Here is a 288,358-nt window from a genome sequence, read left to right on the forward strand (position 1 = left end):
CTTCTCCAGACAGACTGCGGTTCCCTTTCCCGGCGTGGCGACTGAAGGCGGAGGCGAACCCCCCCGTTTCCCCATCGCGGGACAGCTCCCCTGCTGCGTTGGCCATGGTAAGACGGTGACTTCCTTTCCATCCGTGGATGCTGTCCTTGCACACATATCATCCCCCCCCCCCCGCCAGCCCTGCTTTCCCAGAGCTTCGGCATCTTTGCGGGAGCTCAGAGCCGGGCGAGGAAGAATTATTTGCAAAAAAAAAAAGGGGGGGGGGCTTTTTTCTGGCCAAAAGCGAGCAGGGAAGAGGTATTTGCAAAAAGCGCTTTTTTGCTAGCCAAAAGCTATTTGCAAAAAAAAAGAGGGGGGTCTTTTTTTCTAGCCAGAAGCAAACAGGGAAGAGTTATTTGCAAAAAAAGCTTTTTTTCTGGCCGAAGGCTATTTGCAAAAAAAAAGAGGGGGGTCTTTTTTTCTAGCCAAAAGCGAGCAGGGAAGAGTTATTTGCAAAAAATTAAAGGGGGGGAAGGGGCTTGTAGGGGACCAAAAGCGAGCGAGGCTTGCCCAAGAAGCCGAGCCGAGAGGCTGCAGGACGGAGGAGGCTTTCGCTTCCTCCGGGGTGGATTCTCGCATCGGAATCGCCCGCGCAGCCCAGCCGCAGGGAGCGCTCCTGGCCGTGATGGAGAGGTGGCACATGGCTCGGATGCCAGGAGGAAGGGAAGGGGGCAGAGAGAGGCGAAGCGGGGGGAATAGCCCGGCCAGGCGGTCCGGACAGCGTGTTGGTATGTGGCTCACGTCTGCTTGGATGCAATATGGCTGGTAAATTGCAAGGGGATGCTTAATGCAAAAAGCCATTCGCCATTGGGGCGTTTGGGTTTAGGCTGCTGGGAGATAAGAATGCACGGCCCTAAAACGAATGGGACACGAAGGTGAAGGGACAGGAGCACGCCTTCTCTCCCTTCCCTCCTTCCACCCATATTGCCTCGTTGAAGTGGGTTGTTGGTCAACTCCTGGCTGGCTGTTGAAATGAGCAATTCTCTTAGTGCCAGCAAGAACGGGTTTTGCTAACAGAGAAAAAGGAAAAAAACAGAGAGCCGGCATTCCCATAACCACATAGGGGTTAAAAATCCTTGCTCGCCCAGAGTGTGTGGGAATGTGCATTCCCCACACCACTGTTTGGACAGCTGGCCTCAATATTGTGGTGCTCCCACTGAACATGCAATCCGGAAGGACCTCCTAGCATATAGCTTCGAAAGGTGGGTTCATTTCGCCGTGTGCAGGGTCTGGGATCAGGAACTTGGGTGGGATCCAGTCCAAAAGCTCCTTCAAGACCAACTAGGTTTCCAGGGTCTGATCTTTTGAGAGTCAAAGCTCGAAAACTTATACCCTGGAAATCTACTTTGTCTAGAAAATGATACCGGACTCAAATGTTGCTCTTTTACTGCAGACCAACACGGCTATTCACGTGAAACTATCTTCAGTGGGATCTTGGCCTTTGCCATGAAGCCATGAAGGCAGGTTTCAGGTGAGTACCCGTGGTGGTCTGCAGTAAAATAACAAAATTCAGGTTCAGTTGCTCCTTCAAGACCAACTAGATTTCCAGATCACGAGCTTTCAAGAGTCAAAGCTCCCTTTGTCGGATACCTGATAAAATCTGACGAAGGGAATTTGTCTCTCAAAAGCTCATACTCTGGAAACCTAGTTGGTCTTGGAGGTGCTGTTGTATCTGGATCTTGCTCCTCTAGAACACAGGTTGATCAAGATGGGTAGCCATGTTTGTCTGTCTGTAACAGCAGAGAAGAGCAAGAGTCCAGTAGCACCTGTAAGACTAACAAAATTTGCGGTAGGGTAGGAGCTTTCATGAGTCACAGACCACTTCTTCAGGTATCTGAGCTGTGACTTACAAAAGCTCATACCCTGCCACAAATTTTGTTAGTCTTATGGGTACTACGGGATGCTTGCTCTTTTCTGCTAGAATACAGGTGCCATCTCAGGGCCAAGCTACAAGTGATGAACGGCACTTGAACAGCAAGTGAACAGACTCACATGCATTCCTCCCTGTTCACTTGTGCTCCACTTGTGAACACTACATGATCGAGTAGAGCGCCAGTGGAGCGCAAGTGAACAGGGAGGAATGCATGTGAGTCTGTTCACTTGCCGTTCAAGTGTCGTTCGTCACTTGTAGCTTAGCCCTCAGACAAAGAACGTGTATGCAGAAATCTGGGACGGCGCGATCCAGTCATTCCCGAAGGTGGTTAGAACAGAGTTTGTGGCTGGAGCTCAAAACAGGATTATTGAAAAACTTCACCTTTCGATTGAAATGCTCCCCCTTGGAGAGGAGCCGTGGCTCAAAGCATCTGCTTGAGATGGATAAGGTCTCAGGTTCAATCTTTAGCATCTCCGCTTAAAAGGACCAAGGAGTAGGTGATGTGAAAGACCTCTGGCTAGCAACCGTGGAGAGCTACTGCCAACCACCTTAAACCGTACTGACCTTGATGGACCAATGGTCTGATTTCAGTATAGGGCAGATTCGCTCCTGAGATCCAGTTAACGCTGTTAGTGCCCTCTGGCTCCAGATCTCCAAATATCACAGCCAGAGATGCCTAGGCAGTCAGTGCGGAAATCTGACCCAGATAGGTTTTAATTATACTCCAAAAAATGTTACATATCTTACTAAAATCAGCGTGGTGGAGTTCCGTGTTGAGATTTGGCACTGAAACGCTGTGCAAGTCTGGCACTTTTCACACAAGGCGACTGGAAGCATATTTGCACTCCTAGCACTAAGAATGACTATTGTGATTTCAGAGCAGTTTTTAGTTCCCGTATCCATGGAACCTTGTGTAGGTTTTTATACTTCCTTATAGAGTGATAGAATGATTAAAGTTTGCTGTGGGGAAGTGTCCAGTGGATGAACAGTGAAATCCTAAGCAGAGTTACTCCAGTCTAAGCCCATTGATTTCAAAGATCCAGAGGAGTTAGCCGTGTTTGTCTGTAGTAGCAAAATGGCAAAGAGTCCAGTAGCACCTTTAAGACTAACCAACTTTACTGTAGCATAAGCTTTCGAGAACCACAGCTCTCTTCGTCAGATGCATGGAGGGTATGAAGAAACTGGCCAGATATATATAGGTGGTGAGAGGAGGGGGGAGTAGATGCAAATCAGTTTGCTTCTGATAATGAGATCAGTTTGCTTCTGACAATGAGATAACCATTCATAGTCTCTATTCAATCCAAGTCTGACTGAGTCAAATTTACATATGAATTCCAATTCAGCCGCTTCCCGTTGATTTCAAAGGGCTTAGACTGGAGTAACTGCTTCGGATTTCACGGGAAGATTCCGTATAGTAGGTGACCCAGACAAATGCTCCATTTCCTTCGACTCGTGGGTCTTAGCCATGCTTGTTGGTTTATTTTATCTCTATTAATTTATTTGGCTGCTTTTCTCCTTTGAAGAGAGGAAACTGTGAATTCTGCATATAAAAGCATACAGTGCCTGCCCAAGCACAGTCGAATTTAAAAACTGCTTGTTGCTGCACCTTTATGGCTGAACTCAAGATGAGGTTTTGGAGCAGAGAACATTAGGCGGGCAGAAAAAATGTAGATCTAAGAGAGAGGCTCATGTGAATAAGTGTATGATACGGCCATTTCTATGATACCGTTCATTAAACAGGAGTCGCGCTATCCAAGTTAGCATTAACTTAACAACTGGATGTGGCTGCCACAATGAGGATGAAACAGTGTGCGTATCTTTTTATGAAGGTTAGGCACAGTGGTTCGCTGTCTTAAGCTGTGACCCTTAATTGTCTCTATGTGGAAGTAAGCTCCATTGGAATCAGCAGGGCTGGCATCCAACCAAACGTTGCCAGGACTGGACTTCCTTTTACAAACAGATGCAATTTGGGGATAATTGTTTTGTTACAGAGAACGTTCAAAACTGGTTAAAAATGTGGCTGGTGGCACTATAAAGACCAAATGATTTATTGTAGCAGGTGCTTCCATGTACTTCATCAGATGTGTGAAGTTAGATCAAAATGGGTAGCCGTGTCAGTCTGTCTGTCGCAGTAGAAAAGAGCAAGAGTCCAGTAGCACCTGTGAGACTAACAAAATTTGTGGTAGGGGTTGAGCTTTCTTCAGATACAGCTAGAACGTGAGTCCATCTGTCTTTATATCTTGGGGAGTGGAGTGATTGCAGAAGCCAATTGATAATAGCCAGTGAATGACAAAGGCAGGTGTGATTAGATAGGGTGGGGTATGCAGAGAGGTAGTGGGTAGGGAGAAATCAGCATTGGAAATGAGACAGGAAGTCTAAGTCTCGATTCAGCCCAGGTGGATGCATTGTCTTGAGCTTCGTTATCCAGTGGGGGAACATTTTAACTTTCCAGGACTACCTGAAAGTAGCAGTTACCCTGCAGAGGAATTTCAAAGGGAGAGTAGAAAGAGAAACTGCTGAATTGCAACTGATAACGAAGCTCAAGACAATACATCCACCTGGATTGAATTGAGACCTTGGCTTCCATGGAGTGGACAGGTCCTGAATGCAAGGGGTCTCTGATATTTCTGTGCAGATGTAAAATGGATACAGGGCGACCCTCTTGCAGCCTCAGTCAGTGGTGCTCAAACCATCTTTACAGCTGTGCCCTGCTAACTTAACACTTATAGACATCAAGAAATCCATTATTTAAATGTCGTGAGTGACATAAATGTGAATTCTTCTTGATACCATTCAGGCAGGCGGCTGTTGAAACTCAGACGTGTACCTAATCATCAATATTGATCTATCATAGGCTTTAAGTATTACTTGGAACAAGCATGTTTTGGGCGCGGTGTTTGCAAACCCACAAGGGAACTGCGACCCATCACTGCATGCCGCGGCTCACAACCATTGGCATGCATGGGCATACAGAAGAAAGACAAATAGCAGGCCTGATTTTGTAGGCTGAAGGTTTGTTGATCTCAAAAGGTTGTAGCAGATCAGATCTTGAGTATAAAGATTTGGTACCATCTTCTGCAATAAGAAGCATGCGGTCAATGGAACTGTGTATCGTCTACTGGCAAATGGAATGTTCCAAACTGGGCTTTCCCCCTCCAACCTAAGCGACTTCTAGATTTTTTGACTGTAGAAATCATGCTGCTCTTTAGATTTCTAGAATGACAGCCGCCTGTTCTCATGTATTCTCATAGACGGCTTCCACTTTTTAGAACTGGCCTGCCTGAGGAGGTCAGGAAGGCTTCCGCACTTCCGTCATTCCTTCGTTCTGCAGAATGTGCAAAAGTATAACGGCCAAAAGGGCAGGTTTAAAAAGAAATTAGAATTGTAGTAAAATAAACAGTCCAGGAGGATATCTTGATAATGGAATAGTCACGGGCAGTGATTATTATAGGTGTCTTGTCTTTACCTTGTAATCCACTTTCTGTATCATTTATAGTCTATTTTGCCTTAGGGAGTTTTGCTGTTTATGTTAAGTTGTTCGCATTATTCTCTAATTCTGTAACCTTAGCCCCATTGCATGGACCGCTGGCTGGATTTTGCTGTTTGGTTGCACTGTTTATATCCCGTAATCCGCCTCGAGTCTCTGCAAGAAAGGCAGACTATAAATAAAATAAAAATTACATACATATTTGTAAATGGAGCCAGAACATCTCCCCTGCCAAAGCCTTGGAACATGTGCCTCTGAGCATGTCCAAAGCGCCTTTCCCTCAGTACTGCCAGCTCAGAGAATTTGGGATTCTCCTTTCCTTGTTACCAGGGCTTTTTTTCTGGGGAAAGAGGTGGTGGAACTCAGTGGGTTACCCTCAGAGAAAATGGTCACATGGCTGGTGGCCCCGCCCCCTGATCTCCAGACAGAAGGGAGTTTAGATTGCCCTCCGAGGGCAATCACAACTCCCCTCTGCCTGGAGATCAGGGGGCGGGGCCACCAGCCATGTGACCATTTTCAAGAGGTTCCGGAACTCCGTTCCCCCACGTTCCCCCTGAAAAAAAGCCCTGCTTGTTACCCATTCCATCACCTCCAGCTAACCTCCCTCACTTGCTTTCTTTGCCTCTACCTCTCTTTCCCCCATATGCTCAACTACTGCCTCGGCCACTGCCTCTTTTCTCCGTAGTGCTTGCCCACCCACAACCACTGCCTGCTTTTCCTTCTCATGATAGAGGCTGGGGCCACCATCAACAATATTTATGGGACTTCTGGGCAACCCTCAAAATGGCAGGTGAGATCTCACGACGTAGCATCATGAGATTTCATTTCCCCTCCCTCGATATGTTGCTATTTTTTTTTTAAGCCACCTTACATTCTGGGATTTTTCTGAAAAGCTGGGGGTTACCTCAGGTTTGTAGAAATATCCCCCTCTGCCTACATGGCTCCACATTGAGCATTTTTCAGCATTTCTTCAACTCTGTATTGGATTCTTGCTAATGCTGTATCTTTGTAAACTTGTATTTATTTTCCCTATGGCATTGTTTATGGAAATGTCCTCAATACTGACTGTACTCATCTCAGACTGTGTAATTTGCCTTGAGTCTCAGTGAGGAAGGCGCACTATAAATGATATAAATAAATAAATAAAACAAATAAAATATTTTTTGATCTACACTCATGTTCAGAATTAGATATACTGATAGCATACCTGGACTTCTAATAATTGAAATCCAGCACTGTGTATAGATTTATTTATTACTTATTTTACAAAAACATTTATATTCTATCTTCCCTCTTGGCTCCAGGCAGCTTGACCTAGTGAGTGCCTTCCACATTCCGAAAGTCTCCTTAAAAACTTAATTTTTATACCTAGATTTTTGTAGCCATCCATTTGCTTAATAGAAACTCTTGAGGTTGCCTTCAGAATTTTTCAGAAGGTTTGCCTTCCCAGGACCCACCCACCCCCTTCCAAAAATCAGATTTGAACTTCTCCCAACGTAAAATTTCCGTGGTCAATTTGAGCTTGCCTGGAGTTGGCTTCTATTCGCTGTGAAAGATTACACATCCCACAAGCGGTTGAAATACAACATTTTATTGAATGATTGCATCGGAATATAAGTGGAGTTTGTTGAGCTCGAAGTCACAGTGGAACCATTCTCACACATCTGAAAGAACAAATAAAAAGAAAAACAAGATAAGAACTCATTGAACTATACGTTTTATAAGGACTAGAAACTTGCTAGGATTTATTTTGCGCATAGAGAGTCGTGATCGCTGCTTCATTTTGTTTTTCAGTCATTGTAAACATGGTTTATATAACTGTTAACAAAAATCTGGTTTAAATAACTGTAGCAAAAGTGTCTTATATGATTGCTTTTCACTTTGAGAAACTACTTTAGTTATTATACTGTTGTTATTTTCCTCCTGGGGTGTTCCCCTCTTTATTTCAGTAGGTTCGGAGGTGTCCCTTGTTGTCTGGAGTTGAAAATAAGCAGGGCTTTCCGTGTTACAGCTTCCTAACCTAGTAAGATCTGCCAGCTTGGCTTACTTTAAACTTTTAAAAGGGCTGCTAAAGCTATACAAGTGCTATGGCAAATGGAACTGGCTGCTTCGTGAGAGTAATTTCCATCGTTCTGAACTGCTGTTTTTATCTGCTTCCCGTGGCCGATCCGTGTTGTTTTAATAGTGGCTTTTAATCATAAAACCAGCTGTTTTATATTGTGTAGTTTAATAGAAACAATGGGTTTTTAAAAAGATAATAGGTGAATGATTGATTGTTTATTATCTATTGCCAGTAAGATGTAGCATTTAGAGGGTCAGGGGACAGATCCAGGCCCAAATCAACATTGTGCCTTGAAGGCCCGCCACCCTTTCCTTTGCCTGGCCTACCTGGCAGGGCTGTTGTGAGGACACAACAGGGGAACCCCAACCTGAACTCCAGAGGAAGGGTAGTTGTTGTTGCTGTTGTTTGAATAGTACCTTTCAGCATTACATGGTACTTTTATAGAATTTCATAAGCAGAAAAGAAAAAAAAGAGAGCCCCCCCATCTCCAAGGATCTAATGTGGGGGGGGGGGAGAGGGGGCAAAGGGTGCATATGACAAAATGCAGTTTATTATTTTAAAACAATAATTGTTCTGTCCTTAAAAAAAAAACTGAACCGTCTTTTGAACCTTCAGTGATGGAAAGCTAGAATGCAGATTTGGGAAACCAAATAAACGAACAGCTCATTGCCGTTTCGCTTGTGGTGGTGGGGAATGCAGGTAGAAAGACCAAATATAGTTCAACCGTGTTCAGCAGGTATTCGGTAGCCTCTCTTGGCTCCTGAACACATTGCCTAAGTAGCCATAAGCTTGACTTTTGCTGGAATCTACTCCTAGGGGGGTGGGGTGAGATCTCTTGCCTCTGTGAAGACAGATTTAAAGCTACCTGTAGTGATTTGATCCTGGGGAAAGGGCCAGAAAATAGAAAGAGCTGGAAATAGGCCCTTCTAGCACAGCCTCCTTGTGTAAGAATGAATGAGGCATCCACCTGCCACATCGGACTTTGCCTTGTATGATCCAGCTGCCGTGCCGGATGTGCCACGGAGAAGCATGAGAATTCTATTGCCGAAGATCAGCAAGGACGAATCCTGCAAGCTGCCTGAATGGGAAACCCGGTAACCTGCTTGACCTACCCAGTAGTAGGGACATGAAGGGGGGGGGGCTGGGGCACGTAAGTGAAGCAAACAAATAAATAAATAAATAAATAAATAAGGGAACTGCAGAGCAAATGATGCATAGCTGCTTTTCTGGATCAGGCCTGTGGTCCAACTAACCTGGCATTTGGATTTCAAGGGAACACCCACATTTGCTTGTTTCTCTGGTCCTGAAACGTTATTTTTTTAATTTTTTTATTTTACCGTATTTATATTCCGCCCTCTCCGCAAGCAGGCTCAGGGCGGATAACAACATTAAAACATTTAAAACATTTCATTAAACATTAAACATAAAACATTAAAAGCATTGTATAAAGATATTAAAAACGGCAGCACTCTTTTCTTGGTGGCGGCAATATCGTTGATTACAGAAAGTGCAGCAGTGCAATTGAAACATGGCAGCAGCTTCAGAACAGTGGTGGGCAGCTCTCATAGGGAGGGGAGTAGATGTTATATCCTCCAGCCAGTGGAGGCCCAGCCTCAGCCATAAGCCTGGCGGAACAACTCTGTCTTACAGGCCCGGCGGAAAGATAGTAGATCCTGCCGAGAATCTAGACCCCGTTCTTCCGAAGCCATTCCCTACCGTCCTCCCTGTTTCTCAAGTGCACATTTATCACAATTTCTTTTATACGAGCTTGTTATCATACTGGCTGGCGAGCAAATGATGCATAACTGCTTTTCTGGATCAGGCCTTGGATTTCAAGGGCATGTCCGTATTCGCTTGTTTCGCTGGCCCTGAAACGTTTCTGAGAATCTAGACCCCGTTCTTCCGAAGCCATTCCCTACCGTCCTCGCTGTTTTCTCAAGTGCACATTTATCACAATTTCTTTTATACGAGCTTGTTATCATACCGGCTACGAGAATGAGCTGCAGTCTGGAAGACTCTCGTTTTCGATCTTGCCTTTGCCACAAGCTTGATAAACATACTTCCTTGTTAGCCTCAGTCTTGCATCTGCAGGGCAGCTGTAACGGTACCCTGGCTGGCCTGCCAAGGCTGTTGTAAGGTTTGCAACAGAATAATGTAGGTGAAGCTCTCTGAAAGCAGCTGTAAGTAGATAAATACCAGGGCTTTTTTCTAGGAAAAGAGATAGTGGGACTCAGTGGGTTGCCAGCACAGGGGACAACTCTTGGCAGGAGGTAGTGCCTCTGCTGCCATATGCACGTGCGCAAAGTGCGCGCATGCTTCCAGGACTGCACAATGATGTCACTTTGGGTCAGCTGGAACAAGGGGGTAATTTTTAAAGTTTAAATTGCCCTTGGTGAAAATGGTCACATGCAGGGCTTTTTTTCAGCTGGAACGCGGTGGAACGGAGTTCTGGAACCTCTTGAAAATGGTCACATGGCCGGTGTCCCCGCCCCCTGATCGCCAGACAGAGGGGAGTTTAGATTGCCCTCTGCGCCATAGCGCAGAGGGCAATCTAAACTCCCCTCTGTCTGGAGATCAGGGGGCGGGGACACCAGTCATATGATCATTTTCAAGAGGTGCTGGAATTCCATTCCACCACGTTCCAGCTGAAAAAAAGCCCTGAAAATACTAAGCATTACTGTCATTAGTTCTGAAGGGTTGGATGCAAAAGTTGCATTCCATTACTGGTGGAGCTTCCCTCAGTCACAAGAAAACTTACCCCAGCGGCACAGACCTGTTCCATCAGAGTAAGACTCAAGTTTCAACAAAACAGAACTTTTGTGTCCAACTCTGTGTCAGCTGCAGCACAATCCAATTCAGAGTGAACTGTTTCAACAGCTGAGAACATGCAATGGGTGGCTGGTGATGGTGTATATTCCAACCTACATTATGTGATTGTCCCCCCTTCCCTTGCTCCATTTCCTTGATCTCTCTTGGTTCCCGTGAATGAAACTGACAAAAGTGGAGGTAAAGTCATGTTAATTTCCTTCTGGGACTACAGTGGTCCAGGCAATGGTCACCTCTAGGTTAGACTACTGTGACGCGCTCTACGCTGGGCTTCCCTTGAACCTGATCCGGCATTACAGCTGGTGTGGAATGGAGCAGTGCGGGTCATCACCAGAACCTGTTTCATTTTGCTCCGCATGCCTCGGGATTCTTGGTTTGGAATTGTGGCTGTTCTCACAAAATATCTACCCTTCCTGCAAAAAAGACCAGACTTTTGTTAACCTGTGAGGAGTTGAAAGGGCACAGAACCAGTGACATTTAGCATTAATGGAAAACAAAATGGTGCTCTTTTTTGCCATTATTTGGAAGCCTCCCAACAGCAGCCCATGAGATCTTTTTGGAACTATTAGAGTACAGAGCTGACGGCCGGTCCGTATTCGTTCTCCCCGGCACGTGATGTTCTGAGGTGCGTCAGACAATGCACGGAAACAGGGTGGATTTGATTTGAATCAAATCAATTTAAATCACAATTTAAATCACTAGTCAGTAAGACTAGATTTAAATCATGGTTTTCTACATAAAGACTCCTCACGCTTAGCTTCTTGTGCAGATTCCTCAAAAGATTCACTTCTTTTTGAAGGTGTACCTGACAAGCTGTTTAGCCAGATAATATGAAGTAATGGAATATTATTTTCAGCAGCCTCAGTTATCCCCATGTGATTTTTGGATAGATGGAACTTTTGAGCAACCACTGCAAATCTGGCTTCTCTCTCTATCACAACTTTACCATGATTGGCAGTGGAGACTGCCCTCAAGTTGTAGCAGAGGTGGTTTGCCATTGCCTGCCTCTGCAACCCTGATCTTCGTTGGAGGTCTCCCATCTAATTACTAACCAAGGCCGACCCTGCTTAACTTCTGAGATCTGATGAGGTCAGGCTCACCTGGTCTATCTAGGTCCTGGCATGACTTAGTAGCCATGTTATTATTCAAATACTGCATCATCTTCCTAGGCAAGTTACAGGGGTGGTTCCTAGCCACTTGGAGATCACATAGTGGATGGGTTGATGGCACAGTACCATGTAGCCAATCACGTGGAAAGGTCACTGAGGGCAAATGAAACCAATTCAGAGGGAGGTTGATGCAACTTGAACAACAACAACAACATTTGATTTATATACCACCCTTCAGGACAACTTAATGCCCACTCAGAGCGGTTTACAAAGTGTGTTATTACTATACCCACAACAAACACCCTGTGAGGTGGGTGGGGCTGAGAGAGCTCTGAGAGAGCTGTGACTGACTCAAGGTCATCCAGCTGGCTTCAAATGGAGGAGTGAGGAATCAAACCCGGCTCTACAGATTAAAGTCCTGCCACTCTTAACCACTACACCATACTGGCTCTGCCCTCATTCTGTATTGAAGAACAATATGTCCCCCTTTCACTTCAGAAAAATCACTGAAACACCTGCACCAAAGGGTTGTTTTTTATCCCTGCTGCTATAATTTTTTTACAAACCAAAAGCTCTCCTCTTTCTATTTGGCTCTATTTATAGAACATGTTTCAAAAACCTCTTTCCCCTGCCGTTTTTCCTTAATGTCGAGAACTCACAGGTAAGCTACCGCTGAGCAGAGAGGTTCCAGTGAGCAATCCAAGGCCATGAGATCTATTTTCCATAATGCCTTTTTGTTTTTAAACAGTCAGCCTGCAGCTATCGCATTATCTTGGGGTGGTTAAGTCCATTAGTTAATTATGCTTTGTGTGAAAAAGGAGGGCTTTTTATCTGGCCTTTTTGCAACTCAGCTTCATGAAGTCATACCAAGTTCTTGTGTTATGAGAGCAGGCAAAAAGTCTCTCTCTGTCTGTCTCCACGTTATTCATCATGCACATTCTTCCCTATACTTTTGAGACAAGGGGTGGAGTGAGGAAAACCGCCCACACAATTAAAGGCTGTTTCACATTTGGCACAGAGAGTTTTGAGTAGGAAGAGCAATGATACAAACTTTGGGCTTCCTTTTCGGGAGAACCGCCTGAACGACGGTGAGGAAAGATAGAAATGAGTGTGCGACTTATTTTTTGGAGGCCCTTTTTTACACATTTGGATTTCTCTTACTCTGTGGGAACCATATGTGTGTAGAAAGACTAGAGATGGGCACGAACAGCAATACAAACTTTAAAAAGCCACAAACAGCTCAATCAGCTGTTCACGAAGAAGCTGTTCGTGAGGCCCCATTCTAAACGAACAGGTGGTTGTTGCAAGCCTCGTTCGTTGCTGTTCGTCAAGCCAGACAGTCTGGCACCTGCAGTCAATTCCCTTGGCAACGTAGGCAGGGATTGTTTGAACTCTGTCTAAACTCCTGCTGTTGCCCTGGAAACCCCAATCTAAGCCCACTTTAGCTTGATAGCCAGGTCTTCCTTTCAAGTGTAGAGCTCCAAATTTGTTACAAGGTAGCAAAGACCTGGGGGGAGGGGAGCTCCCAGCTCTGGTTTTGCAGACAGTGAGGGAGAGACAGTTGCTGTTGGCATTTTGAGAGAGAGACAGGGAGAGTGCATTGGAGCTTGCATTTTCTTTGTGTGTGGTGGGATAGGGATCTACCTCTTCAAGTTCCAGGGCTGCTGCCAGGCTCTGGGCCAAGCTATTATTTATTACTGGTAACCTTTCCTGCTGCCTGCTTTGGTAAGGCTTCTGGGAGTGGTGCAGTAGGGATCTACCCCTTCAGGTTCCAGGGATAGGGATCTATCTCTTCAAGTTCCAGGGCTGCTTCCAGGCTCTGGGCCAAGCTATTATTTATTACTGGTACCTTTCCTGCTGCCTGCTTTTGTAAGGTTTCTGGGAGTGGTGCAGTAGGGATCTACCCCTTCAGGTTCCAGGGCTGCTGCCAGGCTCTGGGGCCAAGCTATTATTTATTATTGGTACATTTCCAGCTGCCTGCTCAGGTAGGGTTTCTGGGAGTGATGTGGTAGGGATCTTGATGGCTGGAGGAGAGCTTGCTGGCCCCCACCAACAACGTACAATGAACATGTTCGTGAACAGGTCATGTTCATCAATGTTCGTTGTTCATTATTCATGGATGGCAATGAACAATGAAACCATGTTCGGTTTTTTTTCTGTTCGTGCCCATGTCTAAGAAAGACCCCAATAAATTAAACACTCACACATGTAATCTCAACATCGTTACAACAGCCTTGTAAGGTAGACCAGTATCAGTATGCTTGGATACCTAGTGGAAGTGATGCAGTTTGCCTACTGAGTTTGTGGCAGAGGGAAGGTTTGGACTGGAGGGAGTTCTCATTCTCCTAGCTGTGACACTGGCACCAATTTTCATTTGATTTTCTCTTTGTCACCACGGAGGGCAGTTTACTGCTCTCTATGAGTGTTTACAATGTCTTGTTGCCTTCCAGAAGTGGAATGGAAAGTAATGATGATTAAAGCAATCTGTCGGTATAGCTTTAGCCTGCTTGAAAAGGAACACGTGCCTCTCTCCCGTCTGTTAAAAATGTAACTTCTAAGTCACTGAAATACAACCCCCGTGTTCTAAAAAGAATTCCAGAAACGATGCATTTTATTGTCCATCTTCAGAATCTCACTGCAAAGGAAGTATTTCTTACACATGTGGGTATGGAAACATGAGAAGACAGCCTTTCTTTATGTCTTTCTTTATCTAGTTGCCAGAGGATACTGCGCAATGCATTCTCCTCCGATGACTCCCTCTGCCATAAACCCCCAGAGCAAAGATCTCCCCCACTCCAAGTTATTGGGGAATATCCCAAAATTCAAAGGGGGAACAGTGCCAGGTATGCTCCCCACACAATCTTTTGCATGCACAGAGAACCGGCGGGAGGAGCGGATGATTGCTTACTTTATGCTAGACTTCTGAGCAGGAGAATAAGCTACAAGGATTTGCGCCTTCTCCAAAACCTGTTCATTATTTCAAACCCAAACTAGAAAATGAACCAGTTTGTTAATATAATCATAGCTCAGCAGAATGGAAAAAAATCATGATAGTAGTATTTGAATATTTTTTGGATCTGGCGGTAATTCTGGTTGTCTAACACAAAGTTAAAGAAGGTCAAAAGGAGGGGACAGTAATTCTGGAGCTCTGTTATTTGACAGGGGTGTTTAAAAGCCGGCAGAATTACACACGGATCTAGCCGCCAAAGAGGATTTTGCTGACGAGTCTCTGTTTCTGAAATGTTACTTCTACCAATCACATGGCTGGTTCACTAGCTTGAAGAGAGGGCCGGCAAATATTTTGTTACGCACTCAGGCATATAGGTAGACAATATTGCGGACTGGGGTGGCGGTGACAAATGCCCCCCCCCCCCCCCGCTGTTGGGGCTTTTTAATAGTAACTCTTACAAGCCTCTGTCTACATATGGGTTTCCCTGCAATTGAAGTAACTACTTCCTTAAGGAACCTATGCATTGCTTTAGCATCTGGTGAGAAAACCTGGACAGATCTGTCTGACCTTCATGCATGTCTGTCGAAGATATCACCTGGCCTTGTTTCCCTATGAGCATCTTTGATGGCTCTGTTACTGAAATGTTACTGGGAGTTTTAAAAATTATTCTAGAGCATCATTATGAGACAGCCAGGCTTGTGTGTGGGGGGAGGGGGTCCTAGAGACCCAGCTTGATCTTAGCAGCACAGTATAGCTGGCAATGCAATGCAGAAGCTAGCAGAGACAGTTCTGGCTGAGTTTGAATTTTGAAATCCCCATTTTGCTTCTCTGGTGTAGCGGTTAAGAGAGGAAGGACTGTAATCTGGAGAGCCAGGTCTGGTTCTCCACTCCTCCACTTGAAGCCAGGTGGGTGACCTTGGGTCAGTCACAGCTCTCTCAGAGCTCTCTCAGCCCCACCCACCTCACAGGGCGATTGTTGTGGGGATAATAATGACATACTTTGTAAACTGCTCTCAGTGGGTGTTAAGTTGTCCTGAAGGACAGTATATAAATCAGATGTTGTTGTTATCACTATTATTTAGTAAAGAGTCCAGTAGCACCTTTAGAATTAACCAACTGAGAGACACTGAGACACTGAGAGATCTCTGTCTTTTGGTGCTACACCTCTGAAGATGCCAGCCACAGCTGCTGGCGAAACGTCAGGATGCATCTGACGAAGAGAGCTGTGGTTCTCGAAAGCTTATGCTACAGTAAAGTTGGTTAGTCTTAAAGGTGCTACTGGACTCTTTACTATTTTGCAACTACAGACTAACACGGCAAACTCCTCTGAATCATTTGTTGTTGTTGTTTTGTTGTTGTTGTTGAATGTGAATCTAGCCTGTTTGTTATTATTTTTGCTGCCATTTTCTGTTTCCCGATATTTCCTCATAAAATGTATACACTTTTTGCTGTTATTTATGCATCAACAAAGGCGCACAATACATATATTATTGTGGGAAGTGCCCTCTGCAGAGGCCGAACGTTGGGCACCCCCCCCCCCAGGCTGCCCACTCCCTTTTCTAAAGTGGCCTCACTCCAGGAGGCAAGGACTTGAAACGTGTCCTTCTGCCCTCAGCAACGAAGCTTATTGGATGATCTTGAGCCGTCACCGCCTGGCCTACCTCACAGGGCTATTCTGAGGATAAAAGCGGTGGGCAGGGAAAGCTCATATATTGTGCTGACCCCTTTGGCAGAAGGGCACTTATCAAAAAGGGAATAACTAAATGAGGGAGAGCTAATCTCCATCTCCGTGAGCCTCTGAGGATATAATATCTAATAACTACTTGCAAATAAGAGCTCTTTAATTTAGCTTGGCGGGGCTTCGGCTCTGAGTAAACTTGCCTGTCTGTGACTGAGGGAGCACACACGAAATACTTTGAGCCCGTTGAGTATGATGCTCGTTAGAATACTGCGTTTCAGTAAATGCCCCCAAATGTCGATTTACTCACATAAAACTTTCCTTGGTAGATTTCAATCATGTAAAGTCCCAGGAGGAGGGAACTGGGTATGAGGTATGAAACCTGCAGCCCACTGCTGATAAACCAGAAAAATTATCTGCCCTTTCATTTTTCACTTTCTTTGGGGGCAGGAGTCATAAAAGCACGGGGAAAGGATGTCCCCCGCACATGGCGGATGTTTTTTTTTAGTGGTGGTGTGGAAACCCCCCCCCATTCCCTCTGCTCCCCTCCAATATGAGGATTTTGCTGCCTCAAACAAGATGCTCCGATCTTCTTCTGGGCCTGTATCCCTTCTGTCTGGGTTGCCAGTCTCCAGGTGGTGCCTGGTGATTACCTGGAATTATCTCTGAGTGACAGGTATATGTTCTCCTGGAGAAAATGGCAGCTTTGGAGGGTAAACTCTATGATATTATACCCCACTGAGACCCTAACCCAAACCCCACCCTTTCCTGGTTCCATTCCCCAAATCTCTAGGAATTTCCCAACTCAGCCTGGCAATCTTACGTCTCTGGCCAGAGCTAAGCCAAGCAGCATGGCTTGGATGAGCGTAGAGAGCCAGTTTGGTGTAGTGGTTAAAAGCAGCAGGACTCTAATCTGGAGAACCAGGTTTGATTTCTCCTCACTCTTCCACTTGAAGCCAGCTGGGTGACCTTGGGTCAGTCACAGCTCTCTCAGAGCTCTCTCAACCCCCACCCACGTCACAGGGTGATTGTTGTGAGGATAACTTTGTAAACCACTCTGAGTGAGGTATTAAGTTGTCTTGAAGAGCGGTATATAAATCGAATGTTGTTGTTGTAGAAAATGGCTTTAAAAGGGTCTTCTCTACAGAGAATTTGCTTTGCTCTGCTGTTATGCACGCCCTATCTCTTGCTTTTAGATAGTATTTCATATTTGACTTTGGGGTTTTATAGTGATCTTTACGCTACTGTGAGCAGTTTTATGGGTCTAAATGTTGAAACAAAAAGAAATTAAAAAGGCCAATCATCATTTTAGCTAACAAAGGGAGAAGGCGGCGGGTGGGGGGGAGAAGAAGTAAGCCCAACACAAGAGAAGGCCAAGTCTACAACAAGTAATTAAAAAGGGTGAAGTCAGCATACCGTTATTAAAAATGTAATTACATGTGATGTTTCAAATCCGACAGGTGCAATGTCTCCCTTCAATCTGGCATGGTGATGTCTCCTTGCATGGAGTGTAATTTTCTAAATTCTCCCTTGGAAGATTTTCCAAAGATATTTGGGATTTTTGCAACGTGTCTGCATTTTTTAAAAAGGGAGCGTCCACTTACATTTTTAATTGCTGTTTTTTGAATGTTGACCTTCTCTTCTCCATCAACAAGCATGCAGAATTTGATTGTTAAACATCCTATCATAATACTAAATCAAACAGGTTTTCTACATTCACAAGCATTTCTTGATTTCCATGGCAAGTTCCATAGTGGGTTGTATTTATTTATTTATTTTCAGCTGTTTTTTTTTTTTAATGAACACTGTTTCAAGCAGTCGGGTAGGGAATGCTGGATAATTTAGCCTACTTAAAGGAAAGAAGACCGAAGAAGACAAATGTGTTGCAGTGCTTAGTACCAATGGAGAGTCCCTTATAACCAGATTTTGATAATCTTAAATAAGCCTCTCAATTAGGTTTGCCAACCTCCAGGAGAGGCCCAGAGTTTTCTCTGAATTACAACCAGGGCCAGCACGTCCATAAAGGTGGGTCCGGCAGCCGCCTCGAGTGCTGAAGTGCCGGAGTGGGTGCCGGGGGTGGAGGTGCACACCGTGGAGCTGGCGGTGGCAGTGCTGGTGGCTGAGTGGAAGGGCTTGGAAGCTGCCCGTGCACCGCCCCAGCCGCCTGCTGCACCTGGCCCACAGCTGCTGTGCGCGGCTGGGAGCGCATGCTGGTGGCGGCAGTGCAGGGCAGTCTGAGCGGGCAGCCTCCCAGCCCGTCCGCTTAGTTGCCCCGTGCTGCTGCCACCGCCAGCACACAGCTGTGGGCCAGGCGCAGTGGGCAACCAGGGCAGTGCAGGGCAACTGAATGGGAGGGCTGGGAGACAACCCGTGTGCCATACCAGCTGCCTGCCGCACCAATGGGGCCAGCTCGCAGTGGCATGCTGCGTGATGATATCATATGCAATGATGTCATCATGCAGTCCCTGCGCGGGAGTGGCAACAGCCCTGATGCTGCCCCTAGCCTCAGGCGCCAGAAACTCTGACACCGGCCCTGATTATAACTAATTGCCAGACTACTGACATCCATTCCCTTGAATGAAATGACAGCTTCGGAAGGCAGACTTTTTGGCATAACATAATTCTAGGTGAAATCCGCCCCCAGCTTCCCCCGTCCATGGGTCCTGCCCCAAACTCTCCAAGAATTTCCTAGAGCAGAGTTGGCAACTCTGTTCCCCGTTGAAATGGGAATGCTGGACAATTCAGCCCACTTAAAAGAAAGAAGACTGAGGAAGGAAAATGAGTTGCTAATTCTTTAAGAATCGGCCTGGTGGGAAGCCCAGGAGCATTCCCGGGACCCATGACATCACTCCTGTGATGTCATGCCTTGCCAGGAGCTCTTCCTGGGAGGCGCTTTCCCCCCTGCCAGCCAGGTGAATGGTGGTTGAAGTGGAGGCTGGAAGCGGGGGATCCCCAGCCCCCCCCCCAAAACGGGAATTGGAAATATGCTGGCAAAAACCCGTCAGCTGATTGTTTGAAGTGGTCACTCTCAGGAATTTTGCATAATGGAAAACATCACCTATTAAGGAACAAAGGAATATTTATTGATTTATGAACTTCTCACCAATTGGACTTTTATAGGAATTATTTATAACTATTTATTGATTGTGCTGGTTTATTGACTTTGTGGGTTTAGAGTGACTTAGTACTTCTGTAAATATATTCAAAATTATTGCACGTTATTAGCATTTTGCACTTTGATATATATTTAAACAATCTTTAAAAAATGTAATATTAGTAGTTAAGTCTTGTAGGCTTGGAGTCTGAGTGATTCTTACCTCCGGAGTTTTTTGTGGATTTAGCCCACCAGGGGACTGGCAGCCCTTCTTTGGATACATCGCGGGGCTCCTTTGAATTCAGATATGCGCTTAAATGTGGTGTTGCTTTTTAGACCACCTTGTGTTGCTTTGGGGAGCAGGTACCAGAATCACCGATCCTGTCTCTTTTGTCTACAACAAAAACGTTTTGTTTGGGAGAAATCATGCCGATCTAAGCAGGGTTGTGCTGGAGTATAGAATTTGCATGATGCCGCGTCTGTCTTATTCCGTTGCAGTGTTAGAGGGCTTCTCTTGACTACGACTCCTGATTAAGTGGTTGGAGAATAAGAACCACGGGATGGAGAGATTTGTCGATGGAAACATGAGGCGTGCTTGGAATTCTGGGTGAATCTCAAAAGCGTAGATGCTTCTGCCGCAGGCAACCGCCAAAGGCCCGTCTTGCTTAGCCTAGAGTTCCCAATCCCAACCTCTAGGCAAGCTTGGAGATCTCCCAGAATTACAACTGATCTCCAGACTACAGAAATCAGTTCCCCTGGAGAAAAGGGCAGCTTTGGAAAGCGGACTCTATGGCATTATACCCTGCTGAGGCCCCTCCCCTAACTCCACCCTTCCCTGGCTCCTCCCCCCAATGTCCATTTCCCAGTCCAGAGTTGGCAGCCCTGTGCCTCTCGCGACAAGCAGCATGCTGGAAAGCACTGGACCCAGCTTCAAATCTCTATGCAACGGGCCGAACTGCATGTTACATTTTCTTGAATCTTCTGCACAGAGATAGGGTAAAGGTAAAGGTGAAGGTAGTCCCCTGGGCAAGCACCGAGTCATTACTGACCCATGGAGGGATGTCGCATCACTAAATTTTCTTGGCAGACTTTTTACGGGGTGGTTTGCCATTGCCTTCCCCAGTCATCTACACTTTACCCCCAGGAAAGTGGGGACTCATTTTACTGACCTCGGAAGGATGGAAGGCTGAGTCAACCTTGAGCCGGCTGCCTGAACCCGGCTTCCTCCGGGATCGAACTCAAGTCGTGAGCAGAGCTTGGGCTGCAGTACTGAAGTTTACCATTCTGCGCCACGGGGCTCACTCTGCACAGTGGTATGTTAAAAATATTGTTCTGGGAACTTAATTCTCAAGCGCATGCAGGACCCGCTTGGATTTGGACAGCAGTGTGCTGGAAGAAGGAGTTATGCCTTCCCCATGCATCGTTTTCCTGAACTGAAACAACCCTGGGAGGGGGGGAAGTCACTGTTTGCCCCATTGGCAAAGTACAAAGCAGAGCCGCAATACTAAGCAAAGTACAAGCAGAGCAACAATAGGGTAACAGCACTCTGGGACTGTTTCAAGTTGGGGAAATGGCAGAAGGGAAAGCAAAAGGCCCCCTCCCTGTGTGGCACAGTCTTGATCTAAATTGGGCCCCGGTAAGGTTGCCAGGCGTGGCTTGGTAACTAGCAGAAGATGGGAGAGACAGAGATTTCCTTTTGGGGCGTGGACCCCCCCCCATGCAATAATGTTACTTGCAAGGATGTCACTTCCAGTTTAACCATAGAGTCTTGGGTGATTAGTAGAGTGGCACCCAAAGTGATGCTATCAGTTCTCGGTCACACTGGAAGTGATGTCATCATGCTGAGGATGCTGATCGTGCCCATTTCATCGGGGAATTTCCTCCCCCCTCCCAGCTGGGAGGTGGCAGGCAATGCCAGATGGGGATGGGACATATTTTGCCCCGAGTGTGAAGTTGGCATCCCTAGGCTCCACACACCTAGCAAATGAATTCCCAGCACAGAACTTGCAACACTAATATGTTCATGTGGCCCAAGTAGGGTTGCCATGCCCAGCAGACGACCGAAGGGTCAGGGACATAGGAAGTAAACTATCAGTGATGACATGATGACACTTCTGGGAAAATCTCAAAAGCTATGTCAAGCCCCTCTAGGAATTTCCGGGAACTCTATGGTAAAACCACAGAGTTTTTGGCGATTCCTATAAAGGCATGACATAATTTCCAGATTTTACTCACATATGATATCATGCCATTAGCTTGATGGTCTTTTTAAATTTTTCTCCTGCCGCCACTCTGTGCGGTGGTGGGAAACAATTTCTTCAACCAGTTACAATGCCCAGATATCTGAAATAGGCCTCCAGACTTCTGAAATGGCTCAAGCCCCTTCCCAGAGGCCTCCATTCCCCTTTTCATTCCTGCACATACTTGAAAAGCTTAGAGGCCTTCATTTCTGCTACTCCTCTCTTCACACGGACGTATGCTGTGTGACCTTCCTCTGCAGCTCGCTCATGTAGCTGTATAGTAGAGAGGGAGAAATCAAGATAAACACATAGGGCTGGTTAATGTTCTGTTATCACCTTCATCTATTCACTTTTTGTGGATCTGTTTCAATCTGGACAGAAGGGAATTTGTTTATCACGAACACCAGCTATTAAAATAAGAGGAACTGGGTGGGAACTGCCTGTTGTTCCCCGCACAAACAATTCAGACATGCTGTTCTTACCTCATCTGCTTTGTGCTCCAATGTGACAATCCTATTAATTTCCTCGAAGCCACCTACATCAGATATCGGAAGCCACTTCCACCCCCTCCTCCCCCCCGGTACTGTAATTGCCACTTTTCAGGGGCATCTGCAAGTCCACGATGAGACAAACGTGATGTTAACTGGGTATGCGTTCCTTTAAACCCCATGTTTCTTTGCAGAAGCAAAAGAACATCTGTTGGAAACAGCTGACATGATGAGAGTTTTTTAAAAATAGAGCGACCACCCCACCCCACCCCGCGATTGGGCTTGAATGGTGTCTTTGGAGTGTGTAAAACTCCCAAATAAATGCTCCTTTTTCATTAAAAGAAATGTGGGGAAGCTGTTGACATTTGGCAAGTTTTATTTAGCTGTTTGAGATATTCGGGGTTGGCTGGGATGTCATCGCAACTGACTAACAGATCTTGGAAGCCAAGTATACACAGAGGCAGAGGCCACTGTATACGTATGACTTCATCACATTTTAGACAATCTGTCCATGTGAGAGGGCTCTGATAAGAAATTGTGTGCGGTATGCATCAACACAGCTGTACGTGAACGCATCTTCAGAGTCACTGTGACAACTCAAAAGCACCTTTGTAGTTTTGTATTGCTTGAATGCCGCCCAGATGTGATTGAAGGAAAAACCAAGGAAATCAGCGTCTGAACAATTTTTTGATATGCAAATAGGATGAACTATGTTTGCTGTGTGTTCATATTTATTTATATTTGCCAATGCGGCGCAGCCAGCATGACACAAAGGCTGCAGCACTGGACTAAGGCCTGGGGCGCCCGTGTTCAAATTCCTCCTCTTCCATAAAGCTTGGGCCAGTCATTCTCTCTCCATCTCTGGCCGATTCCACATGTTTGGAGTTTTTTTGCATGAAGGTGATATTGCTGATGTGATTGTCGCTTTGGGAAAAGGGGAGAGAACGCTTTGGAAATGTTTCAAATGCAAATCCTGAGAGGAGAGAAAAACACTTGCCACTTGCTTTGCTAAAAAAAGACAGAGCCGGCGGAGATCGCTCCTCAGGGGGTTTGTTAATTTCATCTTCACTTTCCTGAATGCTCTGTCAATTTCACCTTTCCTTTTGGGGAGGCGAAGATGAAATTAACAATCCCTCTGAGGAGCAATCTTCGCTGGCTCTGACTTTTTAAACTGTGCTTCCTGGCTAACATTGCCTGTCCCTTCACTTGAGCGTCCTCGTGTAATTCGTCTCATGTAGAGAGACTCATAGTAACAGCATTATGGCGTTGCCTTGATTCCCCCCCCCCCAGTAAAAAATCTTAGTTTCATTGGTGAAAATGTAGAACAAGGGGCAAAGGATGCGTTTCCTTTCATTCAAGCACAAGGTGTATCTTTTCTGCTGGACACATGAAAAAGAATGTCCCAACAACACCAAGCTGGGAAAATCTTTTCCTTCAGTTTTTTTTAAAAATGGTTTTTAGTGGAAAGACTATTCTCAATTTATGCCCAGGTGAGCCTGCTCTCATCAGCTCTCAGAAGCTAAGCAGGGTTGGCCTTGGTTAGTAATTAGATGGGAGACCTCCAAGGAAGACCAGGGTTGCAGAGGCAGGCAATGGCAAACCACCTCTGTTAGTCTCTTGCCATGAAAACCCTGCTTGGGGGGGGGGTCGCCATAAGTCAGCTATGACTTGAGGGCACTCTCCACCTCCTCCTCAATTTGTGCAGGAATGGATCATGACCTTGTCCGAGGGCAAAAAGGCAAACGAGTTACTGAAATGGAGAAAAAACACTCCATGGAATCAGCCTAGATTTGCCAATCTCCAGGTGGGGTCTGAAGATCTCCCGGAATTGCAACTGATCTCCAGACGAGAGAGATCAGTTTTGGATGATAGACTCTATGGCAATAGACCCTGTTAAGGTCCTTCCTTTTCTCAGGTTCCATCCCAGGTTGTTGTGATGCTACTTTGTAAGCTGCCTCAAGCATGTTCCCTGAAGAGGCAGCATAGAAATTTCCGAAATAAATAATTGAAGAGGAGATATGAACCAAATACTCTAGACTGGATCCAGCCGACTCTTTCATTCAGTCTTTTCCAGTTTCTCTCTAAGTGACAAGGGGAGGGGGACAAAATAATTTGGTGTTGTGTGTGCCACAATGTCACTTCTGGATTTTCCTTGTTTTTTCATAGAGTTTCCTGTGATTCCTAGAGCTACCCTACATCACTTCTGGGTTTTCCCTGGAAGTGACATCACGGAGCACACAACACAGTGCCACCCATGCCCCTGCCTCCAAAGCTCCCGCCGATTGCCACAGAGAGCCTGTTTCAGGTGGGTAGCCGTGTTGGTTTGCTGTAGAAGAACAGGATTCAAGTCAAATAGGACCTTAAAGACACACAAGATTTCTAGGGTGTAAGTTTTCAATAGCCAAGCTCCTTTTGCTAGCAACCACAGTCCAGCACACTCATGCACACTTTTCTACACACATTAATTTGCATGTACTTAGCATTATGTGCAATGGGCTGCCATCACATGTAATCTCCTTCAGGGTTTCTCATGAGTTCAGCAGGTACAGGGACTTGCATGTTTAATCCCTGAAGGTTTGGAGACAGCTCTGAGACTGTAACATTTAAGAAGCTGTCTTCCTGATAAGGGAATGAAGGGAACGTCCGTCTGCTTCTTGACCTTTCAAAACGAACACATGCAAAGGTGCATCTTGAAATTCTCTCGCGCAAGCTTCATTTCCTCCACTTCGGATTACTCCTATTCAAATCAGTGGAAGTTACTCATTTCCTGTTGCAATGGGAGAGGGTGGAGGGTGAGGGGGTGGGTGGGAGAAACCTGCCTTTCAACTCCTTTTCTTTTCTCCCTCACTCTGCACGAGGAGAGAAGGGAGAGGAGCCGAAAGAATGGAGATGCTGTCAGTGCCTAGAGGCTGGGCGACAAGCGGGTAATGACTAAGGCCACGAGTTTCATCCCAGCTGTCAGAAGAGCCCCAGCCTCCATAAATTGATATTCATTGTTGCCAGTGGCGTGGAGCTTGCAGGTGGGTGAAAAACGGTTGGAGCTGCCTCAGGGTCGCCAGTTGAGAATTGGCCGAGTGCTCAGATGGCCCCTTAAGTTTCGCCAGAGGTGGAACTCTGAGATTTAGATGGAATTATGAGTTTTGAAACAACACGTGCAGTTTTGCAAGGGATCCCTAAGAATGTCTCTTTGCATCCTCTGGTTTTGTCTAAAGCAAATGCTGAAGTAATTTTTAAGGGGAAAAATAAGATTCCTTAAAGCAAAATTACACCTCTTTCCTGTCTTTCAGCTGTGTGTGTTATGTGCCATCTAGTCGCCTCCGATCTAGGGTGACCCTATGAATGAAAGACCTCCAAAATGTCCTGTCATTAATAGAGATGGGCACGAACCAGAAAAAACCTGAACTATGCGGTTCATGGTTCGTCAAATTTCACGAACCACGAACTTTCACGAACCTGCACCTGGTTCACGAATGACTTTGTTTGGTTCGTGAAAATGTCACATCTGGGTCAGAATATCATCACTTCCGGGTCAGCAGAAGGTCACTTCTGGGTCAGCAGAAGGTCTGCAGGAAGTCCATCCCCTGTTGCCTAGGAAACTGATTGATTGGCACCAGGCTGTCTGCAGTCACGAACTAAAAAACAAGCCAAATGAACCAAACTAAAGTTCGTGGCGGTTCGTCAGAAATGGGATCTGACGAGCCGCAGTTTGTGCACCACAAACTGGCCTGGTTTGTGCTTAATTTTGGTTTGTATTTCGGTTTGTGCCCATTCTAGTCATTAACAGACTTGCTCAGATCCTGCAAACTGGTGGACATAGCTTCTTTTATCTTGTTTTAGGTCTTCCTCTTTTCCTACTGCCTTCCCCTTTTCCCAGCATTATTGACTTTTCCAGAGAATCTTGTCTTCTCACGATGTGGCCAAAGTACGATAGCCTCAGTTTTGTCATTTTAGCTTCGAGGGAGAATCCAGGCTTGGTTTAATCTAGTACACACTTATTTGTCTTTTTGGCTGTCTGTGGTATCCACAAAACTCTCCTCTAGCACCACATTTCAAATGAATCAATTTTCTTCCTGTCAGATTTCTTCACCATCCAACTTTCACATCCGTACATCATAATGGGGAACACCATAGTTTGAATTATCTTGATCTTGGTTCCCAGATAGACATCTTTATCTTTAAGGATCTCGGTCAGTAGTAGTAGTATTGCCGTTAGCCATAGGCCATCACAAAATTTTAAAAATTCCCCCTGACTGTTTCAACGAGAGATGCTGAGAATTGAACCTGGGGCCTTCTGCATACAAATCAGGTGGTCTGCCACTGAGCCACAGACCCACCCCATACATAACAGAATGGTGAATTAGAAAATGGGGCTTGGTTAAAAATAAACAAGGTGGTGAGCTACGGATCTATAAGGGAACAGAGTATTGGGTTGCCAACCTCCAGGTGAGGCCTGGCGCTATCTCAGAATTATGGCTGGTATTCAGACTGCAGGGACCAGGTCCCTTGGAGAAAAGGACTCCTTTGGAGGGTGGACTCTGGCATTATACATCACTGAGTTCCCTTAACTCCCCAAACCCCACCCTCCCCCACCTCTACCCCCAAATCTCTAGGAATTTTCCAATCTGGCAACCCTATGCGGTGATCAACTGGAAGTTCGGAAGGGTAAAAATGGATTAGAAATTATGAGAATGCACTACCAAGAGAGCGGTCCTAAGCATGTCTACTTAGAATCCTCTTGAGGTTTTTGCTATGGGACTTACTTCCAGGAATGTGATCTTAGCATCACACAGAAAGGGATTTTCACTAACCATGGTGGATTTCTGTCTATCTTCTTAGGACCATAGAAGATTTCTGATGTTTCCAGTGCTAAATACTATATCTTTGCAAAACTTGCTGAAGAATATGGTGCCACTTTGGGGAGCCAGCCGAGGGGATTCTACGTTAGTGTGTTCCTATGCATAGAAATACCGCCTGTAGAAATCTAGCAGATGGGCATTCTAATAGAAATCTAGCTTGTAAGGGAGAAACTTTCAAGCCCAGTCTCCTGATGTGTTTGTCTTTTATGTATAGGGAGGTGTTTTTAAAAAAATGTACAATAGCTTCAGCCTACACTACCTGTAGGCTGAGGCTTTCGTACCTTGGTCACATCTTGAGAAGACAAAATTCTCTGGAAAAGTCAATAATGCTAGGAAAAGTGGAAGGCAGTAGGAAAAGAGGAAAACCTAAAACGAGATGGCTTGACTAAATAAAAGAAGCCACGTCCTCCAGTTTGCAGGATCTGAGCAAGTCTGTTAATGATGGGACGTTTTGGAGGTCTTTCATTCATTGGGTCACCATAGGTCAGAGGTGACTTGATGGCATGTAACATACACACACCTGTAGGAAAGGGCAATTAACTGCCTCCCACGTGTCTGTACGATTCTGCATATGGGAAGGAGTGAACCCAGAGATGGGCTACATCAACCTCTGACTTTTCATTCCATCATTTCTTTTTAATTAAAACTTTTAATAAATTATCTTATATAAAAACTACCCTTCTACGATTATTATTATTATTTTTAAAGAACGCTTGCCATCTGCTCTTATTGGCCACAATCCTTGAAGGTGGGAGAAAGTTGAGAGAACCGCGTGGTGGTTAATGAGTTGGACTCAAGCTGGGGAGAACTGGGTTCAAATCTCCGTTCCGCCATGAAGCTTGTTTAGTGATGTTGGGCCAGCCATTCTCACCACCGGACCAAACTGTGAAAATACAGTTTAGGAGGAAAGAACCGAGTATGTCACCCTGAGCTCTTTCGAAGAAAGATCAGAGAAAAAAAGGAATACTTCCATCGACTTGTTGCTGAAGGAAGAATTACACGTGTTTATTGTAGGCTTTCAGTTTGCCTCCTTGGGTCAAGCCTCCACCCGTGCTTGATCCAGTGAGCAGCAGGAGAAAAAGTAGGGATGTCACAGCCCCCTGTAATGCTCTAGGAATTTCCCCAATCTCTATGGTCCTGTCGCAGTGTCTGTGATGCTCGTTTTTCCTGTGCTCTGCCCCCCAAAGTTCGTGGCTTTGCAGCTGGAGGACTGGCAGCCATAGTTTATTGTTACTTGAGTTTATTGAGGTATGACAAACGGAAAGAGGGAATATCTGAGAAGGAGTACAAGGATGGTGTGCTCAAATTCTCCCCTTCCAATAGGCTTCCCAGTTGCCCACTGGTGGTGGACAATCTCCCAGAGGGTTGCCTCCTTGCCCGTCACGAAGTGGCAAGCCCCCCCGGAGATCGCCTACCACCAGCAGGCAACCCGAGAAAGAGCACACTGGGCGTGCTCCCGGCAAAGTATGATGATTTCACTTCCTGAAGTGACGTCATTGCGCCAACTGCGGGCACGCCCCCATGCTTCCCTTGGACCAATTTCGGCCCCAGACGAGCCAGAATTAGCCTCATGTGAAGTGTGGGAGCACACCTGTGGCCAGCATGATGACATCACTTCCTGGAAGTGACACCATCACTCAAGCGCCAGGAGTGCGCGCACACTTTGGGCACATGGAAAAACAAATACTCAGAGGCCCTTCCAGGAGGATATAGGGACTTGGCAGCCCCACTTTCAAAAGGCCTAACCCAGAGACCAGATTCCAGCCATGGAAAATGTCATATAAACCACTAGCGGTGACATTTTGCAGGAGGAAGTGCTGCCTTGCATGTCTTTGATGCTAGGAAAGCATCATGGAGATATATTTTTTTAAAAAATGAAAAATGCAAAGAAAGGACTTGGAATGTCCTAGAGGGCCAGGCCCCTATAGGATAACCAGAAGACCTGCTTTTCCTGTTCAGAGACTTTCGTAGCCTTCTCTGGGGCTGCACAAATCTTCGCGCTGTCCAGAAGGAAGTGGATCATCTTTAGGCCATAACTCACAGCCTTTTATTCTGCACTTTTCCTGACCTGGAAACAAGTATCAGGTATTAAATGTTTTAAAAGTTTATCCTCCGACGACTTGTCGGTTTCCGTTCTGTAACGAGTTGGGTAATTATCTGTGCCTCCTCTCTAGTGACTGTTTCATTATATAATTATCATATAATGGCTTAAAATTTGACTGTGCTTGGTATTCTGAGCTGCTTTTACTCCATTCCGTATTGGGCTCAGCTTTTCCTAAATACAAGAATTACGATGACATTAAGAGGATAAAGAGCTATGACATTTGGGGGTTTATAGAGGGGGGTGCTATTTTACAAAGCAGTGGAGGAGATGCTTTCAGTGCCTGTATTTATGAAATATTTTGACTTGTTGCATTTCGTTTTCCTGTTGCCAAATCCGTTCCTTTGAGATGCATCATGTTCTGTTGAGATGTGTAGTAGTTAGAGTGTAGGGTTGCCAGCTCTGGGTTGGGAAATTCCTGGAGATTTGGGGGTGGAGCCAGATGAAGGTGAGGTTTGGGTAGGGGAGGAACCTCAGTGGGGTATAATGCCATTTAGTCTACCCTCCAAAGCAGTCATTTTCTCCAAGAGAATTGATCTGTGTTGTCTGGATATGAGTTGATTTTCTGAGAGATCTCCAGCCATTACCTACAGGTTGGCAGCTCTATTAGAGTGTCTGAGGAGGGCCTGAGGGATCCTAAGTCAAAGCTCAGTTGGTGGTCCTGGAACAGTTGCCCCCTAAGGGAATAAAAAGAGATAAAATATGTTTTCCCAAAGGGATACATCTTCCCTGTGTGGCTGGCAGGCTGCTGCCTGCTTGCTCCCCTGTTCACTGCCAGCTTGGCCACTCTTCTCTGATTGGGCCAGCCTTTAAAGGTCATTTGCATATGTGGCCTGATTGGTCCTCACTCCGACATTCTAAACAGCATACAGTTGCTATTGGGAGTCATTGCATGTGTCCTGACTCTGAGGTCAAATGTACCTCCCAGTTTTCCCCTAAAAGTTCACTCGAGTTGCCAATCTCCTTGTGGGGCCTGGCTTTCCTGCGTGGCTGGAAGGCTCCTGCCTGCTTGCACCCCCCTCTCTCTGATTTGCCAGCTGTGGAACTCCGTGTTCTGAGGTAAAAATCAGGTCAAGGAAACTGCAGACAGTTGAAGAAAGACAGTAACTGGATTTACAGTAGTTAAATACCGTAGTGAAACACGGGTATCAAGCTAGTGTGTGTGTGTGTGTGTGTGTGTGTGTGTGTGTGTGTGTACTAGTAAATGTATAACAGTATGATGAAATCATAAAACAACAGGATAAAAACAAACCACTAAAGCCACAGCAAAAAAAGTCAGAAGCATAAAACAGCATCAAACAACATTCAGCAGCATAAAATGGTGCTTATAAAACACTCCTCAAACTGGGAACAGACCATAAAAACAACTTTAAAAGATAAACCCCTCAGTTAAAAGCTAGGGGCCAAGAAATGTTTTGGCCTGACACCTAAAAGACAGTAAAGTATATGCCTGGTGTTTCTCAAAAAGGAGGGAAGTCCCAAGGTGAGGTGCCACCATTGAAAAAGCTCTGCCTCTGGTTGCTATACGCTTGATGCAGAAGTACAGAGAGCATGGGTCCTTAACTGGTTAGCTAGACAATAAGGGAGCTGGAGCTCCAATTTTCCTGCGTATGACCCCATCAGTAATCCTTGGTGTTCCGAATCCCAAGTAGAAAATCTCTGGTTGAAGCCAAGTGACAGTTTATTTTCTTTTAGAAAATTGGTGGTGGTGTGGTAGATGTATTAAAACAGGCTGACTTTTCATTTGTTTCATCAGGATGGAGCTGAGGTGTAAGAGCTCCTTCCTCTAGATGTAATCAGCCCAAATCAACCTGCAAAACAGACCCCTCTCCCTCCATGCCGAGGGATTTTCTCTCATCTGTTTTCCCAGTCACTCGTGGGTCAAATAATCTTTTCCTGAAATCTCCAGGAAGACACAGCCTGGCCACCCACGTCCCCAAGACTCTGTGTCTCTTTTAGGTGTCAGATTCTAGCCAAGGTATGAGGTGACCATTTCCTTGTCTCTGGCCACAGTAGTCATTACTATATCCAAAGCTTTGATGGCTGGTACTTGGCTCTTGGGAGCAATTAACTTCTCCCTTCCTTTCTCTTTTCTGCCAGCAAAGAGAAAAAACTTCTAAAATGGATCATGCTATGGTGTGTGTGTGTGTGAAGCCTAATCCTTGAAATAAAATGCATTTCTCCACAAACCAGATTGAAAGGTGTATAGGTATACTTTTTACTCCAAGAAGGCCTGGAGTAGTCAAGCCATCACCCACTTTTATCCCACAGAAAGGATGTTTGTGGCTGACGATAGTTAAAACCAGACCGCTTTTTTTCAGCTGGAACATGGTGGAACGGAGTTCCGGAACCCCTTGAAAATGGTCACATGGCTGGTGGCCCCGCCCCCTGATCTCCAGACAGAGGGGAGTTGAGATTGCCCTCTGCCACTGGAGCGGCGAGGAGGGCAATCTAAACTCCCCTCTGTCTGGAGATCAGGAGGTGGGGCCGCCAGCCATATGACCATTTTCGCCGAGGGTGATTTAAACTTTTAAAAACTCCCCCCTTGTTCCAGCTGACCCAAGGTGATGTCATTGGCCCTGGGAGCATGCATGCACTTTGCACATGCACATGTGGTACCAGGGGCACCACCAAGAGTTGCCCCCTTGTGCTGGCAATCCACTGAGTTCCACCACCTCTCCCCCCCCCAAGCCCTGATTAAAACAGTTAGGGTCCCAAGAGAGGCTTCTGCAGGTTGGATCTCATCATTCTGGCTGGAATGGCACCATTCTTGCATGAAGTCCACAACCTCCTGGACCCAACCACTTACAATCTCGCAGTGAGCTGATCTAAGCCAAAATGGCAAAGCCTGTGCATAGAAATGGTAGCCCTCACTTTGTATCATCGGGCTGAGGCAGCCGAAAGTCACCCAAGCAATTGAGATTTGTCTGCGCTCTTGATAATGTTCTGTGATTGATCTGCCAGGACCACGAGACACAACTTGAAGCGGAATTGAGCAACATTATCTGTGAAATGCCTAGCATACACGTCGCAGCATGTCTTTGAGTGTCCCGTTAGATTGTCTAATAAGCTTCTGTTAGGTCTTTCTTGGGCACTAAGATGAAAAAGCCCTCTTACTACTCAGAAACGCTCTGCTTATCTAGCAACAGATCTATCACCAGCTATGACCTGTGATTACTAAATGGAGGCTCGGTGTACAGAGGCTGCAGACTTCTGAACGCTAATGCTGGAGATTATCAGCAGAAAAAAATCTATCTGTCTGACTGTCTGTCTATCCATCAATTCTTCTGTCTGTCTGACCATTCATCCATCCATCCGTCCGTCTGTTCGTCTTTCTGTCCATTCCTCCTTCCATCCCCCCTCTCTGTCCATCTGTCATTCTGTCTGTCTGTCTATCCATTCATCCCTCAGTTCATCGGTCAGTCTATCCTTCTGTCTGTCTGTTTATGTATATGTCTGTATGTCTGTCAGCCTATCCTTCTGTCTGTCAGTTTGCCTGTGTGTCTGTCCATCTATCCATCTGTCTGTCCATCTGTCCATCTATCCTTCTGTATATCTCTCCATCCATCCATCCATCCATCCATCCATCCATCCATCTGCCCATTTTCTGTCTGTCTGTTTGCCTATCTGTCTGTCTGTCTATCCTTCTATTTGCCTGTCCGTCTGCCCATCTATCCTTCTATTTGCCTGTCCGTCTGTCCATCTATCCTTCTATCTGTCTGCTTATATCTGTCTGTCTGTCTATCCTTCTGTCTGTCTGTTTGCCTGTGTCTGTCCATCTATCCATCTGCCTATCCATCTGTTTGTCCATCTGTGCATCTATCCTTCTGTATATGTGTCCATCCATCCATCCATCTTCTGTCTGTCTGTTTGCCTATCTGTCTGTCTATCCTTCTGTTTGCCTGTCCATCTGTCTATCTATCCTTCTGTATGCCTGCCTGTCCGTCCATCTGTCTGTCCATCAGTCCGTCTATCTATTCTGTCTATATGTCTGTCTGTCTTTCCATCTGTTGCTACCTGGCTGCCTGCGTGCCTCCTGTCTGTCTCTCTGTCCACCCACCCTATTGAGATCTTCAACAGTTCTCTGCAATCTCAGGCAGAGGTTTTTCCCAGAACATGCTACTAGAGAACCTTTCATTGGAGATCACGGGAAATTCTCCTGGGACCTTCTGCATGCCACTCATGTAATCTTTTTATTAGGGCCACTCATCTATAGCTTGTGAGTGCCCAGGGGCTTCTGACACAGTGAGGTTTGAAAGAGAATGTAAAATTCACTGCATCTTGGTAGGAAATGAGGATTTGAAGGCTCGGTTCTTGCAGTTTATCAGCTCAAGGACCATGGATAGTTCCTGCATTCCCTTTTGCCCAGCAGTCCGTTTTTACCATGGGATGATTGATGCCTGGGATCACAGAGCTTGCATGAACAAACAGCCATGCAGTTCAGCGGGAAGAAGTGAGGGGATGTGTGTGAAGGAAATGAAATTGTCCTCTCCCCCCTGTTTCGTCTCCATCTTCCCCTGTTGGGTCATGGGACACAACCCAACAACTCCACTTTCAACTTTCATAATGACTTTTGGTAGCAAAGCATAAGCGGCTGAAGCAGAGCCCAAGGAAAGATGCTACTGACGAGAATAAATAGTGTTATGCAGGGAGACGATTGGCTCAGCTCAGGAAGAGATCGCTCCTTTTATCTTTATTGCATGCCCAACTAATTTTGCAATGACCACTGAACCATCACTACCACGTTCCTGGCCAACTCCTGTGAGTCATTTGGGCAACATAGTAAAATATACAAGAGATTTTTAAAAAGTGAGTCATTTTGGCAACATCGTAAAATACATAGGGGATCAAAAGAAGTTTTGGGGAATTGCATATAGTGAAACTTATAAACAGGGCTTTTTTTCAGCAGGAGCGTGGTGGAAAGGAGTTCCGGAACCTCTTGAAAATGGTCACATGACCGGTGGCCCCGCCCCCTGATCTCCAAACAGAGGGGAGCTTAGATGGCCCTCCACGCCGCTCGGTGGTGTGGAGGGCAATCTAAACTCCCCTCTGTCTGGAGATCAGTGGGCGGGGCCACCAGCCATATGACCATTTTCGCCAAGGGCAACCCACTGAGTTCCACCACCTCTTTTCCCAGAAAAAAAAAGCCCTGCTTATAAAACTGTAGCAGAGTGAAAAATAATACACATCAGAAAATAAAAAGCAGCACAGACACGTGTGTGTTTAGCTTCTAAGAAAAAGAGTTTAGTACAAAATTAGGGTAAAGGGACCATGGATAGTAAAATAAGAAACAGTTTAACTAAATTCCGTATTTGTTCTCTCTTTTGTAACTTTCTCTCTCTACCCCTACATCTCTCCAATTCAATCTGCAGCAAAGAACAACTGAACTGCAACAAATTTCCTCCTTATGTGCAAGAATGCTTAATTGCTCCCCAATAAAATTGATCAGCCGATAGTCAATCTTAAAGTCACCTCATTGATAATAATACTACCCCTTTCTGGTGGGAAGATTCTACTCTATACCTAATTGGCCCTATGTAAAGGAGCTATCACTAGCTAAACGCAAATATCGGCTTAACTCTTTCATGACAGAAGGGTTGACACTTGCTAAAAACCCAACAGAATAAGATCTCTTGTTTCTTCTGTCCAAGTAGTTGTTGAATAATTACTAATTGCTAATTACTCCGATGTGACTACTCATAATATTCTTCCCAACTTTAGTACATCACGAACATAAATTCACAGCTATAATAACACGGGCAAAAGTTGGGAAGAATATTATGAGTAGTCACATCGGAGTAATTAGTAAAATGGTGACCATCCAGTTTTAACTGTGCCCAGGAAGAAGTATGATCTATACGAAACGGGAATTGTATAACATGCACGCATAATCCCGTCGGCACATTTGGATTTCTCCTCAGCTTAGACTGGGGTCACCCCCCTTCTAACATTGTATTAAAGTAATTTGATTGTTATAAATGACGAAATATTTCTAATTCCAATAAAAAATTTTTATAAAAAAATAAAATAAAAAAAATAACATTGTGACTCTCCGTTTGGATATTGCTCAGTCCCCATTGTGGGTTTTCATGGTATTCCCTCTGGACATTGCTATTATTCAATAACTACTTGGACAGAAGAAACAAGAGATCTTATTGTATTTATTGTACATTGTATTTATTCATTTGCACTTTGCACTTTCGCACTTTTACACTAATATAGTGTTTATAAGAAAAAGAAAAAACTAACTGATTGTTTATTGTATATTCCCGGTGTTGTTTGCAGTTTCTACTATCCGGGTGTTTTCCTTTGTTGTGCTCAAAAACCCAACAGAAACAATTCTGGGATTGCCTCAACACTCGCTCCAAACTCATGTTAATTATGACATTCCTAAGTTTTGTTTCTTCTAGAGCTTCTGCCCAAACCCCACATAGAGTGAAATTTGATGAGAATTGTTGGTTTCTGAGCAGGTCAAGCATTTCCGAAATTTTGAGAAAGTCACGTGAGATCGGATCTTAAGATTAGGAAATGGAGAACACAAAATAGCTGGGAAGTTAGTGTAGGAAAATATAGCAGAGTTGGTGCAAAGACTGCACATTGAAAGTAATGAGAATAGACTCACACACACTCCAGCGTGGCTCTGTAAGAATATTTTGCTGAAGGATAAAAATAGGGTTACATTTGGAGAAAATAATAAATTGCTAAGCTGGCTACATCTTGCTAGAAAGAGTAGAGACTAGAGACTCGTAGTGGTAGGAGAAGACTAGTAGTGGACAAAGAGCAATAAAAGTTCGGTATATAGCATCACTTAATTGCTCCCTTCCCCAATAAACAAGTTGCCCAACAGAAAATCTTTATTCTACTTCATTATTCATGGAGACGCCCCCTCCTACTGTGGGAATCTCACTTGAAGCCCTAATGGTTACATGCAAAGTAAGTTTACTAATTAAGTAAGTAACACAAATAGTTTAACTCTTTCATGACTGAAACGAAAACACTTGCTAGATTCCCAAGTTAGACCAATTTGTCTTTGCTGTGGAAGATGTTGGATACCTATCTACCTATGTCTAAACCTAAAGGAACTAACAACAGAACACCGCTGGTTGTCACCTATAGCTCCCAGCTCAAACCCATCCAACGTATTATCAGTGAGCTACAACCCATCCTGGAAAATGATACCTCTCTCTCAGAAGCCCTGCGTGGAAGACCTTTCCTTGCCTACAGACAGCCCCCCAACCTTAAATGACTTCTCACTCACAAACATGAATCGGCCAGCAGAGTCACCAGCACAGGTACCAGGCCCTGCAACAGACCCAGATGCCAGCTCTGCCCCTATATCTACCCAGGGAATACAATTACAGGACCCAATGGCATCAACTACACTGTCTCTGGCTCTTACAGCTGCTCATCCTCCAATCTGATATATGCCCTCATGTGCCAACAATGTCCTTCTGCTCTGTTCATTGGACAAACCAGCCAACCTCTATGCAAAAGAATAAATGGACACAAATCTGACATTAGAAATGGAAACGTCCAAAAACCAGTGGGAGAACACTTCAATCTACCAGGACATTCCATCAAAGACTTAAAGGTCACTGTAGTTCAACAGAAACCTTTCAAAAACAAAATCCAACGGGAGGCTGCTGAACTGGAATTCATATGCAAATTTGACTCTGTCAAGCTGGGACTGAATAGGGACTATGAATGGTTATCTCATTATCACAGGTAACTGATTTCCTTTACAGAGGCAGGGTCAGGGGGAGTCCAGTGGCACCTGGCGTGGGCTTTCGAGGACCACGGTTCTCTTTGTCAGATGCATCTGGCGGGGAGGACTGTGGTTATCGAGGGCTTGTGCTGCAGTGCTGCTGAACTCTTTTTGATTTTGCTACTACAGACTAACAGGGCAAACTCCTTTGAATCTTTACACAAGCAAACTGATCCCCACACCAAAAGGAGCTGTCTGCATCTCCATATCAAAGGAGTTGTTTACATCCCCCCTCTCCTCCTTCCCCCCTTCCCCCCCCCTCTCCTCCTCTATACTTGGCCAGTTTCCTTCTGCCCTCCATGCATCTGATGAAGAGAGCTGTGGTTCTCGAAAGCTTATGCTACAATAAAATTGGTTAGTCTTAAAGGTGCTACTGGACTCTTTTTGATTTTGCTACTACAGACTAACACGGCTAACTCCTCTGGATCTATGTCTGGACTGTTTCTGCTCCAGGCAGCACATAGGAGGAAATAAAAAACAGAGAGAACAATAGATGAAGTGGAATCAGCCAGTATCATGATGCTACATACATTTATGGTATGATTGGATTTGTAATATTGTATAGAGTTGTGTGACTGCTCCATGTGAACTAAGAAAAGAACGGTAGAGTTGGGAAGGGGGCAGGAAAGAACACCTGAGTTGGAGCATCGTCCGTACAAGGAAAGACTCAAGAACTGAAGGCTCTTCAGTTTTAAAAATAGCGGAAGGAGTAATGTGACAGGGGCTTGTAGCATTATAAGTGGTATGAAGAAAGTGATAGCTTCCCCCCACTCCATTTTCCTCTTCATGGCAGGGTCACTCAGTGAGGGGCAAGACCAAGGGCAGTACACACAATGTGTAATGAAGAGCAATAATAGTAATAATACAATAATAATGTTCAATTTATATACCACCCTTCAGGATGACTTAATACACACTCGAGCGGTTTACAATGTATGTTATTATTATCCCCACAACTAAACACCCTGTGAGGTGGGTGGGGCTGAGAGAGCTCTAAGACAGCTGTGACTGACCCAAGGTCACCCAGCTGGCATCAAGCAGAGGAGTGGGGAATCAAACCCGGCTCTCCAGATTAGAGTCCTGCCGCTCTCAAGTGACTGACCCAAGGTCACCCAGCTGGCTTCAAGCGGAGGAGTGGGGAATCAAACCCGGCTCTCCAGATTAGAGTCCTGCCACTCTTAAGTGACTGACCCAAGGTCACCCAGCTGGCTTCAAGCGGAGGAGTGGGGAATCAAACTCCGGATTAGAGTCCTGCCGCTCCTAACCACTACACCAAACTGGCACCAATGCATCATTAAGTGCATTCTGTAACCTCACAGTTGGATTACTGCAATGTGCTCTACTTGGGGCTGCCCCTGAAGACAATCCAGAAACTACAACCGGTCCAGAATGCGGCGGCCTGACTATTGTCAGGAGCTAGCTACTGGGAAAATGTTACCCATTTTGAAACAGCTGCATTGGCTGCCAGGCTGTTTCCGCATTCAGTTCAAGGTGCTGGTTATGACCTCTTGGTTTTAATTTTTAAAATCATTTTGTAAGCTGGAAAGGTGGGGCACTGGAGTTTAAACAAGCAAGCAAAGAAACAAGTAATTGCATTTCTCTGTCACAAATAGAAGTGATGGCTACTGGCTAAGGTGGTTTTTGAAGAGGGATTTGATAAATTCATGTAGGGTCTGTCTATCAATTGGTATTAGATCTATCAGGGACCTGCAGGGACTCACAGGAGAGGGGGATTTGTAGTCCCTCCCTGTTTTCTGCCCCATTCCTCACTCTTTCTCCTAATTTCCTTCCCCATTCCTCCCAGCATCCTTCCTAACCTTTCCATCTCTCACTTTCTTCCTCTTTCTCCCATCCCTGAGTTGTAAATTTCCCCTTCCCGTCACTAGCTATTTTTTTTTTTTAAAAGGCAGGTTCTTTTTTGCGACATCTGCAAACGTGTAGCCGTTGCAAGCTGTTGGGAAGCGGACAGCCTTATTTATGTCAAGTTTGCATCTGAGAAACCCAGCTCTGAGTGGCTTGTGTGCATTATGTGATCCATTATGTAAGACCACCTATAGGAACTGAATATATGATAACAAAATGAAATCTTGTTCTTTGGGTGCTGTTCCCTTCAGTACCAAATCCAGGGTTTTGCCTTCACGATCTGCCGGGAGAAACCAGACTGACTGCTGTCAGATCAGGTCCCTTGGTTGGTTGCTTTGTCTAAATGAAAATGTTGGAGCAAATTTCGAGGTTCCTCTTCCTGAAGAACATCTGAGGAACTTCAATGGAAACCAAAGGAACTTTGGTTCCTAAGGCCATTTCCACATGCCCTTAAAGGGATGGTGCACTTATGGAAGGCTGGTGACGTCTCCATTTGCAAAACATTTGCGGGCCATTTAGCTTCTGTTTTCTTGGTGCCTTTTTTTGACTGCAGAAAGTGCATTGCCAGAAAAGGCACCAAAAAAACAGAAGCCAAACAACCCACAATCTTTTTGCAAATGGAGACATCTGGATTCCAGGGGGAAAGCTACCAGCGTTCGGTGAACGGGCTGTCCCTTTAAGAGAGTGTAGGCAGGGCTTTTTTTCTGGGAAAAGAGGTGGTGGAACTCAGTGGTGGAACTCAGGACCACACAATGACATCACTTTGGGTCAGGTGGAACAAGGGGGAGTTTTTTAAAGTTTAAAACGCCCTCGGCGAAAATGGTCACATGGCTGGTGGCCCCGCCCCCTGATCTCCAGACTGGGGGGCGTTTAGATTGCCCTCCGCACAGCGGAGTGGAGGGCAATCTAAACTCCTCTCTGTTTGGATATCAGGGGGCGGGGCCACCAGCCATGTGACCATTTTCAAGAGGTGCCGAAACTCCGTTCCACCACGTTCCAGCTGAAAAAAAGCCCTGAGTGTGGGAATGGCCAAGGTTCATGAAACCTTCTGTGGATGTCCTGGAAATTTAATTGTGCATGATTTTTTAAAAAATGGTCATTTTCAATATTTGTTTAACATTGGTTAACTTCTCCAATTTAATTTTTGGGAATTCGATTTTGGGAGCTATTGAACAACAAAAACGAAAATATCCCATGCTAATTTAAATGCAGCAAGTGTCAGCTTTCCAAGCTACGCTTTACATTGTCTTCTGATCCAATGGTGGCAGTAATTGGAAATACTGTAAAGGGGGGAAAAGGCAAGTTTGAATGAGGAGGCGACGCTTTCAAATGTTTGCAAAGTAAATTTTCATTAGAAGAATTTGCTTGATAATTTGATTCCCCCCTCCCTCAATTTATTTCACCTCTGAAGAAAGCTCTCAGGGGCACGGCAGCCGATGCTTTCGCATCAAACCACTTGTCAGTGTCAGGGAGAAAATGAAAGTAATTTCTCTCTCTCAACAAACATGTCAGAGCTGAATAACAAATGAGGAATTAAAAGCTTAGCGGTGCTGAATCATGGAAAAGCCATCTGAGATGCTAAATGTGCTCCCCCACCCCTTAAAAGCTGCCAGTGATAATCTTCAAGGAAGTTCACAGGATGTATTGCGCCCATCATGAAAATTGCTAAATATTAGCAAATTACCAAACCTTCAATATATGTGCCTTTCTGTTGAAGAAAGGCTGAGGAATTTCAGTTTAATAAACTGAAAACTGGATTTGGGGTCCATCTTTATTGTTTCCTTTTCATTCTGTGTTATGAGAATCCATTATTTTCGGCTAAATATTAGGAAGAACTTCCTGACAGATGGAGCAGTCCCTCCGTGGAACAGGCTTCCTCGGGAGGTGGTGGGCTCTCCTTCTTTGGAAGTTTTTAAGCAGAGGCTAGAGGGCCATCTGACAGCAATTCTGATTCTGTGAACCTAGGCAGATCATGGGGGGGGGGGCAGGAAGGGTTACATCAGTGCTTAGTTCTTATGGCCCCTTCTTACACGCCCAGGGTAATGCCGATTGCCATTTTGGGGTCAGGAAGCAATTTTACCCAGGCCAGTTAGGCTAAGGATCCTGATGGTGTTTTGATATCTTCTGGGCATGAAGCAGGGTTCACTGGGAGTGTGGGAGGTTAGTTGTGAATTTCCTGCATTGTGCAGGGGGTTGGACTAGATGACCCCAGAGTTTCCTTCCAACCCGAGGGTTGCCACCAGCCTCCAGGTGATAGCTGGAGATCTCCCGGAATTACAACTGTTCTCCAGGCCACAGAGATCAGTTTCCCTGGAGAAAATGGCTGTTTTGAAGGGTGAAATCTATGGAATTATACCCCACTGAAGCCCCTCCCCTCCCCAAGCCCCACCCTCTCCAGGATCCACCCCCCCCAAATCTCCAGGAATTTCCAGACCTGGACTTGGCAACCCTATTGATTCTATGATTATTTATTTGTGAATTTTGTATATCAACCTTCCTCCAAGAAGTTCTGAGCTCAGGGCCCTTGGGATTTTCTCACTGGATCCTCACAAGAACTTGGAAGGAGAAACTGAGCCCATTTTGTGGCTATAATCCCAGGCTTTATATGCCTCAAATTCCCTTTGTTTTAGGGGAGCCCTGTGAAAATTTCAAATTAAACTAACGTTCTGCTAGTTTCCTGCTTCAAAGAAAATTATTTCCTAGTTTAGTGTGTGTTTGGGACAAATGCTGATTACAATATAATTAATTCAAACACAGTGGATACACCTTGGAAATCTAGTTGGTCTTTAAGGTGCTAATGGATCAGAATCTTGCTCTTCTACCAGCGGTGCCAGCCTCCAACTGGTGGCTGAAAATCTACCAGAATTACAACTGATCTCCGGGTGACAAAGATCAGTTCCTATGGATAAAATGGCTGCTTTGGAGGGGGACTTTATGGCCTTATACCCGGCTGAGGGCCTTCCCCTTCCCCGGCTGAGGGCCTTCCCCTTCCCCGGCTGAGGGCCTTCCCCTTCCCCGCCCTCATCTGGCTCCACCCCCAGAATCTCTAGGACTTTCCCAACCTGGACCTGGCAACCTTATCTTCTACTACAGACCAACTTGGCTACCCATCTGAAATTAACAATGGATAAATATTGCTTATGCTTACAGATGTGCTGGGATACTCTGAAACATTCGGCTTAAGCAAATAATAATAATAACAACAACAACATTCGATTTATATACCGCCCTTCATGATGACTTAACACCCGCTCAGAGCGGTTTACAAAGTATGTCATTATTATCCCCACAACAAAACACTCTGTGAGGTGGATGGGGCTGAGAGAGCTCTGAGAGAGCTGTGACTGACCCAAGGTCACCCAGCTGGCTTCAAGTGGAGGAGTGAGGAATCAAACCTGTCTCTCCACGCTGCTCTTAACCACTACACCAAATTGGCTGTATGTCATCTGTAATATTTTGCCTTCACTGTCATAAACACTGGCCGTTTGTTGTGGCTGGAATCTGAAATGAGTTTGCTTTTGAGATGAACTGAAGGGAAACACATAGGCCATTTTCTCACTGCTTACCGGCCACAGAACATCGCGGCAAGCTCCCGGAATGACAGCGTCTTCCTGGCACCATTTTGCACAAGCAGTTTTCACGCAACATCGTGCCAGGAAGACGCTGTCATTCCGGGAGCTTGGTGTGATGTTCCGTGGCTGGTAAGCTGTATGAAAATGGCCTGGCACTTTACATTTTTAGTCATTTGAACTTAGCATTGATTTCTCTGTGAGGCTCAAGAATTTGTTCTGTTCTGCTTCTTTCCCTGGCCGTTTGACATCTCTGTGTATGGGTTACGTGCCACCAAGTCACCTCTGACCTATGGCGACCTTATGAATGAAAGACCTCCAAAATGTCTTATCATTATTCATGCTCTTGGATCCAAAGTGCCCCTTTGACTACAGGTGTGCTGCTACAACAGTGGGCAGGACAGCTGGCAAGAACGTTGTGCATTAGTAACCTCAGTGGATGTGTGCACAAATGAGCATTTGTGTATCTAGCGAACAATCCTACGGAAATCATCACCTTTCCTGTCGTTAAGGAATGGGGAGGGAGACCTTTCCCCCCCTGAGTGACTTTCCTTGGGGATTTTGTGAAAACAAACATCACGCCTCATTAGTGTCTTAAGGCCACCATGGGCAGAGTGAAGCTCGAAGGCTTGATGAAAAGACTTGTGGATCTGCAGGCCCTTCCTGGGACAGCGCGAGCTTTAAAAGGCATCTGACTGACATGTAGTAATAGATACGGTCAAGCGTGGGGTTTGAACTAGCCACTCGCCTGAATTCCTGCTGAGGCATACATCTAAATGCAGCCCCCCCCCCCCAAAAAAAACCTGTGCTTGACATGCTATCTTCATGTTCTTGCTGAGCGGCTGATGGCGCTTAGCTTCGGGGGGCCGACAGCCAAGCAGATTAGCTGTCAATCTTTGGCATGTGTTTTGTCAGTTCCTCTGAAATGTGGTGCCTGCTATCCTTTTTTAACGGCAGCAGAGCCAAGGTGTTGCTTACAAAGAGTGTTGTGGATATAATGGCTGCCTTTTTATTTATTAAATGCATTTTGATTCTTCCCCTTCCACTGAGGAGCTCAGGGATATATGGATGCACGGATTCCCTTCCTCTATCCATCCAACAACTCTACAACGTAGGTTAGGAGCAACTAGCCCAAAGTCATTCAGGAATTTTCATGATGAGAAGGGAACTGAATCCAGGTTTCCCCAGTCTTAGTCCATCACTCTAACCACTATACAACACTGCCTATTTGTGCCTTCCCCAGTAGCTTGGTCTACAAAAATTAGTAAGTGATAAAAATACTTGCTGGCATGGTGTATTGGTTAGAGCATCAACATAGGAGCTGGGACATCTGGTTTCAAATCTCTGCTCTGCCACAGAACTCACTCGGTGACCCTGGTCCTGTCACAATCTCTCAGCCTAACCTACCTCACAAGGTTATTGTTCTGGGGGTAAGGTGGAGGAAGGAATAATGGTGTGATAAGCTGCTTTGGGTCTCAATAATGGAGAAAAGTAGAGTATAATAACCTGAAAAGTAGAGTATAATAACCTGCTGGGAAAAGTTTCAGGTGAGTTGCCATGTTGGTCTGTAGTAGAAGGACAAGATTTGGTTCCAGTAGCACCTTAGAGACCAACAAGATTTCCAGAGTATGAGCTTTGAGACAGAGCTCCCTTTGTAAGATATCTAGTTGGAAATCTAATTAGTTTTCAAGGTGCTACTAGGTCCGAATCATGCAGGAAAAAGCTTTGGCTCCTGATTCGTGAAAAACATGCATATATTTCTGGGTTCCATTTAACATGTTGGTATTAACCTTTAAAGCCCTTTACGGTTTGGGAGTCACATATTTGAAGGACCACTTCCTCCTGTTTGAATTTTGGTGCCTGCCCAACCCATCACACCAGTTTGTCTTCCAAGGTCCCCTCCCATATAAAAGATCAGTCAATGGTAGCGAAGATCAGGACTTTGGGACGGCTGCTTCGGTGCTCTAGAATGTATTATGGATGGACGTGAAAATGGTTCCTGCCTTCCAAAGTTGTAGAAGGTGATTCTAGTCAGAAGACCCTTTTCTTGAGGGCCTTGGAAAGAGGTTTCTTGTCAGGGTTTTATGTTGCTACTGGTTTCAGACTGCTTTGATAAAGGTTTTCTTGGAGCCGTGAAGTGGTTATTCGTTAGTATACAGCTATATGTGTGCTTTGTTTATACGGTTTGATTTTATGGTTTGTATAATGTCCTGACTTGGATAGCCCAGGAGACCCTGATCTTGTCAGATCTCAGAAGCTATGAAGGGTTGTCCTTGGTTAGTAATTGGATGGTAATTGTCTTCTCCAGTTAAGACCAGGGTTGAAGAGCCAGACAATGGCAAACCAACTCTGTTAGTCTCTTGCTTTGAAAACCCTGCCGCAGGTTGCCATAAGTCAGCTATGAGTTGAGGACAAGATTTCATTTTCATTAGGAAGGTAAAGGTAAAGGTAGTCCCCTGTACAAGCACCGAGTCATTACTGACCCATGGGGGGATGTCGCATGACGTTTTCTTGACAGATTTTTTGTTACGGGGTGGTTTGCCTTCCCCAGTCATGTACACTTTACCCCTAGGAAACTGGGTACTCATTTCACCGACCTCGGAAGGATGGAAGGCTGAGTCAACCTTGAGCCGGCTATTTGAACCCGGTTTCCGCCAGGATTGAACTCAGGTCATGAGCAGAGCTTGGGCTGCAGTACTGCCGCTTACTACTCTGTGTCACGGGGTTCCTTGTATTTTATATATATACATATTGTAACTGAAGAGCCATTTTGTTGTAGTGGTTAAGAGCACGGGACTCTAATCTGGTGAACCGGGTTTGATTCCTCACTCCTCCGCTTGAAGCCAGCTGGGTGACCTTGGATCAGCTCTCTCAGAGCTCTCTCAGCCCCACCTACCTCACAGGGTGATTGTTGTGGGGATAATAATATACTTTGTAAACTGCTCTTAGTGGGTGTTAAGTCGTCCTGAAGGGTGGTATATAAATCGAATGTTGTTGTTGTCAATATTATTATTATTGAACCACCTTGAGCCCATGTTTTGTGGGGCAACATGATCTACAGGTATTTACATGAAAGAGGAGGTCAATTGTCCGATGGCAATCTTATCTGTAAGTGAAGCCTTGGATTTGCACTGGAGATGCATTGAATAAGAATACCCATAGCTTTCCCCACAACAAAACCCCACGTACTCTTTTTTGCCAATAAGTCTCTCGAAGAAGGACCGGGTTTGAGAAGAAAATCATAAGGCCGGTGGGAAAAGTGGCACTTTAACATTGTGGCATACTTGCACAAACGTGCCGCACGCTGATCAATGCAGACCGATGAATGTGGCTTTGAACGGTGAACATGATGTGCAATTAATCTTTGACACAATTACTGGAGATTTTACGATGCGCCTTTCATGTGTTTCTGACATTCGGTACAGAGATGATGCAGGTCTGTTTTGTGCATGATGTGCTTGCACGGTTCTTTTCAGGAGAGAGTGGAAAAAAATCTAATATTTGATGAAGATTTGGGCGGCCTAGGGCTGTGCGGGGATAGAAAGACGATTGCATGCTGCAGTGTCCTTGGGAATGTAATTAAAGAACTTTTTCTATTTTTTTCCCCAGTCTCGAGTGAGGGCGTTTAAGGGCGGGAAGCTTCCACTGAGCTTGTCTTTCCAAAGGAGGGGGTGGCTGGCAATATTCTCGTTGTTATGTCAACCGCGGCATCCTTGTTTCAAGATGAAGAGGGGGAACAGCCTCTTTATTCCCGTTTTGAAACAGGCAGGCAGGCTTTCTCCGAGCTCTCGGTCAGCCTATACCGTATGAGGTAAACTCAGAGGGCTAGGGCCTTGGCAAGCTGCCTATACTAGGTAGGCTGCAACATTTCCAGGTAGAGCCAAAATGGGGCCTGGAGATCTCCTGGAATTGTAATTGACCTCCATGCTCCAGAGATCAGTTCCCCTGGAGAAAATGGCTGTTTTGGGGGGTGGACTCTATGACATTATACGCTGTTGAAGTCCCTCCCCTCCCTAAACTCTACCATCCTCAAGCTCCACACATGACTTATCCAGCTCAGAGTTGGCAACCCTAAGGATATCACGGCTGGGTTGATGCGGTCCCCCAGCTGATTGCCTGTGCCAGAATCAGCCCCCCTTGAGATCCACAGCGTCGCCATGACACACTTAAGCCAACTGGAAGTGGACATGTTAGGGTTGCCAGCCTCCAGGATGTTGGTTTGAGATCTCCCAGAATTATAGCTAATCTCCAGGTGACAAAGATCAGTTCCCCTGGAGAAAATGGATACTTTGGAGGGTGAACTCTATGGCATTAGATCCTGTGGAGCCCCCCCTCCCCAACCCCCCCCCCCTCTCCAGGCTCTACCTCCAAAATCTCCAGGAATTTAGCAACCCAGAGCTGGCAACCTTAGGACATGTCTGGACCAGAAAAATGTCAGGACTTGAGAGCCAGCATGAGAATGGCACCAGAGTGAGGTAGATATCTTCCAAAATGTTTGTTGGGCTGCAAATGGGGGTGTGGGCCAGCCAGGGAGGCAAACCATTGCCTCTTATGGCGGGGGCAGGGGAGAGAAACTGAGATACTAGAAAATGACAACTTCCAGATAAACTGTGGAGGTAGGGCAGGAGCAAGAACATGGGGGGGCATGTAACGCCAGCAATGTTGATAATATCATGCTATCAGTTCTGGGGAAAACCTAGGAGGTAAAGTGGGGTAGCTCTGGGAATTGCTGGAAACTCTATGGTAAAACAATAGTCTTTTTGGCGATTCTTAGAGCTACCCTATGTCTTTTCTGTGTTTTCCCTGGAAGTGATGTGGTGATGATGTCGGTGACATCAGTCTTTTATTTTTCTGCCCCTGCTGTTCTGAACAGCAGCAGACAAATCAGGCTATAGGCAGGAGACTTCCCACTAAAGTGGAAAACCTGGCAGCCCTAGCTGGAGGGTTCACCCATATGGTAGAGGTCCCATTTGCCCCTTACCTTCCCTGCTGATGCTGAAACTGAAAGGACTATAACAGCAGCCAACAAGGAGATGAGTCATTATCCCAAACTATGGAAAGATAAGGCATACTCTCCTTGAAGGCCCTGGACCTCAGAGGTCCCTTTATCATTTGGTAAGGAGTCCAGTAACACCTTTAAGACTAACCAACTTTATTGTAGCATAAGCTTTCGAGAACCACAGCTCTCCTTGTCATGGGCATCGTCAGCTTTTGAGAACCACAGCTGTCTTCATCAGATGCATCTGACAATGTGGACTCTTTACTAATTTGCAACTACGGAGTTACACGGCTGACTCCTCTGGGTCTTATCATTTGGGAATCCCTCCCTCTTTTTAAGTTACCCTCTCTATGTGCCTGAAGTTTGCAGGCATTGTTGCCAAAGAGGGATTTTTTTTAACTTGGAAGTTTATCTGAAATAAATAAGCTTCTATTCTTTAAATAGAAATGATGCCACAGATTGTCAGCTTTAGTATTATTTTTTTAAAAATGAAAATCCTACATGAACAAAAACCAAGGTGCATGTGGGGCATTGTCCCAGCTAGGCCCACTCCAGCTACAGAGGGGGGCCAGCATTGCCGGCAGACAAGAAGATTTCACTCAAAATGGAACTGGAGGGTTCTTTGGAGTAGAGTTGCCAATTCTGGGTAGGGAAGTTCCTGGAGGTTTGGGGGATGAGGCCTGGGAAGGGCAGAGTTTGGGGAGGGGAGGGACCTCCGCTGGCTATAATGCCATATAGTCCACTTTCCAAGCAGCCATTTTCTCCGGGGGGCTGATCTCTGTTGCCTGGAGATCAGTTGTAATTCTGGGAAATGTCGAGCCACCACCTGGAGATTAGCAAGCCTACTTTGGAGAGTCCTGGTAAAGTGAAACATCAGGACTTTGAAGGGAAACTGAAAGGGTTTTGGGAAGAGAAGCAGAGGGGGCTGACTGTCTCACATCGCAACCATATGGTAAATCAGATTTGACTATCTGACAAGCTTACTGGAAGCCACTGAGGGCAATGCTTCCCATGTCAACCAAATGGGTGATTCTAACCAATAAGGGATCACATAGCAAGCAGGACAATGTACAGCCAATCAACAGCAGCCTTGCTCTGAATGCATGAAAGCCTTCCACTACTTGAAAAGCAATAATAATAAATGAACTTTGACAGGAGCTCTGCTTTTCAATGCTGGGGAAAATATTAGTGAAAAGTTGGCCCTCCCTTTAGCCCAAATTCTGCTTGCATTTTCTTCCTCTGCAAAAGCATAAGCGTTTAATTGGCCACTGCTACTGGCTAGTTTTTCAGAATGTGAAGCACTTGATGCGTAAAGAGACACCAAAGGCACACACTTTATAACCTTTGGCCTGAAGAAAAGTGGCGTGTCGCTGCGTGCATTTGTGGAATAGACTGACAACTACTCTTCGGGGACTCCGTTTCTGTGTCTCAGCTAGAGTGCCCATTGAAGTATAGGCAATTACTGTCCAAAAGACTGGGGGACTTGAACAGAAAGAACTCCTAGAAATTATAGAATGCAAGGAAACAAAGCTTACTGTTCACCTCATCTACTCCTCCTGCAGTGGAGTCGAGATTTTTTTAGCACTGAATTCCTTCAATCAATTCATCGATTGATTAATTGGCTGACGCTGCACCATTTAACAACTTAAAGATCTTTTTAACCTTGTCTTTCAGTTGGATTCTTGAACTCCCTTCTCCAGTGTAGCTTTGGGCAATTCTTTGCTCTCATTTCCTGTCCTTTCCTTGAAAGCAATTTTCTTCATCAGTGCATATGCTGATTGAAAGAAGTGTATCAAACTTCTGCACCAAAGTAGCCAAACATTTGGTATCGGGAAAAAAAAGATTTGGCATCCCTTCCAGAATATTCTAAGGTCACATCTCAAAATGATAATACCTGGAGAAGGGCCTGGTTGGTTGATCTCAAAGCGAGAGTTGTCAGCTCCAGGTAGAGATGGGCATGAACCGAAATATGAACCAAAGTTTGTAACAAACCAGGCCAGTCCGTGGTTTGTGAACCGGCAGTTTGTCAGAGCCCATTTCTGACGAACTGTCACGAACTTCAGGCTGGTTCGTTTGGTTCATTTTTTGGTTTGTCACTGCAGACAGCCTGGCGCCGATCAATCAGTTTCCTAGGCAACAGGGGATGGACTTCCTGCAGACCTTCTGCTGGCCCGGAAGTGACCTTTTGCTGACCTGGATGTGACATTTTCACGACTCAAACCAACCGGTTCGTGAACTCAGGCAGGTTCGTGAAAGTTCATGGTTCGTGAAATGTGATGAACCACAAACTGCACGTTTTTTTTCCCGGTTCATGCCCATCTCTAGCTTCAGGTTGGAAAATTCCTGGGGATTTTGGGCTGAAGCCTTGGAGAGGGTGGAGTTTGGGGAGAAGAGAGACTTTAGCAGGATATACTGCCAGAATGTCCACCTTCTAAAGCAGCCATTTTCTTCAGGGAAACTAATCTCTGTTGCCTGGAGATCAGTTGTAATCCAGGGAGATCTCCAGCCACCACCTGGTGGCTGGCAATCCTACTCAAAGCACCCATGTGTGAGTACAGGAGAAGGTGTTACCTGATGGCAAAGCCAGATGTGACACTCGGAAATTTTTGAGCAAGTTTCCTAGGAAAATAATAGTTGTGTAGGGCTCCAATATCAATTGAATTGTGGCTTAAGGCAAGAGGGTATCTCATCTTTTTTCCTGTGTGGTTTCACTGCTTGACATCAATAACCTAGTTCAGTAATGAAGTTTAGTAGGAGATAAAGGAAGAAGAGATGGAGAAACAAGGGAGAGAATGGGAAGAGGGAAGGGCTAAACAAACAGCAAATATTTGAAGGTGCACTTAAGAGGTTTTCTGCATCACTTCTTCAGTAAACGATGATTGAAAAGAGATGAGTAATACAGTGGGGTTTTTTATTAACACAAATTGTTCTGGTTCCCAAGTATTGATATTTTCCAAACCCTGTGTTCGTGGTTGAAGTACTGAATACTGAAGAACCCTGGAGGAGGAAGGGCTATTTCTGACCCCTGTTAATTTATTTAATATTTACTTCATTATTCTTTCCCTGTTGTTTCTTTGTTTGTTTAAACTGTTCTGGCCACATGTTGTTTCTAGGGGATGGAGTGTACTATAATTTAAAATGTGTAGAAATAGTAAACACGCTCAACCACCAGTTAGTCCTCTTTACATCACACTCAGTTATCATGAGCAGAGAGTCAATAGTAGACATGGGCATGAACAGAAAAAGAAATGAAGATGGTGTTCATTGTCCGTTGCCATCCACAAACAATGAATACTGATGAACATGATCCTGTCACGAACATGTCCGTTGTTCATGGGGGCCAGCAGGCTCTTCTCCAGCCATCAAGATCCCTACTGCACCACTCCCAGAAACCCTACCTGAGCAGGCAGCAGGAAAGGTACCAATAATAAATAATAGCTTGGCCCCAGAGCCTGGCAGCAGCCCTGGAACCTGAAGGGGTAGATCCCTATCCCACCACACGAAGAAAATTCAAGCTCCAATGCACTCACCCTGTCTCTCTAACAGCAGCTGTCTCTCCCTGAAAGCCAGAGCTGGGAGCCCCCCTCCCCCCTGGTCTTTTCCTCTTGTAACAAATTTGGAGCTCCAGTCCACACTTGGAAGGAAGACCTGCCTATCAAGCTAAATTGGGCTTAGATTGGGGTTTCCAGGGCAACAGCAGGAGTTCAGATAGAGTTCAGACAATCCCTGCCTGAGTTGCCATGGGAATTGATTGCAGGTGCGAGACTGTCTGACTTGATGAACAGCAAGATAAACAGCAACGAACAAGGCTTGCAACGACCACCTGTTCGTTTAGAATGGGGCCTCACAAACAGCTTGTTTGCGAACAAAAGATTGGGCTGTTCATGGCTTTTTTAAGTTCATATTACTGTTTGTGCCCATCTCTAGTCAATAGTTCAGGGATTTGTCAGGGTGAATCCCAGTGAATTCTGATGCAGCCCATTTGCACAATTTCACAGCTTTCTCCTACGGTTAGGCTGCTTTCTTGCAGCCACCGACACCCAACGGCTGCTACTGCTGTCTCCAATTTTTAATAGTGACCCAGTAAAGAGGGGAAAAAATCAGTATTAAGATTTTTTAGTTGAGATTGACTACTTTGATGCCTTGCAGTGCAGCCCTTTGCCATTACTCGAGTCTATTGATTCCACTGGAGTTGGACTGGAGTTACTTTGCATAGGTTTTCAGCCTTAGAAGACCTTCTGTGCTAGCTAATCTTGTGATCAGTTTGTGAAATCACTTCTTGAATAGATGCCACTGCGTACACAGGTTCAAAAAGCAGGCAGTGCATTCTGTCCGATGTTGGTCATTTAAAGGATACATCGGACTGTGCAGGAACAAAGGTGAGATGGACTACAAATTCTTCTGTGCTTTACAATACACATTGGTCATTTATCAAGGGAATTTTTATGCTGCCTTTCCTGGGGAAACTGCCTAAAATATTATTATTATTATTATTATTATTATTATTATTATTATTATTATTATTAGTAGTAGTAGTAGTAGTAGTAGTAGTAGTAGTAGTAGTAGTAACTACTACTACTACTACTACTACTACTACTAATTATTATTATTATTATTATTGGATTTATTATCTGCTGTTCCTGTAAATGAGCTCAGAGCGGATTACAACATAAATTACAACAATAACTGGTATTTGGCGGGGGGGGGCACTCAGAAGGCAAAGAGCTTCCCGTTTTCAATTTTTGAAGTACAAACGACATGGCTTCCTTTTTAGTATCTGTATGTGCATGATCTTTCGTGAAAGCTCTGCATTTAGCTGCTTGTCAATTGAGTACATCTCTCAGGCTCAGGCATTCATCTAAGTCATTAGGCACAAAGAAAATCAGAGGGTCGATTGTTTTGCCCCCCAAATTAGCCAAATTAACAACAACAACAATTATAATAACATTTGAATTATATATCACCCTACAGGACAACTTAATGCCCACTCAGAAACATCATTAATCAAAACAAGACAAAAACTCATAAATTAAAACAGCATTAAAATCATAAAATACAACAACAATATATTTGGGCAGCAACCCAAGTTGCTCAATCTCCAACCAAAAATATTCCATGAGGTGGGAACGGGCAGAATATATTAATATTACTGTGGGAACCAGGCTGAGGGTTTATTTTGATCCCCCACAACAGGAGGTAGCTTACAAAATAATAAAATAAACATGAAGAGTCATAAATTAAAACCAAGCATAAAAAAAAACAGCTGGAGAATAAAAACAAATAGTCCAGCAACTTAAAATAGACAATTTTCAGACTCAAAGCATACTACATAACGATTTAAGAAGATCAATCATTAATTAAAAGCTTGGGAAACCAAAAATGTTCGGGCCTGGTGCTGAAAAGAAAGTAACACAGGCACCAGGCAAGCCTCAAGAGAAAGGGCATTCCAAAGTGAGAGGCCAGTACTGAAAAAGCTCTGTCTCTGGTTGATATTTCACCACCAAAGGAGGGAACATGAAGAGCAGGACTTGTGAGACATTCCCTAAACTGGCAGGCTGGACAATATGGGAGAAGGGAGTCCTTGAGTGATTCCGCAAATGTTGGATAATGCACTTTCAATCCACTTTATAGCTCTTTTGGAATGGATTTTTTCGTGTGCGGAACAAAAAATCCACCTCAAATGATTGATAAAGTGCATTGAAAGTGCATTATCCAACATGTGCGGAATCAGCCGTTCAGGTACCCCAACCCTAAGCCATTTAATTACCTGGTCATATAATCTCCTGAGATACTGCCTCTTCTCAGCAGATAAGATAATTAACTTCACACAGCAAAAACAGTGGCAATGACCAAATGGGAACTGTGTGCATGCAGTACTCTTTGATGTCATGTTGTGCTCGTAATAAAATTCACCAGGGAACATCAAGGCGATATAATTTGGAGCTCACCTTGCCTGTAGCCGACGGAGTTTTTAGCAAGGTAATTAGCCCGGTCATGATGTTCATGTCAAAGTTCTCAATGTGCCGTATATATACGTGCCTATATATATATATAAAGACAATCAGCTTATATCTGGCCATTGATACAAGACATTGTGGCCCTGTAATCAAATCCCTCAGTGTGTCATAAACTTCCTTTCCCTTCCCCAGTGCTGTGACTTTAATCTATCTCACACATACACAGACTCTTGACTACTTCTGAGGTCAAATTAAAAATAAAGAATCCCATTATTGATCTTCACTGTAGTTTGATCCACAATTGTGATATATATTTTTAAACAATCTTGTATCTCAGAAACAGCTAAATCTTGGTGTAACAGGAAGAAAAATCTGGCTAAAATTAGCAGCCTCTGATTTTTTTCCTTCTCCTGTGTGTGTGTTATGTGCCGTCAAGTCACCTCCAACCCATGGTGACCCTATGAAGGAAAGACCTCCAAAACCTCCTATCATTAGCAGACTTGCTCAGATCCTGCAAACTGGAGGACGTGCTTCTTTGATTGAGTCCAGCCATCTCGTTTTAGGTCTTCCTCTTTTCCTACTGCCTTCCACTTTTCCTAGCATTACTGACTTTTCCAGAGAATCTTGTCTTTTCATGATGTGACCAAAGTACGATAGCCTTAGTCTTGTCATTTTAGCTTCTAGGGAGAATTCAGGCTTGATTTGGTCTAGCACCCACTTACTCGTCTTGTGCCCCCTTGCAGATCAAAAGCATGACCTGTGCTCTTTTCTCTATGTCACCTTCCTTTCTACAGCATACAGATGTTTTATATCCCAAGGTCTTGGCTAAAATTTTTGGTCACACATAAACTTGACCTTTCATTTGGCTCTCAGAAACGGCTTTGTTTGTAAATATCCCATAGCTTACATCATATGCTAGAATCTTCACCCCCCCAACCTCGAACCCCATTTGCCTTCATCACAGTTTTTCCTGTTTCTTCTTTTGCAGTGATCTGAAGAGATTGGGATTGAGATCTCCAGGCATCTTGCACCCTGGGCATAGGAAAAGTTTTACATCGTTTTGTTGGAGACTGCTGATTGATTGACAATCAAGATGGCTGCCTACTGGAAGGCTTGTGTCTTTGCAGTTATGTTGCTTCCTACGGTAAGGCACACCAGAAATATTCTATTGATACATTTGTAGTCATCGACACAAGTTGTGCTCTGTAAACCTAGCTACATTCCAGGCTGCCACAGTGAACCCTTTCCTATGATCCAAAGTTGTTCAAGTGTATAAGGGAGGAGGAAGAGACTAATTTCTTCCCTGTCCCATGGTACTTTAAACTGTGCTGGAGATGATGTGATACTGTAAACTTCATGGAGAGGGTGCCTAAAAGACATTAAGCACCATGACGTAGGGCAGAAGATACAAACCTCTTGAAATAAAGACGAGGTCCGGAGCAGCTAGCCGTGTTAGTCTGTAGTAGCAAAACAGAAAAGCGTCCAGTAGCACCTTTAAGACTAACCAACTTTACTGTAGCATAAGCTTTCGAGAACCACAGTTCTCTTTGTCAGATAAAGAAATAAAGAAGGGTGTCCTGAAAACATCTACAACATTTCTCATGTCTGAAGAAGGGAGCTCTGACTCTCAAAAGCTTACACTCTGAAAATCCTGTTGGTCTCAAATCCTGCTGCACAAAATTTCAGTTTGGTATTTCAGTGTACACAAGTGATACTTTCCTGTTACAGATAGACATGGGCACGAACATGAAAAAATGAACATGATGTTCATTGTTCGTTGCCATCTATGAACAGGGACTCACGAACAACCACGAACATGGCCCTGTTCACGAACATGTTTGTGGTTGGCTGTTCGTGGGGGCCAGCAGGCTCTCCTCCAAGTCATCCAAGTCAAGATCCCGACTGCACCCCTCCCAGAAACCTGACCTGAGCAGGCAGCAGGAAAGGTACCAATAATAAATAATAGCTTGTCCCAGAGCCTGGCAGCAGCCCTGGAACTTGAAGGGGTAGATTCCTATCCCACCACCCACAAAGAAAATTCACACTCCAATACACTCTCTCTCTCAAAATGCCAACAGCAACTGTCTCTCCCCTCCACTGTCTGCAAAACTGGAGCTGGGAGCCCCCCTCCCCCCTGCTCTTTGCTCCCTTGTAACAAATTTGGAGCTTCACACTTGAAAGGAAGACCTGCCTATCAAGCTAAATTGGGCTTAGATTGGGGTTTCCAGGGCAACAGCAGGAGTTCAGACAGAGTTCAGAGAATCCCTGCCTGAGTTGCCAAGGGAATTGATTGCCAGACTGTCTGGCTTGACGAACAGCAACGAACAGGCTTGCAACGACCACCTGTTCATTTAGAATGGGGCCTCGCAAACAGCTTGTTCACGAACAGCAGATTGGGCTGTTTGTGGATTTTTTTTGTTCATATTGCTGTTCGTGTCCATTTCTAGTTACAGACAAGAATGCTCGAACAACTGCCAGTTCAGCTCACATCCTGTTTGTTGCAAATCATCAATGTTCAAGGCACCTCAACTGCTTAATTATAGTGGTAGAAAATCAACTTTAACTCTTCTATCCAAGTGGGGATTGAATCTCTGAGTATCTTTTATTCACTCCTCTATCATACATCTAGTTTGTATTTCTCTACATGAACATCTTCTTCTCCATCAGGCATCCATCTACGCAATCCTAGGATCATTTGGGGGCAGGGCCTAGGGAGGGACTCATCATGTGATGCAGTGACATCACTTCCAGGTGAAGTCCCGGAAGTGATGTCAGTGCTACATCATCCCCCCATTTTCTCCTGCTGTAAGAGTGGGGAGAGCCAGCAAGGGCGGGGAGGTTGCCTACTGCGGTGGGCAACCTGGCAAGCTTAGAGGTAGGTTAGGCGGAGAGAGTGGCTGGCCCAAGGTTAATCAGCAAGCTTCATGGATGAGTATGGAATTGAACACAGGCCGGTCCCATCCTCGCAGTGTTTTGCAAACAGTACACCTCACTGAGTGTGAGAGACATGATTTGCCCACGGCCATTATGTGTAGAACAATTCATGCTGCGACCCTGTCATGGGTCCCCCTAGATGCCGGATGTGGGGCTGCCATTTGTCCATGCAGGCAAGAGGGGAGTGCGGCGCAAGCTAGAGCATGATCAGAGTCCAGTCCTTGGGTCATGCACGAGTCGCAGTCCTGAACAGTCCAAGGCAGAGCCAGGATGAGTGGCGGCTGGGTGGTTATCACCGGAGCAGGTTCAGGTTGAAGTCCAAGGCAGCCTGAGGTTGCAGTGATGGCAGGGTCAAGGGTGATTCGACTTGTTGCTTCCCTCTCCATCTTTTAATGCCGAGGTGCTCATTTCGCTACTGAGCTGCCCCTGGCCAGGGCGTGCGCTCTCCCCACTTCCATTTGGCTCCTGATGCCTACTTGCAAACTTCGCCTCCTCTCTAGTAGTTCGTGCCGGACCCTCTTCCCTCTATGGTCCAGTGGCTCCAAAGATGGAGGAGGCGAGGTGGGGAGTGAGGGGTTGCTTGGTGATGAAGGAGGTGAGGTGGATAGTGGGGGTTGGTTGGTGTCTCCTGGGCTGAGACAGATGAGCCACCCCTGTCAGATATGGCTCCCTACTGGGTAAAGTAACCGTGACTCCTGGTGGTGGGTTGCTCGTAGTCGAAGGTGAGGAGGGCCCTGCTCCGGCTGCTTCTTCCTCTTCCCCCAAGTGGTCTGTTTCATCAGGGCTGGCTCTGCCTGGCTGACCCATGAGAGACCCACGGATCAATCTCTAGGGGTCCCCACCCTCCCTTGTAAAACCTGTGGTCACTGATCCAGAGGAGTTAGCCGTGTTAGTCTGCAGTAGCAAAATAGAAAAGAGTCCAGTAGCACCTTTAAGACTAACCAACTTTACTGTAGCATTACCAGAAGCTACTGATTGCATCTACTCCCCCCTCCACTCACCACCTATGTATATCTGACCAGTTTCTTCATACCCTCCATGCATCTGACGAAGAGAGCTGTGGTTCTTGAAAGCTTATGCTACAGTAAAGTTGGTTAGTCTTAAAGGTGCTACTGGACTCTTTTCGATTTTGCTACTACAGACTAACATGGCTAACTCCTCTGGATCTATTTTTTTTTTAAAAAAGACCCTAAAATTGCACTACAGGGTGAGTTCTGATTATTTCCGCAACAAATATGTATCATTTCTAGAGTTAACTTATTCTAAGTTAATCATAAGAGCCCTCTTTTTCCTATTGTTCCTATTTCTTAATCCAGAAATCCAGATGTCATCAAATCCTTGTTATCCATTTCATGTAAAAAGTCGATAAACGGTTTCCATTCAGTCAAGACGTTAACTAATGTCCTTTCTCTAATCAATGAAGTAAGTTTTGCCATTGACGCAAACTCCAAAACTTTTGGAGCCCGGAAAATCCACAGCAACCATCTCCAAAACTTTTGTCCACCATTCCTCCACTGTAGGCAATGTTGGAGTTTTCCACTTTTGTGCATAAAGTACTCTTGCTGCCGTAATTAAGTATAAAAACAAAGTTCCAAAGCTTTTTCCCGGCTGGCTGTCCATTATTCCAGACTTTTCTGAAGCATCTCCTACTCTATTAATGTGGAGGAAAGCCAGGACTGGCTGTTTGATTTTGGGCAGAGATGCTTTCAGAGAAGAAACCAGCGGGCACTAGCAAACACCTTGAAGGGTGCCATGGCACCTGTGAGCACTGCTCTGTGCTGTTAGTTCTCACCAACTCTCACTGGTTCGTGCCCCCAAGACCCTGACAAATCCAATATGGCTCTGGGAACTTTCAGTATCCACACCTCACCCATTACACTGTAAGGCTTACAGACTTCTACTGGAGAACCACCAACTCATAACCTCTTCAGAACTAGGGAGAAATCTGTGTTCTATGTATTGTCGAAGGCTTTCACGGCCGGAGAACAATGGTTGTTGTGGGTTTTCCAGGCTGTATTGCTGTGGTCTTGGCATTGTAGTTCCTGACGTTTCGCCAGCAGCTGTGGCTGGCATCTTCAGAGGTGTAGCACCAAAAGATAGAGACCTCTCTCACTGAGAGAGATCTGTGGCTGGCATCTTCAGAGGTGGCTGGCATCTTCAGAGGTGTAGCACCAAAAGATAGAGATCTCTCTCACTGCTGGCGAAACGTCAGGAACTACAATGCCAAGACCACGGCAATACAGCCCGGAAAACCCACAACAACCAATCTGTGTTCTGTTTGGGGAAAAGAGAACTGAGGTGAAGATAGGTATTCCTTTACCAGCTGAATCCAATGGTTTGCATCTCCCCCCGATCAAAGCGTTATGCTGTTGCCCAGGCTGACTGAATTCACCATCAAATTATTATTTTTTTATGCCATCGTTTGCTTTTGTATTGCCTCAAGTAATGGCCCGGTTGTCCCTGACTGATTTTGTCTGCTTCTCAACCACTCTGTCTTGTTTATCTATTTGCCGTCCAAGATCATCTTTAAGCAATGTTCCTCAAAACTCCAGGAGAGGAACCAGGTACAACGTGGTATGGATCAAAATGGATATAGCTATTCACCGAGCCAAGGGGACATTGGGTAATGAGATAAAACGAGAACATCTCCGCCTCAGCTTTTGATGTGTTTTTCTTTCCGTCTTGTGTTTTTAAGACACCTCTCTGGATACTGTTGAGGTGTTTTTGCCAGGAAAGCTAAGCAGAGGCATGAAATTACAGAGGCAACGAAAGGGGAAAAACTTCGGTGCACATGTCCTTCTTAACTGATTACAAAAGGCACCTGAGAAACAATTTGATTCGTGAGTCACAACAGTGCCTTGGGGCTTTGCAATGGAATTTTAAAGCCGACTGCAATGCAGGTGTTGTAACTCCCAGTTATAATTCAATCAGGTGGATTTCTGGCGCAAAGGATCGGCGCTTCCTCCCGATGCCTTTTGTCGCACTTCAGGGTTGGAGTGTGCAGATAATAAAGCGCTCCCACCTAGGCTGTGATTAGTATGATAACTCTGTTTTTCAAGGAAGGTGTGAACGAAGCTCTCGTGTGTTAATAACAGGGTGTGAAAGAACACTGTGAATGCCGGGGAGGTAAATATCAGCCTGGGAGAAGATGGGGAAGGAAAAGAGGAGGGCTTGGCGCTCAGTGGCAGAGTGCAGGCTTGGCAGGCGCAATGTCTCTGAATCCATCACGAGGCAGCTTCGGTTAAAAAGGTAACAGGTGAGAGGAAAGACTTTTGCCTGCCTGCCTGACATCCTAGAAAGCTGTTGCCAGATGAGGAGGAGCTGTGGGTCAGAGATAGCTTTGCATGTAGGAAGTCCCAGGTTGATTGATTGATTGGATTTTTAGCCTGCCCTCTCCACAAGCAGGCTCAGGACAGGTTACAATCAAAGATAAATTACAACAAATAAAACCAATAAAATACAACTCAGTACCAACATGGATTTCAATTTCCAGCATCACCAGCTAAAAGGTTCAGGTGGACAGTGACGTGAAAGACTTTGACCGGAGATCCTGGAGAGTAGCTAACAGCCCAAGTAGATGATACTGACCTATATAGGCTAATGGTCTGACTCGGAGGAAGACAGCTTCATATGTAGTCAAGAGTCCAGTAGCACTTTGAAGACTAACCCACTTTATTGTAGCGTAAGCTTTCGAGAACCACAGCTCTCTTTGGCAGATGCTACCGGACTCTTTTCTATTTTGCAAGTACAGGCTAATGCGGCTAACTCCTCTGGATCTGGCTTCATTTTTCAAACAAGTTTTATTGGAAAAATTGTATTGTGAAAAACTCACTACAGAAGGTGACAAAATTCCAAACTTGAGTTACATAAAAATATACATCGCGTTATACAGATCTTAATCATTAAGTTAACAAAATGTCATTAAAATAACAACGATTGTGAAAGGAATATGGAGAATCTTCATTCTTTAAAAGTTTTTCCAATACCAGATACCACTTATTCAGGAAATTTGTTCTAGCTTTGTGTGTGGTGTGTTTGTGTGTGTGTGTGTGTGTGTGTGTGTGTGTGTGTTCAGAATAGGCAATACTAAATAAGAAGACCCTATGTTCAACCCCCCGGTGGGCTCTGCAGATCTCCTGGGATTACAACTAATGTGCAGACTACAGAGATCAGGTCTCCTGGAAGGTAGACCTTATGGTCCCAGCTTCCCAGTGAGGTCCCTCTAGGGTTGTCAACCTCCAGGTGGTGGCTGGAGATTCCCTGGAATTCTGACTAATCTCCAGGCCACAGAGATCAGTTCCCCTGGAGAAAATGGCTGCTTTGGGGGGGGGGACTCTATAGCATTATATACTTCCTTTGCCTCCCCAAACCTTGCCCTTTTTAGGCTCCACCCCCAATATATCCAGGAATTTTCCAGCCTGGAGCTGGTAACCCTAGGTCCTTCCCCAACCCTCCCTAGGCTACACCCCCAGATCTCGAGGAATTTCCTAATCTGGAGATAGCTACCTTAGTATAACACAGAGAACCAATGGCCTGATATTGGGAGTTACTGAAGTATAGTGGTTAGAGTGTAGACTAGGATCTGAGAGACCAAGATTCAAATCCCCATTCTGCCATCAAGCTCACATTGAGCCAGTTCGGTGTAGTGGTTAAGACCAGCAGGACTCTAATCTGGAGAGCCAGGCTTGATTCCCCACTCATCTGCTCGAACCCAGCTCCGAGAAGCTGTGATGTTGGGTCAGTCACAGCTTCTCGGAGCTCTCTCAGCCCCACCCACCTCCCAGGGTGATTGTTGTGAGGATGATAATAACACATTTTGTAAACCGCTCTGAGTGGGTGTTAAGTTGTCCTGAAGAGTGGTATATAAATCAAATGTTGTTGTTTTTGTATTGTGTCTATGGGCCAGTCACTTGTTTTCAGCTGAAACAACCTCACGGAATTGTTGTGAGAATAAAAAGGGGAAGAGGAAAAGCAGGTACACCACCCCAAACTCTTTGGAGTAGGATCTGGGAGATGTGACTTCAGATTGGCACCTTGCGGAGATGCTATCTCTGATCTTGGGACACTCGTCGTCTCAGCCTTATCTTGGAGAAAGAGTTGGGGGACTAGAGAGTCAGGTCACACATGAAGGACAAAATCAAAATGAGAATAGAGGCTTAAAGGGTGGAAATGGACGGCTGGAACTTTTCATGGATTGGAAGGAAATCAACACCATCGAGTCAATAACATTCCAGGATGCCTTTATTAGGAGAGACAGGACTTTTTATTTCTCGAAGTTGTTGGCAGTCCTATGGACCATGACTTAAACTCCAGATGTGTAGCTTGGCCTGAAAATCCAACTGTGTGGGAGTGGCGTGATTTGGACTGGAGCTTCATTACAGAAGAAGGAAATTCTGCGTAGAGTTCCCGATCTTCAGGTGGTGGCTGATCTCCAGGTAACACAGATCAGTTCCCTTGGAGAAAACGGCTGCTTTGGAGGGAGGACTCTATGGCATTATACCCCACTGAGGCCCTTCCCCTCCCCAAACCCCGCCCTCTCCAGGCTCCAAATTCTCCAGGAATTTTCCAACCTGGATCTGGCAACCGTATCACATTCCCTCTTAGCAATCTACACCTCCACCACCTTCTCTGCACTGTCTTCTAAACTAAATGGAAAATGCAGAAGGGTGGACAGGTAGCCAGCCGTCGCTCAAAAAGCCACCAATGGCTGCTCGTTTGCACAGGGCCAGATCTGGGGTTGTGGGCGCCTGGTACAACCCTTGTCTGGACCAGCACACGTGCATGGTCCTGGTGCTGCGTTCTGTGATGTCATCACGCAGGGGTGGGAGGCATGCTGTGAGCACGGCAAGCCAGCCACCAAAGTGCCCAGTGCGCCGCGGAGCTGGCAGTGGTGGCGGCGCAGATGTGTGCTGGGGCTTGCAGCTTGCCACGCGGCCAGCTCAGCGCAGGGCTAGGAGGCCCTTGTGTGGTTCACCTGCTCCACTGCCCCGTGCCACCCATGCACCAAGCTGACCGCCCCAGTGCCAGTGCACTACAGAGCTGGCGGTGGCAGCACGGTCGTGCACTGGGGTGGCTGGCTTGCTGCACGGGTGGCTGAGCGCAGGGCTGGGAGGTCCTGTGTGCGCGACAAGCCACCGCATGCTCCCAGCGGTTGGCAGCCGCGCCCGGTGCCTCCTCTTTGGCGGCACCGGGGGCAAGCTACCCCCCTGCCCCCCCTCAATCCGGCCCTGTGTTTGCATTGCGATCTACCATTTGCCTAACCCACACAAAATGTGACTGTGGCTCTCGGGGAGTGCCATTCAAGGGGGGCTTCCCTCTTTTATCTGGCATTTCTGCCTCTTTCAAAAAAGCTACGCTTGCCGGCAAAGCAAGCAGAAAGGAAACTCTCCAAGGAAGCAGCCGGCCGAAAGACGTTTCAGATTGGGCTATTAATATACCCAAGGCTGTAATAAGCTGGGCTCTGCCTGCTGAATCAGCAACCTGCTTATCTGTAGCGTCAGCTAAATTAGGCAATGGAGTCTGCTGGGGGCGTTCAAAAGGATGGGAAGGCAGCAGCGGAGGATATACTAATAGGAAAAGATATATAAAAATTAGAGGCGCTTCACTTATCTGCTGTTCTCCAGATGTCTCTGGTCACAGAAGGCCCAGCCTTTCAAATGTATTCTGCTCCCTGCCCTTCGGTGACTCCCAAGCTATCCTGAGTCCTTCCATGCTCTCTTGAATCCAATTTGGATCCCTTGCTTTGCAATTCTTTCCCCCCCTGCAGACTGACAACAGCCTTGCCAGGTGGGCAATGATTTAGACAGCTGTCTGTCATCTCTGACCTATGGCAACCCGATGAAGGAAAGACCTCCCAAACTTCCACTCATTAACAGACTTGCTCAGATCCTGCAAACTGGAGGATGTGGCTTCTTTGATTGAGCCAAGCCTTCTCGTTTTGGATCTTCCTCTTTTCTTACGGCCTTCCAGTTTTCCTTGCATTATTGACTTTTCCAGAGAATCTTGTCTTCTCATGATGTGACGAAAGTACGATAGCCTCGGTTTTGCCATTTTAGCTTCGGAGGAGAATTTAGAGTTCGAATTAAGGAAGTGTAAAACCATCTTTGGGACTCCATTGAGTTCCTGTGTGCCGGTGTCAGCCCTGTTCAGCTAACACTCTTCCCTCATCTGTACCAAAGGTTACAGGGGATGATCTTAATGAGTGGTGCACCAAGTAAAATGTAGAGTTGTCAGTGAGATGCTGGGAGATTTGTTTATTTGTGTCATTTATACTCTGCTTTTCTTCAAAGGGGGATCTAAAGCAGCTCAGATTGTTCTTCTCCCCATTTAATCTTACAACAACCCTACAAGGTAGGTTAAGGCAATAGAGTGTGACTGGCCCAAGGTCACCCAGCCAGCTCCCAGGGCTGAGTGGGGATTCAAACATGGCTCTCCCAGATTCTAGTCTGATGCTCTAACCAGTACACAACGCTGTCTGTAAATGGAGCTTCCCAGTATTTAAAAGGAAAATAGCAACCATGCAAGACCCCACTTCAGGTAGGAGCTGCGGTTCAGGAATGAATCTTAACCCTTTCCCCATATGTTCATTCACTGATCAGTTATCCCTCCCCCGGCCACCACTCCCCAGGCAATTTTCTACCTATTTATCATGCTTTATCTCCCCTTTCCTCCAAGGAATGCAGGGAAATGTATGCAATTCTCCCTTCTATTTTATCCTTACAACAACCCTGTGAGGAAGATAGGCTGAGAAAGAGGGAACGACAGCACAGATCACGGCAGAATGGAGACTTGAACCAGGTTCATCCAAGTCTAGCACTCTTACCACTACACCATACTGACACAGCCACCCATTTGTAGTAGTACATTCAGGGCTTTTTTTCAGCTGGAACGTGGTGGAATGGAGTTCCGGCACCTCTTGAAAGTGGTCACATGGCCGGTGGCCCCGCCCCCTGATCTCCAGACAGAGGGGAGTTGAGATCGCTCTCCATGTTGCTGGTGGCACGGAGGGCAATCTAAACTCCCCTCTTTCTGGCGATCAGGGGACAGGGCCACCAGCCATGTGACCATTTTTGCTGAGGGTGATTTAAACTTTAAAAAACTCCCCCCTTGTTCCAGCTGACCCAAAGTGACATCATTGGTCATGGGAGCATGCACGCACTTTGCACATGCACATGTGGTACCAGGGGCGCCGCCTCCTGCCAAGAGTTGCCCCCTGTGCTGGCAACCCACTGAGTTCCACCGCCTCTTTTCCCAGAAAAAAAGCCCAGACCAGCCGTAGACACGTTATGTAGGGATGTAGGTTGTGGAGCTGGGCCCTGAGAAAACAGCAGATAATGGTTGAATATTTTTAGACAGCAACAGCATCACTCCAGGCTGCAAGACTTACATTTCATAACAATTGAGATGCAGTCAGCAAGAAGCATCTCGTTGGGTTTGGTGATGTCACTGGTGCCGAGATGCCCTCATTTGCAGATGTGTGATTCACAACTGTGGGAGGATAAGCTGTTACGGGGAGTCATGATTTTCTCAACAGTTTGCTTTCTCCGGAATAACTGCATGTTGGCCTTCGACCGCATTACCTCCCTGAGTGTATGACGCTTGGGAAGATATTAGTCTGGCATGAACTTGATTGTATCAATGCACCTGTGCTTCTCACACTTTCCTGTGTCTCGGGGAGGGACGCTCCATGATGTGGTCCAATGCATGGATCCAGGATTGCCGTGCCGGGCTACCCCAGGGGCATTTGGGGGGTGGGGTATGGGGTACATCACGTTATGCAATTCATTTTTTTTTTAATTCATCAATGTCACTTCTGGGTGAAAACTTCATTGCATTGAGTGACAATCTAGGAATCTTTCCAGTCTCTATGATAAATTCCCGAAAGGAATGTTAAATGATTCTCTAGGAATTGTCCCAAATCTCTAGGAATTCCACTCATCTCTATGGTATTTACCATAGAGATCAGGGGAATTCCTAGAGAGTCGTGGCGACATTACTTCTGGGTTTTCCACTTCTCTTGAACTGCACATTTCTCCACCACCACTCCATTAAGCGAGTTTGAGGGATGAGGACTGTAGCCTGCCGAAACCAGGTAACTGGTAAGCCTACATGGATCACACGCGTGAGGTTTCTTCCTCATATTTTGGTATTTTCACTTGAAGGCTTTCTGTTCAAAACATGGACAAATCTCTTTTTGAGGACCCTTGGAAAACTTGCTTCCCTCGGCAAAAGCCTGTCTACGGCTGTGTGACATGCAACGCCTTGGCTTTCTGGAAAGACCTTTTCAAAGGGCTTTCTGATGACACTGAAGGAAATTCATTTCTCTTTTGTTTAGCGGTGCTGATTTGGTGTTTATTGCTGAGAGCAGAAAGCCAATGTCCCTTCTGAACATTTGATCGGCAGCAGGGGGTTGTGTGAGCTCTTTAATGCGATTCATATTGGAAGGGCTTTGAGGAGGATTTTTAATGCAGTCGTTTGATTAACAAAAGCCTTTGGGGATGTGTGGGGTACAAATGCTTTAAAACAATAAATAAAATACATGGTTCCTTTGATGTTTCCAAAGCCTGGAACGGAATGAGAGAACACTGAAAAGCTACAGCTCTCTGGGTAGATCTGGTGGCTGCTCACGGAAACAGAATACTGGGTTAAGTGGACCTTTGGTGGGATCTACCAGGGCTTTCTGATTGCCTAATGCATGTAGGGAAGAAAGTAACAATGACCACGGATGAATGATAAGTACTGAATTGGCCAGCTCCCTTCCAGTATATTCTGGAATATTACAGATCTGCATCCTAAATATGGTGGTGGCTGATTTATGGTGACCCCTGGTGGGGTTTCCATGTCAAGAGTCTAATGGAAGTAATTTGCCATTGCCTGCCTCTGCAACCCTGGTCTTTGTTGGAAGTCTTCCATCCAATTTAAGTATATGCTCCTATGGGCTACCTGTGCTTCAAGTATGACCCTGCTGGGTAAATTCTGTGTTGTCTAATGTCAGTTCTAGAATTGCTTATGCGCCGTTTCAGCTTTTCTTCAACTCTGTATTGGAGTCTTGCTAACGCTATGTCTTTGTAAACTTGTATTTATTTACCCTATGGCATTGTTTATGGAAATGTTCTCGATATTGATTGTGCTAAGCTCACGCTATGTAATCTGCCTTGAGTCTCAGTGAGAAAGGCAGGCTATAAATGACATAAATATAATAAATAATAAATCAATAAATTACCAAGCAAGGCCAGCCCTGCTTAACCTTGAGAATAACCAAAATAAATACATGGACAGATGCAATTACCTAACTGTTTTATTGAGGTTTAAATACGGTAAATTGGCTTCAGGGTCCAAAAACGAGGGAAGGCCAGTTGACAATCTAAGCCACAGCCTTCAGTTTGCAAGACCTGAGCAAGTCTGTTAATGATAGCATATTTTGGAAGTCTTGCTACTTATGGTTGCCGTAAGTCAGAAATGACTTGATGGCATATAACACACACACACAGAATTAACAAAACAGTTGTGCTCATTAAAAACCAAATTCTAATTTTTTTTGTTGCCTATATTCTCACCAAGGTTATGGCTGTTACTATTTTCTCTGTCTCTTTCCTCTCAACACCCTTTCATAGAGTTAATGTCACAGAGTTGGAACTTTGAGGACATTCTCTTTTGCAGGTTCAGGTTTCAAACCTTCAATAAGAGACCACTTTTATCCCTCCTCTTCCCAAAACCCTACCATGAAGAAAAACACATTGAAAGAGTGTATTGAGAAGATTAGGCACAAAACTAACTCATTTCTGGGCACGGTCCTTAGAATAATTACTCTATTGAAGAGTTTTGAGCAGAGCCGTTTCCAACTTGGACAAAATATAGCAACGTCGCAATCACCCTCTTTTTTTGAATAACAAGTTCATTTGTTTTGAAATCCCAGCTGCCAGGTCTCTCCATGTCCTTTTTTAAGTCCAACTCCTCAAATCGTGCATTTTGATAAAAACTCTCTCACTTTCAAAAGACCTCCGGGGACACAATTAGATGGAGATCTTCACAGGACGCAGAGTCTGAGCCAGGATGGACGTGTTTTAAAGCCGAAAGAAGGATAGTTTTAATTTAATTACTGAACCAATTAAAAGTTTCTCCCTGGGTGAATTTCAACCGTGTTCTTGCAACACCATGAGCCAGATAGTAATCGGGACGTATTTTGACTGAGTTTCTTTTTGGAGCTTCCAAAGAGGTCATCTCAGACACAAAAGTCAGATCTCCCACTTCACATAACTAGGTTGGTGTTTTGGACAGAAGAGGAAGGTCTGTTGGGTAAGAACATCGAAAAAAACCATAGAGTTTCAGTGGAATCCCAGAGCATCCAGTGACATCACTTCCAGTTCCACAGCCAGAAGTGATGTAGCAGCATCATGGGTTGCTGTGTCAACCTCCCCTCCCAATTCTTTCCTTGCCATCCTATTTGAATGGTGGCAGGGAATGAAGGCTATTGGGTCTGAGGTTGTGGGTCAAAGTAGGTAACCTGTCTACCCTAATATCCATTCATGTATCTGTACCATTATTGGGGGGGCATGTTGTCTGCCATTGAGCCATGGCTTCTCCTCTATGCATATGACCCATTAAGCGATGTGCAGGCACTCAGCTGAGTTGCTCCAGTATCCCCCTTTTTAAAAACTTTGGAAAAATTATTGTGGACTTATATATTGCTTTTATGACCCCATTCTATGAGAGTTTCCCTGGAGGACTATGTGGAGCAAAGAACATTATTACATTTTAAAAACAAGCTGGCTGGATTTACAAAGGGCACCGTGGGATGCATTTTGATTTGATGTTTCACTAGTCAAGTTTTTGGGGCAATTGGATTTGTTTTCCATATGATTTTGGAAGGCTGTTGTTTCTTGTTTCCCAAAAGCATCAGATGTGGCTACAAACAGCGAGTGACTTTTTAAAACACCTGCCACAGCGTTGGATCCAAACAGATGCTACCTTTCTTTTGCTTTAGTTTGTACTAAATATTTCTCCAACTGTATAAGATAAGATAGCAGATTTTTTTAAAAAAAAATTCTTAAGCAATAGCAAGGGGGAATGATAGGCATATTAGCAAATTAAGACGGCAGTCTTCATCAGGGACTAAACCCCAGTTAACGCAGCAGGATTTATTTCCAATTAAACATGCGGACAGCTGGATTAGGAAAGTGCTAAATATGTATGAAAGAAATGAGCAAATTTGAAGTCTTCTTCGCTTCTCAAGACTGGGTCTTGAGTGTAGTTAAGAACACAAGAGCCCCATTTTAGGTGGGTAGCTGTGTTGGTCTGCAGTAGAACAGCAGGATTTGAGGCCAGTGGCACCTTAGAGACCAACAATATTTTCAAGGTATGAGCTTTCAAGAGTCTTTCTCCATAACTGCTCTTTATTGAGGCCAAGATCAAGAGCAGGTCTAGCGAAGCTTTCTGGGCTGAGATGGGGAGCTTGGCAGGGGCCAAATTGTGATTGATTGATTGGATAAATAAGTTGTATGTTGCCCCCAGAAACCTATTTAAAGGATTCCACATTTGGGCTGTTAGCAGAGTTTATCGTTTAGTAGAGGAGGCATGATTACAGGTGGTTGTGAGCTGGTTCTGCTGGCTGGTGTGTGTGCAGGAGAGAAAATAACAAAGCAGACACTTGTTTATACTTAGAACGGAAATAAGAATTCTTTATTGTAGGAACTCCATACTCTGATAGGAAAGGAGGAGAGCTCGATCCTATCTACCTATCTAGCCTAAGGATGGTCATGGATGCTAGGACAAGTCCTGCGCCCATGCTTCCAAGATGTATATGCTGAATTTAGGAATTCCAGTTTGCTGGCTTTGACGGACAACATGAAAGTGGCATCACCACATTGTGTGGTGCTCTAGGAATTTCCCTGATCTCTACGGTAAAAATAATTGAGATATGGTAAATCCCTAGAGCATTGTATGATATGGTGATGTCACTTCTGGGTTGTGTCTGAAGCTTCCATTTCCTCCAGGGGAACAGATCTCTGAAGTCTGGAGATCAGTTATAATTCCAGATCTCTGGGTCTTACCTGGTGGTTAGTAAACATATCCTGAAGATCTAGAGGAGTTAGCCGTGTTAATCTGTAGTAGCAAAATAGAAAAGAGTCCAGTAGTACCTTTAAGACCAACCAACTTTACTGTCGCATAAGCTTTCGAGAATCACAGTTCTCTTCGTCAGATGCATGGAGGGGAAGAAGAAACTGGTCAGATATAAGGGGGAGAAGGGAGGGGGGAGTAGATGCAATCAGTAGCTTCTGATAATGGGCTCAGTTTGCTTCTGATAATGAAATCAGTTGCTTCTGATAATGAGATAACCATTCATAGTCCCTATTCAATCCAAGCCTGACTGGGTCAAATTTACATATGAATTCCAATTCAGCAGCTTCCCGTTGGATTCTGTTTTTGAAAGGTTTCTGTTGAACTACAGTGACCTTTAAGTCCTTGATGGAATGTCCTGATAGATTAATGGCCTGATTAATGTCCTGATAGATATCCAGAAGGGAAAGGAAGGGCAAGCCCAGAGTTGATTTTTGTAGAGTCAAATGATGTGAAATCATCTTGTGGGAGTTGGAAGGCTGCACAGTTCAGCCTCCAAGTTCTTCAGCAATCTTGATGGGGAAGGAAGGAAGATTGCTAGGAATCTTACCTAGTATTGTCGAAGGCTTATACTTCGATGGTTGTTGTGGGTTTTCCGGGCTGTATTGCCGTGGTCTTGGCATTGTAGTTCCTGACGTTTCGCCAGCAGCTGTGGCTGGCATCTTCAGAGGTGTAGCACCAAAAGACAGAGATCTCTCAGTGTCACAGTGTGGAAAAGGTAGCATTTGTCATTTCTGACTTAAAAGGAAACAAATGCTTAACCAGCATTCATAAAGCTTCTCTATCTGGCCGTCATTGGAAATGACTCTCACTCGCCCTAGGCGACTAAGCCACTTCTAGTTCTAGTATGTACGGCGACACTGTCCTTTCTGGCACCATCTCCCAAATGCATCTCTGCTCTCTCCCGTTTGGCTGCCATGTCATTTCCCGTGCTCTTCACATTCAATAGGCTCCTTGGAAAGTGGTGGGGGTTGAATAGGCCTCTAATCCTTTTTGGTTTTTCACTCGCCGCCTGAAGTGTGTTGAAATTATAATAATTTGCTGTCCATTCACGGTGGGAAACAAAAGCCCAATCAAGAGCTCTTTGTGGCAGAAAACCAATTAAGTCACTTGCTGTTGTGGGGAGTGCAGATGGCTTGGATTAGTTACCCCCAAAGCCAGCTAATCAAAAGCTGTACAAAAGCACCCTGATTTTTAGGGGATACAGATAATAATAATAATAATGGACTTTTATATGGTGTTTCTTGGATAATTAATATGCTTCATATGCTGTCAAAGGAATCCTTGCAACAGACCTTTAAAACAGGTCAGTATTACCCCAATTCCACTCCTCAAAACAGTCTAGTGTAGTGGTTAGATTAGGCCTGAGGACAGGGTTGCCAGCCTCCAGGTGGTAACTGGAGATTTCCCGGAATTACAACTAATCTCCAGGCCAGTGATTTATGTTTTCCTGGAGAAAATGGCAGCTTTGGAGGGTGGACTCTATGGAATTACACCCCACTGAAGCCCCTCGCCTCCCCAAACCCCACCCTCTTCAGGTTCCACCCCCTAAATCTCCAGGAATTTCCCAACCTGAACCTGGCAACCCTACTGAGCCCCCCTTACCCAAACCCCACCCTCTCCAGGTTCCACCCCCAAATCTCCAGGAATTTCCCAACCTGAACCTGGCAACCCTACTGAGCCCCCCTTACCCAAACCCCACCCTCACCAGGTTCCCCCCCCCCAAATCTCCAGGAATTTCCCAACCCAGCCCTGGCAACCTTACATCTCTGGCCAGAGCTAAACCAAGCAGCACGACTTGGATGAACATAGAGAGCCAGTTTGGTGTAGTGGTTAAGAGCAGCAGAACTCTAATCTGGAGAGCCAGAACTCTAATCTGGAGAGCAAACAAACTGATCTTTGTTGTCCAGAGATCGGTTGTCATTCTGGGATATCTCTAAGGGGCTGGTAACCCTATTCCCAAGGGCAGTCCACTTCACACACCATCCATAGCTGAATAAAAAAGAAGGTAAAGGTAGTCCCCTGTGCAAGCACCGAGTCATTACTGACCCATGGGGGGACGTCACATCACGACATTTTCTTGGCAGACTTTTTACGGGGTGGTTTGCCATTGCCTTCCCCAGTCATCTACACTTTACCCCCAGGAAACTGGGCACTCATTTTAGCTGAATATGTTCCTCTTTAAGAGGGTCCTTCAATTTGTAATGTCTCCTGGTGGTGTGAAGTTCCTGCTGACTTGTAAGTGTTAGAATCTGTTAATTTTACATTCTTAAGGCGTTTATTGCATTGCAATATTTTCAGGCTATGACTTTTATTGTTTATTGTAGCCTCCTGTGGGGAAGCAGTGGGATACAAAAGCAGGCCCTCAGGGGTTTTAAATAAATAAAACTAACAATAACAATAACAACATTTGACTTATATGTCAAATTTGACTTAATGTCCACTTAGAGCAATTTAGAAAGTACGTTATTATTATCCCCACATTAAACACCCTGTGAGGTGGGTGGGGCTGAGCTCCTAGAAGCTGTGACCGACCCAAAGTCACCCAGCTGGCTTCAAGTGGAGGAGTGGGGAATCAAAACCAGTTCTCCAGATTAGAGTCCCGCACTCTTAACCACTACACCAAACTAGCATATTCTTACTACATTTACTATTTTTTTTTTATTATAAAAGTCAGGAGGAGCAAATGTTTCCTGTTCATCACTCCGTCCGTCCATCCGTCCATCGACTTCATTTATACCCTGCTTTCCCCACAATGGGGACCAGAAGTGGTATGCCTTATTTTTTCTTCTTCTGTTTTTATCCTCACAACAACCCTGTGAGGTGGGTTAGGCTGAGAGGGAGTGACTGGCTCAAGGTGACCATTGAGCTTCCCGGGCATGATATTTTTCTAAGGTTTTGTGAAGCATCTCCTGCTTCTAGGGTTGCCATTTCCCCGCCGCCAGTGGGGGAACCCCTGCCAGCATCCCCCACCTCCTGCCAGCTCTGAATGGGTGGTGGGGGAAACTGGGGGAAGGAACAGTGATCTTCCAGTGCTGCAACAACACTTTTGGCTGTGCAACTGGCAGCGGCGTCACCATGTCGTGGTACCCTCTAGGATTCATGCGAAACTCTGTGGCTTCTGCCATAGAGTTTCAGGTGAATCCTAGAGCATCCCGCAACATGATGCAGTGAACCCTACCTGCTTCAGTGAGATGGAGGAAAACTAGGATTTGGCCCTTTGCTGTGGAGAGGAAGCAAATGGACACCAAGAGTCACATTGGTGGGTGCCATTGGTGGCACATTGAGATCACTGCTGTAACTAACACATGTATCGTATCAATACACTTGTCAGTGTGTTGTCTTGGCTGCAATTCCTAATGTATATGCACTCATTAACAGATCCGCATTTGTACCTATGAAATATAAAACAGCTCTCCGTCTTTCTCTGGGCCACAATAATAGATCTCTTACAAGATCTGTTATCCATCGTATTTATCTTCTTAAGCTTCGGCTGCATTTCCCTCATAGCTCTAGGTTTAATTTCTTGGCCTCTTTTATTTTTTAGATTGAGGCAGGTTGTTTTCCAAGCAAGCCACCCTCAAAGCGACAGAATTTTGAATATTTTGGCATGCTAAGTTTGTTTCCCCATTTGGTTAATTCATGTTCGCTTCTCGCTGCTACTTCCAATGCAATCTTCGCCTTGATTCTGCCAGTCAAATGTTTTTTCCAGCCTCTCTCAGAGATTTGGAGCGTTTGATTCTGATCGTTTGATTGACTTCCATCTTCATGCCACCTGCTTTGGGCCCTGCGTTATCCATGTCACCGCACAGGATTTTGCACTTCTCGCTGGTGTTTTCTCTCTGGGAAATTGAAACCAATTCATCTCAATTGCATGCAGAGAGCTATAAACACCCTCCAGGCAAGGGAAGCAAAATCAGGAAGCCGTGACCTAAAGAAACTTGCACTTAACGGGATCATTTTACGCCACACGGCCCTAAGTGGTTGCACTTGGAAAGTTGGAGGCGGTGCATTGCTGTGCATGAATGGCATGCAGAGAGAGTATCAATCAATCAATCAATTACCTTTATCGGCATTAAAAATAATAGTAGTCTACAGTCGGAGATAAAAACCAAAGTCTAATAAATAATGGGACAGAAGCACAAGCATAAACAAGCAATTAGTAACAGTTAATAATGAGATTAATAAACATTCAGCAATGAAGTGCGGCACTATGCTTAGATTTAACTTTATAAACTTCTGCTAGGAATGTTGCAACACTTAAAGTAGCACAAGGGTTACGATCTTCTCAAAGGTGAACTAAAATTCCTCCTTTGATACAAATATTATACTGGAGGTGTTCAGTGAAGAGTTGTTTGTGTAATGGATCAAAGAGAGGACATTTTAGAATAATTCGGGACAGTGGATCGAGGACTCCTCGTTCACAAGGACATATCCTGTTTTGAAGGGGTACTTGCCTAAACCTGCCAAAGAGCACCATCGACGGGAAGGCGTTTAGACCCGCTAAGGTAAATATTCAGTGCTGAGATGGGGTGCCCAGAGCAGAGAAATAATGTGGCAACATTCCCTGCCTTTGGTATATGCCTGTATTGGCTGTAGAACAAACAGGAGGATGCAGGGGGGGGGAACATCTCTTGGAATTCATGGTCCACAAGTCTTAATTTAATTGTTCTTAAGATATGTAATTCATCGCATAGGCGTAGAGAATCCACTGCAATGGCAGGCGTTTGCAGTTTGAGAGTAAACATAGAGAACCATATGGTACTATATCGATCTCGCTTCAAATGAAATAGCAAGCTATCAGGTTCAGATCTGAAAAGAATTTGTAACCAGTACTTAAAAGCCATGATCCAGGCCTTGGTTTCCAAGAGGTGGAGACCCAACTCATGCAGAGAGAGTAAAGAATGGAGTGGGTTTCAGATTAATAACAACAACAACAACAACAACAACGATAAAGCCCTATGCGGACTGGCCCCAGCATACCTCGGGACCGCCTCTCCCCATATGTTCCCCGGAGGTCGCTTCGGTCAGCTAATAAGCACTAGCTGATGGTCCCTGGCCCCAGGGAGGCTCGGTTGGCTTCCACCAGGGCCAGGGCCTTTTCAGTCCTGGCCCCAACCTGGTGGAACTCTTTGTCTGAGGAAACTAGGGCCCGGCAGGATTTGTTATCTTTCCGCCGGGTCTGCAAGACAGAGATGTTCTGCCAGGCATTTGGTGGGGGCTAGGCTGTCTTCTCGCCAGCCACACCACTGAAGACCGTCCACCACCCGTGCAGGAGCTCATAAAGTGTGACGCAGGGCAGGATGCAAGAGCCAAGCCATGCACCTAAAATGCTGTATTTTAATATTTATATCCACCAATTGAGAATTTTAAATTGTATATGGAATAATGTTTTAATGTTTTTTATAATGTTTTTTATTGGTTTTAAAAATTTATGTAAAAAATTGGATGTGACACCGCCCTGAGCCTGTCTGACGGGGAGGGTGGTCTAGAAATGTAACAAAATAAATAAATAAATAATGATAATAATAATAATAAATTTATCAGTAGTTTTTCTGTGGAACTACATTAACCCAGGTGACTTAAAGGGTGAAAAAGCAAAATCATGTAAAACACAGTCCATTTTCAAATAAAATAACATGAAGATTAAAACGGCGGCCATAGCAGCAGCATTAGGATCGTCAGTAAATAAATAATGCAGTAAATGTTAATGGATGTTGTATGTGTTTATTTACTTCATTTATACCCCGTTCTCCCCACCTATGTGGCCCCAAAGTAACTCCTCCATTTTATCCGTATAACAGCCCTGTGAGGTAGGTTAAGCTGACACGAGGAAAAGATAACATCAAATGTTTGGCAGGTACATGCTCTTCATAGGAGCCTCCTGTTATTATTCGCACATGACATGGTCATTGTGGATGAAACGCCGCAGGGCCTCTCAGGTTTCCGACCATGACGTTATCCACAACTCAAGTTAAGATGTGATTTACCACATATTTTATGTATTGGTGTAGTGGTTAAGAGCACGAGACTCTAATCTGGAGAACTGAGGGCCAAGCTACACATGACGAATGACACTTGAACAGCAAGGGTATTTCTCCCTGTTCACTTGCCCTCCACTCAATCCGTCATGTGTAGCTTGGCCCTCAGTTTGATTCCTTCACTTGAAGCCAGCGGGGTGACCTTGGGTCAGTCACTTAAGAGTGGCAGGACTCTAATCTGGAGAGCCGGGTTTGATTCCTCACTCCACTTGAAACCAGCGGGGTGACCTTGGGTCAGTCACTTAAGAGCGGCAGGACTCTAATCTGGAGAGCCGGGGTTGATTCCCCACTCCTCCTCTTGAAGCCAGCTGGGTGACCTTGGGCTAGTCACAGTTCTCTGGAGCTCTCTCAGCCCCACCCACCTCACAGGGGATAATGGGATGTTGTGGGGATAATAATGACATACTTTGTAAACTGAGTGGGCACAATGTATTGTCGAAGGCTTTCACGGCCGGAGAACAATGGTTGTTGGGGGTTTTCCGGGCTGTATTGCCGTGGTCTTGGCATTGTAGTTCCTGACGTTTCGCCAGCAGCTGTGGCTGGCATCTTCAGAGGTGTAGCACCAAAAGACAGAGATCTCTCAGAGATCACTGAGAGATCTCTGTCTTTTGGTGCTACACCTCTGAAGATGCCAGCCACAGCTGCTGGCGAAACGTCAGGAACTACAATGCCAAGACCACGGCAATACAGCCCGGAAAACCCCCAACAACCATTGAGTGGGCACAGTTGTCCTGAAGGGCGGTATATAAATTGAATGTTATTATTATATGAGGGATATATGTGTACCAGTGTTCTGCACATGCGGGATTTGGTACTGGATGCAGAATTCACCATGTGGACTTCTAAGAATCCCTCCTGTACCTTAGCCCTAGATATTTGGCTGCCAGTGCTAGCTTAGATTCAACGTCCACCTTAAAGATGGCATCAGATTTAAGCAGTGACCCATCCCACAGCAGTAAAGGATATTTGAATATATGATGAAGTGCCTCATCCAGCTTGGAAGGAATGCTGAGATCAGGACAGAGCGAAAATAGAAATCAAGATGGGTAGCTGTGTTAGTCTGTCTGTAGCAGTAGAAAAGAGCAAGAGTCCAGTAGCACCTAGAAGAATATCAAAATTTGTAGTAGAGTATGAGCTCTTGTGAGGTCACTTCTTCAGATACAGCAAGAATGTGAGCCTGTCTGTCCTTATATCTTGGAGAGTGGAGTGATTGCAGAAGCGAATGATAATAGCCAGTGAATGACAATGCCAGGTGAGATTCAATAGGATGGGGTATGCAGAGGGGTGGTGGGTGTGGAGAAATTAGCTGTGGTAATGATGAGACGGGAGGCCCATGTCTCAATTCAGTCCAGGTGGATGCATTGTCATGAGCTTTGTTATTAATCGCAATTCAGCAGTTTATTACAGGGAATAATACAAATAAGACCAAACATTCCAGTGTCAGTACTTGGAAGGCCATGCAAAGAGCCAGTTACTATGCAAACACTGTGAAGGTTTCTCCACTCAAGAGTGGAGGCAAGAGACCAAAGAGTAAGAGGGAAAACGGAGCAGACGTCCGGGGGAGGTCCCAAAGCAGAGGTCCAAGCACAAGAGTAGCAAATACTCTCAAAGGGAAAACAATAGACTATAGGTGCTCCAAAGTTCCGAAGATGGGGTAGTCCTGCGCAAATACAAGCTCACACATGAAGCTGCTACCTTCTAGTGGGTCCTTCCCTTGGACCATCAAGGTCACTATTGTCTACTTGACTGGCGGATGCTCTCCAGGTTGCGGTCTTTCACATCACCCTGATTTTTTAGAAATGGAGATGCAAGAGATTGGTCCGGGGACATTCTGCAGGTAAAGCAGTTGCTATACCAATCAGCCAGGGACTCTCATCTTTGAGATTACCTGGTTGCTAGATTCCATCCTCCTATGTTAACCACAATGCAGCTTCAGAACACCAGAACAACGGAAGGCAGTTTTCTTGGCTTCCCCAAACAGATTCTGTAACGGTGAAAACAGCCCTTCCTGATCATTTTAATCCCGGTTCTCTGCTTTATCCCATAGGCCACCACGATGCATTCCAACTGTTTCATCAAGAAGGAGGAAGAGGCCTGCTTAGAGACCATCAGGAAGCTGACGGCTTTGATCCCGGCAAACGAATCTTCTCCAGGTGTGTTTCAGGGCTCTGCCGTGAATCAACTTCTTTTCTCCCTTCCAGGTCTTCCAGTAGAATGTGCCAGAGGGAGATGAGGAAGGTGTGATGGGGGAAGAGGGGAGTGGGTTCGGGCTGCCAGGTCTCCCGCTGCAGTGAGAGGCCTGCTGGCCATCTTTGTCATTGACTGCCAGTGCCTGAAAGGTCAGCAGGAGAAAATTGTGTTCGACTGGAGAGCCGTGCTGGTGCTTGGCATCACTTGGGGCAAAAACCAGATGTGACATCATGACATCGGGGGGCACTCTAGGATTTGCCTGAAATTGAATGATTTATCCAATGCATCTGTTCCTGCCCCCCAAACGCTTCCAAGGGCTCCAGGCTATGCTCTGGAAACCCTAGAGTGGTCCTAGATGAATGCTGGTGGTGGAATTCTGGAAGACAAAATCTAGGGAGAAGCTTTCAGAAACAGACGTATGCCGTAGCTGAGGAAATACAGCCTCCACAAGCCCCCTCCACTTTAAAAAAGAATACCTCCCCTTTGGCGTTTCTTTGGTGAGTTTCAAAAGGAGATAAAAGAGTTTGTGGAGTGGCCCAGCACAAGACGAACAATCGGAGAACTCACCCCGCTCCATCCAAAGAATTCTCCACTGCTGCTCGTAAATACTCAGGTCCTTTCTGATTCAGGGATGTGAGATGGGTACGGTATAGCCCGATCTCATCAGATCTTGGAAGCTAAGCAGGGTCAGTACTTGGATAGGGGGCCACCAAGAAAGACTCTGCAGAGGAAGGCTTTGGAAAACCATCTCTGCTTCTTACTTGCCCTGAAAGCAGTTGTCACTTAAAGGAACATACATGCATACCTATTCTGATTCGAGACCAGGGGCATTATCTATCACAAACCGAGTCACTGGATAGAGCCAAATAATCATTATGCCTGCACGTTTTAAAATTTGTTTTAGAGGGAAAAAACTGTGCAAGTAAATGTGTGAATTCCAATGGGATTAAAGCCACATCATAGTCCCAACTCGAGGAAAAATCGGTAAACTGCATAAACCTCATTGAAAGAAGACCAACATGGGCTATATCTGGAATTTCATTTAATGCCGCATCAAGTTTCCAAGAGGGAAACGTACCACTTAGCAATGCAAACTCCATTAGGGGACCAAGATGGGGGTTGTGACCAGGGGTCATTGTGTAGAAAAAGAGCTGGAGGGACAAATTAGCATAGCTCATTAGCATATGCCACACCCCTTGCAGTCACTGGAAATGTGTAATTAACATAACTGGTTTGCATATGCCCCACCCCCTGACATCACCTATCCTGGCTCTTTTGGACCCAATCCTGGCCATTCAGGGCTGAAATTGGGCCCAAAATGGCAAAAAGGGGCTGGAAATGGCTGAAAAGGGGCCCAAAATGGATCAGGCTGCTGCTGAGTGGGAGAGTGATCTACCACCCATCAGAGGCCCGATCCAGGCTGTTTCGGCCCCAATCCAAGCTGAAATGGGCCCCAACTGGCTGAGAGTCAGGTAGGCGGGGCCACCTGACATGTGACCTCTTTGAGGAACTGCCGGAACTGTGTTCCGGTGCATTCCGCCTCAAAATGAGCCCTGGTTGTAACATATAATTGGTTTGAGGATGCATTATGTTTCCTGTTGGAAAGCACATCTAAGTGGGACATTCATGTCTTAAGGACAAAGTCTCCCGATGCCAACCAGCTTTCTCTGCTGGAAGGTCTCTTTCACCCTACCCCACTCCATCTTTGCCAGGGTAAGGTTGCTTGGGAAACTCAAGGGACTGGCAGAGAAGCCGGGCATGTTCCCACCGTTCTCGGCTTTGTTTTTTTCCACGAGAGCTCAGAAAGACCTACGCTATTTTCCTGGAAATTCTCCGAGCAAGCCTTTCTCTGAGCAACTCTGCCGTATCTGTACTCCACACATTTTCCACAAATATGAATATACTGCATAGGCATAATTCACAAGACCTTTTAATCCAAAGTGATGAAACACAGAGACCAATCTGTACGCTTTACTGGATTGGGATCATTCCAATCTCTTCTTCTTTAGCAGCTGAAAGGAATCAGGTTGATGAAAGTAGACAGCTGGTGGGGAAAAGGTAAGGCTGTTTTGTTGCCTTTGGGACAGAAAGCAAAGTTTAAGGAACATCCAAGGGCATGCCAGAAGTGGAAGTCAGAAGGGAGAAACGCCGCTTGGGTGACAAGTCCAAGGTTTGCAGATGCAGTCTATAAACTCTTACAGCCTATAAACACAACCGTTCAAAATGCCAAGGAACAAGAGGAAAAGAAGCTGTACTAAAAAAAAGAAATCTCTGTTCAATCTCTGTTCAATATCAACTATATGAGTTGTTTGTATAAATGTCTTGAGATGAGAGATTCATATACCCTATTTAACTACTGCCCTTTGGGAGCATGTTTTAGGAATGAACTGATTTCCTTTATCCCACTCCTTCATCTTTCTGGAAATTCATTCTGTGCCTCCATAATTCCAGTTGAAGGAGGAGAATTTCTAAAATTAATTTTGGAAGATCAAGTGCAACATACCACAGTCGTCAGTTCCTTCTTTACCGTTGTTTTCCGCTGCCCCAGAAGGTCGGACCAGAACCAACAGGTTGAAATTAAATATTTCGGCTAAAAATTAGGAAGAACTTTCCGACAGTTAGAGCAGTCCCTCAGTGGGACAGGCTTCCTCGGGAGGTGGTGGGCTCTCCTTCTTTGGAGGTTTTTAAGCAGAGGCTAGAAGGCCATCTGCCAGCAATTCTGATTCTGTGAACCTAGGCAGATCACGAGAGGGAGGGCAGGAAGGGTTACATCAGTGCTTAGTTCTCCTGGCCCCTTCTTACATGCCCAGGGTAATGCTGGGTAGCAATGTAGCAATTTTCCCAGGCCAGTTTGGCTAGGGATCCTGACTTGCCATCTTCTGGTTATGGAGCAGGGGTCATTGCGTGTGTGTGTGGCGGGGGGGGAGGTAGTTATGAATTTCCTGCATTGTGCAGGGGGTTGGACTAGATGACCCTGGAGGTCCCTTCCACCGTATGGTTCTATGATTTACATATTGATAGAAGTCTGAAAAATGCCTCCTTGATATCATTGGATGCATCAGTGCATCTTGGTTGAAAGGTGGCCTGCTCAGCAATGAGGCAAGGTAGTCCAGTGACATCAAGTAAGGAATCTGTTACTTCTTCCCTTCATCCCCTAGCCAGACACTGAATCAGACCTTGCTTCTTCCCATTCTGTTCTCCTGGCATGTTTGAAGGCAGTCTGGTAAGCTGAGCATGGCCAAGATTATTATGCAATACAAGAATTTGAGAAGCCTCACTGGTAACGTGGCCGACCTGCAGGTGGTGGCTGGAGATCTTCCAGAATTACAACTGATCTCCAGATCATAGAGGTCAGCTCCCCTGAAGAAAATGGCTGCTTTGAAGGATGGAATCTATGGCCACTGAAGTCCCTCCGCTACCCAAATTCAGCCCTACCCAGGCTCCACTCCCAAATTTTCACAGATTTCCCAATCCAGAGTTGGCAACCCTACTCACTGGGTACCTGTGATCTGCCATAAAGATGCTTGGACAATGAGGAAGAGAGGAACATAAGCTTTGCTGGGGCAAAAATGGTGAGAGACAATAATACAGAGTGTGTTTGGATGTGTGGTCAGTGAGAGATTGAAGGATGGCACCTGAGACTCTGGAGAGGCGCTTCCCAGTCCTAGAAGATAATATTGACTTTGAGAGACCTACAGTATGAGTCTCTCTACACAAGACACCTCAGCGTGTGTTCCTCAAGTGTAGGGAGACACAATGTTATCCAGGAAGAATAGTTTAAAAAGACAGAGCCGGCAGAGATCGCTGCTCAGAGAGTTTGTCAATTTCATCTTTGTCTCCAAGAAGGCTCTGTCAATTTCACCTCTCCAGTCTAAAACTGTGTGGGATGGCAACCAGAGGGCAGCGAGGAATGGAAATGGGCTGGAGCTGCCTTCCAGAGCTGGGCTTGGACCTGGAGAGGTTATCATGGGCTGAAGCTTCCCTTCTGGCATTTCACAGGCCCTTCACTCAGCTCCAGTGTACAGCAAAGCCTTTGCCCTGTTGCTGGCTATGTCTTTTTAAACTACTCTTCCTGGCTAATGTTGCTTCTCCCAACACATGTTCTTCATGTGTCAGATGTCTCGTGTAGAGAGACTCAATGTCTCGTGGAATTTGCTCTCCCAACTGAGGCCTGGATTTAAATGTTAATGGAAGAGTTTAGGCAGAAGCTATAGGGGAGCAGCCGTCATTTTGTTCTGATAATATATAAATTGGCTGCTACAACGGCAGCCATAACATGCCAACCAGGCCATTATGAGGACGGCTGAGTTAATGTTTGGAAAGCCTTCCCTCACAAACAGTGCCACAGAAATTTATTTTTAGAGCTGTCAACCAATTCATGGGTGTTTAGTTAATAAATCGCCAGGCCCAAATGAGAGCTAAACTAGCTGTGACGGGAAATGTGTTGCGGATTCTACAAATAGCAACACATCTTTCTCCCACGTATAATGCTTGGTAGAAATTACCTATCTTTCAGAAGAGAATACAGAAAATTGGGGATTCGAACCTGGGTCTCCCAGATAGTAGTCCAACACTCTAACCACTATACAACACTGGCTTCATGTCTTCAAAAGTCATAGAGATATCCTGTGGCCAAGAAGTCTTTGCTTTGGTTTCTTTCCAGAGGCAGAACTCTGCAAGGCAAGCCAATGTATCTGGATGTGTATCTCTTCCCAGCTCACAGCTAACCAAAGAGAAAGAATATTTGTTTATTCTCCTCCTGCCCCAAACAACACAACCGTGAAAGCAATCCAGAAATCAATTCCAGCCGAAGATAGTATGGGATTAAACCGTTTGAAAAGCCACTCACAAACACACTATTAGTGTCACATCCGTGTTAATTAACCGTAGTTGCTAAATGGAACCTCCATGTTCAGAGGCAGTAGAGCTGGTATTTGACTGGTTAAAATGTTGTCAGTTAATGATCAAGTCTTTATAGTAAAGATGCTCAGTCATCCACCTGCTGGTTCGACTCACAGCCTGCTTGAAAGTTGTGATTGTTATAGTCAACTGTTCAGCAAACTGTTTGCCAGGGACCAAACAGTTCTAACCTGTTTGACTATGAAAAAACTCATTGGGCAGTCATGTACTGCTTTTCTGCAGCTGCTTTGGGCAATAATAATAATAACATTCAATTTATATACCGCCCTTCAGGACAGCTTAATGCCCACTCAGAGCGGTTTACAAAGTATGTCATTATTATCCCCACATCAAAACACCCTGTGAGGTGGGTGGGGCTGAGAGAGCTCTGAGAGAGCTGTGACTAGCCCAAGGTCACCCAGCTGGCTTCAAGTGGAGGAGTGGAGAATCAAACCTGGCTCTCCAGATTAGAGTCCTGCCGCTCTTAAGTGACTGACCCCAGGTCACCCAGCTGGCTTCAAGTGGAGGAGTGGGGAATCAAACCCGGCTCTCCAGATTAGTGTCCCGTGCTCTTAACCACTACACCAAACTGGCTCTCATGTCCTGCTTTTCTGCAGCTGCTTCCCCACCTCCAGGCCTTCCATTCCAGTTTCTGCCGCCTTGTCTAACGTTCTTCATTCCTATGTTCTTCTGTGTTGCACAAATGGCTTATGATTGCTGAGTTTACTAACATCCAGCCTACTATCACGAACCCTTCTGTAATTTCCTGTTCAGCTAGTGCCTTGAAAAACCATCTGGTCCTGCTAACAGTACTGTTTAGTTTATGTGTCCCATCTCTTCCCACAATCTGGCCGCTTGCCCTGCACTTCCCCAACGGGAATTGAATAGGGAAAACATCAGAGTAATGCCCCTTCGGGGAACAGTGGCTACAGAGCTGATCCGATACCCAGCTGCAATGCCCCAGATGCATGCCAAGAAATAATTCCATCCTCCAATCCGAGTAGGGCCAAGGGAAATAAGAACAGCATGCAGAAAGGTTTTGAAAGGACAAGAGATTGACGAGGCATTTGCCATGAAAGGGCCAAGCAAGCTTTCTGCCTGCTGCCACAGAGCAGCCACGAGGCATCATCTTTTCGGCAAATGTGAAACATTTTCAGAGTGCGCATCTGTGAAATAGTGTCTCCCATGGTGCTTGGCAAAGCAAAACCTAATCACCAGTTTGTCTCTCCCCACCCTACGTGACACACACATTCTCCCCTCTTCTGCTGATTTCTGGTATTCGGTTCATGTTCAAATGATACCGAAGCTCGGTTGGGTTTGATGGTTGTCAGGAGAGACTCTGGCCCGCTGGAGATATTGGACTTTCACAAGTCGGCCAGTTGGAAATGAGTTTCTTGTAGAAAAGCAGATAATTTGAGGGAGGGCCGTGAGGGAGGTTTACAAAATTATGTGAAGAAAGTATATAGAGAGACATTTTCTTGTTGCATGAAAACGCTACAACTTGGGGCCTGATCTACACATACAAGCAGAATGAGGGCCAAGCTACAAGTGACAAATGACACTTGAACAGCAAGTGGATTGAGTGGAGTGCAAGTGAACAGGGAGAAATACACTTGCCGTTCAACTGTCATTCGTCACTTGTAGCTTCGCACTGAGTTAGTACAGTTTGGGTGATGGTAGGGGAATAATAACAATAACATTTGATTTATATACCACCCTTCAGGATGATTTAACACCCACTCAGAGCAGTTTACAAAGTATGTCATTATTATCCCCACAACAAAACACCCTGAGAGGTGGGTAGGGCTGAGAGAGCTGTGACTGACCCAAGGTCACCCAGCTGGCTTCAAGTGGAGGAGTGAGGAATCAAACCCAGTTCTCCAGATTAGAGTCCTGCGCTCTTAACCACTACACCAAACTGGCTCTCACTGGAGACTGCTGTCAAGTCATAGCTAACTTATGGCAGCCCCTGGTGGGGTTTTCAAGGCAAGAAACAGAGGTGGTTTGCCATTGCCTGGCTCTGCAACCCTGGTGTTTGCTGGAGGCCTCCCATCGAATCACTAACCAAGGTCAACCCTGTTCAGCTTCTGAGGTCTGATGAGATCAGGCTCACCTGGGCTATCCAGGTCAGGACAGACCTGGACAGGCCCTGTTCACGAACATGTTCATGGTTGGCTGTTCGTGGGGGCCAGCAGGCTCTCCTCCAGCCATCATCCAAGTCAAGATCCCTACTGCACCACTCCCAGAAACCCTACCTGAGCAGGCAGCAGGAAAGGTACCAGTAATAAATAATAGCCTGGCAGCAGCCCTGGAACTTGAAGGGGTAGATCCCTACCGCACCAGTCCCAGAAACCTTACCCAAGCAGTCAGCAGGAAAGGTACCAATAATAAATAATAGCTTGGCCCAGAGCCTGGCAGCAGCCCTGGAACCTAAAGGGGTAGATCCCTATCCCACCACACACAAAGGAAATTCAAGCTCCAATGCACTCTCTCAAAATGCCAACAGCAACTCTCTCCCTCTCCACTGTCTGCAAACTAAACCAGAGCTGGGAGCCCCCTCCCCCCAGCTGGATGACGTTGGGGGGGAGGTGGTCATGGACACCTCCTCTGCACCTGATCCCGGCCAAGTGAAAGGAAGGCGAGCATTGCCACCTGAACTGCGCCTGATCCCAGCTGAGTGATAGAGGGCAGGCATTGCTCCTTGCTCTGTGCCTGATCCCAGCTGGGTAAAGGGTTGGCAGGTATTGCCATTTTGGTGGCATCATCACGCAGCGTGGCGGCGGCAGTGTGTGGGGCTGGGAAGCTGCCCGCACCATTCGCCTCCCCGCAGGTGCATTGCGCGGGCGGCCTTGCAGCCCTCCGCGCTGCCTTTCTCCTGCCCCGCAGGATGGGACAGCTGGCTTTCCGCGTGCCCCCTGTCCTGCAGGGCAGGCAAAAGGCAGCATGGGGGCTGTGAGGCCGCCCGCGCCATGCACCTGCCCTGCAGGACAGGGGGCGGCCGCCTGCCCCCTCTCCTGTGGGGCAGGCAAATGGCATGGGTGGCCGTGCTGCCCTTTGCCTGCCGTGCAGGACAGGGGGTGCACTGCAAGCCAGTGCCCCCTGTCCCGCAGGGCAGGCAAAATGCAGCACAGGGGGCTGCGAGGCTTCCCATGCTGCTGGCTGCGCACTCCAGCAGCTGGCAGCTGCTCCTGGTGCCCCCTCCCTGGCGACGCTGGGGGCAGACTACCCCCCCTGCCCCCTCCTTGATCTGGCCCTGATCCCAGCTGGATGAAGGTAGGTGTCAGGCATTGCCACCTGCTCCACACCTGATCCTGGCCTGGGCTTCCCACCATGGAGCACTCTTTGGAGTTCTGGCTGCCTCATCTGGTCTTCCCTCCACAGTAGCACCCTCTGGTGGTGCAACAAGGTAGGGAGTGAGTTGTCTTGAATACACTTAGCCTTTTATATAGTGGGGTTAAACCATAATTATGTATACTTTTAATATTGATAAACTTAAAAGAATATTAGAGTCCTTTCCAGTTTATCGGTTTCCAAAGTCATCGTCCAACAATAGCTCGCTTCCTCATCACCTGGACTAATTATTTTAAATAACTTCAAATACTGTACAAAATTATCTATACTCAAATATCTTCTTACAATATATAAATGCTGTGTTAACTCATTCTTGCTACTTAACAAAGAATATCAAAAATAGTGATCACAGGTTTTTCATACACATGACCACCTGTTGAACCCCAACCAATTCACCCCTTCTTTGGACTCTACTTCTATATGTATATAGTTGGGCATTCTTGCCTTTCCCAGACACTCCCTGCACTCAGGCCCCAACATGTATTATCTGTTGATAGAAGTTAGACTGTTTCTAAACTACTGAAGGCCATACGATTCTGTTACTGACACTGAGAGATCTCTGTCTTTTGGTGCTACACCTCTGAAGATGCCAGCCACAGCTGCTGGCAAAACGTCAGGAACTACAATGCCAAGACCACGGCAATACAGCCCGGAAAACCCACAACAACCATCGTTCTCCGGCTGTGAAAGCCTTCGACAATACATCGATTCTGTTACTCCTTTGCTACCCCTCTCCAAGGCTATTCTATTCTGGGTCTCTGGACATCCTCTTTAGCATGCTTAGCTGAAAGACCAGGCCAACCATATCTCTTGCCTGCAGAAGCATCCTCCATGGACTTTGTAGTCAACAACAGCAACTGTTCCCCTCTATTCCTGGCCACATCCATGACACAATGCTTTGATGCACAACTGAAATGACTCCAGGAAAGGCAAGCAATTTTTATCCCACTTTGCACCTGTTCAAACATTCCATACTGGTCTCTCAGCTGTCTACATGGCTGTGCTGGGGAACTACATGAGCCATGAGCACCTGGCATTATAGAGCGCGTAAATCCCACAGATGGAATTCTTTTTCCCAAGCCAAAACAATGGATCATTTCACAAAATCCATCTGCCTAATAAAATGATAAATGCGTCCATTTGTTATGGTTCCTTCAATGGTGGTCAATCGCTTTGACTGCTTAAAGACACCAGATGTGTGATTTTCTCCTGTTCCCTTGCATCATGGGTTTTGTAGTTTTCCCCAAATTGTTACTTGCTCTCCTTCCTATGTATTTGCCCGGTGAGAATGTTGAGTCACAAAATACTGGTTCAGAGACTGAAAGCTGCTCTTTTCTAGCCCCTGATAGATGAGAAGGCAAGATACATCAATACGAGTACAAACCAGCTCATATGACAAAAAATGGAACGTCAGAAACGTGATATTGCAAGAATATATGGTGCTCTTTTTCATAAGCATGACTTATGAATGGATCCCACAAAAGTATGGCATCATTAATATTTATTGATTGAGACTCAGAACTTCAATATTTTAACCCATTGGGGGGGTCATTATTTTCATAGCAACATTTATTGAACATAGGAAACTGATCCATCTATCTCAGTATTATGTGCAGGACTTAGGCTGGTAACAGTCTTTTCCAACTTATGTTATGAAGATATTGTAGCTGGAGGTGATGGGATTTGAACTTCCTGCCCACAAAAACATGTCCTCTACTACCGAGGCACAATGCTTCCCCTCCACTGGGCATTTCATACATATACTTGAACTCTGAAACCACTGTGACAAAATGCATTAGGATACTATGAGAACATGCATATTGCTTGCAAAAAAAGAAAGGTAGGCACATTGGACCGTGGCGAAACCCCCAATAACAGCCATGGGATACCTTTTATAAAGATCAACCAAAATAATGCAATAAGGTGTGCCTCAGAGTTGCCAGGTGCCCTCTGGCAACCTGTAAAGGACAAGGGGGACCACAGGAGCCAGGAGTTGGGACTTACAGCTGCCAAGGATGCTTGCCAGCAACATAAAGGTATTAATAACCTTATGCTTATATACTGCTCTTCGGGACAACTTAACGGCACACTCAGAGCAGTTTAAAAAGTCAATGTCATTATTATCTCCACAAAGGAGATAATAGGAAGACCTGCCTATCAAGCTAAATTGGGCTTAGATTGGGGTTTCCAGGGCAACAGCTGGAGTTCAGACAGAGTTCAGACAATCCCTGCCTAAGTTGCCAAGGGAATTGATTGCCGGTGCCAGACTATCTGGCTTGACGAACAGCAACAAACACCGCTCGCAACGACCACCTGTTTGTTTAGAAATGGACCTCATAAACAGCTTGTTCACAAACAGCAGATTGGGCTGTTCGTGGCTTTTTTTTGTTTGTATTGCTGTTCGTGCCCATCTCTAGTCTTAACCACTAAACCACTACACCAAACTACACGTATTGTTGTCAATATGCTGACATCACTTCCGGAAGTGACATCATCATGTGACCTGCCTGCTAGAAACTCCACATACTGATGGCATCCAATTCCAGAGCTATGAATGATTTCTCCTGAAGGTTTTACATACATGGTTGCTGTGGATTTTCCGGGCTGTATTGCCGTGGTCTTGGCATTGTAGTTCCTGATGTTTCACCAGCAGCTGTGACTGGCATCTTCAGAGGTGTAGCACCGAAAGACAGGGATCTCTCAGTGTCAAAGGTTTGCAAGGATCCAATTCAGAGTTGAAGAAATGCTGAAACAGAACATAATTTTAGGAGACTTGGTCTCCAACAGCAACACTTTTGAGTCCATTCCATGGGGAATGATTTAAACCAGTCCAAGGCACCTCTCTTTATACCTACTTCAGCCTCCAAATACCTCAACAGGATGGCATGGCATCAAAGGCTGCAGAGACGCATAGCTTTTGTCTACGTTCAAATGGAGGTCATTAACTAAAGCCACCAGAGCCACCTCCATCCCATAGTGTGTCCTAAAATCAGACTGAAAGATTCCAGAGCATAAGAATTATGCAAGAAGACCTGGAGTTGGTCCACTACTGCTCTCTCAATCACTCGAAACTGTAGAAAAGAGCAAGAGTCCAGTAGCACCTATACGACTAACAAACTTTGTGGTAGGGTAGGAGCTTTTGTGTGAGTCACTGCTCACTTCTTCAAGTGCTACTGGACTCTTGCTCTTTTCTGTTGCTACAAACAGACTAACACGGCTACACATCTTGATCTATCTTCACTAGAAATTGTGTTAGGCTATCCAGCCCCACACAGTCCTCTGGTGCTCTTCTTTTGAAAACAGTGGTCTCAGAAAATAGCTCCCTCCTGAGGCAGGAGTCAATCATCATTTTGAGCAGAGGTTCCCTGCCTTATCTGGGTTCTTTTGCTGCTACGGGCCAAGCTACAAGTGACGAATGACACAGGTTGTAGTTTGGCCCTACATCTCCCTTTCATCACTCACCTTCTACGTTTCCTTCTCCATTTACCCTGTTCCTCTTTTGTGCCATGAGGTAATGCTGTGGCTTTGTGGTAGAGCATGGGCTTTGCAGGAGGAAGGTTCCAGGATCAATTCCTGGAAACTCCACTTAAAAGGGTCAGGAAGCAGGTAATACCAAAGAGAATAGTCAAGAGTCCAGTAGCACCTTTAAGTCTAACCAGCTTATTTGTAGCATAAGCTTTTGTCTGACAAAGAGAGCTGTGGTTCTCAAAAGCTTACGCTACAAAAGTTGGTTAGTCTTAAAGGTGCTACTAGATTCTTGACTATTTTGCAACTACTGACTAACACGGCCAACTCCTCTGGTTCTACTGGAGAGTCACTGCCAACCACAGTACTGACCTTGATAGACCAGAGGAAGGCAGCTTCATGGATTTAACTCTTGATATGTCTGACCACTTTTTCTGGTGTGTAGAGAGAGTCCTCAAGTCATAGCTGACTTACGGCAACCTCTGGAGGGGTTTTCAAGGCAAGAGACTAACAGAGGTTGTTTGCTGTCACCTGCCTCTGCAACCCTGGTCTTCCTTGGAGGTCTTCTGCCCAATTACTAACCAAGGTCGACCCTGCTTAGCTTTTGAGACCTAATGAGATCAGGGTCACCTGGGCTATCCTGCTCAGGGTACTTTTTCTAGTACCCTTTGACTTCCTAATTTTTCCCCCTTCTGGTTATGTGGGTTGTCTCTGTTTTGTTTTTGTTTGGTTTTTTGATAAGACCAAACTACAACCTTAATATTACAAAAAAAGAACCTGTGCATTTCTGGAGAGAAAAGCTGGGAATTTCATCCTGGGCTGTCAGGAGAGGATCTCAATGCTTGGCAGCGTTAGGCCAAGAGAACCCCACAACTTTCCTTCCCCCTATTTAATATGCAGCATTCTTCACAGCCTTTGAAAAATGACTTTTTTGACAGATTGTTTTCAAATCTATATGCAAGTCTGTTTTATTGCTTCCTTTATACATACGTGCAGGCATACATACATACAAAATTCTGTTTTATACAGCGCTGGTACAAGATACCATTCTGGGAACTGAGCAGCAACTGACTCACAAAGAGCATAGAAAATATGGTTCCAACTGCAGAATCCTGATGAGATGAGAAGAGGCTGCCTGCCTTCAGCAGCCCCAGTTCATTTGGCCATGGTTCGCTGTTAAAGCTATCTCCCAAAAATCCCTTCCTAGTTGTTTTCAACCAGCATTTCCCGATCTAGTTATGATACTTTCCAGAACCCACCTGTCTCACCTTCTCAAAATTACTTCATCCATGAGCATCTTTTAAAACTCTGGCTGCCCCTCTTTACCCAGAGAGACCTAGTGGTGGAGAGTGCCCTCAAGTCATAGCTGACTCATGACGACCCCTGGTGGGGTTTTCATGGCAAGAGACTAACAGAGGTGGTTTGCCATTGCCTGCCTCTGCAGCCCTGGTCTTCATTGGAGGTCTCCCATCCAATGACTAACCAAGGCCAACCCCTGCTTAGCTTCTGAGATCTGATGACATCAGGCTCACCTGGGCTATCCAGGTCAGGGCACCTTGGAGGGTACACTCTGTGATATTATAGCCCAGTGAGGCTTCTCCCAACCCAAACGGATCAGTTATAATTCTGGAGGTCTCCAGGCACCACCTGGAGGTTGACAACCCTATTTGAAAAGGCTTTCATTTTAGCAAGGTCCATTTCATCCCAGGCAGATCCTGAACATTTTTGTTGGTGCTACCCATCCTTCAGCGTCATCTTGAAGAGAAGGTGCAGAGACCAACAGAAATGAAATCTTGCCCTCAAGCCAGAGTTGATTTATGGCAACCCTTGGTGGGGTTTTCATGGCAAGAGACTAACAGAAGAGGTTTGCCATTACCTGCCTCTGCAACCTTGATCTTCACTGGAGGTCTCCCATCCAATTACTAACCATGGCCGAGCTTGCTTAGCTTCTGAGATCTGATGAGATCAGGCTCACCTTGGCTATCCAGGTCCGGACCAAAGAGGCCTAAGCAAAGCCAATGGCTTGGCCAGAAAAAAAATGTTCACAGAAGAAGCCTGACTTTAAGCAGCAAGGCCTGACCAGGATACATTTTCTGAGCCAATGTAGTATACTGATTAGTGTGTCAGACTGGGAGAACAGGTTCCAATCTCCACTCAGCTTTGGAAGGGTGCCCGGGAGCAGTCACGCTCACGCAGACTAACCTACCTCAAAGGATTGTGAGTAAACAGAGAAGAGGAAGATGATGTTGTAAGCAGCTTTGGGTCTTATTCAATAGCCAGTGGGGAGGGGTGATGCTAGAAAACCAGCAAGATTTGGGCCTAGTAACACTTTAAAGCCCAACTAAGAGTCAAACCACACGATACGAATTACACGAGACCAAGCGAGTGTCAGGAGCCCTGTCTTACCCCAAATGCCCATGTCCAGCATTCTGTCAATGAACACTTGTCCTGGTCCAGGCATGCATTCAAAATTTTCTGCTCCAGTGTAGCTGTGACAACGCGTGTACGTGGTCACGATCAGTAAGCTGGTAATGCAGAGCATCCTTATTTCCTATATCTTCCGCTTCCTATCTGTGCAAAGTGGAGATGCATGATGGGATATCTTGGAGGTACGTGGGGAAAACCCGTGCCACCATGAACACGGGTTCGTTGGAGGTCCTGCAGTCCTGGCGCATGTAGTTGAAAACAATGTTGGAACACATGTAAGTAAGTTTTCATGTCATTCCTGTGTAATTCGTATCGTGTGGTCCGGCTCTAAGATTTCCAGAGTATAAGCTTTCAAGAGTCAATGCTCCCTTCGAAGCAAGCTTTGATTCTTGAACACTCATACCCTGGAAATCTAGAGTCTTTAAGCTGCTACTGGAGTAGGTTTCCCAGGTTTGCCCCCTTGCCTGCCAATCCCCCAGCAATCAACAGGAGGTGGCAAGCCCCTAGAGGTTGCCCACCACCAACAGGCACTCCAGGAACATGCACAGTGTATGTATTCTCAGGGTATGATCACATCACTCCTAGAAGTGACACTGTCATGCTGGCTGTGGTAGTGCTCCTGCGCTTCATTTGGGGCTGATTTGGGCCCCAAATGGGCCAAATCAACTCTGCACAGAGCACAGGAGCACTCCTGTGGGCAGCACATCACTTCCAGGAGTGACATAATCGTGCATGCGCAAACAGAGTGCGCTGAATTGCATGCATGTGAGATTTTCTTTATGACTGTGTGAGAATTTGTTGTTCTGGTGGATTATTTACCGGCCCCTGAGGAAGTTGATACCTTATGAAACAAGCTGATTAACACAGCCGGCTGGTTGTAGGGCAGGGGGGCCCTTCGGGGTCCTTTTTCTTCTTCATCATTCCACCTGAGAAATAAGAGAAAAGAGAGAGAAATCAATACAAAACGCATCAACAACAGTCAGGATCACACAACTTTACTCGCCTGCTCTTCTTTACCACGAGTGAGAAAGAGAGGGGGACACTGCTTCCGTGCAGTCTCCTCACTTCTCCCACCTGGAAAAAGAGTTTTGTGGACTTTTCATTGTCTCCAGTGTTTTGGCACATCCAGAATTTATTTTTCTATAAGCTTAGAGACTTTGAGTTCATCATACTGAGAGACTATTTAGAGTTATACGGTCTAATATTTATGATACTAAGCACATGTAAGAGGTTTCTTATATGTCTCTAGACTGACTGGTTTGTTTACGATTGTAAAATGTGAAGGATAAATTGGTATTTTTGTACTTAAGAGACTGCAATTGTGTGATATATCGTTCAAGGAGAATTTCTTTCACTGTATGTTTCAGTTAATGTGGGTCCCAGAATAGTGTAGTTAGTAGGTTTTCTAGGGTATAGGGACCTGGCAACCCTATGGACTCAAATCTTACTGTCGTGGGCTGGGCCAACCCAAGCAGAATGGTCAAAGTCCAGTCCAAAGTCAAAGCACGAGTTCAAAGCCAGGAGGGAGGCCAAAAGCCAATGTCAGGAGTAGGTCATTTACCGGCAAGTTCGAGGGCTACACAAGAGCAGAGTCAAGGCATGGTCCAAAAGTCACAGAGGAAGGCAGGGTTCAGCAGCATGGTGGCAGCAGGAACAAGATACCAACATGTTGCTTCCACACCTCCTGGTCTTCTGTGGCTGGGTTTTATAGACAGGTTGGACTTGCAGCCAGCTGCTTGGGTGCTACCCTGTGGTCACTCCTCATTACTCTCAACAAGCAGCTGGCGTCTTGCCAGGAGGCATGCACTTTGCTGCCTCTCCTGCAGCTCCACACGCTGCCTTTGTCTGCGGCGCTCTCTGGGTGAGGCTGGAGGTTTGGACATTCTTGGCTGTGCTTCACCAGTGGTGTTGGAGCTGGAGGGTGTCGGTGCCTCTCCCTCAGCTGCTGGTTGTGGACTCTGATTAGCCAGCAGCTGTTCTTCCTGATCAGCTGAGACAGGGCTGGCTACACGAAGCTCCTCTTCTCCTAAGGAGTCCTCACTTTCACTGGCCCATGACACTTGCTTTGAATACGTCATTGTATGCCATCCTCCGTGAGTTCCTGAGATAAAGGATGGGATGGAATACAGTCGATCTGTAAATCTGGCATCCAGTCGGGCTCTTCGCAAAACTAGAGTGGCTGGCCAATGTCTTCCGCCCTAGTCAAATGATCCTGTCTCTTTTAGAGAAGGAGGAAGGAATTACAGTTGCAACCAACGGCTGCAGGTGCAGTGGCCACGATCCAAACATCTGTGCATCAGGCTCCGTGCATGCCCCATTAGCAGAAAGCGTCTTGCATAAAGACAAGGAAAAGACAGTAACGCCCTTGCAGATTTTATCTAGGCCAGGATTTGAGCTGCCCTCTTTTCATATCATTGGCCTCGTTGGTAGCAGAGAGACAGGAGTAAAAAGGGACGTGCATTTGAATGTTCTATTGTGGCAAGTATTTTGCAAGCTGTGTTCAAAAGAGTTTCAAGTTGATTTTTGTCCTGGTTTACGTCAACAGAGAACAGAATCACCCGCATGCCCTGCTGTATCACCCCCTTGTCTGGGACCCTGAATGTGCCACGTGACTTTTAAAAATTTAATTACATTTTAAAACACACAGACAACTCTCAAAAGAACACCAGAGATAAACAGATTGTCGAGATGCATCATGCGGAGCCCTATGAACAGCCACTGCCAAGAGCTCCAGGGACAATTTTACACACCAGATTAGTAATCGATCAGTAAATCCGGAGAACCCACAACTAAAGGTTTTTCTGACCAATTAGTGGCTGAAACTAGAAACAAGCCACAGATCAATCAATGGTGTGACTAGAGGTGGCCCAGAAAAGATGGAAATGGTGGGGGGAAGAACAGGGTCCCTCCCCAATTGTTAGCTAATCTTTTCTCTTGAAAAACACCCTGAGGCATTCTTTTAGTGTTTGTTGTCGTGGTTAAGAGTGCGGGACTCTAATCTGGAGAGCCGGGTTCGATTCCTCACTGCTCCACTTGAAGCCAGCTGGGTAATCTTGGGTCAGTCACAGCTCTCTCAGAGCCCTCTCAGCTCCACCCACCTCACAGGGTGTTTTGTTATGGGGATAATAATAGCATACTTTGTTAACCACTGAGTGGGCATCAAATGTTGTTGTTGTTGTTGTTATCAGTCTGCATCCACCTGCTCACTAATCAAGATCCCTTGTTGGCATTCCTTCTTCGGAGGTTTTTAAGCAGAGGCTAGATGACCCTCTGACAGCAATGCTGATTCTGTGAACCTGGGCAGATCATGAGAGGGAGGGCAGGAAGGGTTACATCAGTGCTTAGTCCTCGTGGCCCCTTCTTACACGCCCAGGGTAATGCCGATTGCCACTTTGGGGTCAGGAAGCAATTTCCCCCAGGCCAGTTTGGCTAGGGATCTTGATGGTGTTTTGCTGTCTTCTGGGCACAGAGTAAGGGTCACTGGGGGTTGGTTGGGGGAGGTAGTTGTGAATTTTCTGCATTGTGTAGGGGGTTGGACTAGATGACCCTAGAGTTACCTTCCAACTCTATGATTCTACACAGTGTACATCAATACATTCAACAGGATGGGGCAACCAATAAGCAATGTGATGGGATTAGGACTGCAAAAATCTGAAACCAAGCAGGAGTGCTGAAAACAAAGCTAGGAGTCAGCCCAGGGCCGGTACCAGAGTTTCTGGTGCCTGAGGCCAAGGGCAGCTTCACGGCTGTTGCCGCTCCCCTCCCACGCGTGTGCACCCAGACTGCATGATGACGTCACTGCGTGTGACATCATTGTGCAGCATGCCCCGCGCTGCCCCAGCCACCTGCTGCACCTGGCTTGCAGCTGTGTGCAGGTGGCAGCGGTAGCATGGGGCAACTGAGCAGGAGGGCTGGGAGGCTGCAGCAGCTGCGGGCCAGGTGCGGCAGGCGGCTGGGGAGGCACGTGGGTGGCTTTTCAGCCCTCCCATTCAGCCACCAGCGCTGTCGCCGCCAGCTCTGTGGGGTGCGCCCCCCCCCCGGTGCCCCCTCCAGCACCTCAGCGCTCGAGGCAGCTGCCAGACCCGCCTCAATGGACGTGCCGGCCCTGAGTCAGCCCCTAGTGCAGTTCAGACCACAATTTTAAAAAATCAGGTATGTCTGCTGCAAGCCTCATTTTGAGTTTATTTTCCAAATGTTGCTGTTCCTTTTTTTTCTTTCTTCAAAATGCTCCTGGGCTTGCACAACCAGGCCCCAGTGCGTTGACGGCCATTACAACATGTCCTTAGTCAAAACTTTTATTGTTGGCATTGTTAAAAAGAGAGAAGAAAGAACCTGCGTCTCCAAGCATGAGCTCAGAATAACTGTCCAACAGCCTGAGCCGGGAAGAATGCAACTCGCTTGGACAGCGTAAAAAGGTTTGTGCTTTCCCAGTCGCAGATAAGAGAGGCCGTCCTTTCAAAAGCCCATTTTCCCATGTGTGAAATATTTGCCTATGCAAATGACTTGGCGCTTGCCTTACCTTCTCCAAAGCTATTGAGGGGACATGAAAGGAGAGCTTTTCATACTGCTGAAGGGAGGACGGGCTTTATGAATAAGAGCCCCAAAGTAGGAAGGGTGCTTCTGAAGACTGGCGGAGGAGATGCAGAAGGTTGGATTTCTGTTTGGTTTATCCGTCTATCCTTCCTCGAGTGCGTGCTCACTCCTGAGTCCTATACACATGATCGGAAACTACATCCACTAAAGTCATTTGTAAATAATTGAACAGGATGTGAACTAAACTGATGGATGCTTTAGCATCCCTAATTTCAATGGGGCCAACATAGCTGGTGGTGGATTTACTCCCTTTCTTGGCGTCGTGGCACAGAGAAGAGCCCCGTGGTGCAGAGCAGTAAGCTGCAGTACTGCAGTCCCAGCTTGGCTCACGACCTGAGTTCAATCCTGGCGGAAGCTGGGTTCAGGTAGCCGGCTCAAGGTTGACTCAGCCTTCCATCCTTCCGAGGTTGGTAAAATGAGTACCCAGTTTCCTGGGGGTAAAGTGTAGATGACTGGGGAAGGCAATGGCAAAACCACCTTGTAAAAAGTCTGCCAAGAAAACATCATGATGCAACATCCCCCCATGAGTCCGTAATGACTCGGTGCTTGCACGGGGGACTACCTTTCCTAGCATTGTGGCCCCAATCCAATGCCCTCATATAGCTGCTCTGAAGCTTTTTAAAGTCTCCATCCACATGAGCATAGGGTGGCTAATGAAATTGGTCATGCACTAGAAATTTATAGGGTTGCTAACCTCCAGGCAAGACGAAACCTGCGTGCTTGATAGCCGGCCGCAGTTTGGACACAGTATTTGGATCTCCATCTCTTTGCCGAGTCAACTGAAAAAGACAGGAATGAAAACAAGCATTATTTAAGAATCTAAGGAACTGTTTACACTTACCTTGACTTGGTTCTGGAGTTCTCTCCCTGTAGTGTGGTCGCCGCTGGGGGAGTGTCTCATAGATAGTATATAAAACTTTGTACATGAATTGTATGAAATAATTCTGTATGTATTTTGATTAATTACGTGAGCACCGGACACTTTATTATAAGTAAAATTCCTTGTACGATCAATTGTGTTGTGCCCGGGTGGGTTTGTCCCACTTCTGTATCTTTCCGTTTTACCGGGTTCAATCTTGTTTGTCAGTTTTAACCTCCAGGTGATGGCTGGAGAGCTCTTGGAAATACACAGAGATCAGTTACCCTGGAGAAAATGGCTGCTTTGGAGGGTGGACTCTATGGCGTTATGCCATACTGAAGTCCTTCCCCTCCCCAAACCCCACCCTCTCCAGGTTCCATCTCCAAAGTCTCCAGGAATTTCCCAACCTGGAGCTGGCAGCCGTAGAAAGTGATTCAAAAGAAACAAACCAACCAAAAATGGGAAGTGTCATTCCTTAGGAGGCGGGTTCAGTGTCCATGCCTACTGACTTGGCTACCACCAATGAGAGACGGCTTTGAGGAATGGGGTGGGATTTGGATGCAGAGTAAGGGGGGGACTAAGCGGACTAAGGGGGGGTGCACATGAACTTTGACTTCTGGTTTGATTCGGGAAATCCATCCATCTCTGCCCATTCTTCCTGCTGAGTATACTAGTCCAGCTCAAAGCAGCAAAAAAAATGGTGTGATCTTGTGTGCGGAGCCCGCTGTGATGGTTGCTGCACGCTGTGAACTTGTTACTGCAACAGCACGGCTGTGCACTATTGATTCTGTACCTGTGGTTTTCTACTCGTCGTTCTTCCCTTAGCTTTCCATACCCGCTCTAGTGAAAGCATAGTGTAGAAAAGAGTCGGTTCCAGTTGAGTTTCCACTGAAAAGAGCCTACCCGGTTGGCAGTGGTCAACTTACATCTACCCTATTCTACCCCTTCTTTCTCCCACTACTGAGGCTGAAAGAACATGGCTTGCCCATATTCACAAGCAGGGCCAGCCAAAGCAGTTTTAGGCACTTTGGGATAGGGCAACCAAAGCCGTTTTCCCATGTTTTTACCCTCGTGCAAAATCACGCAAAACTCACAGAACGACGGCATCTTCATGGCACGATTTCCAGTCATGATTTGGCGCGATGACATCAGAAATCGTGCCATGAAATGGTATCATGACGGGAAATCGCGCCATGAAGACGCTGTCATTCCATGAGTTTTGCGCAATTTTGCGCAAGGGAAAAGACGTGTGAAAACGGCCCAAGTCACCATCGCTCATGCCACAGGGTATCAGGAAGGCAAGAAGCTGCCACCTGCTCTCTCTGTCCCTGCTGAGGGCAAGTGGCCAACTGGGAGGTGGCTGAACTGGCTGGCACACCTCTACCACTGGTGCCCTAGGTATTGCCTAGGGCTGCCTATTGGAGGAGCTGCCTCTGCCCCCAGGTAAGCTTCAGGCAAAGGTAAGCTTTGAAGCAGGGACCTCCCAGCTCACAATTATACAGCAGCTCAAAGACAGCCGCAGTCATTTCCTTGTGTACTTCAGTTTTATTTTATTTATTAAAGTCATCTTTAATAAGTACTGAGAACAGTTACAGCGTTCGAACTCAAGATCCATAGGAAATGCAGTAGACAAGACAGTTGACTTATAAAGCTGCTATCTTGATCAATACTTCTGAAATCAGAACGGTGCATCCACCTACTCTTCCACAACTAGTATAGAATCATAGGGTTGAAAGGGACCTCCAAGGTCATCTAGTCCAACCCCCTGCACAATGCAGGAAATTCACAACTACTTACACACACACACACACACACACACTATGCAGAGAAGTCACAACTGCCTCCACATAGTTGCCTGCTATATCTCTGGGATTAGCTTGATACTCTCTTGAAAACTGGCTTGCTTACTTGGCCTTCGCACCAGACTTCCTAATAGAGCTTGTCTCCTTCAATCCGGGGACTCCAGCCTCTGTTTCTCTTCTCTCCCATTTGGACACAAACCAGTTTGTCACCGACCCAGATCACTACACTCTTACATTTTCTTATTGTCCAAGCCATTGTTGTCTTCCTCAAACTCTAATTTTGAACTAGACAAGAGTATTTTCGGAAAGTGCCCGTTGTGCGGAAAGAGGAGGAGTCCCCGTCCCGCTCAATAACCTTTAGGAAATTCAGCATTTTTGCCGTCTTGTGAGTTGCAAAATCAATACCTAAGGCCAGCATATAGTTTTCATAATTATCGCCAGAAACAAGGTTCCAGGGACTGCTAAAATCCGCAGGCATTGCTACACAGGCAGCATCAGGAGCATACAAGAGCTAAGCATCAGGGTTTTTAAAAATGTATTTGCTTTATTTATACCTTACCTTTCTCCCCAACGGGGCCCTAAGGCAGCTGACATCATTCCCATCTCCTCTTATCTTACCTTCACAACAATGCTGTGAGGTAGGTGAGGCTGAGAGTGCGTGACTGCAAAGTCACCCGGTAAGCTTACATAGCAGAGTGGGAATTCGAACCTGGGTCTCCCAGACAGGGCCGGTGCCAGAGTTTCTGGTGCCTGAGAACAAGGGCAGCTTCAGGGCTGCCCCCATGGGTGTGCACCCAGACTGCGTGATGACATCACTGCGTGTGACATCATCGCGCAACATGCCCCATGCTGCCCCAGCCACCTGCCGCGCCTGGCTGGCAGCTGTGTGCAGGTGGCGGCAGCAGCATGGGGCAACTGAGCGGGAGGGCTGGGAGGCTGCAGCAGCTGCAGGCCAGGTGTGGCAGGCGGCGAGGGAGGCATGCGTGCAGCTTCCCAGCCCTCCCGTTCAGCTGCCAGCGCTGCCGCCGCCAGCTCCGCAGTGTGCACCCCCCTGGTGCCCCCTCTGGTGCCTCAGCGCTCGAGGCGGCTGCCAGACTCGCCTCAATGGACACGCCGGCCCTGCTCCCAGAACATAGTCTGAAATTCTACGCACTGCACTGTGTTAGCTCTCTGCAGGATTTCGTGGTTATTGAGCAAGGTGCCGCGGCCAGCATGCCTTCCACCTGGGAGAAGGAGCCGAAATGAACCCATATTTGACACCATTCACAGTTCCCAACTCTTTTATAGGTTTACCGATTGATGTAGCTGTGCCCCCCGTTGTTAAAATCGGCTGCCCTCCAATGGAGAAACAATTGGGCGGCCGTGGTTCACTGACACATTTGAAATGATCCACCTGCTTCGACTGCAGGTAAATATCCAGCCAGCGTTGGATGACGTCTTGGCGCTTGCTTCTCACTCTCCTCCAGCCAATGTAAGCTGGCACACTCTCTGCGGTAAGTAATACAGAGAGTATATTGGATATGTCCAGGGAGTAAGAGTGGAATTTGAAGGCTCAAAGTTCAGAGTGACAATTTAGAGAATTGTTTTTGCGTCTGGAGCAAGGATAGTATAGAATTTCTTGAGCTTGCTGTTTCAGCACACAAATCCTGATGTCGGGGTTGCTTCTCCCTTGCACAAGGTACCGAAAACACTTAGCAATATATACAAAACCTTTATGATTGGTAACACACAACAACAAGAAATCACAACACAGTCACAAGTTCTCCAAGCAGTTCAGTAACATATATAAGACCAGGGGTCCTTTCGTAGAAAAAGAGCTGGTGGAACTCATTAGCATAGCTCATCAGCATAACTCATCAGCATATGCCATCCCCTTGCCATCACCAGATATGGTTCATTAGCACTACTGATTTGCATATGCCACACCCCCTGACATCACCTATCCTGGCCATTCAGGACCGAAATTGGGCCCAAAATGGTAAAAAGGGGCTGAAAATGGCCAAAAAGGGGCCCAAAATGGTCAGGATCAGGCCGCTGCTGAGCAGGAGAGTGATCTACCACCCATCAGAGGCCTGATCTGGGTCGTTTCGGTCCCAATCCAGGATGAAACAGGTCCAAAATGGCCGAGAGGTGGGCGGGGCCACCTGACATGTGACCTCTTTGGGTAACTGCTGGAACTGCATTCCTGTGCATTCCCCCTTGCTACAATGGTAGACCCTGCCACCCTCCCTGCTGCTCAGTTGAGCAGTGGGAGCAAAACTGGGGGGGGGGACATTGTTCATCTCCCTTGCACAAAGCAAAGCCGTGTTTTAAAAAAGTCCTTACAGTGATATTTCCCTCCCTGCCCCGCCTCCCCCACTGTGCAATAGGTGTATTTTCCAATGGCCTGTATGCATTATATGGATGGAATCCTCTCAGATTCCTTTTCATCAACACAAGAGGACGGAAGGAACAATTTCACCCAGTTCCCCTCTTGACTGCAATCCCATGTGGCTTTTTGTGTAACGTGAGTCCCACAATTTCTAGCATGGACTTGTCGGGGGTCAAAAGTGGCCCCTCTGCTCTCGTGCACTAGCTGAAAAACCAGTGGGATCCAACCCTACGTTTACAATGCAATCCTAAACCGAGTTACTCCAGTCTAAGCCAATAGATTTTAATGATCCAAAGGTCCAGTTTTGCAAATGAAATAATTGGGGGTAACAAGGGTAACATCGATGTCTGTACATGCACAGGCATCACACACGCACACCCTAAGTTCAAGCAACATTGGGGGTTGCTGCCACAACTGAAAATGGTTCCTGGAGGACAAGTAGGGTTGCCAACCAGTGGGAGATACTGGGATGGGGGGCACAAAAAAAATAAGGGGTACCAAAAAAAATCATTTGAGAGCACTGTTCAATGCAGTGACATCACTTCTGGGTTTGTGCTGGAATTGATCTTGCAGCGCTGGCACAATGCTCACGCCCCCCCCCCCAGTTTTGCGCCTACTGCTCAGCTGAGCAGCAGGGAGGGTGGCGGGGTCCACCATTATAGCAAGAGACCTAGCCACTCTAAGTGGAAGGAGGGGAGGGGGAGGAAAGAAGAGCTGGAGTCGTACGGGGCACGGGGGACAGCCATTGCAGATGTAGAAAAATGAAACCAGGCCCAAAGTAGGGGGAGCAAGTTCTCGTGGGTCACCTTCTTGGGGTACATGTGAGTATCATAAGAATTGCATGTCAGAAGAAAAAATCGATATTTGTACTCAGCGAAAGCAGTACTGTAAAAACAACAGTAATCAGTCAAGAATTCTTGGCCAAATTAGGGTGGTGGAAAGTGCCCTCAAGTGGCAGCTGATTTATGGTGACCCTGTAGGATTTTTCAAGACAAGGGCTGTTTCCACACTACTTACGTTCATCCAGAACGCTGCAGAACGTTGCAAAAAAATGTGCAAGACAGCGTCTTCTCGCGCGAGTTTTGCACGATGTTGTGCAAAACTCGCGTGAAAAGACGATATCTTCTGCGGTTTTTTCATGACATTCCACGGCGTTCCGGATGAAGGTAAGTAGTGTGGAAATGGCCAAGATATTCAGAGGGGGGTTTGCCACTGTCTTCCTCTGTGTAGTAACCCTGGTGTTCTTTGGAGGTCTCTCATCCACATACTGTCCAGGGCTGACCTTGCTTAGCTTCTGAGATCCGATGAGACAGCCCTACCCTTGGCACTCCGGGTCAGGGCAAAACTGTAAACAGCTATAAAAACAAATGAAACCTTGAATGTTTGCTCCTCTTGACCTTGGGGCAAAGGGACGAGGAAGGTGCCTTGTGCACTCATGTTCAGGTCTCTCTCATTAGCTCTGAATCTGAGAGCAGAACCACAAGTGACAAAAGGCACAGGTTGGACACTTGTCAGCTTCCCTCAAGTTTTGATGGGAAATGTAGGCAGCTTGGCGGAATGTTGGACAAGTGACAGTTGAAAAGTCCATTAGACAGCAGTCAGAGAGCCAAGCTGCGAGACCAGGATGCCTACATTTCCCATCAAAACTTGAGGGAAGCTGACAAGTGTCCAATCTGTGCCTTTTGTCACTTGTGGTTCTGCTCTTAGATCCCATCTCGATGTGATGGATGTCCCTGGTTTTATCCCAGGGCTGTGCTGTCATTTAAAAAAGTGAGTTCCCAGCCAGACACTCCTTTAAAGTATACCACAGAGCCCCGATTCTGTTCAGAAGCACCACAGCACAAAGGGGGGGGGGCATTCTTATTGGGTTTTAGTTAAGGCACGTTAAATAAACAAACTGCACGCAGAAAGCTCTCATCCAAGTTAGAGAACCATCAACTGTTTATTTATCTAAAGAAATATGTTTACATTAGTTTAGTGGACAGAAAGAAGTAGTAACTGATCTAACTAGCTAGGATGGCTTTAGATTGAAAGTAGGCCCTCTCTCTCAGGAGGAGACACCATGCTGCCTCTCCTGGTGCATGCAGGGAAAAAGAGAGAGAGGAGGGGGAGAGAAGGGAAGGAAGGAAGTTCCCCTGGCAGGAAAGAGACTGATAGCAGCTTATCTATCTAACTGACTCTATGGTTGTTGCCTTCCTCCTTCTCTGCTGGCCGTCCTAGAGGCCTGAGCAAGAGACTTCGCCAGTCCCTTCTTCTAAAAATTCTCCCCTCTCCTAGCACTGTTTTTCCTCCTTGAAATGGTGGTGGTGGAGACTGCCCTCAAATCATAACTGACTTATTGCCACCCGTGTTGGGGTTTTCCTGGCAAGAGACTAACAAAGGTGGCTTGCCATTGCCTGGCTCTGCAACCCTGGTCTTTGCTGGAGGTCTCCCATCCAATTACTAACCAAGGCCAAGCCTGTTTAGCTTCTGAGATCTGTCGAGATCAGGCTCACCTGGGCTACCCAGGTCAGGGCCCTTGAAATGGTACCAGGGCATTATTTGCCTGCACACCCTGGCACCATTTCAAGGAGGGAAAACTGCATTGATTAGACGATAGGTTCTACTCTTCCCCCAACCCCATGGTGGCCTTGAATGCTTGACGGAGTTCCTGGCTGGGAACTCATTTTTTCATTGGCAGCTCAGCCCCAGGATGTACCAGGAGGCCAGTTACTTCTAGATGCCGCCCCCCCCCATTGATATCCTTCAGACTGACTTTCTTAAGTGGATTTTAGTGTCCTCGATCTATTTATCCCTCCATTCAAATTTAGTCAGAAATCCACCACATCTTTGTTGCAGAGAACATTGAGTAACATGCTACTTCCCCTCTCCCGGCTTCTAGAAAAGATTTAACAATCTTAAAAGCGCGAGAGAGAGTTTTTTGCAAGCTCGTTCACAGCCGAGTTCTGGAGGGTTTCTCTCGCCCGCTCTGCGTCAGGAAGAAGCTTTTCTGTTTTCCTAAGTAGCTTAGCAAAGAGAGTTTGTTGAGAGGTTGCATTCAGGCTCCGAAAAGGAGGATGAAAAGGAGTGAAAGCTTTGGGGGGTGGATAGAGGTGGGGGCTTTGGGTTTGGAAGCTTTTGATGCCATCTCCCTGGCTTTCATTCGGCATGCCTTTTGACAGACAATGAGCTTTCAGAAGCAGCAGTTCCCCCGATCTTGACTTATTTATTAAAGGCTTTCATCTCTGGACTCCTGCTGACTTTTTCTGTGGTCAATCTTTTAAAATGTGTCTGTTTTGTTAGAATATAGTTCCATTCAGGGCTCATAGTAATGTGATTCTTGAACAGATACATTATGGATATAAGACGACTGCAAGACACAGCCAGCCAAACCATTCCATCTGAATGAATTTCCTCCTATCACCGTAAGACTCCGGATGGATGAGACCAAATGTCAGGCTATGGATGACAGGCCATGGTAGATAGACCCCTGTACCCTTACATCAAGAAGTCCAGGTTCTTGGTTAAAAGGTTTTATTCAAGAATCAAATCATTTTCATAGATATGTCCGTAAGATTACTCAGAAGCATTGTAAGCATCTGAGCAGGTAGACAGTAGCTTGATAGGAATGAAAACTGGGACGGAGCTCCTCTTCTTAAGCACAAACACTCCTTCCCTCCTCCCAACAGGCAGATCACGAGAGGGAGGGCAGGAAGGGCTACATCAGTGCTTAGTTCTCTTAGCCCCTTCTTATATGCCCAGGGTAATGCTGGGTAGCAATGTAGCAATTTTCCCAGGCCAGATTGGCTAGGGATCCTGACTGTGTTTTGCCATCTTCTGGTTATGGAGCAGGGGGCACTGGGTGTGTGTGTGGGGGGGAGGGAGGGAGTTGTGAATTCCCTGCCTTGTGCAGGGGGTTGGACTAGATGACCCTGGAGACCCCTTCCAACCTTATGCTTCTATGATTCTATGATAGTTTTGAGTGTCAACAAGATCAGAGAACTTCTTACATAGTTTACACATTAGTCTAGACGTTACGGAAGGCGCAAGATTAAGCTGCAACATGAAACAGACAGTTACAAGGTCGAAGCATTGGGAGCTTCCCAGATAAGAGACCTGCACTCAGAAGCCTGTGAAAGCAATACAATTATAGCATTTGGTATATGACATTAAGGCACAGCATTAGCATTGGTTCACAGTAACATTGGTTCACAGATAGAATAAAGCAATGGCATGGATGTAAGGGGTACAGACATGACACCAAGGGATTTTCAGACCAAGTATCCTGTTCTCAGTGGAGGGCAGCTAGATAACTCTGAGGAAAGCTAACATGGTGTGAAATAAACCACAGCCCTCCTCCATCATTTACGATCAAATTACTGGTCTGACGAAGGGAGCTCGGACTCTCGAAGGCTCATATCCTGGAAACTGAGTTGTTCTTTAAATTGCTATTGGACCCGAATCTTGCCGGTCTTTCAAGCTGCACGATCTCTGATGATGAAAGTTTCACTTAGCCAAGACGGCATAATTCAGATTAGGGGGAAGTGGATGAAATTCCTTTATCTTCCTCAACAGATGAGAGATTCTGCAGAAAATTCAGCCTGAATATTCAATTGTATTCAAGTTAGCATGCCTGCCTCAACTTCTTAATATGATCTTGTCATTCCGCCTGCCCCATGATATTTGGGGTTTTGGGGTGTGTTGTTTGTGGTTATTGAAAGCCACATCTTGGATAGGTTGGTTTTAACTTTTGTATTGTGTGCTTATCTATTTTAATTCTTTTATTTTGTACTGTTATCTTTCTAATTGTATTGTATTGTTATTATAATGCTGTGTCCTGCCCTGAGCCCACTTAATTTAATTTAATTTAATTTATTACATTTATATTCTGCTCTCCCCACTTCAGCGGACTCAGGGCGGATAACAAAGATACAAAATATTAAATATCACTAAAACTTTAAAAACACTATATCTAATCATTAAAATTACAACTATGCAAATATATACACTTGTGGGGAGGGGAGGCAAAAAATCTAATGAATTAAACTAAAATTAATTTTAAAAGTACAGAATGTTACTGAACATTATAAATATATTCATTAGTTTTCCTTCTAATTCTTAACTTGGTAGTGTTGGTTGTTGTGGATTTTCCGGGCTGTATCGCCGTGATCTTGGCCAAGACCACGGCGGTACAACCCGGAAAATCCACAACAACCATCGTTCTCCGGCCGTGAAAGCCTTCGACAATTGATAGTGTTGCTTGCTATGTTTATCTGTTTGCTTGTTTATTGACTTCATTTATACCCCACCATTCTTCCCAAAGGGGACCCAAAACAGCTTACATTGGCTGCTTCCACACACGTTGGATAATCCACTTTCAATACTCTTTAGTGAACACTTGAAACTGATTTTCCATGTGTGGAACAAAAAATCCACTTCAAAAGGACTGTGAAAGTGCATTGAAAGTGCATTATTCAACGTGTGTGGAAATGGCCATTGTTTCTTTGTCTCTGTTTTATCCCCACAACAACTCTAGGAAGTGAGCTAGGTTGAGAGTGTGTTACAGGCCTAAGACCACCGAGCAAGCTTTCAGTAACTGATGAAAATTCATACAGATGAGGCACAGCTTCTCTTTTTCTTCGCAGACCATGTATTTATCCCTACTTGGTACATTTTTATTATAAAATCCTTTTGAGGAGCTGAGGGCAGCTCTGCCCTCCTCAATTTTACCTCATAACTCTGTGAGGTAGGTTAGGTGGAGAGAAAGTGATGAGGGAAAGCGCCCTCCCTCCAGTGAGCATAACAGCTGAGGAGAGAGTTGAATCAAGGTCTCTAGGGTTGCCAACCTCCAAGTAGGGCCTGGAGCTCTCCCAGAATTTCTCGATCTCCAGACCATAGAAAAGAGTCCAGAATCACCTTCAAGACTAACCAACTTTGCTGTAGCTACAGTAAAGTTGGTTAGTCTTAAAGGTGCTACTGGACTCTTTTCTATTTTTGCTACTACAGACTGACACGGCTAACTCCTCTGGATCTACCAGACCATAGAGATCAGTTCCCCTGGAGCAAATGGCATCTTTGGAGGGTGAACTCAACAACATTATACCACACTTAGCTCTGTTCTCCTCTAACCCAGGTTCCATCTCACAATCTCCAGGAATTTCCCAACCCAGAGTTGGCAATCCTAGAAATCTCCCACTTCTACTCTTCTATTATGATCCAGGCAACCTCAATCTCATTGATTTTGTGGGCTTTATTGGAATTTTGAGAAGAGGACTACAGAGATGCCAAATTAAGAAGGAATAGGATTTGTTGAGCAAGGCGAACGCTTTATCGTAACATCTTTATCTCTAGTGCTTTATGACAGTGTGGAGCAGTGGTCAGAGCATTAGGCTTGGGACAACTGGGTTCAAAATCCCTGCTTTGCCATAGGAGCTTTCTGAGGATCTTCGGGCCAGTCACTCTCCCAGGCTAACCAATGCCATAGGATTGTTGTGAAGATAAAATGGAGAAGAGGGATTGTTTTAAGCTGCTTTGACTCTTCCCTGAGGGGAAAGTAGGGAATGAATGAACGAACAAATGAACGAATGAATGAACGAATGAACAAACGAATGAACGAACGAACGAACGAATGACTTTATCAGAATCAACTGCAATACACCAGAGCTTAGTTGAGCGGTTGCAGAGTGGTTCTTGTTTTCCACTGATAACCTGTGATTTCAGAGGCTCTTGAAGCATTATTTTGGTGATGCTAATGGAGAAACCAGGAAGTTTTTATTTTGCTGAGCACTGTATAACGCAGCCCAATTTCTACAGTCTAAATTCTGTTTTTGTATGTATGTATGTATGTATGTATGTATGTATGTATGTATGTATGTATTGCTTTAAAGTTGTTGACTGTTCGCCACCTTGCAGAACTCTGAGTTAGGTGGAAAGGTGGCATTAAAAACATTTCGAACGAATGAATGAATGAACGAACAAACGAACAAACGAACGAATGAATTGTCAGAGAGGCAAGACTGGAGCTTTAACGTATCTCTTTCTCTTCTGCAGACTGCCCAGGGATGTGGGATAACCTCACTTGTTGGAAGCCAGCTTTTGTTGGGGAGGTTGTCTACGTCAGATGTCCGGCACTCTTCACGATATTCAACTTTGAAGACGGTAATGTTGGCTGATACCTCTACTTGAAACCCCGGAGGGAGGCTGCCAGTCAGAGTAGACAGCCCTGACCTTGCCAGCAGAAGGCAGCTTTGTGTGCGGATTCACCTCTGTGGATCTGCCATCCTGCTGTCCTTCTTTCCTCCTGGCATTATGGATCTCCTTCAATCACCATCCCTCAAATGATTAAACATTTACAATAATTAAATCATCTCAAGGCTCCTTTATGCCATCACAGGCAACAACCAGTCTTTGGGGAGGAATACAAAAAATAGAACTCAGTCAGCCAGCAGTTTTTTTTTTTTTTAAGCCAGCCTTTGCAATTGGTTTGGCTTCTCACATAACCACACTGCAATTCCCAGGGGATAGTGTGAGATTGTGTGTGGAAGCTGATTGAGGACTCTCTCTCAAATAGGATTTCCCCTTCCCCAACAGTGTTTTCCAATATTGCTCAACACTAGGGACCCAAATTATGACTGAAGCCGTAGGGTGTTCACCTTTTGGTACTGATCTTGCATGAAAATCTTAACATTGTTTCCTAGCAAGGCTAGAGATCAGCTTCTAGGGAACAGACTAGACAACCATAAGAGAGACACGAATTGTCTCCTTTTATTAAAAGGAGACTTGTTTCTTTTAAATGAAGTCAACTGTGGAACGCAGGGGTGGTGCCAGGGTTTCTGGAGCCCATGGCTGCCCCTACATGCGTGCGCACAAAGTGCATGCACACGACCCCCCTGGACTGCATGATGATGTCATCATCATGCAGCAAGCCGGCCCCATTGGCCGGCGGGTGGCTGGGATGGCATGTGGAGGCTGCCCGTGCTCCCAGTCGGGTGTGGTAGGTGGCTGGGTAGGTTCTGCACACCACCCCGGACACCTGCCGTGCCTGGCCCATGGCTACTGCTCCCGGCCAGGGGCATGTGCTGGTGGCAGTGGCTGCAGCGCAGGGCTGGCTGGCTGCAGCAGCCGCAGGCCAGGCATGCCAGCTCCGTGGTGCACACCTCTGCCCCGGCACCCCCTCTGGCACCCACTTCAGCACCTCAGGGCCCGCAGCGCATGCTTCACCACCTGAATGGTGGCACCGGCCCTGGTGGAACGCTACCAGTTTCGATGGAAAAATTTCAGCAAGGGAAAGAACTGCTTAGCTGTTTCCTGCCATTTATCTAATCAAAATTGTCTTTCACAATCTGTTCTCTCTGTAGGAGGGATAAAGTATGGAGATCTAATATCTGTTCCCCTGCAATTGGGAAAAGAGCTAAGAGGATAGCAAACTTGAGTGCACAAAATTGAGAAGGGAAAGGGTTAAGCATTCCCCCACCCTTGTCTGCTCTGAATTACAGCGTCCAAAGCTCCTTTTCAATAAGAAAAAATGAGATGTTGATAGGTTGGACAGCTCCAGACTAGGAACTTCATGGTGATCTAGGGGTGTAGGGCTGCCAGGTCCCTGGTGGGGGCAGGGGATCCCCCACCTCCAGCCTCTGTCCCCCACCACTCATCTGGCTGGTGGGGGGCAGGGGGAAGCACCAGGAAATGAGCCCGGGAGGCAAAAATCCTCTCGGGCCAGTACACAACGGGTGCACTTCTGCTGGCTGCAACAATGTCACTTCCTTAAGTGATGTCATTGCACCTGTTGGCAGACATGCTGCCTTAGTTCACAAATTGTCCCCTGTGAAGTGTGGCAGCATGCCCGCCACTAATCACGATCACATCACTTAAGGAAGTGACATATAGGGCCAAACTACAAGTGACGAATGTCACAGGTTGGACACTTGTCCGCTTCCCTCCAGTTTTGATGGGGAATGTAGGCAGCTTGGCAGAATGTTGGGCAAGTGACAGTTGAAAAGTCCATTGGACAGCAGTCGGAGAGCCAAACTGCAAGACCAGGATGCCTACATTTCCCATCAAAACTTGAGGGAAGCTGACAAGGTGCTACTGGACTCTTTTCCATAGTCAGAAGCAGCAAAGCTCTGATACAAGTTGAATGTTCCACATTGAATACCTCTCTACACTAGGTAACTACTAAGTAGCATATTAAGGAAAGGGATAAACTAGAAGTCTTCTCCTTGATTCAGGTGATTTAGTTCAGGGACAAATGTGACCAGGTCAGCTTCCTGCTTGGACTAGACCTCTCTTAGTTCTTATTCTGTCAATGGCCACCTCCTCAGCTGCCGCATGAAGCATGCTGGAGTTCAGTTTTTCAAGGACGTGGCATTTAATGGCCTCCCGGGAGGAACGAATAGCGACAGCTGATGTGAGGAGAAAAGTCATCTTTTCGGCAGCGGCTGCCCGTTGTTCAGGTGGGGCTGATCCACAGATACGATCACACACGTGTTCTTATAGGTTCTTCTCTGATAATCAAGTGCAGGCCAGAATCTCCATAGCAACAGCTGGGATCTTTGGAAAATCATGAGTACATTTGCTACCCAGGAGGCCAGGGGCTTTTGCAACATCAGTCAAAGCCCTGAATGAAAGCGTACCAGAGAGAGGGGGGGGAACACTTGAGCTTCAACTCCTTGCTTAAAACAAATGAGGCAGAGCTGAAAGGTCCAGTCGTATGGCACCTGATGTTCTACCCTGTTTAGAGTTAATACAGGCAATTTTGAATGTTTCATTTCTGCTGTGTCAACCTGAAAATTCCCATATCGATTTCACTTCTCTTTGCGCTTCTTAATTTTCTTTCTGTTTTCTCTTTCCTTGCTACTTTTTGGCTTCTGCAAAACATACCCATAATTTCTAAGTTGATAAACCAGTGTTTTATGTTTAATATACATGTTTTATTTATTTTATTTTACTTCCTTCTCCCAGTAGGGAACTGAAGTATCTTACACAATTCTTCTCTTCTCCATTTGATCCTCACAACAACCTTGTGGTTAGACCGAGAGGATGTGGCTGGCCCAAGGCCACCCATCAAGCCTTCATGGCAGAGGAGGGATTTGAACCCAAGTCTCTGTGAACCTACTGTGAAACTCTAACCACTATACCACACTGTCTCTCAGCATATACAGGCCGTTTTCACACTGCTTACCGGCCACGGAAGGTCGCGCTGAGCTCCCGGAACGACAGCGTCTTCCTGGCACACGAGAACAGTTCTCACATGAAATCATGCCAGGAAGACGCTGTTGTTCTGGGAGCTCGGCACGATCTTCCGTGGCCAGTAAGCAGTGTGAAAATGGCCATACTTGTGTTTCATAAGTTCTCGTGAGACTCAGGAGTGTTGCAGGCATGGAAGAAGCAGCAGTGGGACAGCAGGGCTTGCAAAACTGGTTTCTGAGGGAAGCTGAGACGAGCTGATGAGGACATGCTCTGGCTGTAGGTCACTGGAGGCAAGAAGTGGGTGGAGGAATTGGGTGGATAGAATACAAGAAGTTTGATAGGTTTGTGGAGGAGCGTTCCATAAGTGGCTACTAGCCATGATGACTACAGCGAACTCCATAGTCAGAGATCCAGAGGAGTTAGCCATGTTAGTCTTTAGTAGCAAAATAGAAAAGAGTCTGGTAGGACTTTTAAGACTAACCAACTTTACTGTAGCATAAGCTTTCGAGAACCACAGTTTTCTTTGTCAGATGCATGACGAAGGGAACTGTAGTTCTTGAAAACTTATGCTACAGTAAAGTTGGTTAGTTTTAAAAGTGCTACTGGACTCTTTACTATTTAATTAAGGATGGTATCTTATTTACTGAAAGAAGGTGTTGGCAGGTGAAAACATCTGAATTGTCATCATAACCCAGCATAGTCTCGACATTAACAACTCACAGATATTAAAATTCAGTTGGGTTTGGCGTCACTGGTTCTCCATTTGTTTCCTCCTTGGAAATGAGACATCCTATAGCGTGTGTGGCTTGACCGTGGCCTGTGCTGGCCACCCCGCTCTCTCATCCACTATGACATAGATTTTCCCTCCAAAACGGATGAGGTTGTTTACTCAGGCCGGGAACCTTTGGTACCATGAATTTGGGTGTAGCTTAAGAGTTCCTGTTCTCCCAAACTTCAGGCACACACACACACACATGTACACACACACATATATAATTGGTTTATTACCCAGCCCAAGTTTAAGTAGAGGAAGAAACAGAGGTGCACACTCCTTTAAAATGAAATACCACTAGAGGCTAAGAAAAGGTCAAAAAGATAACAGCAGATTTATTCAACAGGCAGGGTTGGTATGAAGATAGACAGGGAAAGGAAAACTCAGGTAAATTTTTGTTTGTCGGTCAGAATACTTCGTGAGCATGAGGCACAATAGTCTTCTTCAAGCTTAGTTTCAAATATTTACAGTACTTAGATGGGAGAAGTTGATAATTGCAGACTTAAGAAGATAGATCAAGATGGGTAGCCGTGTTTGTCTGTCTGTAGCAGTAGAAAAGAGCAAGAGTCCAGTAGCACTTAGAAGACTACCAAAATTTGTGGTAGGGTAGGAGCTTTTGTGCGACTACAAATTTTGATAGACTAAAGTTATTTAAAGCAAAGTTCCTTCAGAGATTTTACTTCACAGCTTTGGTGTACAGACTTTTACACATAGCACTCTTTTCCTTTGACTCCAGACCCAGGGTACTCCACAGAGTCAAAACCCCCTTTGCAGACACTGGGCAGGAATTATTCTTTCACTAAAGACACAACCCTGTTCTTTTGGCTGAAGGGGAGTCTCCTTTTACTACTCCTTTTACACATCCTAAGCAAAGGAGTCCAGCTATGGTACCAAAACCTTCCCAGCTTGCATCGAGGCAGTTTAACCTGACAGATTCCAGAACGCAGCCTGCCAAGGTATAATCTTGTGCATGCAAAAAAGAGGACAAAACCTTCATGCAAGACTGCAGAGGAAGAATTCAGAGCGGGACCACAAGTGACGCCTGACACAGGTTGGACACTTGCCAGCTTCCCTCAAGTTTTGAGGGGAAGTGTAGGCAGCTTGGCGGAATGTTGGACAAGTAACAGTTGAAAAGTCCATTGGACAGCAGTCAGAGAGTCAAGCTGCAAGACCAGGATGCCCACATTTCCCATCAAAACTTGAGGGAAGCTGACTAGTGTCCAACCTGTGTCAGGCGTCACTTGTGGTCCCGCTCTCAGTTTGCAAGTTGCCCACACCATTCATTACATGTATTCTGTGGTTTGTTTTCCGATGCTCTCTCAATTAGCTTTGACTTTTCATTGTTACTATAAAATGTAAACCCACTTAATTTTCCAGTGGCTTAATGTATCAGCCCAAATCAGGCTGACGGAGGAAACCTAAAAGCACCCAAAGAGCACTAGAGAAGGCTTTCGAATCCATTAATACCTTCTGGCTATGAAGTGGGACAGGTCATGTGCGCAGAGCACAAATGGCACCACTTTGGTGGATGGAAAATTAACATTTTTGAGGCAGCAGATGTGCTAAATGGGTGGCTTTTCAAACAAGGGATGCCTCTGAAATTCTTCTCCAGCCTTTTACACACTGGGAAGCATTTGCCACAGTCTGAAAAGGGCACATCGCCCTCTAATGGTTAAATAAAATGCTGCCAATATTAAATTCAAAATCCCTGAAAGGAATGCAAGCTGTTATGCCGTCTATAGGTTTACTCTGCGAAGCTTGAAAGACTCTAGAAAACACAGAGCAGAAAGGATTACAAGCAAAAACAAAAAAGGGGGAGGAAGTTTTTATTAATAACTAGGTCAACCGCCCATTAGAGAGCTGCTTCTTAATTGCATAATCCTATATTAACAAAACACACACACACACAAACGCCAAGCTGCAAAAAGCAAATGGAAAATACGAAAGAAACCAAAAAGATCCTTACAAATATTGCTGTACATTTTGTTTAACTGCTTCAATGTTTTGCTACATCTAAGAGCTGCTATGCCCTGACCTTGATAGCCCAGGCAAGCCAGATCTCAGAAGCTAAGCAGGGTCAGCCCTGGTTGGTAATTGGATAGAAGACCTCCAATGAACACCAGGGTCACAGAGGCAGGCAATGGCAGACCACCTCTGAGAGTTTCTTGCCATGAAAACCCCACCAGGGGTCGCCATAGGTCACCTATGACTTGAGGGCATTCTTCGCCACCATCATATGATACGAGCCCTGACTTGGATAACCCAGGTGAGCCTGAACTCGTCAGATCTCAGAAGCTAAGCAGGGTTGGTCTTGGTTAGTAATTGGATGGGAGACCTCCAGCAAAGACCAGAGTTGCAGATGTAGGCAATGGCAAACCACTTCTGTTAGTCTCTTGCCTTGCAAACCCCACCAAGGGTTGCCATAAGTCAGCTATGACTTGAAGGCACTCATCACCATTTTTCCTATACTTCCCGCCATTTTCAACAGAACACAAATATGGAAGAGCAAACATGTCTCTCTTCCACCCACCCCAAATAAAAATGCTCGTTGAAAGTGGAACCTGCAAGACAGAATGTCCCAGAAGTTCCAGCTCTGTGACATTAACTCTATGAAAGGGTGTTGAGAGGAAAGAGACAAAGAAAATAGTAATGGCCATAACCTTGGTGACAATATAGGCCAAAAAAAATAGAATTTGGTTTTTAATGAGCACAACCATTAGGTTAACTTTATGTGTGTTATGTGCCATCAAGTTGCTTGTGATGTATGGCAACCGTATGTATCGTGATCTCGAAAATGTCCTATCGTTAACAGACTTCAGCCATTTCCACACGTGTTGAATAATACACTTTAGCAATCCTTTGGAAGTGGATTTTTTGTTTCACACACGAAAACCCAGTTCCAAATGATCACTAAAGAGCATTGAAAGTGTATTATCCAACAGGTGTGGAAGCAGCCTTGGTCAGGTCTTGCAAACTGAAGGCTATGGCTTTGATTGTTAACTGGCCTTCCTTCTTTTTCGGATCTTGAAGCCAACATACTGTATTTCATCAAACCTCAATGAAACAGTTAAGTAATAGCATCTGTGCATTTATTTATTTTGGTTATTCTCAAAGTTAAGCAGGGCCGTCCTTGTTAGTAGTTGGACGACTTCCAACAAGCCACAAGGGTTGCAGAGGCAGGCAATGGCAAACCACCTCTGTTAGTCTCTTGCCATGAAAACCCTACCAGGAGTTGCCATAAGTTAGCTATGACTTGAGGACACTCTACTACTACTAAGAGCTACTATGATGTACAAGCACCTGGTTGAAACATGAGTTCTGATAGTATTTGACATTATGCCTTTTCTACTCCGATGTAAATTTGCAATGCTCTAGATTAATGCATAATCCTTTTACCCAGTGTGGCTTGCAAACAATTTTTGAAATACAAAATTAAAACTGATATCAAAATCACAGCAGCCTTGAACGGTTAAACACACCCAAAGTAAAGTACCAAAAAAAGAGCAGTAAGAACTAAACAGATACAAGCCAGTGCAAGCCACGTGTGAAAAGAATGCATGGATCAGGTATACCTAAAGCACAGCTCTGGATATGATCTCCCATGACTTGGAAGAGCAGCTGTGAGGGAGCTAGAAAAGATCCTTAAAGATAAAGATGTCTCTCCGGGAACCAAGATCAAGATAATCCAAACTATGGTGTTCCCCATTGCCATGTATGGATGTGAAAGTTGGACAGTGAAGAAAGTTGACAGGAAGAAAATGGATTCATTTGAAATGTGGTGCTGGAGGAGAGTTTTGGATGGCCAAAAAGACATATAAGTGGGCACTAGATCAAATCAAGCCTGAATTCTCCCTAGAAGCTAAAATGACAAGACTAAGGGCTATCGTACTTTAGTCACATCACGAGAAGACAAGATTCTCTGGATAAGTCAATAATGCTACGAAAAGTGGAAGGCAGCAGGAAAAGAGGAGGCCCTAAAATGAGGTGGCTGGACTCAATAAAAGAAGCCACATCCTCCAGTTTGCAGGGTCTGAGCAAGTCTGTTAATGATGGGATGTTTTGGAGGTCTTTCTTTCATAGGGTTGCCATAAGTTGGAGGCTACTTGATGACACATAACACACACACACACATGATATCTCCATTCTTCATCTCATGGCTTATTGGTGGTGCCCTAGTCAGCCACTCTAACTAATATACATCACCGCCTCAATGTTATCTCAAGACTGATGTTCAACTCTGTTCAACGGAGAAGCTCACTGGGTAACTGTGGGCCAATGAACCTAACCTACCCCACAGGGTTGTTCTGAGGATAACGTGAAAGTGGAAAGAACCGTGTAAACTGTCCCGAGCTCCGTGAAGGAATGGTGGGATAAAAGTTCTCTAGATTAGTCCCTGGAACTGTATAATCAAAAATTCAACATAGGGTAAGGAAGTAAGGGTGAAGAGCCCCGTGGAGCAGAGTGGAAAGTGGCAATACTACAGCCCAAGCTCTGCTCATGACCTGAGTTTGATCCTGGTGGAAGCCGGGTTCAGATAGCTGGCTCAAGGTTGACTCAGCCTTCCATCCTTCAGAGGTCGGTAAAATGAGTACCCAGTTTCCTGGGGGTAAAGTGTAGATGACTGGGGAAGGCAATGGCAAACCACCCCGTAACAAAAATCTGCCAAGAAAATGTGATGCAACGTCCCCCCATGGGTCAGTAATGACTTGGTGCTTGCACAGGGGACTACCTTTACCTTTACTTAAGGAAGTAAGGAAAGGGAAGGGTAGTAAAGAATAGATGCTGAGCTCAATAGTGTGAATGTATGCTTTATTTCAGTAGGGGAGGAAGACATTTGACCGAAGAGGATTTAACCCTGTGTGTTCTTTTCTTTTCTTAAAGGGCAGGACGTGAACAGTATGGCTTACGCTCAACCAGGTAAGATGGTGTTCGGGTATTTTCTAGTTATGTGGGCGTAGTAGGGATGCCATGACAGAAGAGCAGGACGAAGGATATTGGCGCTTCGGTCAAACTATGCAGTACACTGCATGATGAGTCGGGTCCAAGGAATCAAGGCCCAATTCCTTTTCCCCACAGCCACACAGCAGCTGCATGGAACAGCCTTTTAAAGGTTTGTAGGGGCCCGATTTGTCTCAGGACCACAGCATGGGGGGGGGGGTGCAATGTTCTTGATGCCATCATTTTCCTGAGCTGAAATGGCTTATTTACAGTCCATGTTTCTTGCTGAGATTCAAGGCTTTGCTACTTGCAGTTTGCAGAAGAGCACTTCCAACATGAAGACAGAGCTGCCAGTTACAAAGAGAGAGGAAACGTGAATGTTTAGTTCCTGAAGAACGAGTGGATGCTAACGCTATTTGTATTTCTCCTTCTTTGTAGGTGATTTGGAATTTCTGGACGATGCAGAAATGCTAGGTAAGGGAAAGAGAACTTGTAAGCATTCCCTCTCACCTCCAGAAGAAGAGGGATTTGAGCTGAAGTTCAGCTGATATGAATTTCCTAACCACTTCTAATTATAGTGGTAGGCTTAGCAGTCTATTTCTCTGCCTCGTATGATGAACACATAGGGCCAAACTACAAGTGACGCCTGACACAGGTTGGACACTTGTCAGCTTCCCTCAAGTTTTGATGGGAAATGGAGGCAGCTTGGTGGAATGTTGGACAAGTGACAGTTGAAAAATCCATTGGACAGCAGTCGGAGAGCCAAGCTGCAAGACCAGGACGCCTACATTTCCCATCAAAACTTGAGGGAAGCTGACATCATCACAAAGTGACATCATCACAAAGTCCTGGGAGTGCGTGCACGCTTCATGCCTGCATGTGGTACCAGAGGCACCACCTCCTGCCAGGATTTGCTCCAGGTGTACACCGCTATATAATAATAATAATAATAATAACAACAACAACAACAACAACAACAATAATATGTTTATTGCTTTTCCGGCCGAAGCCATAAGCCATACAAACACCAACAAAATATGAACTGTACACTTGAACATACCCAATTCACACAGACATAACTCGTCATTATCACTTTAAACTATCTAAACTCATGAAGATTTTGTTTCTTTATCACCGTGGCTAAAAAGGAAGCCACTATAGCAGAGGTTTGATTGTCAGGAAAGTTATCAGACAATAACACTGAGATTGCCCAAGGAAGGAAGGGAAGCTTTTCTTATATATAAGGACTATCCCCTAGGGTTGCCACGTCCCCTTAACCTTCCACCAGGAGAGGAGGGAACCTGGCACTTACCTGTATGATCTTCTCATGCGCAAAGCATGTGCTCCTGGCATGCACAATGATGTCATGTCCAGAAGTGATGTCATCCCGCCCAGCAGTGGGTGTGCTCCCACCCTTTCCTCCCCACTAGCCAGGTGAGTGGCGGAGGGAAGCAGAGGCTGTGAGAGGGAGATCACCTGCCCCCACAGGGAGACTGGCAGCCCTGTTATCGCCTGTGGGTTGCCTCTTACATCTAATATTTAGAGATACACTGCTGTTATGCATGGAGGCTTTTTAGCTATCAGGAGGTTGCAGAAGCCCAATATGGACAGGTCTGCCTAACACTTCCCCTTTGACTATTTGTCCAGCCAGTATTGTTTCCTGATTTATTCTCCCCTCCTGGGGCAAAAAAATGCAGGGACTATTATCCTTTCCCTTACTCAGCGGGAAAGGAGTGGGAAAAATGAACCTGAAAAGGGATAAGCCATTCCCCTCCCCTGCCATTTTCTGCTCAAAATTGCAGCCTCCTGAGATTGCCTCTAGTTTAAAAAAAGAAAATGGAGGAAAGTTTCACGCAACCATGTGTTAACGTGTTGTTTGTCCCTGAATGCCCTTGCAAGCCCGGAGTTGCAGCACACTCATTAATTTCTGGCATGTTGCTCCCTTTGTGCTGGACTGTACTTCAATCTGAACTCATTTAATTTTCAGTTCCTATATTGCCACTGTGAATTATGCTGAAGAATTTTTCATTATAAGGAGCACGACTGCGACCAGCCGCGCACAGTATCACAGTGACCTAACCTTCGCTGGGAAATGCTCGACAGGAAGGCCCTTTGAAAGACATGAGGCGGATGAGTCAGGCCCAGATTTCTGCAAAACACATTTCTGACAAATTTATTCTCCTCTGAAAACACTACCCTAGGCGACTTGACCCCTGTCCATCTCCCCTTCTGGCCTGCTATTACCAAGCTGGAAGTTATCTCCACGAGCAAGCATTTACACTCAAGGAAAGCCCCAGGTTTGGACTAGTTATGGGCAAGGAACAACAACAAAAAAACAAACCAGGAAGCACGGAACTGGACCAGTTATGAACCAGTTCGTGGTTCGTTGTTCGTGGGGTTTAAATGCCCCTTTCTGGCCTTAACAGCGGCAGGGGAAGGGGCATTTAACAGTTTAAAGGGCCATTTCCTGCCTTGCAAGTGGCAGGTCCTCTTAAACTATCAGCTGGCAGGCGGCAGGGGGGATCCCCCCTTCCGCCTGCCAGCTGATCGTTTAAAGGGACCTGCTGCAGCAGGGCCCTTAAAGGGGCAGTTTAAACTGCCCCTGTAAATATGACCCAATGAACGAGCATGAAAAGGAGCTTCCACGAACCCTTGTTCGCGAACCCCAAACCGGCCTGGTTTGGGGGGGGGGGTTGGGTCGTATTTAGGTTCGTACACATCTCTAGTTTGGACTTAGTGCCTATCATCTTGCTTAAGGTCAACCCAGCATGATGGGATATGATTCTAGCTCTGATTTTCCTAGAAATCAACCTTTCAGAGAGGATGCCCCTAATATGGAAACACTTTATTATTGTTCCAAATTTTAAGAAAGGTTCCATGTCAGATCAAGCAAACTATTGACCTATTAGTCTACTCTCATCAGTGGTAAAGTTGTATACCTTATATTTATACCTCGGATTAGAGGAATGGATAACCTCAAACAACATCCTTGAGTGGAAACAAATCAGTTTCAGGAAGGGCTTTGCACTCAAGACCACGGTTTGATCTTAGCCCACTTAGTTGAAAAATACATCTCCCCATCTAGAGGTAAACTGTATGTCACATTCATTGATCTTAAGAGAGCTTTTGACACCATACCTAGGAATAGGCTGTGGGGGAAACTGGAATGTACTTCAAGTGATAAAAGGCTGCTCTGGCTAATTAAAAATCTCTACTCCTCCTGCATGGCTTAAGTTGGCTGCAGAGAAAAGGGAGAATTTACAGAATGTTTTTGCCTTGACAGAGGAGTGAAGCAAGGTTTCCCTTTAATACCTCTACTTTTTAATTTGCATATGAACGACCTTGCAATTGTCCTTTCTTCAGGAGAATTCCAGCCTCCGTACATATCCTCAAAGGCATTCACTTTATTCCTTTATGCAGATAATGCTATCTTTACGTCCCACACTAAGGTTGGATTGAGTAAACTCCTAAGTCTACTCTGTAAATTTGAAAAAATTAAGAAAAAACTCAAAATCAAAAGTTATATTCTTCTCCAAAGCCAGTGATCAATTAGAACAAGTCCCCAAATTCCCATACTTGGGGGTAGTTTTTGATCCCCATCTTATCTTTAATTTGTAACAAATAAAATCAAATCTTGTGTCAGCAATTGAGTACTTCCTCTTCTCCAAGAGAAGCAAATACATAGCTCCTTTCCTTTTCCTTTCCTTTCCTTATATAAATAAGCTATTTTGACCAGAGATCTTATGCATAAAAATCAGTGCAATAACATGGAATAGCGTACTTGACCGAACAAAATATGACAACACTTGTACACAGTTTCTACAATTTTCAATTTTTACAGAAAACAATAACACATTAAAACCCTTCTTGGTAGCTCCTTAAAGAAATCCCTAATTGCCAAAAAATTGGCCACTGATCGAGTTATTACTAAGTCAGTATCTGGCAAAAGAAGAGAAATTATCAAGGTTTCAACAGGAAGCAGATATTTAATCAAGACAGGCATAATCCAAAGATCTCTGGGTACAGTCCACTGATCGCAAAATAATAAGAGATGATCTAGGCAGGGGCGGCGCAAGGGTTTGCCATGCTCACAGCTGGCTGGCCGGGCGCCCCCGTGTGCGCGCGCAATGGCCTGCGTGATGACATCATGCATGACGTCATCACGGGAGCACACGCGCCACCGCCGGCCCGATTGCTGCGGCGGGTGGCGTCCGAGCTCTCCCGCTCGGTTGCCTGTGCCGCCGCAGTTGCCTGCCCGCGGTGGCTGCGCCTGGCCGGGGGCTTGTGCTGGCGACGGCAGCGGCGCGGGGTGGGAGGGATAGGAGGCTGGTGCTTTGTGGTGTGCGCTCCCGCCTGCCGTGCCTCCTCCGGCGTTCCCTCCGGCACCCCGCACCTGCGGCCACCGCCTACCTGGCCTCAATAGATGTGCTGGCCCTGGATCTAGGAGTCCCTTGAATGCACATAGGCTCTGCGGAGAGAAGTGCGCAGAGACAAGAAGTCTCTCCTCTAGTCCCTACTCTAAGTCATCCCGCAGCTGGGTCACAAGGGAGTAATTGAGGGATCTTTGCACTTGTTTGCGGGATCTTTGCACTTGTTTTTGCATTTAACTACCATGGTCTGAGCAACGTTTTCTAAAGACGTCCCATGCTCATTTGAACTGGCAGGTGGATCAGATTTAAAAGTCAGCAGGAACTGTACCGAAGAAGGCTGGTCCGAAGCTTTCCCTCATTACTACGACGCCTGCGGATTTGATGAGAATGAAACATCCGATGGCAACCAGGTAGGCTGGGAAGCGACGGAAGGACAAAGCATGAAGATGACATTGGCATCCCGTGTCGGGCTTTTCCGAATCTGAAGGTTTTCATAATGTTGGTTCTCAGCTGCAACGTATTAGAGATATTGGTCAGGCTTAATGTTTGGATGAATACAGTCAATATGGCCAATTACTGGCAATGGGAAATCCCATGTCACTTCTGATTGATAAGGTAGCTTTATGAATGTTGCAGAGAACTTGGTAAAAAATAGGAACCTGGTAAAAAATAAGAACCTGCTCCTGGTTGATATACCCTCCTAGCTATTCAGAAAACCCTTCCACTCTTTTGACAAGTTGTGTTTGTTGTTTGTTGCCTTCATCTGTCCTTCTAGCAGACTTTGCTTGGCTATATTGTTTTGTGTAGTGTCATCTTATTTGCTGCCTGCTCCTTAACTGGGCGGGATCATCCATTTGAGTAATAACAACAACCACAATATTTGATTTATATACCGCCCTTCAGGAAAACTTAACTCCCACTCAGAGCAGTTTACAAAGTGTGCGATATTATCCTCCCGGCAATCACCCTGTGAGGTGGGTGTGGCTGAGAGAGCTCTGAAAGAGCTGTCACCCAGCTGGCTTCAAGCGGAGGAGTGGGGAATCAAACCCAGTTCTCCAGATTAGAGTCTTGCCACTTTTAACCACTACACCAAACTGACTCTCCATAGGAACATAGGGTAAATGAATACAAGTTTACAAAGACATAGCATTAGCAAGGATCCAATACAGAGTTGAAGAAATGCTGAGGCAGGACATAATCAATTCTAGGACTGACGTTAAACAACATGAAGCACAGGTGGTATATAGGAGTACATATTTAAAGCAACAGATAATATATAAGACAAAAATGTTGTTTATGCTTCCTAACTCATTGGCGAAACATCCGAGACCCCTTCCCTACAATACCATCCTCCTATCTGAGTAAAAAGCCTTTTTGAATAATTCAGTTTTGCATTGTTTGCAGAAAGCCAGGGGCGTGGGGGCTCTCCTGACCTCCTCAGACAGGCCATTCCATAGGTTAGGGGCAGAGAAAGCCCATGTATGGGCTGCTGTTGATTTCTCCCATGTGCAGGCTGGCACCTGCAAGAGACCCTGTTCAAATAAGCAGAGCTGCCGTGGAGGGACATAGGGAGGGAGGCAGTCTTGCAGATATGTTGGGCCAAGGCCGTGAAGAGCTTTGTATGTAATAACCAATACTTTGAATTAAGCACGGTAACTGGCAGGTAGCCAATGGAGTGACTGTAGCTTTATGGGTCCGCAGTACATATATGTTCCATATGTACCTTGTAGGTCCTGCAGTGGACTCTGCTGGGCCAGAGCTATAGGAAAACTCTCTCCACTGCAAAAAGAGAAAGATCCTTGCTTCTCCAGAACACAGCCACACACATTTTCTACTTTGCAGATGACACAAGAAACCCCAGCGCTCAAAGTCTAAACAGAGATTACGGCCGTTGGCATTATTTGCCAATTTTGAATGTGTCTTTTAATGATTCCCAACAACCAACTTCTAATTTATATTTGTAGTAGATAATAAATTACCATCTATTGAGTCAAATCATTAGTCCATCTGGCTCAATATGGTTTGTTCTGATCGGAAGCAACTCTCTGGGATCTCAGGCAAAGGGTCTTTTCCTGATATGGGTGAGATGAAATCCTTTAACTGAACATGCCAAAGACGGAACCTGCGCCCTTCTACGAGCCGAGCTACAAAAGACCAATTACACGAGGAGTCGCACATGAAGCGAGTTGCAATGTTAGCTGGGAAGCTGAATTTTAAAAGCAATCGGAAGGCTTTGTCAATTTCCCCTCTCTACAGAGCCAGGGAGATCACTCCTCAGAGGGTTTGGGAATTTCCTCTTTGCCTCCTTGAAGGCTCTGTCAATTTCACCTCCCCTTTTAAGAGGTGAAGAGGAAATAAACAAGCCCTCTGAGCAGTGATCTCCCTGGCTCTGTAGGGAGGGGAAATTGACAAAGCCTTCTGGTCTCTTAAAACTCAGCTTCTCGGCTCTTCCTCGTGTAATTTGTCTTGTGTAGAGTAGCTCTACATTCGAAACCTGTGTTCCACTGCTGAGTGATCACTTCTCCCAAAAAATAATATATTAAATCGCCATGCACCAAGTGAGATCATTCGACCCTTCTAGTTCAGTAGTGTCTCCTGTGACTAGGAGCACTTCTTCAGACGGAGAAATGTCCTTCCAAACACCGGAGATCTTTTGGGTAGGGGGTTCCTGGAATTGAATGAGAGACATTCTGCATGCCAAGTTTTGCACCACCACCTCTCCTAACACCTCTGTTGTGACTTGACTTCTCAGGATTATTATTACCTCTCAGTGAAGGCTCTGTACACCGTTGGCTACAGCACTTCCCTTGTTTCACTCACCACAGCGATGGTGATCCTGTGTCGCTTCAGGTAAGTTGGCATGAGAGGCTGAGGCTTTCTGCACGTGGAGAAAATCAGGTTCATCTTCTTCTCCAGAAACCCAGAACTGTTGACTCAGTCACTCAACCACTGTATCTATCGGATGGAAGAGGTCCACTGAGATCTCCTCTGTGTGAATGGACTTCCTCTTTGTGGGAACTGAAATAAAATCACAGAGGGCTGGTTCACACATGCAAGCTTTTCACTATGGGGGTTGGGATCCCATCAGCTTTTCCACTGGAGAAAAAGAGGAGGGGTCTTTGACTGCCATATACTCAGGCATAGCTAGGTGATCACCTAGAACACCAGGCTGCTCAGATATGGAATGGCACCAAGCCAGCCCTCTCCTGGCACTGTGGGATTGGACCCAGAAATCTGTTCTGCAGCTGCATGTAGGGGGTGGATGACCAGGGCTTTGGGCTTTCCCTGTCACCAGGACCAGTGAGTGCATGTGAAGCATAAGTGCTGGGGGCTGCGCCATGCCACTATTGCACCTGGGTGGTGGGTAGCTGTGGCCTTCCTCCATCACTGGGAATAGTGCACACCATGGCCAGCAGCAGCCATGGGTGCCACACTCTGGGAGCTTCTGGGGGGAAGGGCTGGGCATCACATGATGCTGTGTGACACAGCAATGTTGTTTCCAGTTGCATAACCAGAAATGATGTGAAATAATCACTGGAGAGCCTCTAGCAATTCTCAAAAACTCTATGGCATTACCTAATACCTAAACCTAATTACCTAATGCCTACAACCTCAACCATAGAGTTTAAGGGGATTGCTAGAGCATGCTGATGACATGTGATGTCTCTTCCAGTTATGTAATCAGAAGTGACATCTTGGCATTGCTGCAACATCACATCTTTGGCCTATTTTCTCCTGCTGCTGAACCAGGAGATGAGGGGAGCTCTCCCACTATTACAATGGATCTGATCCCTCTATGGCCTGCTCACCTTGCCTTTCTTCTATCACCACCCAGACCACCACAGCCCATCCCCAAATGAAGGGATGAAGGAAAAGCAAATCCCAACTAGCCCTTCACTCATTTGGCTTCACTTGTGGCAGCTTTGTGCCCAGCCATCTCCAAGCCCTCATGGTGGCGGCGGCTCTTGTTATGTTATGTCATGACTTAGTACTTGAGTACTGCCCATCCGGAAGGGCCACGATACAGAGAGGGAGTGGAAGAGCCTATTGACCACTGTTTCTCTCTCCTGTGCTCTATTTGTTCCACATTTCTTGGGTTTGGCTCCTAGGAAGGTCTCCACTATCATACGCCTTGAGACAATGAGACGGCATCCTTGAATACTTTTGCCTTTTCCTCTCATTCTCAGGAAACTGCACTGCACACGAAACTTTATCCACATGAACCTCTTTGTTTCCTTCATTTTGCGAGCCATCTCGGTTTTCATTAAAGACGGAGTTCTCTATGCCGAGCAAGACAGCAATCACTGCTTCATCTCAACGGTAAATGCAGCCAGAATTCAAAGGGTAGCACTTTCTAACAAGATAAGGAGGAAGGCTGGACATTTATAATATTAAAAAGGGATTTAAATGTTGCCTAGCAAATTGTCTTTAGAGCTTAGGCCTCCCTCCCACCTTTTCCAGCAATTTCTTCTTCTACCTCAATTTCTTCCAGCCCCCTCCCACCCTTTCCAGCAATTTCTTCTTCTACCTCCTCTTGATTCTTCAACCTCCTCCTTTTAATTTTCTAGGAGGCTTCTTGATTGCAATTCATGGAATTTATGGATCCTATATTTTACATGCAGGTGTCACATGTTTGTGAAATACTTGTGCCTGTTTATAGAGTTCAAAAAGCACTGTGCATAAACCTCTGCAAATGCTAAACCGGGCAGCAATTCAGAATCCCCAATTTGACTTTCCGAGTTTGAAAATGTACATGATGCTGTAAATATCCATAATTTCATGCCCATGCAGAGTCTGCATATTTGCCATTATGGCTAAACGTCCCAAACAAGCATCAGGTTTATAAAAATTGCTTGGCTGTGTGGTCTGGTGGTTAGAGTTTTTTCACTAGTTTGTGGGAGACTCAGGTTCGAATCCCCATTCTGCCATGAAGCTTGGGTGACCTTGGACCAGTTGCTCTCTCTCACTCTCTCAGCTTGACCAGCCTTGTAGGGTTTTTGTGAGAATAAAATGGTGTGTGGGGATGGAGAACTATGTACACCGCCCTGAGCTTTATGGAAGAGGGTGGGATAAAATGCACCAGATCAATTGGGAACAGTGGTTTTGAGGCTCAGAGGAAAATAATGGTATCGGTATATTTAAAAGAATCTAGTAGCACCTTTAAGACTAACCATCTTTATTGCAGCATAAGCTTTCGAGAACCACAGCTCTCTTTGTCAGGCATCCGATGGAGAGAGCTGTGGTTCTCGAAAGCTTATGCTGCAACCAAGATGGTTAGTCTTAAAGGTGCTACTGGACTCTATACTATTTTGCAACTACAGACTAACACGGTTTACTCCTCTAGGTATATTTAACAGTCAACATGGCCCCATGTTCAGATGCTTAAATTCATGAATCAGGGCCCTGTTCAGACAACAGTGATTTTTCTGCAAACCTAGACGAACCCTGGGGTTGCAGAATAATAATAATAATAATAACCTTCAATTTATATTCCTCTGTTCAGGATGACTTAACACCCATTCAGAGCAGTTTACAAAGTATGCCATTATTATCCCCACAACAGAACACTCTGTGAGGTGGGTGGGGCTGATGGAGCTAGAAGCTGTGACGGACCCAAGGTCACCCAGCTGGCTTCAAGTGGAGGAGTGGGGAATCAAACCCGGCTCTCCAGATTAGAGTCCTGCCACTCTTAAGTGACTGACCCAAGGTCACCCAGCTGGCTTCAAGTGGAGGAGTGAGGAATCAGACCTGGCTCTCCAGATTAGAGTCCTGCCACTCTTAAGTGACCGACCCAAGGTCACCCAGCTGGCTTCAAGCAGAGGAGTGGGGAATCAAATCCAGTTCTCCAGATTAGAGTCCTACTGCTCTTAACCACTACACCAAACTGGCTGAAAGCACTAAAAATTGGAAAGGGGGGGCGTTATAATCCCTCCCAATAAAATTTGGCAAAAGCTCAGACAACAGTGATGCTGTGAGAGGGCAGGGGAGGAGGAGGAGATGCTACCAGCTCCCTTCCGCCACCAAAGAGGGTCTGCAGTTGAGTGCCAGGGGGAAGAGCGGTAGAGATGGGGTAGGTGACCAGGCCAAGCAGCTGGCAGAGGCCGGGTGGGCAGGCAGATCAGCAGGGTGGAGGAGAGCAACAGAGTGTCGAGGAAGGGTTAGGGGAGTGGGTAGTAGGGAAGCCCCAGCCATCTTGGGGTTGTTGCTGGTTGCAGGCTCTCTCCGAGGGCAAACTCTCAGCCCCCACCCACTGCTGATTTTCTCCTGGTGGTGGTGAGGAAGAGGTGGCAACGATGAGAACAGACTGAGGACAGAAGGAGCAAGAGGAGGGCAAGAGGAGGTGGAGACCCGTGTTGAGAGTCAGTGGCGAAGAACAAAAAAGATGGGAGAAGGAGGGTTCCCAGGTGCCTGTCAGGGCCGGGTCTAGGGTTGCCAGTGCCCAGGGCAACCCAAGTCCGGCATTCCCCCCCAAGCACACATAGCGCGCGGGCACACTCCCAGCACTGCATGATGATGTCACTTCCGTGACATCATCATGCAGGGGCCCAGAGGCATGCTTCCTGTGCGGGAAGCTGACCGCCCTGGCGCACAGAGGGCTGGGAGGCCGCCCGTGCCATTCGCCTGCCCCGCTGATGGGGCGGCCAGATTGCCACGTGCTCCCTGTCCTGTACAGGTGGCAAGCCAGCTGCCCCATCAGTGGGGCAGGCGAACAGCGCGGGCGGCCTCCCAGCCCTCTGCTCAGCTGCCTGCACTGCTGTCACTCAAGCGTGCTCCCAGTGGTTGGCAGCTGCACCCGGCATCCCCTCTTTGGCAGCGCTGGGGGGCAGATTACCCCCTTACTCCCCGTCGATCTGGCCCTGGTGCCTGCCAATGGCATGCAAACTCTTTGCCTCCTTGCCCACTAATCTGCTAGTGATCAGTGAGATGTGGCAAGCCTTCCAGAGATTGCCGGCCAACAGCTGGCACTCTGAGAACATGCTCATTGTGTGCGCTCCCAGGGGACACAATGATGTCACTTCCTGAACAACAGCAGAATTGTAAGTCGTACTGATGGCTAAGAATCTGGAAAGAGAGGACAGAGTACAAAGAACTTAAAATTTTATTTTGAACTATTGTAAACTGCTCTGAGGCCCTACTGTTCAAAAAGCAGGATGAAACCTTAATACTGAAATGAGCAAGATTTGAGTCCTGTAGAACCTTAAAAACCAGCTAGATTTCCAGGGTATAAGCTTTTGAGAGTCAGAGATCCCTTCATTTGATTCCTGTAAGCTAATGCCCTGGAAATTTTGTTGGTCTTTAAGATGTTATTGGACTTGAATCTTGCTCTCTTACCAACATGGCTACCAACCTGACATTAATATATTCTATTAATATATTCTATTAATACAGCCTGTTGCCCAACGGATCCCATTGTTCATTCCATGCACAATACAGCAGCCTGAACATTGAGGATTTTCTGAAGATTGACAAGTTGGACTGCTCAGTAGTTTAAGCTTCTTCATTCTGTAAACTTTCAGGGTTATGAATTTCTCAGGGCCAGCCCGCATGGTGCATCCTTTCTAAGCTTCCTAGCAATTTCCCAGCATTCTCCCCCATTTTTATTTAAAAGCCTTCTTTGGATTACTCTGCACATACATGATGCATATACACACAGCTGGGTTCTTTTCTCGTATTCAAAGAAGGCTTGGAGGACTTCGGTCTGCCAATTAGCAGCCATTGTTGAGTCACTCCCAGCCTACACTAGAAATCACGACGCTTCCTGTGAGCTTTCATCAAACACCTCCTAAGGTCTGAAATTGCTTTGCCGTGCTTTCGAATGGCAGCTTCTAAGTGGCCTTCGGCATTTTTTTCCATAAATCCTTTTAGATGTAATTTGAAAGAAAAGGTCAGATTGTTTTTTTTCCCATTAATATACAATTTCAAAATAACTGAAAGTGTCTTGGCTGCCTATCAAGCCCACTTCAAGTACAAGCCATGGATTGAAGTTAGAAACGAACAAACATTCCCCCTTCCGTTCCTTTTATACCGAATTTTGTATTTTCGTCCCTGGTTTTGTTTTTCCATTTGATGCTGCTGTTTCGGCAGATTTATTTGTATGATGAACACATGTCCGCCTTTTTTTTTAAAACGTACAGCTTTTATGGTATTTGTACATCCATATCCAATGCTGACTTATCCATGTACAAAGAAAGATGGGAAATACCTGCATTTTATGAGAAAATTCAATGCAAAGCATCAGAAAACAGTACAACAAAACGAAAAATCACAGATTCTATTTGCCCAAGGAAGCAGAATTGAAATGGGACTTTTCAGACTGAAGTGACAGGGGCTTTTAACAGTTTGTGCTTGTCTTCCGCAGGTGGAGTGTAAAGCTGTGATGGTCTTTTTCCACTACTGCGTCATGTCCAACTATTTCTGGCTCTTCATTGAGGGGCTGTACCTTTTTACTTTGCTTGTGCAGACCTTTTTTCCAGAAAAGAGATACTTCTACTGGTACACCATCATTGGCTGGGGTGAGTTTCTTTTATGGAGTTTTAAAGTTCATGTTTATTCCTTGTGTAGGTAATCAGACACTTGCACTTGTATGTGTGGAGAGAGACAGTACAGCCTAGTGGATAAAAGCTTCATTCTAGGAGATAGATTTAGATATCTATGGATTGGGCCCAGAGGTGCTCTGCTCACTCTTTTGGCCCTGGCAACTCCTAATGTTACAGGTCTTGGTCAGATATGTATGTTATCTCATTGAAAGGCAATGTTGTTTAGTGGTTAGAGCGGTGTTTCCCAACCAGGGTTCCACCAACCTCTGGGGTACCACAGGATATCATCAGGGGGTTCACAAGAAATCATGGACTAAAACTTTTTGAAATACCATTCCAAATATTCTTTGAAATATCATGGTTATTAAGGTTATATTAGTTCAAGTTCAAGTTCAAATTCAAATGGTTATATTAGTTGTATTCAGGGGTGTGCACCCGAAAAATATTCAGGTTTCCCGCGTCGGGTTTACCTGAAGCAGGAAAACAATTCAGGATAAATTAACAGGAGGGGTATTCCCCTCTCATCAGCTGAAAAAAACCTTTTAAATGTCCAGAATTTAAAGGACTTTTTTCAGGTGATGAGAGGGGGATCCCATCTCATCAGCTGTAAAGCAGCCAATGTTTTGAAAGCAACACTTTTCTTGCCACTTGCAGGTGGCAAGAAAAGTGTTGCTCTTTGCCCGAAACTTTCCTAAGCGATAGAAATGTCTTTAGGAAGCTTCGCTTCAGGATTCCCAAATTGGCTCAGCAATGCTGTGGCCGATTCAGGAGCCCAAAATCTTTCCAAATTGGTCCTGATTCAGGTTCAAAACCCAAATTGGAAACCCAAAATTGGGTTTACCTGAAGCGGGAAAACAATTCAGGATAACCCAACAGGAGGGGAATTCCCCTCTCATCAGCTGAAAAAAAACCTTTTAAATGCCCAGCATTTAAAGGACTTTTTTCAGCTGATGAGATGGGGATCCCTTCCCATCAGCTGTAAAGCAGCCAGCGTTTTGAAAGCTCTTTGCCCGAAACTTCCTAAAGTGATGCAAATCATGGTTGTTGGGGGTTTTCCGGGCTGTATTGCCGTGGTCTTGGCATTGTAGTTCCTGACGTTTCGCCAGCAGCTGTGGCTGGCATCTTCAGAGGTGTAGCACCAAAAGACAGAGATCTCTCAGTGTCAGAGATCTCTCAGGTGACACTGAGAGATCTCTGTCTTTTGGTGCTACACCTCTGAAGATGCCAGCCACAGCTGCTGGCGAAACGTCAGGAACTACAATGCCAAGACCACGGCAATACAGCCCGGAAAACCCCCAACAACCATCGTTCTCCGGCCGTGAAAGCCTTCGACAATACATTGATGCAAATCACTTTGGGAAGCTTTGCTTCGGGAATCCCGAATCAGCTCAGCAATGCTGTGGCCAATTTGGGAACCCCAAATCTTTCCAAATTGGTCCTGATTCGGGTTAAAAACCTGAATCAGAAATCCAAAGTGCACACCCCTAGTTGTATTGTGCCTGTGTTTATTTTGTATTGTTACAGAGCATTGACAATACAAATTAGCAATCATTCAAATGCACTCCCTACCATCAACTTTTCTGGCCTGTTAATGTTTTCATAGGTAGGGGATCCTCGGGCTTTGAAAAATTAATTTAGGTGTTCCTCCATGGACAAAAGGTTGTGAAACATTGGATTAGAGTGTAGAACCAAGATTTGGGAGACTGAGATTCTCTGCCACAGAAAGTTGCTGAGTAACCCATAGGTCAGCCACGCACTCTCAGCTAACCTACTTCACAGGTTTGTTGTGAGATAAAATGGAAGAAAGGAGACCAACATAAGGTGCTTTGTTTCCCTGTTGGGGAGAAAGGTGAGATATAAATGAAGAAAATAAGTAAACAAAAACTGAGTCACCACTGATAGAATGCCATAGATAAAACTTTCGCATTACTACGTTCACCTTCAAATGTCCACCATCGATGCTATTGCTTCTTTTCCCTCGCCTTCAGAGGTGAAACATCTAGAGACAGGACATTTTCTGTGATGGCACCTCGCCTTGGGAATGCCCCTCCCCCTTGAGGCTCACTCAGCACCTACTTTTCTTTTAGGCACTAGGCCCAAAAACCTTTTTATCCAGGCATTTAATTAGGGATTTTTAATCTTATTAGTTTTTTGAATGGCCTGCTTCTACCCTGCAGTCTGTTTTATGGATAGTTTTTATGCTGTTTATGTCCAATAGCTTGTTGTTTTATATGGTTACATTGTTTTAATCAGTAGCTGCCTGAAGTAGCATTATGAGGGATGGCATATTAGAAATATCCTGAACGAAGGAATGAACGAATCAATGAACGAACGAATGAATGAACAAACGAATGAATAATTTTTTCTTTAGCACAATGCTAGGAAATATACAGTGAAATCATAAACAGAGTTACCCCAACGGGTTTAGATTGGAGTAACTCTACTTAGGATTTCAGAGATGGGCATTCTTTCCACTTTCCAAGGCCGATTCCAGACGACTAACCTGAAGGCGCTGCATGCCGCCATGTTCCGGATCGTGATGGGGAAAACGCGAAATATTGCGTTTTCCCCGTCGCGATCCAGAACATGGCAGCATTCAGCGCCTTCAGGTTAGTCGTCTGGAATCGGCCCAGGTCTGTGTTTCAAGTAATTTGACTGATCCTAGGTTTGTTTCAGGGCTTCTGGGCCTGACAGTGTTTTTGCAATGATGACCTTGAATGTAAAACAGTCATTCTATGGCACCTTAATTTGTTGAAAAGGAAAGGCTAGGGTGCTGTGAAAAGATAACTCAGTAATTAGAAGTTCCAGTGAGTCTGAAGCCACCAGCCAGAAATGAGGTTATCAGTTGCATCTCTGCATGTGTAAACGTTCAGGCCATGTCGCCTTCAAAACACAGAGTGCATTCTCTCGGATGGAAAACTTGGAAGAGCATGCCATGAAATATCAATCCCTTTATCTTTTTTCATAGGAACTCCCACCATTTGTGTCACTGTCTGGGCTGTCCTGAGACTTCACTTTGATGATGTCGGGTAGGTCTTCCCTCTTTATCCTTCCTAGAAAACATTTGCATATATTCCAGGTTCAAACTGTACCCCGCGAATTGTGGAATGGGGAATGACAATACTAAAGTTGTATCTACGTTTTTGATTTTTGAATCAAGATGGGTAGCCATGTTAGTTTGTGGCAGTAGAAAAGAGCAAGAGTCCAGTAGCACCTTTAAGACTAACAAAATTTGTGTATCTAACAAAATTTCGAACAAAATTTCTGATAGTGTATCTGAAGAAGTGAGCTGTGGCTCACGAAAGCTCATACCCTACCATAAATTTTGTTAGTCTTATAGGTGCTACTGGACTCCTGGTTTTTGAATGTAGAATTTTGAACTAAGATATTGAATGCTTAGGCGTGGTGATGTGGCTCAATGTTTTTAAGTTTGGATACAACCCCCAAAGTACGGTGGCACTGAGAGAAAATATCTGGGAGCTAGAATCTGAAACAGCAAATTAAGAGAGGAGAAGGAAGCATAACTCCTTAGAACAATGACTCGTGTTCCCTTATAAAGTGCCAAGCAAGTTTAAAAATGTATTTTGAGTTCATTGAAACCTTGGGGATGGACTGTAAAATGTTGGTAGAGCACATGCATTTTGTGCAGGAAGTGCCAGCACAAATCCCAGTTGTCTCCTGTTAAAAAAAAAGTAGAGTCCAGTAGCATCTTAAAGACTAACCAACTTTATTGTAGCATAAGCTTTCAAGAGCCACAGCTCTCTTTGTCAGATGCATTGTCAGCTTTCGACAACCACAGCTCTCTTCATTAGATGCATCGTCAGCTTTTCAGAACCACAGCTCTCTTCGTTGTCAGCTTTTAAGAACCACAGCTCTCTTCGTCAGATGCATCATTAGCTTTTCAGAACCACAGCTCTCTTCGTCATCAGCTTTCGAGAACCACAGGTCTCTTCATCAGATGAAGTTGGTTAGTCTTTAAGGTGCTACTGGACTCTTTACTATTTTGCTACTACAGACTAACACGGCTAACTTCTCCTGTTAAAAGAATCCTGTGGAACAAGATTGAGAATGACCTTTCTCTGCCTAGACCTTGGAAAACCTCTGCCAAAAAGAAGAAACGATGCTGAGCTATAAGGACCAAAGAGGTTGAATGCAACCAGCTTTTCCACTGGTGAAAAAAGCACCCTTTGACCATGCAAAAAAGTCTATGCTGGGGAGCCTATGTTGGGGTGGGACTGTGTCTCAGTGGTACAAGGTTCAGTCCCCACCATCGCCAGTTAAAAAGGATCGGGTTGTGTGTGACCAGAAGAAGTCTGCCTGAGATCTTGGGGAGCTGCCGGTAGACAATGCTGACTTTGATAGACGGGTGGTTTGATTCAGTATAAGACCATTTTATTTGTTTATCTGAGTATGGGATGCTGATTGTCATGTCTGTGTATCGCCATGCCATGTTTGTTTGTTGTGTCACTGATGCCACAGTCTACTGAAGCTATAATGCCTTAATGCTAACCTGTTGCAATCTCTCCTCCAGCCATATTAACCATGTTGCCATTGCTCTCCAAGCCCCAAGACAGGGCCTCTCACCTTATCTCACAAAAGTTTGCATCTCCTAGTTAGACATGACCTTGAGTGTCTAGATGCCAGCTTTGCTACTTTGCCAGATGCTGAGAATGTACTGATCGTTTATTCATAACTGTAAGAGGTTCTCACAGAACCCGTGTAATCTGGCGCACCAAAACCTACCATTGCTGGGGCGCAGGAAATTTCAAGTATATTATAGCCTGTATGTTTTGACTCATCACTGCTACCAAGCTCCTTGCTGGAGTGTAGACCTGAACTGCTAAAATCCTGAATAAAGCTTTTCTACAGGAACAAATGTGTGTTCACTGGAGAGGGACTAATTGGTCTACCTGCCAGGGACTGACACTGATAAATGCCTTCTGGTGGTCCCTTGACCCAGGAACTTTTGCCTACCTTTGATCAGAGGTAGGGCCTTTTTAGCCCTGGCACCGGCCCTCTCCATCGAAACTAGGGCCCTGTGGAATTTGTTACAGTTCCGCAGAGCCTGTAAGACAGAGATGTTCCACCAGGCTTATAACTGAGGTGTTGGCAAACTGCACCCCCCTGCTGTGATCTTCGGTACACCTGTTATATATCATATATCATCTGCTTGCCCTACCCCATAACATCTTGAGTGATTGAGTATATGGTGAACACTGTTAGCTATCTTGATAACATGACTGTTTCTGCTTCTATATATTGTATTTTAAATCCAGAGGAGTTAGCCGTGTTAGTCTGTAGTAAAATAGTAAAGAGTACAGTAGCATCTTAAAGACTAACCAACTTTATTGTAGCATAAGCTTTTGAGAACCACAGCTCTCTTCGTCAGATGCATCTGATGAAGAGAGCTGTGGTTCTCGAAAGCTGACGATGCATCTGATGAAGAGAGCTGTGGTTCTCGAAAGCTGACGATGCATCTGATGAAGAGAGCTGTGGTTCTTGAAAGCTTATGCTGCAATAAAGTTGGTTAGTCTTAAAGGCGCTACTGGGCTCTTTACTATTTTATATTTTAAATTATTTTATTGTTACTATGTTGTTGTGTCCAGCCCTGAGCCCGCTTGTTGGGAGGGCTGGTAAAAATCAAATACATTAAATTAAATTAATCTGCATGAACAAAAGCTGTATGTGATGGGGGAGCTGTAATAAGGAGGTGACCTGGGAGAGAGTGAATTTTTAACAAGTTGGCTTGATCCAATCCATGGTCTGCAGAAAATTTATTTATTTATTTGATTTATACCCCACCCTTCCTACAAATGGGCTCAGGGCGGCTAACAACATTGGTTGCCAGTGGAGTACCGGATCAAAATTCTGGTATTGACCTATCAGGCCCTGTGCAGACTGGGACCAGTGTATCTACGGGACCGTCTCTCCCCATATATTCCCAAGAGGACACTCCGATCAGGGACAAACAGCTGTTGGTGGACCCTGGCCCCGAAGAGGCCCCTAGCCTCAACTAGAGGACCAAAAAGGCCCTGGCTCCCACCTGGTGGAATGCTCTGTCTGCTGAAACCTATTATCTTTTCACCGGGCCTGCAAGACAGAGTTGTTCCGCCAGGCATATGGCTGAGGCTGGGCCTCCGCTGGCCTGGAAAAAGGGGTGTATAAATCTTAACCCTCCCTGTGAAGGCTATCCACCATCCTGTTTTAAATGTGTTGTTTTTAATGTATATGGATTTTTTAATCGTATTTTTAATATGTTATTATCCGCCCTGAGCCCGCTTGCGGGAAGGGCGGAATACAAATCTGAAATAAATAAATTAAATAAATAAATAATAAAATACAGTGAATTAACCATAAAACTATAAAAGAGCTTCATGCATTCATAGTATTACTAACCCTACACTTTCGCCAGCAAGAGTCACCCAATCGTGTCCCCTCCTGTGTTTGGGAGCTGTGATGCTGCCACCAGAAGCGAAAGAGATTTGTGGGAGAAACTTTACTAGAGGAAAAAGAAATGTGCTTGTCCATATGGATACTGCTAGTTTGGGGGTTAGTTCAGTTTGAAAGACTACCACTTTTTTAAAAAAACGAATATCCCGGCCTGTCTGTTTTCTATGCCACAATTAGTGCTAAATAAATATGAAAGAGGAGTGACGTGAGTCATCGTTTCGGGAGCAGATGTGTTTATGTTCGCCCGGCATCATAACGCCGCTCTTTTCTCTCTTTGATCCCCCACCCCCTCCCTCCATATGGGTGTCAGCTGCTGGGACATGAATGACAACACAGCCTTGTGGTGGGTGATCAAAGGCCCCGTGGTGGCATCAATAATGGTAAGTCGCTGCGGAGAAAGGATGCCCAGACGGGAGGCATGGCAGAGCACAGAGAGGCAAGGCGTTTCGGCATGCAAGGAAAGGGCTCGTTTACGACAACGTTTCAGTAAGGGGAGGGAGGATTTCAGTGGGGTGGAGAAGGGCCCCTCTCTTGCCATCTTTATGTGTGTCTCCTCTTTCTGGCCCTGCTCCTGAGCTGGAAAACGCAGTCCAGCATGCAGGAAATAAAAAGGCATGGAGTGACAGAGGAAGTGTGATTTAATGGTTAGATCAAAATGGGTAGCTGTGTTTGTCCGTCTGTAGCAGTAGAAAAGAGCAAGAGACCAGTAGCCCCAATAAGACTAACAAAATTGGTGGTAGGGTGTGAGCTTTTGGGAGTCACGGCTCACTTCTTCAGATACAGAAAAGAGCAAGAGTCCAGTAACACCTGTAAGACTAATAACATTTGTGATAGGGTAAGAGCTTTCCGGAGTCACACAGCTCACTTCTTCAGATATTGATCTTGCTCTTTTTCACTCCTTGGGACGATTTCTTTTAAAAATCCAGAATGGTTTTGGGAAGTGGAATATAATCAGAAGGGAGGTGAAAGAAATGAAGGAGATGTGTGTGTGTGTGGGGGGGGACATTCAGGCACCTGCCGAGGACTCTTGAAACATTTCCAAAGAGGAGTTGGAATAGGAGATGCGATACTGATGAGCTCTGCTTAAGGTATGCTTTGTGCACTCTGTATTTTATTATAACAACTCCTTTTTGTACCCCTCTTTGTTCTGAAAATAAATAAAAAGAAAGAAACATTTCCAAAGAGAGTGCCTCTGAGCCCATGCAGAGTGGCTCCCCTACTTCTATCTGCTCCCACAGATTGAGTGAATGAGGGGTTTACTCCGAGGAAACCCATTCCATACCCATTGCGGTAGGGTATGAACTTTCCTGAGTCGCAGCTCCCTTCTTCAGATACAGCTAGAATGTGAGTCCATCTGTTCTTATATCTTGGAGGGTGGAGTCATTCGGCATCTGAAATCACTCTTCAAGATATAAGGACAGATGGACTCACATTCTAGCTGTATCTGAAGAAGGAAGCTGTGACTCACAAAAGCTCGTACCCTACCACCAATTTTGTTAGTCTTAATGGGGCTACTGGACTCTTGGTCTTTTTTATTGGCTAGAGTGCTGCATTGGGGAGGCATACGTTCAAATCCCCTAGTTGGTTATGCAAGATTTGAACCAAGTAGCAGCTTCAAAACCAAGATTTCTAGGCTATTTAAGGTGCTACTAGACTCACGTCTCGCTCTTCTACCGCAAACCAACACAGCTACCCACCTAAAACTACCCAACTGGTTAGGAAGCTCTTCCCTTCGACCATAGAGTTTTGGGTGCATGCTAGAGCATCACCCAATGTGATGATGTTACTTCCAGGTCACCTGGAAGCAGCATTATTGCACTCTGTGATGCCAATTGCCCTCCCATTCCCCCCACCATCTTTCTCCCACCACCCAGCTGAAAGGAAGTGGGTATCACAAGTGGGGGTTGGAGATCTCCTGCCATTAATGGGTAGCTGGCCACCCCAGTATCGATCTTTGCACACGTGACTAAGTCAGGCAGAAAAGCATTTTTCTGTTTATTATAGTTTATAGATGGTGCATAAACAAGGCCTTCTGGATGTAAAATATGGTTTATCTGGATGTAGAATTTCATGTGTGGATTTTTTTCTACAGCGTAGACAGAGCCTTAACTTTCGAGATGTACTTATTCCTTCTTTTCTTCCTTCTTTCCCAGATCAACTTTTTGCTTTTCGTTGGTATCATTATCATATTGGTACAGAAGCTCCAGTCTCCTGATATCGGGGGCAACGAGTCCAGCATTTATTTGTAAGTACAACCTGGAAGTGTCCAATGAGCCATCGTTGGTTTTGAGCTCTGGCATACACATAGGAAAAAGTAGACCCGGGGCTCGGGAGTGGCTTCCAATTGTTATTCTTATTAAACAAAGGCAGAAGTCAAGTGAATGCGGCATCTCTTGCAGACCTTCACCACCCCTGATGCCTCCAATGACGTAGGTTGCATTTCTAAGAGGATTTCCAAAATCGGAATATTTTCAGGGCTTTCAAAAAGTGGCTTTGAGCAGTGGAGGTTGGGAAGGGGAGCAGTTTGAATTGGATGCCCAATGAGTGGGATGCTGTCACATATGGAACTGCCTCGTACTGAGTCTAAACGTCAATCCATCAAAGTCAGGATGGTCCGCTGAGACTGGCAGTGGCTCTGTAGGGTCTCAGGTAGAGGCTTTCTCGTCACCTATTGCTTGGTCCATTTATCTGGGGATGCTGGGAATTGAACCTGGGTCCCTCTGCATGCAAAGCAGATGTTCTACCGCTGAGCCACAGCCCCTCTCCACTGGGGTATTCCATCACCCTGCAATATCCGTCAGGCACCGGAGGAACAGCTGAAGGTCTCATTTCATCACATAAATGAACTTCAACACAAAACCTCTGGGCTTACCAGTGATCTCAGTCCAGGTATCCCATATATAATAATAATAATAATAACAACAACAACAACATTCGATTTATATACTGCCCTTCAGGACAACTTAATGCCCACTCAGAGTGGTTTACAAAGTATGCCATTATTATCCCCACAACAAAACACCCTGTGAGGTGGGTGGAGCTGAGAGAGCTCTGAGAGAGCTGTGACTGGCTTCAAGTGGAGGAGTGGGGAATCAAACCTGCTTCTCCAGATTAGAGTCCTGCTGCTCTTAACCACTACGCCAAACTGACTCTCTCCACTTGCATCAGCAGAGGCTCCCAGGCTGCTCCCATACATGGGTTAGGCCCTGAGGCCGCTGTGCCGCCAATGTCCTTGGGGATGTGGTGGGTCATTCCCTGGGTCAGGAAGGCTGTCTTTGTCCCAGGGAGATCCTGGTCACTCCAGGCTGTGGAAATACAAGACCTGCTTCCTACCAATACCAGCAGGCTGCTCCTCTCCTAGGGTTGTGCGAGGCCTTGGCTGGAAACTGGTGGAAACTTACCGAGCTCAGAGGAGGACAGGGAGATGAAAATGGAACTGTGCACTGTGCAATGTCACTTCTGGCTGGTTCCTAGAGTGTCACCACAATGCAGTGACGTCACTCCCTCTTCCTTCCCTCCCTCCCTCCCTCCCTTCTTTCCTTCCTTCTCTGTTTTCTCCCACTGTTCATTCAAGGAGGTGCATGGGGCTGGGAGGGAATCAGTAGGAGCCCCCCTGCTGGAAATGGCTATGTGGCTTCCCTGTCCTCTTCCCCTGCCTCTTTCTGCTTTAGCCTTTTATCTGCCTCCTTTCAGCCTTGACTACCAAGGCCAGTGCTGGCAGCCATTCCTCCTTCCTGCTCCATATTACCGTTAGGGGCAGACCTTGTCCTTCCTCTGCTTAGCATGCGTGGTGCTTCCCCTCTTTGGGTGAAGCAGCTGTGCTTTCCCCCTTCTGCCACAGACTTAGGATGCCATGGAGTGTGACAGATGCACATGGGAAACCCAGGCTCACCACGAGCATGGGCAGCATGGCAGAATATTGCACTATAATTTTACTACAACATTCATTCACCCGTTGGGTTGCCTCGTCCACTCAGAAAGATCCAGTTGAAAAAGTATTGTTGCTGCGCAACAATACAGTGGTAGCCAACAATGTGTGGGCACATTCTTATTGAAATGGATATCCAGCGACTGCAAGAGCCCGTAAGTTACTCTGGCTCTGACCTACAACCTGCTGCGTTGCACTCGCCGGCTGAACGCGATGTGTGATATTCTGCCTTCGAGGACAATGATGTCTCCCATTGGGAGGAGTCATGAAGGTCACGAAGGCTCAATGGCATCACCTAGCAACAGACTCCGCCTCACTGTTTGTCAATCATTCATCCCTAGCAGAGTTCTGGGAGTGTCAGGAACATTGAATGAATGAATGCATCTGACATTTCCAATGATTGCTAGCTCAAGTGAGGAGCAGGGTTGTCTAGGAGGACCTCTGTAGGTTAAACAGCTTTATGCAAAAGAGCTGTGCTGGTTGGTCCCTTGAGAAGCCTTTCCCTGAATGTCTGGTGTAAAGTCCCAGCATTAAAGCAGCCACAAGGGATAATATTGTTAGGATCTGAAGCAATGCCTTCGCTGTTGTAGAGGAATGGCCATGCATATAGTTATAAGGTACAGATTGGATGTTTAGAGTGGAATACCAAGCTTCCCTGGAAAGAGCTCTTGGAACTAGACTGGTGGGAAAAGGAGCAACTGCTGGCATTTCAGTGCTGTTGGAGAAGGTCATATTCCAAATTGAGGCTGACTCTGCATCACAGGCTTGGACCCATATCTAGTGGCTACACGATAAAAGACCATCTTGAGATATTAACAGCTTTTGGAACACACATGATGCTGCCTTGCACTTAGGGCCAAGCTACACATGACGAATGACACTTGAACAGCAAGTGTATTTCTCCCTGTTCACTTGCCCTCCACTAAATCCACTTGCCGTTCAAGTGTCATTCGTCATGTGTAGCTTGGCCCTTAGTGAGGCTCTTGGTATATCCAAGTCAGTATTGCCTACTCTGACTGGCAGCAGCCCTCCAGAATCTAAAGACAGAGGTCTTTCATATCACCTGCTCCCTGATCCTTTTTACAGCCGATGCTGGGGATCGAACCTGAGACCTTCTGCATGCCAAGCGGATGCTCTACCACTGAGCCAGACCACTCCCCAACTTATCTGCTGTGCAGTCGTGGCCTTTCGCCCTGAGCCTGCGAAAGCGGGGAGGGCGGAATATAAATGTAATAAATTAAATTAAATTAAATTAAATGTATAGGGTTTCACCATCAAAGCTCTTGTTTGGAACGAGAGGTAGTTCTTGGTAGATGACACCTTTGCTAGGTCTATGGGGTACTTCCTGCCAAGGTAGACTTGTGAAGCCCTAGACTGAATTTGGACCCTGTACCAATATCTGTAATGGAGATGCAGCATTCATGTATGAGATATATTATGAGGTCACTTCCAGGGTGTTCACAGTTGTGACTCCTATCCAAACTCTTCCAGCTTCGGGTTCTTTCACACCCTAGTGAACCTCTGTATTGTTGTTGTTGGTGATATGTGTTTGTGTGCATGTTCGTGTTTATCTTCCCACCCATTCTCAATGGACCTGGGACAGACCTAGTGTATTCACGCTATTTCTGTGGTGGAAATGGATTTATTGCATGAGAAGAATATAGACTGATCAAGTGCTCCTCCGGAATAGTGCCACAGACTCCAGTGACAACGATGGCCACAGCAAACCAGGGGCTCTTCACACTTTGTTAAAGAAGGGGGACAGGGAGTAAGGGGGGGAAGCTCCATACATTACCAGTGTTAGGGCACTTATTGATTGATTTATTTTTTTATTATTGCCTTCCTTTCTTGCTGAGGTTCAAGGAGAACTGGACAGTGTAAAAATAATGCAATCCTGTAGCACAAGACAGCCAATAAAAAAGCAATATAACTAGGACTTCAACAGTTAGAAGCAATGCAAAAATAAAATAGCAGAGATGATATATTATAAGCAGTGCAGACAATGGAATTACAAAAACAGAAAGTGATGCAGCATGAGCCAGATAACATGATGGCACAGGGGTGCCCGAGAATTCTCAGCTGCCATCGGCATATTCTCTTCTTGGGTCATCAACTCTTTGAGCTTTGCCATTTTCTGCCTTTATTCCTCCACCAGTGATCCGAGTCACGGCACCAACCGATAGGGAATTTTTAAAATAGTGCTCTGCTGCCAATTATAAATTCCCCTACTACCACTTACCGAAATATAATCCAAGACACCAACTACAATGATCTAGAGAAATATGAGTTTTATTTTTCCAGATAAAGATCAGATGCATATTCTCTCTCTCATTCAAATGCATGATGAACAGTTACAACAGAGGATCTTATATCCCTTAGCACTAATTGTTTACAGAATAAAAGATCAAAAAGGTTAATACTAACATCTCTTCCAAATTACATTTTCTCAGAATACATGGCACCAGACAAGCTTGAGTGGCAGGTCAGTCATGTCTCACTAAATATAAACACCTCAAATACTGGATCCATACTTTTGTTATGAATTCGTAACACTTCTGGGAGGTAATTACTTCCAATGCTGATATCATAGTTACGGAATGAAAACAAGAAAAACGTTTACAGTTGCCAGAACTTTCTTACTTGTTTTGAGATTTCGTTGACCTGCAGCCTGATCACTTAGCAGAGAAGGCATTTGCTACTAAAGCAAGTTTTGCCCTCTCTGTGTGAATGACTTGCTTGACTAATGCTCACATATGGATTCTAGAAGAGAGGTCCAAGAAAAATCCCTGAACAACCAGCCAACAATGACCTCTGGTAAGAACAGGGGTTGGAGCCTCCTGAACCATTCTGCTGAGATAATGAGCCGGTCTCTGATTCACGAGTCCTCCTTGCACCAAGAGAAAGCACCACGGTTAGTGGAATGGATCCGCAGGTTATAACTCAGGGGTTCTTTCCCCCTCATCACTACCCAGTAATGGTGGCTAAGCAACATACATCCTACCATTGAATGAACACGATCCTGTGTCATTGTTCTTCAGTCACAGATCCGGAGGAGTTAGCTGTGTTAGTCAGTAGTAGCAAAATAATGAAGAATTCAGTAGCACCTTTAAGACTAACTAACTTTATTGTAGCATTAGATTTCGAGAGCCACACCTATCTGATGATACATCTGACAAAGAGAGCTGTGGCTCTTGAAAGCTTATGCTACAATAAAATTGGTTAGTCTTAAAGGTGCTACTAGACTCTTTACTATTGTTTTTCTGGATGGTTACAAAATTCTCCCTGTTTCCGACCCAGCACTGATATGTTTGCCGTCTGCCCCCCTCCATTTTTTATTTCTGGATGTTGTTCAGACCGCAATGCCTCTACAGTTTCTGCAGTTAGCAGGGTGCCGTTTTTCTTTACAGATTACTGAAGCACGCCGGTGCTCATATACATTGATGATATCCTAGTACAAAAAGGGATCATGTGGTAACCAGATGAGTGCACCAAGATTTTTTTGTATTTTCATCAGCACCACTGTGCATCATCGGCACATTGAAGGAATCGCCAACTCCAAAGGGAATCTAGATGACAGTGTGGCATCCCTTCATGATTCCCTTTTGCATTTGGCATGTCAGGAACATCTGCATACCGGTGCATATCAATACTGCATAAAAAAAGATGCAAAGTAAAAAAAAATAAAAGCATGTGTGATGGGGGGGAAATCCCACTAAGCCCCAATCTGGGGAGTCTTCATCTAAGAACTCTGTCTAAAACTAATCAACGCAGATAATTTAATTTTTTTTGGAGAAAACACTTGTCACACTTTAAACAAATTCAGTCAAAGTGCATACCTAAGAGAATTAAAGAAGAATTTTTCTTACAAGAACAGAATAGTTCACAAGAAAACAAACAAGGTTGTGTCAATACATTTCTGAAGAACTAGCAATAGATCTTAAATGCTGGCAGGTCAGATCAGCTACAAAAGAATGATAATTAACACTTTCTTTGGCACCTCATGTTATCTTTTGGAAAATCAGAGGGGTACAATTGTAGGCTGATAAGGGGATGGTGAGAAGACAAGGCTATAATATCCAAGGTTTTCTTGCAGCCATGTCTGTTGTTAACTCAAAACACCCTTCTATCCCACTGTTTTTGTCTACCTTGCAAATTCTAGCAGAGAGTGAAAATATGAAAGTCGGTGGAAAGGCACAAGGAACAGAACTAAGAGTCCAGGCAAGATTCATTTTCAGCAAGACCTGGCCAAACAGTTAAACTTACAGGGGACCATAAATTGTAGCTATTCCTCTATAAGAAAATCCCCTAACAGCAGGTCCATCAGCATGTGCGCCATTTTAAACAAATTTCTTTACAAAATTCTCCTGCTAAAACAGTAAAGCAAGAGTAGCTGTACGTGCAACAGAGTATTTCCACAGAACAACAGTAGAATGGAATGGAAGATATCCACTCATCTCTAGTTCCTTTTGTCGAATGTATTCCCAGAAGGCATGTGGTAGAAGGCCATAGCCAGTTGTGGCTTCCCATCACATGCCCAGAAAGAAGAATCCCACAGGTAGGACTGTCATAGTATGATAATCTATATAGGTTCCTCTACTTTCTTACCCATGTATGTAGCAACAGGGAGTAAAAACACAATTCTGTCCACTTGTCTTCATCTCCTTTAGGCACATTACGTTATTGTCTTGGCATGGGCGACATAAATTCCGCAAAGGTCTGATCAGTTTCAATGTTCATAGCCAACGCAGACAAATCACAGATATTCACAGCGTCCTTAGTCTGTAGCCATTTTATACCAACTTTCCACAGATCGCTTCGGAATGTGAAGCCCAGTTATTTAGATTAGATTTGGCCTCAAAATTCTGTTTAACAGCCAGTGGTTGTTTCCTGTATATCCATCATTGAGTTGGCAGAAGCTAAGCCTGTTTCCCCACACGTTGGATAATGCACTTTCAATGCAATTTAGCAATCCTTTGGAAGTGGATCTTTGTTTCACACATGAAAACCCTGTTCTAAACGATCATTAAAGAGCATTGAAAGTGCATTATCCAACGTGTGTGGAAGCAGCCTAATTGTTTAGCTTCTAGGCACAGCATCATCTAGATAGTCTACCGAACGGAGATGTGTCCAGCTTTTCCTTAAAAGAGATTCACCAAGGGCTCTTCCATGGCATCTCATCAATTCAAAGGCTCCCCTAAATTTCCAGGATTTCATAGCCTACAACCTACACAGTGACTGGAGTCTCCTTGTATTCTTTTTTTCCTATGTGTATAGTTAGCAACGGCAAAACAAAATCATCATTCATTACTCATTTCATTGGCTACCATTTCCTTTTGTGACTGTTTGCAACCTCCTAAACGAAGACATCTGAAAATGTCCTTTATTTATGTACCTGTCAATCTAAGCACCAATGAATACCATTTGGGTATTAGGTGGGTAGCCGTGTTGGTTGGCAGTAGACTAGCAAGATTCGAGTCCAGTGGCATCTTAGAAACCAACAAGATTTTTAAAATGTAAGCTTTTGAGAGCCAAAGCTCCCTTCTTCAGACACAAGTAGGAATGGAGATCCTTGAGCCTTTATAGCCCAGCCAAAGATGGGTGATGTGTTACACAGGAGAGCATCAAGATGTAAAGATACAGTGCAGCTTGATCAGATGGGAAAGGTGCAAAGGAAGATGACAGGATGTAAAAGAACAATGCAACTTGATTAGAGCAGAAATTAGGATCTTTAGTGAGATAAGAATCCTTAGTCTCTGTTCAGCCCTGGGGGGGGTTTCATTGTTCTGAATTTGTAAACGAAGCTTACACTCTGAAAATCTTGTCGATCTCTAAGGCACCACTGGACTAAAATCCTGCTCCACAAGGTATGTTCACAAAACAGCTATTATGTGTATGCATGCCAATGCATTTGTCTTGGGCATGTGGAGACCCTGTATGCGATTATGTTGATTGAATGATGACATTATATCCTCCCCAATTCCCTGACTGGCTAAATAGCCAGGAGCAGTTCTTAGGACTGCAGTCAATCACATTGGCAGAGTGATGTGGCTGCAAGAAAAGAAAAGGTTGATGTGATTTTTAGGGCGCATTAGTAGAAGTATAGCATGCACTTCACAAAAAAAGGCAGTAGTTCTACATTGCTCCATCTTAGAGTCTCTCCACACGAGACATCTTACATGAGAACACTCAAGTGTAGGGAGATGCAATGCCACTTGGGAAATGTAGTTTTAAAAGACAGAGTCAAAGGCTCTGTCAATTTCACCTCTTTACAGCTTGCAAAGATGGCTCCTCAGAGGGTTTGTTAATTTCCTCTTTGAGTCCCAAAAGGGAGGTGAAATTGACAGAGCCTTTGGAGAGGCCAAGAGGAAATTAACCAGCCCTCTGAGGAGGGATCTTTGCAGCTTTGTAGAGAGGTGAAATTGACAGAGCCTTTGGGGAGGCCAAGAGGAAATTAATCAACCCTCCGAGGAGGGATCTTTGCAGCTCTGTAGAGAGGTGAAATTTAAACTATGCTTCTTGGGTGGCATTGCCTCTCCCTACACTTGAGCATTCTTGTGTAAGATATCTCATGTAGAGAGATTCTTAGTCAGACCTGATTTGAAGAAAGGAGCTTTGACTCTCGAAAGCTTACACCCTCAAAATCTTGTTGGCCTTGAAGGAGCCACTGGAATGGCCCTGCACTTTTCGCAGGATAGGGGCAGAGCAAAGTGAGTTCAGAGGAGGGCAGAGAAGACAATCAGAGCTCTAGAAAACAAGTCCTGAAGAATGGTAAAAAAAAAAACTGGGTAGGTTTAACTTGGAGAAGAGAAGAGTGAAGGGAGAGATGCTGCTCAAATGCCTGAATCACTGTCGCGTAGAAGAGGGCAAAGATTTCTTCTCTCCTACCCCAGAGACCAAAACTAATTGGCTTCAATTACAGGGGGGTAGATTTGGGTTGAACATGAGGAAGACATTCTAATAGTAGTTTGACTATGGAACCAGTCACCTGTGTTCCTTGCTAAAATCTTCAAACACCGGGCAGCCATATTTGGGGAGAGTTCTGGCTTCCCTGCATAAAGCACAGGACCCAGAGGGTATATAAGAGCTTTCTGATCCTATGCTACTACCACATTGGCAACACAACTGTGATCCTAAGCTCTGCATAAGATGGGACAGTTTGTTTCTTTTAGATGAGGGAACACTGGAGATTTATGGTGTCTTTGAAACATTGACTTCATTCCCAACCATAGGAGGAGAGATGTAAAGGCAATGGAAAGAGGAGGAGAGTGTCCTGTGGACACGCCAACAGGGAGGAGCAAATTCTCCAAGTGGATCCACATTCATTTTTGTGAGCATCCCTGTTGAGCACTGAAAAATGTTGGATAGGCATTCGCTAGTGTTGGACAGCATGTTGATAAAATGCACACATATGTGCAGGCATCTGTGCCCAAGTCTTGCATCCTCCTCAACCGTTGTCCCATCCTTAAGCAGTAAACGTAATGGAGACGAGCAAAAGGAGCTACAAGGAATGTCCTTGAGCCGCTGGATAGGCATATCTTTTCTGTAAGGTACTTTTCCCAGTCTTTCCAAGCAATGTTTCCTGTTAGAGCTAATGAGTACTGACGTTTTTCAAGCCCCTCATATTGAATGAGAAGGTTAAAAAGACTACGGTTCCCATCAGCCCCAGCAGCCTACTAGGTTCTGAGCATGTGCAAGCTGCCCATGTGATGATGGATACTGTCAAGTGTGCAGGCGCAAATACCCTTGCAATACTTCTTGTTTGCAATTGCGAGCAGGTCATCAATGCAAGCACACAAGGTGCATGATTTGTGAGAGACAGACCTGTGAGCAGGGTAAGTTTAACATTGTGAGCACAGTACTTGCAACATCATGGTGAACATGGCCCGGTTCTCTTCTGCATATGTTGCTTGGAAAGATTGCTGTGGTGTCTGGTAGTCTTCCTTCCAGGCACATATGAGGTCCATTCCTACTTGGTCTTTGACAAAGCTATACCATAAGGTGCTTCACTGGGCTTCCATGGGGTAAACACCTTTTGGGATGGAGCCTGCAAGATCTGCTCAATGGGCACAAACCAGCCAATGTCACGTTGGCTGATTCCGTACACGTTGGATAATGCACTTTCAATGCACTTTATCAATCGTTTGAGGTGGATTTTTTGTTCCGCACACAAAAAAATCCATTCCAAATGATATATAAGGAGGATTGGAAGTGCATTATCCAACGTGTGCGGAATCACTCAACGAGAGGTATTTTCGCCAAAAGTCAGACCTCTGCATGTCATCCATGCATAAGCTTTCCAATGATGGCTTAAAGTAATTTCCCCGGGCTTCTGAACTAAAAATAAAATGGAAACGGTGATGAGCATTTAGTCAAGGCCAAGTTGTTTGGATCTCAATGTACAGATTCCTTAAATGTCTCTCTGATTGCAATACCTGTAATTGTGACTGTTTGTGCATTCGCTCCTTCTTGATGGGCTGTGCTTGCTTTGCCTTCTGCAGCTGAGTTCAGACAAGAGTCCCATGTGAGATGCTGCTTTAGGACCAAAGGAAGGGCTTGGGGGAGGCACTGTGAACATGTCATCATTTTGTAGTTGGGTTTTAAAATGCAGCAGGGTCTGATTCGTATGGAAAGCACGAACTGGGGCAAGATGACGTGGTAGGGGTGTACACACAAATGTCAGTTCTAGAGATTCATCTCTATGTCGGTGTGACCAAGAAACAAAACCCAAGCTGGAGATACAAAGATGGAAACGGGCTTTAATTCTGTACAGGGCAAAGAAAAGAGGGCTGCACTGAGCAAGGCCATTGTGCAGGAGCCAACGCCTGCTCCCCTCCCCAAGGAACTGAGATCATGAGCAATAAGGGAGAGATTTACAGTGCGATCCTAAGCAGAGTTACTCCAGTCTAAGCCCACTGATTTCTGTCCTCCAGAAGATCTGTCTTCCAAGTTCAGCATATTTAGCTGAGAGGTCACACCAGCTCTATCTCTGGTGTGCAGACTAGAGATGGGCACAAACCGAGAAAATGGCAGTTCCTTGTGGTTTGTGGTTCGTCATGTTTTAGGAACCATGAACCGGCATGAAATTTCCCGTTTTGTGAACCGGTTCATGAAAACGTCACTTCTAGGGCAGCAGAAAGTCTGCAGAAAGCCCATCCCCCATTGCCGAGGAAACTGCCTGCAGTGATGAACTGGAAAACGAACCAAACGAACCACTCTAAAAATCATAGCGGTTCATCGTAGTTCATTAGAAATGTGTTCTGACGAACTGCCAGTTTGCGGATCGTGAACTGGCCTGGTTCGTGATGAGCTTTCGTCCGTATTTCGGTTTGTGCCCATCTCTACTGCAGACCTTTCCATGATCTTTTTGGTCAAGTCCGGCAACTGATCTATATTCCTCTCACTACTCACAACAACCTGTGTCTTTGAGCTCTGTTTATTCCGCAGGACAGGTTTACCTTTAGGCCTCAAGTGGTTCTTGGCAGAAGTCTTGCCTCACCAAGGGGCTGGATCTCACTGAGGTGGTAATTCAAAGTCTGGTGGTACCATCAGAATGAAGGTAAAGGTTATTTCCCTTTAGAAGCTGTAGAAAGCTATCATAGAATCCTACAGATGGAAATGGCCTTGCAGACCATCTAGTCCAACCCTCTGCCCAAGGCAGGAACAGCCTAAAGCATCCCTGACAAGGATTCATCCAGCCGCTCCTTGAAGACTGCCAATGAGGGGCAACCCAACACATCTCTAAGCAGCCGATTCCACTGCACAATAGGGAGAAAGCTGGGCACAACCCTTTGTCCTTAGTGCTAAGTGCCAAAGGTCCAGGAATTTTGGTGTGCATGGAAGAACATTCAGGCGGGGATGAACGAATATGCCCTGCTAATTTCCTTTTGTTTTCACATGAGCATTTTCATTCACCCATTTCAGTCGCTGGCATTCCTAATTGTTTTTTTAATGCCGTCTTTAATGCCATTCATTCGTTACAATTCACTTAGAATCCATTGATGCAAGTGTAACATTTGAAATTTAATGGGAAACACTCAACACAAGGACACAGAAAGCTGCACTAAAATAAAGATTTAGGGCTTCAATGCGCACAAAGGAGAAGCAAACAGAAAACGGGGATTTTTGAATTTGAAACTCTTCAGACCACACATAACATCTTGAGAGTCAATCATGTGACTCCCCCACACACAGTTGGTCTGAAGTGGTAGAATCCAGATATAGGGGTACCGCCTTGGTGGGAACTAGGACTCCGTTCTGCCAAGCAGCTGCAGAATCAGGGCTTTTTTTCTGGCAGTAGATGCCCATAAGCAGTACCTGCACCTCTCTCTACAGTACTGGCATCTCTTTCGATTGGCAAGCAGGGTTTTGAATCGGGATCACTCCTGTCTCAGCCCAGTGCTCTAACCACTATTCCCTACTAGCTCTTTGGCAAAAGGTACCCAGCTCACATCCTAGGAACCTCACCTTTGGTTGGTTGAGCTTGAGGGCATGCAAATGTATCCCACTGGTACAGGAAATAATGCCCAGTTTGATCCTTCAGTTATGCCTGGCTTAGAATTGCAAAAAAAAAAAAAAAATGCAGCAGTGTGAAGTGTTCTATGCATCTTGATCCAGTTGTTGTTAAGTTTTTTTTTCCTCAGGTGGTAAGGGTGAAAACTATCTCCAGTTTAAAAAAACCTCATGTCAGTAGGTTTTCTAAAAACGTTAGTATGTATCTCCCTACATTCCTTCCTTATCCATACATTCCCAAAGTTAACTGGCTTATGTTTATGGATAAACGAGAAAATAGCATTTATCCTCCAGAGAGAGAATAATATCTATAGGGACAGTGTCATCTCATACAAAAGACATCTGTATGATATTATCATTTGGAAGGGCTCGGAGTTTCTCATTCAATTTACCCAGTTTATTAATACTACACATTACAGTATTAAATTTCAGATGGTCTAGGACAGCTCTAAAGTTAGTTTTTTGTCTGTACTGATAAAGAAGGAAGATAGGGAGATACACACTGATGTTTTTAGAACACCGGCTGTTGGTAAGCTGACAGAGTATGTCTTGGTCGAATAGCAAGAAGTCTAAACTACGCCAGCTGAAATTGTCATAAATCTGAACGATAGCAGTACACTGCACTTCTGTTTAGCCTTTGTTTGCTTGCGCTTGCGCTCATCTTCCCTCGCTTGGTCTCTCATGAATGCAACAAGACAACTAGGGACACTGGCTCACTGCAGATCACATTCCTCCTTCCAAAGTACATCTTTTTCAGTTAGGGAAGTTATTCAGAAGGACTACACGAGACAAGTATCTGGCAATCTGAGAGCCAAGCTACAAGTGACGCCTTTCACAGGTTGGACACTTGTCAGCTTCCCTCAAGTTTTGATGGGAAATGTAGGTGTCCTGGTTTTACAGCTTGGCTCTCCATTACAGCTGCAAGACCAGGATGCCTACATTTCCCATCAAAACTTGAGGGAAGCTGACAAGTGTCCAACCTGTGAAAGGCGTCACTTGTAGCTTGGCTCCCAGACTAGAGCCAGCATAAATTTGGGAAGACGCGGGATTGTGGAACCAATTCTCTGAGCTCTAAATCCCAGAATTACAATTAGCACCCTTCTGATTGGAAACTTTCTTCTTCTTCTTCTTCTTCTCCTTCTCCTTCTTCTTCTTCAGCAGAAGCAGCAAAACTCAAGTGAAGGTTTATTGAGCTAAACACATAGTATTGTACCAGTTTGCAATGGCTATTTATGTCTATTGCTTCTTGACAGCATTCTCCGTGGCCTGCTCTTGGTTTTTGAGTTGCAAAGCCTTAGAAAGAACTGAATTTTTCCACTTAACGTTTTTATCTTCAGCTTTTTCTATGGGATCCCAGTTTCAAAAACTATCACGTTGCTACTTAGATCTTCCACCACAAGACCCATATGATCCATAGAACTTAATAGCCGAGTAGGAATTTCTGAACCCAGGCTGTAGCTGTGTTTGAAATGGATCCCAAAATCCCAAAGGAGGAAATGTTTCCCTTTTGTGGAATTTTAGCAAAATGCCTTTTTCACTTTAGTGTGTTTATAGTGTAATAGAGGGAGCAAAATGAAAGGTATGTGAAGTGGGAGGGGAAGGGCTACAGAACTAACAACAACAACAACATTTGAGTTATATACCATCCTTCAGGACAATTTAACACCCACCCAGAGAGGTTTACAAAGTGTGTTATTATTATCCTCATGACAATCACCCTGTGAGGTGGGTGGGGCTGAGAGAGCTCCGAGAGAGCTGTGACTGACCCAAGGTCACCCAGCTGGCTTCAAGTGGAGGAGCGGGGAATCAAACCTGGCTCTCCAAATTAAAGTCCTGCCGCTCTTAACCACTACACCAATGGGAGGAAAGGCCCTGAGAAATGTTGGTGCAGTCTTCATAACGAATAACCACTAAATTCATGTCAAATTTGACTGAGAAAAATCCGGTGGGGGCCTTGGGATATGGGGAACCATCCGGGGAAATTTTCTAATCTTTTCAAATAAGTAATATGAAAAACGGCTGATTGTGGGAATTCAGAATGCAAACTCCTGCCTTTGAAATTGCTCACCCCACTGCGAAGTGGTGACTCTTAAATGCCTGCCTGGCTTTGCATTAATTCAGTTAGGGTTTTCCCCTCCCACCCTACACCCAGCCCTCCCTTCATTCCCTGTGGCCCCTTCTCTTTTTCTTCTTCCCAACCAACCTTATGGAACAGCCAAAGTCTTTCCTCTCCTTCCCTTCCCTCTCTTGGGGCACCTGAAATTGCTAGAGCAGTATCTGTGGGAGAAATGGCTCTTTCAGTTCCTTATTCACAGCTGTTCCCAATACCAGCTTCTGGGAGGCAGCCAAAACAAGAGGTCCATCCAGAACCAGTATTCCAGTTGGCACTAGCACATGTCTTCTTGTAGGGGATAGTCTAGTGAGTGCAGGGCTGTGTGATCTGGGGTCATCCAAAGATTGTTTGGGGGTACAGAGGGCTTGTATCTCTTACCCTACTTTGAAGCTGTTAACTTAAGAACTGGGCTTTGTAGGAGGACCCAGTATATGTCCACTTAGAGGGCAGAGTCCGCTGAATATGGAGGTGTATGATGTGTGCTCCTGCAGTCTTTATTTTGGGTTGCAGAGCTTTTCAATTACCCCCAATATTTGTGTTTTGCTCTGCAAATAAGGAACTAGGAACTGGGAACAAGGAACTGGGAACCAACTTCAGCGTTGTCTGGCAGAAGCTCTAAAGCTAATTCCCCAGGGCTCTGGAGTTTAATGCCATCAACTCCAGGGAATAGCAGGAATCTTTTTGCAAGGACTCAAAAATGCTCAAATTGATTTCATGCTCTCACAAACGAAGCCTACAAAAAGTGTGCGGGAAATGAGGCAAAAGGAAGAGGATTTGCCTGTTACTGAATAAAAACCCTCTTTGCTTCGCTCAGAATTCGACAGATGTTTTGTCTCAGGTATGAGTCAGCTTAGGAGAAGAATACAATTCAAGAAAAGGCTGTGATTGGTTTTGAAAGGAACCAGTGGGGCAACCCATAACAACAACAACGACAAAAATCCAAACCAACATTAACACCTCAAATAACAGCTTCTTCTTCCTCCTCCTCTCCCTCCTCCTATTATCACCACCACATTTTAAACATAAGATGTTTTTTTTCTATTTACATACTCCAAAGAAGCAATTCTAAGTGGGTCTACTTGGAAGTAAGTCCTACTTTATTTGCTAGGACTTACTCAGAAAAAACACGACCCGAGTTCAATCCTGGTGGAAGCCGGGTTCAAACAGCTGGCTCAAGGTTGACTCAGCCTTTCATCCTTCTGAGGTCGGTAAAATGAGTACCCAGTTTCCTGGGGGTAAAGTGTAGATGACTGGGGAAGGCAATGGCAAGCCACCCCGTAAAAAGTCTACCAAGAAAACATTGTGATGCGGCACCCCCCCCCCCATGGGCCAGTAATGATTTGGTGCTTGCACCTTTACCTACCTACTCCTCAGAAAGTGTGCTTACGATTGCAGCCAAAGTGTTGTGGCATGACATCACATTTTAAAAATGATTCAAAATAATATAAAATATGGGGAGCAGATGCCCAGCCCTCGACACTCCAGGAAAAGCTCCCACAAATAACTGTGTTTGAGTTAAGAGCTCAACAGGCTTAGCACCGTTATAAATAAACACATCAATATTACGCCAGTAGCCTATAATAAACAGAGTTATCTATCATTATTACTGGAGAAGTCCATCTGAGCAAACTATCTGGGCAGAGGGACTTCTCATTTTGGAGGCACATCAAGGCGTGTGGCCGAGCCAAACCTGAGAAGTGGTGGGTGAGACTCGGTGCAACTAAAATCACCTGCAGCCAGAATGACATTTTCCACTCTGCTACTAGCCACATAAGGTTTGATGCATGATTTTCAGATTCTCAACTGCCATAGTGGTGGTGGAGAATGCTGTCAAGTCATAGCTGACTTATAGCGAGTGTGACCCCCTTGTGGGGTTTTCATAGCAAGAGGTTAACAGGTGGTTTGCCATTGCCTGCCTCTGCAACCCTGGTCTCCCTTGGAGGTCTCCCATCCAATTACTAACCAAGGCTGACCCTGCTTAAGCTTTTGAGATGATGAGATCAAGCTTGCCTGGGCTATCCAGGCCAGATCTCTCACCAGCTATAGGAGACCTCTAATCTCCCCTAAACTATTACTAGGGATCCTCCTTCCACCCAGAACATCACTTGAGGGGCATTTTGGGATGTTACTTGAGAGAGATCAGGGAATTTTGCCCTCTCTTTGTACCTCTGGAAATCTAGGTGGGATCCGTAGAGGATGAGTCAAACATGAGACTCGTTTTTGGCAGCGCTAGAAGACTATTTAAATCAGGCATCTGATCTCTCTCATTGAAGTAGTCTCCAGGTGATATCGCCTTGCTTTTTTAAAAAAAAAGATTGGCCGCAGCACCATGAAAGCAAGAAACCCATGCTTTGTCTTTAGAAGAAAGCTGGGATTCTCATGGACTTCTGTGGATGCAACAGATTCCATGCGCAGAATCTAGTAGCCGGTGACCGTTGTTTTTAGAGCTATGTAGTGCACCTTTGTCCTTGAGTCTCATTGTTTTGCTCTGTCTCCTTCTCTTCCTTTCCTTTTGCATCGTAATCACTCTTTCTCGTCATGCATGTTGAAAACCCAAAGCATGCATATATCCATAGCTAATGGAAGTGTACATCATTCCTCCAACTAGCATCATGGTGGAAAGAAAAGAGAAATATGGCATATCCCATCGGTAGGTATGATTTTGCCTGCAGTCCAATGTAGGGGGGTAACAAACAAGGTTTATATCAACGGATTCTTTTTTTTAAGCCTTAAAAATCATTTCAAACAGCAGGTAAAAATACAAATACAAATTAAGCATTGGTCTACATGCGCTTGATTCGGCGCATGATTTTATTTTGCTAATTGGCAGGGTGGAGTTCAAAAGCTGTGCAGGGCACTGAAGGGATGTGTAGTCCGAAGAGAAAAGTTCGTAGAAATTTTCTTGCTCAGTTTTCACAACTGAGGAGAACAGCATCAATTCAGCTTAAAAAGAGGTTTGTTTCTGTCTTCCAGAAGTGCGCATGGTTCTCTTTCATGAGGCCAAATTAGGACTGACCAAATTACACAGGGTCAGTGATATAAGTTGCCCGTGTGATACTTGATGTTAAGGCCATGTCAAGTTGATGAAGTACAGCCAGTTATTAAGGTGCACACTCCGTATCAATGAATGGGTGCTTTATGAATCATGGCTACGTTAGAGGCAATCACACCAGGTCTCTCATTAGCCAAATGTTGCTAATCTCAGAGCTGGTCCACCCAGACCATAAAAGGCCATTCTGAGGGCTAAGAATGCTGCTGTATGGATTGGATGAATTGTGTCAGCATTTCTAGAATAGATGTGATCAAACTTTGCACTTTCAAAAGCCTTTCTGTTCTCCAGACAGTCATACAGGGGAAGAGAAGTGTACTTTCCCCCTCTGCCAGGTGTCATCCAAATTCGTAAACAAGTCATGGTCCTCAAAGGCTAAGGTTTTAAAAGATATGGGTAGCATAGCCTCAGAAATAGCATTCCATTCAAATATGTATGGTTATGTATGTCATGCATACAAAATTCAGTGAGAAACGTGTATGATAAATCTGTTTCTTGCAATCTGAAAACATTATTTTTGTTGTTGTTGATGATGAAGAAAATTGTGTGCAATATGATTGTACTGGGAACCAGATGAACAAATCTACTCTCTTTCAAGTCCATTGAAGTCAGTGAATTAGAAGGGTGTAACTTACTTAAGATTGCACGGAAAGTGGCCTCCATGTTTGCAGTTTGATCCAGGGAATGGGTCTGTTAATGGTGTATGGTTTTCAGGTTTCAGGGCGAAAAATGCAAAAATTACCATTAATTTGATAGTGTGATGTAACTTCAAGGTCAAACTTGGAAGAGATGTCATGCTGCTCTAGGATGCAGCAGAAACTCTATGGTTTTAGCATAGAGTTTCTGCTGAATGCTAGAGCAACGTAATGTCACTTCTGGGTTCACCCCAGAAATGATGTCACACTGTCAATGTGACTGCACTCCCCCATGTCCCCACCCCCAGACTCCAGCTGGGTGCTACCCAATAATGGTGAAAACCCCTTGGGAGCTGAGAATAGAGCCTCTTTATTCACAGAAGTCTTGCCTTTAATTTCCAGGTGGCAGAAACATCCCTTGTGGCTATCATGCTTTTATTCTGCCTTTCCCCCAAGAGCTCAGAGCAGCATGCAGTTCTCTTCTTTGGTTTCCTTACAACTACCATCTGAGTTAGGTTAGGCTGACAGATAGTGGTTTTCCATCATACCCTGCTTGTGATGTTCTCAAGGACTTCTGCTGGCTCAGGTGAACCTGTAGTGGAAGCAAAATAGAAAAGAGTCCAGTAGCACCTTTAATGCTAATCAACTTTACTGTAGCATAAGCTTTCGAGAACCACAGCTCTCTTCGTCAGATGCATAGAGGGTAAGAAGAAACTGGTCAGATATATAGGTGGAGAGGGGAGGGGGGAGTAGATGCAATCAGTAACTTCTGATAATAGGATCAGTTTGCTTCTGATAATGAAGTCAGTTACTTCTGATAATGAGATAACCATTCATCGTCTCTATTCAATCCAAGCCTGACTGAGTCAAATTTACATATGAATTCCATATGTGGAAGCAATTCTTATTTGATGGTCATTAGGCTAACTATTGGCAATCCATATTTGTTCATTTAGATTCTGAATCACAAAAAGTAGGATAGGACAACAGGAACAAATGCTTTTGTTGATGTCTGTTTTGAGTAACACCTTGTACAAATGATTCTTATATCCATCCAAAATAAATAACCTATGAATGCACTGACTATATATGGTTTTTCTAAAAGATTCCAAATTCTGCACGTTGCTTTTTCCAAATGGGTTTGAGCAGTAATCAGTGCCAATTTACTTGGTAACAGTAGTGGCTAGGGATCCATTTCGCTCTTTTTAACAGAGGGGGACTGTGAAAACTAAAAGTCCTTTGTGGGGTTAGAATTGGCGGCACCAGCAATTGGGTTTAGGGCTGCACGAGATGATCCAATAACCTGCAAAATCTTTGAGTATGCCTTTCTATGATGGTTTTATCATTGTTTGTCCCATAAGGTAGAAAGGGAGTATATCATAGAAATTATGCATCACACCGAAAATTAATAATTAGTTACCTAGTTTCAGGTGGGTAGCCATGTTGGTTTATAGTAGAAGATCAAGATTCAGGTTCAGTAGTGCCTTAAAGATCAACTAGATTTCCAGGGTAAGCAATTTCAAGAGATAGAGCTTCCTTCGAAAGCTTATACCCTTGAAATCTAGTTGGTCTTTAAGGTGCTACTGCACCCAAATCTTGCTCAAATTAATTACCTAGTGTTTGGTAGTTGGTTCCCATCTTGAAACAGCCACGGCTGAAGGACCAGATAATCTGAAATCCTCCTGTCAAGAATGGAAGTCAATGCGGTTCTTTCGGTTGAGGTAATTGCATAAGTGGATCTCCGCAAGTCATGGAATAAGTATTACTTTATTGAAAGGGTCCACTCCCAATACACTCACATTTGGCTCATCAACATGCTTGATGCATTGTGGGTTGTGTGGGGGTTTCCAGGGAGAAAATCTTAGAAGACGTTTTTTGCCCACTGTTATTGTTCTGTTTCCCCACACACTGTGCAACAGTGTTACGTTATTTCTGAGGAAAATCTGGAAGTGACATCATGCCTCTCTAGGAGTCACTAGAACCTCTAGGATAAATCCATAGAGCGTGTGGTGATTCCTAGAGAGGCATGGCACACTTCTGGGTTTCCCTGCTGAAATAATCTTCAAAGCATCAAGGCAAAGGGGAAAGAGTGGAGTTGGGAGGGGGAGAGTGGCAGGTACAGTTACAACAATATGCAAAGCTATGGTCTATTTTAATTATGGCTGGTTTGTGAGGCCAGAATTTCACTTGCTGTCCATCAAATCCTGGTTCACCTTGAGAAATGCAGTTTTCATGTGCTTCGCTCTGGCCAGACATCTCTGTAGCTATGGGAGGGCATTACTGCAGAGCAAGCCAGGACTAAGGCAGCGTGTGAAACCATAGTTAAAACAAACCGTGGTTAATAGCCATCTTCAAACCATGGTTACAGGTTCTGGTTTGTCAGGTCCTAACTAACTCACAGTGAGTGGAGTGGCTCACATTTGGTTGATCATTGTAACACTTTTAGTTTAATTAAAACACAGTTTTGTTATGTCTGGACTGAGTTAGAGGGAGAGAGGCTCTCCCTGCCTGTCCGTCAGCCAACCAAAGCAGTCCCCAAACCATTGCAAAGTGAGGAAGGAGAGGAGAGGAAGGGGAAGGGAGAGCTAGGACAGGCCTTCCGAACCTACCACTGAGCTTAGAAGCTGAACTATTTTTTAGTGATTTATTGGCAAACTAGCAACAATGCCCGTTGTGAGAAAAAATACAAGGGGCTCTAGAAAACTGATTCGGAGGGCCCCTCCTGGTGGCAAGTGGGTGCTTCACAGTGGCCTTGAGGCCAGAGTCATTGGCAATGTGCCTGCACAAGGATAAAAAGTGAGTCGTCTCCAATACAGCTTACCTTTTATATAGTAGGATGGCTTAAATTATCCCAGTCCACTGGTGAGTTGAGCATGGGGTGGGTTGTATGTGAAGTAGAGGCGGGCACAAACCAGGAAAATGGTGGTTTGCTGTGGTTTTGGTTCATCGCATTTCACTAACCATGAATCGTCATGAACTTGTCTGGTTTGCAAACCGGTTTGTTTGGTTCGTCAGTCCTGGAGCTTCAGAAGGTCTGCAGAAAGCCCATTCCCCCGTTGCCTAGGTAACAGATTGATTGGTGCCAGGCTGTCTGCAGTGACGGACTAAAAAATGACCATACAAACTGCTCTAAAAATCATAATGGTTCATCGTGGGTTGTCAGAAATGAGCTCCGACAAACCACTGATTTGCGAACCAAAAAACAGCCTAGTTCGTGACAAACTTTGGTTCGCATTTCAGTTCATGCCCATCTCTAATGTGAACTCATGAATATGGAGCTGCCTTATATTGAATCAGACCTTTGCTTCATCAAAGTCAGTATTGCCTACTTAGACTGGCCGCTGCTCTCCAGGGTCTCAGGCAGAGGTCTTTCACATCACCTCCTGCCTGGTCCTTTTAACTGTAGATGCCGGGGATTGAACCTGGGATTTTCTACATGCCAAGCAGAGGCTCTACCAGTGAGCTGCAGCCCCTCCCCATGTGTATCACCTACATCCCTAAATCACAACATGTCCTGGCGTCAGATCATCTCAAGCGAATTTGGGTTCATAGCATCCCTTCTCTCATGAGCCTTTGGCTAGCTTTCTACTTCAGCCCATCAGATGTGCCCACGACATGCTTTCCACCCCTGTTTTTCTTTCTTTCTTTTCTTTGCTTCCATTAGTGTGAAGCCTCCAGCCTGTTTTGTGGCTCAGCATGACACACACTTAGTTTATTGCTTCCTCTGCATCAGCAAGTGGCCAGTTTGGCTTGCAGTGTTCCTTTAGCCTTCTTTCTGTTTGATGCCCTGCCTCATGAAAACATATTGAAAGATGACATACTCTTTTAGCCTTGTCGTGGTAAGCTGAAAAAACAATTTTTTTTGCTAATCTTGTCATATTCAGCAGCTGCGTTCAGAAATGCTACTGTCAGCCCAACAGGGCTAAGCAACACTCTTGCAGGATGTCAGAACTATCCACCATTACCTTGTAAGTGTTCGCGATCCTGTGGCAATATCTGTGTTTGTTTGATGCATGCTGCAAATATGTGGTCGGTCGTGGTAGCAGCTGCAGAAGGTCATGTCTATGTGTCTCGTACACTGCATGTTGGCTCTGTGTATTTTGTTTCCTTTTGTGTGGCTTTCGCTGATAACACCACAACGAGAGAGTTGAAAGTTACGTGTTCAAAGTATAATATCAGATTGTTGGTCGTTGCTAGCTGGGAGTGGAAACAGACAACCATGTTACCAAATTGATTCTTACCATGGCTTGCATGTTATAGCTCGGTAGGCCATCCAGTTACATTCAGATGACCGTTTAATTTGGTTCTTTGTATGAGTTCACCTGTATCCTCTGGATAGAGGAGAAGTAGGTTAACGTTCTCCTAATAACTGGTAAATCAATACAGATGATCATCCTATCAAGTGGTTACATGCACATCTTGTCAGGAAATGGTTGTCTGTATTCATCTTTTCAGACTCAATAAAACATGGGCAGACTTGTCACTGAACACAAATGAATACCGACAGCCATTTTCCAAATGGTAACATACCACAATATGCATGTATGTCACCACTCAGGTGATGAGACACATTGTCTTCCTAGATTGTCTTAGCTTTGTTTTCCCAAGCTTTATTAAATAGTCCTTGGTGAAAGCTCCAAGAGTTCTCCTAGAAAGCTTGTAAAATATGGAGGTAACTTCCAGCCAGCCCTCTTGCCTGTCTCATCTCATCTTTTCAAGCAAACATCAGCTGGAGAAGTAGCAAAGATGGCTTGCTGACAACAGGCCTCAACGTAGCCTCATCTTGAAGGCCAGAATAGTTCGGAACATGCACAGAAGTGTCCATTGCTGTTGACAATTGTAGGTTTTAGAAGCACCTAGCTGAATGCATAAACTACCTGGTCAGCCAGTTTGCCTTCCAGAGGGTGGGGAGATTCTCACCAAACTTTAACATGGATTAGAAAGCCAGGGAAGCACCCAGGCAATCAACTTGTTACACTTAGGTCAGGTAGTTTTTGGCAAATGGTTGTCTGTATGTGCTCTTAGTAGGTGGTTGACTGTGTCATGTCGCCAGTGGGTCAGAAGAGTACGAGCATCTCTGCTTCCCTACATTTCTCCCCATCTCCTTTCCTCTGAATCCCAGTGGTGAGGAAGCAGATTCCCTGTGGTGTGTTCTCACATGGCTCCAGAAGGTTTGTGAGTAGACATGGGCACGAACAGAAAAAAAACCCGAACATTGTGTTTGTTGTTCGTTGTCATCCATGAACAATGAACACTGACGAACATGATCCTGTTCACGAACATGTTCGTTGTTTGTTGTTCGTGGGGGCCAGCAGGCTCTCCTCCAGCCATCACGATCCTTACTGCACCACTCCCAGAAACCCTACCTGAGCAGGCAGCAGGAAAGGTACCAATAATAAATAATAGCTTGGCCCCAGAGCCTGGCAGCAGCCCTGGAACCTGAAGGGGTAGATCCCTATCCCGCCACACACAAAGAAAATTCAAGCTCCAATGCACTCACCCTGTCTCTCTAACAGCAGCTGTCTCTCCCTGAAAGCCAGAGCTGGGAGCCCCCCTCCCCCCCTGGGCCGATTCCAGACGGCCCTCCCCATGCCGAAACGTCGTGCGTCGTTGCGCGGAAAACGCGAATTATCGCGTTTTCTTGCACGAGTTTTGTGCGACGTCGCGCAAAACTCGCATGAGAAAACGCGATATTTTGTGTTTTCCGCGCGATGACGCGTGACGTTTCGGCATGGGGAGGGCCGTCTGGAATTGGCCCTGGTCTTTTCCTCTTGTAACAAATTTGGAGCTTCCATCCACACTTGGAAGGAAGACCTGTCTATCAAGCTATGTTGGGCTTAGATTGGGGTTTCCAGGGCAACAGCAGGAGTTCAGACAGAGTTCAGACAATCCCTGCCTGAGTTGCCATGGGAATTGATTGCAGGTGCCAGACTGTCTGGCTTGACGAACAGCAACAAACGAGGCTTGCAACGACCACCTCTTTGTTTAGAATGGGGCCTCATGAACAGCTTGTTTGTGAACAGCAGATTGGGCTGTTCGTGGCTTTTTTTTTGTTCGTATTGCTGTTTGTGCCCATCTCTATTTGTGAGTACTGGAAAATCATAGACTTTGCACTCCCAGCCACAAAATGACTGGTTCATTCCACGTGGCTCCAGTATCCACACATGATGAATATCCATAGGACAATATCATGGAGAGCCAGCCCTCCCATTGCTTCACTTACCTGTAAAATACCCAAGTGGTTACTTGCTGATCATAGCAGGTCAGCAAAGAGGCATCTGAGTGCATTGTACAACAAGCTCTAGCCTGACACATATACATCTCCAGAGCTCCTGCTAGTTGGGTCTCTGGTTCTGCTGGACCAGGAAATGGAGAGCCGGACGGCATAAGATGCCATTTCCCTCTATGGTCCAGCAGATTAAATCCACTGAGATGAGAAAAAAGGAGACCGCCTGAACGTCTGGTTTTCAAGAGAAAGTTGCCATGGACCATGATTCTTTCTCTGGGGACGAAGAGTGGTGCCACTCGGTCATTTGGCATCTTGTGCTGGAAATCAGAGCAGCAGCCAATGCAACTGAATACCAGAAGAGCTCAAGATCTTCTTGAGAACTCTCTCCTCTGTAAGGCATAGTGAACTTAAACAGGGCATGACTGTGAGATGAGCTTTGGAATCTTCCCTTCGGTGTATTGAATGGATGTGGGAGAGGATAAGAAATGACCCACTTGTAACCCCTTTGCCATGATTTTTTACTCCTTTTATACCGCACTTTGTTACAACAGGATGGCTTCTATAGAGCAACTGTTGCTCCCTGTTGGCCACTTAGCAGCAGGGTGTGTTTTCACGTAGCCTTCCAAGAAGTTTCACTTGTGCCTTGTCATTTTCCAAGATCCAGGAGGCATCTTAAGGCTGGCGGTGGACAGTGCCCTCAAGTTACAGCTGACTTATGGCGACCCCTGCTGGGGTTTTCAAGGCAAGAGATGAACAGAGGTGGTTTGCCATTGCCAGCCTCTGTGTAGAAACCCTGGAATGGCTTGGTGGTCTCCCATCCAAGTACGAACCAGGGCTGACCCTGCTTAGTTTCCAAGAGCTGACAAGATCAGGCAAGTTTAAACCTGCTGAGAAGGAGCACAAGAATTCTTTTTATATGGCATTTTACTGTTATGCAAGAGTAGCTACTTTGTTGATAAAACACTGCCCTCTACCCCAGCAACCTTGAGGATGATTTAATTTATTTATTTTTATTTTTTTAATCAAATTTAATGAGTTTATACCCTGCCCTCCCCGTGAACGGGCTCAGGGCGGCTAACAACAAAGGAAAACATTATGCATTAAAATCATGAACAATTATCTAAAAGCAATATTTAAAAGCTCGGTACAATACAGAGTACAAGACTGGCCCCATAAACCATATAAGCTACATCAAATTATCTGAAAAACATGGATATAGCTGTGGTGCAGGGCTGGGGCAGCCAACGATGGAATACCTGGAGACACAGGCAGGGGACAAACTATTGGCTCTCAACCTGGCAGAACATCTCTATTTTACAAGCCCTGAGGAATGGTAACAAGTCATGCAGGGCCTGGATTTCAATTGGGAGCACATTTCACCACATCAGGGCCAGGGTTGAAAAGGCCCTGGCCCTGGCCGAGGCTGGACGAATGTCCCGTGGGCTGGGGACATAGTAATTGGTTCTATCAGGATTCTTTAGGCGTGGCATTTTACCAATGCTCAGGTATATTTCCGCACTAAGAACCATGATGCAATCATAACATAAGCACAACCATATTGCATTAGCTTCTCTTTTTGAAGGGGCAACAATGCACAGGTAACATGGAGGGAGATTTATTTATTTATTTATTTATTTATTTATTTATTTATTTATTTATATTCCACCCTCCCCACACCAGCAGGCTCAGGGCGGATTACAACCATATACAATTAAAACACATTAAATAATTGATATCAGTTAAAACCATAAAACAGTCAAAGTTACACAGTTAAAAATACATATATGTACATAACCGTAATGGCACAGCAACCAACTGATTGACCTTCACCCATCTCTACAGCATCAGACTGGGACTGTTTGCTAGATGGAGGTACTGCTCGTAGGGAGGGCATATTCTGCAATCTACCAGCCAGGGGGCTCTGCCTAGCACTGCCCCTATGCCTGGTGGAACAGCTCCGTCTTGCAGGCCCGGTGAAAGGATAACAAATCCTGCCGGGCCCTGATCTCATTAGACAGAGCGTTCCACCAGGCTGGGGCCAGGACCGAGAAGGCCCTGGCCCTGGTTGAAGAGAGGTGGGCCTCCCTAGGGCCAGGGACCTTCAACAGATGCAAATGAAACCAAACTCTTCTAGTTAAACTCAGATCGAGGAGCAGTAGAATGCACGGCGAAGGGAACCCATAGAACACCGCTGCAGAATGGGGTAAAGCTGTCAGCTGTTAACCCTTATTCCTGTCTTCTGCCAGACTTGCAGCCTTCTTCTAAATGTTTGAAGAACTTACAGTGCAATCTTAAGCAGTTACTGCAATCTAGGCCCATTGAAATCAATGAGCTTAGACTACATATCGCTCATGTGCTGGAAAGGCTGCAGGAAAAGGGGTACTTACCTACATTGTTGGTGGGATTGCGCTCACATTAATCAATTTCTGGCAAGAAGTGATTGAATATGTTAAAGTAATGACATCTTACCAACTCCCACTCCGACCAGAAATAATTTTGTTAAATGATTGGCAAGATACTCCGATCCCAAACATAAGAAAAATCTTGATAGCTGCAGCTAACTCAGCAATCGCTGCAGCATGGAAAAACAAAAAGAGTCCTATCATTTCAAATTGGTTATTGAGAGTTTGGGACCAGTTTATTTTGGCTAAGCTCAGAGCCGGCACGTCCATTGAGGTCGGGCTGGCAACCATCTTGAGCACTAAGGTGCTGGAGGGGGCACCGGGGGCGGGGGTGCACACCACGGAGCTCAATTGCCCCATGCTGCTGCTGCCACCACCAGCACACAGCTGTGGGCCAGGCACAGCAGGCAGCCAGGGTGGTGCATGGAGCAACTGAGCCAGAAGGCTGGGAGGATGCACACATGCCACCCTGGCCACCTGCAGTGCCTGGCTTGCAGCTGCTGCGCCCGGCCGGGAGCACATGCTGGCGGTGACAGCGTGAGGCAACTGAGCGGGCAGCCTCCCAGCCCTCCCACTCAGTTGCTCTGTGCTGCTGCCGCCGCTGTCACCACCAGCACACAGCTGTAGAGCAGGCATGGCAGGCGGCCAGGGCGGCACACGGAGCAACTGAGACGGAGGGCTGAGAGGACGCACACGCGCCATCCCAGCGGGGCATGCCCTGCATGTGATGTCACTTGCAGTGACGTCATCATGCGATATGGGTGTGTGCAAGGGGAAACAACAGCCCTGAAGCTGCCTCAGGCACCAGAAACCCTGGCACTGCCCGTGGCTAAGCTTACTAACTATATTAGACAATCTGAAACACCTGACTATAGGTCAAAATTGATTGAGCTTTGGTACCCAATCCTAGAATTTTTAACTAAAGATGAATGTGCAAAACAGCTGCTTAGACCTAAAGACTATTTTCATGTACTCCTCACCATCTAGAATAAGGCAACAAACACAGCTACTTACCTTATTGTTATAATGGCCTAATTGACGTTGATGTATAAAAAGGTACGAACAAATGTTGGAAACCAAATTTCACTGTTAATGTTTTGTTTGTTACTGTCATATTTGAAAAACTAAATAAATATTTTTCTAAAAAATGAGCTTAGACTGGAGTAAGTTTGCTTAGGATCGCACAGTCATCCCTCTCCAGGACAAACACACACCCAGTTCCCTTGAATTTCCTCAGGAAATGAGTCTGAGAGCCAAGCTACAAGTGACACCTGACACAGGTTGGACACTTGTCAGCTTCCCTCAAGTTTTGATGGGAAAGGTAGGCATCCTGGTCTTGCAGCTGTAATGGAGAGCCAAGCTGCAAGACCAGGATGCCTACATTTCCCATCAGAACTTGAGGGAAGCTGACAAGTGTCCAACCTGTGTAAGGCATCACTTGTAGCTTGGCTCTCAGTATCTGAAGCTGAGTCTGTCACAGCCCCCATTTCTCATGTTCTATGATCTCAGTCTGAATTGGACCCATACATGCCTATTGCTATAACACCATTTTTAAAAGCCATCCTGAAAGCTTTCTGGTGGCACCAGAGGAGGCAAATAGCTCATGTCAGAGAATAGGGAGGCAAAACCAGAGAATCCCCCAGTGTGAGGGCTCCATTATCTCTGAATTTACAGTGACAATAATGTCACAACAGAGAATCATTCCTATGTAGAAACAGCATCAGACTGAGAGCCAAGCTACAAGAGACGCCCGACACAGGTTGGACACTTGTCAGCTTCCCTCAAGTTTTGATGGAAAATGTAGGCACCCTGGTCTTGCAGCTGTAATGGAGAGCCAAGCTGTAAAACCAGGATGCCTACAGTTCCCATCAGAACTTGAGGTAAACTGACAAGTGTCCAACCTGTGTAAGGCGTCACTTGTAGCTTGGCTCTGAGGATGAAAAGTTCAAGAGGCTGGGTATGTTTAGGCTGGAGAAGAGAAAACTGAGGGGAGACTTGATAGTGCTCTTCAAATACCCAAAGGGCTGGCACATGGAAATGGGCAAGGACTTATTCTCTGCAACTGCAAAGGAAAAAGATTAAATTACAGGAGGATAATTTAGCTTGTGCATTAGGAGAAACTTGCTGCGGGTAAGAGCAGCTTGACCGTGAAACCTATTACGAGTGGCACTCCCTCAGTTTGATGTAGTGGTTAAGCCAGTTTGGTGTAGTGGTTAAGAGCATGGGACTCTAATCTGGAGAGCCAGGTTTGATTCCCCACTCGTCCACTTGAAGCCAGCTGGGTGACCTGGGGTCAGTCACTTAAGAGCGGCAGGACTCTAATCTGGAGAGCCAGGTTTGATTCCCCACTCCTCCACTTGAAGCCAGCTGGGTGGCCTTGGGTCAGTCACGGCTCTCTCGGAGCTCTCTCAGCTCAACCCACCTCACAGAGTGATTGCCCTACGGATAATATTAACAGACTTTGTAAACCGCTCTGAGTAGGCATTAAGTTGTTCTGAAGGGCGGTATATAAATCGAATATTATTATTATTTATTATTTCAGTAGACGTCTTCAGGAAAAGGCTGGTCAGACATCTGTTGGGGTTACTATAGCTTTGGATTTCCAGTGTTGAGCAAGGGATTGAACTAGATGGTCCCTTCCAACTTTAAAGCACCATGACTCAACGGGGTGGCTGTAATCATCCTCTAACCCGTAGCCTTCCTCTGAATAAATGTCTTTTCCTCCAATGCAAGAGCAACTTAAGTTATAGGAAGACTCCTTAGACTGGAAGAAGATCTTAAAATTGAGCCCAAAGGGTTGGTGGGAGTATAAATATTTTAATAAATCAATGAATCAACGAATAAGCTGCTTATTAAAGTGATGCACCTCAATGATTCCCAAATATGGCCCTTGAAGAGTCATATCATAAACATGAATAACAGTTATTTTTATCTGTTTGTTTGTTTGTTTGTTTACGTAATTTATTGTCCACCTTTCTCACTGAGACTCAAGGTGGATTACATTGAGTGAGATTAGTAACAATAACAATAATAACATTCAAGTTATATACCACCCTTCAGGACAATTCAATGCCACACTCAAAGCAATTACAAAGTGTGTTGTTATTATGCTCACAACAATCACCGGGGAATCAAACCTGGTTCTCCATATTAGAGTCCTGCTGCTCTTAGTACCATCACTGTCAAGGACATTTCCATAAAGAATGCCACAGGGTGAATAAATGCACGTTTACAAAGACATAACAGTAGCAAAAAATTCAATACAAAGTTGAAGAAATGCTGAAACAGAGCATAAGCAATTAGAGAACATAGAAACTACTTGGTAGGATTATACTTAAAGCAACAGGGAGTACATAGGAGCACGTACTTGAAGCAACATAAGGAAATATACTGGTGAAGTCTATGGTCCCTAATTTGCTAGTAAAACACCTCTTCAACATCCTCTCCCAGTTTGGTGTAGTGGTTAAGAGCGCAGGACTCTAATCTGGAGAACTGTGTTTGATTCCCCACTCCTCCGCTTGAAGCCAGCTGGGTGACCTTGGGTCAGTCACAGCTCTCTCAGATCTCTCTCAGCCCCACCCACGTGGGGATAATAATGATATACTTTGTAAACTGCTCTGAGTGGGCGTTAAGTTATCCTGAAGGGTGATATATAAATCAAATGCTGTTATTATTATTAATACAGCTCTCTTATCTGAGTAAAAAGCTCTTTTTAATCATTCAGTTTAGCATCATTTGCACACTTTGTGACACTTTATTCATCAATCAAATGCCGGTGGTAATCTTACAAGCCCTCTGGAAAGTCAGGGGCACAAATACAACATCACCAGAAAGCTGTTCTGTGTAATTCAAGGAAAGTTTTTCTAGAGAACATGGAGACCTCTTGGCCTGAGTCAGCTCACTCATTGAGGTTGGTGTCAGGTCTTGCCAGGTACTTCCCAAGACACTTCACTGCATCACGGGAGCGAATGAGTTAAAGCTGGTTTTATTAAAGGAGAACACCAGTATCAAGATGCTATGACAGGATCATTGGCTGAAGTAACTCAAGGTAGCAAAGCAAGGTTAATTATAGGTCAAAGTCCCTACCCCCCAGTGGGAAAGAAAGTCCGTTAGGATTTTGGCGTGCTGAGCCTGGGAAGAGGGGAGGAGGGAAAGGATGAGCTCTGCTCAAGTCTCTCAGGAGTCTGGTGCAGTCTCTGCTGTAACTTCAAGGCCGAGTTCTCAGGCCTGCCAGGAAATCGTAACCAAAACATCTGAAAGATAAGCAGCTAGCAACCACTCAACAAAACAGGTTTCCCTCTGCACGTTCTCAGAGGTACACTACACACTGCAGCAAGAAATCCATAACATATGACAGATATGCTGGAGGCATATCTGACAGTTGGACTAGTGCAGTACTGGTAGGATCACAGAGAGGAAGATTACTCTTTATGAGATCTGTTCCATGGCTGCATTCTTTGATGGCCCCAGTGGGGAGGGCTAATGTAGCATAACCAGTATGTCAGCTCTGGAAAAATTATCTGGCAGCAAAATGGGCACCTAGATGCTGGGATGTAGAAGATGCTCTAAACACAGCAGAGGTCTCATACAGCTCCTGCTTCTTTCCATGGAGCTTGCACAGGTGAGATTTCCCATAATAGTTGTTTCCTAGTCTTAAACTGCGGCTCTTCTCCACTGAAGCCAATGGGAATTTTTAGGGGAAAGGATTGCGCCGTTTATTTTTAAAATTGTTTTATGACTGGGTTTCACATGTTGTGTCATTCTGCCTTTTCTTCATCACCACCAGCTAAAATAAATAATTCTGTATCAAAGTGCTGAGATGTGCAAGGACAGATGACTGAATAATCTCACCTGGTGGTTGATCTCTTAAGGACTGCATGAGCTCATGGCAAGACAATGCCTAAAAGTCCTTACAGGCAAATGTTGGATCATTAGTAGATGTAACGTACAGGTAATGAATAGGATCCGTAGCTCAGTGACAGCACCCATCCTTCACATGCTGAAGGATCTGTGTTGACCATATCCCGTTTAAAAGCTCATGTGATAGGGCTGGTGGAGAGCCACTGCCAATCAGAGTAAAGCACCCTGAACAAAATGCACTGACAGTACGGGACAGCGTGATAGGGTCGCTCCAATCAGTTACTGAGGAATGGAAACGTATGGTTATTGTTTATGCGGGATTGATTGATTGATTGATTGATTGATTGATTGATTGATTGATTGATTGATTGATTGATTGATTGATTGATTGATTGATTGATTGATTGGAGGATTTAAATCCCACCTCTCTGCTGCAAACTATACAAAAGGAGGCCTGCAATATCACAATAGGAACAAAATGGATGCATACCTTTTCACAGAGCAAATAAAAAGAAATTTAAAACAGCGAGCTTTGAATCCTTGTTGGGTCCTCATCATGGAGAAAAGCAAAGTATAAATGAATTATTATTATTATTATTATTATTATTATTATTATTATTATTTCAATTTATAGCCTGCCCTCCCCGCAAGCAGGCTCTGGGCGGGTTACAGCAGTAGATAAAATTACAATAAATAAACCAGTAAAATCACAGACTCATTTATCACAAGCATAATTTCCAGTATCCTAGATGGGCCCCCTTCCCCTTTCCCTGCACATCATACATGTAAGAAAGGGTGGAGGTGTGAGTTAATACTCTCTAACTCCTCATGTGTGGAGGGGGGGTTCAGATGATCTTATGGTACCCCCGCTGGTAGTAAACAAAATTAAATAAAATCTAAAGATGCCAGTTGTAATTGAGGTAGCGCAGGCAACTGAAAGAAATCTAAAAATACAGATAAAATGGAATTCAGTTGAGATAAAAAAAACAAATTAGAAGAGCTCACAGCCAATTAAAAATTAGTCAATAGAACAAGCAGTACATTGCCAAGCTTTGGGAACTTTTGGGGGAAACATCCATGCTAGTTGACATATCATATTTGAACTTGGGAGGAAACAAGAGAGAAAGCGAAAGAAAAAGCAAGCAAGCAAGCAAGCAAGCAAGCAAGCAAGCAAGCAAGCAAGCAAGCAAGAAAGAAAGAAAGAAAGAAAGAAAGAAAGAAAAAGAAAATCACTTTGTGATCTCGATTGTTGTGTGGCTTTTTGTTGCATTTTGTTCTAAGCATAACGTGCACCTGAAAAAGGCCTCTCTTTCTCCTGACAGGCGATTGGCCCGCTCCACTCTGCTGCTTATCCCGCTGTTTGGAATCCATTACACAGTGTTTGCCTTTTATCCAGAGAACGTCAGCAAGAGGGAGCGGCTAGTTTTCGAACTCGGCCTGGGATCTTTCCAGGTAAGTTTGCAGCAAAGCAGCCCGTCCACCTGTCCAGTTAGCTCCGTGGTCTTCAGTTCATGCGCGAGAACCTTCAGGTGGGTCACTGAGCCCCCTCTGCTGGGTCACAAGCAGCTTTTGGAAGGACCCTCTGCAGATGTGCAGGTGCAAAGAACACATGGGTACCATGCTCCAGCCTCCCTTTGCACACACGCTGCAAGAAGCAGCTGGAAAGATATAAGAGTAGAAAGCATTCCTCTATGACTCTGACTCTTGGCTTGTTCCTCAGTAGAGAACACCTTCTGATGCACTCTTTGTCCTCCTGGTTTCTGGCATCCTCCATCGGCTGCCTTTTGTCCTGGCCTTGAAATCAGTGAGGTCATAACTCTGGCTCCCCCTCTTCCTGTCACATGACTATCACATGACTGTGACAACTTAGGGGGTTGGACTAGATGGTCTATATGGCCCCTTCCAACTCTATGATTCTTTGATTCTATGACTGGTGGGAGGAGCAGATGCATGCTTCATGTCAAGCCAGGCTCCGATTCAAAGGCATCTGTGCCGGGCTTGAAATGCTGTGCAGTTTTTTTCAGTTTGGAGGGGTTTGTTCACATTGATGAGTCCACCTCTTCAAACTCTTGTTAGCGTCACCAATTCCATCTTCCCATCTCTAACATTTCTAGGGAACCAGGCATAAAGAACAGAACTGGCTGACCTGCCCCACAATGTCCCCACGTGGCCTAGGTTGCCAGTCTTGAACTGCCACAAAGGACTTTGCCACAGAGGGCTTTTCCATGGCACAGAGTCAATACGGCCTGGCTCTCTGGTAGCACACCTCACTGCTGTCTGGCAGCCTTAGGGCAGAGGGAAGTGGTCCAGGAAACAGCAGTGCATCCTTTCTCTTAGACTCTGGACTTACGGCCAACTTGTTCCGAAGGCCGGCCGTTAGACTGCATGCCTCCACAGACTCAGGCCTCACAAAGATGTGAGATTTCCAGGACTGAGGCCTCCCTCAATGATTATGTGACTCCCAGTGAGACCCAGAGGTACATCGGACAGCTAATGTCCTTCATTATTCCATGCAATTCTCCACGAGTCTGAAAAGCACGCCTGTCTCTCTCATAGAATCATAGAGTTGGAGGGGCCATACAGACCTTCTAGTCCAACCCCCTGCCCAGTGCAGGATCAGCTTAAAGCATCTCTGACAAGTATTCATCCAGCCTCTTCTTGAAAACTGCCAGTGAGGGGGAGCTCACCACCTCCCTAGACAGCTGATTCCACTTTTGAACTACTCTGACCGTGAAAAAGTTTTTCCTAATATCCAGTCGGTACCTTTGTGCATGTAGTTTTAGCCCATTGCTTCACGTCCTACCCTCTGCTGCCAACTGGAACAGCTCCCTGCCCTCCTCCAAATGACAGCCTTTCAAATATTTAAAGAGAGCAATCATGTCCCCCCTCAACCACCTATTCTCCAAACTAAACATTCCCAAGGCCCTCAGCCTTTCCTCGTAGGGCTCAGTCTCCAGACCCCTGATCATCCTCGTCGCTCTCCTCTGCACCCTCTTGATTTTGTCCACATCCTTTTTGAAGTGAGGCCTCCAGAACTGCACACAGTACTCCAGGTGCAGCCTGAACAGGGCTCTATAGAGAGGGGCTATGACGTCCTGCGATTTCGACGCTATGGCCCCTTTGATACAACCCAGGATTGAATTGGCTGCTTTTGCCACTGCATCACACTGACTGCTCATATTTAGTTTACAGTCCACTCTTACCCCAAGAATCTCTTTCACGTATACTCTCTCTCTTTTCTCTCCAGGGCTTTGTTGTAGCTGTCCTCTACTGCTTCTTGAATGGGGAGGTAAGGTTTTTGAAATGTTGGCTCCTTCTCACATTGACTTTGAGTCCAATAACTGCTCACAGCCTCACCTTCTATTCTGCCCATATCCCATAGAAACAAATGATTCTTTTTTTTTGCTGGCAAGGAGCCACGGAAGATTCACAAGAGGGGAAAGGAGGGGTGGAATAGCAGTCAGAACAGCGAGGTAGGATTTCAACAGGAAAGCCTTGCCCTCAGCTCTTTTTCCCCTCACACTGAATGTGGCCTTGAGGTTAGGTCACCAACCTCCAGGTGATAAACAATTAAATACAAAAGGACCACTGTGTGATACATAAATATAAATGTACAGGAAGATATCATACGTCTCTGATGAAGGGATTGAAACGCATGGCAGTACCGGATGTGCGTAGGTCATGTTTTTATCCACACAAGGACTGAAAGTTGATATTATGGATAGCAGATCCTCTGTATATTTCTATCATTTTGTTTGTGGTCATATACCTGCCTGTACATTGATATTTATGTATTAGACATCCCAGCACTGTTATAAGTAAACTTTGTGTTGTGTTTCATAAATCCTGAGCACGGTGTTATTCTGTACTTCTAACCTCCAGGTGGTGGCTGGAGATCTCCCAGAATTACAACTAATCTCCAGGTGGAAGGGATCAGTTCCCCTGGAGAAAGTGGTGGGTTTGGAGGGTGGACTGTATGGCAATATACTCTGCTGAAGTCCATCCCCTCATCAAACCCCAACCTCTTCAGACACCACCTCCAAAACTCCAGGAATTCCCCAGCCCTGACTTGGCAACCCTACCTGAAGGCTCTGAGAATGAGATCGGAAACTCTTCTGCCTTCTCGGTCCAGGGCATGCCTTCTTTTCACTCTGCTTTTGAGCTTGAATCTGGCAGGAGGTGTTGAAGAGGAAAGTGTTAGAAACATGCTGACTCTCCTCCGTATCCCCCAAAGGTGCTCATATAGAGGAAAAGACTCAGAGCTATACAAGCAGGGGCGGCACAAGGGTTTGTGGTGCTCACGGCCGGCTGGCCGGGTGCCCCCCCCCACATGCACAAGTGTGCACGCATACCAGCCTGCATGATGATGTCATGCGTGACATCATCATGGGAGCGTACGCGCCACCACCGGCCCGATCACTGTGACGGGCGGCCTCTGAGCTCTCCCGCTCAGGCGGCTGCGCCCAGCCAGGGGCTTGTGCTGGCGGCGGCGGTGGTGCGGGATGGGAGGGATAGGAGGCTGCTGCTTTGTGGCGTACGCTCCTGCTCCCCGTGCCTCCTCCGGCGCTCCCTCCGGCACCCCACACCTGAGGCCACCGCCTACCTGGCCTCAATGGGCGCGCCGGCCCTGTATACAAGGCCTGGTGCTCAAGGCCTAGTAGGGTTGCCAGCCTGCAGGTGGTGACTGAAAATCTCCCTGAATTATAACTGATCTCCAGTTGACAGAGATCAGTTCCCCTGGAGAAAATGGCTGCCTTGGAAGGTGGACTCTGTGGCATTATGCCATTCTGAGGCCCTTCCCCTCCCCAAACCTTGCCCAAAATCTCCGGGCATTTCCCAGCCTGAACCTGGCAACGCTGGGGCCTAGGCTAGGGTTGCTAACTTTCAAGCGGGGCCTCGAGATCTCCTGGAATTATAACAAATTTCCAGAAGACAGAGATCAGTTCCCCCGGACAAAATGGCTGCTTTGGAGGGTGGAGTCTATGGCATTGTACCCTGCTGAGGCCCCTCCCCAAACCATGTTCTCCCTAGGCTCCACCTCCAAAATCTCCATGCATTTCCCAACCCAGAATTAGGGCTGCCAAACCTCCAGGTGGAACTCAAAAGAAAACATTGACTGTGAAAAACTAACTACAAGTGCATTGCTTATCCAAAAACATAAGGCATTTTATACAACAAAATTCTTTATATCGTAATTCATGTTGTAAAATGCCTTTTTATACCATTTCTAAAGTGCTGCAAGTGCAAAATTATTTGTGTGTCCCCTTTTTTATATCCAAAAAATGGGAAGACATCAACTACAGTCCCATCATAAATCGGAGAAATCTCCTGCCTGAAGTTACAACCAGCCAGGAAATGGCCCCCTGCCAAATTGCTTTAACATACCACTGTAATCGACTCTTAAGGAGCCACTCCCTGATATTTTTGGATAAGCAATGTACTTGTAGTTAGTTTTTCATGGATATTTTTTTTCTTTTTAGTCCCTTTCCATGATTCTCTCTTTGCATTAAGCTTCCAGGTGGGGTCTGGAGATCTCCCTGAATTACAAATGATCTCCAGACTATAAAAATTGGTTCCTCTGGAGAAAATGGCTGCTTTGGAGGGTGGTCTGTACAGCATTATAGCCTGCTGGACCCCAGCCCCTCCCCAAACTCTGCCATCCCCAGGCTCCACCCCCAAGATGTCCAGGTATTTCCCAACCCAGAGCTGGCAACTAGAGATGGGCACGGACCGAAATATGAACCAAAGTTGATGACGAACCAGGTTGGTTCGTTGTTTGCGAACTGGCGGTTCATCAGAGCCCATTTCTGACGGGCCGCCACAAACTTTAGGCTGGTTTGTTTGGTTCATTTTTGGTTCGTGACTGCAGACAGCCTGGTGCCGATCAGTTTCCTAGGCAACAGGGGATGGACTTCCTGCAGACCTTCTGCTGACCCAGAAGTGGCCTTCTGCTGGCCCGGAAGTGACAGTTTGCTGACCTGGATGTGATGTTTTCACGAACCAAACAAACCAGTTTGTGAACCAGGGCAGGTTCGTGAAAGTTCGTGGTTTGTGAAATGCAACGAACCACGAACCGCATAGTTCCTTTTTTCCAGGTTCATGCCCATCTCTACTGGCAACTCTATCTAGAATTGGCAACCCTGGCCTGGGCCTTGGGGTCAACAGTTTGGGTGTTTAAATAAAGCTGGCACTGCAAACTCTTGAATTCCGAAGACGAAGATGAGCATCTAAACACATAAAGATGTCTGGCATATTCAGATTTGTACACATGCCAATCCACATGTTCAGAATGCTGTTGGTAAAGGAAGGATATTCTCAATGCCTGGCTGTTGGAAGTCCTCATTCAAGTGCCCCTCTGGCACCTTCCAGAACCAACATTCTGTACTTTTAAGTCCCATTGATCTGAAGGGAAGAAATGTAAGAATGAGCTTCATGCTATCTCTTCTGATCAGCAGCTCTGGGGATTTAAAACAAGTATAAAAGTACCCCATTGTAAGGGGAAAATAGCATCTCAGAAGATGATAAAAAGTGCTCAGATATTGAGACATTTGCCAACTGTATTGGCATCGCTTTGCATTGTAACTCAGTTGAAAAGCGATTTTGTTTCGATATGTACCTTTGTCTTGGATTCAAAATTGTCAAAAACTGGAATTCACATTTTGTTTTTAAAAATAAATGAAAATTGCCCTTTGGGGAAACCATGTGGGAGGTCACTAATGAAAATTTGGATCTTCTTGATTCTTGCTATAACATTTGGGTATTGCTACTCCCTGGTGTTCTCATCTCGATATATACCCAAATATTTCCTCCCCCTCAAGATTCATTCCAGTTCTCAAAAGCTCAGCATTTGAAATTCTGAGGGTTGAAATATCACAGTATCAAATTACCATTTTACTGTCTTATCTATGTGGTATGTGCATATGGCTGTGATCAATATGTCTTTTACATCTGCAGTGGTCAAAATGAAATTCTTTGTGTTCAGTGTTTTAAATTGCCATGTTAGATGTAGAAGGCTGTGTTTTGGGATTGCTTTTTAGGAACTCAAAATTTAAATCACCAATAGTTGAAATTCAGTGGTCAAGACTGATGTTTTCACATTTGTATGCAGTGTTTCCATTTGTTTAGTTTTCTGCTTCAAGCTTACTCCAGTTCTAATTCTTGGGGCTCACTGAATTTGAACTTGTCCCTTTGAAGAGTGTTTCTCAGTACAAGACACTTTAGCCTTGTTCACCTGTTACAGTGAACACATGAGCAAGAATTTTTAAGAAATAGCAAGCACATGTTCACTTTATGAATGATACATGGGACCAGTTCCTGGATTGATGTGGGGCTGTATGACCCTCTCAGCTGTGTAGCCAATCCACCACTTCCAAGGATACTCTTGTATACCAGGCTTGTCCATTTAAGATATAATGCTTCATACTGTAGCATCATGGTTGAGTGGTTGGGCTGTGAATCAGCACTCTGCTAGTTCAACTCCCACCACTGCCATGAGCTTTATAGGGGGCTTTGGGTAAGCCATTCGTCTCAGCCCAGCTCCCCAGCTGTATTGTGGAGATAATATATAACACTGACTTTGTTCACTGCTCTGACTGTGCACTAATCTGTCTAAAAGAGTGTGCTGTAGTTACTATTAATAGTAGTAGTAGCAGTAGTACATGCATAGAATGTAACATGAGAATTACTCAGTGCACATACAAAGAATGATCAAGTGCACAATTGTTTGTGTGTTCACTGTAACTTGTGAACAGGCCATTATATCTTAAATGGACAAGCTGGGTCTGTGTGAACATCCTTGGAACAGGTGGATTGGCTTTCCGTGGTGAAATTAATAATGGGGAAGCCCTCATCTCAAGAGGCACATATGTGCATCTGAGTGCATAAGAGCAAGATTCATGTCCAGTAGCACTTTAAAGTCCAACAAGATTTCCAGGGTATAAGCTCTTGAGAATCAACACTCCCTTTGTCAGAGCTTTGACTTTCAAAAGCTTCTACCCTGGAAATGTCATTGGCCATTAAGGTGCTACTGGACTCAAATCTTACTCCTCTACTATGGACTAACATGGCTATTCATCAGAACACTCATGGATCTCTGGTAGAGATAGATAGATGGATAGATGGGTGGGTGGGTGGGTGGATGGGATTGGATTGGATTTTTAACCCTCCCTCCCCGCAAGCATGCTCAGGGCAGGCTACAATCATAGATAAATTACAACAGATAAAACCAGTAAAATACGCTAAACGAACCACGGAACAAAATTCTGTACGGAATGGCTGGTTTGTTTGCATCAAAACACGTGTTCTGTGGGAGCATGTTTTTATGGCACAAACAAATTTTTCCAGCCATTCCATGACTGGTTCGGAGTTTCACAGGCCCTGTGCCAGTTTCAGCCCATCGGCTGAACCCAGCATGGGATCTGTGAAACTGACAAACTCTGCGTAGGAGAAAGGGGCCTCTGGCAGCAGGAGAAAGAGGCTATCAGTTTCACAGACCCTGCGCTGGGTTCAGTCTATTGGCTGAAACCAGTGCAGGGTCTGTGAAACGGATAGCCCAGTTCTCCTGCTACCCAGGCAGCAGAAGAAAGAGGCTGTCTGTTTCAAACTCCCCGCACCGGCTTCAGCAGCCAGTGCAGGGCGATTGAAATGCCACGAACTACGAACTGGGAAAAGGTCGGAAGCTCATGGTTCAAGGTTCTGTGGTTTGCTACGAACCACGAATCACGTGGTTCAGGGGTTTTTTTTGGTTCGTGCCCATGTCTAATCTCTGGATTTGGATTTTAGGCTATGCTCAGGCATATACTTTTGAAATGGGACTATTCAGCAATCAGCACCCCTTCCCTTCCCACCACAAGCCTTCTCAACCAACACAGCTTAGGGGCAGCAGCTGGTAGTGAAAATAACCAAAGGTTTCATGGATGGGTGAAGAGACACCCCTGCTTTTTTGTTTAATCATCTAGAAACGCTTAGATTTTTCTTTGAGAGGCTTGTTGATTTATCAGCATGTTCCCAAACGGCTAAGTACATTAAAAAATGACCTTTTAAAGTTTCTCCCTAAAGGTGCAATCAGAAATAAAGAGGAAATGGAGGAGCTGGAAAGTCAACCGGTACTTTGCTGTGGATTTCAAACACCGCCATCCCTCTCTGGCAAGCAGCGGAGTGAACGGGGGGACGCAGTTGTCCATTCTGAGCAAGAGCAGCTCACAGATTCGAATGTCGAGCATAAATGCGGAGAACCTGGCGACATGAGCACATAAAAACAACTACACCCCACCCCAGAAAAAGTTCCTTCGAAAACAAAAAGTCATAATTTCAATGGAGTGGGTTGCTGTGTTTTCTTTTTAATGCACCTCTCTTTTATTACAAAAAAAGAATTACGAGATCATCCGGGCAACACAAAGTGCATCATCTCTGATGCACAGAAGAGAAGGCATCAAAGGATATGTAAATACAGAAATGGAGATCATCCAGATAAAAAGAAGTGCAACCCACTCTTCATCTCTCCCAACCAGTTGCAAATAATCCCATTGTTGACCTTGCGTAATTCTGGTATTCGTTGTGCTATTGTGAATTTCAGTTGCCACGCTGATATCTGTGAACGGACCTCTCCTGAGATTTTTTCCCCCGTTGTCGTCTCCAACACATCTGCTCCCTCTACCTTGGACTCCACTAAGTGTTCTGTTTTGTGACTCGCAATGTAACCCAAATGCTTAGGTTGACAGAATATCAGCCCCAGCACTGGGATCACCGTTATGGATTCCACCCAAAGCATTCCAAACAGCATCTCTTGACGTTGTATGGGATGGCAGTGTTCGACGGATGGGAAGTCCACAAACAAAGATGGAATCACTGGTGTCCCACCTCTCCAAGAATGTATTCGAAAGATTTCTGTTAAGCTGTGAATTTTCTAAAAGGACCTTCCCAACTATGATAGAGTTATATTTTTAGGTCGATGGGTTCTTTTTTATTATTATTATTAAAAAAGCAAAAAATAACGAGGAAGAAGGTTCTGTATTTTGCCCCCATGTTGTATAGATAATTCTAGGAATATAAGTTCTCTGGACTACGCTCCTATCATTGATACATTTCTAGAGAAAATGGGATGTAACTGGTGGTATTGACTGCCCCTACCCCCAAATGGCTGACATTCAGTGGTTATTGCACAGACATTGTGGACTTCTTCGTGCCAAGGTTCACACCAAAAGGGCTAGGAAGCTAATTCTATGGAATGTATAGCTATACCCGAGAGATCCACTCCGCTGGGTCTTGGAATGTCAATGCCATCCGCATCTGTGGGTGATCCGATACTGTGGAAAGGGAATAATAAAGACTTTGAAAGGGAGGGGGAGTTGTTTTAGGACCTCAGCACTTTTTTCAACAGTTAGATGTTTATTTTGCTTCACTACAAAAAAAAAAGGTAGGGGGAGGGAGTCATGAATGTCTGGAGGATGGAGGAAAATCTTTTTCCATTTTGCCTTTTAATCAGTTTCACAACTGATACCGAACTACTTCAGCTGAAACAAAACGATGATGTCAATTTCCAAGGGGCTTGGTAGAATGTGCCAAAGCCTCCAATGGACTCTTGTTGTTCCCTTGTAGATTGTCCGAGACCATTTTGATGTTTCAATATCCTCTCTAACCTATAAATGTGAGTGTATGAGTGTGCGTGTACGCAGAGGAGGGGAAGATATTTCATTAAATTCTAAGGAATGAATGTAAGTGCAGGAAGAACGGGAAAGTTACTGTGAAAGGGATAGATCTTTCTCCTTAATTTAAATGAATATTGTTGCTGTCTTTTTTAAAAAATGAAGGCATTGAAGATGGGCAAAGTGTGGGCCTCAACATAAGCAATGACCTTGTTTATACATATTGAGGCACAACTCTTTCAATTCCATATGAAGTGTGTGTTCCATACAGAGACCTCCAGTTATGATGGACTGGTCCATGTGATCTTGGGAAGGTGGGAAGAGATTCTGTAAATTAACTTAAGTTGCATATGGATCTCTGCACAAAGACCCCTGCGCACAGTGCATTTGTCGTGTTGTAGATGATGAGTCTGCGCATGTTTGTCCACTATGGGTGCCACATGACATGTGTAAAATATGCCTGTTTTCTGGCACAAGCATGTACTTTGGCCCTGGTCCATCAACTCCAACATGTCTGTAGGAGCTCCGATGAGAAGGGGGTTGTACAGCTTGTGCAGTGGGAAATGCAGCTGCCAGCAACTTGGGCGTATGTTGATGACCGCAAGGTGCTCAAGATCTCTCCTCACTTTGTTGCTGCATTTCCAGCGATCAGTAGTTTGTTAAGCCCTGGTGGACCACCACCAGATATTGCTGGTGGGCTGTGTTTGGCTCAGCAGGTAACCAGTTGTGCTAGAATGAGAAGAACAAGAGAGGCGGAACTCCAGTGTGAGGACATGGAAGTAAGTCAGGAAATCCTCATTCGCATCGAGGTCTGTGTACATACTGGAATGACCACAAGACTTTTGGAACAGACAGTTATTACTTAGGAATATTGAGCTCTGAGAAGCTGCCATTTCCATCCCCCATATTGATAAACGTAGGTTGCAACCGAACGTACCAGAAGACTCTTGCTTACCACTAATGCATTAAATTTGGCTATTGCTTAGAGGGAAATGGGCAACTATTCTGTGATAAATGCAGCGGGTGCCTTGGTACAGCAACCACAGGTAATGTGTGCTGTCCGAGATCGAGGACATTTCCCCCTTGGCTAGCAATGAAAATGCAAAGGCTGTTCTTTGCTACCGCTGTGTATAGAAGCCCTTTTGGGGTTATCTATGGGCATCATTAGCTTACATTGTAATGTCATTAGAAATATAGAATTTTTGTAGTCTTATTTTGTTTAGAAAAAAAAACAAATGAAATAAAACATGTTATTCTGCCTGGTATGTCTATCCAGTCAACCAAAAGAAAAGTGTCCATCACGCAGTGGAGTTGATGGACTATTGGTAAACACACATGAAATTGCCTGATACCGAATCAGACCCTTGGTCCATCATGGTCAGTATTGTCTTCTCAGACAGGCAGCGGCTCTCCGGGGTCTCGAGCAGAGGTCTTTCACATCACCAATTGGCGGTGCAGAGTGGCCTCAAGTCACAGTTGACTTATGGTGACCCCTGGTGGAATTGTCATGGCAAGAGACTAACAGAAGTGGTTTGCCATTGCCTGCCACTGCAACCCTGGTCTTTGTTGGAGGTCTCCCATCCAATTAATAACCAAGGCCAACCTTGCTTAGCTTCTGAGATCTGATGAGCTCTCACCTGAGCTATGCAGGTCAGGGCACATCACCCTTTACCTGACCAATTTAACTGGAGGTGCCGGGAATTGAACCGGAGACCTTATGCATGCCTAGCAGTTGCTCTCCCACTAAGCCACTGGCCCCTCCACTAATGAATAATGAAGACCTAATTATTGAGAGCTGCATAGAAGCCTCTGCCTTGTGGCTTCTTCCATAATGCTTGGAGAAGGCAGGATTTTGCCACTGTCTGAGTCTCCATACATATTTGCTCTGTCTGCACTGTATGACCATGTCATGAAGCAGAGCTGAAAAGACCAAGTGGAAGCTGTTTTGGAGCTGGTTCAGGGCTCATTAAGGTCAATTGGAGGGGGCCATAACTCATGTGGTAGAACACATGGCCTGCGTGCCTGGCTCAAGGTTTGGTCCCCGGAATCTACAATGAAAGGAGAGAGGTTCTTTGTTGGAAGCAAAGATGGGGAATATCTCTGCTTGAACCACCCTGGAGGGTTGCTGCCAATTGCAATAAAGAGTACTGGGATAAACAGACTCATCAAACGTTCTCTGGCTCAGAGCTATGCTCTCTGAGGTCCCAAGAAGGGTCACTACTAGCCCTCTCTAAGTCGCTTCTAAATTAGTAATTTCTCAGTGAGTCATTTGGCATCTCTTGATGAGACAAACTGTGAGTCGGGGCAACAGAAGCTTCTTTTCCCAGTGGATATTTTCCTTTCTGAGTTGGTGGATGGACAAAACTGTAAAGGATCAACACAGACATCTTGAAAAACTGCCTCTTGTGAGCTGCAATTCATGTGCAGACCTCCTTTCATTTCAGTAGAGGAGGTGGCATCACGAGCACAGGAAGTTCCACCTCTCATCATCTTCTCATGCTAGCTCAACGGGTGACCTGCCAAGCCAAACACAACCTTTGTTCACATGGAACCATCTCTTTTAAGCTGATGCCAAACAGGAAGCGCTCGCAAGCAGATGACTCCTATGAGTCTAGACTTTCTCTGTGTTTTAATGGTTACAGTAGAAAAGAGCAAGAGTCCAGTAACACCAATAAGACTAACAAGATTTGTGGTAGGGCATGAGCTTTTGTGTGTCACAGCTCACTTTTTCAGATACCCGACAGGTATCTGAAGAAGTGAGCTGTGACTCACAAACGCTCATGCCCTACTACAAATCTTGTTAGTCTTATAGGTGCCACCTGGACTCTTGCTCTTTTCCACCGCTACAGACTAATATGGCTACCCATCTTGATGATTATAGTGTGCCCGCTTTCCTGGGAATGCCCAAAAGATTAAAATTGCCAGTCCCTATGACTGTTGATGGAGCAAATTTCAACAAGTCCATTGGATCCCTAAAATTCTATGGGTGTCTACTATCTGCCCTATATTTCACAGCCATCAAATAATCACCTCTCTCCATTTGCACAGATGTTGAATGAAACCTTACCAAGATTCCTTGCCTATCCTTGCAGCAAGTTGCCAGCCATCAGCAACAGTGGAGAAAAATAGCCTACGTATCGATGAGTGCCAAAAGAAAGTGTTGCCAAAATTGCACGAACATTTGCAGGACAAATGTCTGTGGAGCAAATCATTTGAATTCCATTGGTGTCAACTAGGAATGTTATTCAGGTTCTAGGACTAAGACCCCTGGCTATGCATTATTATGGAAGCTCATGGGGGAACTGAGAAGCAATTTGGTCTATTCACAACCCAGAAAGTGTCCCTGCCATAATTATCTCTACTGGCAAGGAAAGCTAGACAGATGGCAATGCTGCATTTCTTTCCCTATCCTTTCAGGAATGAACATGTGCAGGCATGCCCAAACTTACAGCAGAAGCCCATGCTCAGAGGGATCTTGGAACCCAGCAATGACCAGCATCTGGTGTCTTTGCAACAGTACAAGTTGGAGCAAGTTGTCAACTTCTGGGCAATGCCAAAAGACTGGAATTGCCAAGCTTTGGGAACTTTTGTGGGAGAGCCCAGAAGCTGAATTCCCATGATTTGAGAACATTGTAGGAATGCCAAAAGATTCAAATTGCCCACATGTGACCATCACCCCTGCTGCCCAAGCAGGAGTGGCGTTATCTTCCAATGTTAATTCATAAATTGCTACTATTTCTTAGCAATTGGGAGGGGGAAAGCAGCTAAGATTTCCGCCTTATGCATTAACCTACCCTTAGCCAGCAGCTGTTATAATATGACCCTTTCCCTCTGTGGACATGCATTGGATGTTTTGAGTTTGCTTTAGCAACTGAGCGTCTTCAGGCTCTTTCCTTCCTTGGAGAGGGGGCAAGGGAAAGCAAGAGGTGAACTACTCTGTGATTCCCATCTTCTCTTCTTGGCTTATAGAGACAGTTGTGGGCAAGAAGCATTTAGGGTTCTCGGCAGACAGAGCTGACTGCTTCCCATGTAAGCTGCTGGAACATGCAGCCAAGTGCCAAGTCTCCATGGATATCCTTGGAGCAAACTGCCAAGAAGCCACCAGCATCAGTGCAACAGTCATGTTTCCTTGGATACCCTTGAAGAAAATAACCAGGATTCCATGGGCATCGAGATGATTTATGCCAGCTGTCTCCTCTCTTTCTTTGTCTTGGATTTCAAATGAAAGTCATGTGCTTTGAAGCCCTTTCCTGAACAGGTGGCCTGATCTAGCCAAGCAGAATTATGTGTCCTTAATTTCTTGCTGCGCTCCAAGCCATAGGTAAAAAGCTGATATGGATATGCACTGGGGTGTGCACCCAAATGTAAATGTTCTATTGCTTTCCACGGGGTGAATATTTGAATGGTCACACATAGCTGTATAGAATGAAGGAGCAGGATGCAGCCCTTTGGTAAAGTTGAATGGGTTTGGTCAGTGCCTATAGAGGAGATATTCTAGGAGCTCTGTGCAGCTCCTTTGAGAACCATAATGGAAAAAAGGCAAGATGTACATTTAGCAAATAAATCCTCATCCTTAAGCCACATAAAAGTGCCGTTTTAAAATAGGTGATTAAAATGTAAAGCATCCCCTGCGCAAGATGCCCAGGGGCACTGGTCTAATGAACATTGTGATTCATAGTTCTGCCAACCAAGATAGACATTGTATTGTCGAAGGCTTTCACGGCCGGAGAACGATAGTTTTTGTGGGTTTTCCGGGCTGTATTGCCATGGTCTTGGCATTGTAGTTCCTGACGTTTCGCCAGCAGCTGTGGCTGGCATCTTCAGAGGTGTAGCACCAAAAGACAGAGATCAGAGACAGAGATCTCTGTCTTTTGGTGCTACACCTCTGAAGATGCCAGCCACAGCTGCTGGCGAAACGTCAGGAACTACAATGCCAAGACCACGGCAATACAGCCCGGAAAACCCACAACAACCAAGATAGACATTTTTTTCCAAAGTCCTCGAGAAAAGAATCCAAACTCTGTATTCCGCAAATGTGTTTTGATGGATTAAACTGAAAGTATATCAAGCGTCAAGCAAATGTAGCGATAGCAGTACTCGACAGTGATGTTAATTATTGTTTAAAACCAATACAATTCGAACCTGAAGGTTCCTAGATGGTTATAACTGTTGGGTTAGATTCAATGGCAAATTAAGGTGGTGGGGTCTGTGGTGGAAGGGCGATCAGATAAAACCATCCCTGCTTCTTCTATTAGAGGAAATCTACTGCTGGATCCGACCCAGAATTTCTAAAACAAGAAAAAAAAGTATTTCTAAACCATCTGTATCTCTAAAGGCCAGTTTCTAACATTCCATCACATATTTGTCTGCCTAGGAGGAAGAGCTCAGAATTTATTTAGATTTATTTTACTTACAGAATGTACAACCTGCTTCAGATTTTTTTTAAATAATGCAGCATGCATAAGTCACAAAATAACATAAATTTCAAACCATTAAATGTATAAAACTGGAATAGTCCAGGGAAATAGCAAAACTATTATTTTTTTAAAAAATAGAAGGACCAAAAACCATTAAAAAAATTATTGGAGCAGGAAATGGCTTTCACCTTTCAGTTGGGGGACTGGCAGAGAGGGGGACAAACAAACATTTCAGAGTTTTGCAGAAGTAACTGAAAAGATCCTTTCTCTTGTTTCTGACCTCTGTATACACTGGTGGTTGAAGCAGAGGCTCTCCCTTGATGTTAAACTACAAATGGGATCTTGATGCTCTCCACTTGGAGCTTTATATATCGATGCCAACAGCTTGACTTGACCTTGAAAACATACTGGTACTCAGAGTTGAAGGGTCAGAGCATTGGCTGGGGTCATGAATGGAAAAGAATCAATTTTGCCCCATGCCCCCCCTACATTTATTTTCTCAAATATAACTGAATAGATGGCCTGGTCCTTATTTAGGGGATCCCTAAGACACCTGAGAATTAAAGGTCCTATTAAAACCTCTCCTATAGTACCCAAAGCCCAGTCTCCCCAAGCAAAAACTGAAAATAAAACTCTCCTATTGCAACAAGAAAATCCTTGAGTTAGCATCAGTCATTCTGTTCAAGACCATTAATGCCCATTTATGAAGGGGCTCTGTGGCACAGAGTGGTAAGCTGCAGTACTGCAGTCCAAGCTCTGCTCACAACCTGAGTTCGATCCTGGTGGAAGCCGGATTCAGGTAGCCAGCTCAAGGTTGACTCAGCCTTCCATCCTTCCGAGGTCGGTAAAACGAGTACTCGGTTTCCTGAGGGTAAAGTGTAGATGACTGGGGAAGGCAATGGCAAACCACCCCGTAACGTCATGATGTGACGTCCCCCTATGGGTCAGTAATGACTCAGTGCTTGCACAGGGGACTGCCTTTACCTTTATGAAGGGGAAAGCTTCAGCCTGCTTGCCCTCTTGACCATAGGTGGGAAGCAGAGAGCAGAACCACAAGTGACAAAAGGCACAGATTGGACACTTGTCAGCTTCCCTCAAGTTTTGATGGGAAATGTAGGCCTCCTGGTCTCACAGCTTTGCTCTCTGACTGCTGTCCAATGGACTTTTCAACTGTCACTTGTCCAACGTTCCGCCAAGCTGCCTACATTTCCCATCAAAACTTGAGGGAAGCTGACAAGTGTCCAATCTGTGCCTTTTGTCACTTGTGGTTCTGCTCAGAGTCTGGCTGTCCGACAGTGAGGAGAGAATTTAGTGCAAGTTCAGATTCAGGACCTTGGACAGTGCACTGTAGATGCTGAGGACAGAACTACAGTGTAACCCACAAAGCAACAAGAAGAACCACTGTGAAGTACAACACGTCCCAAATGAACATGAAACAAAAATGATATACCGATATTAGAGATTTTGAGCGCACATCAGTGCAGTAAATTTCATTGTTTGGTTTGGAGAGAATGTTTGACCTTGATTGTATGTCTGATGCTCTGCCAGTTTACTGAGGAAGGGACTGAATTGCCGAAACGTGGGAGTCAACCCGAAACCCCGTCTGTCTGCACTTGCTTGTGATTCTGTGCAGGTGGCGATTCGTTCAACTCAGAAGTTTTCATCAGTCAACTGATAATTCGTCATTAATTCTCTCTGGATACTGGATTGAAAATGTTATATTTTTGTATTGGTAAAATTAATTAAAATACTACTAATAATATTATGAATACAATACCATTTTCATGTTCATTTGAGAAGCGCTATATTTCACAGTGGTTCTTCTTGTTGCTTTGAGGGTAGAGCTACGGCTCACTTAATAGACAGGCTTCGGCTACCCTAAAGATAACCTGCCTGCTAGTGCTTACCTTAATCTCTTTGAGAGCAGAATGCCACCGTAGGAAAGTGGAGGATCAAAATAGATGTGGTGTGGAAGGCCTGCCGAGCATCTCCCAATGGTTCTTATTTGCTCTTTAAGTTAACCAGTAGGGCTCTGAATTTGGTCAAAGCAGCAGTGCAGGGGAAAGGAGCTGTAAATCTTGCCCCATTTTGATCAGTAAAATACCCTCCAAGCCATTTTTTTCCTCTTGGTAGACAAAAAGATATTGGGTCCCCTCCCCATATGTGAGGTAATTCCATGGCCTATATGGAAAAGTTTCAGCAATTCTCTCCTATGCCGATGTTCTAAAGAGTAAATTTTCAGGTGACACTCCAGATGGTCAGATGCACTTCAAAATGCATCACATCTTTGACTGCAGTTTAAGAAATTGTTCTGTTTCTAAGGCATACAGTCCAGTACTGCTTACACATTTCCTGCTGCCTTTGAGACTGGTGTGGTGAAGATGGGCTACCCAGAGCTGGCAGGATCTAGCAAGAAGTCACTGGTATCTGAGAAGTTCATCAAAGAGACACTGGAGAAGGATGGAAGGAAAGACATCTCTGGATGGAGTTCGTACTCGTGGAGCTTTCTGAAAGAGGGTTTACTTAGTAATTACCTCTGTAGATGATATAGGAGCTCTGTCTTGGATAGCCCAGGCGAGCCTGATCTTTTCGCATCTCAGAAGCTAAGCAGGGTCAGCCTTGGTTAGTCATTGGATGGGAGACCTCCGGTGAAGACCAGGGTTGCAGAGGCAGGCAATGGCAAACCACCTTTGTTAGTCTTTTGCCATGAAAACTCCAACAGGGGTTGCCATAAGTCAACTCTGACTTGAGGGCACTCTCCACCACAGATGAGCTCAGAAGTTCTCCATTTTTAGAGGCATTGGTGCCCTACTCAAACGCAGAAATTTCCATGTCACGGATCTTGACAATAACCATCCATTACAACAGGGTCTTTGGCAGTATCTGCTTAATAGACAAGAAGGGAATGGGCTTCAGTCTCCCAGGCTTTCTGTCCAGTGCTTGCAAATGCCAAACTTCAAGAAAGAATTGTATTTCAGTGTGGTTAGTCTGTCTTTTGCATTCTAGATTACCTTCACTCTTCCAATGTTCTCCTAGAAAAGTTAACTCACTCAGATGTTCTTGGTGGCTCAATATTTTTCCATTATTGTGCCTCACAAAGAGACTAGTTCTATCGGAACAAGAATGCCAATTCTAATGGGGCCATTGCAAAAAGGTACTCTCTTACGGGTAGCTTTATGTTGAATGTAAATATATATATATGGTCAATGGGTGGACTGGTGATTGTCACTGTTTAGGGTGACAATTCTCCTTTGTAAGTAGGGACCCAAAGGCAAGAAATGCTTCTGAAACTGTTGTAAATATCTCTTTCATGTTTAAACAGTGTTATGTTCCTTTTTTCACTGTGAGATATATTTTGGAGTTTGAAAATATATGTAATTAAAAACAAAATATAATAATAATAATAAAAAAGTGTTGTGACAAGTTTCTTGGGCATTTTTTTTAAAGACTGCCAGACTAGAACTCTGAGAAATAGCATGACGATTAAGGATAAACTGGTATACCCACTTTTGTTTTGTGTTGATAATCTGTTGTTGACATCCTCAGTTTTGGTCTGGTATCTTCCCCATCATTTATATGCAATCGGTGCAAAAACAATGTTGAAAAAAACACATTCATTTTCATAGGTGGGAAAATTGTCAAGAAGAGAGAGGAACAAATACAAACCAACTGGTTTCTCCCAAAGTGGAAACAAAAATAAAATGGGAATATGCAAACAAAACTGGACAGGTTTTGAAATCTGGGCTTATCCCTAACCATAGTGCACTGAGAAATTTTGCTTATTAAAACCAATTTCCCACAGATGCTGCTCCAGGGCCGGTCTGTCCAAATTAATCTCAGTTTTGCAAATTTGACCACAACCTTAGTCGGCTTGGAACTTCAGAGTTTCTCTACGCGAGGCCTCTTACACGAAGATGCTCAAGTGAAGGGAGGTGCAATGTTAACCAGGAAGCGTAAACTATGATATTTCATCTTCACCTCCCCGAAGGCTCTGTCAGTTTCACCTTCCCTTTGGGGAGGCAAAGAAGAAATTAACAAACCCTCTGTGCAGTGATCTTTGCTGGCTCTGTAGAGAGGGGAAATTGACAGAGCCTTTGCCTCTGTCTTTTTAAACTACACTTCCCGGCTAACATTGCGTCTCCCTTCACTTGAGCACCCTCATGAAAGAGGTCTCGTGTAGAGAGACTCTCTGCCTAGCTGCATTTAAAAGGGTTCAGCAGTGAGGCTAATGTGACATTTGGCCTGGCAAGGGTCACTTTCAGGCCTCAGTCAGCTAAAAGAGGGGAAAGGCCTGGGCTGAGTGGGAGAGGATCTGCTTGGCATGGCAGTACATGATATGGAAGACTCCCACCTGACATCCTGGAGAGCTGTTGCCAGTTGGTTTAGACAGTACTGACCTTGATGGTCCATGGCATAATGCAGCTGACAGCAACTTCCAGTGTTCAAGGTAAATCCAAAAGTAACTGTAGTCAAGACAGTTCTGGTCTCAGCAATGAGAGGATACCTAAAAACTTTTGGGAACTCGTTTTCAGAGGCAGACTGGTGAACCAGCAAAGACAGTCCAAGACTAGAGACGAGCAGATTTTCCTCGTTCTATTTCTTTAGTCTTTTGAAATTTCATTCTGCATCTCTTTCCACTCCCCCTTAACTGGGAGAATTTCTGAAAGGAATTCCTGAACTGGAGCAAGTACAGTGTCTGACTAGGACCTGAGAGGCCCAGGTTCAAGTTCTGACTCAGTCATAAAGCTCATGCTCTCTCTCTCAGCCTAGCCTACTTCACAGGGCTGGATTGAGTGCAAACTGGATGGAGCAGCATCTGTGACACTCAAAGCTCCTTGGAGAAATAGTAAGATGAAAAGTGAGTCGTCTCCAATACGGCTTACCTTTTATATAGTAGGATGGCTTAATTTATTCCAGTCCACTGATGAGTTGAGCATGAGGTGGGTTTTACGTGAACTAGAGGCGGGCACGAACCGGGAAAATGGCAGTTCATTGCGGTTTGTGGTTTGTCGCATTTCACGAACCATAAACCATGAACTGCCATGAACTTGCCCAGTTCTTGAACCAGCTCATTTGGTTCGTTGGTTCGTCACTTCCGGAGCTCATACTCTCTCTCTCTCTCTCTCTCTCTCTCTCTAAGCCTAGCCTACTTCACAGGGCTGGAGTGAGTGAAAACTGGATGGAGCATCCATCTGTGGCACTCAAAGCTCCTTGGGGAAATAGTAGGATAAAAATAGGTAGATAAATAAACAAAGACCATCCATGCAGGCGTTCCAAAGAGTCTGTGCATGTCCGCTTTCCTGGCCCTTTTAATGGCTGTCTTGCCCTGCTCTCTTCATTATATCATGACGGGGCAAAGTTACTGTTATTCATTAATGCCTTTATCATTCTGTTCTGAAATCTTGGGAAAGTGGCTTTAAAGATGCTGCAAATAAATGAAAAGGAGAGCTAAGAGTGTGAGCTGGGAAGTCCAAACCCAGCCTCAGTCAGGGTCTCATTGGAAGGCCCTGAGCAAGCAGGATTGGTCCTCTGGCCATGGCACCCAAGGTAATGCTTGGGGTGGCACAATGAGAACAGTGTTACTGGCCTACCTTACAGGGGTGATATGATTGCTGAGCTTTGTGAAGTGCTTTGGAGACCTGTAGTGAACTGCATCATAATAAATAATAATATCATTCGATTTATAATGCCCACTCAGAGCAGTTTACAAAGTGTGTTATTATTATCCCCACAACAATCACCCTGTGAGGTGGGTGGGGCTGAGAGAGCTCTGAGAGAGCTGTGACTGACCCACAGTCACCCAGCTGGCTTCAAGCAGAGGAACGGGGACTCAAACCCGACTCTCCAGATGACAGTCCTGCCACTCTTACACCAGAGAAGCAAAATGGGGATTTGGAAATCCAAACTCAGCCTGAATTGTCTCTGCTAGCTTCTGCATTGCACTGCCAGTTATACTATGCCGCTAAGATCAGGTCTCTAGATGCCCCCTGCCCCCAAGCCTGGCTCTCCGGATTAGAGTCCTGCCGTTCTTAACCACTACACCAGACCCTTACTGTGAAATCCTAAGGAGAGTTACTTCAGTCTAAGCCCATTGATTTGATTTCACTCTTAATCTATCAAGTTCAGTATTATTCACTCAGACTGGCAGTACCTCTCCAGGAGCTTTCACATTGCCTACTACCTGGTCCTTTTAGCTGGAGATGTCAGGGATTGAACTCGGGACCTTCTTCATGCCAAGCAGAGGCTCTGCCACTAAGCCACGGCTCCTCCCCAAGAACTCTGTAAATGTTAATTATTAATACTACTATGACATCATTCAATCTCTACTCTCCCCTTGTTGAAGCAGCTCCCTAAGAAATTTCATCACACTAAACAAATCAGAAAGACTTCTTGGAGATGTCTGCATCCCATGTTGCTGAAAGTCCTTCCCATGTATAGTATTGATAGTTCTCTGCTGACATCAGTGGTCGAGACAACTCCAGCTCCAACATGAGAAAAGACAAGTCGTGTGGCTGGCATTCAGGGGTATATATTGTCGCCTGAACCAACCATGAGACAGCTCTCGGGCACCTGGCCCTGGTTCAACATTTACTGGTAGGAGGTTCCCAGTGCCCAGACCTGTGCCGGGGTGAAAGCTTTTGGGTGCAATTACCACCTTCTGCCTCAGCATGAGGTGGCGCTGCACAGCAGGGCATGTTCCGGTATGATTGGAAGTCAGGCTGTGGTTGTTTCAGACAGAGGAGGAGCCATTCTGACAGTTGCTCCTCTGGGGGCTGAGCCGGTCCAGCAGGGATAACTGTGTGACATAATTGACTGGACTGTTGTCTCCAGAGAGGCTCCGATGCTTTCGTGTGAAGCTAAGGTAATGTTGGTAGTGCCACTTGCGCAAGTGCTTCTTGAACTCAGTCTGGACCTGAGGGAGAGAGAGAGAGAAAGAGAGCAAGGGCCAGGAAAACAATAAAGGATTGAAACAGAAATTGGGTCAGGAATGGGCAAATCTGGGTTCTTGGAGGCTGTGCAAATTTTCCAGATATTAGTCTAGCCAACCCTGACCTGGATAGCCAAGGAGAGGCTGATCTTGTCATATCTCAGAAGCTAAGCAGGGTCAACTTAGGTTAGTAATTGGATGGGAGACCTCCGAAGAAGTTGTGTGGCTGGCATTTCACTCTGCTGTGAAACTCACTGGGAGACCTTGGTGCCAATCACTCTTTCCAACCTTAACCTACCTCGCAAGATTGCTGTAAGGGTTACATGAGGAAGGGAGAATTATGTATGTCATCCTGCATTCCTGAGAACAAAAGAGGGAGGAACCTGTCCATAAGAGACAGTGGTGTGGCATAAAAACCAGTATCTTGAAGATCGCTTCCCACCTCCCTTTGGAATACAATGAAAAAGAAAGTATCTAGCTCTCAGACGTGCAGAAATGTGCACGGGTATGTGGGTGTGGTGCCCCGACCTGGATAGCCCAGGAGAGCCTGATCTCATCAAATCTCAGAAGCTAAGAATGGACAAGATGACAAGAAAATTGAGAGATCTGGACTCAGGGCAGTTCAACACAGACTGGGAGAAGCTGAAACAATACCTGGAGAAGAAATGGGAGGTGGGAGGAAAACTGTGGCAGTTTGAGAACTACTGAAGTATTGAAGTAGAGGGGGGAGACTTTACCGGGGGGAGAAGAGATAAATGTGAATTAATAAGCAGTCAGATTAATAGATTGACATATATATAGATATATATAGGTTAACAAACAGAACATAGAGAAAATAATTAATTATAAGGACTAAATATAAGGAGCGATTAACTAACAATATTTTCTTTTTTTTCTGACAAGTTTTGTACCAAACTGAATGTCTGAAGATATAGATGGGTCAAATTGATTGACTACGTGAGGAGAGATATATAGAACTATTATAAAAAGATAGAATGAGTAATATATATAGAGAATAAGTCAAATTGTTTGATATAAACGAATGTATGATCTATATGGTTTATGATATATAGAAATACCTGAAATTGAAAAATTGGGATAAATTGTTTATCTAAGATGGAAACAAAGGCTTACAGTTTGGGCATATAATGTTAAAAATAGTTAAGGATGTACTGCTTAGAATAATGGAGAATATATATTTGTTTTAGATAGAGGAAGCTAATAAAAGTAAGGGAAAGGGGACAAAGGGTTGGAAAGCTGTTGGAAGTCAACAAAAAGGGGGGGAAAGGGAGGGGGTTAGAGATGAAAAAATTGGGGAAAATTGAATGTAAATGTGGAAATAATGGATTCTAACCCAATAAAAATTTTTCAAAAAAAAAAAAAAAATCTCAGAAGCTAAGCAGGGTCGGCCTTGGTTAGTAACTGGATGGGAGACCTCCAGTGAAGATCAAGGTTGCAGAGGCAGGCAATGGCAAACCACCTCTGTTAGTCTCTTGCCATGAAAACCCTCCAGGGGTAGCCATAAGTCAACTATGACCTGATGACATGACTTCATTCATTAGTCTAGGGGATGTACTGTGTTTTAATATGCTGTCAACTGAATCCACTATGAATATTGAAGACTTATGGTCAAATTTGTATCTTCTTGGACACTCCAGGTACAAAACATCTGTGTTTAGATGGTTTGTGGTCATTTAACCAGGCCTGGGCACGCTCCTGAAGGATATCTTCAGGGAGTTGACAGGGAGTGAACCTGACCTGTCCAGAATGGGCATGGCATGTGAACATAATTGTACTTCTGGGAAATAAATTTATACACTATCTGGAATGAAGCTTGGTAGGGCCAAGAAGGGCCACGTAAAGGCATTCCGTGGGCTTGATCTGACCCCCTACTTGGTGATCCTTGACTCATTTGATTTGGACACGATGTACATCATTCCATTTGTTTATCGAAGTGTCAAGGACTGTGCACACATTGCACATGTGCATACCAAACACATGCGCAGGAGACTGGGATCGGTCATGCACACAGTTGTATGCATGCATGGGAGTGTTCTGCATGCATTCTCTCTGAAAGCCAGCATTGAACGTCAGAGTCAGTTTACATTATGAAAACTGTGTAAATAAACATACATTTGCAGATCTCATATATATTGTATCCTGATGTACTGGGCACGGCAGAAAGAAAAATCTCCCTGCTTATTTCTTTGACTGACCCTCTGATATTTCGGCAAGTACTGCACTCATATGGTGGTGGAGAGTGCCATCAAGTCATAGATGACTTATGGCGACCCCTGGTGGGGTTTTCAAGGCAAGAGACCAAGGAAAGTGGTTTGCCATTGCCTGCCTGTGCACTCTGGTCTTTGCTGGAGGTCTCCCATACAATTACTAATCATGGCTGACTCTGCTTAGCTTCTGAGATCGGACCCAATCAGACTTGCCTGGGCTGTGCAGGGCAGGGTGTGTGTGGTACACTCAAGTCAGAATTGACTTATGGCGACCCCTGGTGGGGTTTTCATAGCAAGAGCCTAACAGAGGTGGTTTGCCATTGCCTGCCTCTGCAACCTTGATCTTCACTGGAGATCTCCCATCCAGTTACTAACCAAGGCCGACCCTGCTTATCTTCTGAGATCTGATGAGATCAGGCTCTCCTGGGCTATCCAGGTTGGGGCACCACACCCACATACCCGTGCACATTTCTGCACATCTGAGAGCTAGATACTTGCTTTTTCATTGTATTCCAAAGGGAGGTGGGAAGCGATCTTCAAGATACTGGTTTTTATGCCACACCACTGTCTCTTATGGACAGGTTCCTCCCTCTTTTGTTCTCAGGAATGCAGGATGACATACATAATTCTCCCTTCCCCATGTAACCCTTACAGCAATCTTGCGAGGTAGGTTAGGGTCGGAAAGAGTGACTGCCCCATGGTCACCCAGTGAATTTCACAGCAGAGTAGAGATTTGAATCTGGTCTCCTAGCTTCTGGTCCATCCCCTCAACCAATACTCCACACTGGCATCAGATGAACCTAGCTATCAAATGCTGTATTTATGTAATGTGATGAGAGACTTTAAAGAACACTATACTTGAATGAAGATACAAGTTACAATTTGTAAAAGAGGGCAAATCCTTGGATGCCACAGCTAGGCAGAGTCACCAGTCAGTTGCAAGGGTCAAGGCTGAAAGCCCAGTGACCAGGGCTTTTTTTCTGGGAAAAGAGGTGGTGGAACTCAGTGGTGGAACTCAGGACTAGAGATGGGCACAAACGGCATGACGAACTTCAAAAACCCACGAAATTGGTGATCGCACAATCACGATCCAGCGGTTCATGATTGTCCACAGCCAACAAACCAGCGTTCAGGAGAGGCCTGGTTCGGTGCGTTCGGCTGCGGTTCGGGAAGCCAGACAGTCAGGCGCCAGCAATCAATTCCCCTGGCAATGGAGCCGGGGGAATGCCTGGACTCTGTCTGCGCTCCTTCTGTCACCCTGGAAACCCGAATGGAAGCCCAGCTTACCTTGATCAGCAGGTCTTCCTTCCAACCACGGAGCTGCAAAGTGGTTACAAGTTGGGAGAAGACACCCAGGGGAGGGAGGGGGAAGGGAGTGTTCTGTAGCCATGGGCACTCCAATCTCATCCCTGCAAACCCTGATAGGCAGCTCTGACTGCCAAACACAGACCTCCTGCATTGCTCAATGCGACCTGTGCTTATAAATAGCCGTGGGCTCCCAGGCTGGGTTTAACTTTCAGCAAGCAGTGGAGTGGGACAGAGCTCTTGCTTGCCACTTGCTAGCCTTTGGGGAGAGAGACAGAGTATAATTGAGCTTGGATTTTTGTGGGAGTTTCCTGGGGGCCTTGGATTGGAGACGGTATAACTCCAAGATCCCTTTTGCAATCTTGTCGAAACTTGGGTGATGGCTGTAGGAGAGCCTGCAAAAGACTCCCCGGGAATATGAGCTCTCTAAGTGCCATGGGGGCCATTCTGTGCCCCACGAACTGTGAACCAGTTCGGCAACGGAAAATGTTCGTTGCAGTTCGCAATCTCGGGATCGTCGTCGGCACTGAACCGTGAACCGCTGGTTCGTTAAATTTTTTTGGTTCATGCCCATGTCTACTCAGGACCGCACAATGATGTCACTTTGGGTCAGCTGGAACAAGGGGGGAGTTTTTTAAAGTTTAAATCACACTCGGCGAAAATGGTCACATGGCCACCACTGTGCAGAGGGCAATCTAAACTCCCCTCTGTCTGGAGATCAGGGGGCAGTGCCACCGGTCATGTGACCATTTTCAAGAGGTGCCGGAACGCCATTCCACCACATTCCCACTGAAAAAAAGCCCTGCCAGTGACCCACGTGAGTGAAAGGAGGAATAGATAGGGCTGTTCAGGGCTTTCTCCAAAGCAGATCCAAGCACCCCCTCTGCAGTCTATTTTGGGCTATGGATCCAAACGGAGGCTTCCTTTTTCAAAAAGCATTTGTCACAAGGAACGTTCAAGCTCCTACTCACCTCTCCGTTCAAGAAACAATACAGAAGGGCAACAAAAAAGCCCTAAAAGGAAAAGGGAAAAAAAAAAAACCTGAGACACACAAAGTCTCATCAGCCGCCAATTAGATTAACCACATCAAGCGATGGGAGTACAGGATTGACCCTATAATCTGAAGGGCAGCCCTGGGGAAATTATATATAGCACAAAGATGAGCAACTGATAGCCCAGGAACCAAATCTGGTCCCTAAGGCTATTGTATTCCGCTTCCTGAAGTATTGCTAATTGCCACTTTTAAAATGTGAAGTAGATAAATAAAGGTTTCTGAAACAGGAAAGCATGATGCTGTAAGAAACAGAGGCCACTGTCAGACGACACACCAAAGCTCTGTTTCTCAGGCGTCGTCTCGCAGCTTGTCTCCATGCTGACACACCTCCCTCCTCTCCTGCTGTGCATAGAAGGTGATTAAAAGCTTCTGGGTTAGGGAGGCCTTCAATCGCCCTCCAATTTCCTTCAATGTCCCAATGCAGATACCCGTAGAAAACTGCAGCCCTTTTGGTTCCATGAACCAGAATGACAAACTGGGGTTAAAAGTTGCACATCTTAGAGCCAAGCTACAAGTGACGCCTAACAGAGGTTGGACACTCGTCAGCTTCCCTCAAGTTTTGATGGGAAATGTAGGCGTCCTGGTCTTGCAGCTTGGCTCTCCATTTAATTGAAGTTTACAGAGCGGCAGTCTATGGGAGGGAGAACATGCGGTCGGGACGGGAGTGCAGGCGTCGGACTCTCGCCGGGCGCCCCCCTTCCCCTCCTCTGGGGGTGTGTGTGTGGGTTTCTGTAAACTTCAATTAAATGGAGAGCAAAGCTGTAAGACCAGGATGCCTACATTTCCCATCAAAACTTGAGGGAAGCTGACAAGTGTCCAAACTGTGTCAGGCATCACTTGTAGCTTGGCTCTTAGAGATTTGCCATGACATGAGAACGGGGTCAGCAAAACACCCCACATTTTACCATTACATCTCTCTTGTGGGATATATCGATGACAAGAGACAGCTCGGAAAGAATTTGTGAGAGAGGCAACAGGAGCCTTACTTCCTCCCCTCTTGCTTTGCTCGATCACTTGATTTTCTTCCCTGACCCCAGCCCACCCAGTTCTTCTTCACTCCCCAAACTTCCAAAATACCTCTGTCTCACAACCCTCCATACCAGAAGGTCTAGGGATCTCCTTTCTCACTTGTATCTGACAAAGGGAGTTTTGACTCTTGAAAACTTATACCATGAAAATCTTGTTGATCTTTAAGGTGCTACTGGACCCAAATCTTGCTTAATTTTTTCGCCCCACTCCCCAGTAGTGATTGCCTTCTTCAGCTCAAGGCCTTCCTTTCCCCAGATTCTGAGCATCAAACTTGCCTGAAAAGAGCCCAAGCCGAGTTCAATGTACAATCTGGCATCCGTCCCAGTACCCTCCGGAAAGAAGGCAAAGACAACATAATGTGCCCCAAAGAGAGGGATGAGGAATAGAGTGGATTTTGCCAGTCTCCTGAAAAAGAAAAGGATGGTGTAAGTCCAGTTCCAAATGATCCAGAGGAGTTAGCTGTGTTAGTCTGTAGTTGCAAAATAGTAGAGTCCAGTAGCATGTTTAAGACTAACCAATTTTATTGTAGCATAAACTTTTGAGAACCACAGCTCTCTTCGTCAGATGCATCATCAGCTTTCGAGAACCACAGCTCAGATGCATCGTCAGCTTTTGAGAACCACAGCTCTCTTCGTCAGATGCATCGTCAGCTTTCGAGAACCACAGCTCTCTTCATCAGATGCATCGTCAGCTTTCGAGAACCACAGCTCTCTTCATCAGATGCATCATCAGCTTTCGAGAACCACAGCTCTCTTCGTCAGATGCATCGTCAGCTTTTGAGAACCACAGCTGTCTTCATCAGGTGCATCATCAGCTTTCGAGAACCACAGCTCTCTTTGTCAGATGCATCGTCAGCTTTTGAGGACCACAGCTCTCTTCATCAGATGCATCTGACGACGCATCTGACAAAGAGAGCTGCGGTTCTTGAAAGCTTTGCTACAATAAAGTTGGTTAGTCTTAAACGTGCTGCTGGACCCTTTACTACAGTTCAGAATGGGCGCTGATCCGAAATGGAAATATTTAGCAGAAAGCATCATTATCCTCCAAAGCCCCTCTCCTCATTCAGTGAAAGTGTTAAGAAACTATTCCGTTCTCACAGTGCTTCCTGATTGGACAGCATCCTCCATATGGACAGGACATTATTTCAGCCTTTACTTGCCCTTAGTGGCATTCACATTTCGCTCAATCTGATCGGATACATAGTTTTCTCATGTCATCATCACATCGGGGACATGTTCCCTGATGACTCAATGGAACCTCCATTTTCAGAAGCAGTAACTCTCAATGTTGGAGGCCAGCAACAAGAGGCAGCTTTGGCTGCCGAGTCGTGCTTACAGGTCTTCTGGAGCTAATGGATGTCTCTGTTTAATAAAATGTGATTTATACGTCACTCCATGGAGGAAATTAATGTAGACTCCAATTGTTGGGGCTTAACAGTAGTGAGTTTAGTGAAAAAAAGGAAGGTTAGCAGTGTGCTTTTTGGTGAACGAATGAAAGAACGAAAAAATGAAGGAACGAAAGAACAAATGAAAGAACGAACGAACGAACGAATGAAAGAACAAAAGAACGAACGAACGAACAAACGAACGAACGAACGAACGAACGAACGAACGAACGAACGAAAGAAAGAAAGAAAGAAAGAAAGAAAGAAAGAAAGAAAGAAAGAAAGAAAGAAAGAAAGAAAGAAAGAAAGAAAGAATACTTTGGGGTTTTTGAGCACTATACAGATAGCCCATAGGGCTCTCCTTTGCGGCACTTTTACCATACTTAGATTTTTTAACCATTCCACAATATAGGAGAACATTTATGCTTGCAAGATTAAACTCTGTTCTTTCTCAAGTAATGCAAGGTCAAATGCAAAAGATTCCATATTCTGATAGACTTTGCCACTGTGCTACAGGACAGATAGAAAGTTTTGAGCGTTGTTTTCTGGACTGCAATATTTTTCATAGTATTAGGGACGTGTGGATTACTCCTATTTTTTATGATAATAAAGGGTTGTCAACACCAGGCAAGGTTGAAAAAAAACTTTTGGAAGGCACGGACTTGGGAGTTACTCTGGCTGTTGCCAATTTTTTTGCCTATGTAATTAAATATAATGGATTTTACATGCAGTAAACATTAGGTAATTTTAAAATTATTTGTTTGTTGCAGTATTTAGTGTGGAATTGCTCACGGTCTCTTGGCCAAAAGAGCAGTATCATTAAAGGAAACTACTGAATAGGCCTTCTGAAGGCTTGTTTTTAGCCACTGCATGAAAAAAGATGCAAGACTTGTAAGCAGTTGGCCCAGCCTCTGCCATCTTTAATAGCCATTTAACATGGCTACTTGTGATATAAAATCACAAGGTCCCTGGATTAAAATGGCAGTTTTGATTGCAGCTAGGAGAATTCCAGCTAGTAGTTGCTGAGTCCCACCGGGGAGACCCAGGCATGAATGGAACGCCACATGTAAATGCAGAGTGACCAGTGGTGATTAGTTTTACAGGCTCCCCAGCCCCAAAAGGAATCCAGAGCAACAAAGGTCTCGTGGAGTCACCCCACTTAACACATTCCTTTCCCTCATTCCATGATTATATCTGTCCATGACTGAGGAGAAAATCAACAAGCATTCATAAGTATTTATAATTCATTCCTGGAAAGGTGCATTCCCCAGCTAAATTCATCAACTTAGCTCCAGTAGACTCCATTAACAAACTGCTCCTTTTGTGCAGTTCCAGAAGAGACTTTGCATTCTTTTTCACACGCCCTGGCAGCTAGCAGTCAAGGTAATCAAACCTTTATTATTTCCTGGAACTGACCACTGGAGTCTTTGTTCCAACGGCTAGGTGGGTTCTCCCGCTTCAGAGCATGTTTTACCCTATAAGAGTAGTGCCCTTGCCCCATTCAAATAATACACGCTTCCAGGACCCCTGCTTCCAGGATGCTGCTCCCTTAGGGTTTCTTCCCTAAGACTCTCTCTCTGTACACGCTGTTCCTTTGAGGCACTGTTCCTTTGAGGTTGTCCTAAGCCCCTTGCTCTCCTGGCCAAGAACGCTGACATTTGAAGCTGCACTCTTCCTCCATGGCCTGAACTACTCTTCAGGATAGGTAGGTATACTTTGCCCTCCCTCACTCTATTCCAATTTCTGTCTAGCTTCCTAGAACTCTGTGTGTGTGTAACCATTTTTACTATTTACTCTTGCATATGTGTGTGTATTTTCCTCTTTTAATAAAATATTGCTTTTTGAACTTAAAGCACCAGCCTCGTCTGCTATCTGGGAAGGGACTCCGAAAAAATAGGTGGAAAAGATCCCATAGTTACCGCCTCTTGCATAGCCGTCTTCCTTGCTGCTAATCCCCCCCCCCTATTCTCTTATTTGCAAGGAGAGCAATTCAAGTAACAGACTGGGTGAACCGTTGGTTCCGTCCCGCACTACAGCTCTTACATTCTTATGTATGTGGTTATGATAATTTTATTGTATTAAAAACTGTTACTTTGTTACCAGTTTGGGATGAGCTTCATACCGTTTGATCTCATGAAGCTGCCTTTAGCTGCATCAGACATTGGTTTCTCAAGCTCAGTGCTGTCTATTCTGACTAGTAGCGGCTCTTCTGATCTCGGGTGGAGGTCTTTTACGTTACCTGCTTTTTAACCAGAAATGTCAGGGACTGAAACTCTGGCCTTCAGCATGCAAAGTTGCTGACCCCAGCCTCGCTGTACTTCCCTTCCCCTTCTCTTGCCTTCCCCCCTCCTGTTTCTGTCATTTCTTTTTTTATCATATAAGGGTTTTTTTTCAGTTGACAAACTCACAGACATAAAACATAAGCTACGATCATACATTTACAATCATCCGCTACAGCCATTGTCTACAATTATCTAAGTCAAACATATTACATAAACATTCATCTAAATCATACAAAAAATAAAAACTACTCTCATTTAAATCATATTGTCATCAATCAAATCATATATCTATATAGAACTTGCTTATATATGTTCTCAGGGTTTTTGGGGGGGGGAAGAGGTGGTGGAATTCAGTGGTGGAACTCAGGACCACACAATAACATCACTTTTGGTCAGCTGGAACAAGGGGGGAGTTTTTTAAAGTTTAAATTGCCATCAGTGAAAATGGTCACATGGCTGGCGGCCCCGCCCCCTGATCTCCAGACAGAGGGGAGTTTAGCTTGCCCTCCGCACCACTCGGCGGCACAGAGGGCAATCTAAACTCCCCTCTGTCTGGAGATCAGGGGGCGGGGCCACCAGCCATGAGACCATTTTTAAGAGGTGCCGGACGCATTCCTGCTGAAAAAAGCCCTGTACATTCTTAATTTTACACTTCAATTTAAATATCTTTATTCTGTCTTTTCCGTCTATCTTCCTACCTCCAGTTCTGTTATTTCTTAAAAAGTTGCCAAGGCAAAAATCAACCGTCGCTTTGCACTGTCGAAGAGCATTTTTGGATTTTGGTGCGAACTGGGCAGTCTGGGCCTTGGCAAACATGCATACATTTGCTACATTGTTGGTGCCCGATGTCTCCTGGCCATGTGGGGGAAGGGTTGGGTCACTTACACGAAATGCCTTGGATGTCTTCCTCCAGCCTCTGAAGATTTTAATTTCTGTACCAAAATTCGAATGACGTTCAGGAAAATAATGAAGTTCACCTGGAAAGATGGTGGTAGGAGAATCCAGATGTCAATCAGTGCAAAACACGTATCTGAAGAAGAGACCTCTGACTCTCAAAACTTATGCCCTGAAAATCTAGCTGGTCTCTAAAGTGCCACTGGACTCAAATCCTACTGTTCTACTGAAGTCCAACACAGCTACCTACCTAAAAGTAAACATGTTCGTTAAAGCTTATTTTGACCAGAAATCATGAACGCTTCTGAAATTATCTCAGTGTCTCCCTGGGGTTTGGATTTCTGGATTGTCAGATCTTGTTTTCTAAGAAAAATCAATGCATTAGAAACACTCCTTCCTTCCTTCCTTCCTTCCTTCCTTCCTTCCTTCCTTCCTTCCTTCCTTCCTTCCTTCCTTCCTTCCCTCCTTCACTCTCTGAATTTGAGATGAAGCACTACGCATGTACCATTTCCTACCATTTTCAGTTATTTCATTTATTTGTGTCTTCCAACATTCTCTGATGTGCACATCACAAAAAAGCAATCAAGGCATTCCAGTCATACCAAGATTCTTTTAGAGCAGTGTTTTACTGATGCATACAGACATATTTCTGTGGATTTATTATATGGGGTGGGGTGGGGGTGGGGGGGGACTTGATGTGATGGTGCATATAGCACTATCATGGTTGAACATATCAATCACCCTGATTATGAATCAGACCTTTGGTTTATCAAGGTCAGTATGGTCCACTGCTTTTTCTTTGCTAAAAACGAGACGCTGATACTCATGTTGTTCTCCCCTCTCAGCCCAAGCTCAAAATGGCTAAGAGGTGCTGGTACTCCATAAAGAGGTGTCAGTACTCTATACCAACATGTACCTCCTGAAAAAAAGCCCTGATACTGTCAATTTGGACTGGCAGCAGCTCTCAGGTGGAGGTCTTTCACATCATTTACTATTTGATCTAACCTGGAATAGTAAAGAGTCCAGTAGCACCTTTAAGAATAACCAACTTAATTGTAGCATAAGCTTTCGAGAACCACAGCTCTCTTCGTCAGAAGCATCAGATGAAGAGAGCTGTGGTTCTCGAAAGCTTATGCTACAATAAAGTTGCATCAGATGAAGAGAGCTGTGGTTCTCGAAAGCTTATGCTACAATAAAGTTGGTTAGTCTTAAAGGTGCTACTGGACTCTTTACTATTTTACAACTACAGACTAACATGGCTAACTCCTCTGGATCTCTAACCTAGAAGAGGCAGAGATTCAACTTGGGATCTTCTACCCACAAAACTTCTTGCTTTCAATCCTGCTTAACCAGAAGCTGACTTGGGGGCCTTGAGCAAGCAGGACCAGTTTCCTAGGCAAGACCACTCATGGATCTGGGGAGGGGGGAGCAGAGCACTTTTCTGTCATGAAAGGAAACTGTTTGGATTGACCATGGCCATTTAATAACCTGTAAAGCAAAACTGAAACATGTTCGTCCATTCAAAAGGTTCTGAGCAAGTCCCTTGTTCCCTCTGCAACTGAAGACAATTGCTGGGCTTTCAGTACTTCAAAGAAATCGGCAGATCAAAAGGAAAACTCACCAATACTGTAAACAAGATGGGTCCCTTGATAATCCACAGCACAGCAGAGCTCTCTTCCTCATCATCCCAGCATCTGAAAACGCCAGCGAAAGAAGGATGTATTTGTTATCTTCACCCAGGGAGAAGAGATTGCTCCCCCGTTCAATGAACAAACCGTGACATGCTTCCAAGTGTGGAAAGGTAAGCCCTGAGCTAGATAGCTAAGCACAGTCGGCACTGGTTAGTATTTGGATGAGAGGCCACTAAGGAAGTCTAGGGTTACTACTAGAGATGGGCACGAACCAAAATACGAACCAAAATTAAGCACAAACTAGGCTGGTTCGTGGTCCGTGAACTGCGGTTCGTCAGATCCCATTTCTGATGAAGTGCCACGAACTTTAGGCTGGTTCATTTTTTGGTTCGTGACTGCAGCCTGGTGCCAATCAATCAATTGCCTAGGCAACAGGGGATAGACTTCCTGCAGACCTTCTGCTGACCCGGAAGTGACGATTTTCTGAACCTGATGTGATGTTCTCACAAACCAAATGAACCGGTTCGCGAACCAGGGGCAGGTTCGTGAAAGTTTGTGGTTCGTGGTTCGTGAAATTTGACAAACCACAAACTGCATGGTTCGGGTTTTTCCCGGTTTGTGCCCATCCCTAGTTGCTACACAGAGGCAGGCACTGGCAAACCACCTCTGTTCAACTCTTGCCTTGAAAACCCTTGCGGGGCATCATAAGTTGGCTACGACTTGATGGCAATAATAACAATAACAACATTTAATTTATATACTGTCCTTCAGGACAACTTAATGCCACATTTGGAGCCGTTTACAAAGTGTGTTATTATTATCTTCACGACAACCAGTCTGTGAGGTGGGTGGGGCTGAGAGAGCTCTGAGAGAGCTGTGACTAGCCCAAGGTCACCCAGCTGGCTTCAAGCGGAGGAGTGGGGAATCAAACCTGGTTCTCCAGATTAGAGTCCTGCTGCTCTTAACCACGATGCCAAACTGGCTTTTCACAAGGAATGGTACCCATTTGTCTCATGATCCCAGCCATACTTCTCTCAAGATAGTGGTGTGTAGTGGTTAAAGTGCTGGACTAGGATAAGGGAAGATCCAAATCTTTCTTAGCCGCTGAACTCATTTTCTGACAATGAGACCTCTTATAGATGTCTTTTGTCAAAATAATCTAGACGAGGCTTCGTGCTTCTGCTTACCTTCCTAATACCTGGCCCATTGGAGCATACAGGCCCGCAGGTATCTGGTATGCTTCAGTGGGAAGAATAAGAGTTTGGGGTGTGCGTGTCTGAAAACTGGAAAAGGACCTGGAGTCAAACGAACCTTCTACCCAGTGCCATGGCCTTGACCTAAATTAAGGGGCCCTGAAGCTGCTATTTAAACACACACAGAGATCTCAGGTTGCCATCTAGGTGGACCCTGAGAAGTAGGCTCCACTGTAAATTCCAGAAGGAGCTGCTGCTAGTCTTGATGAAGAGAGCTGTGGTTCTCAAAAGCTTATGCTACAATAAAGTTGGTTAGGTTTAAAGGTGCTATTGGACTCCTTACAAGGGGCACAGTATTATATCTGTTTTTATAACTGATTTTAAGTTGTATTTTAATCAGTGTTGTACCTCGCCCTGAGCCCGCTTGCAGGGAGGGAGGGTTAAAAATAAAATAAATAAATAAATAAATAAATAAATAAATAAATAAATAAACTCTCCCAGTTTTAGGGTGTACATTTGACTACTCCATTCAGCCAAACTGGAAACCTTCCTCCCGACTAAGAAGCCTTTCTTTCTTCGATCAGAGGATGATTCTGAAGGGGAGAGGAAGATGTCAAACTGCACCAAGGCAGAATGGCAGGTTCCAACCCAGTGGGGTAGAGGAGCGGTGGTCTCCAGGGATCTGGTTTTCCTAAACTTCAGCCTGATGAGTTTGATTAGAATTATTCTTGTGTTGAGGAAAATATGGCATCGGCTCACCCAGTGTTCTGCTGGTAAATTCTGGCCAGAATCCATGCTGATGTAATGGTCAGGGGAGCACCTGAAAAAAAGAAAGGATAGTCTTAGAGTTTGATCCGGATCCCAAAAGTCCCCCCCCCTGCCACCGAGGTGGCAGGAAAGCAATACTGAAATCTCTCCTGGAGTCAACATGGGAAGTCCTGCTCCAGCCCCAGATGACTACCTCTGTGGGGTGGGGTGGCGGTCCAGACTAAGAGCTCACATCAGCTAAAGTTTGAGCGAGGAATGGTAAAAGGTAAAGGTAGTCCCCTGTGCAAGCACTGAGTCATTACTGACCCATGGGGGGACGTCGCATCACGACATTTTCTTGGCAGACTTTTTACGGGATGGTTTGCCGTTGCCTTCCCTAGTTATCTACACTTTACCCCCAGGAAACTGGGTACTCGTTTTACCGACCTCAGAAGGATGGAAGGCTGAGTCAACCTTGAGCAGGCTACCTGAACCCGGCTTCCGCTGGGATCGAACTCAGGTCCTGAGCAGAGCTTGGACTGCAGTACTGCCGCTTACCACTCTGCACCACGGGGCTCTTATCGTTGTGATAACTTCCCCCACCGAACTCCCAGAATTTTAATGGAGGGAGATATTTTCCACCTGTTCACATTTTGGAGCTATGTGAGACTTTCACCATTTATGGCCGAACATCTTCTATTTATTACTTATATTGCATGGAGTCCATGCTGCTTTACACAATACAAGGAGGCCGGCTCCTGCCTCATGGACCTTAGGGGCACATTGGAGGGCAAAAATGGACCAGGAAAAGGCTCCAACCTTGGTTCACCTCTAGCCCCACCCCCGGATGGGGAGGAGAGGAGGGAGGAGAGGAAGAAGAAGGTCTGCCTCCACTTCTCGTCATGGACAGGGGAAGGGAAGGCTCTAGCTTGCTATGCTTTCTGCCCAGCCTGTGCCCTTCAACATGATGGGAGGGGGGAGTTAACAGCTGCTCAGGTCATGAGCAGAGCTTGGGCTGAAGTACTGTAGCTTACCACTCTGTGCCACGGGGGTCCACGGGGAGAGGAATGCTTCACCTGTTATATTTTCCCTCTACCGGTTTAGAAATAATACCATAGTTTGGATTATCTTGATCTTGGTCCCCAGACAGACATCTTAGAAGGGCGTCACTCTGTTTAGGATTGCACCGTCAATCCAAGAGAACTGAAAACCTGCCTTTGATTCAGAAATGAGTATTGAAGGCCTGGCAGAATGTTACATGTACTAAAGCTTATTATTAATTACTTGAGAGTCACGCAGAGGGAAGTCAAGGTTGGACTGCAGGGGAAAATGTGATAATAATATCTATCATTTTGGCAACTGGAAAGCATTGTATCAGTTAGGGGCGTTTCTTTACCCAATTGTATTGCTGATAGCTGTATTTATGTATAATTAATCTTTTATGTGCATGTCAGTTGAAGGAAATTATACTAACAATACTGCAGCTGCTAGCTGACCAGTCCTTTGTTAGGTTAATAGTACAGAATGGTCAACTAGTGTGACTCAACGAGCACCGTAATTGCTAAGAGATGACAGGCCATTCAAGCGTCCATCAGAGGTTGGAGAAGATGACCCTTCCCAGGGTGCGTAAGAAAAAAGAAACAGCAGGGTTGTGACAGAAAGAGGTGGGAGGAGGAGAGGGAAGAGATGGCTGGGAGATGGCTGAAACATATGAGCAATGTGGCCTCTCTCTCTCTCTCTCTCTCTCTCTCTCTCTCTCTCTCTGTGATGTGGGTCAGCCGATCAACTGCCTGGTAGGCGTGTCTCTTTGCCTCCTCTTCTATTCTCTGCTTGCATTTTTGTAAGTAAATATTACAGACACACTCTCTCTACACGAGATGACTTGGCACGCGTTTGTCAAGTGTAGGGAGACGCAATGTTAGCTGGGAAGTGTAGTCTAAAAAGACAGAGCCGACGGAGATCACTCCTCAGAAGGTTTGTTAATGTCATTTTTGCCTCCCTGAAGGCTCTGTCAAACTCACCTCTCCAGTCTAAAACAGTGTGAGATGGCAACCAGAGGGCAGCAGGGAATGGAAATGGGCTGGAGCTGCCTACCAGAGCTGGGCTTGGACCTGGAGAGGTTATAATGGGCTGAAGTTTCCCTTCACACAGCTCCAGTGTATAGCAACATTTTTGCCCTTCTCTGTCTTTTAAAACTACCCTTCCCGGCGAACATGGCATTTCCTGACACGTGTTCTTCGTGTGTCAGATGTCTCGTGTAGAGAGACTCTAAGTCTCCAGTGTTCTTCCCTCCAAAGGGAACCAACCAGGGTCAGCAGTAGGGATCCCAGGTCCCCCAGTGGCAGCGGAGAATCCTCCACTCCCACCCTCTGTCCCTCTGCTCCACTCACCTGGCCAGCAGGAGGGGTGTGTGTGTGTGAGAATGGACCTCCCAAGCAAGCTCCCAGGACAGTATAACCATGTCACTTCCTGTGAGTGATGTCATCGTGTTGCCCCGAGAGAGCTTCTGTGCTTTGCAGAAGGCCAATTTGGAATCCAAATCAGCCTGCTGCGAAGGTTGTGCATGCTCCCAAATGTGCAAGAAGAGCAAAGACAAGGTGAGTGCCACCCTCCCCTTCTGGGAGGGTAGGGAAACCTAGTCAGCACTGCCTCTGGAACTTCTTGCCACTTACACACTAACAATATAAAAAAATCAATATGGCAATGAAAACAATAAAAGTTGAGAAATCTTTCTCTACTATATCCAGTCAATATCTATTGTGTAAATCTAGAGACAGAGAGAGAGAGAGATACACAGACACATAGTTCTTAACAGGACCACATCTGTGGATACTTAAATGTGGAGACTGGGGCCCCTATATACAAGGAAGGTCTTTCCACAAACCTAGAGCTATCCTGCATCACTTCTGGGTTTCCCCTGGAAGTGACATAGCGATGCAGCAGATATTGCAGGACAGCAGGCTGTCAGCAAGGACCCTCCTGCCATAGCTGCAGCTTGGAGTCCTAATGCTTATACGCCAAGGCCGCTAACCAATCTGACTTGGAAGTAAATCCCTCTCGTATCTCCCATGTCAATCTGACAGGAGAAGGAACCAAAGCGGTCTACTCACCCCAACCGATCAGGACGAACTTCCATGCGTACTGTTTGTCAGACACAAAGGTCAAGATCAGCAAGGTTTGCAGATACAGGCCTTCAACCAACAGCCAAAAGAAGTTGGCTAAAATGCTGAGCTGGAAGAAAGCTACGGCAGCCTTGCACAGCACCTACAAGACAGGCGAGAAACCCAGTAGTCACTGTTAAGCACAAGGAGATCACGTTGATGTGATATAAGTTCCTATCTAAAGGCTGGAGCTGCTTATATCGTGGCAAGGAGACTGTGTAGTTTGTGGTTAAGAGTGGCAGGACTCTAATCTGGAGAGCCAGGTTTGATTCCCCACTCCTCCGCTTTCAGCCAGCTGGGTGACCTTGGGTCAGTCACAGCTCTCTTGGAGCTCTCTCAGCGCCACCCACCTCACAGGGTGATTGTCATGAGGATAATAACACACTTAGTAAACCGCTCTGAGTGGGTGGTAATTTGTCCTGAACGGAGATAAATCAAATGTTATTGTTGTTGTTATTTAGCAGCGGTATGTCCTTCAGGAATCCAGGAGGGAAACAATAATTTAGGAGTGGGATCTATGTAGCCAGAGTTTGACTGGGTTACAGTTAGAATGAGTATCTTGTGCTTCCTCCAGTCTGTACATTTATAGATTTTTCTTTAAAAGTAAACCTAGTATATTCTTTCCTCTCCTGAAAATTCCTCTCATGTTGGAAGCATAAAATGATAATAACAGATAAGGTCAAATCTATCCTTTTCCCTCACAAAAGCAGGATATAATTAAGAAAGCTCGATGGTATATAATTAAGAAAGCTCGAAGCCAGTCTTACAGCAAACATAAAATCTGAACACAAAAATCAAAGTTCAAAAACTGAGGAGCGGATAAGCAACGTACTGTTGACATCAGGCAGTGGTCCATGCTGTCATCTGAGAACAAAATGGCATCTTTGGTGAAAATGGCCGCTGCCCTCAGGATAAACGAGACAAACAAATGTGTGTGAATGTAATTCCGGGTGCAGTGGAATTTTCTGAAAGGGAAGAGAAAAGGGAAGAAAAAACATTCAGCTAAATATTGTCTATACTTACCTAAGCAAAACTGACTTCAGTTTTTGAATATCTCGGCAGTAGTTTATGAATTTGTCTTTAGCTAGCAGGTATGGCAATGAAATGTAGACTTGAGGCCACAGGAGTAGCACAGATCTCCTGTATAAGTCAGTGGACTGTGGTGGCCACAACAAGAGTCCGCTGGTGGCTACACTTGGCCTTTATGGTGCTATTTGAAAACCCATACACAAAGAGGACAAAAATGAAAATGGCCAGCAGTTTTAATGCCAGAGGCCTGCTCTTTGCTGCCAACAGCTTTGGCCTCAGAGTTACATTTTCATATCCTCCTGTCATAGATCCAGAGGAGTTAGCCGTGTTAGTCTGTAGTAGCAAAATTGAAAAGAGTCCAGTAGCACCTTTAAGACTAACCAACTTTACTGTAGCATAAGCTTTAGAGAACCATAGCTCTCTGCATCTGATGAAGAGAACTGTGATTCTCGAAAGCTTATGCTACAGTTAAGTTGGTTAGTCTTAAAGGTGCTACTGGACTCTTTTTGATATCCTCCTGTGATACCAATTTACTGACCAGAGGACTAAATCTGGAGGCTCCATTCCACACAGTTCAGCTCTGCACAATTTTTGGCAGAGCAGAGAGGATTTATTGGCACTCCATCAAAAGGCCATTCCAGGAGACCATTTCACATGTCCGTAGCCTATGGCATGGCCAGTGATGGCTTGTCATAGTCTGGTAGCCACACAAGATATAACTGGCTCATGTTCAGAGTGTCATGGAAGTGTTCTTGGTGATTCTAGGGGATTGTCTTGCACTACGAGATGCTTTGGCTGGTGTCTAGCTGGTGTCAGAAACATCAGCTGTGATCACAACAAACAAGGTAGAATCCTAGAGTGGCCTAGAAATTGCCTTAGTCCTTGATGGAACCTCCCCTGTGCATTTTTGAACTTGGTGCATGCAAATAGGAGATCTAGAGTTCTTTGTGCATTTCTGGAATGGACTCCAGGAGAACCCACTTTTATCATCTGTTACTTTTTAAGCATTTCATTTTCACTCTGCCTGTTCTCTTTGCTGGTTTCCCCCTTCTGTTCACTTTTTAATGGCGTTTTATGCCATTAAAAGACGACTGAAATCTCATGCGCCCCTAAAAGAAAGCTCAACTTTACAATGCAACCAGAGTGGACTCAAAATCTGGTAACATCTCAGAGCGATTCTAGCTTCCAGTCATGCGAGAGTCCAGTCATGATAAAGCAAATTCTGGAGCACTCATCTACCATGTGTGGTGGGAGGGAAACACAAAAGCATTTTTAAGCATTGTGTGTGTGGGGGGGAAACAGTGTGAGCCCAAATTGAGAAAGGCAAGAGACATGAAGTAAAGTGTGGACAATGGTGCTATTTCCAAAAGGCGAAGTCAGTATTTACCGAAATAAGGTAAAGATGAGAAGAGCAGTAAAGAGCGAAACCAGAGATGTTGCATAGCCGGTGGTGTAGATGTACCAGAATGCTGAATAGTATGATTTCTGTGGAGGAAAAGACAACATTCAGAAATAGAGGCATGTGAAGGGAACTTGTTCAGGCATGGTCTCCCTTGGTAACTGCTGAGGAGGAGGAGGAGGAGGAGAATGAATTTCCTCTTGGCTATTGATACACATTCCTTGGTTTTCAAATATCTAGACGGAACATGAACCAAAAAGAACCACAAACAAGCCCATTTCGTGGTTCCCAAACCAGCGGTTCATGGTAGCTCGTTTCTACGAACTTCCAAACTTGTCCGCTGGTTCGTTTAGTTCATTTTAAATGCCCCTTTCTGTGCTGCTGCAAAGTGGCATGGAAAGGGGCATTTAAACCCACCGATCAGCTGCTTGTTGGGGAGATCCCCGACAAGCAGCTGATCATTTAAACAGCAGGGCTTGGCTGCCTGGCCAGGAGTTCCCGGCCAGCCAGCAAGCCCCACCTGCAGTTTAAATGGCCATTGCCCCGCTGGGGAAATGCCCCTTTCCGTGCCGCTACAAAGCTCCTCCAAGATGCAGGAATGGTATCTCATCATGCACTGCCAGTTTGTGCATGCTTAAACCATTCCCTGTAACCATCCCCTGTGCCCTATTGCCTTTCTGTGCAGAAAGAGGGAAGCGGAATCAAAACAGAGTCACCACTCTGCAACAGCGACTCAATGATATGGTCTGCGGACACTCGCTAATGTAAACTGCTTTTTTGCTGACACGTGCACAGAGCAGAGCCATGGACATGAGTTCATCGGGGGTAAAAGAGAAACGGGAAGGTGAGGAAAAAACCCAACTCTGGCCACTCACATAGACTCGTGTAAATCGTCTCGTCTAGTTTGTTTCTCAGTAACAAATCTGTAATGGCTCCATTCTGGTTCTTTTCAGTAGCTGTCCCTGTGTTGTGGAATGGGATCCCAGTGGAGGTGCACAAGGCATCCTCACTCTCCATTTTCACAAACATTGTAAGCTTTTTAAAAAGTCAATCCTTTACGGGAAAACATAAAAAGCTACCTTATATTGAATCAGACCACTGATCCACAAGATCAGTATTATCTACTCTGACTAGTAGCATATCATCTACTACCTGATCCTTAACAGGAGATGCCAGGGATTGAACTTGGGACCTTTTGCATGCATCTCCCCCAGTCCCTCCCCTAGGATTTAAGCATCTTGGATTGCTTACTGACTTAACTTCTTAGTTTTATATTAAGTCTTTACTGACCTGATCTTCTGGTCCTTTTGTTAAACTGTCTTCAAATCCACAGGCAACAGAGTATGGTGGGAATGGCTCAGACCAGTAATTTCCCGGCGTACAATTTCTGTGTAGGAACCCTGTAAAGGATGTCAGCATCAAGCAACACTCATCACCAGGAAACTATAACAACAGCACAGCACATACTGTAGTTGTATCGGTAACCATCTTTATGTGAAACGTGTGTTGGAGGAGCATTTTATGGACAACTTGGACAGCCAAATAAGACCAATAAATGGGTTGTAGATCAAATCAAGCTTGAATTCTTCCCAGAAGCTAAAATAACTAAATGGAGGCTGTCGTTCATTGGTCAGATCTTGAGAAGGCAAGATTCACTAGAAAAGATAATAATGCTAGGAAAAGTGGAAGGCAGTTGGAAAAGAGGAAGACCCAACATGAGATGGATTGACTTGATAAAGGAAGCCACAACCTCCAGTTTGCAAGACCTGAGCTAGGCTGTAGAAAAGAGCAAGAGTCCAGTAGCACCTATAAGACTAACAAAATTTGTGGTAGGGTATGAGCTTTTGTGAGTCGCAGCTCACTTCTTCAGGTATCTGACTCACAAAAGCTCATACCCTACCATGGAAGTTCATACTCTACCCTACTCATACCCTATCTGAAGAAGTGAGCTGTGACTCATGAAAGCTCATACCCTATCACAAATTTTGCTAGTCTTATAGGTGATACTGGACTCTTGTTCTTTTCTACTGCTAAAGACAGACTAACACGGCTACCCATCTTGAGCTGAGCTAGGCTGTTAATGATAGATGTTTTGGAGGTCTTTCATTCATAGGGTTGCCGTAAATCAGAAGTGATTTGATGGCCCATAAAACACACACAGCCCTCAAGTTCCCATGACCCCGACTGTAGTGTTGGTTCAAATGTACACGCTCTGCCTTGTCTACGTCTCAGGGTTGTTATGAGGATAAAATAGACACCACCCTCAGCACCTTTAAGGAAGAGGAGGAGAAAAATCATAGAATCATAGAATCATAAAATCATAGGGTTGGAAGGGACCTCTAGGGTAATCTAGTCCAACCCCCTGCACAGTGCAGGAAATTCACGACTATCTCCCCCCCTCACACCCCCAATGACCCCTGCTCCGTGCCCAGAAGATGGCACAACACCATCAGGATCCTGGCCTGGGGAAAATTGCTACTTGAACCTAAAGTGGCAATTGGCATTACCGTGGGCATGTAAGAATGGGCCACGAGAACTAAACACTGATGCAATCCTTCCTGCCCTCCCTCTCAGGATCTGCCCAGGTTCAGAGAATCAGCATTGCTGTCAGATGGCCCTCTAGCCTCTGCTTAAAAACTTCCAAAGAAGAAGAAGCCACCACCTCCCAAGGAAGCCTGTTCCACTGAGGGGCTGCTCCATCAGGAAGTTCTTCCTAATGTTTAGCCGAAATGAACCAGTGTAGTAGATAGGTCTACAATAAATTGACAGTGCCACATGCTGAGAAGCAGAAGGGAAGGGACATTTCTTGCCTTGTATATTGGTGATTTCTTCAAAAAATCCTGGACACGAGACTGTCACAACCTCTCCAAAGGTGGCTTGCGGCCAGCAGCTCAGCCCGTCCCAAACACCGGCGCACCCTGTTGAGAAAATACCTGTCAAATCAGCATAACTTAGATGTAGAGCTCGCTTCTTCAGATACTATGAAAAGGAAATCACATTCCGCCTTTTAATAGGGGGAAATGACAAAAGGGAAGGGGGGACAGGAAGATTTGGGGGTAGAGAAAGGCTTGGCGTGAATACCGTCATAAAACTTGCAGGTTTGATTCTCCGTGTAAGGGACTGGAGCTGACCATGAGAGAGGTCAGAGGTTTCAGCCTTTCTCTCATTGAGTACAGATAAGCAAAAGTGAGATTAAGCAGAATGGTGTTTTGCTATCTTCTGAGCATGGAGCGGGGGTCACTGGGGGTGTGGGGGGGAGGTAGTTGTGAATTTCCTGCATTGTGCAGGGGGTGGGTCTAGATGACCCAAGATCCCTTCTATTGGGTTTTAGTCACGGCATGTTAACTGAACAAACTGCAGGCAGAAAGCTCTCATCCAAGTTGGAGAAGCAGTAACTATTTATCTAAAGAAATATATTTACATAAGTTTAGTGGACAGAAAGAAGTAGTAACTGATCTAACTAGCTAGGATGGCTTTAGATTGAAAGTAGGCCATCTCTTTCAGGAGGAGACACCACGCTGCCTCTCCTGGTGCATGCAGGGAAGAAGAGAGAGAGGAGGGGGAGAGAAGGGAAGTAAGGAAGTTCCCCTGGCAGGAAGGAGATTGATAGCAGCCTATCTATCCAACTGACTCTATGGTTGTTGCCTTCCTTCTTCTTGGCTAGCAGCCCTAAAGGCCTGAGCAAGAGACATCAACAGTCCCTTCTTTTAACACCTCCCAACTGTATGATTCTATGATAAACAGCACGTAATCAAGGAAAAAGCAGTCCAAAGCATAAGAAAGTTAACAGATATCAGTAAATGGTTACAATATGTTAGAACATGCTAAAAAGAGCCAATTAAAATTTTTATTTGGCAATGGGCCTTGATCCTCCTGTGATTGCTGGACAGCTCATTGCATGCTTGATACACTTAGTCCAGGACTTCTAGATGAAGTTTGCACTCCAGAAGAAATGAGCATTGTGGACCTGTTAAATGATCCTAAATTTGGAACAAACCAAATCTCCGCATTTGCACAAAAAAGACCTCTCTGGGGATGGGTGGGCACGGTTGCCACCACTGCCATGGCAAATGCCAGGAGATTTTGAGGGTGGTGCTTGGGGAAGGTGGAGTTTGGGAAGGGTGTGATGTCACTTCCTTGTGACTTTCTAGGAATTTCCTCTAATCTCTGTGGTAAAGACCATAGAGATGTGGAAATTCTGACAGCGTCACTATAGAGGCCATTTCCCAGCAATTTGGGGGACTGGGGCAGAGGGCAGGGGTTTACCTGCTGGGGCAAGACAAATGGCACGCTTGGAAAGGATTCCAGTGCTGGCAATATTTGGGTTGGTGCCTGGAGAAGATAGACTTTTCGAAGGAGATGGCGTTCAGCAGGGATTTTATGCCATAGACTTCATCATCCAAAGCTGTCATTTTTTCTCCAGGGGACCTGATCTCTGTAATCACTTACAATACTGGGAGAATTCCAGACTCCAGCAGAACAATGGTAACCATAACAACAAGGCCCGGTCAGTACTCTCAAATCTAGGCCTAGGTTATTACCTGTAAAATCTGGTGAAAGAGAGTGGTTTTTTCCTAAACACTGAGCCTCATCTTTCATAACCTGCTGGAAAATCTTGCATTCTGGATGGATGGAAGCAACCTGGAAGGAGCAAAAGTAAAGACTTAGACCGTCTGCAAGTGTTACTAGTGGGCAGAGATAGTGTGTGTGAGTTTAGCATATAATCCGAATGGATTGCATTTAGATTTTGCGTGCAGGGCCGGCACCACCATTGAGGCAGTGAGGTGGCAGCTGTGGGTGCCACGGAGCTGGAGGGGGCACCAGAGGATGGTGCCAGGGGCAGAGGTGTGCATCCCGTGCCACTGCTGGCCAGCCCTGAACCGCTGCTGGCCAGCTTCACATCGCCACCGCCGCCGCACGCCCCTGGGAGGGCGCAGCAGCCATGGGCCAGGGACGACAGGCGGCTGGGGCAGCGCCCGGCATGCAGGAGGACTCCTCACACCGCCCCAGCCACTTGCCGGCAGCACTGCGTGATGATATCACGTGATGATGTCATCACATGATGATGTCATCGCGCAGGCCGGGGCCCGAGTGCAATGCGCGTGCACGCGAAGTTGGCCTCTGGCACCAGAAACCCTGGCGCCGGGGCTGTTTGCATGATCCCTGCACCATATTGCTATAGACCCATAGGCAGTGGATCTGTCTACTCAGTTTTCCGCTTCATCAGAAGGAGAGAGAGAGTGCAGTGTAGTTGTTTGTTAGTCAGATTAAGACTGAGGAAGTTTAGGGCCAGAATCCTATGTGGTCATGAAGCCTACTGGGTGAAGATGGGCCAGTCACAGCCTTATCTATCTCGCATGTTCTTCTGAGGATGAAACAGGAGGTAGCAATGATGCAGGTTTTAACTTAAAATCATGGTTTAGAACGTTTAACACAGTAGCCCTGAGAGTCTGCTTTTAGGTTCTCATGTAAATTTGGGAAAGGTATATTTTTTCACTGTTTCTGCTAACTTTCAGCTTTCAGCCTCAAGAAGGAGAACGTATGAATAAATGGCATTATGAAGAAAATGAAGAATGTGCCATGGAGTCGCATCTGACTAACCGTGATGCCAACCACGGGGTTTCCTAGACAAGAGATGAGCAGAGGCGGTTTGCCATTGCTTTTCCCTGTGTAGCAACCGCGGTCTTTCTTGGATATTTCCCATCCAAATACTGATAGCGTCTGACCCCACTTAGCTCCCAGACCCTGAGCAGCTGGGTATTTGGGCTGCTAAAACGGCACTATACCACCAAATAAATCCCAGAACAAGTGGAACAGTTTGCAACAATTATTTATTTATTTATTTATTTCAAATTTCTATTCCACCCTTCCCGTGAGTGGGCTCAGGGCAGATAACAACACATTAAAACACAATAAAAATTCACCTACATTAAAACATCATTAAAACAGCAGTGTATTTCTATTAAGACACATTTAAAACAGGATGGTGGACAGCCTTCACAGGGAGCATTAAGATTTTATACACCCCTTTTTCAGGCCGGCGGAGGCCCAGCCTCAGCCATGTGCCAGGCATTATTCAATGGGGGTGCTCAGAGGTAACTGAAGTCATACCTTTAGAGAAAAGGAATTAGATGTTTTAATAAAGTCATGTAAGGCTCATATAAATGTAAGGCAGTCATAAGACAGGGTTGGCCTTGGATAGCCACACTCTAAAATGCCCTAATCTCTCTAATTTAATAACAACAACAACAACAACAACAACAACAACATCCAATTTATATACTGCCGTTCAGGATGACTTAATGCCCACTCAGAGCGGTTTACAAAGTATGTTATTATTACCCCCACAACAAAACACCCTGTGAGGTGGGTGGGGCTGAGAGAGATAGAAGCTGTGACCGACCCAAGGTCACCCAGCTGGCTTCAAGCGGAGGAGTGAGGAATCAAACCCGGTTCTCCAGGGCCGTTTCCAGATGGCTTACCTGAAGAGATGCCGCAATGTTGTGGATCGTGCCGGGGAAAATGCGAAATATCACGTTTTCTCGCATGAGTTTTGCACGACGTCATGCAAAACTCGCGCGAGAAAACACAATATTTTGCTTTTTCCCTGGCACGATCCACAACATTGCGGCATGGAGCGGCTTCAGGTAAGCCATCTGGAAACGGCCCTGATTAGAGTCCCGCACTCTTAACCACTACACCAAACTGGCTCTTTGATTCTGCAAAGAATTCTAGAGTTGGCATTCTGTCTTTATACGTAAGCAAGACAGGAGAAAGTATGACATATATAACTTTTTACTTCTGATCTTATTTACATATGCTAGTTTTTTGTATACTTGTGATTCTTGTTTATTTAACCGGTTTGAGAATAATAAGGTTCTTAAAAGATCACCCTGGCCTGGATAGCCCAGGCAAGCCCAATCTTGGAGGTTAAGCAGGTTCGGCCTTGGTTAGTAATTGGATGGGAGACCTCCAAAGAAGACCAGGGTTGCAGAGCCAGGCAATGGCAAACCACCTCTGTTAATCTTGTGCCTTCAAAACCCCAACAAGGGTCACCACTCGCCATAAGTCAGCTATGGCTTGATGCACTTTCCACCACAACCAGCATCTTAAAAGATAACATCGAGTGATTCATGGCCAAGGTACAAGGTTTTCACCACAACTTGGAATAAATAAACTTCTGCCCTCTCTTCAGTCAGAAGATTGGTACCAGTACTGAGTGATCACTGGTGACCCTTGTGGTTTAGTGGTTAAATACATTGCTTTCAAACTGTCAAAGAGACTTTGTGTTTCCACACGCCTGTTTTAAGCAATACCTGCTCCCCAAATGAATGGGATAAAAATCCATAACAGTGACTCTATGTATGCTGTGTCAACTCCTTAGAGGAAAAAGAAAGGGAATGTAATAAAAAGATAATCAAAATAGACACCGTGTCAAGGATCTGCTTAAATTCAGGAAGTGAAAACTATTGATACATTTTCATAACATAAACACAGAATGACTGATCTTGACCATAATATGACAATACTACAATAATAAAATAAGAAGAGTTATCCAGCCCAAAATAGCCATCTTTTCTAGATTGTATGCCCGCAATTGGCAATTTTCTTTTTTGCTTTTGTAATATATTGAGATGCCCAACTCCCAAAATAATTTCTTTCTTTATTCACAACTGGAACCCACTTTCGAAAAGCAGTTTGGACATTTTTCACGTAACCTATTTTTTAAAGAAAGACATATCAGGCTAAACTGATTTTTTTTTTGCTTTGTCAGACCAAACAAATGCTCAACTTTCCACAACGGTAACAAAACGATTACTCTGAAAAGGGCAATCCAATTTACATTTCAAAAGATCCTATTCAGGGGTTTGGCTGAATTTTTTTTTTTCTCCTTTTGCTGTCGAAGATGCTTTTCAAGACGGGTAATAACATGAAATTGTTTACTGTCGTGATACTTTTATACTGAGTTTTCAAAAATCCAGGAGAACAGAATTAAGGTGCAAAGTTTGATTTGTATTTTTTTATATACCGATCCCTTTGTCTGAAAAGGCATAAAATGATCTTATGCCAATAGCTGAATAGACTATTCAGTCTATTCAGGAATAAGTGAGAAACTGGCTCATGGATAGAAAATAGGTTTGGGCTGCTCAGGCTAGAGACTGCTATTTCACTGCCAGGTTTTGAAAAGTCTTTTAAAAGCCAGTGTGCTGTAGTGATTAGAATGTCAGACTAAGATCTGGGAGACCCAGGTTCGAATCCCCACTTTGCCTTGGAAGTTTGCTGGGTGACCTTGGACCAGTCTCTCTCTCTCTCTCTCTCTCTCTCTCTCTCTCTCTCTTTTTCTGCCTAACCTCCTTCATAGACAGGGCTTTTTTTCAGCTGGAATGCGGTGGAATGGAGTTCTGGAACCTCTTGAAAATGGTCACATGGCTGGTGGCCACGCCCCCTGATCTCCAGACAGAGGGGAGTTTAGATTGCCCTCTGCACTGCTGCAGCGGCATGGAGGGCAATCTAAACTCCCCTCTGTCTGGAGATCAGGAGGCGGGGCCACCAACCATGTGACCATTTTCGCTGAGAGCAATTTAAACTTTTAAAAACTCCCCCCTTGTTCCAGCTGACCCAAAGTGATGTCATTGGCCCTGGGAGCATGCATGCACTTTGCGTGTGCACATGTGGTACCAGGGGCACCACCTCCTGCCAAGAGTTGCCCCCTGTGTTGGCAACCCACTGAGTTCCACCACTTCTCTTCCCAGAAAAAAAGCCCTGCTTATAGGGTTGTTGTGAGGATAAAAACAGGGGACGGTGTTGTAACATCCATTTAGTCTCCATTGGGGAGAGAAATGGGGTATCAATGTCTTAATCAAATTACGCTTTGAAAGTGCTTGATGTGAGATTTCTCAAGGAGGACCCATTTAGGAGACAACAGTTATTGTCTCTTCTTTGCCCAGCCTTTCCTGACGGCAGTGATGAGTTGCCGTGAACAGGAGAGTTCTAAGGAGGAGCTGGGCCCAGGCCTATTTCTCTTGGATTGGAACGCACAACACAGTCTGTACCGTCTTTATTCCTGAGCTGCTCAGGAGGAAGACGGTCGTATAAATATTTTAAAGAATATCAAATAAATAAATTCAGCAAGGGAATTGTCACTGGAAGCTGCTTCAGTGCCTGGAACTGTCTCACTGGATCAGAAAGCCTGTTCTTCTAGAGCTCAGATATGCATATTCAATATTTATTGCCTTGATCATGTACAATTATGCTAACAACGCCTGGCAAATCAGCTCCAAATAACCTAAAATTATAACCAAGCAGAGCATCTCATTAACACCAATGCTTAAAATATCATCCTTATTCAGAGATCTTTGAGAGTGTGGATCTACCGGAGATCAAAGTCCAGACTGTTAAAAAATACCCTGCCTTTTAAAGCCGCGAGTTAATAAAATTCCCCTTGTATCAATATCTGAATGTATTATATAGCAACTGTTTTTAGCAGAGATTGCTGATAAATTGCAGCAAAAGTAAAATGTTGAGATGTGAGGAATTTTATAAAAAAGTTGGAGTGGGGAATTGATAGGACTATTATTACTGGCATCTACTTAATTTTCTTTTAGGCACCAGGCCCAAACGCATCTTTTTACCCAGACTTTTAATTAGAAGTGTTATCGTCAGCTTTTTCATTGTCATTTGCTCTGTTTTGTGGATAGGTTTTTCCGGCAATTCCTAGAGCTACCCATTGTCAGTTCTGAGTTCTACCTGAAAGTGACGTAGTGACGTGGGGGATCTTCCACATGCCCCTGCCCTTCCGTTGGTTGCCCGGCTTGGCCAGGCAATCCTAGTTGCTATACAACCTTTTATCACTCAATTGTGGGATGCAAAAGGAAGGAACCCTCAATAGATCAGACATGCTCATAAATACTCATAGGAGCCCCGTGGCGCAGAGTGGTAAGCCGCAGTACTGCAGCCCAATCTCTGCTCACGATCTGAGTTCAATTCTGGTGGAAGCCGGGTTCAGGTAGCTGGCTCAAGATTGACTCAGGCTTCCGTCCTTCTGAGGTCGGTAAAATGAGTACCCAGTTTCCTGGGGGTAAAGTGTAGATGACTGGGGAAGGCAATGGCAAACCACCCCGTAACAAAAAGTCTGCCAAGAAAACATTGTGATGCAACATCCCCCCATGGGTCAGTAATGATGCAGTGCTTGCACCTTTATACTCATAAATACCCTGAAGAGCTAGTGTAGATCCACATTCCACCATTAAGGTCACTGACACACAAATCCTAAACCAATCAAACCACAGAAATCCTAAACCAATAGGCTTAGACTGGAGTAACTCTGCTTAGGATTTCTCATATGCAAACCTACCTCACATGGTTGTTGTGGATTTTCCGGGCTGTATAGCCGTGGTGTTCCTGATGTTTTGCCAGCAGCTGTAGTTCCTGATGTTTCGCCAGCAGCTGTGGCTGGCATCTTCAGAGGTGTAGCACCGAAAGACAGAGATCTCTCAGTGTCACAGTGTGGGAAATACATATCAAAGGAATCACTGATCAGATGGGAAAGCTTATGAAAAAGTACAGCTTACAAACAGTATTCAGACCCACCAGAAAAATACAACAGATGCTACGTTCAGCAAAAGACAGTAGAGACCCCCTCCCCTCTGCAGGAGTATACCATATACCCTGCAGCTGTGGACAAGTTTATATCGGGACCACAAAGTGTAGCATCCAGACAAGAATAAAAGCACATGAAAGACACTGCAGACTTGGCCATCCTGAAAAATCAGCAGTGGCTGAACATAGCCTAACTCAAACAGGACACAGTATCCTATTCCAGGACACTAAAATACTTGCAACTACTTCATCAGACTGCACAGGGAAGCCATTGAAATTCACAAGCATAAGCAAAACTTCAACAGGAAAGAAGAGACTTTAAGAATGAATAGATCATGATTTCCAGTCCTGAAAAACACCAGTCTAACAAAATACTCTACATTCTACAATAGCCCTGCAGAGAAGATTAGCATATCAAGCACCAATCCATATGCAAAAGAACCTCCTCAGGATACAGTGAAGCCTCCCTCCATTAGCATTCCACACCCTGGGAAACTCTTACAGGATGACTCAGCTCAACTCCACCCCTTCTGATTAGATATAAATGACCTGCCAACATCTTTTCCACACTGTGACACTGAGAGATCTCTGTCTTTTGGTGCTACACCTCTGAAGATGCCAGCCACAGCTGCTGGCGAAACGTCAGGAACTACAATGCCAAGACCACGGCTATACAGCCCAGAAAATCCACAACAACCATCGTTCTCCGGCAGTGAAAGCCTTTGACAACTACCACACATGGTTGTTGTGAAAATACCGTGGGGTTCTACCCTGGATCGCCTTGGGAAAAGGGGAAGCCAAAAATGTATTAGATAAAAAGATAGACTGACAAAACCCACTTGGCCAAAAAATACCTTTCTGGCAGGGAAAGAATTTAGCAAGGGATGATTTCAAACTTCTCATCTCAGTAGAAAAGAGCAAGAGTCCTGTAGCACCTATAAGACTTCGTATTGCCTAGCAGGGAAAACCTCCTATCTAGCAAAGCAACAAGGGGAACGTAGCTAAGGAGGCAAGGGAGAAATGCAATTAAGTCAATTACAGTATATTGATACATATAATGATATATATAATATAGGGAGTTATACAATGTGTCCCTCAAAAGTCCATATGCAGTCTCTAAAGTCCAATTACATTTCAATTATATTTCTTTTACAGGTAACTTCGCAGCGGACGCCGACTGGATCTACGAGGCTTCTAAGTGGATCCGCGTGTTAGCTTGGTCATTAATTCCTACATTGCGTTTGGCCAAAGGCCCCAGAAAGTTGACAACAAGCCTTCCAGCTTACTGTTCTCTGCTCGTTTCAAAAAATTTCTTCTTCCAGCTACAAATTTGTTTCCTTTAATAAACTTCCGATATCCAAAATTCATCATAAGCAATTCATCTGTCGGGTGAACAGATGGTAGGGTATTTGTGGTAGCTTTTGTGAGTCGCAGCTGTCTTCTTCAGATACCTAAGCTCACAAAAGCTCTTACCCTACCACAAATTTTGTTGGTCTTCTAGGTGCTACTGGACTCTTGCTCTTTTCTACCACTATAGACAAACTAACATGGCTGCTCGTCAGGATCTGTTCTCATCTCAGCTATTTCAAACCCCAAATCCACATTTTCGATTTTGATTCTCTCTTGTGCAAATCAATTTGCACATCATTCTCTGCTTCTTTTTACCAAATTTCATTCCGCCCCCCCACCCCCAAATGTAAGCATTATTATTTTGGCAACAGTATGTCAACACTGTGTATTTCATACATATCCACTCAAAAATACCATATAAGCTGTAAGTAAAAAGCTTACAAGTGGTAGGCAACATCAACAAATCTGCAAAACCAACAGTGAAAAGTGGTGTGCGACGAGATTATAAAAAAGAAAGGAAATCACATTTGTTCTTCAGCAAATTCAGCCAGGAATGACTTTGGGACGCCTCTTCAGAACCCACCATTTGGGCGTTTGAGGTTCAAAGCCTGATTTGGTGTTGAATAGGTGGTGCTTTTATATTTAGCCCGCAGTCTCTTGACAGACACGTGAGCCTTCGAGGGGGGTGAAATGTGTGAACAATGACTAATCCTGATCAGTCCTGTTCTATTGTGTAATAGCTACAAGGGCCGCTGTCTCAGACATGTCCTCTTTGAAACGGCAAGGAAGTAAGAATCTTATCCAGGAGAAGTCCGCAAGGAGCACCTGTGGATCTCCTCACAAAGGTCCCTGGGGAGATCAGAGGCTTTTCGGTTTTCTGAAGTCATGGAATTTTTGAGCCTTCCAAAGCCTTTGAACTCTTTCGAGGTTGGCCTTATCTGGCACGTAGCATTAGGAATGGTATCTCTCCCCCCCCCCCCACACACACATCTCCCCCCACAACAATCAATTTTTCTTCTTGATTTTCCTTAAATTTCCGCTCCCCACCTACCCCAACCCGTGTGGTAGATGTCACCTCAAGAGTCTCTTCCACCCTGCTCCTCTGCAAATTGTGACGCCTCCTCTCCTGACTGCCGCTGCAGGGAAAAAGTTTCCTTTCTACATCTAATCAGGTTTTGACAACTTCTGTGACTCTTTCTGTCATACCAATTAAAAAGTTCATAGCTGTCAAAAGTGCTTCATGTGCTTAAAACATAATAGCAGTGTTCGTTGTTAGCGGGGCTTGTCAAACATTCAAATGCAGCCAGTGACGCCAACAGAAATTTTGCAGATGAGGGAGAAGAGAAGAGAAGAGAAGAGAAGAGAAGAGAAGAGAAGAGAAGAGAAGAGAAGAGAAGAGAAGAGAAGAGAAGAGAAGAGAAGAGAAGAGAAGAGAAGAGAAGAGAAGAGAAGAGAAGAGAAGGTAGTGGCTAGAATATTGGGCTTGGTGACAATAGGAAACAGGGAGTGATTCTGCACACGTTGGATAATGCACTTCCAATCCTCTTTATAGATCATTTGGAATGGATTTTTTTGTGTGCGGAACAAAAAATCCACCTCAAACGATTGATAAAGTGCATTGAAAGTGCATTATCCAACGTGTGCAGAATCAGCCAGGGTTTCATATCTGTACCCATAAAATTCACCAGCTGCCTTTGGACAAATCACACCTTATTAGCCGAGACTTCTCTATGGGATTGTTCTGATTCTAAATAAGCAGCTTGACTTCCTTGGAGGAGGGGCAGGATAAGAATATAACAAACTAGCAATGAAGCCCCCTTTTTAAAAAAGGGGGCTCTAGAGAACGGAGCCCTCTCTGGAGGGATGGACCACCTTGCCTGGCATTTCTGTCACGGTGGCACCCTCTGGAGACACAGCAGGATAGAAGGTGAGTTGTCACCAATAAGGCTTGCCTTTTATATAATAGGATAAATGGGTAACTACTGGAGGTAGAGCTAGGGCCCAGTCTTCAAGACTGTCCGTCTGGGTCTTGCTGTACCTCTCCGAGAACAAGATTCCCATCTTGCATTTTGAGTGTTTGCTGTCAGAAAGAGAAATGTCCACCAAGCGTTCCAAGGGAACTCAGAGCCGAAATGAACATTTCTTATGAATTTATTTCATTCATTTCCCAGGCACTCAAGAATGACATTTTGAAATTTGATCAAGATGGGTAGCCATGTTTGTCTGTAGCAGTAGAAAAGGGCAAGAGTTCAGTAGCACCTACAGGACTAACAAAATTAGTTGTAGGGTATGAGCTTTTGTGTGCCACTGCTCACTTCTTTGTGAGCCACAGCTCAGGAAAGCTCGTACTGTACCACAAATGTTGTTAGTCTTATAGGTGCTACGGGACCCTTGCTCTTTTCTACATTTTGAAATTTATTCGTTGGAGTTTTCCAAGCCCACCAGAAAGCGCAGCGTTGAATTGTTACATTTCATCCACAACAGTTGGTGCCTCTGTGGTGGGTCACAGGTGGCATACTAGTGTTCACCACTGAGCACTGCCCAAAGGGAAGGGAAATGGGGTGTCCTTACCTGAGGGCATCGTGAAGCGCTGTGGGAAGACACACCATGCAGGTGCGTAGAATGGATAGAAGAACTGAAAGTGGACACGGGTAAGGCCATCACTTGCCAGTGTCAGATTCTGCTATCCATTTAGTAGTATAATGATGTGGCTGTGTTGCCCCTCGCCCCGTCGCCACCTCCTGACATCCCTCAGTCTGGGCACTGAACCCCTCTCTCAATGATGAGAGTTGGAACCAGCCCCCACTGGCCAGCCACAGGTGCTACTGCTGATTCACATACACACCCGCTCCTTTTGCCATATGTGAAATCCATCCCCACCCCCAAATCTAAGATTCATATATTGGAATCCAAAATTTCTACTGTGTGAAAAAAACCCCTCACCATGCTATCCAAATTTGCAAGATTTTTGGGGTGTGGTTTCTTTCTTCCTTGTGAATTTCTGTTCTAGAAAACATGCCTGTGTGAGCAGGGCTGGCGCCACCATTGAGGCTGTGAGGTGGGCGCGTGGGTGCTGGAGTGCCAGAGGGGGTGCTGGAGGGGGTGCCAGGGGTGGAGGTGCATGCCACGGAGCTGGCGTGGCTGGCCCACAGCTGCTGCAGCTGTACAGCCCCACGCCACCACTGCCACTGCCACACGCCCCCAGCTGGGTGCAGCAGCCACGGGCCAGGCACAGCAGGCGGCTGGGGCAGCGTGCGGAGCGCGGGCAGCCTCTGTGTGCCACCCCAGCCACCCACTGGCCAATGGGCCTGGATTTGCTGCATGATGATGTCATCACGCAGTCTGGGGGTGCACACGCGCATGTGGGGGTGGCCACCGGCACCAGAAACCCTGGCACCAACGGTGTGTGTGAGAAAAGAGAAAGAGTGATGTATAATATCGAGAGAGGGACAGAGAAAGCTCACATTTCAGCTCTTCTGAATTTTGGCCAAGAAATTTTTAAAAACTCAAATGTCAAAGCGTTCTGCTTTCAAACACCAAATGTTCCCAGGAAATACATATTTTCAGCACTCCTCTTCCTTACAGTGTCTTAATCATTGCTGGCATGATTTCCAAAGCTTCCAGTTATCTGACGGCCGCTGAAACAAAGTTATGTAGGATTTTGATATGCATGATCAGGCTTTTATTCAGAACAGCCTCTCAGAACCAGGCTTCAAGTACTGAGAAGCCAAAGGATGAATTTCACTGTAGTGGTATCAGAGGGAAAGAGAAACCCAGCCAGTCTGATACACAAAGGACAAATGCACCGAGATTCAAGATCTCATCCAAAAAAGATACTGAAGTGCTATAAGTGCAAGTATGAACATGAGTGAACAAAAGAGAGAGAGAGAGAGAGAGAGAGAGGAGAGAGAGAGAGAGAGAGAGAGATCCAACAGCGAATCATATCCACACAGAACTGCTCGCAGATCTAAGTGAGATATAAAGATGTATTCACTAATGCAACATGTCACATCTCCAGACCAACATCCAATGTGCAATGGGAGACCCACTTCTAAGTATATTCTTGTCTATTTTTCTCCTGCTTCCATCTCTTTCTCTCTCCCTCATCTTTCTCCTCCCAAGTCCCATCCTATTTTTTAAAAAGGAAAAGGAAATCGAACTGTCCCCCACTTCTGGGTCCCGATCCATCAGTTGAAGGAGAAAACTCTTTCTGCAAAGCAGAAGGGCGGAAAGCAGCCAGGAAAGTTCAGATGCAAACATGGGAAGAAAGATCTATGTAAACTCATCAATTGCTGGCATCGCATGTGCAAGTTCGCCCCCATTCTGTGTTCAATGATCTGCAATAAATACCACAACTTCTACATTCTGCAGTCACAATTGTATATTTGCGTCCCTCGTTAACTACTATGGAATAACTTGCATCCCACACAGAGGTTTGTACATTCACAAAAAGCGGACGGAGAAGTCGATAACATGAATTATTTTACTGTTTTTGAATTATCCTGATCGGCAGAAGGTTCAGAGGCAATATGCACAGGTCTTAAGCGTGCACCTGGCACGTGCGTTCCCCTGTGCGCTGAACGTTCCCTTTTCTCTCTCCCCCTTCAAAAATGAAAGCAGAATTTGCTTACCAGAGAGAAGAGCAGGCAGAAAAAAGTTAGCAGCATCTTCAGCAGCAGAAAGAGAGTCTGTCCCTCTCGGCTCTCCCCTGCCGATTCACAGCAATTAAGTCCCACCTCTTGCCTGCACCTTTTCAGCTCAGCAGTTTTTCCTTCTGCAGGCACCAATGCTCACTAACCCTCATAACTGAAAATAATAACTTTCATAATCTTCTTCTTCTTGCTATTATTTACAAAGAACTTTCCTATCAAAAATACAAAAAGGAGAACTGTGGCAGTTTGAAAATTATTGAAGAAAAACAAAAGAAGAGAGAAGTGACTATACCGGGGGGAGTAGAGTTAAAGAAGAATTACTAAGCAATTATTCTATTTGATTATTCTATACAGTATTAAGTAATAGTTATTATGTGATATATAAGAATAGAAATTAATTAATTAATTATGTTGCTGGCAGATAGGGGTGTAATCGAGAATTAACAGAATTAAAATTCATGAATACAAGAAGGGGGGGAATGAGAAGTAGCATATAGAATATAGGTTAAATTGATTGACTTATGCTGAAGGCATTTTTGGTTATAGCGATATTTAGAAATGTGTAGAATATGATTCAAATTGATTGACTTTATGTTATAAAGATAAGAGATATAAGAGGAAGTAAAGAGTAACATATAGAGTATAAGTTAAATTGGTTGACTTATAAATGTATTCATCACTTATGAGTACTCAAGTCATGTATAGGGAGGGATAAATTGTTTGTCCCATATTGATGACATTAGAATGAATAAGTTAGAGTACAGGATATTGAGAATATTACCAGTATTATCACTATTGAATAACATGCCAGGAATGTATTAGTTAGTTGATAAGTGAAGGGAAACTGACTTAGCACTGTGTTATAATAGACTAGCTTAGAAGAGTGTGAAAGTATATGTTTAATTGACAAAATAAGTTGAAATGAGTAGGGGAAGAATAGACAAAGGGTTGGAAAACTGTTGGAAGTCAACAAACGGGGGGGGGGGAGGGAGGGGGTTAGAACTGGAATATTAAAGGAATTTGATTGTTATAAATGACAAAATATTTCTAATTCCAATAAAAATTTTTTAAAAAAATACAAAAAGTGTTGTACAAGGAACACCAAAAACAATGGAAAAATAGAGCCAGGAATCCAATACAGCCGGTGAAACGGATTATAAGGAGAAGCAAAACCAGGGCCGTTTCCAGACGGCCCCCCGCCTCGCGAAACGTCGCGCGTCGTCGCGCGTCGTTGCGCAGAAAACGCGAAATATCGCGTTTTCTCGCGCGAGTTTTGCGCGACGTCGCGCAAAACTCGCGCGAGAAAACGCGATATTTCGCGTTTTCTGCGCAACGACGCGCGACGACGCGCGACGTTTCGCGAGGCGGGGGGCCATCTGGAAACGGCCCAGCTAGCAAACCTGACAGAACATTCTTTCAAACCACCACATTGGAACAATATGGTAAAACTGTAAAGCGTTGAGAGGCAGTGTGGTGTAGTGGTTAGGGTGTCGGACCAGGATCTAGGAGAGCCAGGTCTGAATGCCACGGGGGCTGGGGAACCTCGGGTCAGTCACACCCTTTTTGCCTAGCCCACCTCTCAGAGTTGTTGTGAGAATGAAATGGAGAAGAGGAGAATGGTGTCCTCTGCTTTGGATCCCCGCTGGGGAGAAAGGCAGAGTATAAACGAAATGGATGAACGAGGGTGTTGAACAATAGCGTTCCTGGGGAGCGCGTTCCGAAGAGTTGCAGCCGCTGCTGTTCCACATTCTCAGCACCTTCACCTCTGAAAAGGAGGGGATTTGGAGCACAGCCTTTGAAACTGACTTCAGAGGTTGGAACTAGGAAAAGGCTGCCTTTAAAGTATGAACTATCTTTTTTTTTCTAGCTTAGTACTCAGGCTGTAAAAGAAATTCTCAGGTATATTGGATCAAGTTTGACATTGCTTAGAGGGGTTCTTTTAAGCTGTCCTTTTGAACATATCTGACTCCTGAATAGAGCTGTCAGGTCCCCCTACCCTCCCAGAGAGAAAGGGGGGACCTGGCACTCACCTTTTGAGATGTCTTCCCAGGTGGCACAATGACATCACTTCCAGGAAGTGATGTCATCATGCAGGGTCCAGGAGCACTCCTATGCTTCTCACCGTGATTCAGCCTGTTGGGGCCCAAATTGGCCCTCTGCAAAGCATGGGAGCGCTCCTGGGGCAGCGTGATGATGTCATTCCCAGGAGTGACATCATCATGTCACTGCATTAGCATGCTCAGGATGCCTTTTCCCCCACCTTTCTTCCTCCTGCCACCCAGGTGAGTGCTGGCTGGGGGCTGAGGGTGGGAGCGGGGGAGCCCCTGACCACAGTAGGGGACCTAGGATCCCTATTGAAGCCCAAGAGGGAAAAAAATGTCCATTATCTCTGTTTCTCTCTTTTATGGCAATCTATTCCCTGGGATAGAATGGAAAGGAAAAACATTCCTTCACTGTCTTTGTGTTCTTTGTGCCCTGGACAGTGGTCCCCTGCTGAATGTTTTGTGATAATGATTCATTTTGTTGTCCTTCTCTTGGGGGCTGAGAATGAAATCCAATCTCCCTCTCTTTGCTGAGCATTGCAAACAGTGTAACAGTGTCACAGAAAGAGCCCAGCCTGACTGCCAGAGGGCTCCAAAGTGTAACTGCTGATTAAAACCAAGTGAACGAGCTCATATTCATAAACTGAAAACCTTTGAGGCCTGCTTAGTCATAAAGATTGGCAAAATGAAAACCTGAAGGTCTGTTTACTCAACCGGACTGGGTTTCACTGGACTCAATTCAACACTGTTTCGAAAGCAAAGAAAGAAAAAAAGAAGAATGACATGCAAACACTCATCCTGGAGGGGAGGGGGGAGACCCAATTTACATAATATCAACTGTCAGGGAGAAAAGAGGAAGGATCTCTTTAGGTCCCTTTAGGTCCCATTTTTTATTTGCATAGACCTACTACAGTTCCCCATTGGCGGTGTGTGGTAGGGACAAGCTGGTGCCATGGGGTACAGTGGGTGTCCCCCAATAGAAGCATGCTCAGAAAGTGAAAATAATGGTGGTTTATAAGGTTGCCAGGTCCCCTTGTCCTCCTGGCAGGAGAGGGAGGACACCTGGCTCTTACCTTCTTCTTGTTGTCTTCATGTTGCACTTGCACGCACAATGATGTCATTTTCGGGGATGTCACTTCTGGTGATGTCGCCGCCAGGGCTTTTTTTCTGGGAAAATTGGTGATGGAACTCAGTGGGTTGCCCTAGGAGAAAACGGTCACATGGCTGGTGGCCACGCCCCCTGATCTCCACACAGAGGGGAGTTGAGATTGCCCTCCATGCCGCTTGGCGGTGCGGCGGGCAATCTCAACTCCCCTCTGTCTGGAGATCGGGGGGCGGGGCCACCAGCCATGTGACCGTTGTCAAGAGGTTCCAGAACTCCGTTCCACTGCGTTCCAACTGAAAAAAAGCCCTGGTCGCCGCACAGGTGTGGGAGTGCACGCGCACTTCACAGCAGGCCGGGACCCTTTTGAGGCCCAAATTGGCCTGTGACAAAGCACAGGAGAGCTCTCAGGGTGGTGTGATGAAATCAGTCCCACCATCATGCTGACCCAGGGGTGTGCCCGGGAGGCCCCTTCCCATGCCTTCTTTCCCCACTGGCCAGGTAAGTGGAGGCAGGGAGTGGAGGGCAAAAGCGGAGGATCCCCCACCCCGACTGGGGGAATGGGATCCGTAATGGTTTATCACACACAATTCCCTCCAATGCATACAATGTAATGAATGCAAAAATTCTACCTAGTTTCTGAAATGATATCAACGGCTCATATCATAGAAACGGACTTGTAGCTCAGGCCAGAGCCCTGAGCCTTGATAACGTGTTTCCAAACCTTCATTCCACGGTTGGGCCCTATGCCAACCACCTCTATGCAGCAATGAGGACAAAGTCTGGAACTGTAGTAAAAAAACTCCAAAGAGATAAATACAGCACTTCGGGGCCCTAGATGAATCTCTAGATGTTCCTGTGTTCCTGAAATGAAATCACTCAATTAGGAACCTTGCAATTTCTGTCAGAGATAAATTAGTCACACACACACATAGCATGAATGCATCCTGATATAGCCCTCACCACTTATTTAGAAACAGAATCATTTGAAAATAGGGTTAACGTTCCCCCAGTGAGGAGGGGGGATCCCCCGGTTCCAGCCTCCGCCCCCCACGACCACTCAGGCTGGCAAGGGGGAAAGCATGGGAATGGGCCTCCCAGGGCATGCTCCCAGCACGGCTCAACTATATCATTCATGGGAGTGATGTGCAGGCCCCGGAAGTGCTCCCGGGCTTCACTCTGGGCCGATTTGGCCTGTTTGGGGGCTTAAATTGGCCTGGGGCGAAGGCCAGGAAGAGCACTTATGGGGCCTGCTTGATGACATCATTCACAGAACCACAGAGTTGGAGGGGGCCATACAGACCATCTAGTCCAACCCCCTGCCCAGTGCAGGATCACCCTAAAACTTCTCTGACAAGTATTCATCCAGCCTCTTCTTGAAAACTGCCAGTGAGGGGGAGCTCACCACCTCCCTAGGCAGCTGATTCCACCTTTGCACTACTCTGACCGTGAAAAAGTTCTTCCTAATATCCAGCAGGTACCTTTCTGCATATAATTTAAGCCCGTTGCTTTGGGTCCTACCCTCTGCTGCCAACTGGAACAGCTCCTTGCCCTCCTCCAAATGACAGCCTTTCAAATATTTAAAGAAAGCAATAATGTGCCCCCATGGAGAACCAGTTTGGTGTAGTGGTTAAGAGCGCAGGACTCTAATCTGGAGAACCGGGGTTGATTCCTCACTCTTCCACATGAGGCCAGCTGGGTGACCTTGGGTCGGTCACAGCTTCTAGCTCTCTCAGCCCCACCCACCCACTATTGTCAGGGGTGCTTCATTCCTGGAAATGACATCATCACGCTGTGCCAGGAGCACATGCGTGTTATGCACGAGCACAAGAAGAAACTGCAGATAAGGGCCAGGTTTCCCCCACTCCTGCCAGAAGGGTAGGGGGTCCTGGCAACCCTATTTGAAAATAATACCTATGTTAAAGTCAGTAAGTCATTCACATCTGCTACCCCGAACAGTGTAAGAGTACAGGCCTCCAATTCATTGGTTTCCAGAAGTCCCACTTCTAATTCTGTTGCAAATTTTAATAGCAAATAGTCTCCCGTTTCCGAAGACTCACGTATGTGCCCAACGTTCATCAAAGATCTTTGTATTTGACGTCTTCTGGTATTTCTTCTCAACATTTCATATTTGACAGCTGATATTTAAGAGTGGTTTATAGCTAGTGTGTCACAGTATTTGGTATCTGAGCATCTATGAGCTGGCATGCTCTGGTATTTCGTATTCAACTATATTTGGTAGTTGATGTGCAAAGGCCTTTTGTATCTGACAGCATTTGATTGACAATGTGCAATGGCATGTGGCACTGAACAGTCCTAAACAGCTGTCAGTTTATGAGACTTCAAGGAATAGCCACATCTCGGATTGGGGAAAGGGCGTTGGACATTCATCAGTCATCACCACTGCTGCAAAGATCTGAAAGACGCAGATGCCACAAAGGAATAAAGCCCGATCACAGAGATTAAATACATCTGGAACTAAAGGGTTGCTGGTGAGTGCATTTGCAATGCTAGTAAGTGCATTTGCAAGTAGGGCAGGTTTGGGATCATAAACAACTCAGGGCAAAGCTGAACCAATTAGTCCCAGAAGCACTAGTTGGCCCACAGTTGTAGTGATTGTTGTAAGTTAGAGTCTCTCTACACAAGACATCTTACACGGTGACGTTCAAATGTAGAGAGATGTAATGTTAGCCAGGAAGGGCAGTTTAAATAGACAGAGCCGGTGGAGATTGCGCCTCAGAGAGTTTGTTAATTTCATTTTCCCCACCAGGAAGGCTCTGTCAATTTCACCTCCCCTTAGGGAACGCGACGATGAAATTAACAAACTCTCTGAGGAGCAATCTCCTCTAGCCCTGTCTTTTTAAACTATACTTCCTAGTTAACATTGCATCTTCCTACACTTGAACATCCCTGTGTATGAGGTCTTATGTAGAGAGACTCTTAGAGACATGTCCTTATAAGGAGCATAGAGGACAGGAGTTTACAGACAATCCCTGCTGGCTAGAGGGGAGGAGCTACAGACAGTAGGAGTTAGAAAGCACTGAGGAAAGAGAGGAAAATACTGTGTTTGGCAATTACTTCTACTTTGGTGTGTCCCTCGTATGATCAGGGCTGGATCGAGGGAGCAGGGGAGTAGCCTGCCCCCGATGCTGCCAAAGAGGGGGCACCCGGCGTGGCTGCCAGCCGCCGGGAGCGCACCATGGCTTGCCGCGCGGGAGGCTGAGCACAGGGTTGGGAGGCCCTTGCCTGCCCCGCCGATGGGGCAGCTGGCTTGCCATGCACGTAGGACCTCCCAGCCCTATGCTCAGCCACCCCAGTGCACGCACGCCCGCGCTGCCAGCTCTGTGGCACACCATACGCTGGGGTGGCTGGCTTGCCTTGCAGGCGGCATGGGGCAGCAGGGCAGGCAAACCACGTAGAGGGCCTCCTAGCCCTGCGCTCAGCTGCCCATGCAGCAAGCTGGCCGCCCCAGCACATGCCCGCACTGCCGCTGCCAGCTCCGTGGCACACCGGGCACTGGGATAGCCAGCTTGCTGTGTGGGTGGCACGCCTCCCGCCCCTGCATAATGATGTCATGGAAGTGACATCATCACACAGCGCCAGGAGCATGCGCGCTCTGCGCGCACGCAGAGGGCCAGAGAAGGGTTTCACTGGGTGCCAGCAACCCTAGATCCGGCCGTGCATATGATTGAACCACAGACATATCACAACAGTTAATGGCATTCATCACGTTGGTGTGTGGTTAGCACTTACTGGATCAAGCTACAGTCTGCAGAAAGCAGTCTGAGAACATGCGGAGTATTTGCAATCCATTTTAGGGCATACTGTGATTCGAACACACACATGCTTGACTTTGGGAGTCCAGACGGCAAAATATGAGAACTTGTACACACAAAGCATTTGTAATACAAGCCTGAATGATTTCATGTGTTTGATTAAAAGTGAACATTTTTCAAGTATTCGAGAGTGCTGCTGGTAATTCGTAATCCAACCGCAACTTGAGCAGAGCCACCTGTACCCATAAATCATGCGAACCAGATTTTCTTCACTTTAATTAATTAATAGCAAAATATTGTTTTTTGGTCACAAAGAAGCAGAAGTTTTTAACAAAAGGAGAGATTGAAGATAGTTTTATCTTTCAGGATTTATTATCTGCGGAGTATGATAATAGTTTTAACTAAATCTGTCCTCCCTTTCTTTTTATGTAGACCGGAACTGTGGTTTGTGTATGTGATCTTTTTCTTGCTGGTCATTTGACTGTAATAATAATAAATTTGAATTTGAATTTGAATTAATAATAATATACAAATGAGAGTTGTGTTGTTGTTGCTGCTGCTGCTGTTGTTATAAACAGTGAAAGTTCCATATAGCTCCAAAGTGTGAACAGGTGGAGAACATCTCCCTCCATTAAAATTCTGGGTGTTTGGTGGGGGAAGTTATCACAATGACCTACGGAAGAATAACAACTCAGCCAAGTTATCAATCTCCACTTCTTCTTTAAATAACAAGGAAACAGCTATTTATATATGATTGGGTCCTGAACGGCGGTGCTATTTCATGCCTTAAAAAGCAACACATCCGAGGGGAGGGGAGTGGAATCAAACGGTATAATTGTGACATTGAAGGGAACAGAAGGATTAAAAGTGATTTGAAAGGATGGAATTAGAAAGTGCAATGATTGGGAGATCGCATTTGCTTCGCTTCGACAGGATGTGAAATCTACCAAGCGACATATTGCAGCTATAATTAAAAATCTCGTCTCGTGCTTCTTTAGAAATGAGTTGTTGGAGGTTGCAGAAGAGGAATGGAAACTTCTGTGCTTCCTTACGTTTGTGATGCAGGGGAAGAGAGAGACGAGATTTAGTGAAGGCAGCAGACCAGATTTACCCACCCCCTAAATGTCTGGAAAGAGGATGCAGAAATGGACTTGATTGACTGAACCTCCATGGTCAGGCCTGCACTGCTGGTGACCTGCTAAGCCAGAGATGTGCAACTGCTTGCCAACCCTCTTCTTTTCGCAGAGCAGGAACTTTATTTAACTCCTGCCGGGCTATATAAAATTTGGTATGTATTAGGGCCTTTAGCCAGCAATCCTATAGTTGACCCTAAGTTTCCCATTTACTCACGAAGGGCAGGAAATTACCCGACCCTAGCTACAAGTGTGCGTCCCTGAGGAACTGAGGCTGCCACATAGTGGCGTTCTAGGAATTTCATGTCGTCTCTATGGCAAAGGATATGATGTCACTTCCAGGTGATGTTCTGGGCTACCCTGAAGTGACATCATATCTTCCCAAAACTCCACCCTCCCCAGGCACCACCCTCAGATCTCCTAACATTTTCTGAGGCAGTTTTGGGAACCTTCTCTGAGTCTCCAAGCCTAGTGAGCTGTCTTGGATTAGAGATGTTGAGAACTGTTCGTATTATTTTCATTGCTCATGAACAGGGAGCTATTTTTTTGTCCAGCAGTTCAGCTGTTTGTGAGCAACTCAAACCTGTTCAGTGGATTTACTTTTCACAATGGTAGTACAGCACAATCAGTAGCTGAGCGTGAGCTACATAACATCCAAATACCCCACGTTACCACTGGTGGTTCTTATTTTCCAATCACTCTCTGAATTACAGCCATTACTTTGTCTTGATTGGGGGGAAATGCCTTTGTTGGCTTTAGTTGCTAGAGTGGGTCATTCTTCATATTTTCTAGCAGTGAAATTATTGAGTGGGTGAGTGGATCTTCAGTGTATATGCATTCACAAACACTGAGGTCCCTGAATCCATGCCATGGTAAAATAGAGAATTGACTAGTAGACTATAGGACAGTTCGGTGGATAGGGAACTGGTTGGAGGACCACACTCAAAGAGTGGTGGTCAACGGCGTTTCATCAGATTGGAGGGCGGTGCCGCAGGGCTCGGTTTTGGGCCCGGTACTTTTCAATATTTTTATCAATGATCTGGATGAAGGAGTGGAAGGGCTGCTCATTAAATCTGCTGATGATACCAAATTGGGAGGAGTAGCAAACACCCAAGAAGATAGAATTAAAATTCAACAAGACCTGAATACTCTGGAGAAGTGGGAAGCTGTGAATAGGATGCAATTCAACAAAGACAAGTGCACAGTATTACATCTGGGCCACAAAAATGGGAAGCACAAATACTGGATGGGGGATACACTTCTGGGCAGTAGTATAAGTGAAAGGGATCTTGGGGTAAGAGTGGACTGTAAACTGAATAAGAGCAGTCAGTGTGATGCGGTGGCAAAAAAGGCTAATTCAATCCTGGGTTGTATCAAAGGGGCCATAGCATCGAAATCGCAGGAGGTCATAGCCCCTCTCTATACTGCCTTGGTCAGGCCACACCTGGAGTATTGTGTGCAGTTCTGGAGGCTCCACTTCAAAAAGGATGTGGACAAAATCGAGAGGGTGCAGAGAAGAGCGATGAGGATGATCCGGGGTCTGGAGACTGAGCCCTACAAGGAAAGGCTGAGAGCCTTGGAAATGTTTAGTTTGGAGAAGAGGAGGTTGATGGGGGACATGATTGCTCTCTTTAAATATTTGAAAGGCTGTCATTTGGAGGAGGGCAAAGAACTGTTCCAGTTGGCAGCAGAGGGTAGGACGCGAAGCAATGGGCTAAAACTACATGCACAAAGGTACCGGCTGGATATTAGGAAGAACTTTTTCACGGTCAGAGTAGTTCAAAGGTGGAATCAGCTGCCTAGGGAGGTGGTGAGCTCCCCTTCACTGGCAGTTTTCAAGAAGAGGCTGGATGAATACTTGTCAGAGATGCTTTAGGCTGATTCTGCACTGGGCAGGCGGTTGGACTAGATGGTCTGTATGGCCCCTTCCAACTCTATGATTCTATGATTCTATGACTATTATAATGTCATGTACATAATTCTCCCCCCTAAGAGCTAAGCTACAGGAGACAAATTAAATGAGGAGGAGCATGTGAAGGGAGTCACAGTTTTAGCAGGGAAGCTGAGTTTTAAAAGAGATTGGCAGGCTTTGTCAATTTCCCCTCTCTACAGAGCCAGCGAAGATTGCTTTTCAGAGGGTTTGTTCATTTCTTCTTTGCCTCTTAAAACGGGAAGTGAAACTGACAGAGCCTTCAGGAGGCCAGGAGGAAAGTAACAAACCCTCTGAGCAGGGATCTCCCTGTCTCTGTAGAGAGGGGAAATTGACAAAGCCTTCCGATCTCTTTTAAAACTCAGCTTCCCGGCTAACATTGTGACTCCCTTCACATGCTCCTCCTTGTGTAATTCGTCTCTTGTATCTTGGCTCTAAGTTAACTCAGAGACCTCATTGGAGCAAACCCCTGCAGTTCAGTTATTATCCAGAGCATGGATATTATTCCCATTCTGCAGTCACTCCATTAGCTATCTATCAGTTACCGGGCTCAGTTCAAGATATTGGCTATCGCATACAAAGCTCTTTACGGCCTTGGTCCATCATATATACAGGACCCCTCTCTCCCTATATTCCACCATGGCAGGTTCACTAATCTGAACAGCATCTTTTGCAGGTGCTACCTTGCACACGGGCAAAATCAACAGCTGCCTGTACAGGTGTATGCTCTGTGATGGCCTGTGGTGGCTGTTCCCTGTGGAATGACCTGCTTGAGGAGGTCAGGAGAGCCCTGACGCTCCTGGCTTTCCATAAAGTATGCAAAACTGAATTATACAAAAGAGCTTTTTACTCAAATAGGAGGACTGTACTGTAAGGAAGCGGTTTTAAAGGATCTCTCTACACGAGACATCTTACATGGGGACGCTCAAGTGTATGGAGATGCAATATTAGCCAGGAAGCATAGTTTAAAAATTTCACCTCTACACGAGGGTAGTTTAAAAAGAGCTGGCAGAGATGACTTCTCAGAGGGTTTATTAATTTTATCTTTGCAAACCCTCTAAGGAGCGATCTCCGCTGGCTCTGTCTTTTAAAACTATGCTTCCCAGCCAACATTGTGTCTCCTTACACTTGAGCGTCCCTATGTAGGATGTCTCGTGCAGAGAGACTCAAAGAGATGCATCAGTAAAGAGATAGGGGGTGATTACAGACTCTACCATAAGCATAATCCTACTGGATAGTTCCAATGTTGTTTAATATGTCAGTTTTGGAATTGCTTTTGCCCTGTTTCGGCATCAACTCTGTATTGGATTTCTGCTGGTTTTAAATCTTAGCAAATTTGCATGGTTATACCTATTACATTTTCATTGAAATGGACTATACGAACTCACACTGTGACTATACGAACTCACACAGTTGAAAAGCCAAGATCACGGCTATACAGCCCGGAAAATCCACAACAACCATCGTTCTCCAGCCGTGAAAGCCTTCGACAATACATCACACTATGTAGTCTGCCTTGAGTCTCAGGGCCAAACTAACAAGTGACACCTGACACCAGTTGGACACTTGTCAGCTTCCCTCAAGTTTTGATGGGAAATGTAGGCAGCTTGGTGGAATGTTGGACAAGTGACAGTTGAAAAGACCATTGGACAGCAGTCGAAGAGCCAAGCTGCAAGACCAGGATGCCTACATTTCCCATCAAAACTTGAGGGAAGCTGACAAGTGTCCAACCTCTGTCATTCGTAGCTTGGCCCTGAGTGAGAAAGGTGAACCATAAATAACATACATCGTGCAGCCTGCCACTTCTATCAATCACTTTCATATCCTACCCTTCCTCCAAAAAGCTGAGGTGAAACCTGTGTGAGCTTTCTTGAGCTCCTCAGAGAAAAAGTGGCATAAAAATCTGATGGGCAGATTGAAAATGATTTCCAGATGTGAATAATGGGTCTGAGGGTGAAGCTACAAGTGACAAATGACACTTGAACGGCAAGCGTATTTCTCCCTGTTCACTTGCGCTCTACTCAATCCACTTGCTGTTCAAGTGTCATTCGTCACTTGTAGCTTGGCCCTGAGAGATCTTTAAGATAATACCACCCTCTTGACATTCCTCGCTATTAAAATATTTGTAAAATAAACTTTAAAAAAATCCCAACATGACAGATGGGAAGCTGACATCTCATGAAGAGCTAAATATAAATGCTGAACGTTTTATTAAAATTAGCTTCATTTAAAAATGACCCCATGTGCTTCAGTAAGACAACTTAGGCCAGTCTGCCAAATATACCCCTGTGTGGAAACATGTAATTCACTCAGGTGTGCTTTCTCCTTGGTAGCAGACATGTAGCAAGGGACTTCTTGCCAAATATTCGGTGAGTTCGTTCTAGCAATCAAGCAAAATTAAGCAGACACCACCTGCTTCATTGCTTCCCCGGCCTCTTAGGTCTCAAATCCAGAGAATCCCAGAAAACCCAGGCCTTCTCAACCCTTTCCTGCCAATTATCTACAAACCCCACCTACTTCCAAGCCTTATGTGAAGTCTCTCCCGCCCCCAGGCCTACAGTTTCCATTTTGCATTGGACCTTATGTTCTCCATTTGATATCTTCTACCATGAAAGCATTACAACAGAGAATTTTGCAGTTTAGGGTTGCTGGCCAACGACACGCTTCGTTTTTCAAAGCTCCCTTCCCTTCTCTTTACAATGAATACTCCAGATGGAGAATGCAGTTGAAAAGTAATGTAGCTCCTGCCAAGGTGCCTTGATGTAAAATTTTGTCTGTTAATTAATTCCCAATATGGCCACCAGAGAGGTTTACGATCCGCTAATAAGCAACTACTGGTGGTCCCCAAGCTGAGGAACATTAATTTGGCCTCAACCTGGGCAAGGTCTTTCTCAGCCCTTGCTCTGGCCTGGTGGAAATCTCTCCCATTGGAGATTCTGGCCCTGTGGGATCTATTGCAGTTCCGTAGGGCCTACAAGATGGAAATGTTCCGCTGAGCCTATGGTTGAGGCCCAACAATGCCCCACTGTGCTGCCCGAGACAGATAGTTTCTGTCTTCTACATTCAGGGCTTTATAGGTTTAATATAGCCTCTGAAATATATATCAATGCCTATTATTGTAAATTTGTATTTATTGATTGGTTTTATCTGTTTTAATATGTATTTCAAATCTGTATTTAAATGCTTGTTGTGAGCCACCCTGAGCCTGCACGCGGGGAGGGCAGGATATAAATCGAATCTAAACATAAAACCAAAAATATTTGTTTGTTTGTTTGTTTGTTTAATTTATATTCCACCTTTCTCACTGAGATGTGAGGCGGATTACATAGTGTGAGATTAGTACAATCAGTAGCAGGGACAAGGGCAGGTATTTTCATACAGCGTCAAGGACATTTCCATAAACAATGCCATAGGTTAAATGAATACAAGTTTACAAAGACATAGCATTAGCAAGGATCCAATACAGAGTTGAAGAAATGCTGAAACAGAACATAATCAATTCTAGGACTTGTATTAAACAACATGAAGCACAGGTAGTATATAGGAATACATATTTAAAGCAACAGATAATATGTACGGCAACACAGAGGTGAAGTCTATGGTTCCTAACTCATCATCTGGGACATGATCCTAACTCAACATCTGGGACCCCTTTCCTACAATACTGCCCTCCTAGCTTAGAAAAAAGCCTTTTTGAATAATTCGGTTTTGCATTGTTTGCAGAAAGCCAGCCCATCAATAGGTTTAGTGGTTCTGGTTGGCATGGGGACAGAGGAAGGAAGGAAAGCGATTGAGGTAGGAAATAAAAGGGAGCATTGACTCAATCTAACTGCCAGTCTAGCTGCCTTCCATTGTCTTTTGTTTAATCTATTTACTTACTTATATGCAGGGCTTTTTTTCAGCTGGAAAGCAGTGGAACAGAGTTCTGGCACCTCTTGAAAATGGCCACGTGACCGGTGGCCCCACCCCCTGATCTCCAGACAGAGGGCAATCTAAACTGCCCTCTGTCTGGAGATCAGGGGCTGGGGCCACTGGCCATGTAACCATTTTTTCCAAGGGTGATTTAAACTTTAAAAAAACTCCTCCTTGTTCCAGCTGACCCAAAGTGATGTCATTGTGCAGTCCTGAGTTCCACCACTGAGTTCTACCACCTCTTTTCCCAGAAAAAAAGCCCTGCTTATACGTAATAGCCAAAGGATGGTCCCCTCTTGCGGATGATAAAATCTACACAATGGGACCAACCACAGCTACCATTCAGGGCTAAACCTGGGTGAATTTCCTAGTTTCCAGAAAAATCTAATAAATAAATAAAAAACACAGGGGCAAATAGAGTAAGTCATATTATCCACAAATGAGCAGATGTTGTCTGGCTGGCTCCATGGGTAGACACAGCAAACAAAATGCATGGTGAGAAGGTTTTGCCTTAGAGCGGACCCAGGCAAGGCAAGGCAAGGAGAAGGCGGAAGACAGTGCTTTTCAGCAGAGCGACAGAGTCAGAGCTTTTTTTCAGTGGGAAAGTGGTGGAACTGAGTTCCAGCACCTCTTGAAAATGGTCACATGGCTGGTGGCCCCGCCCCCTGATCTCCAGACAGAGGGGAGTTTAGATTGGAGCGGCGCAGTGGGCAATCTAAACTCCCCTCTGTCTGGAGATCAGGGGGTGGGGCCACCGGCCATGTGACCATTTTCGACGAGGGCGATTTAAACTTTAACCCCCCCCTTGTTCCAGCTAACCCAAAGTGATGTCATTGTGCGATCCTGAGTTCCACCACTGAGGACCAATCTACAAGTGACCCCTGACACAGGTTGGACACTTGTCAGCTTCCCTCAAGTTTTGATGGGAAATGTAGGCATCCTGGTCTTGCAGCTTGGCTCTCCGACTGCTGTCCAATGGACTTTTAAACTGTCACTTGTCCAACATTCCGCCAAGCTGCCTACATTTCCCATCAAAACTTGAGGGAAGCTGACAAGTGTCCAACCTGTGTCAGGCGTCACTCGTAGTTTGGCTCTGAGTTCCACCACCTCTTTTCCTGGAAAAAAAGCCCTGGGCAGAGTTAATGGCAAGTAAGAAAAGGAAATAAGTGAAGGGAATTGGAGTTCTTCCCAGCTGAAACTCCTCGCAGGTCCTGTTCTTATATTACATGGTTGCATTCTTCGTCCAGAGAGACATGAAATAAAGTACAACAGTTTTAAAACTATGGCTATAGAGGGTCTCAGTTGTTCTGTTCATACAACCAAGTATTCACTGATTGCCCATCTAAGGTGCCCTGGATAGCTGATCTCATCAGATCTAAGAAACTAAGCAGGGTCGGCCTTGGTTAGTATTTGGATAGGAGACCTCCAAAGAAGACCAGGGCTGCTATGCAAAAGCAGGGAATGGAAAAACACATCTGTTCGTCTCTTGCCTTGAAAACCCCAGCAGGGGTCTCCATATGTCAGCTATGACTTGACAGCACTTTCCACCACCAGGGAGGGGCTGTGGCTTAGTGGTCGTGTTCTGTACACACAATTGAGTATTCATTGATTTAATGTCTCAGGTGCCCTGACCTGGATAGCTCAGGCAAGCCTGATCTCCTTAAATCTTGGAAGCTAAGGAGGATTGGTCTTGGTTAGCAATTGGATGGGAGACCTCGAAAGAAGACCAGGCTTGCTATGCAGAGGCAGGCAATGGAAAACCACCTCTCTTGCCTTGAAAAGCCCAGTTAACAGCAGCTAAGATGCTGGGGTACCTACTTCTATGACAGCAGAAGCAGCAGGATTGCAGGAATAACTAGTTACGCCGGTAACGGGCCACCCGTCCAGCTGGTGCATCAGCACGGACAAAGAGAAGCTCTCTCCCCCAGTCCTTTGGATACGGATTGGGCAGCATTTCATTTGCAGTGCCTCAATGCATCCTGGGTAATGTAGTCCCTAGTGTGCCTTGTGTGAAGACATGGTAGAATCACCAGTAGCTGTCAGAGTGTCAGTTTGCTTGTCAGTTCTCTAGCCAGAGTTACACCATATTAACATGTTATATTCTGTAGTTGTTTAGTTTTCCTCCCTCTAGGCCCAGGTGGTGCCCAGGCCGCATATATCCATGGGAGCGAAGAGTTCTTATCAGCCCGTTCCGGCTGAAGATCTTGACGTCCTCGTCTTCCCATGCCTTCGCAGACAGGACTGGGGGGGGGGGAGGCTGGGAATGGGTGTTTGAAGTGTTGTTACTTTCATTTCATGTGTCATTCTCAACAAAGCTTTTGTTCAGCCAAGGGCCTCAAGCCCTTGGATTGTGGACACCTGTATCCTGAGCATAATCTTCCAATAAACCTTTGAAACCAAGAAACCTTGTGCTTCTTGCAGAGGTGGGGAGACGAACTCTAGATAACTGGGATTTCTCAGTCTGACAGTAGCTTTGCACCTCTTCTCAGGTGTGTTGGGGAAACGTGAGTGACTGGAACTTTGCTACCCAAGTCTTTCTCAAGAGTTGTCTCTCTCCTGGCTTGTTCTTCATATTATACCAAAGAGGCACGCTCTGAAAGACAGTTGAAATTTTGGTTATCTAGCCCTTTACTCTTAGGGGTGGGAGAAATCACCACCTTAATTATTAACCGTCTTTTGTATAACATCTTGTACCAACAAAAGCATCTGGTTTGAAATTTGTGGCAGAAAATGTAAGAGCTGAAGTCGTGTTTTCTAACTGGGATTCTAATTCAGGCTTCTTTTATATATATGTATATATATATATAAATTTAATTGTTCCACTAGTGACAGCGGAGAGTTTATTACAGCGTCAAGCCAGAATCACCATAATTAAAAAGGTATTACAGAAGGTCTGTGGCAGATACAGGATGTAAGTCCTGGTTCTTTTGTACAGATGACATTGCAAACAACCGGTAGCCTGTGGAGGGGGAAAGGCAGCTGATTGGTCCAATTATGGCTTTTAGGAAGGTTCCTGGCTGGGCTAATGAATGAAAGAAAGGACAGTGTGCCAATGTGTCATGGGTTGCAGAAAGATAAGATAAAAGAGAGGCAAAATTAGCCCGCAACCTTTAAGTCAGGGCTCTCATTAGACAGGAACGCTCAAACTTTCAAAAGAGTGCACCCATTTTAGGTGAAATGCCAACAATTGTATTAGAGGGATAATGTCCAATAGAATAACAACAGCAACATTTATCCATTTCAACTATTCGAAGCACTTTACAGATATTTATTATTTATTATTTTAGGTATTGTACCTTAAAAGTGCTCGGGGCTTTTTGAAAAAAAGTGAATAGCGCAATGGTATCAAAAATACAAATAAATGGGACTTCCGGTTTGGGATTCATGGAGGTCTAACGCAGCTCCATTTGCGGAGCTGACCGGATTGCCGTTTTAACCGGCCGGAGGGGTGAAAATAACCCGCGGCCGACTGCTCTCAGGCGGGGAGCAGGCAAAGAACGCTCAAGACCCTAGGGTGAGCTAGATCTCGGACGAGGGGGGGCTCTACACAAGGAGTCTCCCCCCCGATCCTTGAGGTCCCACCTTGCGACGGGTCGGCTATAATCTCTGCGGCAATTTTGGGGCCAATTCGGCTGGCATAAGACCTACATACCCAAGCTTCGATCGGGGAGGGAAGTCGAGAGGAGAATTTAAGATCGAAACAGCGATTACAACCCGAGAAAGTTGAAGAGAAGGTAAAGATCGCTATCTCTTGAAACGGGACAGATTGACAAAAACAGAGAGGAAAGAAAGTAGATTTTTAAACTGCAACAGACTAGTGAAAAGGAGGTGAAGACTCGGCAGGAGTTGTATTTTAAAAGAGACTAAGTTTAAAGAAGTTATTACAAAAATCGGACTATTGTTTTGAATACCTGTGGTTTTGGAGCTGTGGGAAAAAGACACCATCGCGAGACCTGCTGTGGGAAGACGGGAGACAGGAAGTGCGTAACAACAATAGAGTGGCTGGAGGGAAGCGGCCCTTGCCAAGGGACAGGAAGTGGGGAATCGCCATTTTTGAAAGTGGAAGGGTCGTGGCTTCAGCGGAAGAGGAAGTAGGCCATCTTGGATTATAATAACATAGAGAAACCATAGAGAAAAGACGCCCGACATTTTGGATATAAAAAATTAATTTTGGCAAAGATTGGGACATTTGAAAAAAAGGAAAACGTTTAATTATACGCCACGGAGCTGAGGAAGAGAGCAGATTCGTGGGAGCGAGCTAAAGCAAGCCCCACGATGTCGAAAAAAGAGTGGCAATCGGCAATAGAAAATTTGGACAAAAAACTTATAGACATGATGAAAGAACTTAAGGACACGAAATTGGAGCTTATTAAAGAGGTCAAAGAAGTTACACAGACAGTAAAGTCGGAGCTGTCAGAAGTGAAAAAAGGCGTGGAAACGATTAGCAGTGAATTACAAGGAACGAAACAGAGAGTCAAAACAGTAGAAGACGCGATGGAGAATTTAATAGAAACGCAACAAACAGAGATGAGATTGGTAAAGGGGAGGATGTCAGTTGCAGAAACTAAACACATGGAGAAGCAGCTTCGTTTTCGTGGTCTGCCAGAAGTTGAAGGGAAGTCAGCGCAAGAACAGATGACTGAGGTGTTGGCTGAATACCTGGGGAAGGAGGAGGAGGAAATTGTGGCTATCCTAGATGTGGCGTATCGTGTGAACTCGAGAATTGCAACCCAGAGGAAACTACCAAGGGATGTGATCGTGCAGTTTACAACTAGAAATATGAAAGAGAGGATTGTGACAAAACAATTTCAAGATCCATTGGAGATTGATGGCAAGACGATTATCATAATGAAGGAATTGCCCAGATCAGTGTTACTGGACAGGAAAAAATATAGAGTGCTAATTCAGACTTTGAAGGACATGAACATTAGGTACAGATGGGAGTTACCGGAAGGAGTGTCCTTTGAGTTTGGAGGGGCAAAAAAGCGTATCAGATCTGAGCGGGAGATGGAGAGATTTATTAAGGACAATGAAAAAGACTTACCAACAAAATCATGAATATGGAGTGTAAAGTATTATCTTGGAATGTAAATGGACTAAACTCACCGAATAAGAGAAAAAATATTTTTCATTGGCTACTAAAACAAAAATGTGATATTGTTTGTTTGCAGGAGACCCATATTAGAAAACAGGATGTAAAATATTTAAAATCTGGAAAATTGGGCAAAGAATTTGTAGCGGCTTCCAACAAGAAAAAAAGAGGAGTGGTGTTGTATATAAAAGAGGAGCTGCAGCCAAAATTTGTTATGAGAGATGTGGAAGCTAGATTTGTAGCAGTGGAATGTAATTGGAACTTAAAGAGAGTGTTGGTAGTCGGACTTTATGCACCTAACGGTGCAAAGGAAAGCTTCTTTGAGGACTTAAGGAAGCACCTAGACGATCTTGTATATGACCAGATAATTCTTGCTGGAGATTTCAATGGAGTGACAGATTTGGAACTAGACAAAAAGACTACAAAAGCACAAAAGAAAAGAGGACTATTGCCAAAGCTTTTTTTTGAGTTGATTCAACAAGAGACTCTCGAAGACGTATGGAGGAGAGAATATCCTAAAACCAGACAGTTTACTTTTTATTCTGCAAGGCATCTTACATTATCAAGAATTGATATGATCTGGGCCTCAAAGGACTTAGCGTTATGGACTAAGGAGGTAGAAATAATGCCGATGGTAGGCTCAGATCACAACCCAATTATGTGGAAATTTGGAAAAAGGAGAAAAAGGAAAGCCTGGAGAATAAATGAGGACTTGTTACAGGAAAGTGAGAATATGGAAACATTGAGAAGAGAGACTAAGTTTTTTATACAATACAACGTGAATAAAGAAGTACCAACCAGTAAAGTTTGGGACGCGTATAAGGCGGTTGTAAGGGGCATACTAATGGACTTAAATGGTAGAGCAAGGAAAAAGAAAGAGGAGAAAAGACAAGAGATTGAGGAGAAAATAAAGGCCAAAGAAGTACAGTTAAAAAAGAGACCAGGGAAAAAGAAAATACATCAGGAAATCAAAATTCTTCAAGAACAGTTAACAGCAATGAGTAATAAAGAATTGGAGTGGAACCTTAAAAGACTGAATCAAAAAGCTTTTGAGGGTGCTAATAAACCTGGGAAATATTTGGCATGGCAATTAAAGAAGAAAAGGGAAAAGAAAATAATAAATAAAATTTGTGAAGAAAACAAAACGTATTTGGAGCAGACTACCATTAGCAGAGCCTTTTATAAATTTTACGCTAAGCTGTATAATAAAAAAGAAGTAAACAAAGAATCAATAGCATCATATTTGGAGAAAACCAAACTTCCAGAGATCTCGGAAGCTTGGAGAAATAAGTTGAACAGTGAAGTAACTGACGAGGAAATAAATATGGCAATACAATCCGCAAATCTAGGAAAGGCGCCAGGGCCAGATGGATTTACGGCTAAATTTTATAAGACAATGGCCAACGAACTGGCACCATTCCTAAAAGAGGTGATGAACGGAGTTTTTAGGGATCAAAGAATTCCAGACACTTGGAGCGAAGCGAATATATCATTGATCCCAAAAGAGGGCCAAGATCTGACTAGCGTGAAAAATTACAGGCCTATATCATTACTTAACAATGATTATAAAATTTTTGCAAAGATATTGGCGGAGAGACTGAAGGGGTGGCTCTCGGAAGTTATAGAGGAAGAACAAGCAGGTTTTTTGCCGGACAGACAAATAAGAGACAATTTAAGGACAGTGATCAATGCTATTGAATACTATGACAAGCGTTGCGATAAAGAGGTTGGTTTCTTCTTTGTAGACGCTGAAAAAGCGTTTGACAATTTAAACTGGGATTTTTTGTTTGCCACTATGGAAAAGCTACAATTGGGAGAAAGATTCATCAGAGCAATTAAAGAAATATATAGGGACCAGACTGCAGCAATTGTAGTGAATGATGAACTGACCAAGAAATTGACTATTAGTAAAGGAACAAGACAAGGTTGCCCGTTATCTCCATTGTTGTTCATATTAGTATTGGAGATTCTGATGATACAAATACGACAAGACGAGGAAATACGAGGAATAAAAATAAAGGACTATTCATACAAGGTTAGAGCATTTGCAGATGACATAATGTTAATTGTAGAAGATCCATTGGAGAACATGCCAAAAGTGATAGATAAGATCAAGGAGTTTGGTGACTTGGCAGGTTTCTTCATTAATAAAAAGAAGTCAAAGATACTATGTAAAAACATGACTAAGCAGAAACAACAATTGTTAATGGAAACAACGGACTGTGAAGTAACTAGTAAGGTGAAATATTTGGGAGTTGAGCTGACTGCAAAAAATATAGATTTGTTCAAGAATAATTATGAAAAATTATGGACTCAGATAGAGAGAGACTTGATCAAATGGAATAGACTGAATTTGTCATGGTTGGGCAGGATTGCAGCAGTTAAGATGAATGTGTTACCAAGAGTAATGTTTTTGTTACAGACAATACCAATCATCAGAGACTCTAAACAATTTGAAAAATGGCAGAGGAAAATATCAGATTTTGTTTGGGCAGGCAAGAAGCCTCGAGTGAAAGTAAAAGTTTTACAAGATGCAAAGGAGAGAGGCGGAATGCAACTGCCCAATCTGAGACTTTACCATGATGCAATCTGCCTAGTTTGGATAAAAGAGTGGATGACATTAAAGAATAAGAAACTATTAGCCCTAGAGGGATATAAAAAATTTTTTGGATGGCACGCATACCTATGGCATGACAAAGTAAAGGTCAACTCGATGTTCCTGCATCATTTTGTAAGGAGAAGTCTATATACAATCTGGAAGAAGTACAGAACTTACCTACAAGAAGGAACCCCCTTGTGGGTGGTTCCATATGAGGTGATAGATCCGAGAGCTGTGGATAATGAACAACAATGTTTAACGTACAAAGAAATAACTAAGATTGAAGTATCTAAACTTAGAATAAAGACGCAAGAGGAACTATCACCTAACTATGATTGGTTCCAGTATAGACAGATTAGAGACTTATACAACTCGGACTTTGCAAAAGGGGGCATACGAACAGAGAACTCGGAACTAGAGCAGACCCTTCTTAAAGAAGACAAGAAAAGAATATCCAAGGTATACCAAGTACTGTTGAAATGGTATACTGAGGATGAGATAGTTAAAACACAGATGGTGAAATGGGCTATAAATTTCAATAAAGAAATAACAATGGAGGCATGGGAATACTTGTGGAAAACTACAATGAAGACAACGACATGCATTAATATTAAAGAGAACATTTTCAAAATGATCTATCGTTGGTACATGACACCAAAGAAGATTGCGCTAGGGAACTTGAATACTTCTAATAAATGCTGGAAATGTAAGAAACATGAGGGCTCCCTCTATCATATGTGGTGGTCGTGTGAGGTAGCTAGGCAGTTCTGGGGGGAAATAATAAGAGAAATGAGTGAAATTTTACAGTTTCAAATAAATAAGAATCCAGAACTCCTGCTGCTAAACTTGGGAATGGAGGGAATTTCAGCCCATCATAGGACGTTGATTTTTTATATGACTGCAGCAGCTAGACTTTTGTATGCGCAGAAATGGAAAGTACAAGAAGTGCCAACTATTGAAGATTGGATCTACAAATTGCTGTATATGGCTGAAATGGACAAGATGACAAGAAAACTGAGAGATCTGGACTCAGGGCAGTTTAACACAGACTGGGAGAAGCTGAAACAATATCTGGAGAAGAAATGGGAGGTGGGAGGAAAACTGTGGCAGTTTGAGAACTACTGAAGTATAATAAAAGTATAAAAGAGAGGGGTGACTTTACCGGGGGAGGAAGAGAAATGTGAATTTATAAGCAGTTAGATTAATTGATTGAGATATATATAGATATGTATAGGTTAACTGACAGAACATTGATAGAGAATAATTAATGATAAGGTTTAAACATGAGGATTGAGTAAATAACAATATTTTCTTTCTTTGATAAGATTTATATGCACCAAACTGAATGTACAGAAGAGTTAAATTGATTGATTATGCGAGGAGTTATATAGAATTACCATAAAAAGTTGAAATGAGTAATATATAGAGAACAAATCAAATTGTTTGATTTAAATGTGGGAAATTTTTATGGTTTATGATATATAGGTTTATATAGAAATATTCAAAACTGGAAAATGGGATAAATTGTTTATCTAAAGACGTATAGTTTGGGTGTATAATAAGTAAAGGAGTTAAAGATGTACTGCTTAATATAATGGAGAATGTATATCTGTTTTAGACAGAGGAATTTAATAGAAGTAAGGGAAAAGGGACAGAGGGTGGGAAAGCTGTTGGAAGTCAACAAAAGGGGGGGAAAGGGAGGGGGTTAGAAACGAAAAATTAGGGGAAAATTGACGGTAATGTAAAAATAAAAATGTTCTAACCCAATAAAAAATTTTTCAAAAAAAAAAAAATACAAATAAATGAAAATTGTAAAAAAAAATAGCATAACAGAATGAGTAAACAAGACAACAGGTATATATTTATTTTCTGTACTTAGAAACATAGAGTGGGAAGGGTCTCCCAAGTGACATATAGTCCAATCTCTTACACAATGCTGGAAATTGACTGGAATCTTCCACCCACTCCCCCAGTGACCGCTGCCCTATGCCCAGAGGAAGGCAAAATAATCCCTGGCTGGTCGGGCCTGGAGGAGAATTCCTTCCTGACCCCAAAGGGGCGACTGACATTAAACTGGGCATATAAGAAAGGGACATGAGAGCTTAGCATCAGCTCATCTCTTCCTGCCCTCCCTGTCACAGTCTGCCTAAATTCATACTAAATTCATATTATTATAGTACTATATACTGACAGCCCAACCTTCTCATTGAGAGTTAAGCCACAAAATACTCACAGAATCACAGAGTTGGAAGGGGCCATACAGACTATCTAGTCCAACCCCCTGCCCAATGCAGGATGACCCTAAAGCATCCCTGACCAAGATTCATCCAGCCTTTTCTTGAAAACTGTCATCGAAGGAGAGCTCACCACCTCACTAGGCAGCTGATTCCACCTTTGAACTACTCTGACCGTGAAAAAGTTCTTCCTAATATCCAGCCGGTACCTTTCTGCATGTAATTTAAGACCATTGCTTCAGGTCCTACCCTCTGCTGCCAAGTGGAACAGCTCCTTGCCCTCCTCCAAATGACAGCCTTTCACATATTTAAAGAGAGCAATCATGTCCCCCCTCAACCTCCTCTTCTCCAAACTAAACATTCCCAAGGCCCTCAGCCTTCCCCGTAGGGCTCAGTCTCCAGACCCCTGGTCATCCTCGTCGCTCTCCTCTGCACCCTCTCGATTTTGTCCACATCCTTTTTGAAGTGAGGCCTCCAGAACTGCACACAATACTCCAGGTGTGGCCTGACCAAGGCAGTATAGAGAGGGGCTATGATCTCCTGCAATTCCGATGCAATGGCCCTTTTGATACAACCCAAGACTGAGTTTGCCTTTTTTGCCACCGCATCACACTGAAATCCATCAAACTTGTGGGTATCTGAAGAAGTGAGCTGTGGCTCTCGAAAGCTCACACCCTCCCACAAATTTTGTTAGTCTTATAGGGGCTACTGGACTCTTGATCTTTTCTACTGCTACAGACAGACTAACACGGCTACTCATCTCGATCCATATTGCATTGTTCATTGGATGTTCTATACTGTACAATTACACTTTCCCCCATTTCTGTACTTGGTAATCTGCCCTGAGAGTGAGAAATGTGAGCCATAAATAAGCTCAATCCATCAATCAGTCAAAATGCTGCCATCATTACTGAAGTGTTAGTGGTTGACCAGTGCAGCAAAGCACACAAGCACAGAAGTTAGCAACACAAGATTGCATACCAGCCATTTCCTCGTTATTGAAGACCAGCTCCGGATTGAATTACTTCGGAGTAGTTCAACGTGAGGCCTTAAAGTTTGCTGTTGTGGAGTTGCACCTTTCCACAATTGCAACTAGGGGGAGCTGTATGACTACTAAACGACTCTTTGCAGAAATCTGAGCTTGCTTCCACCAGAAGGCAGGCTAGACCTGTCTTTGGAAAAGAGAACCAAATAACACAATGATAGGGGACGGCGCGAGCACACACATATAAATGTATTTTAACAACCCAGGGTCAAGTTTGCAAGAAGAGTGGAAGTATCTCTGCAAATTAAGTGCCTGGGAGAGAGTTGTAATTCCATATCTCTTGAGAGTTGTAATTCCAGATCTCTTGGTTCCATCTGAAGGTTAAAAAACAATAGGAAAAATTCCACTAGAAACCACAATCTTTACCAATATAACTATTTTCTCTATTTAAAGTGCAAGTTCTGAATAAATATGCAAATACATTATCTTAAGTACCTCATACAAATAGAACAATAATATACAAAAACAGTTACAAATGCAACAATTCACACAGTCTTTTTCTTTCCAGGGTTTGGATGACCCGCTGACAACAGGCCTCATGGAGGTGGTAGAGAGTGCCCTCAAGTCAGAGTTGACTTATGGCGACCCCTGGTGGGGTTTTCATGGCAAGAGAGTAACAGAGGTGGTTTGCCATTGCCTGGCTTTGCAACCCTGGTCTTCGCTGGAGGTCTCCCATCAAAATACTAACCAAGGCTGACCCTGCTTAGCTTCTGAGATCTGACGAGATCAGGGGTCAGCCCTTGGCAGGTAGATCCCCAAGTCCCTCACAGCAAGCACTTCGGTGCGTTGGTTGAAGTAACTTTTTTTAGAGATCCATGCACTCCAAGGTATTCATACAAAGATATTGGCAGAAGCGGCTATTCAAAAATGAGCAGTGCTAATTATAAGGGGAACTTCCCGCCCTTAGGACAGAGGTCGTTGACATTCTGGCGCGAAAACCCCAAAGAGTTACAGGGGAACTGATTATCATTCCAGTCTCTGATAAAAGATACATTGCGAGCTAGCCGGAGCTTGCAGTCAAGGACACTTGCTGTGAAGATGGTTGTTGTGGTTTTTCCGGGCTGTATAGCCGTGGTCTTGGCGTTGTAGTTCCTGACGTTTCGCCAGCAGCTGTGACTGGCATCTTCAGAGGTGTAGCACCAAAGACAGAGATCTCTCAGTGTCACAGTGTGGAGAAGATGTTGGCAGGTCATTTATATCTACTCAGGAAAGTGGGTTTGGGCTGAGTCATCCTGTAAGAGTTTCCCAGGGTGTGGAATGCTAATGAAGGGAGGCTTCACTGTATCCTGAGGGGGTTCTTTTGCATATGGATTGGTGCTTGATATGCTAATCTTCTCTGCAGGGCTATTGTAGGGTGTAGAGTATTTTGTTAGCCTGGTGTTTTTCAGGACTGGAAACCATGCTCTATTCATTCTTAAGGTCTGTGAAGATGAAAGTAAATACCTTCAACAGATAACAGATAACCCACCCTGGCGCAGTACATTTCAGTTCAACATTTATCACACTCTCAGATGATCAGTATAGTGTACAATATATACCCCTGCAATTATGCATGGTCAACACAGAACATCAAACACACACTAATGGCAGGTATGCAGGCAGGTGTATATGACAGCAAGCTCACCTGGGCTGTCCCGGTCAGGGCAATAGACCACATGCAGGTAAGTAAAATTGATAGTTTCATCCAATGGGTATTCCTTTCTCTTTTATCCTCTCTGTTCTAGGTAGTATAAGGACAGCCTGTGAACTTCTGAGATCTGGGGTGAAACACCCAGAAGAATCTTCTTCTATGGCCATCTGAAGGTCCAGTGGTCTCACCCAGGGCCATACTTTCATAAGCGTCTTCTCATTGGGGGTCTATAATTAGTTGTGTTAAAAGCACAATTTGGCTTACTTGAGTTATACTTCACTTTTCCTACCAATGGGGACTCAAAGTGGCTTCTAACATTCTTCTCTCTGGTGAGTTACCCACCTTCTGTACCTTTATACTTTCTATTCATTCCTTAATTTTGTTTTTGGGTTTTTTTCCCTCATGTCTGGCTTTTCCTATGTTGATGTGCAGCGCTTTGCCTAATGAAAAGCGGACCTTGGTGGGGAAGAACGTAATGGCTTCTCGACCCAGAACTAAGATCCATGTGATTGATCTGTACTAAATATTTGAGCTCTTTCCCATGGGATGTTTTTGCAGGTGGTGCTTATATTTCCGCAGAAGATGAGAATCCATGTTCATCATGGTGAGTATGTCAGCACTTGGAAGATGGCTGAAGAGGAAATGACCTTCAGGGTTGTCTTTGGAAAGTCTACTTCAGCAAGTCCTGGGTTCGAGGCAGAAGTGTGATGTGCCACTGAATTTCTCTTCAAGCAAAATGCTGAAGCCTGTCTGTATCATGCGTTGGGCTGCCATCTTGCTCCTTGGACTCGGGAAACAAGCCCAATTCCTACCCCATGTTCAAAACTCACTTGAGGTTAGTCTTGGCAAATATTCTTTTGTAAAAAAGAAAATCTGCCCCTGAAATAGATCGCTAGTGATAACTGACAGAAGAGTTCCTTCCTTCCTTCCTTCCTTCCTTCCTTCCTTCCTTCCTTCCTTCCTTCCTTCCTTTTTCTTTCTTTCTTTATTCCTCCCTCCCTCCCTCTCTTTCTTTCTTTCTTTCTTTCTTTCTTTCTTTCTTTCTTTCTTTCTTTCTTTCTTTCTTTCTTTCTTTCTTTCTTTCTTTCTTTCTTTCTTCCCCCCTTCCTTCCTTTTTCTTCCTTCCTTCCTTCCTTCCTTCCTCCCTCCCTTCCTCCCTCCCTCCCTTCCTCCCTTCTTTCTTTCTTTCTTTCTTCCTTCCTTCCTTCCTCCCTCCCTTCCTTGCTTCCTTCTTTCTTTTTCTTCCTTCATTCCTCCCTTCCTCCCTTCCTCCCTTCCTCCCTTCCTCCCTCCCTTCCTCCCTCCCTTTCTTTCTTTCTTTCTTTCTTTCTTTCTTTCTTTCTTTCTTTCTTTCTTTTTCTTTCTTTCTCCCTCCTCCCTCCTCCCTCCCTCCCTCCCTCCCTCCTTTCTTTCTTTCTTTCTTTCTCCCTCCCTCCCTCCCTCCTTTCTTTCTTTCTCTTCCTTCCTTCCTTCCTTCCTTCCTTCCTTCTCTCCCTTTCTTTTTCCCCCTTCACAGGAGGAATTGCTCGCCTCGTTGCCCTCTGTGGAGGGGGGAAATTAAGCACAACCCATCATTTGAGTTTTTTCAGCTGACATGTTGTCTTAGAAACTCCCCTCCTTGGGGCCCATGTTCATCACATTGTGGCAGTACATGCAAAATCCGCCACATCCTTTTCATTTTTTCACATGTCACAGAGAATTGCGTCCTTATTGAGAGGTTAACTTAAAAGCAGTCCTTTAATGAAACCACTCCATTACTGACAAGAAAAGGCAATGTTAAACGGCTAAAATCAATTTGAGTTTCCTTGGTGACTGGCTGGGAAGAGTGCTCAATTGCACTTCGGAAACTTTCCCTTATTTCTATACATGGGCCTTTTTCCATTCAAGGCATATTTCAGATTTCTCTGACTGTAGTGACTGCTTCATATTCGGAGACAAAATGATCACCAACCCTGGGATAATGGAAAGCTTCTCAAATAATGAACTACCGGGGAAGGAAATGTGTAAAAGGTATCTAAATTTCTGATCTGATTCAAGGATGCGAAATCAAACCACATAGATGCTGAAGAATGAAGAAAGGATAGTGAATGGTATATAGGGTTAAAATGGCAGAAGGGGTGGGGGTGAGATTATGGTAGAGGGGTGGCATCAAGCGCATGTCAACGTCACTTCTGGGGAAAACCAGCAAGATAGTAAAGAGTCCAGTAGCACCTTTAAGACTAACCAACTTTATTGCAGCATAAGCTTTCGAGAACTACAGCTCTCTTCGTCAGATGCATTGTCAGCTTTCGAATACCACAGCTCTCTTCATCAGATGCATCGTCACCTTTCGAGAACCACAGCTCTCTTCATCAGATGCATTGTCAGCTTTCAAGAACCACAGCTCTCGTCATCAGATGCAGAGAGCTGTGGTTCTTAAAAGCTGACAATGCATCTGACGAAGAGAGCTGTACTTCTCGAAAACCTGTGCTTCAATAAAGTTGGTTAGTCCTAAAGGTGCTACTGGACTCTTTACTATCTTGTGACTACAGACTAACATGGCTAACTCCTCTGGGGAAAACCAGGAAGTGATGGTGGGCAGCTCTACGAAGCACTTCCCAGTTTCCCCCAGAAGAAACATTATCACAAAATTTCCCCTGCCACTACTTGAAGCAGCAGTGGGCAATGGGAGCTTGGGGTGGAAGATCCCTCACCCCTCCCCTTCTCATTAGGTCTGCCACTTGCCTGCTAATGGCAAACAAAGCCCTGCCAGCAGTCCCTGTCCCCAGCCCTTGCTCAATGGAGCAGTGGGGGGTGGATAGGGGGGGACAATGAGTCTCTCTACATGAGATGGCTCAGGGTGTGTTCATTAAATGTAGGGAGATGCAATGTTAGCTGGAAAGTGTAGTTTAAAAAGGCAGAGCTGGTGTAGATCACTCCTCAGAGGGTTTGTTAATTTCATCTTCACCTCCCTGAAGGCTCTGTCAATTTCACCTCTCCAGTCTAAGATTGTGTGGGATGGCAACCAGAGGGCAGCGAGGAATGGAAATGGGCTGGAGCTGCCTTCCCGAGCCGGGCTTGGACCTGGAAAGTTTCCAGTGGGCTGAAGTTTCCCTTCTTGCATTTCACAGCCTTTCCAGGGTAAAGCAAAGCCTTTGCCCTGCCGCCGGTTCTGTCTATTAAAATCCCCCTTCCCAGCTAACATTGCATCTCCTGACACGTGTTCTTCACATGTCAGATGTCTTGTGCAGAGAGATTCAAAATTTACTTAGCTAGCATTCTGAGTAATAGGAGCTGATGCCAAGATTGACGATGGGACGTTCTGCATTTAAAGCTTTACTAGCAAGCTGCAGCTCATCCCCAAAAGGTCTGGAAAATTATATTCTCTGCCTCCAGCATCTTTGGGGACACTTGTCCACGGCACTGGATCCATGATTTCCTTGTCAAACATTAGACATTGGTCGCATCTGCAGAAGCAAGCCGTTGAAAGTCCAACCCTGCTTATTTAGGTAGGCTTGAGAACGGCCTGAGTTAATTTATTTCTACTTCTTCTTTTTTTTGCCCAGTATGCAAAACTATCACAGCTTTCGCAGAGCAAACGACTGCAAACTGGCCTGCTGCAGCTTTGTTTTCGCCTCTCTCGGCAACTCTGAAAGGTGGACTTAATTAGCTCCCTCCGCATCTCTGGCAGCTGTAAGATATTTTTTCTCTCCCTGTGCTCCGGCTCCACACCGAGACCTCAAAAACCAGCTCTACAAAACACCAACATGGCCATTCCCCAGTGCCCACTTTAGCCCTGGTGGCAGAAACTTTTAATTACTTTTCTTTTGTGGGGTTCTGTTTACAGGTTTGGTTTATTCCTCCTCTTTGCTGGAGGCTGCGCAAGAGTCTAATGCTGAGAGCCAGAAGGAAGGAACATTTTTCTTCGCAGCTATCAAGCCTCCCCTCTGATCTAAATTACTTTGCTTTCATCTGCAAAGAAATTGATCTACCGGGTAATAAGAATAAGAAAATGCGATGCACGTTGTTTTTTAAAGCCGTAGATAATACCGGTTTTGAATATGTTCTTAACAAACTTGATTCTGTTTTATGGCAGGTGAAGTCAATGAATCCGGTGGTAATACTGGCTAAATTTGGTGCCAGAGTAGATTTGCCCGGAACGCTGGTGTCAGACACACGAGAAAGTCATCTTGAAGTCTTTGCGCTTCTTTCTGGTCTGCGAAGTGGAAAGGGGGCCACACCAAGGCAAAACAAAGATGAAGAAACAAACGGTGCAAAGGAAAGGAATCTTTAATATTTGTATAACCCCTACGCATTTTGCGCGAAGCTTCAACAAGGGGGATGTCCCAGATTCTCTTTAATTCTGTTCCCGTACAGTGTGTATACTTTGTTTCTTCATCGCCGTTCTTCTTTCTGGTCCAGCAGAATTTATGCACTCTGAAACCCAGCTTCTCCTTTTTGGAAAAATACATTGCAAGTGTCCCTTTTGTTATTCCCACCAATGTAGCGAAAATGTTGAACACTTGGTTTCCAGCACAACTCAGAAGGAGAGCATATTTTCTGGGGCCCCAATCGATTTCCATACCATGGAACAAGAATGATTTATTTACTTCCTTTACACCTAGGGTTGCCAAGTCCCTTGAGTCCCCTGGCGGGGGACTGGGGACTTGGCACTCACCCACTGCGCTCTTCGGCGTGTCTTCACTCCACTCCACTCTCCACTCTGCTCGGTCACCACCTCCGATTCAGCCCTTGTGTCAGCGGTGCAGGGTGAATTGTCCTGTCTCTGTGCCCACTCCGGCCAGCGCTGCCGTAGCTGATCAGTGTGTCTCCAGAGTGTTCTGCCAGTGGCATCGGCCACCTCGTAGGATATCAGCCCCATCACCCTGAGCTCTGAAGACAGAACCCAGTTGGGCCCTTCCCTGAAGTTTCTGGCATAAACTAAGAGCCAAGCTACAAGTGATGCCTTACACAGGTTGGACACTTGTCAGCTTCCCTCAAGTTTTGATGGGAAATGTAGGCGGCCTGGTTTTACAGCTTGGCTCTCCATTACAGCCGCAAGACCAGGATGCCTACATTTCCCATCAAAACTGGAGGGAAGCTGACAAGTGTCCAAACTGTGTCAGGCCTCACTTGTAGTTTGGCTATAAGTTTCCCTCCTGGAACCTCCTTGGTGTTTCTGAAACCTCTGGCTCCCTCTGGGTGTCCGGATCTAAGTCTGGGTGGAGCTGATCGAGCAGGGTTGTTAGCCGTCACCCCATCAAGAGCTCCGCTGAGCTCCATCCTGGGGTGGAGTGTGGTGCGATATGCTGCCACAATAAGCAGTTGGCCAACTGCTGGCTCAGATCCCCCTGGCTTAATCTGCAGAGTGAGTCTTTAGTGGCCTTCATCATTCTTTTGGTCTGTCCATTCTTTGATGGGTGGAATGGCGCTGAAGTGATGACATCACTTCCAGTCATGGATGGTGGCATCACTTCCCATCCCAAAGGGCTGAATCGCCCCCCCGCAGGCCCAATTTGGCCCAAAACAGGCCCATTGCAGGGCACAGAGGCACTCTGTGCCACTGGGGGGGGGTGCTCCCCCACTGGCCAGGAAAGTGGTGTTGGAGGGGAGGAGGTGGGAACGGGGGATCCCCTACCTCGGGTGGGGGGTTGGGAGCCCTATTCACACCCTGCCTTTCTCCCCAGTGGGGAGCTCTTACATCATTTCATCCTCTCAACAACCACCCTGTGAGGTAGGATAGGCTCAGAGTGTATGACTGGCCCAAGATCATCTGGCGAGCTTCCATGGCAGAGCAGGAATTCAAGCTTGGGTTGCCCAGACGCTAGTCTAACGAGAACAGTTCGCTGTGTTAGTCTGAAGTTGCAAAATAGTAAAGAATCCAGTAGCACCTTTAAGACTAACCAACTTTATTGTAGCATAAACTTTCAAGAACCACAGCTCTCTTCAGCAGATGCATGAATGGTGCATGTAGTCTAACCGCTACACCACAGAATTCCAGCCTCTGGGTCATTTATCCTAGTGGAATCCTACGGTGATTTGGGACAAGGAAATTTTAAAGGATGGAATGTAGGAAAGGCAGATCTTATGATTTGTTCCAAAGAAGAAAATCCAGCAAAGAGTACTTTCCTCTATATGAGGGAGCGCCCGCTTCAGTGCCTGCCTGTGAAGAAAAGCATACTTTCTGATACTTTTTAGACATTCAGAGCTGAGTGTGAGTTCACAGTTCATCGCCAATGTAAGCTGCTGCTTTTATCCAGAAATATAATGAGGATTCCACCCCCCACACCCCCCTGGATAAACAGACAATGATTTTATTCAGAACAAATGAAGGGAAAGGTAAATGAACAAAGGAAAATGTAACAATGATCGATAGCTTACCAGGTCATTGATCACAGGAGCTGAATATCTGGCAGCAGGGATTTTTTTCTGGGAAAAGAGGTGGTGGAACTCAGTGGTGGAACTCAGGACCACACAATGATGTCACTTTGGGTCAGCTGGAACAAGGGGGGGAGTTTTTTAAAGTTTAAATCAGCCTCGGTGAAATTGGTCACATGTCCGGTGGCTCCGCCCCCTGATCTCCAGACAGAGGGGGGTTTAGAGCTGCACAGAGGGCAATCTGAACTTCCCTCTGTCTGGAGATCAGGGGGCGGAGCCACTGAACATGTGACCATTTTCAAGAGGTGCCGGAACCCCGTTCCACTGCATTCCCGCTGAAAAAAAGCCCTGTCTGGCAGTCTGCTTGTCTGCCGGAACATACCCAGTTATGGGAGAAAGATGATTGTGAAGGTGCAAAAAGCAGGCACTCTTATCGAATCAACTGCTGACCATTTAAATGATTTATCTTACTGTACAGGTGTGATGGGGGCACAAACTACGAGTGACCTATGCTTGAAAAGTCAGTCACTTTAACGACCCGCTCATGACTCCAAGTGATAGTATTGGAAATATATATATTTGGTTTGGTTTAGTTTAGTACCATAGCAGAGTAACAGCAGAGTTAATTAGGCATAAGTGTTTAAACCCTTAAAACGTGCATTAATTAGTCTTCAGACAAAATCAAAGAAAGATGCAACTTACAGTTGTATTGTAGTAGATTTCTTCTGTATCAGTGTCTTGTAGCAAAAGGAGAAAGATCCTAATCTAAAGTGTTACATTCCTATTCTAAGACCACGGCCTGAAAAGTAGGCAGCGAAGTTGGAAGTGTGGATGTGTGGACAAAAGGGCTCCATGTGGAGTGTTGAGGATTTATATCCTTCTCCTTGGAAAGCCACGAGGGAAGAAGACGTGGAGGCAAGGAGGAGTCAGGAGGCGTTTCCACCTTAGACAAGAGAGTTGCCACTTGCTAGAGTTATACAGAAATACAAGAGAGACATGCAGCGCCCCCTAATGTCCAAGGCATGCTGAATCGCCTATTCCAACAGATAGGATCTGATTCCTATCCAGTTTCTTCAAGGATACATGCTGTCCTCTCTAGTGATTTAGAGGACTGAGTTTAACAACTACATTGATGGCAAAGCAGCCGCAACTTGCAACTCATAGCTCAATGGAACTTATCTAACAAGGCACAATTGATCCATGACCCCATCGCATAAGCAGCTACCTGCAGTCACAGAGCTGCTCAATGTGACGAGTTCAATAAAAGCAAGTTTAATGTGCTGCATGCACCTTTCCCCTTATAACTCTGCAACAAAAGTGGCCAGAGACTTACTCTTCTGAAAAAAATAAATAAAAGGTGAGATTTCCAACAGTCACAGCAATACATCGTTAGAACCAGGGCTTTTTTTCAGCAGGAATGTGGTAGAACGGAGTTCCGGCACCTCTTAAAAATGGTCACATGGCCAGTGGCCCCGCCCCCTGATCTCCAGACATAGGGGAGTTTAGATTGCCCTCTGCGCTGCCGAGCAGCTTGGAGGGCAATCTAAATTCCCCTCTGTCTAGAGACCAGAGGGCGGTGCCACTGGCCATGTGACCATTTTCGCTGAGGGCAATTTAAACTTTAAAAAACTCTCCCCTTGTTCCAGCTGACCCAAAGTGACGTCATTGTGCGGTCTTGAGTTCCACCACTGAGTTCCACCACCTCTTTTCCCAGAAAAAAAGCCCTGGTTAGAATATTAGTTCACAATGGCTCAATAGTAAATACTGACCTGGAAAAACTCAAAAAGTCTTCTGGTGATCTGGCAGGAAAAATGACAGCTCTGGTTGCCGTAAAATCCAGCTGCACTTTACTGCATTGTTAGGAAAGAACACAGTGAAGCACCAGCCAAACCATGAACTGTCAAAGCAATCACTGAAAAGCCAGACCCTTGTTTGCAACCGTGGGCCAAACCTGTAAGCTGCTGAGCATCCTTCCACAGGAAAATACCTCTGCGTGGCCCCAACTTCAACTATGATGTAATGGAGGAGAGACATATGCATGGCCAAAAGCCCTGGATCTAAATCCTGCCTCTGCCATGATCTTGCAAGGTGGCAGAGACAGGTCATTCTCTTTTCAGCCCCTCTATGAGCCAAGCCACAAGTGACGCCTGACACAGGTTGGACACTTGTCAGCTTCCCTCAAGTATTGATGGGAAATGTAGGCATCCTGGTTTTGCAGCTTGGCTCTCCATTACAGCTGCAAGACCAGGATGCCTACATTTCCCATCAAAACTTGAGGGAAGCTGACAAGTGTCCAACCTGTGTCAGGCGTCACTTGTGGCTTGGCTCTTAGAGACACTAATGCAGGCCTACTTGACAGGGTTGTCGTTAGTCTTACAAGAAAATCACATTTTGCACGGTTTAAATCAGTGCTTTCCCACATACAGGATCATGACTCTCAGATGCTGGAACCATGGAGCTCTATTTTGGGGGGCCTGTTGGGAGGACCTGCTCATGCAGAGAGCAAGTGTACCACATCTCCTTCCTGCCATTGGGCATCCACTGAGAAGAGCTGCAGGACAGCAAGGTCACTTAGCAGTCTTTTTGGCTCAAGCAGTGTAGTGGTGCCCTTCTCCACCAAAGGTCTCCCTTCCCTCTCTTTCCCCAGTCCGGTCACATCTCACTACTGTTAGGCAGAGTAGGTAAATAAAGCGCAGTCGAGTCACGCTGTGCTGGTTAAAGAGGTTAAAAGGGTTGTTTGGGAACTATGTACTTGAGAGTAAAGGGGAGAGATAGTAATAGGTCCTCGCTATCTGACTACATCTTCAGGAGAGAGAATAATAATAATAACAACAATAATAACATTTGATTTATATAGCGCCCTTCAGGACAACTTAATGCCCACTCAGAGCGGTTTACAAAGTATGTTATTATTATCCCCACAACAAAACATCCTGTGAGGTGGGTGGGGCTGAGAGAGCTCTGAGAGAGCTGTGACTGACCCAAAGTCACCCAGCTGGCTTCAAGCGGAGGAGCGGGGAATCAAACCTGGCTCTCCAGATTAGAGTCCTGCCACTCTTAACCACTACACCAAACTGGCTCTCGGGATAGAAGCAGGATATTGCCCTGTTTAGCCCAATAGGAGACAAGGCAAGGAAATGATCTTTAGGAAACAAGAGAGATGCTGCCCCCACTATCCTAGTTGACCCTTGCTGCCCCTTGTATGGAAGGCTCTTCTTCCCTTCTTCCTTTTGTACACCAGACATTGCAATTTCCAACAACTACTCGGCCCACCAATGTGGTACAGCACCTATGAAATGCGGAGCTTCCTTCTCCTCTAGTGAGGTCATCATTCTGGCTCCTCCTCTTCCTGTCATGTGATTCTGAAGTCACATCCTTGCCTTTCAGTGGGTTCCCTGCCGCTGCCTAGGCTGTCAAGGAGCATCCCCGGTCTGGATCATCATGGTGAAAGCACTTTTTTCCTCTCACATAATTTTAACAAAAAATCTTTTGGGGATGTTTTAATCATAACAGAAAAAAGGGACAGGAACCCCTTCCCCCAACAACAACGAAAATTGAGATGGACCGCTCAGCAGGGCTCTCAGTGAGGATTATCTGCAGGGCTTGTCTTCAGTAATTGCTTATCTGCTCAGACTTTTTGCGATGCCTAAAATCATGTTCTGTGATGTGCAGCCATTTCTCAGAACGGTAATCAGATTTGCATGCATCGTTTGGGCTTCATGTATGAGCTGGCCGGGCAGAGGCTTTTAGCTACCCAGTAATTTTCGACAGCGTAGGAAGGGATTGAACTTTCCCCCGGGCAATAATGAACTAGCATCGTTATAGCAAGAGATGTGCAGAACCCTGCAGAGAAGAGTTTTTTGGCTTTTCACAAAATCCTTCGGGCTCAATCCTAGCGGCGTCTTTGGTCCGTGTTGTTCGATTCTTGATCCTTTCAGTCTTGCCAATGGCAGTTGAGACCTGGGAGGAGGAGGCTTTTTCGTTGCAGAGGGGTCCCGGGAAAATCAACCAGCTAACCAACCAAACAATTATACTCTGATGCATCAGTCGGGATCTGTTGGACATTTTCTCCTTGAGGCACCCTCGCCAAGCACTGCCTGCTTTTCTTCCCCTAGACTCGTGTCTGCTCTTTTCAGCCGATGGAAAAAGCTCCTGGAACAGGTGATAAAGGCACCCTCTCTTCAGGTTTTAGAAAACCTGAAGGGCTTTCTCTGTGTGTGTGTGTTACGTGCCGTCATGTCGCCTCCGACCTACGGCGACCCTATGAATGAAAGACCTCCAGAACGTCGTATCATTAACAGACTTGCTCAGATCCTGCAAAATGGAGGACGTGGCTTCTTTTATTGAGTCCAGCCATCTCGTTTTAGGTCTTCCTCTTTTCCTGCTACCTTCTACTTTTCCTAGCATTATTGACTTTTCCAGAGAATCTTGTCTTCTCATGATGTGACCAAAGTACGAGAGCCTCAGTTTTGTCATTTTAGCTTCTAGGGAGAATTCAGGCTCGATTTGATCTAGTACCCACTTATTTGTCTTTTTGGCCGTCCATGGTGTCCTATAAACTCTCCTCCAGCACCACATTTCAAATGAATCTATTTTCTTCCTGTCATCTTTCATCACTGTTCAACTTTCACATCCATACACGGCAATGGGGAATACCATAGTTTGGATTATCTTGATCTTGGTTCCCAGAGAGACATCTTTATCTTTAAGGATCTTCTCGAGCTCCCTCACAGCTGCTCTTCCAAGTCTCAATCTTCTTTGGATTTCTTCATTGTAATCTCTCTTTTTCTTGATGATTGAGACATGGAATATAAAATCTTGGATTATTTCAGTTTCCTCACTGTCAACTTTAAAATTGTGTAATTCCTCAGTAGTCATTACGTTTGTCTTCTTCATGTTCAGCTGTAATCCTGCTTTGGAGCTGTCTCCTTTAACCTTCATCAGTAGTCATTTCAAGTCTTCACTATTTTCTGCTAGTAATGTGGTGTCATCCTTGTGTGTGTGCGTGTGTGTGTGGTGCCCTCGAGTCATAGCTGACTTATGGCGATGACCCCTGGCAGGGTTTTCATGGCAAGAGACAAACAGGTGGTTTGCCATTGCCTGCCTCTGCAGCCCTGGTCTTCACTGGAGGTCTCTCATCCAGTTAGTAACCAAGACCGACCCTGCTTAGCTTCTGAGCTCTGACGAGATCAGGCTCACCTGGGCTATCCACGTCATCTTTCTAGTGGGACGGAAATGCTTTTGCAGGCACTGGTGTGTCTTTGTAGTCAGAGCTGATTTGGAGTTATCTGTTTAAACTGAGTGTTTGTATATTGTGGAAGGCTTTCACAGCCGGAGAACAATGGTTGTTGTGGATTTTCCGGGCTGTATAGCTGTGGTCTTGGCACTGTAGTTCCTGATGTTTCACCAGCAGTTGTGGCTGGCATCTTTAGAGGTGTAGGTGTAGCACCAAAAGACAGAGATCTCTCAGTGTCACCAGTGTCTCAGAGGTGTAGCACCAAAAGATCGAGGTCTCAGTCTTTTGGTGCTACACCTCTGAAGATGCCAGCCACAGCTGCTGGTGGAACGTCAGGAACTACAATGCCAAGACCACGGCAATACAGCCCGGAAAACCCACAACAACAACCATGAGTGTTTGTAAGCCACCTCAAGCCTGTGATGGGAAAGGCGTGATACAAATGTAATAAATAACGCTAAATGAAATATATTTGTTTCCTGCTTTGCTGACTATCATCTTCTACAGCAACTTGCACCAATAAAGAGAGACAGGCTGTGCGCTCAAGCATACCATCTTAAGCCAACAATGCATGTAAAAGAAGGGGAAAGGAGGATAAAAAGTCATGGGAGGCCACTCTGAGAGTCTCCGATCCAGATTCTCTGTTTGTTGGGTATCCTCGGTAGGACAAGTTGTTTTCACCAACTGCTCCTGAAACTCTTCTTGACATTTAGAAGAAAGGACACTAGAGTCATTATCAGCATCACAATTACAGATGAGATCCTAACTCTTCAGAGCTGATGGAAGTGCATCATTAAAGTGAACGAGAGTCCCCTATTTCCAGCACTACATCAAGAGGCGTTCGCCTGTGTCTTTTAGCAGTCACAATTCTCATTACCCGGCATGCTTCTCTTTGCTTGATCAAAGGACGGAAGCTTCAACATGGTCTTTTTGAGTGACTGCCCTACTTTTGTGCCCATTAATTTAACTCTGCAATTCCCCGCTGTAATTTTGTTTTGTTTCGTTTCCGCCATTTGTTTGCGAGCCGACACTGTGCTTTTACTGTCCCCCATTGTCGGATGCAGACGTACCCTCGTGAAAGCGACAACCAGCTGGGGCTCGAAGCTGGTCCCAAGATTGGGCACGGGTAATAAATTCATCAGATCATATACTGAGAAAAGAATCGGGACAAAAGCAAAGAACAGGAATGCGTGGTGGGGGTCTGCCAATTGCAGTGTTCTACTTAGAGTTTCAAGTGAATGCTCTGCTGTATTACGTTACCTAGGAGAAACAAGAAAGGAAAGTGAACCTACTTCGGGCAAGGAAAGGCAGTCTAGGAATATTTTAATCCATACATTGAACTCAGCCTAGAATGAAATAAACGTCAACAAAGGCAAATATAGTTGGTGTAGGGTTTTAATTAGCAGAGTAAATCAGTGTGCTGTAGACTATAAGAAGAACAGACTCCAGTGTTTATCTCTAGAAAAATACTTTATTACATATTAAGATAAAGGGTACATTGGTGAGAAAATAAACTAACTAACTGGCTGCTACATCTTGATGGTCAGACTAGAACAGAGTATTCAGAGAGTTCGACCGAGAGACCAGAGACTATATGAGCCAAGCTACAAGTGACGCCTGACACAGGTTGGACACTTGTCAGCTTCCCTCAAGTTTTGATGGGAAATGTAGGCGTCCTGGTCTTACAGCTTGGCTCTCCATTTAATTGAAGTTTGCAGAAATCCCCACACTCACCCCCAGTGAAGGGGAAGGGGGGCGCCCGGCGAAAGCCCGACGCCTGCACTCCCCTCCCGACCGCATGGTCTCCCTCCCATAGACTGCCGATCTGTAAACTTCAATTAAATAGAGAGCCAAGCTGCAAGACCAGGATGCCTACATTTCCCATCAAAAACCTGTGTCAGGCGTTACTTGTAGCTTGGCTCTATGATTGAACAAACTAGACTAGAACTGAGTATTGAGAGACTTCGACTGAGAGACCAGAGACTATGACTGAACAAAGAGCAATAAAGCTTCAGTATAAGTTGCTAGTTAATTGCACCTCCCCAATAAACCGTTTGCCCAATAGTGAATCCCAGATGGTCTTTGTTAGGGAGAAAGATTTCCCTTTCTATGGTGGGAACATCTAAGTGGACCTATGCAAACTAGTTGACTAACTAAAGAACAGAACAATTTAACTCTTTCGTGACTGAATGTAGGACACTTGCTAAATTCCCAATAATTGGATCCTGCTGATGTATTACAGCAGGGATGGAGGGGCCATTATGGCTAGCAGGGAAAGCCCTGGTGGGCCGATGGTCTGGGGGGTCTGCTCACTTGCTAAAATGCAGAGCAGCCCTGCACAAAGCTGAAGGTAGATGGGGGGGTCCCATGCCTCTGGTGAGAACAGGCGATCCCCAGCCCCCCTGCTTCCGTTGCCTGCTGCCACTCAGAGGACTGTCAGGAAGAAAAAGAAACCTGCCATACCGCCTGTGGTGCACATCACTTCGGGTAAAAACACGGAAGTGACATAGGGTAGCTCTAGGAATTGACTGAAACTCTAGGGTTTTACCATCGCGGTTTTACCATAGAGTTTCCAGAGATTCTTAGAGCTACCTAGGTGATTTCCAGTTTTTTACTGGAAGGGATGTGACGCCGCAGCCAGCTTTGTGCCCTCCCCGTGTCCCTCCTGCCAGTTGCCAGGGACTGGCAACCAGAGGCTCCCACCATGAGTCAGTGGCCCTCACTTTCCGCCTGCTTTCCCTCTTTCCTTCCTCCTCCCCGATCTGGGAAGTGTGCTGGAGATGGGCCTATTTCCCAGGTCTCTTTTGGCCTTCCTATCTGCCCCTGCATTGCGCTAACAGTGGGACCTTTCCCTGTTGCAATGAACCTTCCCCTGACTCGAGTCAGAGAGTCTCTCTACTAGAGATGGGCACGAATCGAATTACGACCCCAAAAAATGCACAAACCAAGCTGGTTCATGGTTCGCGAAACAGTGGTTTGTGGAAGCTCATTTCCACGTACTTCCATGAACTGGTCTACTGATTAATTTGGGTCATACAGGGGCAGTTTAAATGGCCATTTCCCCAGGGAAATGGCCATATAAACTTTTCCAGCTGCTTGCAAGCGGCAGGTGCCTTTAAACTATCAGCTGGCAGGCAGTGGGGGGGGACCCCCCCTTGCCGCCTGCCAGCTGAGAGTTTAAAGGCACCTCCCGTTTGCAAGCTGCAGGACCCTTTAAACTGCCCAAACCCGAGCCCCCGCCCCCTCCAGCCCCAGCCCCACATTTACCTTGCCCTGCGGGCCCACAGCGTCCTCTCCTTTCTCCTGCAAGGGCGGGAAGACTGCCATGGTGGCCATTTGAGGGGCAGGAAGGCCGTTTTCGGCTTCCTCCACTGCAGAAAATGGCCTCCCTGCCCCTCAAATGGCGGCCACCATTTGAGGGGCAGGAAGGCCATTTTCAGCCTCCTCTGATGCCCTGGGGCTGGGGCTGGGGCTGGAGTTTGGGCAGTTTAAAGGGCCCTGCCACTTGTAAATGGCAGGTCCTTTTAAACTATCCCCTGGCAGGCAGTGAGGGGGGGGATCATTTAAAGGGATAGTTTAAAGGAACCTGCCACTTGCAAGGCAGGAAAGGGCCCTTTAAATTGTCAAATGCCCCTTTCCCTGCCACTGCTAAGCAGCCAGAAAGGGGCATTTAAACCTCATGAACCACCAACTGGTTCGTAAACTTCCTCCAGTTCGTGCCAGTTCGTGGTTCCTGGTTTGTGAAAACCCACGAACCACAAACCTCATGGTTTTTTTTTTTTTGTGGTTCATGCCCATCTCTACTCTCTATGCAAGAGAGATGCACAAGTGAATGATCTTACACTTGTTCTCCCATTGTGGATACACATGCACTGCTAGGGAGACAGAGTTCGCTTGAATATGAGACCACACAGAAAGTAAGTCACTTGAGTGTCCCATGTAAGATGTGTTGTGTAGAGAGACTCAGAGAAAGGCTCCTTGAGCCAGAAGGACAGTCCACAAGCAAGGGCCACTAGCGAGATGCACTTGAAAGCACTGAAGTATCACAACGGCAATGCCAGGAAACAAAGAGGGCAAGACAATAGGTTGGATCCTGTGGTCTTTGTTTCCCGGCATTATTATTGCAATGCATTAGTGCTCTCAAGTGCATTTTTATTGCATAACAGTTTTCAAAGGAGGGATGTTTCCGAACTGCTCCTTGTCCCATTTTTTCCCCTGTCCTTCAGTTTGTCCTTTCTGAATTTCGCTCAGAAGGCTGCGCAAAGGCAGTTCATTTCAGTGTTCTTTTTGCCCAGTTAATTTGCGTTAACTGCATTACTGGTGCTCACATACACGTGGGTAAAGCGCTGAAAAAGAACAAGCTTGATGTAATTATCTGCAGGCCCGTGGCAGAAATTTGATGTCTAGGGGGCAAAAGGGAACATTGCACAAGAGAGAGCTATCATAAATCAACTCCAAACAACAAAAACCAAAATATGTCCACTATGCTTCAAATTACTTTATTAATTTAAATTGACTTGGATTTTAAAAGGCTGGCGCTCAAGTCCTCACATCGGCCCTCTTATTCTCGGGTGACCACAGACTGACAATCTGTTCAGAACACAGAGATTGCATCAATTATCTGATTAAACCATTTTTGCCCACTGGGAACATAAAACCACAACCTCATTTATAGAATCATAGGGTTGGAAGGATCTCCAAGGTCATCTAGTCCAACCCCCTGCACAATGTAGCAAATTCACAACTACCCCCACACACACCCACGGCGACCAGAAGATGGCAAAGCTCCGTCAGGACCCCTAGCCAATGCCGTGTATGCCAGCATAACTGTTATGATTGTATTCTGCATTTGGCATTGATCAATGCTGTTTACCAGAGTTATATTCTGTTTGCCAAAGTTATATACTGTATTCTGAATACTCATCTGAGAGTGTCTTAACTTCTGATATTAAGTGCAGGAGAGCCAGTGGGCGCCTCCATTATCTGCTACAAATATGTGCTTTCACTTTTCACAGCAAGTGTCCTTGAAGGAGCTGCTAGCAGCAAACATTGTAACTTTCTAAAGACAGATTTTCTTTGTATTTCATGTAGTCTAAACTACTTTGTTCCCATGCGATCTCTTTGGGGTTTCGTGCCAGAATGCCAACAGACCCAGGAGGGTGGGAAGTTTTCCTATAATAGCCAGCCCCTTGTTTGAATTGTCACTTCTGCCAATTTCTGTACCTTCAGGTGAACACCTGTACTGAATGGATCTTGAGAGCCAAACTACAAGTGACGTCTGACACAGGTTGGACACTAGTCGGCTTCCCTCAAGTTTTGATGGGAAATGTAGGCATCCTTGTCTTGCAGCTGTAATGGAGAGCCAAGCTGTAAAACCAGGACGCCTATATTTCCCATCAAAACTTGAGGGAAGCCGACTAGTGTCCAACCTGTGTAAGCCATCACTTGTAGTTTGGCTCTCAATAAAGCTGCTTCAATGGGAAGACCTGTGTGTTAACTGTGGAGGACTTGAGGGACCTAACTGTGAGGGACTGACAGCCAAACTGGCCTGAGGAAAATTGCTTCCTGACCTCAAGGTGGCAATCGGCATTCCCCTGGGCATGTAAGAAGAGCCATGAGAACTCGGCACTGATGTAACCCTTCCTGCCCTCCCTCTCATGATCTGCCCAGGTTCACAGAATCAACATTGCTGTCAGATGGCCATCTAGCCTCTGCTTTAAAACCTCCAAAGATGGAGAGTGTCAGTTCTAGGGATGGCTGTCCATAGCAGATAGATCCCCAAACCCCTCACAGCAAGCACTTCAGTGCATTGGTTGAAAAGGTCTTTATTCAGAGATCCATTAAGTTCATGGGTACATCCATAGATGGGATAGGTTGGCAGGAATGAGTATAAAAGCATATGCACTATTGATATAAAGCGCACTATTCCCCCCTTCCTTTGAGCAGTTAGCATTTAGGTGCGAACACAATAGCTTAGTCTGGACAGAGAAAGGCAAAAGATTACAAGGAATCAAAACTCCCTCTTTCCTCTGTGAAGAGTTACATCACAGCTGCAAGGTCGCTGCACGTACTTTCAGAGATGACAGTTGCTTGTTCTGGGAGGAAGGCACTTTCATTTTCAAGCAGGTCAACATTGGTACTTGATTATGTGACTATAGTACAAAGCACAGTCAGATGAACAAAACACAATCATGTGAGCAATGCATGAGATCAATATATTAGATCAGAGAAACATAAATGTCATGGATGGGTGCAGACTAGAGATGAGCACGAAGAGGAAAAAAACAAACATAATGTTCGTTATTCGTTGCCACCCACGAACAGGGACTCGCGAACATTTACAAACATGACCTGATCATGAGCATATTCGTGGTTGGATGTTCGCGGGGGCTAGAACGGGCCCCTTGGGACTTAGAGAGCCCATATTCGCAGGGAGTGTTCAGCAGGCTCTCCTCCAGCCATCATCCATGTTTGGTCAAGATTGCAATACGGATGTCAGAGTTATACATTCCCAAAGCCGGCATCCCTAGGAAACTCCCATTTGATACAATAGGAGCAGGCACCAGGAAAGGTACCAATAACAAATAATAGCGTGGTCCCAGAGCCTGGCTGCAGCCCTGGAACCTGAGGGGGGGTAGATCCCCACCAACCACTCCCAGAAAAAAATTCAAGCTCCAATGCAACTGAAAGCCAGAGCTGGGAGCACCGTGCCTTTTCCGGAGGTCCCATAGAGCAATACAGGAGGTCTGTGGTTGGCGGTCAGAACTGCCTAACAGGGTTTGGAGGGATGAGATTGGTGTTCCCATGGCTACAGAACACCCCCTTCCCCCCTGCTCTTTGCTCCCATGTAAAAATATGGGAGCTCCACATTTGGTAAATTGGGCTTAGATTGGGGTTTCCAGGGCAACAGAAGGAATTCAGACAGAGTTCAGACAGTCCCTGCCTACGTTGCCAAAGGAATTGATTGATGGTGCCAGACTGCCTGGCTTGACAAACAGCAACGAACAGCAACGAAAGTGGCTTGCAACGACCACCTGTTCGTTTAGAACGGGGCCTCACGAACAGTTTGTTTGCGAACAGCAGAACGGGCTGTTCGTGGCTTTTTTTTGTTCGTGCCCATCTTTAGTGCAGACATGACAGAGAGCCCACTGCCTCCCAAGTGTTGGAAGTAGCAACGTCTGGTGTACAAAGATGAAAAGAAGAAGACCCTACCCTACAGGGGGCACCAAGGATTAGTCAGAAAGGAATGTGAGGACAGCACCTCTCTTTTCTGATAACCGTCACTTCCCTGACTTGCCTCAATATGGTCTTAGCAGAGGCAATATCCTTCTTTCTCTCCACTCATGAGAATTGTCTCTCCCCTAGCCAGCTAGATAGCTAGACGCTGCCTCTATCTCTCCTCTTTACTCTCATCAAGGTAGTTCCTAAATAAACTTTTTTTTCACCCTTTAAAACCAGTACTGCGTAGCGACTGCTGCATTTTTGGCACTCAGCCAACACCGAGGAAGCCTGTTCCGCTGAGCGATCGCTCTAACTGTCAGGGAGTTCTTCCTAATATTTAGCCGAAAACTCTCTTGCGGCAGGAATGATGTTTCATCATGAGATTTGGGTAACGGGAGAGTCCTTTAAACAGCTGGACAATAACAAAGAAATGGAAAGCTTGAATTCTTTCACAAATGGAGCATTTGAGAAGAGCTTGGGTTATCTGTTACAGAGACCAGAAGAGAAAAAATCAATCAAAGTAACACTAGAGAATATCATCCCACGATATTTTATTCCTTCTGTAAAACGTTGCACCTTTTCTTTGGGGGCTCATTTGCATTTTTACTAGTGAATCATTATCATTATCATTATCATTATCATTATCATTATCATTATCATTATCATTATCATTATCATTATCATTATCATTCCAGTTAGGGTTGCCAAGTGGAGTCTACTGGAGTCACAACTGATCTTCCACCTACAGAGATCAGTTACCCTTGAGGAAATAGATCCAGAGGAGTTAGCCATGTTAGTCTGTAGTAGCAAAACAGAAACGAGTCCAGTAGCGCCTTTAAGACTAACCACCTTTACTGTAGCATAAGCTTTCGAGAACCACAGTTCTCTTCGTCAGATGCATTGTCAGCTTTCAAGAACCACAGCTCTCTTCATCAGATGCATCATCAACTTGACAAAGAGAGTTGTGGTTCTCGAAAGCTGACGATGCATCTGAAAAAGAGAACTGTGGTTCTCGAAAGCTTATGCTACAGTAAAGTTGGTTAGTCTTAAAGGTGCTACTGGACTCGTTTCTGCCTTGAGGAAATAGAAGCTTCACAGGGTGGACTGTTTGGCATCATACCCCACAGAGGTATCTCCCCTCCACAAACCCCACCTTTCCACAGGCCCCACCCCCAAATGTCCAGGAATTTTCCTACCTGGAGTTGGCGACCCTAACACATTAAGAACTTGCAAGATTTAAATTAAGGAAGAGTTTGAAGCTGATAGAACGCATTCATGTACCAGAAGGGTTGCCGGGCCCATGTTGGGAAATTCCTGGAAATTTGGGGGATGGAGCCTGAGAGGGTAGGTTTGGGGAGGGGAGGGGCCTCAGTGGGATATAATGCCATAGAGTTCACCTTACAGATCAACTATTTTCTCCAGGGGACCAGGTACCTGTTGCCTGGAGATCAGTTGTAATTCTGGGAGATTGCCAGCTATCACCTGCAAGTTGGCAACCTTACAGCTGCTTTTGTTAGAAAAAATGAAGGAGGAGGAAGCTTGAGCAGTAGACTAGTGCATTATTCAAGCTGTGGGTCAGCGCCTCAAGCTCATTGAAACCTACCTGCTGGGCAATGGCGGACTGGGAGGAACAAACAGCCGTGGACAAAGGCACCACCTCCCAGCCAACCTCCACACCCACAAAAAAGGAGGAAAGTAGGGTGGGAGAAAGAACCAGCCAGCTCCACACCTCATGCCCTCCCTGGGTGGGTTGCTACTTTGTCGCAGCCATGCATGGCTTGCCTGGGTGGGCCTCACCTTCCCTTGTCCGTGCATGGCCCTTCTACCCTGGGATGGATTGGCCCAGGTAGGGGGCAGGCTGTCAACCCACTGAGAAATTCCCCATTGGCTATCCTGGCCAGTCCGCCCCTGCAGCCGGGCCACGAGCCCCTAAAAAAGCCACCTTGTTTTTGCTTCTTTTTGAAAGGAACTAGTTGCGGTGCACATGTTTATACAGTGAATTTATTTAGCTAGTTGCTTTATTTATAGTCTGCCTTTCTCACTGAGACCCGAAGCAGATTGCATGGTGAAAAACAATGCAGTCAAATAGTACGAGAGATCTAATAAGCCATGCAATCGGAGTAGGGTTACATAAATTAGAGACCGTGCAAAAGAGTATTAGGCATGATATATCAGACAATGAAGAAAATGGCAATGTAAAGTTGAAAAAAATGCAGAAAGAGCAGAACAATACATACACAACAAAGAGATAATCCATCCCACACCCAATGGCACAAGCTGTTGTCCTGATCTCTTGATAAAACCACTTTCCGTTGCTGCATAGCCTTATTACCATTATAAAAAAGCCCTCTTGGTATTGCGCCCATCCCTGTACCACTAAATGTCAGGAGATTTGGGGGGCAATGCCTGAAGTGGGAGGAGTTTCGGGAGGATGTGATGTCACTTCCAGGCGATTGTCTAGGAATGACTCCCAGGACTTTTCTGCTCCTAGGAGAATCTTGCTCTTCTACTACAGACCCAGAGAAGTTAGCCGTGTTAGTCTATAGTAGCAAAATAAAAAAGAGTCCAGTAGCACCTTTAAGACTAACCAATTTTATTGTAGCATAAGCTTTCGAGAATCACGTTCTCTTCGTCAGATGCATGGAGGGCAGAAGAAAACTGGTCAAATATAAAGGAGGAGAGGGGAGGGGAGGGGGAGGGGGGAGGTAAACAACTCCTTTGATATGGAGATGCAGACAGCTCCTTTTGGTGTGGGGATCAGTTTGTTTGTGTAAAGGTTCAAAGGAGTTTGCCATCTTTGTCAGATGCATCTTTGTCAGATGCATCTGGCAGGGAGGACTGTGGTTATTGAAGGCTTGTGCTGCAGTGGAATTGGATAGTCTAGGTGGTGCTACTGGACTCTTTTTTATTTTGCTACTACAGACCAACACAGGTACCCACCTGAAACAGATTTTAGGAAATATTTCTTCTATAGGACAGTCACACGAGTTTTTTAAAAAGCCCCTACACTTTCACATCTGAGGGTACGTGTGGGTTTGGGGAAAGGTTCTGTCCTTTGGGATAGAACTGAAATAATTAAAATCTGTTGCGTCTTGTTCATCATATGACTGAGTAGACAGGAATTTAGAGACATAAGCCAATTATGGCGGCACTGTGGTGGTTGAATCAATGCTAACAACTTTAAAAGAATGTAGTAAAAAAATTAACATCACCTCCAAGAATCTGGGAAGGAAGGAGGGATCTTGGTCCCCCTACAGCAAAAAGCAAGAACGAATTGATAGCTTCATTCCTGACACTTTGTTTTGTTGATGACCTTGCCAAGGAGGTCAGCGCTAGTCCCATATATGATTTGCAGGTAGTTGGAGAAGCCCATCTCTGAAGAAATTTAACCACAGACTTAAGGGAGAGGGCCATTTTCATTTCTCCATGGGTGATGGTCTTCTTTATGGGGATGTTTCCACACAGTGACAATTCTTTATAATAATATAATAATAATAGCATTCAATTTATAGACCACCCTTCTGGGCAACTTAACACCCTCTCAGAGCGGTTTACAAAGTATGTTATTATTATTATTCCCACCACAAAACACCCTGTGAGGTGGGTAGGGCTGAGAGAGCTCTTGCCGCTGCTGCAAATACAGAGGGATTTGCAGTGGCAATGCAGCACCCACACAGCAGTTTCCCCTGTATATTCCTTGCCCTAGCCCCCTGCTTGGGTATCATCCACAAAATGGCTTTTTTCACACCTTGTTCAAAATTGGTAATTGATAGGTCACTATAGCACAATAATATTATAACAATCATAACAATCTATAGCAACAATACACTAGTTCCCAGCTTTCCATAAAAAACAAAAGACTTTAGCCCTTTTTCTTGTGATGTTATAAGGGGAAATGTGAAGCATGCACTATTTCCCTTATAACAGCACCACCACAACCAAAAAGCTTTTAAAAAAATGAAATCTAGGAACTAATGCAAAGAATCATTGTAATGTTATAATGTTATAACGGTCTCTCAATTACTGTAGTTTTTTAAAAATAATAATAACAATAATATTCAATGTATATACCGCCCTTCAGGACAACTTAATGCCCACTCAAAGTGGTTTACAAAGTATGTTATCATTACCCCCACATCAAAACACCCTGTGATGTGGGTGGGGCTGAGAGAGCTCCAGAGAACCATGACTAGCCCAAGGTCACCCAGGTGGCTTCAAGTGGAGGAGTGGGGAATCACACCCGGTTCTCCAGATTAGAGTCCTGCGCTCTTAACCACTACACCAAACTGGGTCTCCAAAATGAAAAGTCCTCTAGTAGGGCGGGAGAGGTTATGGGATTCAGCCAATAAATACAGTGCTAATATGGGCAGGACCTGGGAAAAATGCCCCCCTTCCCATCCAAACAGTGTACAAAAGCACTTTGACTGAAGCACAACAAACTGGGTTTGTTCCAGGGTTGGATCCTGATGACATCTGTTAATGGAAATCCTAAGCAGAGTTACTCCAGTCTAAGACCATTGTTGTCAATGGGCTTAGACTACAGAAAATCTGTTTAGGACTTTACTGTTGGTGTAATATAACTCCTCTGGCTCCAGCTGTATCTCACTGATCTCCCTAAAATGCTGTTCCTAGCAGACAGAGACAGTACGAGGGATAAACTGGGGATATGCAGCCAGAAGAATGAAGCAGGAAAAAATGCCCATTCTGTTGGCAGAAATGATGGTTAAGTTCTGCAGAGGTAATCTCAAAGCACTGGGAATGTCCAAGGCATTGAACCAGAGGAGTTAGCCGTGTTAGTCTGTAGTAGCAAAATCAAAACGAGTCCAGTAGCACCTTTAAGACTAACCAATTTTATTGTAGCATAAGCTTTCGAGAATCAAGTTCTCTTCGTCAGATGCCTGATCAAAACTGGGCAGATACAGAAGAGGAGGGGGGAAGAGAGAGAGAGAGGAAAGAAGGGGACATAAATCACAAGGGGACAGAATGCAATTAGCATGGAGGCAATCAAAACATTCCTTTGCTTGGAAATGTAAACATCTCCTTTTGGTGTGCAGTCAGTTTGTAGCAGTGAAGGTATCCAATTCCTATGTAGTATAAGCCTTCGGTAACCACAGCTCTCCCTGCCAGTTGCATCTGACAAAGAGAACTGTGGTCCCCAAAAGCCCACACCAGGCGTCACTGGGCTCCCCCAGATCACACCTCTGTAAAGAGAGTCTGTTACCTGTGGTAATGTGATAACCATTCATAGTCTCTATTCAAATAGAGACTATGAATGGTTATCACATTACCACAGGTAACAGATTCTCTTTACAGAGGCGTGATCTGGGGGAGCCCAGTGACGCCTGGTCAAGGCATTGAAGGTTCGCTGGCATGTATGACAAATGTCATTGGCAGATCAGCAAAATGCTTTCCAGGGCTCGGCTAACAGAACTCATGTCTGCAGTGTGCTTTGGTATGTTCTCACGTATTTAAAGCCAAATCGAATTCAATTAACATTTATGTCTGAACAGAATTATTATCCGAGAATGGCCCATCATAAAAATGATTGCCATATGTTAGGGGAAAAGATATTTTGTCTCTCTCTCCAATGTTGATTTTCATGTTTGTAATGAGGCCATTTAGCATTTGGAAGAAGTAATTAAAAATGTAATTCATTTCGAAAGATCTCAGCAGAGGCTTCGGGAGGTTTGCATGGAGTGATGTTCAGCCTCTGAATCAACAAGTTGGGTCTGCAAAGTTTGTTTTCCAAACTCCAGCCTTTTGAGTTGAACCTCTCTGAACTGGTACAGAGTTTCTTTCTCCTAAAATGGAGAAGAGCTGTTTAATGACTTTAAAACAAATTCTTCCGAGCATACGCAGAGTGCCCTTCCCCAATATGCTCTGAAAGGCATATTTGGCATTATAAGACCCAGTGGATCTTTACGTCTGTAAGCAGGAGATCAGAAAGCATTGGAGAGAGCCAGTGTGGTGTAATAATAATAACAATAACAGTGTACTTATATACTGCTCTTCTAGACAGATTAGTGCCATACTCAGAGAGGTTAACAAAGTCAGTGTTATTGTTATCCCCACAATACAGTTGGTGGAGCTGGGGCGGAGAGGAGTGGCTGACCCAAGGCCGCCTGCAGAACTCATGGCAGCGGTGGGATTTGAACTAGCAGAGTCCTGATTTGCAGTCCAACCACTTAACCACTATGCTAAGTGGATCTCATAATAATAACTGAGCTCAGGCTCAGCTCAGGACTAGTTTAGCACAAACACCCTCTAGTGTTGTAGCGATGCCCTTCTTTTCCCTGAATAACAACGACAACAACTGTGCTTACATAGTGCTCTTCAAGACAGATTAGTACCCTACTCAGAGCGGTGAAGAAAGTCGGTGTTATTATTGTCCCCAGCTGGGTGAGAAGAGCCCTGTGGCGCAAAGTGGTAAGCTGCAGTATCGCAGCCCAAGCTCTGCTCATGACCTGAGTTCGATCCTGGCGGAAACCAGGTTCAGGTAGCCGGCTCAAGGTTGACTCAGCCTTCCATCCTTCCGAGGTCGGTAAAATGAGTACCCAGTTTGCTGGGGATAAAGTGTAGAGGACTGGGGATTGCAATGGCAAATCACCCCGTAACAAAAAGTCTGCCAAGAAAACACCATGATGCGATGTCCCCCATGGGTCAGTAATGACTCGGTGCTTGCACAGGGGACTACCTTTATCTTTTACCTACAGCTGGGAAGCTGTGGCTGTAAAGAGTGGCTGACCCAAGGCCACCTGCTGAGCTCATGGCAGTCGTGGATTCGAACCAGCAGAGCATTGGCTAGAGCATCAGTCTATAAGTTAGGAGAACCAAGTTCACATTTTCATCCTAACTGAGTGACTTATGGGGCAATCCTAAACAGAGATATGCCCTTCTAAGCCTATTAATTACAATGGAGCTAGAAGAGTGTAACTCAGTTCAGGATTACAGTGTCTGAGCCCATAACACCATCAGCCTATTTAATTCACAGAGTTGTGGAAACAGGTTTGTGCTCTCGGAGGTAAACTCACGTATGGACTGGAGCACTCCAGGCTGAGCAACTGAGAGCCAAGCTACAAGTGACACCTTACACAGGTTGGACACTTGTCAGCTTCCCTCAAGTTTTGATGGGAAATGTAGTTTTACAGCTTGGCTGGTTTTACAGCTTGGCTCTCCATTACAGCTGCAAGGCCAGGATGCCTACATTTCCCATCAAAACTTGAGGGAAGCTGACAAGTGTCCAACCTGTGTCAAAAAGAGTCCAGTAGCGCTTTTTAAGACTAACCAATTTTATTGTAGCATAAGCTTTCAAGAATGACGTTCTCTTCGTCAGATGCATGGAGGGCAGAAGGAGGAGGAGGGGGGAGGGGGGAATATATATAGAGGAGGAGAGGGGGGGAGGGGGGGAGGGGGGAAGGAGGAGAGGGGGGATGTAAACAACTCCTTTGATATGGAGATGCAGACAGCTCCTTTTGGTGTGGGGATCAGTTTGCTTGTGTAAAGGTTCAAAGGAGTTTGCCGTGTTAGTCTGTAGTAGCAAAATCAAAAAGAGTTCAGCAGAACCTGTGTCAGGCGTCACTTGTAGCTTGGCTCTGAATGCTCCTCCGCATGAAAAAAATTCCCTGCCCACAGAAAACTGGCAACCAAGGGGAAGGCTCTTGCACGGCCCTTAGCCATCTCTCTGACATGCTAGATTTCTGTGTGGAAGGGACTGCTTTGCTGGCAGCTGGGGAGACCTCAGCAGGGGGAGACTTGGGGCTTGCCAGAAGTGTCTGATTGGCTGCTATGGGCAACGGGATGGACCACTTGGTTTAAATGAGCAGGGCTCATTTGATGTGATAACATGTGAAGGCAGTTGAGGGGAAAGGCAGGAGCAGAGGTATATGTGCAATAAACTGGAGGGGGGAAGAGAAATGGGAAGTGTTAAAGGATTTGGGGGGGGGTCCCTTTTTTAAAATCATGTGCCAGCATTCGTCCAAGCAAGGCACGGACACAGAAGGCAAATTTGCCTCAGTGGCAAATTCCTTCTGCCTCACTAGAGAGATTGAACTGCAGGACAGCAAGTGAGAGAGTTTCTGGCAACTGTAAACATCCTTCTATTTTCATTCCATAACTAAGATTTCCGACTTGGAAGTGATTACTTCCCAGAAGTGTTTCGAACTCATAACCAACGTACGGCTCCAGCGTTTGAGGTGTTTGCATTATAAGTGAGTCATGACTGGCCTGTCACTCAAGCTTGTTTGGCGCTATGTATTCTGGGAAATGGAATTCTGAAGAGGTTAAACTTTTTGATCTTTTAATTATTTTGTTCTGTAAACAATTTAGCATTAGAGTATTTAAGCATTAGGATAAAGTGAGCTGAGCTCAATACACATCAGGCCTCGAGAACCTCGTGCGTCTGAGGTTTTTGTAACAATAAAACTCATGTTTTTTCTATATCACTGTGGTTGGTATCTTGAATTATATTTGGGTAAGCAGTAGAAGAGAAATTTATAATTGGCAGCAGAGTAGTTCTATTTTTTTTTTTACTTCCCTATCAGAAAGTTGGGCTGATCATTGAGAAAGTAAAGGGAATTGGTTGAGGAAAGGTATGGAATGGTGGGATTTAATGACAAGTTGTTGGGTTTTTTTAAAGCTAACTAGCAATCTTACACTTCTCCATTAAAAGAGGTACATTTGGGGTTAACATTTTTTGATGTGGCTCAGCCACCATTTCAGTAATGTAGAAATATATTGGAAGTGATTTGTGAACAGTAGTTCCCACCACTGGCTCCCCCCCCCCTTTTTTTCCTTCTTGTTTTTGACAGCTTATTTCCCTTAAACTCAATTCCATTGTAATAACTGCTTCTTGAAGAGGAAGTACCTGTATGAGAAAAAGCATTATTATTTTTACTGTATCAGAAATCCTTAAGAAAATACAAGAATGGGTTGTGCAGTCTCTGACTCACGGCTGGATTGGAGGGTTTTGTTCCTGCAACCCATTTGGTTTTGACGCCTCTGAGTTAGAGCATTTGAAAGACTTTGCTCAGCTGGATGGAACCATAACTGGGAGGCTTTGAAAGGGGCCAGTTAGGGATAAGGACATCCTCCCAAATGGAGGGCCACTGGAAGCAGGGCCGGTGCACCCATTGACGCAGGTCTGGCCCCTGCCTTGAGCGCTGAGGCGCCAAAGGAGGCGCCGGAGGGGGCACCAGGGCGGTGGCATGCCTCATGGAGCTGGTGGAGGCAGCGCTGGCGGCTGAGTGGGAGGGATGGTAAGCCGCTTGTGTGCTGCCCCAGCTGCCTGGCATGCCTGGACCGCAGCTGCTGCAGCCAGACAGCCCTCCCGCCCTGTGCTGCCGCCACCGCTAACACACACCCCCGACTGGGTGCAGCAGCTGCGGGCAAGGTGTGGCAGGCGTCCGGGGCAGTGTGCAGAACAACAGAGCAGGAGGGCTGGGAGGACGCATGTGCACCTCCCCAGCCACCCGCCGTGCCCGACTGGGAGTGCAGGCAGCCTCTGCGTGCCATCCCAGCCACCCACCGCACCAATGGGGCCGGCTTGCTGCATGATGATGTCACACGCAGTGATGTCATCATGCAGTTTGGGGCATGTGCGTACACTGTGCGCATGCGTAGGGGCAGCAACAGACCTGGCGCTGCCCCCAGCCTTGGGCACCAGAAACCCTGGCACCACCCCTGCATGGAAGCAGTGCACTATCTCTCCAGAAGTGGAATTCAGTAGTTTCCTAGGAAACTGAGCAAATGTGCAGAAACCAGGCTTTTGCTGTAACATTAAACAATCAAATATGTCTTTGCTAAGTAAATATTAAATGCTTGTCATTTCCAGCAAGCTTTTGGTTTAACAAGTATTACAGTTTTTGGTGATGCGAGCACATAAAAATAGCACAATCTGGTGCATTGTTCACTGAAACACGGCTTATTCATGTATGTGTGTGCCATCAAGTCGCAGCCATCATATGGTGACCCCCAGCAAGGGGCTTACAATGAAAGTAAGAAGCAAAGAGGGTTTGGTTTGCCATCGCCTTTCTCTGCAGAGCCTTCCTTGGTAGTCCCCAGTCCGAGTACCTACTTAGCTTCCAAGATCTGGCAAGATCAGGCTATATCAGGCCCCCTTCCCTTCAAAGCTTTATTTAGAGATAAGCAAAACTACACCCAGAATAGCCCAGAAAGCTAAACAGGGTTGGCCATGGTTAGTAGTTGGATGGAAGACCACCAAGGAAGCCCACGGGCCAACCTACTCTGTTTGTCTCTTCCCTTGAAAATCCTATGGGGGGCATTCCATAAGTTGGCTGTGACTTGATGGCACTTTGCACAGTACAAAGACAGTTATAAAAGAAACTAAAGCCTGGTCCCTTTGTGGACCTGATCCCCATACCTCTGACACAATCAGTTGGATGACAATTCTCTAATTTAGAAAACCACTAATTTACGACAAGACATTTTCGGCCCATCATATCTAAGAGTCTCTCTACACAAGACATCTTACACAGGGGCACTTAAGTGTAGGGAGTTGCAATGTTAGCTGGAAAGCATAGCTTAAATTTAATCAGTTTCATCTCTCTACACAAGAGTAGTTTAAAAAGACAGAGCTGGCAGAGATCGCTCCTCAGAAGGTTTGTTAATTTCATCTTTACCTCCCCAAAGGCTCTGTCAATTTCACCTCCCCTTGGAGGAGGTGAAGATGAAATTAACAAACTCTCTGAGGAGCGATCTCCACTGGCTCTGTCTTTTTAAACTACCCTCATGTAGAGAGATGAAATTGACAAGGCCTTAGGCCTTGTCTTTTTAAACTATGCTTCCCAGCTAACATCGCGTCTCCCTACACTTGAGCATTCCAGTGTAAGATGTCTCAAGTAAAGAGACTCTTAAAGATCACCTGTTGTTTCATTGCATTCTCAGAGGTACTATTACATACAAAGCCCTTCTGGTCTTGGCCCAGCATACCTACGGGACCGCCCTCCCTATGTCCCTCCACGGCAGTTTCGCTCATCTGAACAGGGTCTTCTGCAGGTACCAGGCTGCACATGGGTGAAATCAACAGCAGCCCAAACACAGGCTTTCTCTGTGGTGGCCCCTATCCTGCGGAACGGCCTGCCTGAGGAGGTAAGAAGAGCCCCCACTCTCCTGGCTTTATGCAAATAATGCAAAACTGAATTATTCAAAAAGGCTTTTACTCAAATGGGAGGGCTGCATTGTTGGGATGGGGTCTCAGATGCTTCGCTAATGAGTTAGGCACCGTAGACGTCATCACTATATTGCCTTACATATTATCTGTTGCTTTAAATATGTACTCCTGTGTACTGCTTCATGTTGTCTAATCCTTGAGATCCACCTGTTAACAAGAAAGATACAAGATTAGTCAATATTTGTTTCGTTACAATATACTCGTACTCACCTTCTTGCTCTGTTGATAAGGGACGTTTCTGGTCCAGTCGGCTTCTCCCTTTCAACTAGTGGTTCATTATGGATTGTATATTGGACAATTCGTCCTCATTCATTCTGCAGTCTTTACAAGGGAGTCTCCGGTCTTCGATGAAAAGAATAAACGCACATTTGAGGACTGTGCTACCTACTGTGGGACTGCCTTAAAGGGACATGGTCATTACTTGTTGTTTGTAATTGACTCATAAAAATCTTGTACAATAGTGATTGTCAAGAAACTAAATTTTTGGTATCACAAATAGAGATGGGCACGATCAGCATTACGATAGAAAAATACCCACAATAATGGCGTTCGCGTGATCGGGACACAGCAGATCGGTGCCGTCCACAGTGACTGATCCAGCATTCGGGGGGGGCCTTCATTGGGGCTTGATTCGGGCCATCGGGATCTGATCGGGGATGCAGACAATCAGGCGCCAGTAATCTATTCCCGGGGCAATGGAGCCAGGGGAATGCCTGAGCTGTGTTTGCCCTTCTTCTGTCGCCCTGGAAACCCGAATGGAAGCCCAGCTTTCCTTGACCAGCAGGGCTTCCTTCCAACCATGGAGCAGCAACACACTCACCACCAGTTGGGAGAAGACAGCCAGGGGAGGGAGGGGGAAGGGGGTGTTCTGTAGCCATGGGCACTCCAAACGTTTTTTGCTTTTTAAAAAACTGGGCTTTGTAGGAGGAATGGCTGTTTTTCTGTCTGTCACTCTCTGTTTTTAACCTGCTTTTAAAACACTGTATTTTGTGGGGAAACCTCATTCACGGCTCTGTGTGTGTGTTTAAAATATGCTTTTGGAAGACTGGCTGCTTGCTTTTAAAATTGGGTGGGGAGGAAAGGAGGATTCTGTCCCTGCTTTTTTTTAAAAGCTGGCTGAAACATGTTGACGGGGTGTGTCTCTCTCTCTCTCTATTTGGAGAGGCAGGGATGGGTTAAAAACTCCCCCCTCTGCTCTAAGTGTGTGTGTGTGTGTGTGTGTGTGTGTGAACATCCCCTCCCTGAGGGGAGGAGGCTCGTCGCCGGGTTAAAATCTTCCCCCCCTGCTCTAAGTGTGTGTGTGTGTTTGTGTGTGTGTGTGTGACCGTCCCCTCCCTGAGGGGAGGCAGCTCATCTCTGCCACCCCGTGCCCGCCGGGCCCAGCAGTCGCCACCACCACCCACTTTCCCACATAGCTGAGAACAGCGGGGTGCCCCTCCGCTTTGGCCTCCCCGATCCAATCCACAGATCGGAAACAGGAGATGATCGGTGTGGATTGGTGATTTGGGGTCGTCGCCGGTGCGGATCCACGATCAACTTGATCGGTAATTTTTTTTGGATCGTGCCCACCTCTAATCACAAATTTTGCACTGAGCACTTTAAATAGATGAAATATTTTCTATAGAGTTGCAGTAAGTCATTGTTTATTTTATATTGCAAGCACGGTTGGTGGGATAGCTGCATCTTGCAGAACGCCTCTCGGTTTGTTACAGGTGTCATGTTGTCTAATGTCAGTCCTAGAATTGATTATGCTCTGTTTCAGTATTTCTTCTACTCTGTATTGGATTCTTGCTAATGCTATATCTTTTAAAACTTGTATCTATTTACCCTACAGCATTGTTTAAGGAAATGTACTTGACACTGATTGTACTAATTTCATACTGTGTAATCTGCCGTGAGTCTCAGTGAGAAAAGCAGATTATAAATGACACAAACAAACAAACAAACAAATCCATAAATAAATAAAATTATAAGATATAGCTGCTTAAGAGATAGAGCAGAATGTCTTGGGTCACACCATTTCGTTCCCTAGCTAAGCTTTTCAGTAGGGGTTGTTAAAGATGTTCACTGTGTTAAATGAGTTCTTTCCTTTGAATTTAGCATCAACCCAATATTTGAAAAATGAAATCTATTCTTTACCAAACAGGGAATGAAGTAGTTATGCAGAACCAAATAGTTCTAACTACAGAACATTAAGAACACTGTTCCCGAAAGGGGACAAGCTCTGGAGGCAAAGCACATGTTTTGTATGTACGTGGTCCTAGGTTCAGTCTCTAGAATGCACAATTAGAGAATCTCAGAGAATAGTGCTATGAACCCCGCAACCCAAAATACCCTAGAGACCTGCTTCCAGTTAGAGTTGATTATATTGCGGGAGATGGATTGTAACTCAATGGCAGGGCCCACACTTGGCATGCAGAGGGTCTCGGACTAAATCTCCAGTTAAAAGCTCCTTTATGCCTCTCTGGGGGAGCTGCTGCCAGCCAGATAACCAATGAGCTGACTCAATGCAAAGCAGGTTCATATATCAATGCATAACATGCTGGTTATTTGGCTGGTAATCTTAGCTCGGAAGGGAAGTGGATGGACGCAGAATCTAATGCATCTGGCAGGCCTGAGATGCAATGCGCCAAGAGAACCTTAATGCGGTTAGAATTGGACAGCAGAGGAGGAGTCGAGTGCGATTCCTGCAGGATGAGTGGTGGAATATATGACTCCACCATCAGGCAAAATCGCCCTCTGCCCCCCAGAGGAGAGATTCAGTGAGTCAGAATTCCTCCCCCTCCCTTTGACAGCCTGCAGGGAGGAAAAGTTCATTTGCTTTAATGCTTAATTCATGATTTCCCTTCCACTGGAAAAAGATGTGTTGAAAACAAGTTTCGTGGTGCGGTAATGAATGTTGGTCATGGCTCCCGTCACCAGGAATGAAGCTGAGGCCCCCTCCTGGGGGATGAGAGACTTATCATGACAGGG

General features: G+C 45.3%; 2 protein-coding genes and 1 pseudogene across 2 annotated transcripts; 1 reads left to right on the forward strand and 2 right to left on the reverse strand.

The window, feature by feature from the left end:
* Positions 1-53,969: 53,969 nt before the first annotated feature.
* Positions 53,970-179,249, forward strand: ADCYAP1R1 (ADCYAP receptor type I). Its single transcript, XM_054991424.1, has 16 exons — positions 53,970-54,100; positions 77,095-77,200; positions 108,034-108,141; positions 116,825-116,860; positions 117,320-117,355; positions 121,546-121,661; positions 124,004-124,101; positions 125,439-125,571; positions 129,611-129,764; positions 132,757-132,817; positions 136,549-136,618; positions 138,392-138,483; positions 160,357-160,440; positions 171,286-171,415; positions 173,211-173,252; positions 179,021-179,249. The coding sequence occupies exons 1-16, from the start codon at positions 54,050-54,052 to the stop codon at positions 179,207-179,209; spliced, it is 1,506 nt and encodes a 501-aa protein (XP_054847399.1). The 5' UTR covers positions 53,970-54,049; the 3' UTR covers positions 179,210-179,249.
* LOC129337712 (retinoid-binding protein 7-like) lies at positions 92,238-99,111 on the reverse strand (annotated as a pseudogene).
* A 13,504-nt stretch (positions 179,250-192,753) lies between the features above and the next one.
* Positions 192,754-270,303, reverse strand: LOC129337368 (vasoactive intestinal polypeptide receptor 1-like). The gene is made up of 13 exons (XM_054990969.1): positions 270,244-270,303; positions 216,829-216,928; positions 215,098-215,205; positions 213,578-213,687; positions 212,276-212,373; positions 210,692-210,824; positions 209,809-209,962; positions 206,711-206,771; positions 204,749-204,821; positions 203,119-203,210; positions 198,843-198,972; positions 197,456-197,497; positions 192,754-192,936 (listed from the first exon to the last, which is right to left on the reverse strand). The coding sequence occupies exons 1-13, from the start codon at positions 270,301-270,303 to the stop codon at positions 192,754-192,756; spliced, it is 1,344 nt and encodes a 447-aa protein (XP_054846944.1).
* Between the last annotated feature and the right edge of the window lie 18,055 nt (positions 270,304-288,358).

Source organism: Eublepharis macularius, chromosome 11, assembly GCF_028583425.1.
Source record: "Eublepharis macularius isolate TG4126 chromosome 11, MPM_Emac_v1.0, whole genome shotgun sequence".
Classification (NCBI taxonomy): Eukaryota; Metazoa; Chordata; class Lepidosauria; order Squamata; family Eublepharidae; genus Eublepharis; species Eublepharis macularius.

Bases quoted from the DNA above. Each gene is read 5' to 3' on its own strand.
- ADCYAP1R1 (XM_054991424.1), top strand. From the start codon at position 54,050: ATGGCTGCCTACTGGAAGGCTTGTGTCTTTGCAGTTATGTTGCTTCCT. The intron at 54,101-77,094 runs GTAAGGCACACC...TTTATCCCATAG, and splicing joins CAGTTATGTTGCTTCCTACG to GCCACCACGATGCATTCCAA. The intron at 136,619-138,391 runs GTAAGTCGCTGC...CTTCTTTCCCAG, and splicing joins CCGTGGTGGCATCAATAATG to ATCAACTTTTTGCTTTTCGT.
- LOC129337368 (XM_054990969.1), bottom strand. From the start codon at position 270,303: ATGGCAGTCTTCCCGCCCTTGCAGGAGAAAGGAGAGGACGCTGTGGGC. The intron at 209,963-210,691 runs GTACGTTGCTTA...CCTGTCTTGTAG, and splicing joins ACCACTGCCTGATGTCAACA to GTGCTGTGCAAGGCTGCCGT. The intron at 197,498-198,842 runs GCAAGTTTGATG...TTTTCCTTTTAG, and splicing joins TCGGCTTGGGCTCTTTTCAG to GGCTTTTTTGTTGCCCTTCT.